A 279,864-nucleotide genomic window follows, 5' to 3' on the forward strand; every position below is an offset into this window, starting at 1 on the left:
GGGGTTCCCCAAGGGAACACAAAAACAACAGAACGCTGCCACCTATTGGATATTCCGTGGATTCAGTATTCACTGCTACCAGTAGCCTTTCAATAGCCTATTGATGTGGTGACCTCACATTCTGGAGTTCAGTTAATTTCAAGAAGTTTTATTTGCATGGCAAACATTTGTATTACCAAAGAGCTAATATTGAGTAAAATTAATAGAAAATAAAAGAATTCTAAATTGTGTGTGCTTACCTGCATGTGCGTGTGTGTGTGTGTTTTATGTGTCTGTGCATGTGTATGTGTCTTTGCTTGTGAGTGGGTGTGGGGTAATGGGATGTGTGTGTGTGTGTGTGTGTGTGTGTGTGTGTGTGTGTGTGTGTGTTTATGGGGTGTGTGCATGTGCCTGTTTGCCTGCATGTGTGTGTTTTTTTATGTGTGTGTGTGTGTGTGTGCGTGCGTGCTTGTGGGTGTGTTTGTGCATGTTTGCATACGTGTTTGTGTTTATGTGTGTGTGTGTGCGTGCGAGTGCTTGTGTGCATGCCTGTGTGTGTGTGCGTCTGAGTCTGTGTGTGTGCCTGTGTGTGTGTGCATGTGCGCGTGTGCGTACATACGCCTGCATATCTACTGTGTGTGTATGTGCGTCGGTGTACAGACACTACATTTACAAATGAATTTATTGTGTGGCCCCCCCCCCATGAACGAACGCTTTGGCAGTGGTCATAATAAACAGAAAAAGAAGAAGAAATGTCTAAAGTGTATGAGGAGTTTCCAACATGCTTATGCTCCTGCTACAGTCCTCATTCAGTATCCGGATAGCTTGGGGATTAAAAACTTTTTTCGCATTCTCTCTGTGTTGGTCCTCAGGCAGCGATAACATTTCCCAAAGCTTAGGGCAGAGAAAAGGCAGTTGTTGGGGCGATTGGGATCCCTGGTGATTTTCTTTATTGGACTTTACTTTCCTGATGTATATTTCCTCTAGGTTGGCGCACTCCTGGTGGTACATTCAGCTGATCTCACTACTCTCTTTAGGGCTTTTTTTGCTGAGTGCTGTTTCCATACCAAGCTGTTATAGTCCCAGTAATAATACTTTCAATGGTGGCTCTGTAAAAGTTCTTATACGTAATTGCTGAGGTAGCCTAAAGTACTTTAGGCGTCTGAGGTGAAAAAGACACTGGCGTGCCTTTCTCAGAAGTGAATTTTAAGTACTAGGCTAACATAGTCTTGAGAGAATTTGCATACAATACCCAGGTATCAAATTCGAAATGAACATATTTTTTGATATGGAGCAAGTTTCATGTGCTCATGTGAAACTGTCTGCACATGAAAAGGTTTTGTGCGAGCACATGAAAAGGCTATTGATGCATTGTAGGTTTTACATGGGAGACCAATGGGTTTTATTAGTCTAGGAAGACTTTGTAAGTCAACATTATATTATGCAGCATCATAATGTTGACTTACACACGAAATCTTTATTGTGTGGGGGTGAGGGGGGGTGTGAACTTTCACGATATTCTAATATTTTGAGACCTGTATACTGAGAATGAGAAATTTAATTTTGTTTCAGACAAACCAACTCACTTCTAGGTCCGGAGTTGTGCTGGGCTAGCCTACGAACAAAGTTTTTTTTTTTTTTTTTATCTTTCAGCATATCTCCCAAAAATTGACTAATCACAGTGGCTGCCTGACATTAGCCTACAAGCCACCACAAATGGGCCACCCGAGATCCAACAACGTCACTTCCCGAAAATTCCCGGCGGTGTTTTTTAATCTAGCAGATCTTCTTCAACGTTGTTTATCTCTAACATCGAGAGGGACCGTTTCCAAGACCACTCCGTCGAACCGTCACATTTCTACTTTAAATATAAGCGGGGCTCTATTAGGCCTACTGCATTCGTAAGTTTTGTTTCTTTTCTTGCTAGCCTACCCTACGCCGAGTTTGGTAACAACGGTGTGCAACCACGCGCTACAGGCTTTTGAAGTAGCCTAGCCTAGTTTTTGTTCAGTGGGTGTGTCAACATTGATGTAGCCTATCCTATCAAAACCCGCTGGTGAGCACAACTAGAAGCTATTGAAATATGTCACTGCCTTTTATAAATAACTTATTGTTAACTGGTATATGTATAAAAATGGGTGGGTGTATATATATATATATATATATATATATATATTATTGTTTTTGTACCACAGTTAGTCTGCATTTGTGTTGTTCCATGTCATCTATGTGCGAAGGTCACGTTAATCTTAATACATGAACACATAGTGTCTGCTTTGTTGTGATTTAAGTGCCCATTCTAACTATTTATGTTGTGTTCATTTTAGACCCTGGTGATGAGCAGTTACTTTGAAACAGATAGAAATTATGTAACAACAGGCAAGTTGCTCTTTTGTGCCTGTGTGCTTGAAAACGGTCTCTTTTTACCAACAGAGATGGAGACACAATTCAGAAAGAAATCGGCTGATGGCAGTTTCTTTCTCAGTGATTCCTTGGAGGCACTCGGTGTGAAAACAGAGAACCAGGAGAGCCCACTGTCGCACCCTCTTTCACCTGATCAGGTTGCGGAGTCAACTAGGACGGCGGATGTGCAACAAAGCAGTGGCCCAGACAACAGAAGTTGTGTGTTGGACCTTTGTCTCCCTGCTGCCTGGATATCTGTTTTACCTCCCCTGGACCAGCAGTGGATTTCCAGGGCACTCTTCAAGTGGTCACAAACTGGACAGCCAGAGCTGGACTTTGCCATTTTGGATAAGAAGTGGTGGTATCCCCCGCAGCTTTCACCTGCCCCCACTGCTATTCCAGCAATGGTGAGGTACTTTGGACATCCCTTCTTTGTCTGGATGCCGATGAAGGTCTGGCATGTGCAGCTGTTCTGTCCACACACAGAGTGTGGAAAGGAGCTCACCTTTGCAGGACTGCACCAGCAGATCCGGCGTGTTGTTGGCCTCAGCACCACCTACTTCCTGGAAACGGAGGACCTCCGCTGTAAGGGCTGCAATAGGACAGTGGCTAGCTGGAGCCACAGCATTGTGCATCAGTTGGACGTCTGCCACCAAGTCCAGTTTCCTTGTCTCCTCTCCGCCGAGCTGGGCTGTGACATGCAGGTGGTGCGGCAGCTGCGACTGAGGGGCCCCGGGAAGAGCATCGGCCAGTTTCAGACCCAGCTGGAGGAGCAGCACACAGAGGCTTGGTTGCAGAAACAGGTCCATTTCCTGACCGATTTCAGGAGACTAATGCAAGCGGTTGTGTCTGGACTGAAAGCTCCGGTCATGCTTGGGGATTTGCCCACTATGCTCCCAGTTCCAAAGAATCGCTGGCTGATGCAGGCGTATTCCCAGGACGTGCTTAGCCGGCTGAAGGAGACAAAAGCGTCCATCACCTCCCAGTTTGAACGAATGTTAAAAATGGACTCGACCAAAAGAATCGTCAAGACGCTGGCAGGGGAGAGCGATGCAACATCATCCTGGGTCACCAGCATCATCAATGAGCACGGTCAGGTGATCATTTCCGTGCTTACGGCCAGCAAGGGCAGAGACCTGGGAAAGATGATCGGTGATCGATGGCGTCGTTAGCCGCTACCAGGATGCCGGAGTGTCGCCGCCTGAGGCGCTGTATGTCGACCAGGACTGCTGTGGGTCCAACATGCTCAGGCCATGGCCCCGCACAGAGATTCGCCTGGACATTTGGCAGTTCATGCAAAGAATCGCTGCGGGATGCACGACTGACTCGCACGCCTTTTACGCTGAATTCATGAACAGACTTGGCCACAGCATATTCATATGGGATGAGCGTGATGTCCAAGCACTCAAAGAGGCCAAACGGGCAGAGCTGGAGGATGGGCAGACGCAGCTTTCCGATGCAGACGTCACGCGTCACATCACCAGGGCTGAGATGGCGCTACACTGCAAGAGGACCACCAGAAGTAGCAGTGAGATGGAGGAACTCATAAACGAGCTGATCCAGGTCTACGATGGAGAGACAGGCTGCGACCCTCTTGGCGTGCCTCTCATTAACTCTGTGAGGATGGCAGAGATCTGGGAGGAACAGAAGAAGCACCTCCCCTGCATCCAGGACCCACCAGGCGTGCAATTGTACACGCAGACAGGGACCCTGCACAAGGGGCATCACAGTCTGCCCACCTACAGATGTGCCAGGGAGTCCACTTCACTGCAGCGTTTCCATCTCCACATAAACAGCTTTATCCCAGGTAAGGGTTCATTCTAGTTTCCCTTCAGAAATGTATTTTCAAGAATAAATAAACAAAATGTGCATTTCACACAATGTGACATGCGATCATTGCACTGTATGTATTTCATGTGTATTTGTAGGAACTTTAGCCAGTGCCACGTTGTTTCAGGCCTATCTGGTGGAGGGCATTGCGAGGTGGAATGAGGACAGGGCCATGGCAGCAGAAGGGAGAGTCATGTCCCAGAGTGACCGCCTCAGGCAAGCTGCCAACCAGCTCGCCTGGGAGGTCATGGGAATTACGCCGATGGACTGCACAGGGTCACCAAAGTATACAGGTAGACATTTCTTTCAATAAAAACACTTTAGTGCGGTATTGTATCTAAATGAAATACTTAAATATTATTTTATGTTTACTCATATCCATAACTTGTTTTCTAGTTCATTCATTCATTTATTTTTTTTTAGGTGAACTCATAGGTGTGGAGTACTTGTACGACCAAACTGGCAGTGCTCTAGAAGATTACAAACTTACTCTGTCAGCGCTGGAGACAGAAGAGGTGACCGTGGCAGAGGACGAGGGCTACGTGGAGCGAGTGAAGCTTGAGGACTTCACCATCCCCATGCCTGACGAGTCTGATCCACCTGCTTCTCCCAGCACATTCAGATCTGCTCTTTGTTTATTCCCTCTCCCCACCTCAACAACCTCAACCAACTCAGCCACCTCAACCAACTCAGTTATCGCTGCTGCACATTCTGCCCTTGCTGTCCGGTCATCTCCTCTCCCCACCTCAACCACTAAAGACATGACGTCTACACCTTCTGTTCTTCCTGTCCTGCACAGCTCCACCTGGCCATTGGGCCTGGTGAGCCATCGACGGCTCCAGCTCAGCATCCCCTGCCTGAAGCTGGAGCACTGCAGTCTTCTCCTGCACTGTCCTTCGCTGGCCCCAGGCCGGTCCTAATTCTACCCAGACCGTGTCCAGAGGGTCCCACCAATCAACTGACCCCAACTAGGCTGTTGCTTCCTGCCGGAGCAACCCTGGTGACCGTTGGTTCTTCACTGGAGGTCTCAAGGCCACACACCGGTGCGGCAGCGGTGCCATACTCAACCCAATGCTACAGGAAGAGGAAGTGGGAGAGAGGCACACACACTCGCAAGTATGTCAGAACAAGAGTTGTGAGCATTTGTAAACAGTGCTATAAAGAGAGAAAGCCACCCACCCACGTGCAATACTATGGCAATTGGTACTGTGAAGAGACTGCTACTGTCAAACTATCTGAATGGAGAGAAAGCATGGCAGCCAAAGGCTATGGAAAAAAGAAATACACATAAAATATATTGTAATACATTGTATGGTGCATATTGGTTTTATTTTTTAAAGGAAAATATATGATTAAGGCTGGAAATTGTAGGAAAATGTGCGTGATTAAAAGGTTTGAAGAGCTCCAGTGTCCACTGTACTTGTCATACATATTCACAAAAGGGCTTGACAGCTCAGAGTGTCCCCTTTAAAATGATACCAAACACAATAATATAAAACATTGAAATATATCCTGAACATGAGCCAATACCAAGATATGCACCAGCATCTATAATGCTAAAGGGTAACTTTAACAGCTGATAACACTAATTTAGCTGTGACTCAGGAAGGGTTGTCATACCAAAATGTTAGCTACAGACATGGATCTTTTAAAAAAGTATAAGTAACCTTTGCCACCTTGACATCTGGTCTGGCCCATAGACTATTATCACTGACAATATATACTATATTAACAGTAGATGACATACATATATATGTATGCAAAACTCACTGTAACTAACCCAATTTAAGTTTAAAACAATACGTAGCCTTTTTGTGTTGATTTTGAACAGATATTCATGGCCATGGTCTGCCTTTTATAGTAACCAATAAATGTGTTTCACACACCTTTGTCCAATAGCAATTTCACACTTTCCGGCAGATCTTAAACTAATCTCAGAAATCAGTGTTGTGTAGCATCCCCACTGAATGATGGATAAATACTTTTTTTTAATTCTTTTTTAGGTATTTATTGCAAATCACCAAGTCAATGTAAGGCATAAAGCACAAACACAAATACATTAGCTGCATTGCCATGTACTGTAGCCTCAAGCATTGCCCTAATATTCTTTCACATCAGTTAAAGCGTAACTTTATCCAAGGGTGTTTTTGCCTAGGGTGTTTTTGTGAATGTACCCGAGTCATTCGTTTAAAAGCATAATTACGTCCGAAGCGCCACTTTTAAGCTTATCCGTGTTGTCGTTTTTGGGTCAAATGGCCTTTTGAATGGGAATTGTAGGGGCACTATTTTGTTGCAAGATCGCGTCCAAATCGCTATTTTTAAAACACTAAGAAGGCTCGACACAACATGAAACCTTGATCGAAGTATCATCAGTGTCTCTACACATGAACTCGAGCATTGAGAACATTGTTCGTGTACACATAGTTTACTAAAAAGAAAGGTTTTGGACCAGCTTAAAAGTGGCGCTTCGGACGTAATTATGCTTTTAAACGAAAGTTTGACTCGGGTACATTAAACACCCTAGGATGCATTTTGGCGAAAGTTACGCTTTAACACTAAGTCAATTTAGTTCAGCTTAACTCAATTGTTTATAGTCCAAATTACTTTAAGCCATAAACACTTATTAACAGTATAGCATTCCATTAACTCTAACCTTGTCCCTTTTTGGAGTGTGATAAACATTAAGGTGAGTCCCTCAATAGCATGTTGAATGTTCTTTTATTTAAGTTCATCAAAGTTAACCTATTTTAACGCTCAATGAAAACATTTAAAGTATTAGCGTGGGATTTATGGCAAACAACAAAACATAACAAATATCCCTATTAAACTCCAGTAAATGTGTAATGACCATCCAGCACTGCTGTCTTGGCTTCAATATTTACTTTGCTCAATTATCACTTTTGGCAAGTTTTGAAATTCTCAGTGATTGATTTTTTTTCCCCTTGATGAAAATTCTCTAGATTTTTTTTCTAACACACACACTCTCTCTCTCTCTCTCTCTCTCTCTCTCTCCATACAGGGACCAAACATTAGGCATACAAGAACACAAGAGATAATGATCTTATTCAAATGGGTTTATTGTACTTTGAAATAGGTTCCATCTTAGTTGTTCATCATAGCCTGTAAAAATAAACACAATTTACAGTTTACATCATATATTGTGTTTCAGAAGATATGACATAATAATTGAAATACATGTACTGTACACTACAGACATGCTTAGTTCAGATGCTAGACCTTCTGTGTGTGTGTTGTGTATGTGTGTATGTGCACTTTACCTGGTCAATCCAGTCATTGAAGGCAGACACGCGGGTGAAGACAGTGGGCTTCCTGATGAAGTTGCAGCCCAGGCCAGAGACGAAGCTGGCGATGCCATGGACCTCCCATGTGCCCTCAGCGTTCTTGCAGTTCAGGGGGCCACCAGAGTCACCCTTTGCCAAGAGAGACGAGTGGTCAACAGAGGGCACCGCCAGGTGCGCAAATCCACACACTCATTCACAGTGTAGTCATGTTAGTGTTATTTTCATGGTTATTTTATATCTTTGGGCTCTAATTTACCCCCCCCCCCCCTCCCCCGACACACACACACACATAAACAAACAAAGGGAGGTTCTACACAAGACCGTACATTTTCGGCTGCATCTCTGTGCCATCGCATATTCAAAGCATTAATTTTGAATTGCATTCAGCTGACTTGATGTTAATCTTCTCCTTCTCCTTCCTTAAACATAAACCAACCACACAGTTTTGATATTTCGTAATTTCTATCCTTGCCCCTGGTACTCACATTGCAACCTCCAACGACACCGTCTCCTCCGGCACAGACCATAGTGGTCCTGAGAGCAGGTCCCCACCAGTCGCTCTTGGTGCAGGTGGCGTGGTCCACCACAGGCATCAGGGCCTGCTGCAGGTTATCAGCGATGGGGCCTCCAGCTACAGGACAGCAGTGACACAGACCTCAGTCAGACCTCAGCACTGTACACATTCCACAGCTGTTAATCTACACATATTCACATTTCACACACACAGGGAGAAATGTCAGAAGTTTTACGGTCAGGGGGGCATATGTACACACAAGCATACCTGGAGTTCGGCTATGTAAGTTACTCAGCTGTCACACGTATATAAAGCACTTCAATGTCCGTGCCATATGTGACTCATAAAGTCAAATGCAGGCTCACTGTATGCTCTTAGATGAGTACACAGACATTTGTGAGAGGTAGAAGGAACAAAAGAAATGTAGGCCCTACTGTAGAGTCTGCCCCAGCCGGTGATGTAGCAGGGGTAGTCGTGGGTGAGGATGCTGCCGGCGGAGGGGATGCAGCCCAGCTGGACGGAGTCACTCAGGGTCACGTGCTCGGACAGCTTGATCAGGGCAATGTCATTTCTGTGGAGCAATGCAGAGCCATCATAATTCACAATTAGGATCATGATTAAACAGAACGTCTTTCTTCAGGGTCATGGTGCCACTGTTTAATGTTGTCCTGGTAGGCATGTGTGAGCAGCATTGATAGATGTGGCACATGCCCCACCATTTCTATCACATATTTTAATGACCGCAAATGGGTCTCCTCCTCACCCGAAGGCCACGAAGATGGGGTTCCACTTCTCGTGAACGATCATCTTTTCGGGGGTGATGGCCTTGGAGCCGGCCTCGTCCTGCACCAGGTTGTGCTTTCCAACAAAGACTCTGTAGGTCAGGTCAGTGCTGCAGGAGAGAGAGAGAGAGAGAGAGAGAGAGAGAGAGAGAGTCAGACATATTTCTAATCCACACAGGCTAACATCCCTGCGCCTAAGTCAAATCAAGAATTCCCAAACGTCTCAATCAACTACAATTTCTGTTTGGCAAAATTCCTCAACTTAAACTTTTTAGTCATACATGAATTAAAACTGTAATGATAGATTACAATTTTGCAGACATCAATGTTATATAACAGGAAAATAAGGATAAGCCATTTTTTGCAACACTGAACACTGAAGAAAGGGCTATTACTTGATGCAGTGGGCAGCGGTCATGACCCAGTTGGTGGCAATCAGAGATCCTCCACAGGTGTGCCCCCACTGACCATTCCTCTGGTACTGCAGGGAGATCTGTGGAAGGAGTTGGACAAAGAATTTAGATTGAGAGAGAATAGCATGTGTAAGTATAACTTGCACTACTTAGCTACCGCTTTACTGCATGGACATATGAAGAAATGAACTACGAAAAAGAGGGGAAAAGAAGTGTAAATCAGGAAAGGAAGGAGGAAAAGCAGAAGCAAAAACACACAAAAGGGAAGAAGGAGAGAATGAGAGGAAAGAGAGATGAGACAACAGTCCCCATACCTGCCAGGGCCAGCTGTTGGGGATGGCGTCCACTCCGTTGACTACGCGAGTCATGAGGGGCTCGGTGGCGGGAGTGCCGCACCCGAAGGCTGAGGAAGTGAAATAGAATTCCTTTACTCTGTCGCCACTTTATCTGACTAAAGTTTTGATTTACCACACACTCTCCTTCACTCCCTCTCTCTCACACAGATACACACACACACATGAATTAGCACACACACAGAGCCCTTACCGCTAGCGATGAGCACAGATGCCAGGACAATGGAGAACATGTTGACTTTGTTCAACTGCGGTGAGAGGGTCTCTATAAGGCTGGCTTTTAAATGTTCCACTTCCAAACTGTCATGCTGTCGGTGTGACGAAATGTCCTTTGGATAAATAAGAGCGGTTTCATCATTAGGAACTCAGCTGTGCTATCAAAAGCCATTCTCATGCATGTCCTTCAAGTGTGTGTGTGTGTGTGTGTGTGTGTGTGTGTGTGTGTGTGTGTGTGTGTGTGTGTGTGTGTGTGTGTGTGTGTGTGTGAGTGACTAAAAGAGAGAGACAGACAATATATATATATGATTGTTGTGTGTGTGTGTGTGTGTGTGTGTGTGTGTGTCTGTGTGTTTGTGTGTTTGTGTGTGTGTGTGTGTGTCATGCCGCTATACATGTGTCACACAGACCTCAACACAGATACACAGTGCACATACATCACAGAGAAGCCGGGGAATGAGCGAGGTTAATCCCAAAGGGTCTCTACCTATAAAAAAAACATGTGCCATAGCAATTGTTTGATTAAGCTATGGGTCCAAATACAGCTTCCAGGTGTTTATTAGAGACATAGAATTGAATAGTGACTTTTGTGTTCTAAAAAGGTATTCTCCAAAGGACCTCTTTGAAGGAACTCAGTATGCCTACTTATTCCTACTTTGTGTTCCAATAGCAATAAAGTCTCTATAATTAGAAGATGGGTGAAATTACAGATTTGAATAGTAGTGTAATCTAGATAACTGCAAAGTCAGGTTTACGCATGAGCAGTCTGTTCACATTCCTACATGGGTCATTCCGTGTCAAATCAGATATGGTTGTTGCTGCACCATCTCAGATTTTGTTCAAACCATGTCTATATCAAGAATGAGTCCCAAATATTTCAGTTCAAATCCTATGTCTTCATCTTGTTTTCAGCCCTTGAAATTAAAAATCACATTGTCTGGAAAGCAATGTTTGGGCATTAATATAATGAAAAGTATTATTCATAGGCAGCCCAAACTTTGTAGGGTGGAAGACAAATAAGTGACTCAGTGTATGGGCATTTAGTGTACAAAGTGCCAATGTTGTATCACATATAACTTGTTTTGCCTGAGGAGCAAGAATGAAAACCCATAGGCCTAAGTATAATGCAGCCAAGTAAGTGTATTTACAGTATGTATTAATGAAATATGATACATCATTGGTTCTTTATACATGAAATGACTGCAAACTGAACTATTCCCACATTGATATTCGTATTATCCTATTAAAAATGCAATCACACCTTGTTTTATCCTTAATTTCTTCATGTGCATTTGTTGCAGAGACCTCGAATATTGTCTCAACATTAATAAAGTATTGTATTTCCAAACAAAATAATGATTGGTGCCATATGGATACAAAAATGAGTTTACAAGACCCTCAATATCACCAGTTTTGCACTTTTTTCCATATCTAGGGCCTTATATAAAACTAATGGGCATCCAGTACAAACTTTTAATGGTCCAGTCATACTGAGAACATGTCTGTCTTCCACCCTACAAAGTTTGAACAGGCTAGGAATAATACTTTTCAAGATATTACTGTAAAGATACACTATTCAGGTTTAGGTATTTTTGGCTACTGTAGAGCTCCCTCTAGAGTCGCGATATATTTATATTTTACTCTGCTGTTGTAAATAGCAAACTTCTCGTGACTTGTCCCCCCCTGTACACAATGACATTGTGGAGGTGAAGGATTAACAACAGGCAAAAACTATCTCCAAAGAGCTATATCAGAGCCCGTTTACACCGCAAACGTTATAAAGAATCTAATGCTATGGACTACCTTTCACAGCAGTTGGTTTTTCAAAATAAAAGTCCTACATCTCTATTCAACAATTTACATAATTTTCCAATGCCAATAATTTCACGCTATGGTCACTTGTGGCCAAATAAATCACATCATTCTAACCCTTTTCTGGAGCTCTTCGTATCACAGCCCATATTGTTTGAAAATAAGACTTCATTTGGTGTTTGGGGACCACTTGAAATATTTCACTTGTAATAACATGCTAACGCAAAGCAGTAGAAACACACTGCAAATGTTATAAAGAAACTATTGCTATAGACTACCTTTCACAGCAGTTGTTTTTTTAAAGTAAAAGTCCTATTTCTCTATACAAACATTGACATAATTTTCCAATGCCAATATTTCAGGCTGTGGCGCACTTGTTGCTCAATAAATCACACCATTCTAACCCTCTTTTGCAGCTCTTTGTATAACAGCCCATATTTTTTGGAAATACAACTTCATTTAGTGTTTGGGACCATATGTAATATTTTACTTGTAATAACACAAAAATGTAGAAACACACCACATATGTTATTATGAACCTATTGTTATGGAATATCTTTCACAGCAGTTGGTTTTTCATAGTAAAAGTCCTACTTCTCTATTCAACAGTTTTCACATGCCAATATTTCAGCGTGTCAAACGTGTCAGGAAATAGGTCACATCATTTTATCGCTCTCATAGAGATCTTCATGTCACATCACATATCTTCTAAAAAATGTAATTGTATGGTTCTGTTTGGCAATTTGCAATATTTCACTTGTAATAACATGTCCAGGCTTGAGGCATGGCACAAATATGACAAAGAACCTATACCTGCACAGTACCTTTCACACAGGTTTTTTTAAAACAAAAAAGTTCTACTTTTCTAACAATCAACCTAAGTTGCCTCGGAAGGTGTAAAGGGCCCCCAAACACCAAATGAAGTCTTATTTCCAAAAAATATGGGCTGTGATACGAAGACCTCCAGAAGAGGGTTAAAATGGTATGATTTATTTGGCCACAATTGCGCCACAGCTGGAAATATTGGCATGGGGAAATTACTGTATGTCAATTGTTGTATACAGATGTAGGACTTTTATTCTGAAAAACAAACTGCTGTGAAAGGTAGTCCACAACAATAGATTCTTTATAACGTTTGCGGTGTGCTTCTACTGTTTTGTGTTAGCGTGTTATTACAAGTGAAATATTTCAAGTGGCCCCCAAACACCAACTTAAGTCTTATTTCCAAAAAATATGAGCTGTGATACAAAGAGCTCCAGAAAAGGGTTAGAATGGTGTGATTTATTTGGCCACAAGTGCGCCACAGCCTGAAATATTGGCATGGGAAAATTATGCCAATTGTTGTATACAGATGTAGGACTTTTATTTTGTAAAACAAACTGCTGTGAAAGGTTGTCCACAACAATAGGTTCTTTATAACGTTTGTGGTGTACTTCTAGTGCTTTGCGTTAGCGTGTTATTACAAGTGAGATATTGCTGCTTCCAAACACCAAATTAAGTCTTCTTTTAACAAAATGTAGGCTGTGACATGAATAGCTCTGTAAACGGGATTGGCGCCTAGAATCTCATGCGCCACACACAACTAACAACCCATGTTTGTAACAGTAAAATCAACTCAGCCGAATGTCTGCTGAATATCCAATCTGAATCTAATTTTACCACACTTCTGAAAGTCACTGGGAAAGGCAACAGCTGTCTCCCAGTTTGAGAAAAAAAGGTCAGGCTGAGCTTTCTACTCCAAATAAGCCCAGCCCAGATTCCTGCACAGTTTATGTAAGCCACACTCTTATCAAATACATTTACCCTGTTCACTTTTCTTTAGAATATGGCCTAACTTTGTTTGAGAATACTTGAGTCATGCACTGTAAGCGTGTGTGTGTGTGTGTGTGTGTGTGTGTGTGTGTGTGTGTGTGTGTGTGTGTGTATGGGTGGGTGTGCGTGCATGTGTGTGTGTGTGTGTGTGTGTGTGTGTGTGTGTGTGTGTGTGTGTGTGTGTGTGTGTGTGTGTGTGTGTGTGTGTGTGTGAATGTGTGGGTGTGCGTGCGTGCGCGCGCACGTGTGTGTGTGTGCACCAAAAGTGTGTCTTTAGTATTTAAGTGTTCGAAGTGCAGACCATGGTCCTTTTACAAACCAAACCTTGCACCCCTACATGTGAACTCTGTTTTGTAGTGACACTTGCGGCTGCAGTTGCAGGGATGGATTACTGAATGGCCTATCGGGCCCATGCAGGCCCTGGGCTCCAAGGGCTCAGGGGGCCCTGAAGCACAAGCCTCTGCATGAAGTCGCTACTGTCTGTGTTCTCTTGTAACAAGAAAGAAACAAGAATATGGGGTATTTCTATCAGAGAAACAATTTAGTTCTAAAAGCCAACTGTCAACTACTCCCCAAGTTGGGATACGCGGTACCTGATGTACTTTTTATGTGAATATGACCTCCCTTATGCCTCCTCATTCATTTGAATAGGAAAATAGATGCCCAAAATAACTGCCTGAAGCCGTTATAAATGGCCGCCGAGTGGTGGGACTTGCTTTGGCTGCACTGCCACTGCAAGGCCATTGAGGATGCACGAATTGATTTTGTGAAATTTGAAGATGTAGCCTAATGCCCCCTAGTGGAATACTCGTGCACTTTGGTCTCACAAGGAAGTGACCAAAAAATATGGGGTATTTCTATCAGATAAACAATTTAGTTCCGAAAGCCATAACAACTGTCAACTAACTCCCCAAGTTGGAATACGTGGTTTATTATGACAAGACACGCCTTGCGCGCGGCTGTACCCATGACTGTACCCATCCACTGCCAATTGCCGTCGCCACACCTGCCAAAGAAAACAGAAAGACAACCAGAACACAACAGACGAACCTGTAACGGTCATCACAGACAAACTAGGCTACACTAAAAGTCTACAAGAAAACAACCTAGGCCTACTACAGCAGCCAGCAGAGGAAGGATGATCAAACCGACCCTTTTGCAATTAAGGTAACCAGAACAGTGAAAAGTCAGAAGGTTGTTGTTGTTCTTGTTTAGTTGTCAGTATTAAATGTGTCTTTGATTTGCAATGTTGTTGTTTGAATGCTTAATATTAGTAGAGCTAGGATCATAGTTCTCTCCAGGAACAACCTGATGAAGCGCACTTGGACGTCAGCATGGACAAGAGGGGTCCAGTATAGCTCATGTGACGTCCGGCAGCTGCATATGACAAGAGGTCAGGAATGGTTCATCAAAGGCATTGTTATTTACTACATAGACGTGCATATTAGGCCATGGAGTCTGGGGCACTGATTATGGCCACTGGTTTAAGCCACACTACAGTGGGATGATACAAGAGGTTCTTTTGAGTGAAGATAACTAGTCCCTTACAAAGGGGGTGGGATCGTTAGTCTCTGTTCACAGTGTTTACACTGAAGACGGCGTGACGCCGAAACGCGTTTGTAGTCAAGGGCATGGTGCAATAAAACCTTTTATAAGTATAATACACAAGAGAGTGCGGTTTCCTCCACATCTACAGTGTTTACACTATCGGCATAAATAATGAAGTTCATCTAAACATTTGCATTGCACATTGCTTTGCCACACAGCCATGTGATGTGAACCATGGCCAGGTGAGCCATATGTCTGCCAAACTACTACATAATTACAGCCAGGGCAATAGAAGCCTTGTGTTTTATCAGCCAGTGCAATATTGAATAACTCGTTATGGCAACAGCTCACTGCTTGGGCTGCAGTGTGCAAGGGTCGAGTGGATCTGCAGATCACGCCCCCTTTTGTCTGCGCTCTTTGCCTGGGGAGTTTTTTCTCCCGTGGGGCCTGTGAGTTTGTCTCACTCCTCATCTGTCTGACAGTGCAGAGCAGCACAGGGGTCAAAGCCACAGCAGCAGCAGCACAGCCAGCCATGCCCAAGCCCAAGCCCTCAGCACAGCCCTCCATCAGCGCACCAGGTAATACCCATGGCTTTCCACCGGCGGCATAGCACATCTTTACTCACTTGCTCTCATTGCTTCATTCTGCTCTCACTCTCTCCCCCCCCCCCCCCTCTCTCTCTCTCTCTCTCTCTCTCTCTCTCTCTCTCTCTCTCTCTCACTCACACACACACACACACACTACAAAATGTGTGCCATGCATGTTTTCAACTATTTTTTTTATGTAATAAAATATATGTAATATCATTTAAATGTCAAAAAGTAGTATACATCGCACACTGGAGGGTATATTTTACTGACTTTATTTGGCGTGAACAACGCGTTTCGCATTGTTCATCACGATCTTCATCACATTCACAGCCAATCTGACACCCGCAGGTGAAATAGGTGGTAATATCATCACATGACCACACCACTCTGTACACAGTACTCCACACTCTCTGTAATATCATGTTAGTGTACTGACTAACAGCTTGACTAAGTGTGCCTTATGAATGCATTTGTTCAGTGTGTTGAATTTCAAACTTACTGGCACAATGTTTAAGTCAAAGACCCTTGCAAATGCAACGCTTTGCCGTTCAAGAGTTTGAGGTCACAGAAATATTAATTTCAGCATTTGATCTGCCTCTCCCAAATGTTCCTCTTTGTGTTCTGAATATTTTAGATTGGTCTGTCCATGTCATTTTTGATTTTTTTCAGTATTCTTCTGTCCAATATCTCTGATCTTTTGTTCATCACAATCTTCTCTTTTTATTGGCCTGGCCATGCTTTGCCCTTCTCTTTACAGCTCTATAATGTCAGTATCCTGACTTCACCTCTTCTGTTGATGTTTACATGTGTTCTCGTTAAAGCCAGTTTATGCTCTTCTGTGAAGGAAGTTGTACACTACCTTGTAGAGTATGAGATCTTCAGTTTCTTGGTTAATTCCTGGAATAGACGTTTCAGGAGGAAGTTCTTTGTTTCTGGCCATTTAGAGTCAGCCATAGATCATACTCCCTACTCATGTAAAAGAAGCTTCTTTATTCAGGGCAACAATTTTAAACGGTGCTAATATAAGAAAAATTCCAACAATCACTTTGGCTTTTTAAATGATAAACACAACATGACATTGGAACACAAGACGGATGTTTGCTAACAATGAGCCTCTGTATGTTTACATGGCTATAAAACCAGCCCTGTCCCAGTAGTCCTGTCCCAGTAGTCCTTTATAACATGTCTACACTCTCTGGTTTAGTGTTATTCTATATACAGTACATATATATATACTAGGCAAAAACTAGCTCTTCTCTTCAAATTCAGTGTATGTCACAAAATAGAAGGAATGAAGAGTTTTGCCTTTTATTATATTTATCCTATCACAAATAAAAACTAGATTATTTTAGTGAATACATTAAACATCCCATTCAGCTACCTGTGCAATCTACCTGAGTTTTTCAGACATTGCTGATTACATTCAGAAGGTACACTTGTCCCCAGCTGTCCTTTAACACATAACACTACATAACACATAACAGACATATATGTAACCTGATGTATCTTATCTGAACCTAGTGATAAACCAATATATGATATGATATGGGTACGGTAATTATATACATGGGTGTCTACACGTAGCATGTGTTGGCTCAAAGGCCCTTGCCTGCAAACTAACATTTAAAATCCAAATGGTGCAGAAATGTCCTGGATGGATTTAGGGACTGTAGTAAGAGTACTTATCTACAGTAATTTCCTGTGTATTAGCCACATTGTGCATAAACCGCAGGACAGTGTTTTATGCAGGTTAAAAAACAAAACCATATTAATACAATATTAACTGCCCCTGTGTATTAACCTCATAGCTGAACAAATATAAACCTGAGCTAATAGTTGGGAAATTACGGTGTGCCTCATGAGCAATTCAGTAACGTGACTGAATCTAATTCTTACTATGCATACTGTATCCAGGGAGTTTTTCCTGATATTAATTCATCTGACATAATTTGAGTAACTTACATCTTCCTGATATCCAAACCCTGCACAAGGTGTATTAATCTGCTATTTCACATGTGCATGTGAATCATGTTGCAGCCCAAAAAACACGGCCTGTTGTCAGTGGCCTGGAGTGTATCAAACCCCTGGTGAGCACTGTGGAGGAGACCCTCGAGCTCATTGGTACCACTGTCAAGGGAACCATTCCATCCTGGGTCCATGGAAGCTTCCTCAGAAATGGGCCGGGGAAATTCGAATTTGGTGAAAACAGGTGAAATTCCCATCATACCACTGGCATGCCATTTCCTCTCTATAGGCCTTGAAATGAAGTGTAAAATGAATGCATATCTACTGCATGTCTCATTGTGATCATTTGTTTTCATTTAATGCAGGTACACCCATTGGTTTGATGGCATGGCATTGATGCATCGCTTCTACATCAAGGATGGCGAGGTGACCTACTGCAGCCGGTTCTTGAGGAGTGACTCATATGTGAAGAACTCGGAGAAGAACCGCATAGTGGTGACTGAGTTTGGAACTCTGGCCATGCCTGACCCCTGCAAGAACATCTTTGCCCGTTTCTTCTCAAGGTTTCAGGTTCCAAGTAAGTCCATGAATGAGAGCTATTTAGCTGCCAAGAAACAGGTGGCCTGAAGCACTTACACACATGGAAAATCAAGACTTCTGAAAACCAGTCATGGTGTGTAGTGTGTCTGAGCGAAAACAAAAGGGGTAACTCTGCCCTGAGCAACACACATGCTCAGTATTTAGAAATAACACAACCACATTCATTTACCGAGACGGAGACTAATCTCACGGTCCTCTGCTCCCCACTCTTTGGTATCACCTATTCAGCTGCTCTTTTCCTGTACTGACCTAACCTGGTTTCATCAGACTCACTTTGCAAAGAGAGTCTGGCTACTCTCCATTGAGAAATGTTTCCAACCCTAGCATCGCAATGAGCGTAGACTTTGCATTAACGATGAAATCTTCAGTCCAGCCTAACCAATCTCATTTATCAGGGATTCCTAACATTACTTCCTACTTCGCCTAAACTTTACAAACTGACAATAAAGAGCATCGGCAGTCAGGAAACAATGTATTTAGGCCTACCTTTCCTGTAAATAAATGTACACATTCTTCTGACTTCTTCTGTCCAACATGTTTGCAGGCGTTGCTACTACTGGGAAACATAAACCCATAGACTAGTATCTCTGAAAATTAGCGTAAAACTAGGAGGGTGACACCTGGTTAATTCTGACCTGCTTATTTCTCACTTTTCCACAGAGGCCACTGATAATGCCAGTGTGAACTTTGTCAAGTACAAGGGTGATTATTATGTCAGCACAGAGACCAACTACATGCGCATGATTGACCCCCAGAGCTTGGAGACCAAAGATAAGGTAATCTACAACTACATGTCTAAAATAGTGTGTGCTCTGAGTAATAATAATAATAATAATAATAATAATATAGCAATAATATGTCAATCATTGTTATGATCAATGATTGCACATAGACTTACCGTAAAGAATTTTAAATGCATCAAGTAGGCTAGCTTAATTTCCCTTGGAATGAATAAAGTATGTCTGATTTGTGTTTAACTTTGTTTTAAAACATGTTTAATCTGCCTTGCACAGGTAGACTGGTCCAAATTTGTAGCAGTAAATGCAGCCACAGCCCATCCTCATTATGACCGGGATGGAACCACATACAACCTGGGCAACTCCTATGGAAAGGGTGGTGTGTGACATCCCTGTTTTTCCCTTTCTTCATTAATTCATTCATTCATTCATTAATCCATTCATTAATTCATTTATTCATTCCTTCATTCATTCATTCATCCATTCATTAAGATATTCACACACATGCAAGAATTACACACAACCCTCTGTTAGTGAATTTTCTCATTGCTTCTCCTTGCAGGGTTTTTCTACAACATCGTCCGTGTTCCTCTCCCCAAGGAGAAGGTTGAGAAGGACGAGGCAGATCTGTCGGGTGCTGAGGTGCTCTGCTCCATCCCCGCGTCCGACTCTAGGAGGCCATCTTACTACCACAGCTTTGGTGGGTCTCTCCCAAGCTCAACTTGTTATTGTCATGGGAACCTGCAGCAGGGTCTAGTTAATGGCATTAAACAGAGAGTAAAGATCCTTCAAATAGAACTTCCTGCAGAGTCAGTCCAGGTGCCAGCAGGTGAACTGAAAGGCCATGTTAGCAGCGTTATCTTCAGATATTTCGGCTCTGTGGGCAAACTTCAGGAGTGGTTTTACAGTGCCTATAAAAAGTATTCACCCCCCTTGGATATTTTCCCTTTTTCTACTTTTATAAGTGGAATCTTGATCAATTTAAAGGCCCGCTCTGTAACTTAAGTCATTTCTTCGTTGATTTCTCACTTTTGTTGTCACATTTTTCTCTACAGAGCTCTCCGTACAGCTTGGGGGTGCATATTTCACAACTGAAATCTGAAGTCTTTTCGCTAGCTCTGCCATGATTAATGATCTAAAAAATGAAGCCATCGCTGCTTGTTCTAATAACGAGCCAGCATGACTAACCGGTGCTTGAGGGGGCCATGTGTATGTCCAGAGAATTTGTTAAAGGGATATTCCACCATTTGGGGAAATACATTTGTTTTCCACCTCCCCTTGAGTTACACAATTGAGCTAGGTATAATCTGATTCAATGAGCTGCAGCTAAAAGTGTTACTTTCAGACTCAGAGAACGGCTGGATGAACTGGGGAAAGGTAAAACTCAATTGTTTAGCTCAAGGGGAGGTGGAAAACGAGTGTATTTCCCCAAATTGTGGAATGGTGGTATCCCTTTAAGCATTTAGTGTTTCTCATTTGTTCTGCCTTGTTCTCTCTTGTTACAAAACTTCCTGATTCAGACTTTGCCAGGATGCAGATGCAGGTCTGATGAGACCATAATTGAGCTTTTTGGCCATCAGACTAGATGCTATGTCTGGCGTGCCGTACACCAAGCCTTGCATATCACCACAAACACACCATCCCTAATTTGAAGCATGGTGGTGGTAGGATCATGCTTTAGGGATATTTCTCGACATCAGGCCCTGGAAGGCTTGTAAAAGTAAAGGTAAAATTAATTCAGCAAAATATATGAAAATCCTGGAGGTCAATCTGATTCAGTCTGCAAGAGAACTACGTCTTGGCAGAAGATTTACTTTCTAGCAAGACAATGAGCCGAATCATACAGCCAAAACTACACAGAAATGGTTTAAAAACAACAAGGTGATTGTTCTGTAGTGGCCTAGTCAAAGTCCAGACCTCAATCCTAAGCTGGACTTCACACCCTATCCCCTTCCAACTTGACAGAGCTTGAGCAATTTTGCAAAGAAAATTTGAGTAAAATCGCAGTATCCAGATGTGCAAGCCTGTGAGATTTGTGAGACATGCATGTGAGCATGTGAGACTTGATCTTGAATTGAGACTGATCCACGACACCATTCTTTTAATTGGGGCCAAAGGTGTATCTACTAAATGCTGACTTGAAGGAGGTGAATATTTATGCAATCTTTATATATTATATATTAATTAACATAACATTTGTAGAAATATGCTTTCACTTTGACATTAAAGAGGGGAATTCCATTTATAAAAGCAGTAAAAGCGGAAATATACAAGGGGGGTGTATACTTTTTATAGGCAGTGTATATTATTATATATTAGTAATGGAAGCTCAATGGCTTCATCCAGAGATTTGGAATTTACTAAACATTCACTAGATATAGTAGGGAAGTGGATAGTGTGGAAGAAATGACAGTAAAGTCATCCTATCCATGCTATCCTACTGATGCATTTAACCACAATCTAGATTACATCTGCTTTCAAGGTCAAGGTCAAGGTAACTTTATTGTCCCCAAGGGGCAATTAATTGCACAGCCAACAGACAGACATAAGGACAAGACACACAACAATACAGAAAAACATAATAACCCACAGTATCTAAAACACAATAATAAAAATAGACTAAATATATAACTAAATATAGTTAAAACAGTTTTGGCAGACTGTTTAAAATGAAAATGGAAGTCAGGATAAAAGAGTTTCTGAGTCTATTGGACCTGCATCTGGGTATGGAGTACCTAGGGCCTGAGGGGAGGAGCTTAAACTGGCAGGACAGAGGGTGGCTAGGGTCAGCTGCAATAGATTGGGCCTTCTTTGCCACTCTGTTAGAGTAGGTGTAAGAGAGAGTGGGGAAGTTGATGCCTGCAATCTTCCTACATATCCTGACGATACTCTCCACTCTCCAGAGAACCACACCAGCAGATAAAACAGAAGGTTAAAACAGACTCAATAGTCAAGTCAAGTCGAGTCAAGTCGGCTTTTATTGTCAATTTCTTTACATGCACTGGTCATACAAAGAATTGAAATTTCGTTTCTTACTTTCTCATGCAGACATAGACATACTTTAAATACAGACATAGACATACTATAGACATAGCCATAGACCATAAAACATTAAATTAAAGTGCAAGACTGAAATATAGAACATGTATGTATCAAAATAGAAATATAGGACATATATTAAAAAAAAATAGAGGTAGTTGTGTTGTATATTTATATAGTCTTAACAGTTACATGAAGTTTAAACTTGTGCTTGTGTGACCTGTATATTTACATTACATTACATTACAACAATAATAAAACAGGAATAAAACATTCTCATAAAAGTGGGGTCAATGTTAGAATTCCTCAGTTTGCGATAAAAGTACATGCGCTGATGGGCTTTGGCACAACCAACATCAGTGTTTGAATCAAAACATAGCTTGCTATCAATAATTGTGCCAAGGTACTTGTACTCTTGTACTGTCTCAACTGGTTGGCCATCAATGATAGTGGGGGAAGAGGGGGGCACTGCTTCCTAAAATCAACAATTAGTTCCTTAGTCTTTGATACATGTATGTTTAAAAAGGAGCGCTTACACCAATCATTAAAATCCCTCACTATTGGTCCATGGTCAATCACGGTTCCATTGAGAAGAAACACAATTACAGAATCATCTGCAGACTTAAAAACCTGTCTTCCATCATATTGTGAACGGCATTCATTTGTGTATAAAACAAAGAGGAGAGGAGAGAGGACACATCCTTGGGGGGAGCCGGTAGAAGATAAAAGATTGCAAGATAAAACACCATTAACTTTAACCCTTTGGGATCTGGAGGTTAAAAAGTCAACTAACCAGGCTATTGGCCCTGGGTTGATGTGTGTCTTTGAAAGTCTGTCTGCTAAAATGTGGGGTTGAATACATTTAAAAGCTTCTGAAAAATCAATAAATAGCAGTCGTATTAGTTGCCCCTTTCGGGTGGTTAAAGACTGTGTTGAGCAGCCTGTAGCATCATTTTCACTGCAGAACAGATGTGTGCCATTTTCATACATATGCCGGAATACCTAATCAATCGCTCTTAACACTTCTCCATTTTTTTTTGTGCAATACTTCCATTTTTTCCCTGTGACCTTCCCATAAATGCATATGTATGAGTAAAAAAAGGTCAACTTCCTGTGGCCAGCAATGGGCTTTCTACATGTGCGGGTTTGTACATACAATGGCATGTTTTGCAAATCAAGGTGCAAATCAAGCCTGAAACAGGTGCAAATGCATTAGTGCACCCGCTCCTGAGTGTGCTCTGCCTTAGTGCACCAGCTCCTGAGTGTGCTCTGTCTTAGTGCACCAGCTCCTTAGTGTGCTCTGTCTGCTTTCAGGAAGTTCTGTCTCTGAGGACATGCTCAGGTAGGAGCAGAGTCATTACTGTAGCAGAGAATAGCTGACAAGTCTCTTTGAGTACAGCTGTTTAGCCTCTCTCATTGCCCAGCTCTGTGCCCACCTGACCTGAAGTGAAATTTAGACCAAACACTGAGGACAACAGTTAGTCAGAACGGTTTACAGATGGTTTGTATTGAAATCGATAACTATACATTTATGATTTATCCTTTTCTATGAAAGTTGGTTGTGTTCTCTGAGTGCACACCTCTGTGTTTTTTTTTCTATAGTGGAATGTAGACATTGCCAGTATAAGGGCAGTATGCAAACTCATGGGAGGAGCACAATGTTTGCAGTTGATGAAAAAGATTACAGATCAAGAGAACATAGTGTGAAACAGTACCAGTACAGAACAGTTATTCTCAGGATTGACATGTCTGTACCTTTTTCCGATCTCTGTTCTTTTATCTTAAATTTTATCTTCACTTCTATCTTTTGGCGTAATTTGTCTCTCTGTTCCTGTGCCAGTCAAGATATATTTCGCAACATCAACATTTCAGTATTATTTTCACAGCGATGTCAGAGAATTATGTGGTGTTCATTGAACAACCCATTAAGTTGGACCTGCTGAAGTTCATGCTGTACAGGATACAAGGAAAAAGCTTCCACAAGGTCATGGAATGGGACCCATCTCTGGAAACCATCTTTCATGTTGTGGACAAACGCACTGGCAAGGTATATCCAATCACTGTTGCAAAATATAGTGAGAAATGGCACCCAAGGCATTTTGTTCACTTTATTCAAGCTAATTTACATAATGATGGCAAACTAACTGCTCAAGTAAAATACTGTCATAAGTTTGACTCTGGTAGGACCCAAACAAGGTTTTGAACACAACATGAAGTCTTTGAGCACATGAAATTTGTGCCATCGGTTTACATGGGGTGCGCTATCGGAATAGCTGTTGTTGCCTACTTTTCCTTGAAAAGATACAGCAGGCAATCCAGTTGACCATATACATGGCTGTTCAATCGGAATAGGAATGGAATACACCACCTCTTTCAGTCTGTTTGATTCAGATCAGGCATTTATATTCTGACTGAGGTGTTTTTATGAGAATTTCTATTCCGATTGAGCCGTTATTCTGTTTCTAATCGGATTAAAAGTGTCCATGTAAACGTGAATGTTGGTTAGAAATGTTGTCTGACCTTCTCCGGTGTGGCAGGACATCACCATGTCACATGACCTTTCTGATATTGACCAGATGTATAATTAAAAAAACAAAACAATGAACAGCCACACAAAAAACTCAGATTTGAGCAAAAAAAAAATCAGAATTGAGCGTTAAGAATTGTGGCATAACACTAGCCCAAAGTCCTTTTAGGCAAGTCCCTCCACTCGGCGGCCATACTGCAACGCACTCTGGGCACATATGGGACATCTATTTTGGGCACATATGGGGCATCTATTTTGGGCAGAACTGTGCGTGCGCCAGGCTTCATGACACCAAACACACTCCAGCGGTGAGATCACAACACATGATTGGTAAAATGTATTCACATGTCGACTTTTGGCTGCGGAAGTGTGTAGACAACTGCCATATTGGTGTTACGAACTAAACCCCATGCATTTCAATGGAAGATTTTTTGAGTGCTGTGTCTCCTCATTAGAAACCAAAAAACTGAACACCGAAACACCAAACCATGACAAAACACTAAAACACAGGTGCTTTGTCAAACTATCAGGCATTATGTTCCAAGTGACTCTCATTCGAAGGGGCTATGTTTCTTAGTTTTGACATATAAGACCTAGAAAATAGCAATAGAATGTGAAAAAAAACAAAATATGTGCCAAATATCCACTAAAGTTAGTCTAATCACCATCCAGAGATGGGGGTAGGTAGCCTCAGGTGGCACTGTATTAAATACAATGCAAGTCAATAAAAGAGTGTCATGTCATGTATATGTAATGATCAATTTAAGACGTGAATCCTACTGAATTCTCCCCCATAGCCAATAATCATCTTCTAACCCGTAGGAGAGCAAGGTGACCTATTACGGAAATGCCATGTTCACCCTGCATCAGATCAATGCGTATGAGGACCAGGGCCAGCTGGTCATGGACATGTGCTGTGGAGACGACGGGGCCGTCATAGGAGATTTCACATTGGAAAATCTCAGCAAGGCATCTGGGGAGGAACTTGACAAGGTGATGACCAGACACAGATTAATGTCCCATTTACAAGACTCTGAGCTGGGCTTTACAAACAGTTAGAATGTGGAATTAAATATGTTATGTCTTAAAAGTGTTACAAGTGAAGGTCAGTATGAAATTAGATTTAGCAATGATTAATGAAAAACAGAGGCATAGTTCAAAACCGCAAAGTAATGTCGGTTTCTGTTTATCTGACAGTTTTACAATGGACTATGTACAAACCTGCCAAGGCGATATGTGCTGCCCCTGGATGTGAATGACCAAACACCTGTGAATGAGAATCTGGTCACACTACCATTCTGCACTGCCAAGGCTGTGAAAATGGCTGATGGAAGGGTATGGGTTTCTGCATTTGTGTGTTCCAAAAAGTGTGCTAAGTTGTAGTCGACAAAGCATTTTGTTACACAACTAGAATATTGATTATTACTCAGCTTTCCTCTTACTTTACTTCAGATATATTGTGTCCATGAGAATCTCTATGGTGATGATCTGTTGGCGTTCGGAGGACTGGAGTTCCCACAGATCAACTACAACAACTACAACACTCGCAAATACCGCTATTACTACGGCTGTGGCTTCGGCCATGTGTTCAGTGATTCCCTTCTGAAGATGGATGTTGAGACAAAGGAACTTAAGGTGTTGTCTGACATCTTTGTTCGATTTGCCGGTTGTGATTCAACGCTAATGTAGCAGTAACAAATTAACTGACAATTTAGTGAAGGTAAATGTTTTACTTGTTGTACCCCTTTATATGGACCCCAAGATGGTTGAAGTTTACACCATGTTTGCCAAGTTTAACTATCATAGTATACGCAATGTCTTATACAATAAGTCTTCACATATCAATAATATTATTCCTTATAGTCATGGCGATACCCTGGCCTTTACCCCTCCGAGCCTGTGTTTGTCCCATCACCCGAGGCCACAGATGAGGATGATGGAGTGGTAATGTCAGTGATCATTACACCCAGAGAGGTAAGACTCATATCCAGGAGATTCACTGCATGAATGACAGCAAACTTGTGTGTATGAGAAACACTACAGATTCGGACAACCTGCAGCGTCTTTATTATTTTATGCTTACTGAATAACAACATTGGCACATTTGTTAACCAAGTGATAGTGGGTGACACACAAGGCAAAGTGCGTCTTTCAGTTGTCTGGGAAACTGATGCATCAGACTGTCCAAAATGACAACCAATGCATGATACTAATGTTGCTTGAAATGTTGTTCAAGAAATGCTGAATGCTGGTAAGACTTGAATTTATACACAGTGCATTTGGTAGCACAACTAAATAATTGTTACTGTTTCTAGGAGAAGAGCACATTCCTATTGGTTCTGGATGCCAAGACCTTTACAGAGCTGGGGCGAGCAGAAGTGCCAGTCAACATTCCATATGGAACTCATGGGGTTTTCAATGATAGAGCTTAATGTGTAGAAGCACCTCTGATCTTCTCTCTGCTATGTCCATTGAACACCCCTCACTGCTGTCCCACAATCAGAAGTCCTCTTAGTTCTGTAAATTTATAATACAGTCATAGAGTGGCATCAAGTATTTAACTAAACTGGTCTCAGACTATAGGCCTTTCATCATCCGAATACTTCTGAAAGTGGGTAAGACTGTCTTTAGTGGCAGGCTAGCACATACCTTTGACTTGCGCTAGCCTAGCACTTGCGAACTCTGCAATTAGAAGGACTGGATGAAACGTGCTGAAAACGGTCTCCATTGATAAATATCACACTTGCTTACTTGGAAAAAAGGTCTTATGTCAAAAATCCTGAACCACCCCTTTAAAGAGGGGATTTTTGTAAATTATTTTAAACAAAGGCCAAATTAAATTGACAAAGATTTCATTTAATAAAGCAATAAAAGGGGAAATACCCAAGGGGGTATGACTATGTTTTTTCACCAGGATGAAGTCATCTCGATTGCTTTGCTTTTTTGGAGTTCTTGGAGGCACAATGAGGGGACTGGCTGAAGATAAACAAAACTGTAGCTGTCTCAAACATGGCAATGTTATCAGGTGTGCAAAACTGTAGCTGTCTCAAACATGGCAATGTTATCAGGTGTGCAAAACTGTAGCTGTCTCAAACATGGCAATGTTATCAGGTGTGCAATTTGGCATTATATTCAGTATAAATCTCTTATGGAGTCCCATTTTTTGCACAATTGCACATAATATGGAACAGTGGAAAATCTGGCAAATGCTTTTGCTTTTTAACACTTTAAATCATTTTGAATGGGATTAAGGAATGGGAATGAAATAGGAGAGTAAAGTCAAATGTCCTATATTAAGGAGAAAGGTTGAGTATGGTGACTTTTCAGGTGTGCTCTCATGCTCTCATTGGCATCACTGCTGGCCAATCCTGGACCTGGAACTGTGAGAGGAAGAAAGGTCGCTGGGTTCATGTGCACATTCTAGGCTGGGCAGATTACCTTACATTGTGTCAGGTGGAGGTGTCTGAAGAAAGCAGTGGCAGTTTAAAAGTGGAATGTATTTGATTATCCCTATGTGCTTGTGGAATGTATTTGATTATCCCTATGTGCTTGTGCACTCTTTGCATGGATTGCAGCTGCACTGCTAACAAAAAATCTGAGTTGATTTGCAGTGCTGTTTTCTTCTCTTTGTGACATGTGAGCCACTTCATTCACATTAATTGAGCAAATGGAATAAAGCTATTTGATGCAAATATTTGATAAAAGAGACATGTCTTTCCTTTCAAAATGTCAGTTACAAAAAAATAACTAGTAATAGCCTACTAGTCTACTTGCCAGCAAGGTGAACCCGGAAATGTTGAGTACACCAAGGTTTTATGTTACAATGTATAATATGGGTCCCCAGCATATAGAAACTGCCGGATGCTAACTTGCATAATTTTGTTGGGCAATTTTCATTATCACACATTTTTAAAATTCTAAATGGCTAGTTAAACCAGGGGTGGTCACATTTCTGATTTTTTTGGTAACTGAGAAATTTTAGAGGAATTGTTGGATTTGAACACAATTATTCACAGGCCATATCTGTGGTGACACAATTAAGTATTGGTGGCAACAAAGGGAAGTAGCCTAAATGGGGTGATGATGGCTAGGGAATGAGTGGTTGCTTTGTAACCTTGATTCTGGGTTTGATACTGATACTTTTGTAACCTTGATACTGTTTTACTACTGTTTTACTAATGTACACAGCCTAATGTTTTCACTACTGTTTTACTGCTACACTGTTATGCTATATTACCACACATGATCAATGGCTGCGGCCAGGCTTCTGCTACAATACTGAATGAATGAATGGCTATAACCCTATTACCTCAACCTGTTCTTGCACTGAAATAGTTTTTTATTTTACCTTGTCTACATTATACTTTACTCTCCTATTTGTCCATATTATTTATGCTGCTCTCTAGACCTTAATCTTGCACTGTTGGACTAATGTTGGACTACTTTTTGCACATTCACCATGACACTCATTCTCTTGAGCACCTTGCCATACATAACTAGAGGACTATGGTTGGACTACTTTTTGCACCTTCACCATGACACTCACTCCCTTACCAGTAGACTAGCACCTTACCAGTCCCGGCCCTGTCACTACAAGTGTCTTATGCTTGATCACCCTCAAGCACATTGGACTTTCTTAATTTAATTTACATAGTGTATTTAGTATTTAGTTTTGTTAGTTTTCTTATCTTTCTTATCTTCTACTGTCTTTATTGTACAGTGGAGTTTAGTAATATGTTTATACTTATACTTATGTTTACCATTTCTGCTGTAAGTGCATGTTGTGTGTGATGGCTGTATGCTACTGAGACCCTTGAATTTCCCCTTGGGGATCAATAAAGTATCTATCTATCTATCTATTCTCTGAGTCAAGAGATTATCCCTCCTCTCTTCCATATTCCACATGTTTGGGGATATGATCACTCCGTTTGTCTAGGTCAGAGGATAAACTTTGTGACACAGTGGATTTTGCCCACAGCGAATCCATAAAGCACCTATGCTGGTGTAGAATCATCTATAGTTTAATTGGAACATGTCTCTGGGTAGCTTAGAGACTGGAGACAGTCTCTTCACTCAGAGAAGAGACTACAGAGTAGAGTGTGCTTGGACCCTGGATGGGGTGTGTGCACTTGAAAGCACATACACCTGTTGAATAATATCTACGACAAAAGTAGGACAGACTGAGCCTCACACCAAGTCGTAAGTACCTGCCATCGGTGAGAGTGACGCACAGGCCACCTGTATTGTCTGCACCACAGGCTCTGGCATACTTAAAGCCAAGAGTCTGTCTCTTTTAGGGGCCAGGCCACCCACCTGAGTCCTAGGTAGGGGTGGAACAGGGTCCACTCACCTAAGACAGGTCTCTCTGAAGAAGGAGCTCTCATGGCGAGTGGTATTGCTGAGAACCATGGCATAAGAAGCCAGAAATGCACAACCAGAATCAGCCTCACCTGCTCAACCTGCACCATGCAGAGGAGAGGCTGGAGGAGAGTGAAAGGAGGAAAGGCATACAATAGAACCATGGGCCATGAGTGCATCAGGGCATCCCACTGGCCAATTTTCTGCAATGGATCTTTTCATGGGGGGTGTCATTGGAAAGGGGGGGGAGGGTCTCTAGTATCCATATGTGGTGTAATTTCAATGACTATTGAACAATAGGGGGCCGTTTTATATAATTTATGGTAAATATAGGGGGGATGACTATAAGTTGCCCCCCCACTAGTACAATATTTATTGATTTATTTATTTATTTAATACAAGGCATGATGTATCAAATGATTAAAAAATAAAGTCACCAAAAAAAATCTAGAGTTATTACAGTTTTTTCTGATTGCTTAAGCACATTTTTTGTAACTATGGCTTTTTTTGCAAAACTCTACACACAAATAGGAAAACCTTTCACCCAATCAGCAAAACATTGTAGTTCTCTTGCAAAAGCTAACACACCTTGCTGAACTCTTCACACCTTCGTAAAAATGATGTTTTCGTATCAAACAGTAAACACAAGCCATCACAATAATAAGCACACAATGTGCCAACTACACACTGATGGTCTGAATAAAAAACACATCTGGCTTTTGTTTTCTCTGTGCACAAGGTAGACTATGTCAGTTTGAGGTCATACTTTTGTCATAGTTCTGTAAACATACAGGGATCCAAACTTCAAGTATTGGTGTTTATTTACACACATCAAAACAAACACAAGTGTGTTTTTCCAAGTCAAACACAATATAGCAATTTCACTGAGACAAAACAAATCAGTCTACATCGGGTCGTCTCTCTCAAAATTCCGTCTACATCACATGCAATGTCCTAGTCCAAGGCACCGGGAAAAATATATTCTGGAATGACGTATCTAGGCCTGACATGACAATATCCCCACATATAGACTGTTTTTTTTTTGTCCGTAAAAGAGTTATTTCTTCTCTTCTCACTCTTCCTGTTCCCTCCATTGTACCCACAGTGTTTGTGCTTTTAGTTTTGAGAACTCAGTGAGTGGTTTTGCTATAAGTATTAATAGTTTTAGAAATTGTGCTATAAGAATCACAGTTGTGTTTAAGCATTCAGAAAAAAACTGTAAAAGTCTGTCAAGAGTGTCTGCACTAGTTCTACTGCTTGGCTGGCGAATGCCTGTGTTATCTCGGAAATGCGGTCAACACTGCCACTAGCGGTGAAACACGGTGGAATCGAAACTTAACTGCTGCATGCGCATTACAATCTAGGTTCAACTCACCGCCTCACCATTTGAACTACACCACTCTATTGTTCTATGTGCGTCTTCCAACTCATTTAAGAAATGCGTCACCTGTGCCACCTGAGCTAATCATTCCGCACCTGAGGGCACAAAGCTAGCCTACATGGTAACTGTTGGGACACTTTACAAATTACAGTTAGACCTTCCACAATCTGTGGGTAACTTCTTTACAGATAGTAAAGGCTATAGTAATTGTTTGGTGTTCAATTGAGCATTGTAGCCTAGGCTAATTTAAATGAATTGAATAATTTGAAATGATACTGAAGTTTGAATTCTATTATACAACAATTGGGTTCTATGGAACTATTTATTTGTTTCTGATTGGCCGAGAGACGTTCCATGAGTTGGAATATCCCTGGACATTTCAACTCAGACTTTGCACAGCTAATAATAAATCACTCCGCGATACAATGCGAAGATTTGACACAATGTTCTCATCCCAGCTCTCCACTATTTCAAGCAATGGGTTACTCCTTAGCAAACCATAACGAAACAGTGCTTCACCACATCTGTGGATTAAGCTACTCATCAACTCAATGTAAGTAAGATAAACGAGGATGCTCTCAGCATTGCCAGCATTGTGTATAATATAATTGTCACTTGGAGGAGACTTGTAGGTAACTAACGTTAGCATAATTAGCTAACCGCTGCTAACGTGCTAGCATCGTCACGTCAGGCTGTGCACAGTAGTGTAACGTTTATTCACCATAAATTAATAAAGTTGAGTGGTTCTGCAATGTAGACTATGTTTCCGTTTTTTGCAGTACCATGTCCCTTACATGACATGGCCCAGTGTCCTTGTAACATGCATGCAGCAAACCTAGATATGAATGTGATTTCAGCCCGACTTTTAACATTTTTTAAGAAGACATTTAAACCACAAAGACCCGTAACCAAAGATTCTAGAACAGAGCTCTGTTCTAGAATCTTTGCCCGTAACGAGGGATCTGGAATGTTGGTTACCTAGCAACCAAGACGCTGTCTATTGAAAAGGGAACTATGTTTTGATGCGTAAGAACGATGTCGAAATTAACATTTTTAAACAATAATGGGGTGTTTTCAGATTATTTAGTTTGTGATAGAATTGTTGTATAAAAGCAATATAGCACTCGTGATCGTGGGATTGGTCATGGATATTCCCACGGCTGTTGTTGCCTGCGCCACTCTGCCTCCGCCCGGCCTCGTGGCTACTGCCGAACAACACCCGTGGGAATATCCATGACCAACCCCACTCTCATTCGTGCTATATTGCTTAAACAATTGACAATTGCTAGGCCTATATGAGATTGTGTGCTCAATGTGCTCCATGACCAATATTCCTCACCAATGAGTCAGACCAGGGGTTTTCAACTGGTTCTGTGCCAGGGACCACCATCCTGACTAACAAGTAACCCACGAACCACTATTGTGTGTGTGTGTCCATATTTAACATCCATTATTTAAATCCATATTTAACATTTCATCGTCACTGTATTTTCTTTCTCGTTTCCACTATGTTTCCTCCGAAATTGTAGCTTTGTCTGAAGAGCATGCAGCAGAATCCTGTCCATCTGTCCTGACTTCTGTTAGGCTACTTTCCTTAGGCTACTAAAATAGCGAACTATGCTGGTACTAGGCCTGTCAAACTCGATTCCTTTTAAGGATCCGGGTTATTCTGAGTCACTCACTAAACTGATCCGGGTTGAACGAGTCACTTGAGTCACTTGAGTCAGTATTGCTAAATCGCAAAGAAATTCAGTCCTACGTTCAAGCAGTGCAGTGGGGTGCTTCATTTCGTTAAGTGCCTTCTCATGTTGGATGTGGATCCTCCATGATTTGAAACCAGGTTTTTGCAGTACTTGCATTTAGCCTAAGAGTTTTGGTCTCCTGGTCAAAGTGCATCCACACATTGTTCATCTTTTTGGTGCTCATGTTCAGAAACTTTGATCTTATTGACAGGGAGGGTAGCCTATATTATAATAATTAATTATTTGTTGTTGTTTTGTTAACAATAGAAAATTTGCCTAGGTCTAATGCTACTCTGCTACAATGTTTATTACCACTACTATATACTAATAGTAGGCTACTAGGAATCTATTCTAATAAGTATTATAGGCAGCTAATAGGCCTACTAGGCAACTAATATTATTAGCCTATTAATCATAGCTATACATATATACATATATATATATATATATATATATATATATATATATATATATATATATATCATGTTAGGTAGCCTAATATAATATCATATATAATATAATATGATATAATATAATATAATATAATATAATATAAAATAGCCTAATATAATAGCATCAAAATCTCCACCCACTCACGGGAAAGAAAGCAGTTTGAGCCAGACTGTTTATTTATTGTCTTAACCTAGCCTAAGCAATTGACTTTCAATGTAGACATAGAAACAGGAACGTAGAAATGCCCTGCAGTGACTAAATTATTATTGTTGTTATTATTATTATTATTACTACTACTACTACTATTCTCATTAGGCCTATTATTATTATCACCTTGACACGAGTAGAAACTAGGCTACTTGCTCGTCTACAGATCCACTCATGACAATGTAGCCGGCTGATTCGACTGACTCGCACTCATAACAACATAATGTAACCGGTCCGCCCGCGGCTGATCCAAATGACCCAGGTAGGCTAGCCTACTCAAGCAACTCCATACAGAGCTTGCAATGTTTCGGACATTGCAACTGTCTTCGCGACCTAATTGCATTTTAAAGTAGGCTATGCGTGCAGAATATATGTTATTTCAGAAGTGAACGCATGGCTTTTGTTGTGGATTTTCTTTTAACCTTGACGAGGAGTTACTCGTTCCTCTAAAGATCCACTCATGACAACGTAGCCGGCTGATTCGGCTGACTCGCACTTATAACAACAACTTAACCGGCCCGCTTGGCTGATCCGACTGGCTAGCCTACTCTCCATACAGAGCTTGCAATGTTTCAGACTGTCTTCGCGACCTAATTGCATTTTAAAGTAGGCTATGCGTGCAGAATATATGTTATTTCAGAAGTGAACGCATGGCTTTTGTTGTGGATTTTCTTTTAACCTTGACGAGGAGTTACTCGCTCCTCTAAAGATCCACTCATGACAACGTAGCCGGCTGATTCGGCTGACTCGCACTCATAACAACGTAACCGGCCCGCCCTGCTGATCCAACAGACCCGGCTAGCCTGAGCAGCTCCATACAGAGCTTGCAATGTTTCGGACTGTCTTCGCGACCTAATTGCATTTTAAAGTAGGCTATGCTTACGTGTAGAACATTGTATGCTATTTCAGAAGTGAAAGAATGGCTTTTGTTGTGGATTTGCTTTTCACCTTGACGAGGAGTTACTCGCTCGTCTACTGATCCACTCATGACAACGTAGCCGGCTGATTCGGCTGACTCGCACTCATAACGTAACCGCCTGGCCCAGCGATCCGACTAACCCGGGTATACAAAGCAGCTCCATTAAGAGCGTGCAATGTTTCGGACTGTCTGCGCGACCTAATTGCATTTTAATGTGCTACATCTATACACCAAATCTAAAGTATGCCTAGGCTACATGCAGAACATTGAATGTTATTTAAGAGGTGAAGAATGGCTTTTGTTGTGGAATTGCTTTTCACTTTGAGGAGGAGCTACTCGCTCGTCTACAGCCACTCATGACAACGTAGCCGTAGCCGACTCGTACTCAATGTAGCCTAACCGGCCGGCTGATCCGACTAACCCGGCTCTGCGGGAAGTTAACCAGTTATCTCAGACTGCCTGCTCACTCAGTCGCTTGAGTTGATTTGTGGAGTTGTGGTTATCCTACTTACGAAATTGTTACATTTTTGGCAGCTATGATGGCTAGTAGGCTAGCTAAATGTTGCAAGAGGTTTGTGTGTGGCGCTGTTTATCGTTTTAGATTGAATTGTAGTAGGACTCAACTGATCCGAGTTAATGATACTAGAGACTCGCGACTCATGGGTTAATTTAAAGATACGGGTGAAAGATCCGAGTGAATCACGACTCAAACAGGCGTAGCTGGTACTGACTAGCTAACTTCACCTTAGTTAGAAACGTTAGATAACAGCTCCATTCCTCTCGAAACTATTAAGCTTCTTTTCAACGAAACATAACGTGAACTCCGTCCGAGCTGGTCTATATCGCGCAGACTGTAGCCTACCTTATGAAAGTGCGTGTGTGACGTTGGGGACGCAAAACACAGCATTAGCAAAGCACAGGATATACCTGTTATGTAGGCCTACAAAGCTAACATATCCTGTGTCCGTTTGAATCTCATCTCCTCTATTGTATTTTATATATTTTCAATAAGTTCAGTATTCACACCAATGCGCAACAATTCTGGAAATGGTTTGAAAAAAAAAATTAATGATGGAAAAAAGTTATTCATTGTGAAATTACGCAGGCTGGAATGCATATCACGGACCACTTGCAATGATGCCGCGGACCACCAGGGGGCCGCGGACCACCGGTTGAAAACCGAGGCTGAGTCAGAGAACGAGCAAGTGGGTGGTGTGGGGGGAGAAGAGGGCCGATTGGGCCAAATATGACAGGGTCGATCTTTGGTCCTAGACCAATGTTGCAAGTTTCCCAAGAAATGTCACAAAAGTTAAATTACAACATGACATGCAGTCGGACTTTTGGAGGTTAGGGCTAGTTAACTTGTAGTGTAGTAGGCTACTGCACTCACAAATAAAAGAGAGAGGTTGCGCTATACAGTCCTGTATCTACCAAACAATTGTAATAAGACAGTCTGCAAAGGTAAGTGAAATTGCCTTTAGGGGGTAATATATATGATATCCCTATAGATTTGTGAAATATGATTATAAGAAAACATTTTTATGAGATTATATGGTTTATCATTAGGATGTTGTCATTTCGATTGCTTTGCCTTTTGGGAGTGCTCAGAGGCACCATGACCAGACTGGCTGAAGGTAAACAAAACTGTAGTGGTCTCAAACATGCTATAGTCAGATGTGAAATGTGGTACTGTTAGTCGGAGCCAAAGTCTCAAAAATGGGTTAAACCTGACATGGTCTGCCATATTTGTGTTTTTTCTGTTAACTTTGACCCAATCATTGGAGGGTCTGCTCTGCCGGAAATATCGCAAAAAAGAATTGTGACCATTTTAGTGTATGCACCCTTTATTTTTTATCAGAAAAATGTGACAAAAATGTTTTTTCCTCATATCCCCAGTGGGTTGGGTAGGTTGTCAATAAATACATTCCAGATACACATAACACATGTGCTGACAACATCCACTGAAAAAAATAATCTTAAAACACATTTCTATATTTTTCATCAATTTAATGCAAAAAATTTCGTTTTCTCTTTTTTGCAATATTTTCATCTTTACTTCATTGGCAATCAACTATTCCCCCAAGGTATGACATCAGTCAATATGTCATTCTTTTCACCAAACAGTATACTCATTCCACAGAAAAAAAAATATAAAAAAAAACCCTTCATTCTATCAAAAAATTAAGGGTAGCCTACATACACTAAAATGTCCACATTTTTTTTCACAATGTTTCCGGCAGAGCAGACCCTTCAATTATTGGTTCTTAGGGGGCAGTGGTAGTGTAGTGGTTAAGGAGCTGGGCTAGCGTGCAGTAGCCTGAAAGTTGTCGGTTCAATTCCCAGCTTCCACCGTTGTGCCCTTGAGCAAGGCACTTTACCCCAAATTGCTCCAGGGACAATGTGATCCCTTGTAATATAGCTGACATATGTAAGTCACTTTGGTCAAGAAGTGTCTGCTAAATGTAATGTAATGTAGGGTCAAAGTTAACCAAAAAAACACAAGTAAAAAGTATGGCAGACAAAGCGTTTGAGCTCCCTGACTGTTCAGTATCTTATGGAGCCCCATTTTTTTCATCATTTTGAAAATCTTAGATTATGAAATGCAAATGCTATTGCTTACATTTTAAGCAAAAGCTTTAAGGAATGGGAATGAAATGGGAGAGTAAAATCAAATGTCCATAAGGACAAATACTGAGTTCTAGTGTTTTATAACTGCTGAGTAATTTTTAGTTAATATTGGCTGTTGTGTGAATTTCTACAAGTTATTTCAAGACACACACACAACAAACTTCAAAAGAAAATGTAGTCATGATACAAAACTGAACATGTCCCCCTGTTCATTTTAATAGTGACTAATGTTGCTCTTGGTGGAATCGCCACACAGTCTGGTAAGACATGGGACTGGGGGCATGCCAATAATGCGATCGATGGTAACAGAGATTCCAACTGGTACCACTACTCCTGTTCACACACGGTTCTTGAACCCAACCCCTGGTGGAGGGTTGATCTACTGAAGAAATACAGAGTGCACTCTGTGGTCATCACCAACAGAGGAGACTGCTGTCCAATGAGATTGCAAGGAGCTAGGATTACAATTGGTAACTCCCCAGAAATTAATGGCGGTAACCAAATGTAAGTGATGTGTTGTCACTCCAATGTGAAAAATCAAAAATTGCAAAAATTAGAGAAATTGTCCTTCCTTACTTTTAAGGGTAAACAAAACAATTGTGAAGGAATGCAAATTGTGGGGGAATTATCCTGAGGGAACGCAAAGCAATATCTTAAGAATTATGAGATATTTGTGATTTTGGAAATCATTTTCAATGCAAGTGCGAGTGCGAAGACAGATCTGCCACAGCTAATTCAAATGCACTCTCACATTTATATACTTAACGCTTATAACATCTAATATGTTACAGTGAAATCAGTCAAAGCAAAAATGCAATGAGTGTATTACATTTACACAAGCTCCACTTCACTGTGTTATTTATTTATGTTGGCAATAATACATGTAGCTTGCTCACAAATATGGTGACTTTTCAGCTGTGGTAACATTTCCAACCCTGCTGGACAATCCTGGACCTTCAACTGTGAGGGGATGGAGGGTCGCTACGTTCATGTGTACATTCAAGGCCGATCAGAGTACCTTACATTGTGTGAGGTGGAGGTGTATGCAGAAAGCAATTGTGCGTATTTCTACAAGTTATTTTAAGACACTCACAACACAAGCTTAAAAACAAAATGTATGAGTCATGCTACAAAAACTGAACATGTCCCCCTGTTCATTTTATTAGTGAAAAATGTTGCTCTTGATGGAATCGCCACACAGTCTGGTAAGACATGGGACTCGGGACATGCCATTAAAGCGATCGATGGTAACCGAGATTCCATCTGGAACCACAACTCCTGTTCACACACACATCTTACAACCGACCCCTGGTGGAGGGTTGATCTACTAAGGAAATACAGAGTGCAATCTGTGGTCATCACCAACAGAAAAGACTGCTGTGGAGCGAGACTGAATGGAGCTTGGATTGTAATTGGTAACTCCCCAGAAATTCATCATAGTAACCAAATGTAAGTGATGTGTTGTCACTCCAATGTGAAAATTCAAAAATTGTATATTGTATTCTGCAAATTGTCACAAGTGTTGAGTTTCCTTAAAATACTTTTAATTTTGCAAGGGTAAACAAAACTATTGTGAAGGAATGCAAAACTATTGTGAGGAAATGTATCCTGAGGGAATATAAAAATTGCTTAGAAATCTGGGATTTTTGTGATTTTGGAATTCAATTTCAATAGGAGACAGATCTGCCAGAGCAGATTCAAATGCGCCCTTAGATTCATCTGGTCATGTTTTTAATATCTAATATGTTACAGTGAAATCAGTCAAAACAAAAATGCAATAACTGTACAACATTTACACAAGTTCCAGTTCACTGTATAAGTATATAGTATATATACTCTTCTGATCCCGTGAGGGAAATTTGGTCTCTGCATTTACCCCAATCCTTGAATTAGTGAATCACACTCAACACACAGTGAGGTGAAGCACACACTAATCCCAGTGCAGTGAGCTGCCTGCAACAACAGCGGCGCTCGGAGAGCAGTGAGGGGTTAGGTGCCTTGCTCAAGGGCACTTCAGCTGTGCCTACTGGTCGGGGTTTTAAACTGGCAACCCTCCGGTTACAAGTCCGAAGCGCTAACCAGTAGCCCACTGTGTTGTTTATTTATGTTGATACTTCTGACAATAATAGCTTGCTCACAAATATGGAGACTTTTCAGCTGTGGTAACATTTCCAACCCTGCTGGACAATCCATGACCTTCAACTGTGAGGGGATGGAGGGTCGCTACGTTCATGTGTTCATTCAAGGCCGATCAGAGTACCTTACATTATGTGAGGTGGAGGTGTATGCAGAAAGCTATTGTGCGTATTTCTACAAGTTATTTTAAGACACGCACAACACAACAAGCTTAAAAAGAAAATGTATGAGTCATGCTACAAAAACTGAACATGTCCCCCTTTTAATTTTAATAGTGAAAAATGTTGCTCTTGATGGAATCGCCACACAGTCTGGTGCGACATGGGACTGGGGGCATGCCGATAAAGCGATCGATGGTAACAGAGATTCCAACTGGTACCACTACTCCTGTTCACACACGGGTCTTGAACCCAACCCCTGGTGGAGGGTTGATCTACTGAAGAAATACAGAGTGCACTCTGTGGTCATCACCAACAGAGGAGACTGCTGTGGAGAGAGACTGAATGGAGTTAGGATTAAAATTGGTAACTCCCCGGAAATTCATGATAGTTACCAAATGTAAGTGAGGTGTTGTCACTCCATTGTATACTTGTATATTCAGAAAATTGTCACAAATGTTGAACTTCCTTAAAACAACACCTTTAACTTTGCAATTTTAACAAAACTATTGTGAGGGAATGCATCCTGAGGGAACTCAAAATTTTTTTGGGAAATCAGTTTCAATGGGAGACAGATCTGCTAGAACTTATTCAAATGTGCTCTCAGATTCATCTGGTTCCTATGTTTTTAACATCTAATGTTACAGTGAAATCAGTCAAAGCAAAAATGCAATAAGTGTATTACATTTACACAAGCTCCACTTCACTGTGTTGTTTATTTATGTTGGTACTTCTGACAATAATACCTTGCTCACAAATATTGTAACTTTTCAGCTGTGATAACGCCAATGCTGGGAAATCCTGGACCTTCAACTGTGATGGAATGGAGGGTCGCTACGTTCATGTGTACATTCAAGGCCGGTCAGAGTACCTTACATTGTGTGAGGTGGAGGTGTATACAGAAAGCAGTGGCCGTTTAGCAGCTCAGTTCAGTGGCGCTAGCACATTGTCCCTATGTGCTTGTGCACTGTTGGCATGGATTGCAGCAGCACTACTAACAAAAAGTCTGAGTTGATTTGATCTCTCTCTCTGTCACACACACACACACACACACACACACGCAAAATGTCCTTTCTCACACCATGTTGACAACTTGACAAGCTGAGATGTTCTTTTCTGCCTTTCTTTGTGTGTGCGTGTGAAAAATAAAGAGAGAGAGAGAGAGAGAGAGTCCTGAGGGTGGACATGAGCAACAAAATGTAAAACATACAAGGACAACATACAGTATCTCACAAAAGTGAGTACACCCCTCACATTTAAAGGGACCCCAGGCATGCCTGATGCTTTTTCTCTACGAAACTCCCCCTCGCACCTGTACGTGTTGATTTGTGCGCGAGCCCTCGCTCGGTCTGAAGCTCTTTTCTTTTTCTTTGCATCTTCCTTCAAGGGTTTTCGCTGCTTCTTCGCCGGCTCTGCCATTATACACACGTTTGCAAAAACCGCTAGCGTTCGTTAGCCTGCCTCTGTGCTGTGGATGCAGGATGTAAACTGATCCTGCTTCGGTCGCCGGGTACAATACACTGAACTTGCATGAGGGATATTCTTCCTACAGGCAGTAGGGGCGGGTGAGAGAGTCTTCATTCGCCCTGTAATGAGTTGTTTAACCATATACCGACTTACGAAGATGAGTAATTAACACGAAAATGTTGCCTGGTGTCCCTTTAAATTGTAAATATTATTATATCTTTTCATGGGATAAGACTGAAGAAATGACACTTTGCTACAATGTAAAGTAGTGAGTGTGCTCATCTTGATTCCTGTCATACCATACTTGGAGATGTAATCTGTATGATTGTTCTATAAGATGTGTCTTTTGTGCGGAGCCTCAGACTGCGTCTGGTGGCAACACAGCGTGGGTCTCCGGTGCCGTGAATAAAGCTCTCCGAGATTTCTGACTTGACTACTGACTGGCTGAGACTTTGTTCAACTGATTGCTAAATCCTAGACCAATACTCCCCAGTGCACTCATGCAGCCCTTATGACACTCCCACCATCATGCTTGACTCAAGACACATCATCTATAGAAGAGGCTTCCTTCTGGGATGCCATGCAGACCAATTTGACGCAGCGTGCGGCGTCTGAGCAGTGACAGGCTGACCCCCCACACCTCTGCAGCAATATTGGCATTCATACATTTATATTCAAAGGACAACCTTAACGGAGAATTCCGGTGTGATTTTGACCTAAAGTCAAAATGTGTTGAAACATGATACCTAGTGTGAACGTATGTCTCATAGCTTACTTCGGCTTGTCCCCTGCACTCTGGCGCTAGTTAGCCAATGCTACCAACAGTTTTTCGTTGAGGTGCAAAAATAATTCCGTGGAAATGCATGGATTCCAGGGGGTCGTACCTATGTTCCCCGGGTCCTATGTTCCCCAGGTCCTATGTTCCCCGGGTCCTATGTTCCCCGGGTCCTATGTTCCCCGCTCGGGGTTAGGTTTAGGGTTAGGATTATGGTTATGGTTAGGGTTTTAAAAAAGGGTCCTATGTTCCCCGGGTCCTATGTTCCCCGCTCGGGGTTAGGTTTAGGGTTAGGATTGTGGTTATGGTTAGGGTTTTAAAAAAGGGTCCTATGTTCCCCGGTCCCATACAAAGTGGGGAACATAGGACCCGGGGAAAATAGGTACGCTCCCGATTCCATCTACTGAAAAGCAACTGAATCCATGCCAGTGTTGCCAACTATTTCAAATGGAAAGTAGCTAAAGCCAGCTCCAAAAGTCGCTAAATGTCGATAGATGACGTCACACACTAATTTGCATATCAGTTACGTCACCAGGTCGTGACCGCCCCCCCCCCCCCCCCAAAAAAAAAAAAAACGGTGATAGCCCTTTAACTCCCCTTTACACCTGTTTGCTTTTCTCCTAGGCCTACTGAAATAGGCAACTTTAAAAGCCTACTTTAAATATATTTAATATACTTGTATATTAGGGTAATTGATACACTTTACACTTCTGTACATCTTGTCATACACCAGAATGAGCATTAAGTGGCTGAAAATCAGTCATTTTCCAACCTATTCCCAACTGCTGCATTTGCTTTGCACAGCTTGAAGTCTGATAACTTCACCATAGGCTACACACAATTTAACCTTACAACAATGGCTATATTTTGGATTTATTTAGTCAATGTCACTCGGACAGCCGACAGTCTGTCCTGCATTGACAACATTGACGAATGCTTTAAGTTTGTCTAACTTGTATTAGCCTGGCTAGCGCCACCACTTCTCAATGAGACGTGGTCTGGGAACCAAACGTTCATTTTCTCGTATTTGAAAAAAATGCCCAGATCCGTTTATTGGGTGCCACGGATGTCTATCAAATGCGTCTGTGCATAGCTCATCATCGTCTTGCTTTCCCCCCTGTTCTATGGTTCCCTATCTCAGGCGAAAATTTGCTCCATGGTCTCCAGGCTGCCTTAGCAGCGTGAATCAAATCGCGCGCAAGGCAGCATGGGAACACCCAGGCTAAACTTGTATGCTCGTTTTTGAACAATCTGCTTGTGATTGAAGTTGTAGCCTACTTTCCTTTGTTGAACGGTGCAGGAAAGCGTGTCCCTGTTTCCCTGTCATCATGTCATTGCTCTCGTCTCGTTGACTCTGGTTCTAATCTCACCCGAAGTTGCTGCACCTTCCAATAACGTTGTCTGAGCTGTTAGATCTATAGAACATCTACTTCCGTGGATAACATGGGCTGATACTACATAGGCTAGTCATTACTTTTATAATCATGGGGCAAACGCTTTGGGCGAACTCGATGTAGGCTAATAGGCCTTTATCACGGCAGCCGAAGTAGGAAGTGAACAGCCCTGTTCCTGTGTGAGCACAGGTGTTTCTAATTAAGTGTCAGATTCGGCCACAGTTACTTCAACCAGAGGCCTCGTTAATGTTTTTAGGAACACCTGTGGTTTGCCTGCCAACAGGAAATTGAACAGCCCTGCTTCAGCTGCCCGTGGGCTGCCGTGATAAAGGCCTATTCACAAACGAAACAGGCATGAGACTCTTACACAGCACAGCCGAACTCACTGCTCACTCATAAGAGTAAAAAGGGACGATACATGCCATCACATCAGACTCTCAAAAAGTCTCCAAGAACGCCAGAAAAAGTAGCTAGATTTGTCGCTAGTCGCTTTTTACAAAAAAAGTCGCTTGGGGGGTCTGAAATCTCGCTAAATATGGCGACAAAGTCGCTAAGTTGGCAACACTGATCCATGCACAGGTCAATATCACTCAAGGCCTAATACATACATAATGGTGTTCACAATGTTGTCCAGTAGATGGCGGTATGACTGCAAACTGTCAATAAAATCAACAGAAGAAGACACAGAGAAGAGACAACAGTAAGGCAGTTCTATGTATAAAATCCATGAATCAGTTACTCATTGTGCATTATATGCTCATCTTTCCGCATCATTATTGGCTTTAATAATGAGAAGCATAGATTACACCGCAGACGTAAATGTCTGAGCAGAAGTCAGGGTGCGCGTCTACTCTACCCGGATGATCTGATCTGAGAGCTGAAAGTTCACATCTGATTGCTAATCAGATGTGTATGAATATGTCTGGTCGCTTTATCTTACGCTGAACGAATCACTTTAAAGCTACCTATTCCACACATTAGCTAAACATTATTCGAATATTAAAAAGTCTATGGTTGGTGCACAAAAGCAGAGGGAAATCTATGGCCAGTGCTATACCTGTGTGAATGCTTTTCGGCTTCATACACACCGCCGCCGACTTGAGCTGCAAAAGATAACGTTACAGGAAGTCATTCAGCAACTTCTATCACGTCAGAGCGGCCAAAGCATAAAGCAAAGCCCGTTTACTAGACATTAAGCTTTCCCGTACTTTTTGACAAGCGTCCTGACAGCTGAGAGAAGCCGGCTTCCATTAAAAATGAATGACTTCCTGTATCTTTTGCAGCTCTAGTCGGCGGTGGTGTGTTGTCCAGATTCCAGTGCAACTCTGGTTGCCTGTCTGTCATTTTACTGTGTTAATAATGCAAAGAATGATTTAAGCCTACTTCATTAGCTCTGTCTGTGCTCTGTCATTTAACAGCAGCTGTCCCGAGTAAGCTGCTGAGATGCCTCTCTTTCGTCAATCAGAGGCAAGGGGGAAAACAGAGGGTGAAAAGCGAGTGGTAAAGAAGAGGAAATGCAGGTTTAAAGATAGTGACCACCATGCAACACTAACAAGGCTGTGTCTCCTGAGTATTGCAGAAAATATGAATGATGTGTGGGTCCGTGACTATGCCCAAAACTACATGGATCAGTATTTTTTCAGATACATCATGGGGCCTTTCAGCCAGCTACGTGAGTTTCATCTCATCAGTTGTGTCCCTGTGTGTGTGTCCATACTTTTCTCAGTTGTATGAAGGTATCAGGCAAATGGGGCTTAATCCTGATCCTCCTATTTCAGCCTCAGATCTACTAGAGGAGCTCTTGTCTCTGTTGGCATCACGACGGCTAGTGACCCGGGCGGCCCTGCACCTCATGTTGGTTCCCCAGCTGCGTCACCTCTCTCTGGGCCGCTGCACTGGTTTGGTAACATCCAACCTGTGTGCCATCATTGGAGCACGCTGCCAGGTAATTACCAGCACTCAGTCTTCATGGCCCATCTTAGACAGATCCAATGATTACCGTAATAGCTTCAAATTCTGACATGTTGAAACTTGTATGTGAAATATGTTTTCTCATATGTTTAAACATTATGTCCCATACATGAGTTCAACCTAGTCCTAGACTAAAACAAACTAGAAATATGAGAACAAAAGCTTTTAGTCTAGGATTAGGCATAATCCATATAGGATATTTGGCAATAGCGTTTCAGCTGTGTACACTATGAAGTTATTATGTTCAACTTTATGACTACAAGAAGTGTTTTCTATGAATTGTTACACAGAAGCACAAAAGCATTGCATAATGCTACTTGTTTATTTGTAATGATCATATTAAGCTTTGTATTGCATAAAGCTAACCAGGTCTGTAGGCTACAAATCCAGTTCCTTCCCGCACTGTACCTTACCTATAATGGACCTTATGTACTAAAAGAGGAAGTTCAGAAATGAAAATGCACACCTCTAATTTGCATTTAACGGTTTGACATTAAACAAAGACTTCTACTTCTCTCCAGGCCCTGCTGTCTCTGGACCTCGGAGGCGGAGTGAGCGTCTCTTCCCCAGTCTTGCAGGAGCTCCTGGGGTCTCTGGCCAACTTGCGCTCCCTGAGTCTGGCCGGGAGCATGTGTGACGTCCGGGTCCTGCAGACACTACCCACCCAGTGTCCCATGCTTCGCCACCTGGACGTCAGCCGCTGCCACCACCTGAACCCTGTCAGCCTGCTGTTCCTCTCCCCCAAGCACCCCCAGAGTCCCGGCCTGCCAGTCCTCCGTAGCCTGCTCGCCCTGGATATCGGCTTTGGGGAGTGGGAGGAGGACGGGCAAGCCACTGCAGCCTTCCTCCTCCTCAGCCTGCCTTGGCTGGAGAGAGTAGCCCTGGAGGCCCTGGGAGAAGCCTGTGTGCTCCTCCGGGATGGGGATTTTCATAAGGTCGAGGAGTTCATCTGCCGCACACAGATGCCTGACTTTAGGGACTTGTGGACAGAGAGAGGCAATGGTGACAATGTCACAGGCATGGATAAAGCTGAAGAGGAGAGCTTTTCTCTGTCTGAAGCAACAAACAGTTGTTTATGGATTCAGGACAGTGAAGATGAGGACGAGGGAGAATCTAACGGGATAGAAGGAGCTTGCCATGACTTCACAGGTGCGATGGCTTCGGAAAACACAAGGGGCAACGGGGCTCTGAAAGTGCAACAAGAAGACAGTTTAAAGGGGGTCTGTCTCACGCTGCGTCTTAGGCAAGTCCAAGGAGTATCATTTGGAAGTCTGGGTCCCCTAGGGCAGCTGTGCCCTGACCTGTCTGTTCTGACACTGGACTACTCCGAGGAGGAAGAGGCCGTGTCTGGTGACCATTTGGCCAGGGTGCTGGCTAGGTGGTCGGCCAGTTTGCGGAGCCTCACCCTGAGATTCCCAGGGCCCTTGTCTAAGATGGCACGTAGCGTAGCAGCTGTCGGCGCCTCCCTTACGACGCTCACTTTGGAGGGGGTGCGGGCGGACGGACTTGACCCCCTTCTGCGCCTTCTCCACTCCTGTCCTCAGCTGACAACACTAACCATTCACATGGAACCTCCCAGAATGCACCAGGAAGAGGAAAGTGAAGAGGAGGACAGGGAAGAAGACCTTCATGCCTTACCCTGTCTTCCTCGTCTCTCTTGTCTGGCACTGAAGTAAGTAAAGTGTGTCAGAAGAATGCAGAGATAGCCATCCACATAGCTCACATGTATACAAATTACAGAACTCTTGAAATGTAATTGTATGCCTCATTTTGGGTTGGAATAGGGAGAAATGCAATAGGAAGCAATGCATCTAAATGGTGAACATATTGGGTGTCGTTAAGCAGCAGCATTGCATGGTGATTTGAGAGAGCCTTACAACATACTGTCATAAACATTCTCCAATCACTTGAACTTAAGCACTTTAACTTAATGTTTTAATTATTCATTTAAAGTGATTTTGATATTTACATGGCAAATATGTATAAGTTCTTAGGCTAAAAACAATATTGATTGTGTAATCTTTAAATTCACTGCAGGTGAAAATGCATTTTTTTCATGTATTATTTTTTATGTTCATTCGTTAGCTTTGCTTTCGATCAGCGGCAGAAAAGGACCCCCATGTCTTGGCGATCTCTGAAGGGAGCCTTGTGGGCCTTGCTGAGGGGAGCACCCCTACTGGAGACGGTCTCGCTGGTCGCCGCTCCTTGCCCCCTGAACCCTGTGTTCCGTCTGGTGCTGGATCACCCTGCCATCCCCATGAGGGCTTCGCAGAGCCCTGCCCTCCAACACTTGCGGGACTTGAATCTGGCACGTTCTGATGTGTCCATGGCAACTGTGTCGCGATTAGTGGCCATGGACATTCCTTTGTCCACACTGGACCTCAGTGGTTGCTGGGCTGTGACTCTCCATGACATCCGCCGTTTAGGAGACACAATGAGACGTCAGAAGTTGCATATCAAATGGACATGAAATCTGTATAAGAATGAAATACCTTGAGCAGTGCCTTTTGACAATCATGCACCTAAAAATAACGTTTTAATGCTTTAAATGATCCTATTCTACAATGCACTAATAATTTATATCCAGCCACAGACCTTTGATTACGCTATTTAATGCTTATATTTCAGACTTGATTACTGTAGAATTGAAGCAGCACTTTCACTTCTGTTTGTATCGCTGTGATTATATCTGGTTTTATACCCACATCTCTCATGTTCTGGGCTCTTCAATAAGGAGGCATGAGGATTGACGTGTTAACCAATCCAATGGTCTATTAGTATACTAGCCTGAGAAATGGGATTGGGCCCTAATCTGATACTGATAGACAAGTAAAACACTGTTTTTCATTTGAAAAGCACATTGAAAAAAGGGGTAGATTATTATGACCGCCGCTAGAGAAGCGGTCATATAGGGATTGTCAAAGTCCCCCCCCCCGTCATCTACTTCCTGAATTTTTGGTCAACGATACCCGGGACACCGAACCACCGGGGCACATGAAATTTGGTGGGTATGTAGCCCCACTAGACTTTTATGGAAAAATTTCGTTTGGTCCCCGAGGGCCACTCCCCCACCGCGCTGGGCCCCCCGAAACCCAAAAAATGAAGTTTTTCCTAAATAACTACCTGAACCGTGGCACCGAGGATGAAGAAATTTTTATGGTATGTTGGTCTCAAGGGCCCACATCAACCTAGCCCATAATCACTCATTTGTGATTTGCACCCCCCTGGTAAAAAATGAAAATGCAATATCATTCTGCTTTAATCGCCCCTCTCTTCAGTTAAGATGTTCAGAACTGCACTAAATTTTATGTGTATGATTAACCTGACATTCTCTGGGGGTATGCCAAGTTTCATAGAATTTCATCCATGGGGGGGGGGTCTAAAAAAATTAAGTTATGTGTACATTTAGCACACACACACACAGGTACGCACATACCATCAGTATCGGCCATTACAACGGCCGATACATAATTACAAATTCAGTAGGATTAAAGGAAAACCAAATATTCATCATAATAATAATTTGGCTGCATTTCCAGCGTCACATAGTCGTTTGTCCACCAGGTGGCGAATCGTTGCAGTGAGACGTAATTTTGTTGGAAGTTAATCTAAAGTGGGTTGGAAAGACACTATGCTTCCTACAAGGACTGTAGTTTACCGCTGCGAACGTCTGATAAGGGTAGGATGATTTCTGCATGACATGTAATTCCCATTTCTTCTTGAAGCCGAAATAAATCTGCGAATGTTTATCGGACATGCTTGGTTTTTACTGCAGGTAGGCTACGTTAATCTTAAGTTATATCAATAGCCTAGAGTAGGTAAAAATAATGTTACCGTTAGCATTGGTTGAGTGATAGAGGCAAATTTGATTATTGATGTATTTGTAGAAAACCATAAATGCGGTTATAGGCTACCAAGAACATTGATAACAGCACTAATTGCATCTTTCGACTGTCATCTCATTTGCTTATAACCATAACCTAGGCTACTAACAGGAGCTAAGTGAGTTAGCCACAACACGTTCGCTACGTGATGGTTTTCTAATGGAAAATATAGGCTACCTAAAAGATAACCTGATGATGCATCCTAAACACCGGGCTGGGACATTTAGCTCAAAGTCTCAAAAAGCATCTGAGTCAATGTTCATTCCCAAACACCCATATACGCTACTTCAATCCTCTATTTTCAAAGGTGATTCAAGTAAGGAAGAGCATGGCTCAAAGTAAAGTAACTAGAACTGAAACTACATAAATTCGTCAAAGTGAATAATTTGTGTCAACTCGCCGCAATGTAGATTTATTAACGCACCCGTGATCTACATCTCCATTTAAACCAAATGTTTTAGAGCGCACGCTGAGAGATGTATCCAGGGCAGGGCTGTACCTACACATATTTGTTGCACGTGCTACAAAAGATCTTTCTTTGCGATGGATGATTTAGTACCAACGTTACACCGGTCCAATACAGTTTTGCCTATGGCTATACCGTGAGACTGAGACACTTTTTGTTTGTTCGAAGTGCGTGTTTAGGGTGTGAGAGGGGAGTCTATGTGCTTTGATTCCAGCTTGGTAGTAGTAGTCTATGCGATTAAAAAACACGTGTGTGTGAAGTATCCAAACAATGATAACGCTTTCATTATGGCTGCTTTAGCCATACCTTGAGCTACTGTACAGTGGGTTGGGTTCCATTTAGAAGTGTCGCTTTCCGTGATTCACACAGCTGCGTGAAATGTATTAGGCTACTACTGATATGCAAAACTATTAACTTTTCGCTAAGAGGTGACCGCTTAAGTCCGCTTGATACTGTAAGCCATTGGTTCCCAAAGGAGATTTTATTTGGGTCGCCAGCATAGCCTAGTGACAATTTATGTTGTGTAATAGGCCTAGCCTTTGTTAACAGTCACGGTTTTGTCATAACTCCCTCTATGCATTTTAGAATAGCTCTGAAACCGGGGGCGAACACGTCGCGGGGGGGGGGGGGGGGGTGTAGTTGAGTAGTTTAAATAGTTAAATTATTTAATAGTGAATTATTGTAGTGAGGACATTTATTTTGAAACAGTTGTGGGCAGAGGAAATAGTTGAACAGGATCTGTAGAGCCAGAGCCAGATTGTATGTTTAAAGTCTGAGACAGAGTATATAGTTTAAAAGTTAAATGTAGATAGTGTAATGGATGTTGATGGACAGAAAGTTGAATGGATGTTGTTGATAGGCAGATTGTTTAATGGATGTTGATGGGATAGTTTAATGGGTAGATGAGTGAATGGTTTGAAGAGGATGAATGGATAGAAAGTTGGATGGAATGTGCCTTATATCCTTGTAGAATGGAGATACACAGAGAGAGTTGGCCTAATTGAGCAGAAAGCAGTTGATACAGGTGCAATCAGTTTAACTGGCCCTTTGATGGGTCTTAGTAGTGAGCAGCTGGAAGTTGATACAGGTGCAAATCAAGTTAATTAGCCCATTATGATGTCATAGTCCCCATACAAAGTCTATGGGGGAAAATAAGCTTGATTTTTATTAATATCTCAAAAAGTATAAAGTTTACAAAAGTGAAAAATACATTCCTCAAGTCTCCTTTTCAAGACCTACGTTACAAAGTTTGAACAAAGTTTCTACGTTAAACGGTTGAAGCTGAATTAGACGCAGAAATTTGGTGGGAAGAATAACTAGAAAATGTAATTTCGAGGACATTACCAGTGCATGAAAATATAAACATACTGTATATTAACATAAAATGCCAAACAAACTTTTATTTGGAAACAGTTGGCAGGAGTCATAGTTGATAACAACTGACAGTTGAAATGGCTGAACAGTTAAATAGTTGAGTAGTTTAAATAGTTAAATTATTTAATAGTGAATTATTGTAGTGAGGACATTTATTTTGAAACAGTTGTGGGCGAAGGAAATAGTAGTCTTAAGAGAGCCAGATTGTATGCTTAAAGCCTGAGACAGAGTATATAGTTTAAAAGTTAAATGTAGATAGTGTAATGGATGTTGATAGACAGAAAGTTGAATGGATGTTGTTGATAGGCAGATTGTTTAATGGATGTTGATGGGATAGTTTAATGGGTAGATGAGTGAATGGTTTGAAGAAGATGAATGGATAGAAAGTTGGATGGAATGTGCCTTATATCCTTGTAGAATGGAGATACACAGAGAGAGTTGGCCTAATTGAGCAGAAAGCAGTTGATACAGGTGCAATCAGTTTAACTGGCCCTTTGATGGGTCTTAGTAGTGAGCAGCTGGAAGTTGATACAGGTGCAAATCAAGTTAACTAGAAAATGTAATTTCGAGGAAATTACCAGTGCATGAAAATATAAATATACTGTATATTAACATAAAATGCAAAACAAACTTTTATTTGGAAACAGTTGGCAGGAGTCATAGTTGATAACAACTGACAGTTGAAATGTCTAAACAGTTAAATAGTTGAGTAGTTTAAATAGTTAAATTATTTAATAGTGAATTATTGTAGTGAGGACATTTATTTTGAAACAGTTGTGGGCAGAGGAAATAGGAACAGAATCTGTAGTCTTAATAGAGCCAGATTGTATGCTTAAAGCCTGAGACAGAGTATATAGTTTAAAAGTTGAATTTAGATAGTGTAATGGATGTTGATAGACAGAAAGTTGAATGGATGTTGATAGGCAGATTGTTTAATGGATGTTGGTGGATAGTTTAATGGGTGGATGAGTGAATGGTTTGAAGAGGATGAATGAATAGAAAGTTGGATGGAATGTGCCTTATATCCTTGTAGAATGGAGAGACACAGAGAGAGTCTGCCTAGTTAAGCAGAAAGCAGTTGATACAGGTGCAATCAGTTTAACTGGCCCTTTGATGGGTCTTAGTAGTGAGCAGCTGGAAGTTGATACAGGTGCAAATCAAGTTAATTAGCCCATTGTGATGTCATCAGCCCATGTTAAGTCTATGGGGAAAAATAAGCTTACAAAATAAGTTTACAAAAGTGAAAAATACATTCCCCATGTGTCCTTTTCAAGACCTACGTTACAAAGTTTGAATGAAGTTTCTGCGTTAAACGGTTAAAGCTGAATTAGACGCAGAAATTTGGTGGGAAGAAGAAGAAGACTTCGGATAACAGAACAGTGCATTTTCATGCACTGTAATTAAACAATATTTCTATCGGGCGCCTACAATGGACTAGGCACTCCCCCCCCCGTGCTGGGCCCCCCGAACCACAAAAAAAGCAGTTTTTCCTAAATAACTACCTGAACCGTGGCACTGAGGATGAAGAATATTTTATGGTATGTTGGTCTCAAGGGCCCACATCAACTTGGCCCATAATCACTCATTTGTGATTTGCACCCCCCCCCCCCCGGTAAAAAATGAAAATGCAATATTATTCTGCTTTAATCGCCCCTATCTTCAGTTAAGATATTCAGAACTGCACCAAATGTTATGTGTATGATTGACCTGGCATTCTCTGCAGGTATGACAAGTTTCGTAGAATTTCATCCATGGGGGGGGGGGGCTGTACACTCATTGGCCTGTAGATGGCGGTGCACACATATACACATGCACACACACACACAGGCACCTTCATTTCATTATGGCTGCTTTAGCAACACACCTTAAGCTACTGTGTAGTGGGTCCCATTTAGAAGTGGCTACTTCATTCGCGCTTTCCTTGACTCATGGAGCTGCGTGAATTTTATTAAAATTTTTCGCCACGATATGGCAGTTTAAGTCCGCTTGATACTGTAAGACGTAAGCCATTGGTTTCCAAAGGAGATTTTATTTGTGTCGCCAGCATAGCCTATTGACAATTTATGTTGTAAATAGGCCTACCTTATAAGCCTACCTGTAGCTTAGAGAAGCTAACAGCTTTCTATTAGGATCTAGTTTGTTAGTTACAGTTTTGTCATAACTCCCTGATGCATTTTTGCATTTAGAATAGCCAGAGCGTGGATATCTCAATCGGAAAATTAAACAATATCGGGTGCCTATGGACTAGGCTGGGTGAACCCAGCCTGATCTGCTCGCTATTTATTTTTTGATTTCTTAAAAGCTTGGTCTGATGAAAGCCAGACTAGCCATGGACCTCAGTTACACAATGCAAGGGAACATGAATCAGCCTATATTTGCACGAACAATAACGGACAACAGCTCTTCAACTTTGGCCTGTTAAAATGTGTATGAACAGTCTAGCGACGCATTTCATCAAGGCCCATTTGGACATGTCAGTTATTTGCACCACTGGTTAGATGTAAAACAGCATTTCGTTTCAGACTACTGTTACTTAATTTGTGCATTAACAATAACGTTTCAGACTACTGTTACTTAATTTGTGCATTGACAATAAAGTATCACATGAACTAAAGATGACTAAAATCTTATGTAGAAGAAGAAACATTCACAAAAAATCCATCCATCTAAAAATGACCTTGGTTTTTGATAGCTGTTTAAAACGGCATGGAACTGAGAGATGTTTTTGTTTTTAAATAAATAAATAAATAAATAAATAAATAAATAAAAAAAATGATGCTGATACCTTTTGCTTTTCCCAAATACAATGTAGCCTACAGGTGTAAGTGACCTTTCATCAATCCAGTTGCAATGGATGAACTGTGATGAACTGCCCTACTTGTGATTGTTTAGAGATTTTAAAGGTTTTATAACAATGCTACATCTTCTTTGGCTATTCTACAATCTATTCACCTTTTCAGCACCAGTAGGCTACTTTCTGTGCAGCCACACACACACACTCAGGCATGCCAAACAAGCATACACAAAAGTTTCAAGAGTGGGGGATGGAGTAAAGGATGGAGACAAATTGAAGTGTGATTTATTTTCGCGGAACGGATGTACAGGACTGAGCGGCGGTCATATTTTGTACCGCTATGCGGTACATCTAGTTTTAACATGTACCATTTAAAAAAACAACATGCTGCAGTTGTTGTGGGGAAAACACAGCTGAAGACCAGTTGAGGAAAACACTATTTTATTTTATTTTATAGTCATCTTTTTTATACACAACCAGCAGGTATTTTGAAATGAAACCATAGCCTTTCACAACTTAGTAAGCCACAGCTTCTCCAGACAAAAAACCCATCAGTGGCAAGATGACAACAATCACAGGCTGTAGTGATATTCTAAAACGCCTTTACCAAAGTTGCAAGACACCTTGTAGCTGCCGGCTTTTACAGTTGTAACGCAGTTTCCCAGATGGTCATCATAATTCATGTCCTTATCCCACACCTCCAATTTCAGAGTGTCTCCAACCTTCCCATTGCGGAAGCTGAAGTCTGCACTCCAGGATGGGTTGGCATTGTCTTTTATGAACTCTGTCATGCCGCCGAAAGTACTGCCACAGTATACCTTGACGAAGGGATCAGGTGCATTACCGAAGGCATCGCCTTGCACGCCGTAGCCACGGAGGCCCCACACGTAGACATCAGCATTAGCAGCACACAGCAGAGACAGGACAAGGAGGCCCAGGGGCAGGAAGATGCAGGAAGATGCCATGCTTCTCAGGGCAGTCAAGGGTTGAAGCTCGGGCTCGAGAAACTAACTGAGAGAAATACATTAATGTACAACACATCAAACAAAGCTTTCATTGATTTTCCGACATATTCATTTTGACTGTTGATTATGGGCAAGTAGGCTACACGCCAAACTGTCAGTTGAAGTTTTCTCAATAAAACCTTAATGACCTTCAACCATCAACCATCATGGCCAACATAAACTAACACACATTAACAACGACAAAATCAGATGGGAGGGTGAGGCTCGGTCTCCTACCTGTGTCTTGTTGAGTGTGCTCCCAGATGAGTTCTGTCCACCTCTGTCCAGCTTTTAAAGGACCACTGTGTACAGCATCTTTCCATAGCTTCATGCACAGCTGGGCCTCTCTCAGGGGGACTCTGGCCAAAGTCAATAAGCAGCCTTCTAGTTCTAACCTGCATCAATTCACCTTGACCCAGACCACAGAGAATGCAGTTTTATCCAGTCTGATGAAGGTCTGAGTCATTTTATGCTGTTTGGTCTATATTAAGGTGTTAACACAATTTAGTGAGTAAGCTTCAAAATCATTTAATTTCTCCCTAACCTACTTTTTGCCTTTTGAACAAGATTTTACATATTTTGATTAATGCTACAATAATCATATTGTCTTCAAGAATAACATTTCTGAACACCACACTGTTTGTTGATATGATGAATTGGATACATCTTAAAAACAAACTTGAATACACAACCCACAACTCAAATCACTTAAAACATGTATGGAGATAAAAGATTAATCTTTATCATTTCACAGTAACTATTATTTTATGCTTACATTAATCCTATGCAACCTTGGTTCTGTCTTGTTCAAATAAACAAAAAAGTGAGAAATTGATAACTTAATGCAGGTAGTCTAGATATTAAACTTGTATCTGTAAATTCACATTTAACCTAGCCTATATGACTATACCAACACATTAAAAGCAACCCTAAGTAGGCTACACAGAAACATAATCATGTTGCTAAGCATCAACAAACCAGTCAGAAGCTGGTAGGCTACATGCAGAAGCACTGCTAGAATGTATGGACCCTACTGAATGTAGACTACACCCACATGAGTTGCCGTTTCTAAACTGTGGCCCTCATCCCCTTTGGAACCCTTGGTAGTCTGTCCTACTTACCGTATTTTCTGGACTATAAGTCGCACCGGAGTATAAGTCGCACCAGTCAAAAAATGTGTCATGAAGAGGAAAAAAACATATATATAAATATATATATGTTGCACCTGAGTCACAGGACCAGCCAAACTATGAAAAAAGTGAGACTTATAGGAAAATACGGTAGTTTCCACCCAGTCCAACATGACCCTTGGGCACAAGCCCCCACTGAAACAATGGAATTGAGAAAGAGCAGGGCTTTAGTCATCTGATAAATGCAATAAATAAGGGATAGCCTTCCTTTTTTGGGGGGGGGGATTAGGATCACCTAAAAGTGTACTCAGTGGTCCCCCAACAGCCAGACATTTGGGCCAATGTGATTCGGATTATTCTCAGCATAGACCATAGATGGCACAGCAGCACTTTTACTTTGGTTATATGTGCTATGTGCCATGTAGCCTGGCCCCGCCCACCTAGATCTTCTTTCAGGGAGATCTAGTCTGAAACTCCATAGTTCATAACCGTTTCCCTCAGACAAGAAATATGTCAGGCCAATCAGCGACGAGAGGGGAAGACGAAACTGAAACTTATTGTGATAAACAGAGCAATGACACCTGCAAACGTCTAAAAATGTAGTTGGAACAATGCAGGAATTTATTTTCAGCAAAGGTAGACCCACATACATTGTTTCCTGACTGTTGATGCAGTTTATTGACAGTTTGTAAAGTTTAGGCGAAGTAGGAAGTAACGTTTAGCCTGACGAACCAGACCGACATCCGGTGCGTCTAGATTTCTAGGCTACATTAGGAATCTCTGATCAATGTGACTGGTAAGGCTGGACCAATTATTTCAAAGTTAGTGCTCGTCGTGATGCAAGTGTTGGAAACGTTTCCCAATTGAGATTCACCAGACTCTATTCACTTTGTGAATATTGAGTTTGATTTTTCCAGGCTATGTGGCATGAGGATTCGCGTGTTAATCAATCCATTGGTATACTAGCCTGAGAAATGCTTGGCCCTTATCTTACAGACAGACAACACTGTTTTTCATTTTAAAAGCACATTGAAAAAAGGAGTCGATTATGACTAGTTATATCAGAAAGATCTGCTTACACTATAAGAAATATTAGAATTATAGAACTATAAGAATTTGTGTCACAGTTCAGTTTGTAACCAGAAGTGCAAAAAAAGCAGAAAAGTGCAATGTGTTATAGATAGGTGGTGTATAACATATATGCAGTGAAAAAGTGGTATGGTTTAAAATAATAGATGCAGAGTTTATTAACAGTAATATTATAGAAAACAGAACATGGATATTCACTATGAACCGTATAGACAGATATGTACAGTATGTGTACAAATATGTGCAGTGTGGTAACATATTATTTTAACATGTCCCATTTCAACAAACTGCAGTTGTTGTGGGGAATGGCAAGTTATTATTTCCAATGAGGAAAAACACAGCTAAAGATGAGTTCGTTGAAGAAAACACTGTTTTATTTTATAGTCATATTTTTTATAAATGTACACAACCAGCAGGTATTTTGAAATGAAACCATACACAACTTAATGTATATCTAGTCTAGATATTACTTGTATCTGTAAATTCACATTTATAGCCTATATGACTATACCAACACATTAAAGGCAACCCTATAGGCTACACAAGACCATAGCAATCATGTTGCTTAAGCATCAACAGACCAATCATCAGCAGAAGCTGGTAGGCTACATGCAGGGCACTGCTAATGTATGGACCCTACTCAGTGGTCCACCAACAGCTGGGCATTTGAGCCCATGCGACTTGGATTATTCTCAGCATGGACCATAGATGGCGCAGCAGCACTTTCACTTGGGTTAGATCTCTTGTGATTTTCAGCATCAGGATTGGCGTGTCAACCAATCCATTGGTCTATTGGTATACTAGCCCAGTGGTTTTCAAATGGGGGTACGCGTACCCCTGGGGGTACGTGAAGGCACTCCAGGGGGTACGTGAGATTTTAAAATATACATATATCTAAAAAGTAGAATCCATGCAAAAATACTTTAAAAATTATTTAATAAATATTTTAGGAAAATATAAGTTCATAAAATGAATCTTTTTATAGTTCAAGAGAGAATACAAATTAGTTTTGGATATTAATGGAGTTTTAAATGGTTCATTTTATAGTTTTAAATGGTTATATGGTCACTGTTTTCACTACATTAGTTTGAATCATTTGCAATAAATGTAGTCTTTTAGTTTAGTTTTTTTTCCAAATGTTTGAATTTTGTATGTGTTTATCAGTTCCAAAATTTAATAAATTAGACACTGATGGCACAGTGCTCTGTTTTAAGTCTTTTTTTCTCAACTAAAAATGCTTTGCGCTGGTTAGGGGGTACTTGGCTGAGAAAATATTTCACAGGGGGTACATCACTGAAAAAAGGTTGAGAACCACTGTACTAGCCTGAGAAATGGGATTGGGCCCTAATCTGATAGACAAGTAAAACACTGTTTTTCATTTGAAAAGCACATTGAAAAAAGGGGTAGATTATTAGTTATATTAAAAAGATCTGCTAAAAGAACTGTATTATTTTAACATGTCCCATTTCAAAAAACTACATTTTCCAACATATTCATTTTGACTGTGGATTATGGGCAAGTAGGCTACACGCCAAACTGTCAGTTGAAGTTTTTCAATAAAATCTTAATGACCATCAACCATCATGGCCAACATAAACTAACATACATTAACAACGACAAAATCAGATGGGTGGGCGAGGCTCGGTCTTCTACCTGTGTCTTGTTGAGTGTGTCCCCAGATGAGTTCTGTCCAGCTTTTAAAGGACCACTGTGTATCTTTCCATTGCTTCATCGTACAGCTGGGCCTCTCTCAGGGGGACTCTGGCCAAAGACAATAAGCAGCCTTCTAGTTCTAACCTGCATCAATTCACCTTGACCCAGACCACAGAGAATGCCGTTTTATCCAGTCGAAGGTCTGAGTCATTTTATGCTGTTTTGGTCTATATTAATCCTATGCAACTTTTGTTCTGTCTTGTGAAACGAAAAGAAGTGAGAAATTGATAACTTTATGCAGTAGGCTAGTCTAGATATTAAAATTGTATCTGTAAATTCACATTTAACCTAGACTATATGACTATACTAACACATTAAAAGCAACCCTATAGGCTACACAGGAACATAACAATCATGTTGCTAAGCATCAACAGACCGGTCATCATCAGCAGAAGCCGGTAGGTTACATGCTGGGCCCTGCTAGAATGTAGACTACATCCACATGAGTTGCAGTTTCTAAACTGTGGGGCCCTTGGTAGTCAGTCCTACTTGGGGCCCTTGGTAGTCAGTCCTACTTTCCACCCATACTCAAACACAGTCCCTGGGTGCAAGCCCCCACTGAAACAATGGAATTGAGACAGAGCAGGGCCTAAGTAATGTATTATACATTTAAATAAGGGATAGCCCTCCTTATTGTTGCGATCAGCATCACCTAAAAATGTAATGGTTCTCCCCCTCCAAAGCGGTCCACTGGGATGATTCTCAACATGAACCATAGATGGCGCAGCAAACACGTGCCAAAATGAGTTGTTTAACGTTTAACGTCATATCCGCAATTGCTGGCGGGAATTGTAGAACCTGTCTATGTGCCTGATGCAGGTAGCAAGCAAGTCGAGTTGTCAGCTAAGAGAAATCATTTTTGCTCCATCACATATATAATAATTCTACGGTTTGGCATAATGTCCCGCGTACTGAACGGCATTGTCGCAGTTTGCCCTGACATGGGCATTGGCAAAAATGGAAATCTCCCATGGCATCCAATAAGGCTATGGTAAGTTAATTTGAGTTAATTTTGGGTTAGGGTGACAGTAACGTCAATAACACTATTGGTGTAGCCTACGTCATAATATACATGCGACCTATTCCTGTAGTTTACAATCATACTAAATTCGACAAGCCTCTGTAGGCTAATTTTGCATTTGCCTCATAGTGGGAAGCTCTGTTAATCCAGTTGAGCTAAGCTAATCGACCTTAGATTCGTCCAAGCTGCAGCCAGTATCTGCTGTTAACTGCAGTTCCCCGGGGTAGACGCATAGACGGGATAGAGAGACCGCCGTCATGCTATCCGGCAAAAGATTCTTTGGACGCCGCCATTGGCCGAATACCGGCGCCCATTGACTTACATTGAACACATGTAAACAAAACGTCAATTATGTGCTCAAACTAACGCCGCTGACTTATGACAAAAACCATTCCACTTTGATACGAAACTACATTTTTGTACAACATTTATCCAGCAAAAATGACAGAATTTGGATTAAGTAATGTGGAGAAATACCGATATTAAGAAAATTGCCGCTGCGTGACGCCGAGTTAATGGCATTTCCCCTTGTCCATGAGTCACGTATAACAGGTCACGTCGGTGGCCGTTATCCCTCACATGTCAGAGTAATGACATTCAAAAACGTACCTTTATATTACATTACAATTTATAAAGGAACGAAATGTCAAAAGAATTAAGCAATATGTTTGCTGGATGACACGAATATTAGTAAGGAAAAACAAGATTTTTACCGTAATGTCCAGTGAAATTACATATGTTGTGGCGCTATTGCGCGGCACGGCCAGCAGATGACATCATTGCACTACAGCAACCAGGAACCAACAATAAACCTAGACACTCGAGATTTTAGGGCCGTTGTCAGCCATAACGCATCATCTGAAAATCTGAATTGTGAAGTAGACCTACTCCATAGTCACGTGTGCCTGTTCATTCATTCCATGTCAATAGAACAAACCAAATTAGAATAGGCTAGTAATGCAATACTACATACAATACATCATACAATACATATGTATGCATGGATATACTATACTATACTATATATAATGTGTGTGTATGTATGTATATATATGTATATATAACACGCACACACACACACACACATATATATATATATATATATATATATATATATATATATATATATATATATATATATATATTATACACACATATATATATACATATACATATACATATATACAGAGAGAGAGAGAGAGCAATACAGAACAGGTTGTCGGTCTGAACTGAAGTTAGTGCTGCATGTAAACACACACGCTACATTTATATGTGTATGTATGTAATGTGTGTGTGTGCATATATATATATATATATATACATATACATATACAGAGAGAGAGAGAGTATTTTCTGTTTTTGTTTTTTGTCCTATGGTCTTATGTTCTTGTTTGTTATGTTGTATGTAACAACAGCTTTGGCAACACTGTTCCCATGCAGTCATGCTAATAAAGCAACTTTGAATTTGAATTTGAATTTGAGAGAGAGAGCAATACAGAACAGGTTGTCGGTCTGAACTGAAGTTAGTGCTGCATGTAAACACACACTTGTCACGCTACATTTATGTGTATGTATGTAATGTGTGTGTGTGTGCATATATATATATATATATATATATATATATATATATATATATATATATATATATATATATATATACAGAGAGAGAGAGAGAGAAAGAGCAATACAGAACAGGTCGTCGGTTTTACTGAACTGAAGTTATTGCTTGTAAACAGTTAGTGCTGCATGTAAACACACTTGTCATGCTACATTTATATGTGTATGTATGTAATGTGTGTGTGTGTATATATATATATATATATACAGAGAGAGAGGGCAATACAGAAGTTTTTGCTGTATGTAAACACACTTGTCATGCTACATTTATATGTGTATGTATGTAATGTGTGTGTGTGTGTGTATGTATATGTATGTACATATATATATATATATATATATATATATATATATATATATATATATATATATATATATATATATATATATATAGGTAACACTTTATTTTAATGTGTCACAGTGTACCTACCTAATTAGGTACGGTGGTATAACCTGTGTAACAACATATACTATCAGGTACTATCATTGTACTTGCATTATGTATTTGTGGGTACCTACATATAAGCTTAGTTGTTACATTTTAATACTGAGTGCTTTTACAAAACTTTGCCAATTGGCCTACATTTTCATCAGAGGCAAAGAGCTGACCTGAGACCTGCTGGATGGGGTAAATCTGGTCATGATAGATTTGATATACAAGCCATTCTTAGCTCCAGTCAAGGCCTCATTGTCTTCAGTGTACATGTTTTTTTGCTCTTGGGTGCTCCTTGTTGGTGCCCCCCCCCCCCCCCCCCCCCCAATCCCAATCCTCCCCCACCTTTCTTATGCAGCCCTTGCCACTTAATCTACTAAACCCCTCTTCTACTGCACCCCCCCCATAAATGCACAAATAGGCTGACACCAGACATAATTTCACTGCATTTCTTACTTCCAGTAACTATATGCATGTGACAATAAACTTCCTTGTATCCTTGTATCCTTGTAACAGCTGTGCTGCTATAACCTTGTTACTCTTTGATACAGTGGAATAAACCTATTAAGTGTACCAGTTAATTACTTACATGTACATATGACATGTATGTTGTGTCTTCAATGTCTTGGAACAGGTCTACTAATTCACTACATCAACTGTGTTGGTACACACTTATTGCTCTTTGATACAGTGGCATAAGTACTAAGTACTTGGGCAATTCCATGGAAAATTACGTTTTTTCTAACATCCATAACGCCAATAAAATGTGATGGTATGGTATATAGCATTTGCTATTTCTGGCTGAAGAATGTACATGAGAAAAATGCACAAAAAATGAATAGTAACATTCACATCATACAAATGCCAAGGCCTTTCACTGGCGTTATGGATGTGACAAAAAGTCAATTTTCCGTGGAATTGCCCACTTACAATTACATATTACATTACATGTTGTGTCATTGGTGTCTTGGAACATGTCTGCCATTACCCTACATACTGTAGTACATGTATCAACTGTGTTATTTATTACTCTTTTGATACAGTGGAATGAACCCATTCAAATAAAGTGTACCAGTTAAGTACTTGTACATATACATGTACATATTATATACATCCTGTCAATGATGTCATGCATCCTGTAATTGATGTGTTGAAACGTGTCTGCTGTTACACCACACAGTACATGTGAATTAGTAGACCTGTTCCAAGACATCGAAGACACAACATACATGTCATATGTGCATGTAAGTAATTAACTGGTACACTTAATAGGTTTATTCCACTGTATCAAAGAGTAACAAGGTTGTAGCAGCACAGCTGTTACATGTACACTGAAGACAATGAGGCCTTGACTGGAGCTAAGAATGGTTTGTATATCAAATCTATCATGACCAGATTTACCCGATCCAGCAGGTCTCAGGTCAGCGCTTTGCCTCTGATGAAAATGTAGGCAAATTGGCAAAGTTTGGTAAAAGCACTCAGTATTACAATGTAACAACTATAGCCTATGTAGGTACCCACAAATACATAATGCAAGTACAATGATAGTACAGTACCTGATAGTACATGTTATTACACAGGTTGTACCACTGTACCTAATTAGGTACATGTAGGTACACTGTAACAGCGACACATTAAAATAAAGTGTTGCCGATGAATTTCCCCAGTAGTGGACAATAAAGACTTCTATTCTAGCCTACACGTCACATGTAGCCTACTAGAAGTGATGTTTCAGCTAGAAGTGATAGTTCATAAATTAACCCTCCAACTTTGCTGATGCACAGAACAGGTGTGCTGAGCTTTGTTTTTGGCTCTTCAAAGTGTTGTAAGTAAGGTGGTGTAAGTAGCCTACAGTATAGGCAGGTGGTGAGACAGGTCAAGACATATGGTACAGTACTATACAGTTGATTTTCAGAAGGTGGTTTAGAATAGTATAAATTAAATATCAATATGTGCACTGTATTACCTTATAAGAGCAGAATAAATATGGCTATGAATAAAAATGTCAGTTCATATTATTTTAAATGTTGGTGACACTACATTAATAAGGAGAATAGCAATAATAAACAATAATGTGAATGCAATATCAATGGGCAATAAATGGAAATCAACAAATACTATAACTTACAAACAATGACTCAGAACAGCCTAAGTGCATGGTGAACAAATATGTCTTTACACCCCTGTAGACAGGTGCATGCAAAAACACAGAAAGAAGACAAGGATTTTGTTTTTATAACACATGTAATAAGCAATGAACATTTGAAGATGTATTGTTTTGTTCTTCTAACATCAATAGTAGTTGTGCAGAGGTTGTAACATAATGATAAATACATGCTGCCTGTCACATTATGAATATATACCCTGTCTTGTCTTGCACATCAGAAGCAGCAGCACTATGCTATTACATCGTTCACCGTAGGGACTAATATGAGGGAGACTGAGCTGCCAATCTCTCTTAACAGGTCCTGCACCATATCTACAAATATCTGTTCTGCTCTGCACAAACATAAGCAGGGTCTGATTTAGCGTGGCAGAGTGCTGATTGACAATAACATGGTTCCCTGCAGTGTTTGGTTGATTCCCATTGATGTTTGTGGGTTCTGTTTGACTGTACATTTTATGTGTGGCATCTCATTCCTCAGTTGTCTAACATGTTTTCTGACAGCCACTGATTGCATTAGCAGCTGAAAGACCAACTTGTAACAAGGTCCCAATTGTGGATTCACCCATTAACAGTCCTTGCGACCAATGACATCCGGATCAACTACAAACTTTTGATTGATTTTCAACAATGAACAGTTAGTTCAGTGTAATATGTCCAGCTCTCTCCCCCATCTTAATAAGTCAACATTATATGATATGACCCTATTTTTACATTATAGCCTACATATGTTATAGCCTAACCCTTATCTATAGGTGACTGATGATATTCATGTTAGCATATATTTATTGGCGACACAATTAATATTGGAGCTATTTCACTGTCGCAGACACAGACGTGCTTGGTAGCCTAGGCTACGTAGTCATAGGCCAACATAAGACTTAAGCCCTTGTGTCGTCATGACTTAGGTTAGCCTATGTTCTTACTGTTGTTATTATCTGTAGGACATATTGTCTGTGGAACACAATTGTAGGCTAGGCCTATTTGATTTTCAGTAAGCTTATATATCAATGATAAAGCTTTTTTACTTTTTTGGTGTAATTATTTAGTTTTTTTTTTTTTTATCTATGTAGGATATTTCTTTAATGTTACATTATTATTTTGTTAATACATGGAATAAATCACCACAAACACACGCGACTGTAGCCTATGGGCTTTTCCTGTAGCCTACCAGGCTTGCGCAGCGTGGCTAACAACGCCCCTAAAACAAGTGTAACCGTCGGCTCCTCGAGGCTTATTACTTAAACGAAGTTACAGCAGCTATTAGGCCCGAGGTGCAGTGAAATGGCGTCATCTGGTGGTCATACAATTCACCCGCTATTAGACCCGAAGTGCAGGAGAAGTGGATATTCAACCACGCCATCCTTCAGGTCGCAGCGACACGTAGGTGTACTTTATGTGCTGTGTCATGCTGCCATCTAGTGGTTGTGGAATATTTAACACCCATTATAGTTCTGGGAATAGATGTGCCCTCGATGTGCCTTTGTTACAAATTATTTGGGTAATCCATCTGATAAATTGTGTTTTTCTTTTTATACTTCGTACCTTTATAAATTAAAGTGTATCATTAAGGTACCTTTTTCAATGTCATTACTCTGACATTTGACATTAGTCGACCATAAATTTGGGCAATGGGCACATTGTTAGGGGTTGACACTTTGCATAAGATTTCTCCACATTACTTGATCCAAATTCTGTGATTTTTGTTGTATAAATGTTGTACAATTATGTAGTTTCGTATCAAACTGGAATGGTGGTTTTCATAAGTCAGCGGCGTTAGTTTGAGCACATAATTGACGTTTTGTTTACATGTGTTCAATGTAAGTCAATGGGAGCCGGAAATCCATAAATAGCGGCGTCCAAAGAATCTTTTGCCGGATAGCATGACGGCGGTGATAGAGAGGTCGGATGAATTGCTTGAATTGAAGATACTTCAGTTTTATTGAAGTGTTACATTAGTTGGTATGCAATTTCTGAGTCGTTGGTATTCTACATGGAGAATACTACATTTACTTTAATTGTTGGTCTTGTGACCACTGACAAAATTATTGACATATTTTAATAAAATACATTTTTGTTTTCCCTATAACCAGTAATGAATTCAAGCATTTCCAAAGGATGACAATGACTCCCTCAGTTGAAGGTAGGTGGTCCAACGTTATTCACATGTGTCAACATAACCTGTCACATGATTTGTACAACATCATAGACCCTTTAAAGATAAGCATTTGTTGATTCAAGATGTGTTTCAGCAGTGTTTCTCAGTTTAACTTTAACTGTTCCCTGCTCTAAAATAAAGGGTAACTGACCATACATTGCTGTAGGCTAAAGTCCAATGGTACATTGCATGGCATGATACAACACATGATTCAGCAATCTGGGTTCTGTTTACTGCGTTAATTTTTAAACTCATTGGCATTAAACTGGGCCTTATTCATTCAACAGGAAAAAAGAACGTGGTCATTATGGGTAGGAAGACATGGTTCTCCATTCCAGCTCAGAATAGACCCCTCAAGAACAGGATCAATGTTGTTCTCAGCAGAGAGCTAAGGTAAGAGCCTCAATACACTCCGATACTATAGCCTCTACTTGTGTGGATGGGCAGGGCAGCTTTGCATGGTCAGATAGATTTGTCCACTGATCTGTAGATACATAACGTTTATAAAACTAGGCTTTTATGTCTTAACCTTTGTGTGTAACTCACGTTACAGAATATGTTATCAGAACGATCAGTACGATTGGAAAGATTGGAGAAATGTGGTACATTAATCAAATGTGGATAGGAAAATATGTGCCCTATCTATGATTTAAAAAATGTCACAACAAACTGAATACATAAATGCTTTGAATATGCTGACATTCCACTCCTCCTCTCTTCTAGGCAGCCCCCATCAGGAGCTCACTACTTGGCATCTGACTTTACTGAGGCACTACGTCTTCTGGACACAACAGATTTAGATAAAGAGGTGGACCAGGTCTGGGTTATTGGTGGCAGTTCGCTGTACAGAGTAAGTATTGTGCTTGTCATTGTTGTTAGTCTGTGGAATGCTATAGAGGAAGCCAGTAATGGACAGAGAAAGTTTGGGAAATATATATATATATATATATATATATACATATATATATATATATATATATATATATATATATATATATATATATATATATATATATATATATATATATTACATGTTTTAATCATTGTTTTGAGAAGAATTGTTAAAGTTGTCGATATTTGAGCTAAGCCAATCCAAATACAAACCTTTCTTACATGCTCCTAAAACAATTATGCCGCTATCCAATATTCTCGTACACTCCCCCGCCCGAGTTGCTCTACGCGAGAACGTGTAGTCTAACGTCTAAACCAGCTCCAGGATGAGGAGCATGAGGCTCATCTAAACAGGCTCCGGGATGAGGAGACAACAACAACAAAAAACGCATCTAAAATGCTCCCTTTTGGGGTACAGGTCAATGCGAAATAATAATTTAAAAAAAATATGTTTTTTTACAAACACTAACATTTCAAGTCAACTCTGTTGTTGCAAGCCTTACATGTCAATAATATTTTGCCATTTTCGCCTATTTCAATTTCAACAAGTGCTGTCGCGTTTTTCACGAGCCACGAGGGGAGGCTAGTGATGCTAATTTTGATACCACAGATGACCCAGTCAGACCAATAGTATGAAAAATCAGGAACAGAGTTTATTTACAATGATGCGCATCAAGGGAGAGACAGCATGACTTCACCTAAAGATCCATCAGCTGCTCTAACTAGACAAGGAAATAGTTAGGGTTTAAGTATCCTTCCAGGTGGACGGGAGATGGCGTTGGTCATCCCATCTCACGTGGACTACACTGAATCAGACTCTGATTAGTGGCAACCTGGCAATCCGGAGCAGATAGCTACTGACGCAGCCATGCAGAACAGTGAAACACTGCAAAGTCATAATATTCCCGCTTATCTCTAAATACAGTCACACACAGATATACATAGGGACAGTACAGATATCATACAGTCATTACATAGAATCATACTTTTAGTGTTAAAGTGACCCACTAATGAGAAATGCAGAACATTAAACCACATATTGGAATATTGGACATAATGTTCTATTCCACTTTCTCTCACTAGTCATTGTTATTGTCATTGTTAGCGACATAGCCTCTTCAGCAAACCAGCACGAAAAACAAAGCTTTACATTGTATTGCACGCACAGCAAGACTGTGCAATGTATAAATTGGTGACCGGATTAAAGCAGCAATGTAGTCGAGTGTGTAAGAGCATTTAAAATCGACATAGTACAAATACAAAGAAGATACATCTCAACTTACCATCAATTACGGGCGCAGCCATCTTTGTTTCTCGAGTCGTATGCTTCTGTCCGCTCTCCTCGGTCTACTACCAAAAGCTCCAAGTCGGACAGCTAATATTCTGACCTAAAGGGGGTGTGTCTCGGTGAAATGACTCAAGACAACTGGGAAATTTCACACTTTCCAACTCGGAGGAGTACCGGTATAATGGATCGCTACAGTACATTAGCTTTTACAGTTTGTTTCCCATTTATGGAGTCAGGGCCTTGCACAAATACAATTTTCTTTATGCTTTTTCTTTATTACGTTATGCAGCTTGCTAGGACTCAATCAACGGTATCATTATCATTACTATGCATTAGATTCAATGTCATTTTTTGTTTTTAACAGCAGAGTAGACACTGCCATGAAACCACTGCCAGTCAACATGCTGAAATGTGTTTAATAGAGAATCCTCTTCATCTTTTCTACCTCTTCAATCAGTACCTCTCTTTCTCTGTTGTTCTATATTATGAGCCAGGCCATTATCACATAGATGGCCTGTGACGTGTGCCGCTCTGCCTTGATGTGTGTGCTCTGTCATAGATGTGTGTGCTCTGTCATAGATGTGTTTAGGATGTGGCCTTTGTCTCCACTCAACCAGCGATTAGTGCTGCAATAGTCTTGCCTGATTACTTCAAATTGTGCACAGGTTTTTGGAGTACAAGTACATTAGTGGGCCATCACCGTGTCTGTCTGGTGGTTATTTCGACGTTGACGAGGGTTGCCAGTTTCAGAGCGGTCATGTTGAATTCTCTATCCTCTTTCCAATTTAGCTGTTTCAAGCCTGTGTCTTACAATACAGCTCTGTCATCTACACACACACACACACACACACACAGCCCTGAATATATTCCTGTCAGACACGGCTGGACTCTCTCTATTATGCTAACACAATGAATAGAGCGGCCTTGCATTCACCCTTCCTGGCACTAATCTATCAGCAACAGTGACCTGGTCTCTTTTTAATGAGACTCCGACCAACTCATTTTCATGTTTCACAACATTCTCTCCATTAGGAAATGATGGAAAGCTCATGCAAAAGACGTCTGTTTGTGACCCGGATCTTGCAGCAGTTTGACAGCGACACGTTTCTCCCCAACATCGACATGTCCAAGTACAGCCTGTTGTCCGGGTGAGTAGGAAAAAAGTGCCATAACCAGGTGTGAGGGCCTTTCCCCAGTAATGGATATGAGGAATAGAAACATGCTATGGTGGGTCTGTCAGGTTAGTAGTAAATCAGAAAATGTATTATGGTACTAGGAAGGCTGAGGGGAATTGTTCATGTATTAGAATGCCTATGGTCTGCTTTGCCCAAGAAACCAAGTAACGTATAGAAACACCATATATCCTCTTCACAGTAGCTGTCCTTAAGGGGAGTCTGCGTTCTGCCAGGTAGTGCAGGTACATCAGCAATAGCAACAGTTTTGTTCATGCATATCCATTGAAAGACAAATTGGAAGCAAGCGCGCACACACACACACACACTCGAGGACAGGAGACTGAGCCAGGTCCTTCCAGGTGTGTCACTTTCAAATTAAAATGGATTGACATGCTCACGATAACAAGCTGGTGCTGTATATAAAATGGGCTGAAAACATCAAAGCAGTAGCACAGAATAATAACTGGAATCTGCTTTGAATAAAAACAGGGATACATATTCATATGAATTAGTCATATTCATATGTATTCTTGAATTTCCCCTTGAGGATCAATAAAGTATCTATCTATCCATCCATCTAGTCACCTTTTACCACACAGCCTTCGCCTTGCGTCATTGACAGATAGATTTAAAAAAAAAAAAAAGAATAATAAGCCTTTCATCGTTTTAAAGTAGATGCCTCTTAGTTTTTTGATTTCATGCTGAAATCTCACTGAGAAGTGCTATCACCCATGAGGGCTTGTTGCATATGTAATGCATTGAAAACTATGGGTGATCAAAGTTATTTCAAGTCATTTGTGACGAGAGCTGACATGCAAACTTTGTCTCCCTGTTCGGTTGCTCCTTCAGGTTTCCGGGGGTTCCGGAAGGTCTTCAGGAGGAGAATGGTGTCCAGTACAGATTCGAGGTCTACGAGAGCATAGATCACTGACCAGCACGCATCCCTCAACACTGAAACTGATTCTGAAATAGAGCCCCCAAGATGATGCAGAATTGCAAATATTGTAACTGCAATTGTTTTTGTTTTCATTCCTCTGTTCCCTCTCCGTGGATGTATTTGGTGTTTCAGTGCTAGTATGGGGTCACATTCTACGACAGGCCAGCTTAGTCTGTCATTGCCTTGCATAAGAGCGTAATCCCATGCTGTCTGTGCTGTACCTCATTCCTCTATATTAGGAAACAGTGTTTATATGCATAGCCTCATGTGTGTGTCGGCCAACTCAGCTGGATGCAGGGAGTGCTTTAGCACCACACTGTACAATACTAGAGGACATGCACCCATCCATTCCTGATAAACAATGTAGCTATTTTTGACACACCTGGAAGAACCTGGATCGTGTGTGTGTGTGTGTGTGTGTGTGTGTGTGTGTGTGTGTGTGTGTGTGTGTGTGTGTGTGTGTGTGTGTGTGTGTGTGTGTGTGTGTGAACATGCCATGCCTACAATAATAATATCTACCAAAACACTGCTGAATACATTTAAGCGTAATATTGAATCACCTCAGAATGATTCTTGTTTTCAGGTCCTTTTTTTGGAAAACAATAAATGTTCTACTGTATGTTACTGTGTCTATTTGAATGATGTTTTCATTTTGGGGTGCTATGAGCATTTGTGTATAAGTACCTACTCAATGCGTTTAGGTATTTTAATGTTGGTATATTTAGTTTGATCCTGTTTCTTTAAATTTCAAAAATGTCAGAGGACAGCATCAGCATGGTATACAATGCCACACACTCCACTTGTTTTGGGATGACTATCCACTTCTGGTCACTCAGCCCAATTAATATGCATGTGTTTCATGTGAAAAGCATCAGCCATTACCAGCAAAGGCTTTGTTTTTTTCTTAGGGAAGAAACACTTCATCTGTCTATCTCTCTATCTCTCTCTCGCCTCTTACACACTTAATACACACAGACGGACACCGACAGACACACTCTTTTATCATCCTGTTGAGAAGGCAGCTCCACGGGCACATCTAACCTTTTGGGCAGATCCGTTTTCATGCCTCCACGGCTGCAGACTTCAGTCTTGCTAACCCAGGCCAGAGCTGCAGCTCACCGTCACCCACCTCGGCTGCTCCTCCACCGGCACCTCCTTTGCATGTCGAGTGGTTCTCGACTTCTAATGTCAGGTGGAACGGCACCGTGATGAGCGCAGTCACTGCTCTTTACCGTGTCACGCCAATGCTACATTAGCATTTCAGATGAAAAGGTGTCATTTGCTACGCTCTCATCACCGTTTTAGTCATCGTGTGAGTTCTGAAATCTTTTTTTTTTTTTTTTTTCAATTTTTATTATATTTTTAAATCACATCTCAATTCTGTGTTATCAAGGAGCACAGTTAGGGTGGCCATTACGATGAGAGGGGCCTGACTTAGGAAAGGGCCCAAAGAGTCCTTTTACTCCTTAATGTACCAAAATAGCTTCACATCAGCTATGCATTGTCAGGATTTGTACTGATTTGATGACCCCCTGTAATGTTATGTTGTAATTCTCTGACCTGATTTTAAATTTCAAGACCAATCACTGTGTGATAGGGTAGAATGAATGCATTCCTCTTCACTAAAACATCAATGAAGTCAGTTGATGTTGCCAGTTCAAATCTAAGTAATGTCCAGTTCCAGTGACCATTGCTAATATCTATCTGGGTTAATCCACATCATATGCCCTAGTACACCCCAGTGCAGTCACATGTGAGACACTGGTGGACTGATGAAAAAAAAACAAATTGATTCCAATCCCAAGAGAATACAAGTGCCCTTGACATAAATTGTTTTGGTTAGTCATATCTGAAAAGAAAAGAAAATTATGTGAACGCTTGGCTGGCACAAAGACACTGCCACCTCCTGTGATCAGCCAGCTCTGTCCTCAAGCAGGGCTTGGCTGTCTAATGACATGCATGGTCAGAAGATACCCTGTCAAAGGTAGCCAATGCATTGCCTCCTCCCGTTCTCTCTCCCTCTCCCTCTCTCTATTTTTCTCAAACCTGAGAGCTCAAACACCTGTTCTCTTCTCTTCATCTCTCTCTCTCTCATTGCTCGTTCTGACTGACTCACCCACTCTGCCTTGCTCTCGGTCCAACACAATTCATCTCAGGGCCTCAACACGTCTGTATGGTTATTCTAGATTTTCATAGCAATTCCTTTCTCTGGAAGGCTTATTTAGGAGTTCGAATGCAATGGATTAATCTGCTCCTTGAATGAATTCAGACAGGGAAGAAGAGCTCTTGAAGCATGAAGAGGAATTAAGCAGCATTTCCAGGTTAGTTCATGCAGCTGTGCTTATATCTGTCTTTTAAAATGCAATGGTCGGTTCACAGTTTGATATTGAGATGCATTTCCTGTCTATGCATTGGGAGGCATTTTCTGTCTTTTGTCCTTCAGACAGATTTCTTTCTTTATCAGTGTTTTCAGTGTGTTATTCTCTAATAAGTAAGCTTTACTTACTTGAACATTTTGGAAAATATTTGGATTAATTAATTAATTTTAAATTACACTATCGTGCCTGTCCAAATACAGAATATTTTGACATGAAAGCTTTCAAATTCAGCTTCAGTATCATCCATATCCATTCTGTGATTTAATCCTTGGAGCATGTGGTATTAAACATTTTGCAGTAAATTGTGTTATCCTCAAATACATGCTCACAACACAAATAATGTTATTTCCCAATCAGGTGTAGTGGTAAAATAAGAGGTGGGTAAACTATGAATCCTGTGAGCACAGTAAGGTGGATTGCACCATGCGGTATCAGATTTTTTAAAAAGGCATTCAGAACATGTTTGATGATGGTGGAGGTCACTGTTCAATGTTTATAACAATAGTGGTATTAAATGGTTGTTGATGAGTGTACATATTGTGAATGTGGATAAAACAGTGTGATTTTCTAAAGGTTAAAACTCTTTTGAGAGGTGGATAAACTATTTCTGAAATTTCAGAGGTGGGTAAAATGTGTTTACTTGCGTTTAGCCTCAACTACATCCCTGCTCCCAATACTATGTGCCTCACATGAAAGAACACACACACACATACACATATCTTGTGGAACAAGATCTCCCCTCTCTGATACTCTCCCTACATCCCAGTTGCTACACAGAATCCTATTTAGTCATTATTGTACATTATTGAGTGGTGGATCAGAACACTTTTAGCCAACTAATGTTTGAATACAGTGCATACTTTTAGTAAGGGCAAACAGATTCTGTCAAAAAAAAGCATATGCTTTTACCAGCATTAGTTATGTTAATAAATATTTCTTTATCACTGGAGTATGACAAGAAGTCAGCTAATAATGTATGCAGAATATTGGCATAATGTTTGGGGTGAAGGGGTGGTTAAATATGCTCAGTACTCATTCTGCATGTTATCCGTTGTGAATCGCACACATGCATCCAGGTGCTAAGTGCTTTGTTTGGCGTTCCTCTCTAGTGCTACCCTGGCAACAATCATTGGCCTGAACTGTATGGCCTGTGGTTTCCATCATGCTCTTCTATTTGGGTGGGAGATGGCAGACATTAAGGATTCTCTCTGTTCTAAGGTCGACTGCAGACCAGGGCAGGGCCCCCAAAGCGCACGCTGGAGCTTTAAAGGCCATCCTGGGGAGTGCTCAGGTCCGCCCACATGAGATCACTACTGGGGCGCAAACCAATCAGGACACGGCCGAGTCTTCTGCATCTTTACTCCCCATTCCCTCTTTTCTATTGGTTAAAAAAATACTGCCTGGTTTTGTGAGGAAGAGATAACGATATATATAACGACAGAGCTATAGAGTAGTAGCTGAGAAATGAGTAGTTTAATAGTTGAGAAAGATGTTCTTCATAAAAATAGTTTTCTCAATCTCTAAGGAGTATGCATATTTGGTAAAGTGCATCATTTAATGGTATTATTCACAACAACTACAACAGCAACAACAACCACAAAAATAACCGCAACAAAAAAACTGTTAGTATATAATTTTGTATGCAGGTATGTGCCCTGATTAGCATTAATCAATCATTGGGGAGCACATTCAGTATCATTTAAAGCACATGAATAGGATGTCCCTGGAGGGCTGACGTATGTTTTTCTTCAGGCCCTGCTGAAAGCTCAGCTCTCCTTTGTCACTTTGTCGCTTTCTGCTGTCCTTGCTCTGCGAGAGCGTCAGCACAGCTTTTGCGTTTACCACTCTCTGCTCAGTGAAGGGCGCCAGACTATTCATCCTCCCACACATATTACCTCAGCATCAATGTTTTCTCTCAAATATGTGTTAAGAAACTTAACAGACACACACACACACACACACACACAAACACAAAGAACCACACAGTCTCTACCCACTATAATATAACAGTCTGTAGTCTATAGAGGGGCATTGTGTAACAAGAGTACAAGGCCACTCAGACAATGGACTTCTGCAAGAGTTACCGTCACTAAGGGACATGACAGTAAGCAGGTTTGTCTTGGAAATCATTTCAGACTTTAGTGAAGGAATTCAAGACTATGCGAATCAATATAAGATACAGTCATATCCATGCAACCCACATTATTTCGCACAAGAGAATTAAAGAATTTTTTTTTTTATTGGCATACACATTTGGAAAGAATTGATGCCTAACCAAAACTAACTGACAGCCTTGAAACAACTAATTTTCTGGCAGGTGGCTTTCATCAGCTTCCAAATCTCCCATGATTCACTGAGCCCCGACCAGTCTCCACAACCAGACATGGACGACTCGCCAACTGAAGTGCGCACAGACGGGAACTCTCTGCTGAAGGCCGTGTACCTGAGCCGTCTGAGGCTTACACGACTCCTGCTCGAGGGCGGGGCCTACATCAACGAGAGCAATGAGCGAGGCGAGACTCCACTCATGGTGGCCTGCAGAACCCATCACTCTGATGCACAAAGTGTGCCCAAAGCCAAGATGGTGAAGTGAGTCTAACCTTGTTGTCAACTACAGTAGATTCATTCCCCTAAATGACCACCAGATGTGCTTTCTTAGAGCATACAGTCTACTTGGCAAGGTCATCTACCTCCTGCTGTTTATTTTCTGCATATGGTACTTCAGCCATTTAAATCTGTTTTATCATTTTGTATGTGAATATGGTGCACATTAGTGTTGTGTACATAATCTACTTCATTATGAGTTATAAACTTGAACATCTCTCTTGGTATGTCCCTCCATCTTGGTAACTTGACACCCATACTCCTCTCAGATACCTGCTTGAGAGTAACGCAGACCCAAACATTCAGGACAAGAGTGGAAAGACAGCTCTGATGCACGCTTGCATGGAGCGGGCAGGCATGGAGGTGTTGTCCTTGCTGCTGTCCAGCGGAGCCGACCCCAGCCTGGAGGACCACTCTGGCTCGTCCGCCCTGGTCTACGCTGTGAACTCTGGGGACAAGGACGCCCTGAGGGTGCTGCTGGACGCCTGCAAAGCCAAGGGCAAGGAAGTCATCATCATCACCACAGACAAGCTGCCGTCTGGCCGACAAATGACCAAACAGTACCTGAACGTCCCGCCACCACCGGACCTAGAAGACCGCTTGCACTGCACCCCTGCCTCATGCATGTCACCGTCTGAAATTCAGCTCTGCACTCCACCTCACCCCTTGTGCACTGCCCTGCCTGAGTGTCAGCGACTTGGACAGAGGGACTCTCAGGGCCTGATCTCCGCTGCTAGCGCGGGCATGTCTCAGCCCGGCTCACCGACGCACACCCACACCGCAAGCACCATGCAAGCCCCGGGAGTGGCCAAACTCCTGCACCTCCAGAGGCTTCACTCAGAGCCGTGGCTGAAGATCCCTCCGTCTCTGCTGCTCCAGCAGAGCAAAGGTGCTTCCCTGACCGAGGAGCTCCAGGACATCACGCCCGAGGAGGAGCTGACCTTTCAAATGAACGGCCTCCCTTACTCCAGGAGAACTCTGGCCACCTCCCGCCATCAGAGCATCGACGTGAAGGACGGCAGCGGTCTGCTGCGGGCCCTGGAGCACGGCAACAGGAGCGATAAGGACCAGGGTGGTGGAGCCAGGGCCCTGCTGAGTAGGAAGATGTCCTACGACAGCGCGTCGTCTCTCCAACATTTCTCATCGCACCACAACCTCGGTCGGGAAGGGGGCGCAGCGGAAGCCGTTCCCGTGGACAGAGACGTCCCGGACTGCCTCCCCAACCTCGCCGTGTCCAGCTTGAGAAATGTTGTTCGCCGGCGGAACATCGGGATGGAGCACTACAGCTCCGACTCCCAGCTGCCCCAGTTCAGCAGCCAGACCTCTGAGGAGCGGGCGGGGTCAGCAGTGTCGGCGTCCGAGAAGCGCAAGCTTGTCCCTAGCCGCTCGTCCACCCTGTCGGGGTCCAGGGAGTCGTTGGAGGGCCTTCCCCAGAGGAGAGCTGCGGCCGGCGGGATGCTGGAGCGCAGGGGCTCCGGGGCACTTCTGCTGGACCACATCGCCCAAACGCGGCCCGGGTACCTGCCCCCGCTCAACCCACACGCACCCATCCCCGACATCAAGGTCAACTCTGCCACGGCCGCTCTCTCTGGCGGACCCGTGAGCGGATGCAAACTTGCGGCCACTGGGGTTCCGATCGCCCCCCCTGGAGCTGCACCGGCACCCAAACCATTCCTGCCCTTTGCCCCGAATCTACCCCGAGATGCGAAGGCCAAGAAGACCCTGCTGAGACGCCACTCCATGCAGACAGAGCAGATCAAGCAGCTGGTAAACTTTGAAGAGATCTTTGGCCAGTGAGATAAACTATATATAAACTATGGAAAATAACCACTATGTCCTCTTGCACAGATGTGATCGTTACTGTTCTGATTTGAACCGAAGGAGGATGTTAAAAAAGAGATAAAAGTGTATAGAAATACTGAATTAAGAATTGAAGAGTTTGGATCCAAAACGCTATATCTCAGTTTTTTAAAAACATTAAAAAGTCATGCTATTTAATTGTGTATTTCAGGTAATATCAATCAAATTGCAGTTTATGTTGTTTTGATTGAGTAAAGATACATCAAATAACAATACCCAATTGCATTTCTACTGAAATTGCTTGGATAACAAAATGTAAAAATATATTTCTGAAAATTCATTAAAATAGTGGCTATAGTGTTTTGGAACCAAACTCTTCAATTCGAGTTCAAGTTGGACTCATCATGGATCATCATGCTTCAAAGATCTTGAATGACTCATTACTATCTGGTAAAAACACCTATCACTACATTTTGAATTCATCCACTTTGCGTCAGAAAATGTAATTCAATCACAGTATTGATGCCAGCCTCTTTATGTCCAGAGTCCAGACTAGGTTTTGTTGCAAAAACTGAGCTTGTAATAAAGAATGGTACCTCCAGCCTAAGAGAAAGACAAAAAAAAAAAAAAAAAAAAAATTTACGAAATGCCAAACATTTGGAAAAAAGTATGATGCCCTTGTTCAAGTAACACATATGCTTTGGATGCAATTTCTGTGCAGCAAATAGTAATGCTTAATGTTGTATTATTTAGCTGGTGGTATGTATGGTTATGTAAAGTACTGTGGCTATGAGGTTTCAGAACATCAACTATTTTAATCCTGTCTTTGTAGCTACATTGTTCTGTATATTCCAATTACTAAATATTTATATTCTATTTTTTCCCATGCAAAATCAAGGATAAACCATTCTGGAATATATATTTTGTATATCTTACCTGAACTATAACATAAATTAAACCATTTACCATCCACTGCAACTGCATGAGCAATTCATATGAAGTTATTTTATTATGTGACTATACAAAAGCGTAGGAAATAGAAACAATCCTGAAACATATTGACCACATAACTGTGTTAAGGTTAACAAAGGACTGAATAAAAAAACATCAAGCAGTCCGTGTTTAAATGTTTGTTTTCAGTGATGACTTACTGTAAGACAATGGAATCTTATATACAGAGTTTGTAGCGACAATCTTCAACTAAAGTGGCTTTCAAAAAAGACATTGTGTTACCCTTAACCAAATAAAATTCAACTGACTCTTACAAAACAGATACCTTTCTATTGTTGAAGGATACAAAAATACTGGCACAAAATTATTATAAAATAATAACATATATGAATGATTAGGCATAAATGATGCCTTAGGAAAACCCTGGCAGTGCCTTTAACTGTGCTATCTGTGAATCTAGGAGGTCATAATAGACTCTGCTTTTGCTGATGTTCTGCCTGTAAGGTAACAGATCCTCCACAACCAACGTGTCACTCAGGCTCGTCCATACAGTCAGACTGTACCTGAAAAGAAAAAAAAGAAAAAAATCTGAATAAAAATAATCCACCACATGTACACCCCCCCCCCCCCCCCAAATTAGTATTCTATGGCAACCATGTTACCTCTTCTAACTCTGACTTGAGGAATAGAATTACTTGGCTCCTTCAAATAATCATTTTATTTCATAGCACTGTGATGTTGTGATATACTTACTGCTTCTGCAATATGATTCTTTTTAACAGACGGGTTCAATGGGTGTTTTAACATTTTAATCCACCGATGGAATAATAAACTATCAATATTGGACAAACTATCATGTTGCATCTGTCTTGTCCCTCAAGTCTGCTAGTATTATCTACTGAGTGGCAATGACATATGGTAACAAAGGCAGACTTACCGGTCAGATTGTTGCAGGAGCCACTGCAGTGGTCCGAAGGACTGGGGCATTAGGGAAGCTCGGACAGGAAAGGTGACAGGCTGTACAAGGGGTTTGCACACATTGTCCATTTTCTTCACCATCTCCCAACTGTATCCTACAAACCCCAACAAAGAGTAATGAATGTAATATATATCCCATAGAAATGAAACATTTCTTGATGGTAAATGAGTAGCGAGCTAACTACCTAAATGGCATGCAAAAGCCTTGTAAACGCTAACACCTCCACAGCTGGCATTGATAAAAATGTGTTAACATGTTAACTGGTGTCTCTTGGTGATACAGTTGGCTACATTCTGCCTTTTCCAACATTTTCTTCGGGCCATCCATCCTGGACCACAAAGCTACTTATTTGTTTGTAGTTTCGCCATGTAAATAAGTTCACTCCCAATTGCTTCAGCATGAACCAGCTCACCAGGGTTATCAGTGTTAGGGCTCCATCCGGTTGTCCAGCCCAGAGAGAGGACGGCGTTCTGTGCACCCACACCCAGAGCATCCAGGAAGGCCTGAGGTTCCAACGGGGTAGCTTTGGCCCCAGGGCCAGGAAGAATGTCAGCATTGATCCACACAGGAGCTTGGAGCTCATGACGGACTTGTTCCAAAAGAACCATGGAGGGCGCAACAGCCTGTAAACTGTGAGGTGAAGACGTGTGGTTAGAACAAAGGTGGTTAGATCAAATGTAATTAGAAAACCAGTAGGCTATGCATGTATTGTCTTAACCTTTTGAAGTCAAGCTTTAGTCCTTTGCCTGATGCCGTCCCCTCCTCTAACCACTCTTGTAGGGTGATGTCACTATCGTTCTCAGGGGGGTGGGCCATGATTGGCTCTATGGGTTCTAGTCCTCTGAGAAGAATGTCAGCTTCAATCATATGAGCGGAGCCTTTGGTTGAAAACAGAGGTAGTAAGTAACATTATTAGCACATGGACTCTGCCTCACTCACCAATGGAATCCTGAAAATATAATATAATCAGTCGGTATCTTCAGACCTTTGGTAACTGACCAGGAGATATATCAGACATATTTATTCATTGCTTAACCTGTTCAGTATTAACTTCATACTCAGCATCTCCTCATCTCACCATAGCTGATGAAGTTAATACTGGACAGGTTAAGCAATAAAGAAATATGATACGCCTATGATATAAAACATGCATGTAGAAACAGAGAGGGAATGACCACAACCTACAGTAGCCAACAAACTATGCAACAATAGCGTAATACATACCAAATAAATGGTCAGAATTAAGATTTTGACAAGGGTCTCACTTTTGAGCGCCTCGTTGAATTTGGACCTGCTGTTGGCTGCATGGTACCACTGAATTACCGCCGCGTCCTTCTCTTCTATCTGACCCTTCTTCAGAAAGTAGTCAAGTGTGTGGTCGCTCATTGCTCCTGAAAAGAAACCAATTGCGTAATTTTGCATAGGCCTACTGGTTCAGTAGGCTATGCTTAGGCTACTTGGTGAGCTAACGTGTAACGTGTAACATTTGCAAATGTAAGCTCAAAGCTACGAGATAGTCATGTCACCTGTGGCAGCAGTGGGTAACAGCAAATCGTCACTTTTTAAATGCAAGGTAATCCATATTGTCCCACCGGCGAAGAGAATGAACGGAAATATTAGCAATCGACGTGGCCTTAGGACGGTCCTCATTTAATTCTGAGGCCATATGTTTAATATAGGCTATTAATATGTCAAAACAAATCCAGCCAGGATCCTGTTTACAATTTGCGCTCGCAGAATGACACTTGCGCACTTCCTCAATATTGCATTGTGGGAGTTGTAGTTATATATGCCTAAGTGATTGGCTCCTAACAATAATTTTTTGGTCCAGTTTGAATTGTGCCACGAATTTCACATATGATGTGTGTGAATTTAAAAGATATTTTTTTACGTCAAGAAAGTACTGTTGTTCGATAGACTTCAAAAGATTTTTTTCTTTTGTGCGAATCCACTCAGTGGACTACATCTCTCGTCTCGAACGATGTACGTCACCAACGTAATGAAACGATAAAAGCTGTTATCAGAGAGGGTTAAAGCTATTATCAAGGATCTTTGCTGTTATGCTAGTTAACGGTTTCATCTTGCTGCCTGCTATGTCACTTAACAGTATGTAATGTACAGTCTATGGACGATTACAACTTACCTGATGTGTTTAATCCTCTGACTCATGGTATTTTCTTCGGCAAGGAAAGCCCAATTAAGACCTGTTGCTGGTATGCTTGTACAATCATATTGACTGATGGGTTTGTAGTCGTTGGAATTACGATCTTTCACAATGTTGTAATTCAATAGTTACGAAACAAACTGCAAATGTCTTTACATGAAAAATTGTCTTTAAAATTGACAAACATCATATGGGTAATTCAAGTCACAAGTCAACCGGGACCAGAAAATTATTTCTTTTTCGCCATAGACTGCAAGAGGCAAAAGAAAGGGGCGGGACTTCGTCTCTCATGTCTAGGCTACTTACCTTTAGAGGTGGGCACCAAAAACTATTTTGTTACAAGCTACAAATATTGGCTCATAAAATGTAACAAAGTAAAATACAAAATGCTGATGTGAAAAATGTATCTAATTAAAATACAAGTAGGCCTAATTAATTAGAAAATACAAAAATACCCACACAATAATCATGGTATAGGCCTACCAACTTATAAAAGAAAATACAAGGCATATTATTGAAAAGCATTCACAAGAGACAAGAAATACTCTTTTCTGATTGGCTGACAGAGGGCTATTAATTCTGTACATTGGGGCTCCTATGAAGTAGATCCAAACTACCCACCATCATTTCCGAACCAATGAATGTAGTGCGACCAATTTAATAGGTCAGCCTCTTTTTAAATTGAACTGCATTTCCCTTTTTGTGCTATAAATGCATGCCTTGCCTTTTGCCTACATGACTGGCAGCATGGGGGACAAGCAAAATAATATCCTGTAAGGTCCTGATATACAGAATTAATTAACTTGGTGTAGAAAACTCTTTTCGCATCGGGGAGTCTTTGCATCCGTCCTCCATTATTTCTGCATACCTCGCCAGATGTTATCCCTTTCATAATCCTCATGTCAAATCCATTAAGTGGTTTTAATACTGTCCTGTAGTGAGAATGAACATCAGCTATTAGGTACTCAAGGTCATGGGGTCAAAGGTGGGGTCCTTTAGTCTTGTAGCACTTGACACACCTGACAATTCAAGCTCCTGAAGTTAGCCTACTTTTTTTTCAACTTCCAATGTTCTAAGGAGATGATGATACATAAAAGACAATAATGCTTTTAAGTTGTCTACAGGGTAACATAAAATTGGCGGCACAAGCAAAAACAAACATGTTGACCATTTTGACTCACTCATTTGACTTTTCTTTTCATTTTTTCCAACTTGTCCAGAGGGGATCGTAAAAGAGAAAAGTTGGATCTAACACTTAAGTTGGTCACAATGTGGCATACTACTGCAAGAAAAAGGAAAAATGGGTTTAAATGTTATGCTGTTTTTCCAAAAGGTTAATGAAATTAATATTAGTATTTAGAGCTGAATATAGGGAATTGCCCAAGGGATATCATCGGGCACCCATCCTATTCTTATGGAGTAAACCCTAGGCAACAAAAAACTTTAACCGACAAAACTAGGTTCACCAAGATTCTGGCCTTTGGCTCCCAGACTATGATAAGCATAGCTTGGTTATAGGTAGTATATTTTACTGAGTGATGAATTTTTGGCTTATTAGACAAAAATGACAGATTTTTCTTAATTTTCGATGATGTGACCCACACAAAAGACATCATCACTCGGGCTAACTGGAAGCCATGGCTGACAGGGGATGTCCTCAGGCTGCTGAGGGCCAGAGACAAAGCCTACAGAGCTGGGGATGAAGCTGGCATGAGAACAGCGAGAGCCAACCTGTCCCGTGGCATCAAGGAAGCAAAAAAGGAATACACTCACAAGATAACCACCCACTTCAAAGACAGCAGGAACGCACAAAGCCTATGGCAGGGCATTCAGGCCCTCACGGACTACAAGCCCGCGCCACAGAGCTGTGAGAGCAACATCCCTCTGCTCAACAACCTGAACCGCTTCTTTGCTCGCTTTGAAGCACAAAACAGCACCTGCCCACAGAAGACCCATCCCCCTCTACATGAGCAGCCCCTGTGCCTCTCTGCCGACAGCGTGAAGAGGACACTTGCTGCTATCAACACCCGTAAGGCAACAGGTCCAGACAACATCCCAGGTCGTGCGCTGAAGGACTGCGCAGGGGAGCTTAAGGATGTCTTCACAGACATCTTTAACACTTCCCTGAAGCAAGCCATCGTCCCATCATGTTTCAAAGCTGCCACCATCATACCTGTGCCGAAGAAAACTGCTCCATCCTGCTTCAATGACTACCGCCCTGTGGCACTGACACCCATCATCATGAAGTGCTTTGAGCGGCTTGTCATGTCACATATCAAATCCATTCTCCCCCCCACCCTGGACCCCTTCCAGTTTGCATACCGAGCCAAGCGGTCTACAGAGGATGCAATCTGCTCTGCCCTCCACCCAGCCCTCACCCACCTGGAAAAAAGAGACTCATATGTGAGATTGCTGTTTATAGACTTCAGTTCTGCATTCAACACCATAATACCACAACAACTCATCTGCAAACTTGACAAACTGGGACTCAGTACCTACCTCTGCAACTGGCTACTGGACTTCCTCTGTCAGAGGCCTCAAGTAGTACATGTTGGCAACAATACCTCAAGCAGCATCACACTGAGCACAGGGGCCCCCCAAGGCTGCGTGCTCAGTCCGCTGCTCTTCACCCTGCTGACGCATGACTGCACTGCAACCTACAGCAACAATCACATAGTGAAATTTGCTGACGACCACCACCAAGGGCGACGAGACTCAATACAGGTTGGAGGTCGACCATCTGACCACGTGGTGCAGGGACAACAACCTCCTGCTGAACGTCATCAAGACCAAAGAGATTGTTGTTGACTTCCAGAGAGGTCACACCCAACATCTGCCACTGACCATCGACGGTGCTGTGGTGGAGAGAGCGAGCAGCACCAAATTCCTGGGGGTGCACATCAGCGAAGACCTCTCCTGGACCACCAACACTGCATCACTGGCGAAGAGAGCTCAGCGCCGCCTGTACTTCCTGCGGAAACTCAGGCGAGCAAGTGCTCCACCAGCCATCATGACCACATTCTACCGAGGCACCATTGAGAGCATCCTCTCCAGCTGTATCGCTGTGTGGGGCGGAAGCTGCACTGAATACAACAGGAAAGCCCTGCAGCGCATAGTGAACACAGCTGGAAGGATTATTGGTGCTTCACTCCCCTCCCTGAAGGACATTTACACCACCCACCTCACCCGCAAGGCGACCAAAATTGTGTGTGATGCAAGTCACCCCGCTCACAATCTGTTCGATCTACTGCCCTCTGGGAAGAGGTACAGAAGCCTGCGCTCCCGCACTACCAGACTCACCAACAGCTTCATACACCAAGCTGTAAGGATGCTGAACTCTCTCCCTCCTCTCCCCCCTCCACCCTCAGCTACATAACATCCTGGACATTGGACCCACAATGGCCGCGTGCACTACTCCACTTGCACACTTGTACACTTTACAACTTGTTGTTGTTGTCCTGAAAACACAACACTTCTGCTGCTCTTACATAACTTGCACCACTATGTCACTTTCTTACTTAGGTCAAACAGAACTACCCAAGCCTTTTATTGGCCTGACTTTGCACTAGTATTTTATTGACTGTCTATGCACAATTTCAACCAAATTTTGCTGCTCTTATTTTTTTTCATTATTATATGTGCCCTCTTATTTACTTACTTTTTTGTTTACTTGAATGTTATGTTTGTCTGTGGACTTAAATTGGTAAAATATGTCTTGTCTTCACCGTGGGATAGTGAGAAACGTAATTTCGATCTCTTTGTATGTCTGGAACATGTGAAGAAATTGACAATAAAGCTGACTTTGACTTTGACTTTAAGTATTTGAAATACTCTAAATACAATCCCTCAAAGTATTTTGTTACAAACTACATTAGATTTGTTCCAATTATGCAAAATACAAATTACAAAATACGCTGAAGTAATTAAATACATATTTAAAATACATATAATTAAAATACTGCCCATGTCTGCCTACCTTACAGGCTGTCGTTTATTTTCAAGGGAAAAAAACATAGTTCTTAATCAGATGTTAGTCGACATATAAAAGGCCTGCACACAAGGTAGTAAATGTTATATATTTTTGTTGCTAGGCTAATGAAGATCAGCTTTTACGTCAAAGAAATCATTTTTACAGAAACCACAAATGACACCAGAAAATGCCTTAACGTAACATGTTGGTCACACCCATCATTTAATCAAAAATATTACTCTTTAATGGACTGTTTTAAGTTAATACAACTTTGTAAAAACAATGTAGAAATATATTTAACTTAACTTTAATAATTTGATACATTTGATTCCATGCTGTCTGAGTAGGCTACAAAGCTTCTTTATTTTTACAAGTGATCAAGGGCTGTCAGTAAGCTTGGCGCTATGATCTTCAGAAGATGGGCATTTACAATCCTCCTTTGAGTCACACAAGGCATCTTCTATCATTTCCCCTGATGGAGCTTTTTCATTGGTTTTCAAGTCTGTGTCTGGACTGCTTCCTTGCTGTTGAACGTGGAGACGTTTCTCAAGGGCCTCAGTGTTGCGGGCCAACATGTAACTCACTTTCCTCTGATGTGCCAGGGCCTCTTCTTTATCACTCAACTAAAACCATCAATTTAACAGCAGAGGACAAGATGGGATTAGGGGTTATGCTAGGTCAAGTGCAGGTTGAACTAATATGTCTCAAAACCTCTAATAAGAAAATGATAGACAAACCAGATCAAGCAGCATATGCAGTGTTTCGTATGGGTCTTTAGGCATCTTTCCTTCCATAGCAGATGGAAGAAACCCTTTTAACCTCTGTCCAATGTTGAGAGAACTCTGCCTCTCTTTCTCTAAAGGTGAAAAAGAAAAACTTTGGGGTGAGCTATGTCATACTGTTGTCTATGACCTGCGGGAATGTACAGCATGTATGTACTGTATGTATGTGGGAATCAGTCCAAAACAAAATCAACAGGATAAACTGAGCATGCAGACACTTGTTTAGGTTATCCATGGTCAACTTTAGAGTTTTATAGACCCTTTCAACAAGGTAAACAAAAACAATGCTTGAACGTTCTATTTGGTTCCCAATCTACTTCCTCTGCATTAAGATAACATATGGAATGTTAAAACGGAAGCCTTGTGGGGCCAACTATGATGCTGATAATGGAACTCTTGAAAGGGTCTATTAACACTGTAACTACCCCGATGCTTCTTTAGAGTCTTGTACGTGTCAGTCTCGGCCAGGTGGAGAGCATGCGCGCTCCCTCGCCTCAGCTCGCTCCCTCGCCTCAGCTGCTGCTCAAAGGCTATCCGGAAGGCATCTGCCATCACAAACGCCTCCTCCATCTTCCTCCTCTGAGTCTTTAACTGTGGGAAGAGGAATTTTTGCCCCTTTAAATTAGGTCTCAAGGAAAACAGGGACTTTGAGGGTCTTACACGGGCTAAGTGGAAAACTGATATCACAAACCTCTTGCTTCAGCTGTAAGACCTGTTTGCGGCTGGCAGCAGAACTCCTGGCACATGGACATGGCTCGTTCAGACTGGAGGGACACTGGCAGGCCCCAAACACAGCAAGCTGTGTAACACGGACATGAGATATTACAATACAAGCCAACTTCACCAAACACAAGCAAAATGAATGCTGAACATAATAGCCTACTAATGGGATATTGTGGGTTCAAATCTGTGGAAACAAATATAGCTGTACATACAAAACAACAGAACATACCACTAACGTTTTCCATATATTACATTCCTCACAGTCCTTTTATCAAAGCATGCTCTAACCTACCTCAAGCACGGAGCCTTCTCCCCCTTGGTTTGAAGGTGGCTGGGTGTCCTGAAACTCACTCCTGTCGTGGGCACTAAGCATGGCCAAAAGCTCTATACATTGCTGGTTCAAAGCTAGAGGAGACACACATGTGCATGAGTGCCATTTTAACCAAATGTTATTTATGTATTTGGTTGTTGTTTATTTATTAACTCACAAGAGTTCTTTGTCCTCAGCACTTGCATCTCTTTTGTTCTTTCCTCAAGACTTTCACTCAAGGCTTGATTCTCAGAACTTACCCTATTAAAGACCATGGAACCAAGAAAGGACATCCAGGTAGTTTAATGCTTAAATATTAAATAAGTTTCATAGTAATGAAAAATCGAATTATATGCAGGCAAAACAAACACACCTTTCATACTTCTGCTCCCATGACTGCTCGAAGTTCTTAAATTTCACCTGGTTAAAATTTATTTCCCATTGTAAAGCATTTACTTCCTGAAAGATTAGATTAGTGAAGGAATGAGATTAGAGATAAATTCAAATTATTGAACGTCACAGTTGCAGAGTTGATTTGGTGATAAAATAGAATGCAATGCATCAGTGTAATGGATGCTTAATATACAGCTGTCTAACCCTGTGTTAAAAATGTAAGTGCACCCTACCTTCTCCAAGGCTTTGGTCCTCTCCTCGCTCTTCTGAAGTAAGATTTTAGTATGAGTAGTTGCCTTATCTAAGATTGCCTGGGAACGAAAGATTACCAAAACACATAGACATTACAACGCAAAATACATAATAATACATACATAACAATAGATCCTACTATACATAATAGATCCTACTATACATAACTATAATAGTCTGATTTTGAATATTCTGGTGTAAATAGTTTCACATTCTCACATGTCCCTGAAGGATCCTCAGAGCCTCATGCTTCCCTTCCAGCTGACGGTGTGTCACCTCTAACTCTGTGCGCAACAGCTCCACCTCCTGGAAGAATATGGCAATACGTTAGTGGCTAGAACAAATCAATACATCCTACACAAACAATAATTCTTTTAAAGTAGACACAACAGTGGAGTGTACAGTTATCTGTTTGTTCAAGTGAAAGAAAATGTCAGAACTGCAACTGCCAAGCTCCGAAGTTGTGGGAAAGAGACTCAAATCCACCATCGCATTAGTCATGAGTCTGGACGCACCTCGGTGACCTCCTGTAATTTCCTCTGCAACTCTCCACTGCTTCCATCATCATGGTATTCTGGAAGAAATTGTGGTCAGACACCATGGCTTTCAACAATCTGAGTAAACATCACTTAGCATATTAGAGGAAATACAGTTCCCACTTACTCCTGGAAGTTCTTGAACAACCAAAAAAGTCAGCCATCTGGTCAGCTTTTAGTTAAGCTTGTGTAAAAGTTCCACTGCTGTTAAACTAAAATATTGCTAAATCTTAGCTGGACCATTTCATGTGAAATGAGCTGATTTTGGAAAGCATTCCCGTTCGACCCACTTACATTTTCTTTATTCACTGATATTGTGTGCCGCTATATCTCAAAGTAAGGTCAGCAAAGTAATACATCCAAACGTTGAGTATTTCTATGAGATTTATATGCCACAAGCCATGGCAACTTTAGAACGTAACCCTAGGTCAGACCCAAGCATGATTTTTGGTATGCAAACTGTCCACATACTTTGCAATGTCATTCATGTGTCAAACACCTGACATCCTCCACACCTGTCAAATGGTGATGGCATTAATATGGGTTTAACTGTGAAAACACCAATTTTTATGACCCTCCTGAACAGTGTGAAGTGCAAGCCAATTTTCCATTTATTAAAGGTGTTAGATCTAAACACTTAACTTTTGAGTATTTAAACACCCCTGGGAAAGAGGGGAGAGGTCTTACATAGACATCAGCAGACTTTTATGGTAAACTGCGCGTGAGCAAAGATGCTGGCATTTCTTCACCTACACTACACACGCCAAAATAAACACCACTGCCAGCCAGCAGAGAGATCAAGGTTCACGGTAGGACACAAGCAGCTGGTAACCTGCATGTGTCAAAGCTTGACTAAAGGGGTAGTATCAATTTGTGAGCAATGAATCCACACATATAAATTAATTAACTAATGAATGAACCACAATGCAATAGTTTGTAGGCCTACATATCCAGTATTGGAAGTAGAAATACAAAACTGAAAGAAAAAAAAGATTCATGGAATAAAGACACTGCCACATAACTTGTATATTCATGATATGCAGTTACAGGGGTTCATGATGAAACAAGCCTAATCTTACCTGATTCTCTCTCCCTACAAATATGCTGTCTTCCATGCAACAACTCCTGCCTCAAGTCACTGCACATTTCACTGCATGGTGTCCAGGAGAAGGTCTCTTTATTTCCTCCTCCAAAGCTGTTCCTCTTTAATGAGTGTATTGGTGACAAAAGCTCCTGGAAGTCTCCCTGACTTCTGCTTCGAACTGGTTGCTTCATGTTGTAGCCCAAAGTCTTGTGTCTTACCCTAGTTCCATCCCCCAGGTCACCCTCGGTCATATCATCGTCGCCACTTGTACTGGTGCATGCTACCTGTTCTCTGTCTACTTGCATCCCAGAAATGATGTGCACGCAGTAGCACAAGATCGTAGCCTAGTAGGCCTAGCTATGTAGCCAAACTGATTAATGAATGTCGACTGAGAAATGTGTTTTTTTTTTACGACAACATGGTTAAAATGTGAACAAATGTGAAAATAAATGGCATCACCAAACTTTTGTAGCGGAGCCTATTTACAAGTTGCTGAGAAAAATAAACCTGTTGACATAGTTTCTCTGTATCCGGTAGCCTCGTCTATCAAAGGTGTTTGGTGAAGGATGGAATACCCGAATCTCGACCCGTAATATGTAGTTTGACCCAGGGAGCAAAAACGGCGAGAAAGTTAGCTGTTGTCAGGTCATAGGAATATATAAAGTAGCGTTAGTTCAACTCGAAATCCACTGGTCAGTCGTTCTCTTGTTGTTGCGTGATGAGCGAGTCCAACAATAGTTTCCTTCCAAAAATGTCTGGGTGTTATTGGCGACTGTTACCGATTAACATTATGTCCAAGAAATTTGTCTCATATGTTCCTATGTGAGGAAATTATTCCGTTCTTCCACGACATTTGTTATTCCAGAGAAGTAGAAAAGTGGACTTGAAACGGAAGGTCACGGCCAGCTTTCCTCAAAGCTACGTTTTTTCAACAACGGGCAAACAGGATGTTCTATTGTGTGTGTCATTCTGCATGCGCTTTTGGGAACGCCTTCTATGTGTCACTACCTTTACAACAGAAGTGGGCAAACACACATTCACACGCATGTAGTTAAATATCTCAGTAGGCAAGAGCCTATACGGCAATATCAGTTATCCCTGAAAGCGACATGCCATCTCACCAATTTAAAACATCACCAAAGCAGTTTTGCAGTTTTGTTTTTTTATTATTAAACTGAACTAGAATGGCAAATGGCAGATAATGCTTTCCAAAATTATCCCGTGTTAAAGGTATGAAGGTTTTACTGTTTGAAGGTTCTTGCAATGAATACAAATATACACTGCAGTTTCACATTTTTATGCATCCTCAAAGAGAAAAAAGCTGCTCAGAGGACAAGCACACAGTCTTGTGAGAATGCAAACAAACATAAATATTTCACAAAGGAGGAAATCCTAACTGCTATACAAATACAGAGTCCAAAAGTCTCTCATTCATGGTAACATCAGCCCCACTGTGTGTGACATGAACAGGACCAACACACAATACAATAAATATTAGAAAGAAAACCCAATATTATTATTATTAAAACAACAAACAAGAGCTGTCTTGTGTGAGGACAGAAAAACAACAAACAAGGGCTGTGAAACCCCATTCGTCTGGATATCATCAAACTGTGAAGGCAGCATTCTTCCGGAATGTGTCAGTCCAGCCTTGTCCAGTCTTTCAGTCACTGTCATACTCTTCTATGAGCAGGTCCTCCTCTTCAAGGAGCGCCTCTGTGGTGGTGGGCTGAGGCTGACTCATGGGAAGATCTACCTCGGCATCCTGGCTGCCAGATGGAGTCGGCTCTGCCTCTGGTCCTGGGTCAGGATCTGGATGGAGCGCATGGCTGGCTGGGTCTTCCCCTTCACTGTCCTCATCTAGCAGTCCTGTGTCTTTATCACCCAGAGCCTCCAGTTTCAACCTGATAAAGAGGCAAAGACCAGTGCATCAAATGAGTGTTTGATTGTTGTTACTCATCTTTGTTAGTCACTTTGGATAAAAAGCCATAGAGAAATCAGGCCATACCTTCCTAGGAATTTTCTAAGAGGAAGATGGCCGACATCCTGAAGAAAGGCAATCTGAGCTGTGGGAGAAATGTTTAGGGGAGTTGTCTGTTATCTGTTAACTGTTTTCATTCATCAGCACTAGAATTTCAACATTTTTCTGAACTGTCTGTTATATAACTTGTATAAACAAGTGCGTGCGTGCGTGTGTGTGTGTTAGAGAGGGGTAGATAGAAAAGAAGTGTGAGTTGTTTATGTCACCTGGGTTCCTCATGGGGTTGTTGAGTTTTGCCAGGTAAGGCACTAGTTCCGTCTGAAGGCTGACAGGCGGGAGGCAGAAGTTTATGAAGAGTGACTGAACGGCCTGGCAGTTCTCCCGGTACTGCAACAACAAAGGGACAAAATCCACGTAAACAAAAACCACCATGAGTACTGAGGCATAACGCCAACTGACCAACCCCAGTTCACACAACAGTTCAACCATTTCATCTCCGTTACCTTCTTGTTGACCAGTAGCCAGTGCGGTTTGTGCAGGGGCCTGAAGCCCACAGAAGTCTGGCAGTCTGCTTTAGCCCGAGCAGAGTTAGCATGGATGAGGCCCCTGGTGGCTACAGATGACCCATACTCCCGCATGGTGGAGCGAGACTGTGAAACAGTTCCAGGACAAAGTTACAACAACATCAACCCATCACTATTATAGTCTACAACAAATCAATTACTGCACCATCCAACTAACTGCAACATACATAACTGAATCCAATTAAAACACATTAAGTGAAACGTCTTGATTAAAAATACAGGCAGAGATTCTATTCTATGAGTCAAACTCAGCAATCTTTCGTCACAGTCATGTACTTCATCTTTAAGTTTAGGGAGTAGAGATGACCAGACCACTCACAGTCCATTCAGCTGTGAGGAAGTCAGCGTCAGACAGGTATTCACTAGCCCGAGCTACATCGTCCACATCAGAAAAGAAGTCCACGTAATTCTGCTGGAGGTAAAGGCTGAAAAACTCTCCAGACATGTGTGACCGCTCAACCACCATCTAAGTGAGAGGAAGACACAGAAGTACTAGTTAGTATTTCAATATTGCACCAGTATTTTGGTACAGTCATAGTGTGTGCTTTTGTGAGATGGTACCTCAGGGTCAACCAGTAATTTGTCCCTCTGGTGTTCGGATAAGTGGTCAGGTAATCTAGGTACTTCTGAAGCCTCAAAACTCTCACCTAGAAAGCAATTTGTCAATTGGATACATTTATCTGCTAACCACAAAGCACTGTATGAACAAAGCTAAAGTGAAATTAAACTAGAAACAGCTGTGAAGATCTTACGTTTGCAGTAGAGGATCCTCCCTAATGCTCTGAAGAGAAAGAGGGAGGCATCTTTCCCACCAATAGCCTGGCTTTCCTCCAGCATGTCAACGCTTTTGGAGGATCTGCCTTTTGCTTTGGGCTTTATCCCTGCCTTTCGAGGTGCAACTGTTGACTTTCCCTTCTTAGCAGCCCAGAGACTTTTTTCAAGTGAGTGATCTGTTCAATGATCAGAATATTACAGTGTTTCTCTGGCACAATCATTATATTTAAGCTTTGTTAAACTAAGCAATGTTTCACAAGTACAGCCTCTAACTATGCTTCCTGATTGCATTCTCTGTTATCACTACCAACAGTCATCATTCTGATTAGTATGAAAGAAAAGTTATACTAAAAGATGGTTGCTATTATTATGGCAATAGCTATGTGTGGTGATGATCTGCCTTTCACCTGTGAGAGAAGAGAACTGTAGACTGTTGATGGCGCTGCGGATGTCTCCTGAACAGCCTGAACACAAGAGCTCCAGAGCAGCTTTATCAGGAACAGATATCCTGCCCCCGCTCTGCACACATAACAAGAAACACGAAGAGAGCCATTATGAAGGCGTTCTGGACACAACCAGACACACAAAAGGCCACATGCAGCCACATGGAACTGCTCTGTAGACAGAACTAGAAACTCAAAGAGCCAAGAGGAGAAGGAATGATGGGAGAGAAGACAGACGTGTGAAAAAGGCAAAGGTGTGTCTAAGACGTTGTGAGAAATTCTGACCTTTCCTGCCTCAGTGGCGACGATCCGACTGAGGACCTTCATCAAGCTTGTGGGGGCGACGGGGTTAAAGCTGGGACAAACAGGACAAAGCACCAGAACAGAGGTAAGCACAAAGTTGATTCTGGGCTGGAGTGACAAATGCAGAAATCCATAATGGATGGAGAGATCAATTAATTAAAAGTATCCTATGTAGTTTTATGTGTGTGTGTTTGTGTGTGTGTATTGTGCATCAGAGGAAGATTATCCTCTTTCAGCACAGAGCGAAGTCAATTGAAAATCAAAGTTCAAAAGATGACTAACAAGTAAATTCAAATTGAAATCGAAGTTAATTGAAAGCAGTGGCCAGGAATGACTTTCTGTCAATTAGAGCAGTTGTGTGGATGTGTGTCATTATAAGTCTGAGTGCACTTAAGGTTGGAATGTGCGCAGTGCAGTGCAGTGCAGCAGCTGAAATAGTGTTCTACCTGATGTTGCTGATCGGCAGCTCATCCTGCACATCCTTGGGGAAGAGAAGTCTCGAGCCTCGATCTCCACTGAGACTGTCCGACACAATAAATACGAGGGGACACCTGCCTGTTCTCACGTAGCGCCTGTGGAAATCAGTAACGATGGGGATAAAATTTCTCACTGGTGTTTACAAAACAATCTGGGTCTTCATGCAACCATGTAATCAGTACACACCGACACATTAGAGTCTTACCTTAGAATATCATGTAAGCATGCTGGCTGCCTGTAGAATTGGTTTGGGAATTCCTAAAGTGATATTAAAATTGGACAGAAAAGGTAAATCTCACAACCAAGAGCAAAAAAAATAAACATTCCTTCAGTGAAAGCCTGAAAAAATCTAGTCATACAGTGCATGGGCTTCCAATCATGCCAGCAAATAATCACTTTAAATATGGTATTTCTCCTCTGCATGTACTGCATATCCCTCCCTCCATTCATTCTCCCATCCAACTGTTGTTGTATTTCCACAGTACCTCCACTAGGATGATTTTTCTGTCAGTTGTCAGGTTGTCCCCACTCATCTGAAGACAGTTATATTTGTTGGCCCTGAGCAAGAACTCCTGGAAGGCCCCCGTTTGTGAGATGCCTTGAAAACCATTAAACCTAGAACCTGATCAAGGTTGTGGTGGGGTGGAAGGAGGGGAAGCTATGATTTTTACTGATGAGCTTGGTAGTAAGTGACATACAGTATACGTAGCACGTATATCAAATATATTTACATGAGACATCATGCAAATAAGAGACTACACAGAATGGCAGAGTTCTCTTGAATCTGAGTAATCATACCTGGATCGAAAGTCTCTCTAAAAGATTCATCTGTTCGGAACTCGGAAACAGTGGAAGGGTTTGTCCACTCTTGAATCTGGAAGTTCAGTTCTTGGGCAAGAACACGTACTGTGGCCGTTTTCCCACATCCAGAGGGGCCCGTTAGAAGGAGAATGGTGCCACCCTGTGGAGAATGGTGAGGACATCATCAACACTCAAGTAAAAACAAGAAAGAGAAAAATAGGACCATGCAAAGTAATGGTGGTAAAAATTATACATCTGCCAGTTCACTGAAGACAAACCTTATGAGTGGTTTTTGAGTCTACATGAGTCCTGATCCAGCTTTCAACCTCCTCAATCTTCTTCTTGTGGACTGCCAGTTCCGCCTACAGTTAGTATGAGGAAATAAAGACGCAAACAAATATTCAGTTAATAAATCAATGACGAATGTTCATTCATAATCTCATAGTATGATTTCCAAAATGGTTCATGCTCACAACACTGAATATCAGTGTTTGGACTTGCTTTCACGTCCTCTGCAGAAATTATCAAATTTGGAAAAGGAGCAGAACTCTGAAGCACTAAGCCAGGTCATCACCTGTGAGCACGGTCTGTGTGTATCAACCCATGGTTCATCCTGGTCAGTGGGTGATACCTCTGTGGAGAGTGACCGGGAATCAGAGGCACTAGAGTCTGCCCTCCTCTTCTGTGGACGCTTGCTGCTAGAGTCACTGCCAAATAGCTTCCCTTTCCCCTTGCTCTCTCCAGAGCGCTGTCCTTTCTTCAGCGAAAAACCACTCAGCCCTGAATTTAAGCCACCAAATGATGGCTCCACCCAACTGTTCAACTGGAAAAATAAGTGTGCTGAGAGTATCAGTATCCTATTTGTTACAGGGCTGCTAAGCAGAATTGACATGACAATGATTACCTATTTAAAAGTAATGATGTACAGACCAACTTACTTTAGCAGAGGATGACGTCCCTCCTAGAGACAATTTTGACATTATCAGCCTCAGTGCGTTCCATCCAAAATACTCAACACGAAGAACAGGTCTTAAAAGCAGAGAAGATTCAAGGAAAACAGATTATCGTTAGTTAACTAACAACGTTAATTCTACACTACAGCCCCCTACTACAGTATATGACCGATTTGAAAATACTCTTGAGCAGCTCATTCGTCACATTAAATTTAAAGGGCTAACGTTTAGACAGGCCTACATCGTTGTCATTCTGTGCGAAATTAAGCGCATCAGTCATTATACACATACGCAGATATTTTACAAATTGTAATTCAACAACTAGATTTTGACAGGATTGACATTCGGTATGGTAACGTGATTTAAAAAAAAAAAAGTTTGCCATTGGTTGTTGGTGACAACAACCTATTGTAAACATTGCTGAATATTTGATTAAAGCCATAAATGAACTTACATGAGGTTGGTTCACATATATTAAGAATGCACATTAAACATCATGTGATTATGAAAAGGCTTTTCAATTAAAAGTATTAGAATTAAAGTGTTTAAATACCGCTATCTAAGAGCTAACGTTGTTTAGGTTGCTAAGTTAACGTTAGCTAAATTCATGTTAGCAAACCAGCAACTCCGTATCTACCACATCGACATCGAACAGGAGAAAACCAGCTCATTTCGCAATGCAACAATAAACGACGATGATGATCTCACCTCAATTTTCACCAAATATGAAACAAAATTCCTAACATGCAGTTGAAAATCCACAACTTTTTGAATTTGGGAATACCCCTTTAAAATGACGTTCACTTGTTATTTTGTCGCATGCATATGACGTACCAGGACAGCGGCACACTCCAGAGCACGTTTTTGTGATCTGATGCGAATGAAGTTTTGTTATTTGGAATGATTTGACTTGATTTTTGGCCTGAATTTGTGATTTTAGGGGGTTCTCTCTTACTTTTAGTCGTCAGTTATAGAAGTCGCCTGTAAGGCCGTTGATAAAGTGTGCCATCTAGAATGAAAATCATGAAAAGACCAAATATTCTACTGACAGGTAAGGATAGCTTGGAACTAAAGCAATCACATGAGTTGTGGTGGGTATCATCTGTATTTACATAAAGCGATATAAGCTTTTGTGTGTATTTCAGGTAGCACTATATTGTGTATTCACTATGCTTCTCTACGCGTTTTTGACCAAGGCTTGATGCTTAGCTGCTGCAGACAGTTGAAAGTTTTCTCATGGTTGCATGCTTCATTTGGAAGAATTAATCACCAACATCAAACTACATTACAATCCCAGGACACGTACATTCAGATATATTACATGTACACCTACATTTTCTTAACAGTTGTTTGGTATGTTTGTGTCGTCAGTTTCTGAAGTCTAATTTAGCCTAATCAATGAATTTCCCCTTGGGATCAATAAAGTATCTATCTATCTATCTATCTATCTAGGTTATTGAAAATGTGAACATAACTGGGGGACCCTTCACAATCTAAAATGCAAAGCTTGTGCTATCAAATATATGCATTAACTGAGTGCTTGCTCTGGATTAAGTCTAATTTGTATTTTTCCCCTTAGGAACTCCTGGAGTTGGTAAAACTACCTTGGGGAAGGAGCTAGCCCAGAGAACAGGGTTAACATACATCAATGTAGGTGACCTGGCTCAAGAAGGTAAACCTGCTGGAATGCACAAATTTGTTTACATGGGTGGACCATTCCATATCAAATCAGACAGAGTCCAGGAAAAGGGTTTCTGCACCATCTCTGATTTTTGTACCTAATGTTTTAGTCCTAAAATGAAGACCTGCACACAATTTTTGTTCAATTGTCCAATGTTTTCGTATTTTCTTTGCCTTTTAATTTTTACACTCTAAAATGCTTTATCTTGGGACCCATGTTTAGACATTAATATCTTAAAAAGTCTTATTCATGTCTGTGTATACTACCGGTAAATGTCCATGATTGAGCTACTTTTTCTTATTGAGCCACATAGATAACTACCCCTTTTTAACATGACAGAAATAGCAACCTTACCTTGTTTTATCCTTTAATATTGTAAGGAAATATTGTATTTAAAGAACATTAATAACAAATGTGCATACAAAACAAGTTTACAATACCCTTAATGTCACTCTTTTTGTACTTTTGTCCAAATCTGGGGCCTTGTATCAAATCAATGAGCATGCAATACAATACACCTCTAATGGTTAATTTTTTGAGTACATTTTTGTCTTCCATCCTACAAAATTTGGCCTGGCTATGAGTAATACTTTTAAAAATATTCATTCCCAAATATTGCTTCACAGATAATGTGTTTATTCAGGCTATCAAACTGAAGTAATACAAATATTTTACAGGCCTTGATTTTAGGACCCAATCTTGATGGGTTTGAACAAAATCTTAGATGGTGCAGTAACAACTTTCTCTGATTTGACACAGAGTTGGAATTGGAATACAGCTAACACCGAATTTCTATTTCTTTAGGACAACTGTTTGATGGATTTGATGACGAATACCAGTGTCCAGTGTTAGACGAGGACCGAGTATGTGCCTGAAAATGATTTTCAATTACTGGTTTACATATGCATCTGTTACAACCTGAAAAGGTTGAAAACCTGAAACCTGTATTTGTGATGTGTTTGTCTGTCTGTGGTGAGCTTAGGTGGTGGATGAATTAGAAGATAAGATGGGAGAAGGAGGTGTTATAGTGGATTACCATGGCTGCGACTTTTTCCCTGAGCGATGGTTCGACATTGTTTTTGTTCTTCGCACAGACAACACAAGTTTGTATAACCGACTGGAAGGCAGGTGAGCAGAAAATCCGTTTTGGTCAAGATCTTTCTGTACTTGATGATAAACAAGCACATACATTTGGGATATCCCTCATTTAAATTGTGCCTCTGTGGAGTAGGGATGTAACGATTACCGGTATAATGGTAAACCGCGATAAAAATGTTGACGATAACAATTACCGTTTTTATTTCAAATATCATGATTACCACGGATGATTACCACGGTGTGGAAACCGTGTGTTTAATCCTTCCCAGCTTCATCCAAGCCTGCTTTTGACATACAGTAGGCCTGAAACAAAACTGGTACCCTACTGATTCTGTTATCTACTTGATGGATTTAACTGTGGCACAAAGCCAATTAAACATGACCAAGGAAAAAGTGAATGCGAGTGGACAACACACAATGCCACGGTAACGCTATGCTATGTATTAAGAATGCTCAGCTCAGCCAGGTTTGTTTGTGCGGTCAGGATGTAGGCCTATGAATGTGAATGAAAATATGCCCTTCTCCAGTAGCAATAGGCCACCTTAAAATGCACCAAAATAAAAGAATCTCCTCAGTAACAATTTTTACCCTCCCTCAGCACCCCCTCTATGAGCACCCCCAGGTGAAAACGAGTTCCAGCGTCCCTGTTTAAATGTTGCACTTTTGATAAGGTTTTGCCTATTTTGTAATATAGTAAATGCTGTCACACTTTTTGAAACTATTTCAGCTTGTGTAAGCCTATTAGTGCTTTCTGAACATATTGAACACACTTAAAAATACCGCGATAATAACGAAAACCGTGATAATTTAACCTCACAGTTATAGTGACCAAAATTTTCATACCGTTACATCCCTACTATGGAGTATACTGTAAATTACCTAATATGCCTGTTTTTATCATCTTGCATATTATAGCAGTCATTTCCTTTAAATTACAGGATTCCATGTTTTATTTGGCCAACATTACATGAACACTAGACCTGATACTGACTTACCATTGCAATCATTTATCAAGAATGGAAGTGAAATGTCTAAACACCTTTGCATGCTACATTACAGAATATAATTAGTTAGAAATTGAGATGTAAGGAAGTTTTGTTGTCTTCCTCTTCCTCTTGAGTGCAACTACTTCCCATCACTGTCATTGGAGGAGATTTATGGTCTCTTAATTAAAGGCATTTTTGTTTTGGTAAACTGAACCATGTATGGCCTATATGATCAGTATGGAAATGTGATATTGCCTTAGGTCATTTCTTTGTTTATTGTGTTAATGTGCTATAGAAATAAAAATGGACTTGACTTGATATATTAACTTAAACAAGAATGTGTTTGTGGCCACATCCTACAATTTAATTGCATGATATCCAAACAATACTCACACAAAAGAAAAATAGGATCTAATGGTGGTGAACTAATGTAAACTCTTTGCTAGGGGATACACGGGAAAGAAACTTCAGGACAATGTCCAATGTGAGATCTTCCAGACCATCTACGAGGAGGCCATGGAAGCCTACAAGCCAGAGATTGTTCACCAGTTGCCTAGCAATGAGCCAGAGGACCTGGAGAGGAACCTGGATCAAATTTCACAGTGGATAGAACAGTGGATAAAGGACAATAACTAAACAGATCTCTGACCCCAGCTGTTCGGACTGTATTTGGCAGATGCTTGTGAAATCATTTTCACACCTGGAAGGGCCGCAATACTTCTCCATCCACACAGCTGTTTAAATGCACGAGTGCAGAGAGGCTTTATCTGTTACACTGCACTTGGTAGAAGTATCACAAGGTGTCTGAGGCTTGAGTGTCCGACAGAAATTACAGTTTTATTTTTATAGTGTACACAGCACCTTACACACGTAGGATGTTTGTGTGAGGTTTTTGTAAGAAACGTGGTGATTGTTTGGATAAGTAAAAGATTGAACAAGACTATTGTAATTTGGCACTTACATTCCAGTTAAGGTTTTAAGTTTGAAAGTAGTTTCCAAGACAATAATCTGACTTAACTGTCCCGATCTTCATGACAAATAGAAGGAATAGGAGTTTTGACTCAAGTTTGTTCACTCAGGCCTTATATAGCCTAGTGTGTTAGAACAAATGTTTAATGCATAGTCTATTATTGTACAAAACTGTATTGCTAAAGGCAGAACTCTACAATTTAATACAATGATGATGCCCATGTCTACTGGTCCTGCAGTTTATATGAAAATCAAGATATGCAGTTGTTAGGCCTGAATGGTTGGTTAGATGGATGTCATCAGTAGGCCTATCAGTAATGAAATGAACAGACAGTCTATTGGCTCTGAGTAGACTACAAATAAAAACGAATGCTGAATAAGTTCCCCCTTATCTTTGTGATACACTAAATTTCCTATATCGTGGTTAAAAAGTATGTCTGTAAGTTACCATTTTCAAACATCATTATTGTTAATAAGCTATATGATTATTGTGTAGCCTAGTGTTTATTGTATATTTATTAGGCATTTCGCGAATTCATACCGGTCAGACAGGTTGAACAAAGACGTCATCTTTAGGGATGGACTTATAGAAGAGACAACCCCCGGCGCGCTAACGTTTGTGGTGGAAGGTAATTGCATGCAAGGTAAAAGGGTTTTTATCTGACACAGGTGAGTAGACTACATTTTGAATTTAATTGTCAACGAAAACAGTCGACGAGGGTCACAACTCTTCGGGCATTGAGAACAGTAACACCTGTACACATCATTAGAATAGGTCTAGACAGAAGTAGCCTGACAATCCGTCGAAACTCGTAGTCTTTTCCAGAGCATCCGTTTTGTTTATTCAGGTTTCTTGTCGATATATACTTAGTAGAGACTTTTGGTGTATGTCTAGTTTTAAAAACATTGTCTAACATATATCCAATAATGTTACACAGAAACGTGAATATAAGTTAAGTTTTAGTAAGCAGATCGAGTTTTTTTTTCTTGTTCAGACTGGGATCATCTTGGTCTGCAGGTGCGGTGAAACAGCCATTTGCGGACCTCAGAGCAGTACAAAGCTTAGCCTACTGAGGAAGGTAACTATGTTTGAGTTCTTTCTCTGAATTGTAGCCGACTCTCACATTAGATAGTTTAGGCCTTTACAGATAGCCTACCCCTCGTATTTAGTAGACAATTGAATGTGCTACTTAATGAATATGAACGGTTTTTTGCGTGTGGGTTGGGGAGGGGCGGTATGGTAGCCTACCTAAGTCAGGTAATTTTGCAATAAAAAGCCTCTTTGTGTTAACTATTAGTATAGGCTATTATTGTAGAAAAGTGGTGCAGACACTCTTGTTGATGTTTTAACTGATTAAAAATTCATATTACATACACCTGATCTTATAAGCAGTTCTAATTTACTGTTAATTCTTACACAGTAGGTTCTGTGGGGGAAAAAAAAAACCACTCACCATGTCTGCATGGAATGGGTCAAATGCTCACTTTGACCGGGTCAGAGATGTACCACATTATGACCAGGTGCCCATCGGGTCACTTGCAAGGGACACAGAGCTAGCACTGAGTGCAGACCCCCTCCCACCCCCACCCCTTCCTGCGTACCCTCCAGTTGGATCTGAGTTCTACCCAAGCGACACAGAGGACAACCACGACGATGCCATGGACATCAAACCTGTCCGTCGCTTCCTCCCCGACTCTGTGAAGAACTTTTTCCGGGGCAGTAAGCGTTGGTCGTCCCGTTCAGCCGCACCAGACAACAACACCACCTCTGGTGGCGTGCCATGCTCTCCTCCAAACTCCTGCCCCCCTTCTCCAGTTCCCCCCGGCTCATACCTTGATCCCTACGGGGGGTCCGGAGGTAGCTACACTTCCCAAAAAGAGCGTGAAGCCATGTTGTTGGGGGAGCCGGTGGAGTCGGTGTCTGGGGTGTCTGGGCGCTCGGCCATGACCTACAGCGAGCGCGTGGAGGAGTACCACCAGCGCTACTCCTACATGAAGTCCTGGGCTGGGCTGCTGCGCATACTGGCCTGTGTGGAGCTGCTGCTTGGAGCGGCCGTCTTCGCCTGCGTCTGTGCCTACATACACAAGGACAACGAGTGGTTCAACATGTTCGGGTACTCCCAGCCCGGAATGGGGATCGGGGGTATGGGTGGTGCCATGTATGGGGGTGGGAGCCAGTACACGGGGCCCAAGACTCCCTTTGTCCTTGTGATCGCTGGCTTGGCCTGGGTGGCGACCATCATACTGCTGGTACTGGGCATGACCATGTACTACCGCACCATCCTGCTGGACTCCAGCTGGTGGCCAATCACGGAGTGTATCCTCAATTTTGCGTTGAGCATGCTGTACATGTCTGGTGGCGTCGTCTATGTGAATGACACTAACCGGGGGGGCCTCTGCTTCTACCATGTGTTCAACAATGGCCCCAATGCAGCCTTTTGCCGCACTGAAGCAGGCCAAACAGCAGCCATTATTTTCCTCTTTGTTAACATGTTGGTGTATCTGGTGGGTTCTGGTGTTTGCCTGAAGTTATGGAGGCACGAGGCGGCCCGAATGCGCCGTGAGGCCTTAGCACAAGAGGTGAGGCATTCTAAAATCCTACTGTAGGTAAAGGTGCATATCTGCTGAAATAATTCTGATATGAGGTCAGCAGTTAGTCAGAAAAAATGTCTCCTTTCTTCATGCTTTAGAAGCAACATTTGCTGTGATGGTATGACTCGGTCTGTGCCACTTTGTTTTCCATTCACAGAAACGGGATTGTAAACAAACCCTGGAGTGTTTTTGAGTGTGTACACTCATAACTAGTAGAACATGTGGATAATTTATTTGAATGATTATGATCTAGGACTTCACTTTTAAATGTCAATGTGTTGTATAAAAAAAACAGATGCCTTGCTTTGTTTTTAAGTTGCATTTTAAGTGAATCATTGTTGTGTGTGTTTTTTTATGAGTGGGCGACATTTCTGAACAACATGACCCTCCCTTGTTTTTTTGGTTTGTCCTTTACAGATGAAGACGACCGCATCAGTGCCATTTGGATTGGTAATTCCTATTCTTCTTTTAAGCAACATGTGTACATGCATGTTAAACCACTTCCTTCATATAGTTATTTTCCAACGTCCATCTCTGCTGTTAATCGGTGTTCTCATGTGTGCAGACCGGCCCAGGCTCCAGTGTTTCTGAACCAGTGAGGCAAGCTATGCTGTCAGTTCAGCCTGATGGCCGATCACTGTCTCCCGGACCCACACTAGAGCCGGAGATCATCCGGGGTCACATTCCAGCCGGACACATTCCCAAACCTGTGATAATTCCAGATTATGTGGCGTAAGTTATAGGATCTAATTTGAATTCAATTTCAGAAGTATTCATTTTAGAAGTATATACTTGATGTCTTTACTCCTACCTTTTTCAGTTTGCCTTTCCCTGTTTTTCTCCTCTTTCTTTCTTTCTCTCTCTTTCATTATACACATACAGGAAATACCCCTCTATTTACTCGGATGAGGAGCGTGACAACTATAAGGCGGTGTTCAATGACCAGTACGCAGAGTACAGGGAGCTACACGCTGAGGTTGAGGTCCTGATCAAGAAGTTTGATGAGATGGACAACATGATGCAGAACATCCGTCCTACCAGCCAAATGGTACCTGATGTACCTCTTGGTGACCCTTAACATAATCAATGGCAGCTATTTAGTATTTACTGGTAGTTATATACAGAGCAAGCACAGACTCAAGGTATATTGTATTGTGTGTTTCACCATCAGGAGAAGGAGCGTGTCGATGCCGTTATTCAAGAGTATCAGAGGAAAAAAATGGTGAGTGGTAGTGGCCTCTTAATATGTTGTTTCTAACATAACAATATGCCTGAAGTGTCTGTTGGGAGTTTCCGGTGTCTCCACTCCCATTTCAGTATGCACCTGAACAGAATTCCCCCTCTGCATCTTGTCTGCCTGGCACGTTCACAAGCAAATTCCTAGTTTTCAGTTTCATAAGTTCAGATTTTTTGTTGTGGCATTTGTGCATAACACTCTAATTATTGTTCTGAAAAACCCAGCACAACCCCACATGTTGACCACATTTCATTCTATATCACTGCACTACCACAAATTGATACAAAAGTTAGAGTCTCAACATTGCTTGGCAACCATTCTAATAGAGGGAATGTTATTTTTTGGCAGAAGAATGATTATGAATAAATCGTTAAATTTCTCGGTGCCGTTCGTGAAATCTTTCCAGGTGTGGTAACCTTTTAAGAAAAGCAATAAGCCACTGAAGTCCAAATGTTGAGTTTTAGTCAAATATTGTTTTGGGGTTATTTATATACTTCTACAATTGTGTCCATGTAATGTATTTTAATTTCTTGCTTTAAATGTGTACTGTGTACACCATATACACATGCATCTGTGCATGATTTTATGACAATCATTTTTATGCTCTAACCACAGGATCCCACTTTCTTGGAGAAAAAAGAGAGGTGTGAATATCTCAAGAGCAAGCTGGCTCACATCAAGCAGAAAATATATGAATATGAACATTAAAACACACATTAATGGCCACAGCTTAGCAAGGAAACACAGTGGAGTGCCTTCAGAATGGAATAAGTTAGCAGCGGATGGTCATGGCTTGCCCAGATTCAAGCCTCATTGACTCAGATGAAAGCATCTGCCTGCCTGTCAACTGAGAGATGCACTTCTTGGAATGGTGCTACAAATAGATGAGGACAACAGTTTCTGATCACTGTATGCCATATGATAGCATGCCTTTGCTTGGAAAAGGTATAGGACCCTGGACCGTGATAAAATACGAATCGTGTTTGAGCCCTCACATTCGCAAATCAATCGCAACACGCCAGCTTTTGAATGTTTATAATTTCCAGCAATTTTTAGCAAGGAATTATGGATGAACTTAAATATTGTATGATCCATGTTTTCAGTAATATTAATGAGCTTTACCTTTTAAATGTCAAGGTTTGTGTTCTTATTCTTCCTCATCAGTAAGCATATTAGTGATGGAGAGAAAGTGTTCTTTGTATTTATATGTACTTAGTTAAAAAGGAGTTTGAAGGAATAGGAAAATGGCATGCAAATGTCTGTGCAGATGATGGATTTATTTGAAATGTGTAGCTTATAGCTTTCTGCATGGATTTTAGTTGTCTTACTGCATAAAACAACAAAATGAAAATCTGTCTTGTCTTTTCTTGCTTTTTTTGGTCATGCGATTGTTAAAATAAGGTAGATAGATAGATAGATACTTTATTGATCCCCAGGAAAAATTCAAGGTCTCAGTAGCATACAGACAACACACACACATTCACTTACAGCAGAAAAAGTAATTAAAAGTATATAATATAAAAAACACAACTAAACAATAAGGACAGTAGAAGATAAAGAATATACTAAAATACAAATTATACTAACACTTAATCTAAATCAATTCTAAAAACAGTATCCACATAGTGGGTGATTAATCAATCAAGTGGCGCTTGCAATGACTGAGCCTGTGATTCTCTGTGCATAGTAACGTAAGGTGCTCTGTGTGAGTGACATGTCATGGTAATAGTGCAAATAAGTAAGTCCAACAGTGCAAGAATAAAGTCTATATATCTATATATATATAACTATATAAAGAAAAGGTATAAGTGTGGCCACAGTTCAGCTGTGGCATGGAGGGAGGGGTTATGCATATGTGCTAATATAGCACGCAGAAAGACGGTGGTAAAAAGTGGCTAGTATCCAAACATGGAGGGGGTGAAGAGGCAGACAGGCTATGCAGAGAAGTCTATCTCTCCTCTTGCCTTAAGTGAAGCATTGAACAGTTCAATGGCCCTGGGGACAAACTTCCTCAGTCTGTCTGTTGTGCAAGGCAGTGAGCGAAGTCTCCAGCTGATCAGGCTCTTCTGCTTAACAATAGTGCTGTGGAGTGGGTGACACTCATTGTCCAAGATGTTGATCCGTTTGTTTAGGGTCCTTTTGTCAGATATTGAAGTGATGCACTCTAGTTCAGCTCCCACTACAGAGCCAGCTTTTCTTACCAGCCTGTCAATTCACCCCGCATCCTTCTTCTTTGTGCTTCCTCCCGAGCATACCACTGCATAGAAGAGGACGCTGGCAACAACAGACTGAGGAGCTTGCTGCACACATTGAAGGACCGCAGCCTCCTCAGGAAGTACAGCCTGCTCTGCCCTTTCTTGTAGAGTGTGTCAGTGTTGGCTGACCAGTCCAGTTTATTGTCCAGGTGGAGACCCAGATACTTGTAGGCGCTTACCACCTCCACGTTGACCCCATCAATGGGGACTGGTAGCAGAGTGGGCTTAGACCTGCGGAAATCCACCACCATCTCCTTGGTCTTTGAAGTGTTGAGTTGAAGATGATTGAGTTTGCACCATTGCACAAAGTCCTCCACCAGGCTCCTGTACTCCTCCTCCTGCCCGTTCCTGCAGATACATTCAGAGTCGTGGACACCTCAACAGGCACAGGCAATGAGGCCTCAGGCGGGGGCAGGGGTGATGGTGATCACCGGCTTAGGTCGTTGTCACCGGGATGCAGAGCTGGAGAGACTGGGAGGCTGGGAGGTGGTGGTAGGGCAGGCACGGAAACAAGCGCCGTGTCAGAGTCATGTTGTAGAAGTGGTTCAACTGGTTCTCCCTGTCCAGGTCCCCATCCACAGAGCTGCTGTTCTTCTTCAGGCCAGTGATAATCTTCATGCCGTCCCATGCCTCCTTCATGTTGTTTTCCTGCAACTTCTGTTCCACCGTCTTGGCATTGCTGGTTATCCAAGGCTTGTTGTTGGGAAAGCAGCGTACAGTTCTGGTGGGAACAACAATGTCCATACAGAAGTTCAGGTAGTCAGTTGTGCACTGTGTGACCTCCTCTAAGTCCTCTCCATCCTGTAACACACTCCAGTCAGTGCACTTGAAGCAGTCTCTCAGAGCCTCATCCGCTTCTGGTGTCCACTTTCTGAAGGTGCGTGTGGCAACTGGTAGCCTCTGTACTTTGGGCTTGTACATTGGCTGGAGATGAATGAGGTTGTGGTCTGACTTTCCCAGTGGGGGAAGGGGGTTTGCACTGTATGCATCCCCCCCTCAGGGGGTTTGCATACATGAGGTCTATTGTCCTGTTTTTCCTTGTAGGGCAGTCAACAAACTGGTAGAAATTCGTGAGTGTGGAATCCAGTGTTATGTGATTGAAGTCACCAGAGATCACAAAAAAGGCATCAGTGTGTTGGGTTTGAAGCCTTGCGATTGTGGAGTGGATGACGTCACACGCTGTATCCGGGAGAGCTCGAGGTGGAACGAAGGTAAGTGCAGATCTAGGTAGAACTCTATAATGTTGATCTGTTGAAGTCCACTCTTATTAAATAGACAACAATATCATATAGAAAGGTGTATAAATGTTAAGTGTTCCAATGCAAAGCAAAGCTCATGTCTGTATCTTTTCTCTCTTTGTCTCACATTAGAATCTTTTTTAAAAGGCATACCTTTAATTGAAATACCTGAATGATGATGACATTACATTAATTTACCCTTTTTTTTTTTTTTTAAATGTTTTTACGAGTTTTCATGTAGGCCTTATTAATCAATATAAGCCTATTTGATAAACCAATTGCATATCTGCTTTCACTGTTCCTTTTGTGAACTTATGAGAGGCAGACAGGGGAATTGGGGGAAACAAAAGAGCTTCCTGGTATGACATGACTGGAGCAGTTGAACCTGTTGGAGTACTTTTATGTAGGCTACTTGAATGATGGCGTCTTTCAAAACAGTGTCCGCTTTCTGGGCGAAGCTTCGGGGCGGAGCATGTCCACCTGTATCGAGAGGGAGGATGCGGACAGGTGTGTCTAACATTATTAGCATAATGTGTCATCCTTGGGGATAGAGGACAAGTTGTTGTTTCTCAGACTACAGCAAGACCTCAGTGGAGCAGGTGAGTCGCCTTTTTTTGTGTATGTAGTAGGCTAGTTTAGGCTTATCTGTTCATGCAAAGTGTAGTATTCTTAGTAAATTTGCTTGATGTGCTTTCTGTTGTAAATGGGAGGTCATATTTTTGGTGTTTTTATCGTGTTTCCTCGTTTTCCAAGTGCCTTTTGTCTCGAGGTGTAGGCTTCCTCAAAAAGCCATCGAAAAATATAGCCTATGGTTTTAAGATTTTAAAGTTTTATTTATTTTTAACATTTTAAGAAGGTGCGTGGCTTATAGGCGGTATTAAAGGGGATAGGCCCACCTGAACACACGATACTATCTCAAGATTTTTTTTCTTCAAGCATCAATAGACCTCTCCGGAATATGTCCCCAATTCTCATAACTCCTTAATTATGGTCGCCTATATAGCATAGGCCTACCGTCACAAATACACGTTGTCATTTCTATTTTCATTATTATTTTCAAATTATTTTTTGTTAGTGACTAGATGTTGATTATTTGTAGGCTATAGACTGCTGTAATCGTTGTTTTTTTGTCTGTAGGCCTACATATGGATTGTTTTATCTTCATTCTACATTTCTACCCTTTACAGCAAATGTGAAACTTTGATAAGAGTGAGGATCCAGCACAATGCCGTCAAATAAGCAGAGTAGCTCGCCTCCCTATGGAAGCAACAGGTAGGGTGTCATACCAAGCTCGAGTGCTTTTGCTGACCTATTTATGTACGATATCATTTGCTTCCATTATGAGAATGTAAGGCAGAGAAATTTTCATTTCTTGCATTGTTTCATATATCTGAATATAGCTTGATTTCATAAACTTTTATTCCAATTTACAGTTTACAGTTTGACATGCTCAGAAACTGAAACATAATAGTAAAAGCATTTACTCCAGACTCTCCACCCTGGGTGGCAGGTCCTTTAGTGCCTTGGCCCCCAAACTCTGGAACTTCTTTGTGCCTGTCCTTCTCTTCTTTTCTTCAAAGCACATCTCAAGACCTTTCTGTTTAATGATCACTTCTCCTCCACACCCAACACATAGCTCCATACAGATAACTTGTCTTTGTTGTATTGTTTTGTTTGTTGTTGTGTTTCCTTGCCTTCCTACTATGTAAAGCGACCTTTGGTTTGAGAAAGGCGCTATATAAAAGAAACTATTATTATTATTATTATTATTATTATTATTATTATTATTATTATTATTTAGCCTACACGATAATGAGCAGCAGATGTAGAATTATAGATATTTGTATGGGTGTAATCGCTGTAGAATACAAATCCTCCTTTTGTCTGCAGACATGGCCACCGGAACCGATCGCAGCACACCTTCTCTTACGAAGAGAAGCTCCTGCACTTTTACCGCTGGACTTCCCCACCTGGTGTGATGAAGATCATCTCCATCATCATCATCATTATGTGTGTGGCTGTGTTTGCCTGTGTGGCCTCCACACTGGTCTGGGACTATGACATGTCTGCCATGGGCATGGGAGGCCTTGGAACAGGGTTGGGAGGTGGTGGGATGTACGGCGGGGGGGGGGGGCTATGGAGGAAGCTATGGTGGGGGAGGCACTTATGGTGGGGGTTCTTTTGGTGGGGGATCAGGCACAGGAGGCTATGGCTATGGTGGGAGTGGGTACATGGATCCCAAATCAGGCAAGGGCTTCATCATTGCGATAGCAGCCATCACCTTCATCGCTGTGCTCATCATCCTCATCCTGGTGGTGTCACGCCAGAGCACCTCACAATCACCCAAATTTTACTTGGCGTCCACCATCATTTCGGCCATCCTGGCTCTTTTGATGCTCATTGCCACTATTGTCTACATGGTGGCTGTTAACCCACAGGCCCAGACGTCGGGGTCTATAATGTACAGCCAGATCCAAATGATGTGTTCCCAGTTCCAAAACCAACAGCAGGCCTCGGGCATCTTCATCAACCAGTACCTGTATCACTATTGTGTGGTGGAGCCACAGGAGGTGAGTGTGTAGTGATGATAATCTGTCACTGTAATGAATGGCCAGTGTGTATTTGTACAGGTTGAACATAACGGCTCTGCATAATTCACATGGTCATTTTGTGTTTATGAAATTGAGATTTTGCACAATTCAGTAGTTCATCTTTTCTTGTAATTTCATAAATCACAACATGTGAAAATGCATTCCTTCTACATTAACTTGCCTATGAATTGTCCTTTGATCATCATCATTGTTTGTATAAGTGTTTCCTGCATGTCATTCCTTGAGTTTCACCACTCTAAAATTTGCCATGTCACATTTACAAGGTGAAGTTTGGGCCATGATGTCATTGTTAATCTTAAAAACTGTGTTGATTCCAAGACCATTCCTGCCACCTTCTCTTTCAGGCCGTTGGTATTGTTCTTGGCTTTCTCATTGTCGTGGGCCTCATCATCCTGCTGGTATTTGCGGTGAAGACTCGCGGGCAGATCCGCAGATATGGCAGGGACCGCGTCCTGTGGGAGGAGGTCAAGATGCTCCGAGATGCGGGACCCAAGAGTGTTGGGGAGTGGGTGAGTGGAGAGTGACCCTCCTCTCTGTCGAAACGTCCTGTTCGGATGTAGAATACACTGACTTGACTTTTGTCGTGAAATATTCATTCTCAACTGTTGCCATGGGGACTTGTAGATGAAGGTTGATGTTGAAATCAAACACACTTGTGGACTCTGAAGCAACCTTGAGAAGAGAAGTTTTCTTGTTCCTTTTAATTAAATGTATTCAAATTTTTTAAAGAGTTTACCAAAAATCAAGACAAATAGCATTCAAATAATCACTTTGACCTTGGATAGAAAGTGCATGACATGTTTTGGTTTTTGATTTAATCAGGTTATGTCACATGCAGAGATACCAGGATGGATGGGGTGGGGTTAGTAGTTTCATGTCCAGTTTCTGGGTGTGGTTTCCTACAGCCTTTTCATTTGTAAAAAAGTTGTAAGGTTGTTTTGATAAACAGAGGAAATGTTTCCTAAAATAAACTCTTGTTAACTCTCAACCTTACATACCATCTTTGTTGTAATGTCTGTGTATCTTTATGCTACTCCCTCACTGATTTTTCTCCTCTCATTGAGTTGTAATCAACTGTTTTACCGTCCATGTGTGTCAGTTTCTGCTTGGGTAAAGTGGGGGAACCGGTATAGTCAGGTCAAGATTTCGAGTTCATTTAAACTATTTACCACACAGGCAGGGTTGGCCTCCTCTGTGGAATGCATGCAGGTGTTCATTTCTACCAGTTTTCTGCCCCTATAGACATGTGTGGCGTACACAGAGAGTGAAATGTTTTAAATCCATTTCATTGTAAGTTCTTGTTGTATGTTCATTGTATGTTCTTTGCAGCTGTAGAAACAGACCTAGTTATAGAGTGCCCTCCTATATCCTGGTTCTAGGTGACGAGTGTATCGGGTGAACCAAACGCTCTGGTGAATGACTACAATGACCAAGTTGGTGGTTCTATAAACTACCTGGATGAAGGCATGGATAAGGAGAGACCCATATACCTCCCAGGGTGAGCTGATGTTTAAAATCAAATATTCTACAAGATGGCTTCCCCACTTCACTTGTATAATGGTAACCTGAGCTGTAGACAATGAAAGTAAAACTATGTGGGTAGGGAAAGTCTTTCTTTGATATACCAAGCATTCCAAAAGCCTGAAAAAAATGTCTAATGACAGTGGTCAGAAAATTTGTTCATAATGGGCCATACTATACTAGATGTAGATTATAGGCCGATAACAAATTACTTCATTGTTTATTTTGAAAAGGTACCAGAAGAAGTATTTATTTGAAGAAAAGAGAGCACACTATATTGCAGAGAGTTGAGTCTGATATCTGATCCTCACATTCACACTGTGGGCAGCTGTACACAGGACAGCTTTATGTAAATGTCAAATGTGGGCAGCCGTGGCCTACTGGTTAGTGCTTCGGACTTGTTACCGGAGGGTTGCCGGTTCAAACCCCGACCAGTAGGCACGGCTGAAGTGCCCTTGAGCAAGGCACCTAACCCCTCACTGCTCCCCGAGCGCCGCTGTTGTTGCAGGCAGCTCACTGCGCCGGCATTAGTGTGTGCTTCACCTCACTGTGTGTTTACTGTGTGCTGAGTGTGTTTCACTAATTCACGGATTGGGATAAATGCAGAGACCAAATTTCCCTCACGGGATCAAAAGAGTATATATACTTATACTTATACTTATACATCTACACAGACCTCGTCTCATCAGAGGTGTCTAAACATTCAATAAACAAGAAACAACAAATATAAGTTCTTTTAAAACTCACATACTTAGTCCTGTGGCTTTTTTTTACAGTAGTGTGATCTTACATAGGCTCTTTTGTTGGGCTATTTGTTTTGTTACCTGGACAGGAAGAGCTTGTTTCACAGGTTGTCAGAGGACCACTGAACAAATTTGAATACTATCCACATCATGCAATTAACCATTTAGATCCCAAATGACTGTAGCAAAGTTACTTGTAGGTGTATGTGTGTGTTGTTTATTTAAAGGGTTTGTCTGTGTGTCTACAGGAGCTCTGACATTACAAGCTCCTTGGGTGGCCTGAAGAGCAAGCGGAAGGGCAGTGACATGGGAACAGAATCTGCGGATGAACTGGATGACCTTGACTTGGACAGGTAAGGGTCTGTTTGGTCAGAAATGGGGTTCATGGAGATTGATAATGTAGAAATAGTTTGGTAGGAGTGAGGAAAGCTCAGATATGTATATTTTAGGTTTTATATTTTAGGTTGAAGAATATTATTTTACCCAGTAAGAAGAGATTGTTAGGGCAGCCGTGGCCTACTGGTTAGCACTTCGGACCTGTAACCAGAGGGTTGCCGGTTTGAACCCCGACCAGTAGGCACGGCTGAAGTGCCCTTGAGCAAGGCACCTAACCCCTCACTGCTCCCCGAGCGCCGCTGTTGATGCAGGCAACAGCGCTGCTGTTGATGCATGTGTGTGTTTCACTAATTCACGGATTGGGATAAATGCAGACCAAATTTCCCTCACGGGATCAAAAGAGTATATATACTTATACTTAGATATGTTTCCCTTCCAGCTTGCTTCGAAAAAGTCTTATTCTAGGTCACCCATAGAATTGGAAAAAAAGATGTTGAACCATGTGTAAACAAATAATAAGTGAAATCTGATGACACAGTGGGATACAGCAGGGCTTTCCAAACAACATTTAGCATGGCTCCATTTCTCGAGACACACACACACACACACACACATATCCATATCACCTGCCCATATTTATTTCTCCCTCACTTCCGTGTTTTGCAGTGAGTTCCCTCCTATTGTCACTGAGGAGCAGAGGCTGGACTATAAGCGTGCGTTTGATAGGGACCACATGGAGTACAAGCGGATTCAAGCGGAGATCGATGATGTTAACCTGGGAGTGACCGAGGTGGACCGAGAGCTGGACAGACTGCAGGAGGGCAGCCCACAATTCCTGGTGGGTTTCACAGAGAGTATAGACCCTTTCAACAATAAAAACAAAAACAATGCTTGAATGTTCTATTTGGTTCCCAATCTACTTCCTCTGCATTAAGATAACATATGGAATGTTAAAACGGAAGCCTTGTGGGGCCAACTATGATGCTAATAATGGAACTCTCTTGAAAGGGTAAACAGTGTCCGCACACTCCTTTTCTCTTTTAGTATTTGTATTAGCCAATTCGGCACACCGCCTTCATCAGGGTTTCACACAGACACTGCAGACAATAGTCTGTCCCAGAATTTACCCCGAAACAAAATGACAGTATTACCGTAATATCCCACCTATTTATCAAGATTTTTGTATTGATTATGCAACATTTCTTCCACTATGAGGGCTATACATGGGAATGGGTTTCCTTTCTTCATTCTGATTAAAGAACTGATCTGATTCTGATAATTTGAGCTAGTTGGCACTGTGGTTAATACACATGTGCGGTCAATATTGGTTTTGTCTTTTTTAATGTGCATAGAACACCACTGTGCAGCATAATGCGGTTTATACAGGGGAAATTACTGTCTCGCTTAATTTTGCCTCCTGATTAGGACTTTGAACCTAACTGGTGGTCAATTTGTTTTTGTTAACAGGATGCCATGGATGAATACAACAGACTGAAGACCCTAAAGAAGGTATGTAAATATTTCCAATCTAACTGCTGTTGCTTTTAAACCTTGCTCTCAGCTCAAATTCTAAAAGATTTTCAGTTTTGACCCACCTTTTGCCCAAACGTTCAACCCATTAAAACCTCAATATAAATGCTTTTCTCTTCATTGTTCTGTCCCTTTGTAGTCATCAGAATACCAAATGAAGAAGAAGAGGAGCAAGTACCTGAAGGCTAAGATGTCCCACTTGAAGAAGAGGGTCAATCAGTATGATCACAGACCATGAAGACTTCTGACCTTTCACCTTTCACTTGTTGTCTATGCCTGTTTTGTGCTCAGGCCTTTTAGTATTTCTGTGTGTTTTTATTTTTAGATTAGGACAAGACAAGTCAAATTGTGTATCTGTTTTTGACTGCTCTCGTGCGTGAACAAGTGTTGTGCTGCAGTCTGGGAAGGTACAGAAGCAATGTGATGAAGTGACTGCAGCACTCTTGTGGGCTACAAGTTCCTCTACCATGAATGTATAAGTCTCATTATTCTTTTACTCTTCTTATATTAATATGCCGTTATTTAAACACTTTTTAAAGCTTTTACTCAAATCCAAGATTGAGCCTCAAAACAAAAGTTAAACTTTTTTTCAGTGACCTCTTTTTTTTAAGCAGATGTAGGCCTAATACTGTGACTGGATCTGTATTGATATTTAGATTCCTTCATGTCACTCTTTAATGGATGTATAGATAAATATTGTGGCATGTGTACTTGCATTTAAAAGATTATTATTCTCAGGTAATAAAATCAGCACTATAGGCAATTAAAGTTGTATTTACTTCTCAGAGCTTGCCCGATATCAAGGGATTAAGTGTACAGTGTGTGTGTTTTTATATTTTGTAAAGATGGATTTCAAATAAAAGATGATTTCTGGATTATCTAACACAACGTTGTTATCCTCTATCATATATTATATTATATTGTATTATATTATATATTATATTATATACACATATATACATTATATATACTAGATGCGCGCGCAGCCGTGAGGCAGAAGACGCTTGGTGGCCGTCCACAACGTTATAAACTTAACCTAAATAGTCGGCTGTTGTAAGCTACAATCGGATTTTTTTGTATACCCCTGTTGTCTCAATGATAATAACATCTCATTTCAGACTATATTTCAAAGTTTGACGTTCATTTGGATTATTAATATAACATCGTATTTTGTCATTTTTGGCGAAGACATGCATTCCGTTAGGGATATTGAACATATTTAACATTCTCTAACCATCGTGATTTCGAATTGGTGCAGTTTTCAGCACAAACTCTCATTTTATTCTTTTGCTCTTTTGCATTGCTCTATGCTGTTCTATGGTGCTTTCTACCTCTTGGTTGCGCACGCATGTTTTCGTGACGTTCCAAAGAAATCCATAGGCTGAGGCAACAATCTTTGGCTTCATCATGCGATGCATAAAAGTTTCGATGGGAACATATTTCATGTTGCACTTGACCCGGAACTAGCAAAAGTGCATTTCAGGTTTCCGACCGGATTTAGAATAGTTACTCACGCATCCTTGCAAGCTCTTGTGTGTACTGTATGTGCAGTCTTATCGTTTTTGTCGTGTTATACATCCTTATTAAAACGTATCTCGCTACACCCTATCAAGTGTACAGTTCATATTAGGGGTAAGTAAGCGATATGCATGGCATTGTTTGTTTTTTTGTGCAAGAATATCCATTTTAGCTGTTCTGTTTCGTATAGTTAACGTAACACCAACCACCCACTTGTTAACTAAAGTTACATTCGTGTGCATTGCTGGTACGTTAACTGACTTTCAAGGTAGGCCATTAGATAGATAGATAGATAGATAGAGGGGAAATTCAAGGAGAGACGTAGAAAACAGATACGTCTATTCCTCTATCAAGGAAGGATGTTCTAGGATTACAGGAGAAATCGTAGACATAGTAGAACTTGTATAAGAAGCCACGTAGCGACCTGCCATTTCTTACGTATTTATGGAACTCTGTTTTGCAAAGGTTCTTAGATTTGAACAAAATGGATGAAGAACCGGAGAGAACCAAGAGGTGGGAAGGAGGTTACGAGCGGACGTGGTAAGTAGTTATTGACGTGTTTGTGATGTGATTGATGAGGGGTTGTATTTGGAACAACTGTTATCTTCCTTTTATTGTGCCTCTTGCTTGGATGCACGTCTACAGGCTAGGTGGATACACACAGCCTAAAAGTATTTGTGTGGTTGTGTTTTTGTTTTCTACAGGGAGGTGCTTAAAGAGGATGAGTCTGGATCGCTGAAGGCCACAGTCGAAGAGATTCTTTTTCAGAGCAAAAGGAAAAGGTGGGGGGTTCCCTGAGATGGCATCACAGAGGAACCCTGTGGTGTCAAAATAACAACAGAATGAAATAATAATCAATATTTTCATACTTTCCTCATTTCAATGATCTTCTCTTACATGCCAGGGTCATTGAGAGCCATGGGCAGGTTCGACTTGGGATGGTGAGCGTTGAACGTTTCTCTTACCAGACTCTCTTGTATGACTTTACAGGTCTCACTTTAATAACCTGTAATTGTCATGGTTTGTCTTATTGAAGATGCGGCACCTGTTTGTTGTGGTGGATACTTCCCGGACCATGGATGACCAGGACTTAAAACCTAATCGCCTGACCTCTACCCTAAAGGTGAGAGAGTGACTTAGCACAGTGGTAGCTTTTTTGGTGTGATAATGTCTGTTATGAAATACACTTAGATAGATAGATACTTTATTACTTAATATACTTTATATACTTTATCTATCTAACTAACTAACTAATCTTCTCCAAAGTCTCCATTCCAAAATTGCATGTTTTATTTTTATGGCAATCTCTTAATCCCACAGCTACTGGAATTTTTTGTGGACGAGTACTTTGACCAGAATCCGATCAGTCAGGTAAGGTTTATGTCTAGTTTCTCAGTGTTATGCTCATCGTGTATATCCTTGCTGTTCTTACTTTTCTCATTACTGTTGCTATTGATGTATTCATGGCCCATGTCATTGTCTTACAGATCGGAATTATAACCACTAAAAACAAGAGGGCAGAGAAACTGACAGACCTTGCTGGTGAGTTCATCTCAAGACATGCTGAAATTGGCTCAAGACGGGCTCAAGACGTGCTCAAACACAGATTTGTTCACTGTTTACCCGTGTTAGACCGTCTTGCTGTTTAACTATCGGAGATTGTATGATAACATTATTCAAATTATCGTCCTTAAGGACTATGTATTCTAGAGTTTATCTACTGTAAGTGCCATGGGATGAACTATCAACCACCAGCAATGACTAGTGCAAAACTATACTTCTAGATTCTAATCTCTAATTCTTTATGTTCCAGACTATGTTATCATGTTATGCAGCACACCGAGCCTTAACACACCTTATCTCTCTCTCTCTCTCTCTCTCTGTCTCACACACACATACATGCACACACACATACACATAGTTATTTTACACATAGTGAGTTATCTTTATGCAATTTGTTTCATGGTCAGGTAACCCAAAGAAGCATATCACTGCCCTAAAGAAAGCGGTGGACACTACATGTATTGGAGAGCCTTCTCTCTACAACTCCATAAACCTTGCCATGCTGACGCTTAAGTAAGTCATATACACACAATAGTGGGGTGGCACCACTACGGGAATTTCAGAAGTAGTGGGAGTGGTTGTCCATAGCCCTCGTTAATCATTAGTTTGTGTGGATGTTGCTGTCTTGTTATACCATGTAAGTTTAGCTTAATTAAACTTTTCATTCATCTTTTCATTTTTGCTCAGACACATGCCAGGGCACACCAGCAGAGAGATTCTGATCATCTTCAGCAGCCTTACTACATGTGACCCTGCAAACATTTATGATCTTGTAAAGGTGTGTTTAAAATGTCAAAAGCAGAGCAGAGTATACAAATTTAGATTTCTAAAAAGTGGCCATCCTTTAAAGGTGCGGTTTACAACTATATTCTAATACATTTTGTGTCAATTGCAGGTAATTTGCAATGACTTCTTTGCAATGTTGCATCTTAATCAAAGACCCCATTTTTAAGCCAGTGTATGTTGAAAGGAACAGTCTTGCTATGTTGTGTATTCAACTAGAACCTGAACTTGAATGGTCAGGTTATACTGTCATGCTGACCTGACAGGACATGTTATGCAAAGTAACTAAGAAATACTGTCACTTTCAGTTTGCTTGTCTTACTGTGTTTGTCTCATGTCCCAGACTCTGAAAGCCCTGAAGATCCGTGTGTCTGTGATAGGCCTGTCTGCAGAGGTGCGAGTGTGCACCGTCCTCACGCGAGAGACGGGGGGTGAGCATCAGCAACACACGATGGCCACAGACAGAACTTTATCATTATTATCTAGAATACTTGGTCATTTTGAGCAATTTCTCTATTAAATGTTTTTTTTGTGTGAACTTTACCAGGTTTTAAAGTCTGGTTGTTGATTAAGTTGATGAATATATGAGTTAATTATTTCATCCATTTATGAGTGATTCATTTATTGAAATATCAATCGACCGACCAATTAAACATTTTCACTGTTATTTGTAATGTTAACTGTAGGGACCTACAATGTGATCCTGGATGAAAGCCATTTCCGTGAGCTGTTGATGCTGCAAGTGAAGCCTCCCCCAGCCAGCTCCTCTTCTGAATGCTCCCTCATCCGCATGGGTGAGTCTCGTAAATACCTTCCACTCCCGCAAATGATCGTTATTACTATAGGTGTAGCTTCCAGCACAGCTAATATCATGCTCAAGTGGTACTCTGTAAATTGAAATCGTTTTTGTTATGTAAATGTAAGATGCCTAATGCTCACAGGGGACTCTCTCTCTCTTTTGCAGGTTTCCCACAACACATCATTGCTTCCACATCAGATCAAGAAGCCAGGCCATCCTTCAGCATGGCGTAAATGGGGATTTTTTTAACAGCTAGAGGACTGCATGGAACAATTAACTGAATTAGACAGAAAGTGTATTAGATAAGAATCAGACTCCTTTGGAAACTCATGGAAACTATGCTGTGTTTTCTTGTGTAAAAATGATGAGTAATGTGTTTGGTGTGATTCTCTAGGCACTTGGATAGCACTGGCGGTCCTGGACTGAGTCTCGGAGGATACTACTGCCCCCAATGCAGGGCAAAGTACACCGAATTACCCGTGGAGTGCAGAGTTTGTGGTAAATGTTTATTGCATTTGGAGTAGGAGACATTTGCCATTTTTACAGAAATGTGTGGACCAACGTGATGATGATTAGGTGACCGCCATTCCCCTCATCTCCTTGTCCACAGGCCTGACATTGGTGTCTGCACCTCACCTGGCACGATCCTTCCACCATCTCTTCCCCCTGGATGCCTTCAAGGAGAGTCCCCTGGAGGAGCATGCAGGAGAGAGGTACACCCCCCCCCCACACACAGGGGTTTAGCGCACTGTATGCTGTATGTGTTCTCTCTGTATATCAATGCTTTTAGTGTGGGATTTTCTACTCATATTTTGTAGTGTTTACAAACATGTGTTTGTGGCACGTTGACAGAAACTGCCCTGTGGGTTGTTTGTTTTCACTCAAGCCTCGTGTTTAACTGAGTATGATGAGCAGTGGAAATCCTGACGTTGCGTTTTGCTTTCCCAGGTTTTGCCAAGCCTGTCAAGGTGAACTGAAAGACCAAAGTGTAAGTGCCAGCCCTTCAACTGTCCTTTGCATTGCCATGGACTCTCCTGATGATGACCCTAAACAAACTCTCTATCCTCCGCTTGTTTGTGTAGGTGTTCACTTGCCCTGTGTGTCGGAGTGTGTTCTGTGTGGAATGTGACCTCTTCATCCACGACACCCTGCATTGCTGCCCCACCTGTCTGCACAACCAAGGAGCGTCCTGACCGCTGCCCAGCTGGATTTCGGACATGCGTGTGCAGGCGCCTCACCTGGACACATCTGGACAGGCAGAGCTGAAAGGGAAGCTCTCCCTAAGCTCAGTGGACTCAAGTGGGCCATCAGAAGAGAGACACTTAGCCAGAATCTCAGAAGTGGTGCTGATGAACATGAGGCACACCACTGTGAGACTATGTTGCCCTCTGTGCTCATTCTGCCACTTTGTTATGTGTGCCTCCATTTTGGCCTTAGGGTTAAACAAAACATGGAGGCGCAGAGCAGCCATTAGCAGATGGACAAAGATACTGATCATGGAGTCATGGATCCATCTAATGGGAAGCAAAGGACTACACAAGGAATGACAAAAATTAAGCACATTCTGTGGTCAATAAAAAAAATCTTTGTTTACCGAAATGTACCCTCTGGGCGTCTTGGAGCTCATTTTAATGAGAAGCAAACATGTTATGTGAACACAATTCATGAAAAGCTTGAGATTGGTGGGCTAGTAGCAAAGCTTTGAAGCAACACACCATTGTTTAGATCTAAACAAAACATCTATTCAACACAGATAAAAAACAAAGAAAGGGTTTTGGGTTGTGAAGCCCATCTCTGAGAAAAGTCACTAAGGAGAAGCAAAAAGCCCTCCGTTAACACCACTGTTGATTGCAGGCCTTGACACACAACAAAATACAACCGAAACAATATAGCTGCACCACTTCATCAGAAGTACACTCAGTGCCTGTTTCCTGTACATGGAGTAAGCATAAAAGCTTTTACTCAATGGAGATCTCCACTGAAGTTCTCATTTAATCCAGGATTAGACTTAAGGCCTATTCACACCAAAAACGATAACTACAACCATAACGATAAGCGTTCACACTGAACAACACAAGTCTCTCCTTGTGTTAATGAATGTGACGGTTAAAATTCGATGGGTTCTGATTGGCTATTAGCTTTTTATCGTTCTGAAAATCACTCTGAAAGTGATCCCCAACGATATCGTTCATGTCGTTATCTTTATAGTTTATGTGTGAACATCGTCATTTATATCAACGAGAACTATATTTATTTATAGTTATCTTTATCGTTCTTGGTCCATGTATGGGAAACTGACCCTTCTGTCATGATTCAGAATTACCTTTCATTGGGGATGGCTCATATAGGATTAGAAGTGCAGTCATAATTTTACACAAAATTTCACAAACAAATTTAATTTGGCCTACAAATGTACCATATCAAACCATTCAACTACATACTTCAGTGCTCATTCTTTTGCACTCTCACAGAGAGGTTCAAAATCCAGTGCTTCTACAAATCTGTATGATGATTCTTCACATCATGCAGCCCGTTTTGGTTCAGCCAAGCCTGCAACAGAGGGAGGTTCCTATCCATCCACCGGATGTTCTCTTCGATGTTCTCATAAGCCTGCTGAATGCATCTCAGTGCAGCACCCTTCTCCTCACTCAGTGAACCGAAGAATCCTCTTACCTAGGAAAGACGGTACACTTTACAAACATGGCCTATTTACAGTACAGCAGCTGCAGTGGAGTAAACCTGTTTGTGTTTGATGCAGCTCCAAGTCACTTACTTCATCCAACATGGACGTGGTAGAGTACTGACTGGTCACTCCAATGACCATGTGAGAGATGGAATGTGAGCCCAGGTCAAACCTACAAGTAAAGGAATTGAGCCGTAAAGAACAAAATAATACATGTTTTGTGTGTGTGCACATTTAAGACTCCAATAAACAGGGAGCCACTCACTTCTTCACGAGTGTTTCCCAGTTGACTTGGAGGAAATCCCATGCATGCTTGTAGCCTTTGGGGTTCCTGCTCACTGATGTAACGACGTACGGCAAGTCCTGGGTCTTCAACACCTCCCCTTCCAGACTCTGCTCCATTAGCCTGAGGACCAGCAAGACAGGAAGACATGAGAGAGAGGAAAGACAGGAACACAAGAGAGAGAGGAAAGACAGGAAGACATGAGAAAGACAGGAAGACATGAGAGAGAGGAGAGACAGGAAGAAATGAGAGAGAGGAAAGCCGAATGCATTTCAGTCACCAAGAGAGCCAGAGTACTTGGACAACTTCTAATAACCAGAGCCATATAAAGGTAGAGTTGCAACATCTCCATTGACACTAATGTTCCATTTTTTTCCAACAATGGCAGCTAATGGAAGCCTCAAATAGTTCCCCTTGCTACTAATAATAGCAGCAGTGCAGTTACAGCAGTATAGACTGTTTTTTAGCCAACATTTCAGACTCAGATTTACATTCCTTTGCCTCATCCAAATAATAATAATAATAATAATAATAATAACAGTAATAGTAGTAAAGTAATAGTAGGCCATCAATAGCCTAATTATAATAATAAACGATTTATGTATCGATTATGACTTTTCTGCTGCTCAGTCTATCAGTTCCTCATCAAATAAATTAAAAGAGGCTATAAGCCCAATAAATGTGCCACACGTAATAGCCGAATATAAGATAACCCTTGCCTATCCCATTGCAATTAGGCAGCACCAGGGCTTAATTTGAGCCGGAACACGACGGAACATAAATTACTGTTTGTGTAGTGTTCAACGTTGATATCTTTCTTATTAGTCTTTAGAAATAGGGGAAAGATCAAACAGGATGCAACAAGCTAATCGAGGATTTGAAAGTGCTTTATCCACAATATTGGCCACAGGAGGGTGACGCGCTGTTCGGGGAGAGAGAAGTTGAGACGCTCTGCCAGCAGTTTTGCATCGATAGCCCGCGGAATGTCATCAGGGCTTTCAGGGAATACCACCTCTACCATCTCCTCCCCATTTGCCTTGTCGGCCCGCCGCTTGCCCGGTTCAACCCCTTTTCTTACGTGAGGTCATGGATTTCTAAAGGACAGGTGTAGAGAAAGAAGCAGGGTAATGGAGGCCGGGGGTCTGGATGCTGTATGGGCCATTTTGTACAAGTAGGCCTAGGCTACGGTAGGAAGAAATCGCGCTTCCACGCTGTATCTAGTTGATCATTGATCTGGGTGGTCATCATTGCAATATATAGCATACTTTAGCGCCGAGGCTATTAGCCCCTTGTTGGACTGTTTTGTTGGTTCCCCCCCTCCTGTTTTCCCGGTCTGTGTGCGCGCGTGAGTGTTTGTGTCTCCCGCTCCCTCTCTGTGTCATATTATGTGTCAGTTCCGATGTGTTTTGATTGGAGGGAGGTGTCCGGGGGGGAATAAGGGTTCCGATAGGTATTCAGACGTGTCAATCAGAAATGACTAATCATTCCACGCTGTATAGAGCTGGTAAGTCCCGCCCTTTGCTGGACCTCTACAAGGATACAAGGAAGTTTATTGTCACATGCATATAGTTAGGGGGGGGGTAAAGCGTGCAGTAGAAGAGGGGTTTAGTAGATTAAGTGGCAAGGGCTGCATAAAAAAGGTGGGGGAGGATTGGGATTGGGTGGGGGGCACCAACAAGGAGCACCCAAGAGCAACAGGGGCAAGGAAAAACTCCCTTACCAAGGAAGAAACCTTGGGCAGATCCACGGCTCAAGGGGCTAACCCAACTGCTCTAGATTGAAAAATCGTTAATGCAAGTGAATGTGAGAAAATAATTATTTTCTGGTCCCGTTTGAATTTTGCCATGAATGTGAACATATGTTGTCTGTGAATTTTTAATATAAATGTTCGTGTAAAGAATGCTACAATTGAGCGGGTAGAAGTTTGATGCGGTTAAACTTTGTGTGAGAGCACTTTGTGGACTACAACTTTCCGCTAGACGACAGATCACTAGTTTCCCATAACAACCATCAGTTGGTCGAGATGTAGAGGTCAGAGGTACACTTTAGATGTAAGATCGAGGTACACTTTAGATGTAAGATCGACTTTGAACACAGTGAACCATACAACTTTACAATCACACTGTATCGTAGTGTTAATGTGTTGAGTGAAGCTAGACATGTTTCAAATATTTTTGTTACCATGTATGTTTATTCCTGCCGTTACAAAAACTAGCATCTCAGTTAATGTTAGCGATTAGAGCTAGCTCACGTCACAGGCGACATGTAGTCTTTCTCGTTATGTCTTTTCCACAACTGATAGCCGAAGAATCATATAATATACTGTCAAACTCGTAACATGAAAAATTATATTAAAAATTCACAGACGACATATGTTCACATTCATGGCACAAATCAAACGGGACCAGAAAATAATTATTTTCTCACATTCACTTGCATTGACGATTTTTCAATCTAGAGGTCCAGCGGAAAGGGCGGGACTTACCAGCTCTATGTAGTTGATTATTGTTGGGTGGTCATCATTGCAATATATAGCATACTATAGCCTATATGTTTTTATTTCGGCCTATATGCGTGTTTGTCTAGTTGTTGACGATAATTTGATAATGAATAGGCTAATTGATGATTGATTTTTTACATTTTACACCCATGCAGAGCAGTGTGTTGCAAGTTCTGAAGTTAATAAACATGGCCCTGGTGTACACACCGCGTTGTTAGGAGCTAGGTTTTTTTGTTGTTGGTCCGTAACCTCAAATCCCCGTCGCCGGATCCACCCCGCCTTTGCGCTCCGGCACCTCCCACTTTACAAATAAAGCACTGTAAGCACTGGGCAGCACTACACCACCACGAACAAGCTGTCATTACGTTTTTGCGTTTAGTAGGCCTACAACTTTAATAACGTGACGTTTCTTGGGCATTTAGCTTCACCATCACGTCAAGTTGTAACGTATGCGCAATTAATGCTCATCTATGCTATGGATTTAAGTGGCTTAAAGGCAGCAAAAGTGGGATATAGTGCAAATGCTTCCCCAAAACAATTCCTCCATAACTGTGTATTTAATCGTTTGATATGTGGATAACTTTCAGTGGACTAAACAAAAGGTAAAGATTTTGTTATCACAAGGCTAGGTTCGTTATATGGCGAAGCATATAGCCAACTTTGTTTGCAGCAGTGAAGCTGAGTTTGTTGTTAACATTGTTGGTAACTGTCAGGGAATTTAACCCACAAGAACACAAGAACCACAACACGTAGTATGGCTTTGCCCACAAACTCTGGTACCAAGAGGAGAGCCTGCTAATGTAAGGAAGAATTCCTCACACCATCAGTCTCTGACTCTGCAGCCCAAAAGCTGTCTTTTATTGTACAGATGCACACAGAAAATAGGAAGCAAGACATAGCGACTTCATTGTGATACTCTTATCTCACCCACACACACACACACAGACAGGGTGCAGTTCCTGTCTGTCTAGGTGCACACTCAACTTGTACTCTCTGTTCTTAGAACTCAGCACAACAACATTTAACTTGAACTCTCTGTTCTTAGAACTCAGCACAACAATATTTCTGCTTACACAATTGGTTATACGATGATGATAATAATTTCCTTACAGTAACGTAAACGTTTCTTCAGTTAGGAGCAGTAGCCTACTGTTTTTTTTTTTTTTTTTTTAATGTTGCATTCATTTTCATTGGCAAACGCTATCCTAATATGCACGAGAACCTATTATAGATTTGAGGGAGCTGCATCAGCACGGTCATATTAACACTTGAGGCAGCCGTGGCCCACTGGTTAGCACTCTGTAACCGGAGGGTTGCCGGTTCGAGCCCCGACCAGTGGGCCGCGGCTGAAGTGCCCTTGAGCAAGGTACCTAACCCCTCACTACTCCCCGAGCGCCGCCATCGTAGCAGGCATCTCACTGCGCCGGGATTAGTGTGTGCTTCACCTCACTGTGTGTTCACTGTGTGCTGTTTGTGTTTCACTAATTCACCGATTGGGTTAAATGCAGAGACCAATTTTCCCTCATGGGATCAAAAAAGTATATAATACTTACTTATACTTATACTAGCCCAAGGATCGTGTAAACCCCATCCCCAGAAACCAGTTTCAAACCAAGCTTGCGCTGATATGATGCATGATCACTGATCAAATTGCTATTTTCTGGCAGGATGAGCACAACCATGCAGGTTCTCAAACTCTTTAGCCAGCATCTTAATGCTGTATTCACAGCATGGTGAATGACAAACAGTGACAAAATGCTGTTGTTTATGAGTTCATAGCCTGGTTATTTATCAAGGACTATCACGTTTTATATGTTATTATGATCACTCGCATCGCATTACCATGGGGTTACTGTGTAGGTAATGCTACGGTTAACTTAACATGCCCACCATTACACTGGAGAGATGTTAGACAACTTTTAAACTTTTTTTTTATTCTCCCGAGACGCTAGCTACTTAAAGGAGAATTCCGGTGTGATATTGACCTAAAGTGTATCGAAACATGATACCGAGTGTGAACGTATGTCTCATAGCCCATCTCGGCTTGTCCCCTGCACTCCAAAATCTGGCGCTAGTTAGCCGATGCTACCAACATCTTTTTCAATAGTGGTGCTTCGGCATCGGGCTAGCCATGCAAATAAATCACTGTTTTACACCCATTTACGAGGCTCAATGTATCTCCACACTTCATTGGTAGACTTCCGAGGGCCCTGACATTTAAAACGAGACATTGAGAACTTTGAAAAAGCACTGGTAGTTTACTTACAAGACGATTTATACAGACAGTATCTTCACGAAGTTTAGCGTTTGCAGCCATCTTGAATTTAGTCACGATAAGTCGAGCAAAGAGTAAGAATGAACAGCTATGATAAGGGATCAGATTCCAAAAATAATTCAGTGGAAATGCATGGATTCCAGTTGCTGCTACTGGAAGAAACTGGAATCCATGCATTTCCACTGAATTATTTTTGGAATCTGATCCCTTATCATACCTGTTCATTCTTACTCGTCATTTTTTTTTTATAATGATAATTTAGATAGGCCTAGGCTACACTTATGGGGTGGGTGCTATTGCGTTTTCTAAAGAATCTCCCGTCTTGGTTTTGTACAGAAATTAATATTTAGTGACACATATGTAAAAGGGAGAAAAAAGGTCAACTTCCAATATTTAGCAGGCTACAGTCTGGAATTTAATTTAATATTGTTGTAATGGTAGGATAACTACACAGTTTACACAATAATTACACTGTGTTATAAATATTGTACATCAATGCATTTATTGTCTGTCAATTACCCAAAATTGTGGCTCTGTCTCTCATTGAACAGTAGCTTATTTAATGCATTCTAATCCATTGTCAATCACTTCCGGGAACTTTTTGAAGTTTACATGAACCACGTACGTGACCTTAACGAATTTTGAACACCCATTGTCACAACTCTACCTTTATATGGCTCTGCTAATAACTAATCTGAAAGCAAAATTACAATTCATTCTATGAAAATACTCATTCATTCTATTATTTGCCATGCTGTTATAATGTGAATTTTGAGTCTAAGGGTTTCTGCTCTTGTTTATGTATATGTATATATTTAACAATAAACTAAACCAATTAGGTTAGGACAGGGAAAAAGTCAAATTCAAATTGGCCTCACCATTTCAGCTTATGAGCAAGTGGACTGATAGTGAGGGCAGACTTGATGCGACTCTTGAGTGACGTGTACAGGCAGTGTTTGTATTTCTCCATGAGGAAGTCCCACCCCTCCTCTGTACGAGCTCCAACGGCAAACACAGCCATGTTGACATCAGTAGGAAGACTGCAGGGTTGAGAAGAGGTAAAAGGAGGCAAGGCAAATTTATAAAGATAAGACAATTCAATGTGCTTTATATGAATAAAAGCAAAACATTTTAAAGTCATTTAAAAGTAATTTAAAACATTGTAATTGTATGTTATCTTCGTAGTTAAACCTCCTTGAGTAGATAAAGATTAATTAAACAACCACAGAGAGACCCATTAAAAAACAGTTGAGTCTGTATCTGAGACTGTGTTTGTATCTGTCAATAACTGACCTCATATTGCCATCTGACTCCTTCCACTTTTGGAAGAGCTGGCTGGCTTTGTGGACACAAGGTGGGTGGCCACGGACGCAGGCGAACATGAGCAGGTAGCTGCGCAGCATCCTCTGAGATACCGATCCCTCATCGCTCCACTCCTGGCGGTCAATAAGGTCTCGGAAGAGCCACACAATGTAGCCCTGGAAATACAACCACTCTGTTAGTGTGTACAAGCACATAGCTACACATACCAAATGTCAAAAGCCATTACAAAACTGAAAATCCAAATAAGAAATTCAGCAAAATAATCCATCATCTATTTCCTGTGACGAACCTTCATCTGATTCTCCAGGTCCTCCATGTCTCTCTTCTCCATGAGCTTGTAAAGGGGCACCAGCTCACTGAGGCCCTGGGTCACTGGCATGATCTCAGTCTCTTTGCTCAGGTACAGGGAGACGTCCAGCGCTCTGTCCAGTGACATCTTCCCAACACTGAGGGATAAGTTAAGTTAAAGTTTACTTGAACTAAACTTAAATTAACTTGACATCACATAACAATGGAAAACAAGTTACTTAGACAGTCCAACCCAGTGGTTCAATTTTTTTCTGTCATTCCCCAGGTTGATAGGGGGGTATACTCCCCACTAGGGATGTAACGGTATGAAAATTTAAACTCACAGTTATAGTGACCAAAATTATCACGGTTTTCGTTATTATCGCGGTATTTTTAAGTGTGTTCAATATGTTCAGAAAGCACTAATAGGCTTACACAAGCTGAAATAGTTTCAAAAAGTGTGACAGCATTTACTATACTACAAAATAGGCAAAACCTTATCAAAAGTGCAACATTTAAACAGGGACGCTGGAACTCGTTTTCACCTGGGGGTGCTCATAGAGGGGGTGCTGAGGGAGGGTAAAAATTGCTACTGAGGAGATTCTTTTATTTTGGTGCATTTTAAGGTGGCCTATTGCTACTGGAGAAGGGCATACTTTCATTCACATTCATAGGCCTACATCCTGACTGCACAAACAAACCTGGCTGAGCTGAGCATTCTTAATACATAGCATAGCGTTACCGTGGCATTGTGTGTTGTCCCACTCCCATTCACTTTTTCCTTGGTCATGTTTAATTGGCTTTGTGCCACAGTTAAATCCATCAAGTAGATAACAGAATCAGTAGGGTACCAGTTTTGTTTCAGGCCTACTGTATGTCAAAAGCAGGCTTGGATGAAGCTGGGAAGGATTAAACACACGGTTTCCACACCATGGTAATCATCCGTGGTAATCATGATATTTGAAATAAAAACGGTAATTGTTATCGTCAACATTTTTATCGCGGTTTACCATTATACCGGTAATCGTTACATCCCTACTCCCCACCACCGTCTCTATTGGGGTGCCCCCCGACACAAACTGTGGTTCTAACTCTAAATGCAGCTCTGTAGCAGGTCAGCTGGTGACTTACCTGACCAACTGGAATACGTTATTGATGAGACTGGCTCGGTCATTACTGCTGAGAGCGGTGTGGTTGCGTCGTAGGAGTTTGGCGATGGCATCCCAGTTAGCGTCGTCATAGTGCACTATGTAGTATCCACTCATGTCCACGTTAAACTTAATCCACTCTACCTCAGTGGGAAGATACAGCACATCTAGAGGACAGTGACAGGTTCAATATCAGATAAGGATTCATCTCAGGAAATGAACAAGGACAATTTGTTTCCAATTTGATAGACATTCAAATTTAGACTTACGTTACGGGGTTACGGGGTCCAGCAATTGAGTACTGTGATTACAGGACACTGTTGTGACCGATGGTAACAGGTAAACATTTTGGTTTCTTCTGAGTGGGTTTTCATAGGTGGATCCTAAATGTAGCATGATGCTACATGGGACACCTTTTTGAGCACTGTTGCCAGGCAACAAAACAACTACCGTATTTTCCGGACTATAAGTTGCACTTTTTTTCATAGTTTGGCTGGTCCTGCGACTCAGATGCAACATATATATATATTTATATATATATATATATATATATATGTTTTTTTCCTCTTCATGACACATTTTTTGACTGGTGCGACTTATAGTCTGGAAAATACGGTAGTTCAGAAAGGATGAGTGCAAGTTGCCCACTTATGATTAAAGATCACCAGATAAAAATCTGTTGCCCAACATCAGTGGGTAAGTGTCCGAGCAACAACACTTATCACTGCCTGGCAACACTGCTCTAAAAGTGGCTCAGTGTATCAACGCCTTTAAAGTGAAATTAGGAAGCCAACCTGTTTTGGTCTTCAGGAGGAAACGATGCACAGTTGAGGAGTGGCTGGTGATGTATGTGAGTGGGACTTGCCACAGAAATCTGTCACACAAGAGACAGAAATATTGTCATCATTTGACCCTCTATCACCATTTACAGAAAACAATCAGTAAGGAAGACAACTATAGTGTATAACATAATACTAGTATTGAAACTGATACTACTAATGCTACTGGTAGGCTATGAATTCTTCAGGGTGCTGTTCGCATCAGGCCTGTACTCACTCTGATGTGTGTGAGGGTTTGTCACTCTTCAGGTAGCGCTCTTGACTCAGTCTGACCTCTCGACCTCTCACCTCCACAGTGACCAGAGGGAAACCTTCCTGCAGGGTCCAGCTCTCCATCACAGCCTTCACGTCCAGCTCGTCATCTCCATGCCACTTCTGCAACAGGAACCAGATACAGATCACAGTCACATCACACTGAATCCAATAAACGAAACTAGATAACTAATAAAGTAATTAACTAAAAATACCTATGGCTAAACACATTTTATTTTGTCATTTAGATTTTATACATATATTTAAGTAAAAACATCAACTTCATTACATTACATTACATTCTATAACTAAAATGTACTTTACATTTTGAAACTAGTAAAAAAAAATCCATTGCTTAAATGCCAAGTTGAAAACAGGGCCCATTTTGTCAAAACACTACTCAGAATTAAATTCACACAACCCCACACCAAAGTATCAGAACACCTAGATCATTTGCAAAATGAAACACTTCAGTCAAACATGTATGAAAAACTGTACACTCACAGATGCTCCAGACTGTGCTCCTGCGCGTGAACAGTACCCGCCATCTGTAAATCTGCCCTCATCCATACCATCAGACTCACAGATCTGTTACAGAAATATGCACGTCAGCAACACAGGCAATAAAACAAACAAACAAAAGTATCTCAAGTCATCATATCTCAAAAGTATCTCAAGTGATCATATCTTATCACTTACCTCTACATAATTATGTATCTCTACTTAATTAAGTCATAGTATGTATTAATCAAATAATCACACAAACACAGAAACATGAAGTATGCACATAAGCTTACATTAGTCAAGCTCTCCCAGAGATGACGACTGACTGTGTTCTGGAAGCTGTATCGCTTCAGGTAGCGAACGATACCCAGTTTGAAGGCCTCTGGAGTGAGGAAATCTCTCAGCATGTGTAAAATACAAGCACCCTAAAACAATATTTAAAATGTTAAAACAGACAAAGGACATGTTTCTACTCAAATTTATAATTATACATATTATACAGTAAGTCAAACAAGTTCATTTTTGTTATTGTTTCCCACATCAAATGTCATTTTTATATACTTCAGCATTAAACTACCTTGCTTGTGTTAACTCTGTCAGACACACAGTCTACACTTATGTATTAGAATTGAGGTTCATGGGTACCTTGTCATAAGACACATCATCAAACATCTCTTGGATTTGAGCGGGGTTCTCCACTTGGGTAGACACTGGGTGAGATGAGGGTAGAGAGTCCACCTCCATAGCCTCAAAACATTTCCCCAAGAAGTAATCCTCCTGTTCAATGCATACAAACAAGGATTGACTAAGGATCACCAACATTTTCCTATTTTAATGACACAGACCTTTAAAGTAAAAGAAAAGTTTTAAACATCCAATAATAGTAACAGCTCTGTATACACAAAGCAATTGTGTAGATGTGGGACAGTGAATGCTGCGATGTTGCTTTAATAACAGGGGCGGAGTGGGGCACTAAATATTACTGGGAGATTCCAAGCTCCAGCGGCCCCCTCGAGACTAATGGGAGTGAGACCAACTTGGTCTATTCCTATTGAGAATGAGGAGATGTCGTCACAACACAGCACCCCGCCCCCGAGATCACGACATCCGTCATTTTATAAAGGATACCCACCAGAACGCGTTCATTGTTTGTGTTGTTAGCAGAGGAGGTTGTTGTGATTCCACACTACTCTAAGATGCCTGGAAGACACTGCTGTGTGAACAAACTGCTACTGTGTGTCACACGATTGTCGTGGAAACCTTTAGAAACCATGGGTTGCGTTTTTTTGGTTTCTCCACATGGAAAAAAGATGAGGCTGCAGTCGATGTCTGCCAAACTTTGACAAGTGCGACGGCACAACACTACAGCTGCATAAGCTAAGGGGAAGAGATCCTGGCTACTTAACATGTGTTGCGGCTGTTCATCTTAAATCTTCAGAAGTCTGTACCTGTCTCAAATGTACAAATGTAGTATCTCATATCTGCATGTCAGGTCATCATAGTGAAAGTGGGGGGAAAGTCCAGGCTGCTGGAGGGTGCAGCAAATCACTTTCACACACATCCAGGGGCGTCACTAGACCTTATTCACTGGGGCACGTGCCTTAGTAAAAGTCTCCAGTGCCCCAGTAAAATTCTAGCGCGGCTTTAGCTGGAAACGGCATTCATGAGCGCATCTCCGTGCCTGCTTTATTCATGGCTCGAGCCGGTCACTTACCAGCCAATAGAAAAAAACAAGGAATAAAGAAAGCGGCCATAATAGCCAATCAGGAAATAGCAACTCTGTAGCTGGCTAAGATTGAACGCAACAACCAATGAAAATCGTTCACATGATTCTTCCGAGTGTTTCGTTGTACTGCACACACATACACTGTGGAATCCGCTGGAGCTCGTTACATCACTTTGAGCATAGAGTAAGTCGTCCCCTGTTTAATGTTACAACAAATTCACAACTTGTTTGACAGAAAAAATGACAAGTTGATCGCTGTTAGAGAGTGTTACCCACATAACTAACTACTAGCTTAGCGTCATTGTAGCCTAAATTTAGCAACAGTTTACCAGCTTGTGCTCTCTCCCTCACACACACACTCACACCATGCGTAGGCTGCATGCACACATGCGGACACATAATAAGGATCTATATGTATACTGTAGAGAGAGACCTGTATAAGTAGCCTATACTGTTTGAGAAGCTGTCCTACTGTAAAACTAAACATAGCCTTCTGATAAACTATTCAGAGATGGACATCAGAAAATTCTTCCTGAACAGAGGCAGAGGGAGAGGAACAGTGAGGAGGATGAGGGAGGTATGATAATTTTGCCCACATTAACGGTAACATTAACATTTATGCTGGTAATAGCCAGTGCTGTGATTTAATCAATGGTTTAATGGCAAACTTAAATAAGTTTGCTGCATTTGCAAATGTAGCCTATAATAATATACACAGAATCAGAGTAGCCATCTGTGTAGATTATTATAGGCTACATTTGCAAATTATCACTAAAAGTCAGTATGAAGGCTTTAGTAGGCTATTTAAGCTACAAAGAACTGCAGTATTGCCAGGATGTCTATAGGACCCTTGCCTGGGAGGGAAGTATATCTCAATTTTGACTAAAAATAAGCTTCCCTTGTGTTAGTAGGAAAGCCTATTAAATTCATGCAGTGAGTATAGGCCTTAGACTTATGCCTATGTGTTTGGATGTTGCTGGATAGTGGCTGCTACAACAATTGAGGGTTGGAGGAGGAGGAGGAGGAGAAGAAGGTCGAAGAGAGGGGAGAAAGAGCACAGGCTGGGCAGTCCAATACCAGGCAGGAGGAGGAGGAGGAGAGAGACAGGCAAGAAACGGATGAGGACATGATGGGGGCTAGACGTAAAACTATTCAGAGTATGGAGGAGGACGTCTGTGACCTAGGGGAGATATGTGATGGTCCAAATCAGGCTAGCCATTTATTTCATATTGCGCGCACAGTTCTTTTTTTTTTTTTTTTAATGTTGGGGGCCTGTGTCCCAGCAAAGCTCTAGGTCTAGAATCGCCCCTGACAGCATCATGAGTTTAATGTATAACTTAAGGAAAATTCCGTTTTTTAGCACTTTAAGGCCCTTTTCTGGTTTGTTTTGGATGAACTAGAGTGGTGGACACCGAAATTTTGACGATTGGTCCTGTTGATTGGTCCTGTTGACGATTGGTCCTGTTCGTTGATGTTCCAAAACAAGTAGCGTAGCGAAATACAGTTTCTGTCGTGTTTTATTTGGCATTTTGTAAAATCCCATTGATTTCTGTTGGAAGACTCATTGCACGTTGATATTTCTGCGCCACCGTCTATGCTTCAGGTTCAAATATTGAGCGGAAGTTTATATGCGGTTGTGAGGTGTCTGAAAAAATAGTTCAACAATAGCAAATAAGACGGCTGGAAATCATACATTGCGCCGATATATTTTATTTGAATAATTAACGAACACCACTAACCACTCGGTGAGTTGCAGAGTTTTGAAAACGAACGTTAAGGGTTGTTTTAGGACATGTTTGAGTAGTCTACTACAGTATGCCCATTGGCAGCCACCCTGAGCAGTCAAAGGCGATTCAAAACGAGTCAGAAAAGTCGAGACAGGACCAATCGTCAACATTTCGGTGTCCACCACTCTAGTTCATCCAAAACAAACCAGAAAAGGGCCTTAAAGTGCTAAAAACCGGAATTTTCCTTTAAGTTTAATTTCACCACTGGTTACTCCCCTCAGATTTGTAAAGTGAACTGAGAGTACCCAGACCAATATCCAATGATTACATCATTTACCTGACATAACACACATGTAGTGGTATTTGCATCCTAAACTGAACTCTAGGATTAAAGAAATTACTCTCACCACTTGGAGCTCTGGGTTGGTGATGTTGACAGACACAAACTCCATAAATTTGGCAAACCCCTCATTCAGCCAGAGGTCATTCCACCACTGCATGGTCACCAGGTTCCCAAACCACTGACAAGGATAAATGGGGAGGCATATCAAGGGACCGTTTCAGGAACCCAAACAAAACATCCTAAGAGCCAGTAATGTTTGAATGTTGGCAGGGTTACACTCAAACCAATATTATGTTTTGCATGGCACACATTTTAAATCTGCATTTTTTAACTGTTAAAACACATACTGTATGAGACAGACATGACTTAAACACCTGATGTGCCAGCTCATGGGCAATAACCATAGTGATGCCCAGCTTGTCCGATGCAGAGGACTTCTCAGGGTCAAAGAGCAGAGCTGTCTCCCTGTATGTTGTTAGACCCCAGTTTTCCATGGCACCTGACTGAAAATCAGGAATAGCAGCAAGATCTAGGAAGGAAACAACATATAAGAACCGGGTTGTGAGGAGGGGTTATTATCAAAAATATCTGACACATTTCAAAAACAGTCTCAAGGCATTATGTTCATTTCCTCACTACTAGATGGTATCTGAGTACTTTTGGGGAAACAATTATTTGTTTTTGGTAATATGGCAATTATTGTCAGTTTGCACTTCCTACCTTGTTTGGGAAGAGGGTAGGGTATGTCAAAGTAATCATCATAGAAGTCAAGGAGTCGAACGGCAGCGTGTAGTGCAAATTCAGCCTGGCCAATCTTCTCAGGGACAGTGTAAACTGAAATCTAGCTCCACGAAAGTTTGGGGGTAAATTCAGTAAGAGACATTTCATAGAAAATTAGGATTAATGTTATCTGGAAAATGGACGCAAATCTTTGTCGCTGCTTGCTATGCTACCATACTCAAGCTGCCTAGCATTGACTGAACTGAAGCATTTATGTCCTCTAGTTGTAGCGAAGTTGTAGCGGCTGGAAATATGGAGAATATGGAATAAAGGAAACAACCAAACCTTGATGCCGTGTTCACTGGTCTTGCTGATGGACTGGAAGTCAGATACAATGTATGCCACCAGGTACGTGCTCATCTTCACACTCACATCGAATTGGTCTTCAAACAGGCCACCTGGCAACTCCAGTGTCTTTATCTGGACATAAAACAAGAGAGGATAAATGAATAAAGGTGTTTTCTATATAAATGTTACTGTCTGGAAGCTAAAAATAATACACATGGTGTTGTTGATACAGAATCAGGGTATTTGTAAGCAGGAACTCAATAAACTAACAGCTATGTGCAAACACCTTTTGAGACTTGATTCATAGTAGACATTCTGTAACATCACAAGCCCTACCTTGGGCATGTTGGAGAGAGCAATATGCCGACCTTCCCGTCGAATTCGAATGGAATAGCTTGACTTGTAGGCAGGCTCATCGAAACAAGGGAAAGCAGCTCTGGCGCTAGTTGCTTCAAACTGAGTCGAGGCCACAAACCTGTAAAGTCAATGAGCAGTGAGCAATAGTATCATATCTCTCTTCATGTAAATCATGTAAATTCCATTTTCTTGACAGGCCAACTGTTAAAATGGATGGGAGAATTATTCCTTGAAAGAAGGATAGAAGGATATTTTTGATAGAAGGATAGAAGTATTTTACCCTACCTGACCTCATCGTTGCTGGTGCGGTATGAACTTTTGTAGAAACCATGAAAGCTCTCTGAGAGGTTGGCTGCAAACTTCAGATGGACAGTGTAGACCTTATTGGCCCTAAATAAGACACTGTCTGACAGGAGCGCAATCTGTTGGAAAGCAGGATACTCAAGGACCTGCAATGGCCCATCCACACTGCCATCTGACTTCAACAGGGCTGCATTAGAAATCTGGAGGTCCTTGCTGTGCAATATGATGGTGCTGCAGTCTTTATGAACGTCAAACTTGATGTCCACTTCTCCTGTGAAGTCTAGGCTGGTCAGGTTAGGGTGGATGAGAAGGTCATAGTGCAGTGGTTGAACATTATCTGGAAGTCTCATGCTGTTCCATGGAAATGGTTGACCATTGCTGGCTGTGGGAGTTGGGCCATCTGCTTGTCTGGCTGCTGCTAATGGTGTGAACAGCAGCACGAGTGAGGTCACCACAGTGAGTGGTGACATGGTGGTTATGAAGTCAAGCCTGATGGTGTCAACTGTTGGTGATGAAAGTGAAGTGTGCCAGCCCTAATACAAAAGTTAATCAATCACGTTATTATTAAATTTGGTCATCAGAAAAATAACTAAATCGAAACTAAAACAAACATGACGAGACCTGAACTTCTTACACGGTAGCAACATGACAATGCAACTTTCAGTAAACATAATTTAACTGCTCACATAATCGACACAAACTCTACTTTTTAGGCAAAGCAGTTGAAATTAATTACACCATTCCCTTGAGCTCGAATGCGACATAGTAGCTTAAGGTAACCATAACACGATGCGGCTTCAGCTATTCTCATTGGAGAAGCATTTAGCCTACATTTCCCAAATAGAATACAGAGTATGTCTGATGTTATGCTATTACATTGGACATTGGACACATGACATTATGAAACAAGGCTAAATGTCTTGATAGCAATTAAAAAGCAGATATAGGTTACATGCGACAACTCACTTTTTTCAAAGAGGCGGCAGTGGAGGCTGAAACGTTAGCTCTTTTCCTGGACGAGAGTGAAAGTGAAAGTCAGCTGCAGGACTTGGCATTATGGGAGAAATACGTTACATGATTTTTAAAATTAATTCATACATTTAAAACGGGCATGCAGATCACTCTGTGCATTTCTGTGAAAATATGTCTTGTCAAAAAACTATGTAGCCTCTCATGCTTCCATGCAAAATCCTAACAGGAAGTGCAGAGAATGTCTGTAGACAGGCTCTGATGCAACTGACTTTTTCTGTCGATAGGTGGCGGTAATATTCTGTATAGCGGCCAATTGGATGGTTGCGTGAAATGCAATAACTTTCAGTGAAAGCATAACTTTCAGTGAAAGTGAGGGAAACTGCATATTGCACAGATCAAATGGCTTGACCACACTTGGAAATACATGGTCTTACTTTGAACCAGGCTTTGGTTAGAAATGTATACTGTGTACATGTGTAGCCTACATGCTTATAATAAAATAAGAGGGTGGGTGTTAGTGTGTGCGTGATGTAGACTAGCACTATAGATTGGGAAGTAACGGAATACAGTAACAGGATTATTTAATCCAACATTTAAGTAGCTCTATTTAAATACAGTTACACATTAAATTGGGTGTTATTCAGAGTATAGTTACACTGATCAATTTAAGAGATTACATTTTAAATATAACACAGGCCAAGGCTTTTCAAACTCAAATTTAAATATTTTCAAAACAAACCATGTAGCCTGTATATCTCTGATATTGGGATTTTCTCTTTCCCTTTCTGTTTATATTGATACACAATAATTACAATAAATATTTTTCATTAACTAATTCAAATCACCACAACAATAATTCAAATGTGTCTGAAAAAAAAAAACATTTACATGGTAGTCCATTTTATGGCCTGATTTAACATAGATCCACTTTGACTCTAGGCAGGTGCGTGAATCATATAAAAAAAAAAAAAAACACTGGAACTTTTACACTTTACTTGCACAATATAGATCAACAATAACTTTCCCATGAATATTTGACAATGTTAGCAATCATTTAGAAAAAGAAAATGTTTCATGCTTTCAAGCTCATGCTTGTAATGAATCATACAGCAACATTTCAGCAAACCAGTGAGAAAGTAGCTCAACAACAAAAAAAAAAACTAATATTGCAAGACTCCATGTCACGTACAATGAATGCAATGTAATGTTATAAATTGTACTTTTAAAATGTGTGCTAACTGCAAAAAACAATATAGCCTAGCTTTTACATTATATGCTGGTAGCATGTATTCTTGGGAAAAAAACACAATTTCAATATTATTTAATCTTCATTTAGGAGGTGTTTTAAGTACATATGTAATGGACAAATTGAATACTAATTCATCCCTGGTTCTAGCCTTGGTTTCCCCATGCTGCCTGGATCCCATGGACTTCGTTTTCACCTCAACGAAGGACCCAATCACCGAACGGAGGGGGGGCAGCAAGACGATGACGACACACCGAAGCGGTTATGAGCTACTGACACATTTGATAGACATTCGTAGCGCCCATTAAACGGCTCTAGGCATTTGGAAACCACGTTTCAAATACAAGAAAATGAATGCGTAGTTCCCAGACCACATCTCAATGAGATGGGGTTTGGCGATAGCCAGGCTACCCTGGTTCTTAAATTGAACTAAATTGTAATATTGTTGCATTAGGTGTGCTTTATCATTTGGTTTTAACAGTGATTTTCATACAGTCCCTTCAGAGTCCAATCAATACTCAACCACAATGTATGGATCATATAACATAGAGTCTTTTTTTCTCAAGAATCATTTTAGTCTAGATCCAAAGATATTTATCCATCTGGACTAAAATGATGTAGATTGCTCCTTCTCTTCTCGTTTGTTCAAGTCAAAGTGATTGCCACTGTTTCCTACCACCATCTCTTCTATCTTCTCCAGCAGCTCTGCCACTGGGTCACCATAACTGTAAAGCTGGTAATTCTCTACAACCTGATACCTGTTCCCACATTTCTCTACAACCCACTGCAGAGCCTCCCCTCCACTCTCAATTAGCTCTTCAATCGTTACCTCTCTGGCATCCAGCCAGTCCCCAAAAGTGAACAGCACTATAGTGTGACTCCAGACTCTTTCACCCAGCAACTCCAGATGTTCCTGCACCACACTTCTGTGCGTCTCTGTGAATGAGCAGGATGACCTCATATCAATGACCAGTAGTAGAGCATGGGGTCCTGGGGGACAGAGAGACACACTGAGGACAATCCCTCGTTTAACACGTTCAGGAGTTGCCTCTAATGGATGGCTCTCCCGCCATCCTGGTGCCTCCACTACAGTGATGTGTCTCCCTGCAGTGTCTTCTTCTCTCTTCACACACTCAGCTGTTAATGCGGAGGTGTTGAACTTTGCTTTGCCCAGGATAGTGTTTCCTGATGCGCTCTTCCCTTGACCTCTGCTTCCCAGCAATACAATCCTCATATCAGAAATATGTGGAACGCCACCTGGAAAGAAAAATCATGCCATTCCGTCAGATAAACTACATATTAATGCACCTGCTTATAGCTTTACTGCACCACTAATAGAATAAATACTGACAAATGAACTATTTTGTGCGTATGTATGTGTGTGTATCTGTTAAACAGGGCGAGAGAAACAGAGCAGGATATAGGATAGAGCTATATGAAAATGTCTCTCACCTGCTGATGATCGGATAATCTCTCTTTGCTTCTGCACCTTCATCTTCCTCTCCTCTGCTCTTCTCTCTTCTTCCTTCTTCTTATCCATCAGTTCAGTCAAAACACAGTCGAAGTCAAAGTGACTGCTATGGTTTACTGCCACCAGAAATCAGGAATAAATCTCTATGAAAAAATGAATTTGGGACTTAAGCAAAACACTGACAAACACTGCATTAACCAGACTCTTTAATAAAATGTTTTCTTTGTCCTCCCATTTCATGTAGGCCAACATCACGCAGTAACATACCAAAACACCTAAGTGGACAAAATCCACATTCTGTGGCACATAGGTGATCGTGTCACCATAAAGCATGACTCATCATTACAGCACAAATGATATTTATGACATACTGTATATGATAACTTCAAAGCAATGTGCCATCACACTTTATGTCTTTGTTATTATAGGGGCAATGTGTCACACGCAATTATATGTCTAAGTTATAGTTTACACCCCAGGAATGAAACAAATCATATTTTTTATTAGCTGTTCAACATTTCTGTCAAAAGTTTCACCCCTGTTCTAAAACAAAAACTGAGAATTGTTATACAATAACAGCTGATTGATAAACTACCTATCATTATGTCTACTACTGTGAGTGTGTTGAGGCAAGAAAAATATTGGCCCTCAAATTTGGAAAGGCAGAGAGCATATGATGCATACTTGCATTTTGCATATGTCATGATTCAAGAACAAACAGAACATCAAATGCAGGAGTCAGTGAGATATCCTGGTTGCCCTTGTCAGTCAGTAAATCATGCAACGAGAGTAGTATACAGCTATACTGTTCATTTATTGAAAGTAACAGTATTATTCACCTTCTGTTAAGCGAGGTTCAGAGACATGTTTCAGATCAAACATGAGGTCAGACACAGTACTAATCTTCCACTTTTGGGATTCAAATTCTTAAGAGTTCTCTGAAATAGAAGAAAAACAGAAATAATCATTACTGGATGTGACCTGGGCTGGAAACACATCTGGCGTTTGACACCTGGAATAGAAAATAGCAAAACATCTTTAAACTGTAAACTGACAAAGATTGTTTGTCTTAATACTGTTACATTAATTAAACCACTGCCATAAATAAATAAGAATGCATCTAGAAGAAAGTGTTCTGTAACCATACATTGATTTAAAATGTGCAATCAACATACCATGTACCTTGTATATTCATACCTCAGGTATCACATGCAGTAATGAATGACGATTTCAGCATGCCACTCCTAAGTTCATGGTTCGCTTAAAGTTAATTATTAAAAAAGGCGCTGCGTTCATGATACAATTGCTTCGTTTCTGCATTTAAAAAAAACTTTTACTTTTACACCCACACTTGAAAATCTACCACACTTGAAATACCACACTAGTAAAGATGATTTAAAAGTTACTGTAATTAATTAATTTAGAAATGATGGATGAAATGAGTATTTGCTGATACCATACCCTAAACATAGTGGGGCCTCTGATCAGGGTCTAATGTAAAGAGGAGAACACTGACCAACAAAAAGCTCTGTATCCTGTTAAATGGCAAGCATAGGTGATCTCATGAAGCTGATCTGGTGCCAATAGTGCACAAAGCCATTGTGAATGTGAAATGGAGGATACTTTTGTATATACAAATGGAGGATACAATGTATACGGTCACGGCCAGCAGACCAGGATTGCAGATTGGACCCAAACGCAGACTCAGAGGAACCAAAGTGGATTCAAACTATATTTTAATGGGTCTTCTTTCACACAAAAACTCTTCAGAAGACTTAACAAGAACATGAAGTCTTAGACCGACAATAGCAAACTGGACGAGAACATGCACAAACCTGACAAGAGACGAAATAATCTAGCAAAGCAAAGCACACACAAGACAGGGTTTAAATACACACTTAACAGGACTGACAAGGCACAGGTGGAAAGCAATCAAGGCAATAATTAGGGAACATGGCTCAGGGGAGGGGCAGAGACAAGGAACAAAAGCACATGACCAGGGTAAACAAAGGAATACATGGTACATGACACAGGAAGTGACAAGGAACAGAAAACATGGCAAAATACAAAGACAAACCACTACAGGGCACAAACATAATACACAAGAAACAAACATGAACCTGGATCCAGGGCAGGATCGTGACATATACATTGTCTTATGTTTTGTCTTGTTATGGTTACAAAGCATGTCCAACTTTATCAGAGGTGGCACTGAGGTAGCACTGGTTGTAAGGAGTGTCCTGTGTGTGGGAAGAGTCTCCGCACGGCCGAATCCACCCAGGTGAGAGAGGTCAGGTGGGGTGATGGGACACATCTTCCGTCCCGACTGACTGTGGTGAACAAAACAACAAGTTCATCAACCGATAAGATCTCGCTGACATGTCCACAAATTTGAGTTACTTGCACAAAATATTATAAAATGCTGATTTAAAACAAATAATCTAAAATGAAATGATATTAAAGTACATTTTACAGGATGGTGGTTATTTGATTCCAGATTTGAGTGTTTTTCAGAAGCTATTGGCCCTTGTTATGCTCAGCTGATGAGCTGGTGAGTTGATGTGCAATGGCTGATATAGGCCTATCTATCATGATAAAGACAGTGATGACAATTAGTCTATGGCACAGCCTGTTTGACAATCTGTATATTTAATAAAAACAATAGCAGATGAATCAATGTTCTTTCAAGCCACGGGATTTATGCAATACCCATGAACTTAATATTTATATTTGTCTATGTTTCAGTTAAATCAGTCAATTAATCAATTTATTGTTTATAGTGCAGTATCACTATTGCAACATGGTCTTACAAACAAAATAAAAAAGAAATCAAATAAGACAAAACATACAACCAACAAGTAAAATAAAATAAAAGAATAATAATAATAAAAAATAATCAAACAAATTAACAATAAAACAATGTAATAATAATAATAATAATAATAATTATTATTATTGTTATTAAAATAATAATAATGTATTTGAACTAAATAAAATATAGGCCTAATAATAATAATAGAAAAAGATTGAAATAGAGCAAACATTTCAAACCACATTAACTTATATGGTGGATTTGACTCCAACTGAAGCTGAACCACAAGCACAGTTGAATGGAGCCAATTGTGACCTGTTGCCTCTACTAATCCACATAGGCTTAACCCATTTAAGCCCAAATTTTTCCCAGACATGCAAATATGCAAATCATGTGTTATTAGCAACCCTTTGAAGCAATCAATAATTATTTTTTTTAAAAAATGTATAAAAGTAGATGAAAAAGTGAGTTTTATTACCGGTCACAATTGGTGGGATAATATGCGTATACTCAGTTAAAGGTTGCTCAAATTGCTTTTTTGTTAAAATAAGGTATTCTGACAGGACTTTTCAAACTGATATGAACACTGAGACCAATGGCAATAATAAATATGAAAAATATGTAAACATTGTTTATTTACCAGGAGCTTCGGCTCGTTAAAATAGAACTCTGAATGTGTATGTCTGTGCGTGCGTGTGTGTCTGCATGTAGAGTTAGTGTATATGATCTGTGTGAGTGTATCTGCATGGGGTGTGAGAGTTAGTGTGCATATTGTTTGTGTGCGTATATATATATATATATTACTAACTCTCTTGTGTGTGTGCGTATATATATATATATATATATATATATATTACTAACTCTCACACCCCATGCCCCATGCAGATACACACACAGACCATATACACTAACTCTCACAACTACATGCAGACACACACGCACGCACAGACATACACATTCAGGGTTCTATTTTAACGAGCCGAAGCTCCTGGTAAATAAACAACACACAGACATACACACTCTCACACACACACAGATATACACACTCACACACACAGATACACACTCACACACACACAAATACACACACAAACACAGACAGATATACACTCACACACACAGATATACACACTCAGACATACACACTCACACATACACACACACACACATATATATGTATGTATGTGTGTGTGTGTGTGTATCTGTAGGTGGGTGTGCAGAGCAGCAGGCAAAGTGCATGTCGCGTGCAATGTAAAGTCCCCTTGAGTGTGTATGTCTGTGTGTGTGTGTGTCTGTGTGAGAGTGTATGTCTGTGTGTGTGTCTGAGTGTGTATATCTGTGTGTGTGTGTGTGTGTATTTGTGTGTGTGTGAGTGTGTATATCTGTGTGTGTGAGTGTGTATGTCTGTGTGAGTGTGTATATCTGTGTATGTGAGTGTATATCTCTGTGTGTGTGTGTATGTGTGTATTTGTGTGTGTGTGTGTGTATGTGTGAGTGTGTATGTCTGTGTGCATGTGTGTGTGTGTATCTGTGTGTGTGAGTGTGTATATTTGTGTGAGTGTGTGTGTATGTCTGTGTGTGTGAATATGTGTGTGTGTGTGTGTGTGTGTATGTCTGTGTATGTCTGTGAGTGTGTGTGTCTGTGTGTGTGAATATGTGTATGTGTGTGAGTGTATGTCTCTGTGTGTGTGTGTGTGTGTGTATATGTGTGTGAGTATGTATGTGTGTGTGTGTGTATCTGTGTGTGAGTGTGTGTATGTGTATGTCTCTGTATGTGTGTATGTATGAGTATGTGTATGTCTGTGTGTTTGTAGGTGTAGAAGTGTGCAGCTAGATACAACATTCTATCCCACCGGTCACTATTGTGACCGTTAACATGTTTACTCATTCTGCAAACACACCAAAGACATTTGAATAATTATAAATGTATATATCATAACTAGACACCTTAAAGACCATGTGTACAAAAAATATTTGTCCTATGTTTATTTTAACATACTTTAAAAAACCTTTTATTTGGGAGCTGTGAGGCCGTCATCCTCTTCTCAAGGTGCAACCAGGAAGTAAACAGCTCTGGTCATGTGACAATTTACTCAAAACATTTGACACTGCACACATTTCATTGAAACACTCTATTGTTTCAACATTTACTGAAGGAGTATTGGGATATTCCCCAGTTACAGTTTTAGAGGCTTATAAGTACTTTTTTTTTTTTTTTCGGTCACAATTGTGACCGATGGGGTTAAAAAAAAATAAAAAAATACTTGAACTATTTTGGCTACTTCACGACTTGGGAAGTGGATGTAGTGAAAATGAAAATTCATTATTAGAAAGCAAACACAAAGGTTTATTTTGACATAGTAGCCTACAAAGAAGAAAAGTGATGCTCAGAATAGTGATTCAGTTGTCTCTGAAAGTTTCTCTAATTGGAGAGGTTATGCAAAATATATCATTAAATATGTCGGTAAAAGAATGTTGGCTTTCTTTGCTCTAAAGTAGCCACCCATCTCACACAGCACAGCGCATGACCAGCAGAAGATAAGCGGAATGTTGACAGCACTCAAGGGTTAAGATGCAAAATGTTTGGATGATTATCATGTCTGACCTCAACAATAAAGACCGTGTATTTTGCAACAATGCACCAACAAACATAGGCCTATGGGAAATATAGGAAAAAGCCCACTTTTATGTAGGCTAATTTCCTACATAAAAAGTATGTGCAATAAAGTGACGCTTGGAAGGCTACTTTAGACTTGAAACTTTGAATACACATAGGACAATTCTGACTACAAGGTCCCAAACTGAAATAAGTGATGTTTCAGAAGACATATGCCACACAGCTGGACGAGTGGCAGACAGAAGGACATCACTTATGCTAGCAAGGACTGTTTACTATGCAATCTCATATGATGATGCATCTTTCTACAAAATGGGTTGGCTTCTATGTCATTATTCAATAGGCTAAACATATAGCCTTACATCAAAGCTAGGCATGTCATTTCGATCAGTTAGAGACGTGGCAGACAGAGCAGCCTGTCAAGTATTGAGTCACATCGATGCAAATTTTCAAACGATGATGCATCATTCCACAAAATGGTTTGTCAGTATAAGGCTAAAGCCTCAATTCTGCTCATTGCACATTCTGCTCAGCCTAAATTCTGCTTATTGCACATTAATTAGGCCTAGGCCTGTAGGCTACGCTAAAAAAAAAAAAAAAGACAGCTAAACGTTCGTTTTCCAGCAACTAATAACGATTGTTACGTAGTCCATTCCATTAGCCAGGCAAACTACTTAATTTTCACTCACTCTGAGAGCGTGCGACTTGGGTAGCCTACTGCACAATTCATCAGTCCAAAAAGTGATTTTAGAATATCTGTAGAAGGCTAAGGTAAGCACTTTCAAATTCCTTATTCTCCAAGTATCTCTCTAATTACACAACGGTATGTTATTGTGGACTGTTGGCAACAAATAAAAATAGTCTCTGATTAATAAATACATACCCTACTACAGAGTTAAATGTTGTTTGATGTCTGAGCCTAAATTTAAGTTCATTCGTCATTTAAAGTTAGCAGGGCCCAGTTGCCTGTGGACTCTTAATAGCAATCTGTACAGACCGAGCAAGCGGATATTGTGCAAAGTTCCCAGGGTTTCCACAATGGATCGGCTAAGCCAGGGTCTCAGAGCATCCCTGAGTCCGGCCCAGACTGCAACAGCATCTTGCTGATATGGCCGAGGAAGCACAGCTCAAAGAGCGTGCCCTGATGATGACTATTGAGAAGCTAATAGAGGATATGGCAGAAGTAGAGCAAACCATTAAAGGTAGTGGGTGAGGAGAATCAAAGAGAGAGAGAGGAAGGAAGCAGCTAACGAGGCCTCCAGACGCGATGAGGATGAGAAGATTCGTGTAACCCTCTCTCTAATGGAAGATGAAAAGAGGATGCTGACTGAGAAGATACAGATGGATAGACAGAATTTTGAATCCCTGGAGAAAGAATAGTAGTATAATAAATAATCGCAGAGTGCATTAAAGTAGAGTCTGAGAAGTGGGCCAGACTGGGCCAAGAGAGAGTGGACAGCACCATATCAACAGCGCTGACCGCTGCTGTCATTAAGCAAAAGTGGCTAAAGGAGCTGAAAGGCCAAGGATGGATGGCAGTAAATATCACTTTTACTTCCTTACACATCCAACCTAGTCTATAGATCCTCTAAAAAATGTACTTTTATCCTACACAACATGGTTGAACGCTGAGAAAATGCTGTGTCTGTCTTCCTCAGGTGTCAGACGGGCCTGCTCAAGAGGTCAGCAACACCAAGTTGTGCCTTAATGATGGCCTCCAGGTACCTTAACACATAGTTGCCACACAAAAATTAAACCATGACTGATTATACTAAATCTTACCACTACCAGTGGTTCCCAGTGTAGTTCACAATTAACCCAAAAGATTTTATTTTTTTTTAGTGCCAGAGCCTCAGCAGCCAGGAAGCTGAACAAATTATCCTTCGGAACCAGATGCTCCAGGGAAAGATCACCGCAAAGTCGGAGAAGATGGCGCATCTCATGGCTGTGGCTGCTAAAAAGGAGGAGAAGATCAGGGCTGCTGAGCTGAAGAAGAGGAGGCAGCTGGAGGAAAAGACAAGGAAGGAGCTGGAGAAAGTAAACAAGGCCGAGCTGAAGGAAAAGAAAAAGAGGGAAGCGAAGGAGGAGAAGCAGAAAAACTGGAGCGGAAGAGAGCAAAAGAGGAGAGGGCCGAGACAAGACAGCCCAGATGTTGTTTCTTCTGAAAGTGTTCCAGCCCAAAGGAACTCTATTCTTAACTTCCTCTTAATTCTTAGGATTTCATAATAATATTTGTTATTATATTAATTTCGTTATAATTCAAAGAGAACTTTGCACCAAAAATGTACACAAAATGCAGTTGGCTTCTACCTGCTTTTTTATTTGATTCTTCATATAGAGCACAGGCCTATACAGACATTATAATAAAATGGTTTACATTTATGATTGCAAGTATTTTATGCTTTGGCCCCCTTCATTAGTCTGCACTTTGATGGTGTCCAGAGTTTAGCCAGAGCACGAGGAGTCTCTTGCTTTAAGAACATTCCGGTCAGTGCAGCATAATTATAACGTGTCTAGGGCACACAGCTGGTGAACATCTCAAGATAAGGAAGTCCAAATGACCACGAGTCAGACTTTGTGCTTCATTACACATACAGCGGCCATGTAGAGTCCTGTTCTTGCTTCATGGGGACCATAGAGTTCCTCAGGACTCCAAAGTGAGCCAGAGAATCCCTCTATACTGTCTGTGAATCTCCCCGCTGCCAACCATATACCCTGCCATGTAAACCAGTATACTTCCATCATGGTCAAAGGCAGGCAGACGTTGCTGAAACCAGTGGCGTCATCTCACTAAGCACACATCACTCATGGTTTCTGTGAGTATATTCTCTGAAACTGGAACTAAAACGCCCCTGGAATTGGTGTTCAAAGAACTACGATCGCCCCCAGTTCCTGCCACGTGAAGACACAGATAAAGGGGGACTTCCACCAGCAGTGTTAAGAAATATGAAACAGTTGATCTGGTGGAAAAGGGCCTATTTCAGTATGGCATCCTCAGGGGGGTCATCAGTAGTTTCTCCGGTGGAAAAGGACCCTGCAGTTCCTCCGGTACAAAAGGACACTCCAATACCTCCAGTTGTTCCAGTGAAGTGAAAGAACCCTCTGCAGGGTCATCAACAGACTCCAGAATAGAATCACTGATCTGGAAAAACAAATATCAGCCATAAGCTCTACCAAATTACCATGTCATAAATAAAACCAGACATATTATGACAATAGTAAGATAACTGACACTGTCATCAAGTGCTTTTTCAAAGGGAATTATTGTTTTTTCCCTTACATTAAACACAACAGAATGTAATTTTCTTTCCTTAAAATACCTGCTTCACACTCATTTTGTCATTGTTACATTTATTATGTTGGGGGAAATGGTGACTGTCAGTGCCAATGTGCTCCTGGAACACCTGGTATTACGATATGTAACCTTAGTAACACAAAAGGGCTGCAAAGTTTATCAACCCATTTCGACTGAGTACAACTTTAGGATAATTTTCCAACATACATGGCAGAGCCATACTTTCATGGAACCCTGCACATTGAAAAAACGATGCCAAATGACCCAGTGACGAGTGTGGGTAAATACCAATTCTTGCATTTTATTGCTTTATATAAATAAAGTTTGGCTGGATTGGTTGATTGACTATAGTTACTACTAGTGCAGTGTCCTTTCAAACATGCGATTCCTGTAAAAAACCTGTAGCCCAATTGCATGCCGGTATAGTATAATATAATAAATGTGCAGTGACTGTTGAATAAGTTGATGATAGAGAAGACAAACCATTTTGTGGAATGATGCATCATCATATTAAATTTACAACGATGATCATGTGACTTAAAAACAATCTTTGGTAGCCTATAAGTAAAATCACACTGTCTGCCACTCGTTGGTCGTTGCCTGTAACTGATCAAAATTACATACGTCTAAGGCTTTGAGTTAAGACTATATGTTTAGCCAATTGAATAACTTGAAGATAGAGAAAACAAACCATTTTGTGGAATGATGAATCATCATATGAAATTTGCAATGGCGTGACGCAAAAACAGTCTCTGATAGCCTATAAGTGACGTCACGGTTTTTCTGCCACTCCTTGTCTGTAGCTGCTTTGCATGTAGAAACGTCCTTAAATGCGGGACCATTATCGCTCGTTTCAATCAGCCTACAGTGCTCTATGACAGCTATGAGAGGGGAGAAGCTACAGCAGAGCAGCGAAGCCAATGTGTGGTTCTTTTACTGATATATTTAACAATATCTTTTGCATTTCATATCCAACGTCAATCTTGGCACTACACTTACTTGTGTCCGTAGCAAGACACCTGCCACGTTTGAAATCAATCGGATGAACGGTTCGACAGATATGCAAATAACACCCAAACACACAGACAGAGGAGTGGCTACAGTAGAGTAAAAGCCAATGTGTGCTTCTTTCACCGATATATTCAATGATATCTTTTGCATTTCTTTTCCAAGCAACGTCAGGCTTGGCACTGCACTTACTCATGCCCGGAGCAAAGTAAAAGTACAAATAACCAGAGAATAATAATATTTACTCTAGTAAATAATAATATTTACTCTAGTAAAAGTACCACAATGACAACCCTACTTAAGTAGAAGTGCCTGCTTTTAAATGTACTTTAAGTATTAAAAGTAAAAGTATTTGCATAACAATTTATTCTCTTAATATCTATATTCTAATAAAAACAACAGTAACCCTATGGGCTGTGGCATTTTAATTAAGTTAATTTTAGGTAATAATATAGGCTACTTAGTTTTATGTTATATTGTAGGCTAGTTAGTTTTAGGCTTATGTAATTGTGCTTACCATTTGCGGCCCAGTTTACATTCGGACTTACAATTCTGGAGACTGTAATTCTGGTTATCTACTAGGGTGATCTGCTGAGTGATCATTAAGCAAAACACGAGAGTCCGAAGTTTAACGAGGTGCACAAGGGAAACACGTCCAGTGGATCAAAATGCCAGTTCTGCTGGTCCAGATTGCACAGAAATGTTTATTCAATGCATGAGATGTTGAAAAAGGTGTCTATGATAAGGATGTTATCCTTGAAACTGACGCCTCAAATCAGCTCGATCAGTGTTGAGCTTTTGAAGTGCAAGTGTTTCAAAACACTGCTTCGAAATGTGGTTCAAAATGTCATGTGACCACGGCTAAGTGAATCTTCGGTGCATTTCACCGACAGCAAGCTGGTTCAAAGATTTAGAGCTGGGCACATAGCGCTCTAGAATCTTTGGTAGCAACCCAACTCCACTGGTAAGACAAATGTGTGCCGGTCAGGTAGACCTTTTGTCGGAGAAAAAAAAAACTGATCATAAAATGTAACGGTGGTATTTTAGAAATGTAGTGGAGTAGAAGAATAGATAATTGCTGCAAAATGTAATGAAATAAAAGTCAAAAGTATGCACTATAGATTCTACTTAAAGTGTAAGTTCCGTGTAAATTGACCCATAGTCCTGTTTTTCAAGCTCATCACATGCAGCCCATAGGAAAAAGAATGAGACAATTTGGGACAACATGGGCCAAGTTATGGACAGGCAGCTAAAAGCAGACCCATGGGCCAAGTTATGGACAGGCAGCTTAAAGCAGACCCATGGGCCAAGTTATGGACAGGCAGCTTAAAGCAGACCCATGGGCCAAGTTATGGACAGGCAGCTTAAAGCAGACCCATGGGCCAAGTTATGGACAGGCAGCTTAAAGCAGACCCATGGGGGCAGTGGGGAGTTACTTTCAGTTTCAGTTTTAATGCCCCAATGGGTCTGCTTTAAGCTGCCTATCCATAACTTGGCCTACGTGTCCTAAATTGTCTCATTCTTTTTCTGATGGGCTCCATGTGGTGAGCTTATACAACAGGGCTAGGGGTCAATTTACACTGAACTTACACTTAAAGTAAAGTAAAGATATGTTTAAAATGTACTTAAGTACAGTAACAAAGTATTTGTACTTCATTACATTTCACCACTGAGCAAGACACCTGCCAAATTTGAAATCAATCAGATGAACGGTTCGACAGATATGCGACACACACACACATACATTCCTGTAATTTACTATGAAGTGCTTTGAGATGACTGATGTTATGATTTGGTGCTTTATCAATTGATGATAATAATGATATCTTGATGAAAATGATAGCACAAACCTCATCTATAGGCTTAGTGGTCTTCTTCTGCTTCGTCTGCTTCGTCATGGGAAGACTATTTTGGTCAGATTTGAAACCAGTGGACTGCACATACTTCTGTAGAGTACGGGCAGTTGGCAGAAGAACAATGTTGGACAGTAACTTGTAACACTTTGGACTGGCTCGTAGCAGGGGCAAAAAGAGTTCTTTGTCCTGAGCAGTCCACCGGAAATTATTCGACTTGTGCTGTGATTCACGGATTTGTGCACTGACGAAAGCAAAGGTTTGGGCTGGTAGGAGTTTCTTCAGCTGATTCATAAGTGCTTCCATGGTATCTACTTTGCTGCTTTTCTTCAGTTCCTTTACTTCTGCCTTCAGCTTGGCCACCCGTGACTTTAGACTCTTGATCCTCTCCATCATCAGACGCTCCTTGCAAGTAGGTGGACGCTTGGGTGGCGGTTGCCTTGGTGGCAAAAGAAATGACTGTGGTTCCTCTGTAGGGCTTGTTAAGGCATCATTAGGTAGAGGGATACGTATCAGTGTTGGCTTTGGCGGCAGAAGTGATGTCTGTGGTGCCACTGTAGGTCTTGCTACAGCATCATCAGGTACAGTGACAGGTGTCTGTGATGGCTTGGGTGGCAACAGTGATGTCTGTGGTGCCACTGTAGGGCTTGCTACAGCATCATCAGGTACAGTGACAGGTGTCTGTGTTGGCTTTGGCGGCAGAAGTGATGTCTGTGGTGCCACTGTAGGACTTGTTACAGCATTATTAGGTACAGTGACCGGTGTCTGTGATGGCGTTGACTTCAGTGATACCTTTGCTACCGCTAAACGTCTTGCCACCACAGATATTACAGTGAGGTGATTTGGTACGGTGCCATTTGTCTCTGATGAACCAGTGGGTTGTTTAACACTTGCTGCAATGGATGCACCTGCATTTGATAGGTGAACCACATGACTCTGTTTGCCTGTAAAAACAAAGACAAAATATATTAACTAAAAAAACTTTAACACAAAATGACAAGGCACTGATATCACTTAACAGACAATAAGACTGCTGTATTAAGACAAATAATGTGATAAGCACTCTTCTTAATGTTTCCCCATATTTATACAATGAGAAAATATCAATCTATATAGCATTTATACACTGAGTCATACGTTTCTTTTTCGGTAACTCCTGACGTTGCTTTGGCGGCTTTCTCTTTAACTCCACGTGAAGTGGGGGTGGTGGGTTAGGGGCATTTGCCCTTGTGGGCACTGCATTCCGTTTCAATCCTGCATGGCTAAAACCAAAATGTTTGTTATTCAATTATAATAAGCTTATATCAATTAATATTTCAATTTGATTGTGGTATTTTTTCAGCATACATACACATCAGATGGCTTCTTGAACTGGCTAGGCTGAAAGTGGTTACTGCACACCCTGTAGCTCTTGTGGAGCAGCTGAGAGTTGATCTTCTTCAGTGATGCATTTCTGAGATGCCGCACCCACCTGGCACACCTGTAAGAGGCAGTAGACTTTTTATTTAGTCATTCACAACTGGCAGGCCTTAATGGGAGCCACACATCTCAGACTAGCGGTGACCAATGTAAATGTTACCAGTGTTGTGTGCCATATATTCGATTTGCTGGGCCTACCTTCACTAACCGATAAACTCCCTTAACACTTTGAGTGCTCATGCGTTTAGTGCCAAAATCGCAATATTGCGTTTTTAGCTTTTTTAAAAAAATAAATAAAAAAAAAGACACTCTAACACACCTTATGTGCGATTTTGGGAACTCTATCATGAATAGAACTGAATAGATGACGATCGAAAACTCATCAACTCTCGCTAGGGCACCACACACCAGGTCAAAAACATTAGAAAGAGTGACTGATCAGCTGATCACCATGCTGAAGAGGGAGTTCCGGGCCGAGCGGAGTGGGCACGTCCTTGCCAGAGTGCCGAATATGTCGGTGATAGTGACACAGACGTTACCGAACAAGAGGAGGAGGAATTATGGAGCCCGACAGCAGTAGAAAGGTGGTTTTGTGAACAGAACAACTAAATTTATCTTTCTGTACAGTCCTTTGACCGAAATGTTAAGTGTCAGAAGAGTGCACAAACAGCGCATATTTCATAAAAGACGCTATATCTCCATTACTGTACTGTCTGTCCACTAGCCACTTTTTACCACTGTCTTACTGCTTCACTGTTTGCATGCTATATTAGCACATATGCATAGCCCCTCCCTCTATCCCACAGCCGGATTGTGGCCACACGTATACCTATACTTAAAGGAACCATATGTAAGATTGTGGCCAAAACTGGTACTGCAATCACTTTCAAATTACTGTAGTGCGGTGTATCCCCTCCCCCTCCCCCCTGACTCGAGGTTGCCAACCCAGATGCCGAAACACTACTGACTTTGTGATTAGTAGATAGGTGGAGGGTGGTGCATCAGGCCAAAACACAACATGACATGACAAAACACAACAACATCATCAGTTGAGGGCTGCAACTTCACTTTTTAAATGACAATATCCTGGCCGGACTACTGTTGTCAGTGATATAAGTATTTGAAATTAACATGATTTCTTAATGTCTAGTGACATATCAGGGCCATTTTATGATTAATGAAATACATTTCTTACATACGGTTCCTTTAATGCTTTCTTATATGTCCATATTTATTTTATGCTGGTCTCTAGACTTTATTCTTGCACTGTTGGACTTACTCATCTGCACCATCACTGCACTGACACTCACTCTCACAGAGCACCTTACCCTAACTTACACTATGTGGATACTGTTTCAGACTTGATTTAGATTTAGTGTTGTTTAGTATAATTTGTATTTTAGTATATCCTTTATCTTCTACTGTCCTTATTGCTTAGTTGTGTTTTTTATATTACATACTTTTATTACTTTTTCTGCTGTTAATGCATGTTATTTGTGATGTCTGTATGCTACTGAGACCTTGAATTTCCCCTTGGGGATCAATAAAGTATCTATCTATCTATCTATCTATCTATCTATCTATTTCTAAAAAAAAAAGAGGGATTTTGATGAAAACTAGCGACTGTTTAGCTTGGGATTTATCGAGGCATGTAGAAATAAACGGTTTGTACCCACTGAGAGCTTAAACTCTCACCTTTCAAACGAGCCATAATATGTGTCCATAGCTATAACATAAAATACGCTGTGGCTTTACAAAAATCGTCAACAATGATCTAGATTGCTGGCACTCTCAGCCAAGCTTCCGAAAACAGCGCGGCATTCAAAGTGTTAATAAATTGACTACATTTGTTGCACACTTGAAACAAAATATCTTCAAAAGTATGTTAAGGGTGGTTACATATATTTCCATTCCAATAACTTCACAAACCACACATTTGCTTTTCTTTCTCTCGCTTTCCTACTGTTTACTGTTTTTAACTGCACTATTTCTTATCCTGGATTGCCACCTACTGGATAGAAAATACAACAACCTAGTAATTATGTGAATTAAAATCTACATGTTTGAATGGCCACTGACAACAGGCATCTGACACCAGGCACTTGACTACGCTGATGCCTGAGCCAAAGGGAAATTGTAATAAAAGAGATGTTGAACTTTAGTCTATAATGTTGGTTTGGCTCTTCATTGATTTACTCATCTGGCAAACTTGTTTTTAAGATGTTCATAGCAAAAATGGATGCATGTGATTAATTCAGATGAATTAATCACAAAGTATGTAATTCATTTGATTATTTTTTTTAAATTGATTGACAGCCCTAATTTCAATAATATTGTACTTCATCTTGAAAGAATGTCATATGCATTGCATATCATTCAGGGAGAATGCATATCTTTTTCAGGGATCATGTATATTTTTCAGGGAGAGCAGGCCATGCTTATTTTATGTGAGATTTGTTTGGCAGTTTGCAAACAGAGTGCATTACCACCATCTGCTGGACTGAAGAGTGAAGGCAAGTGTACCATGTAGCCTCGTTCTGGCTGCCGGGTGAATAAGGCGAATTGAACTAAGGAAAGTAGGTTATAACTTCATTCACAAGCAAGCAGGTAGTTAAAAATTGAGCATAAAAGTTAGAAAAAACCTATAGTAGGCCTATTCATTTAGGCTATGTAGTTTGCTATGTGTCAGTGCAGGACAGGCTGTTGGTGGAGGGGGAAAAAATTCTGTCCGTCTGTCCGAGTGACATTTAAGCCTATATTATGTAGCCTAAATATACCCCAAATATAGGCTACCCATTGTTTTTATGTTAAATTGTGTGTATAGTGAAGTTATAATCAGACTTCAAGCAGTACACAAAGCAGAAGCAGCAGCTGGCAATGGATTGGAAATGACCAATGATCAGTACATTCTGGTGTAGGCTATGATGCAATAGTAAACAGAAGAATATAAAAGTAGATTAAATAAAATGTATCTTAATTTCTTAAAATACAATTTCTTTATACCGAAAGATGGGGACTGCCAATGCCTTGTTCATCATTTTCAATAATTTTGCATTTGCAGGAAGTTGCAATGTGTAGCCTACCTGTGTGAACGTTTTTTGTATTTTTTTATTGCTCAGAGCAGCACTCTTTCTGTTTAGGGCTGAGTTGTCCTAACCTGACCCTAGCCAGATGAATTTCGTTCCACTTAGCTCCGCCTAGCTTCACTCACATCCATCTGGGACCTCTTCCATTGAGAGTGATTTCTGCAACCAACTTTATGGTTCAGCCAATCAGGACGCAGGGCGGGAGTTTCATAGATGTGACGTAGTGGAGAAGCGACCGTGAGACTGTTATCAGCGTCATGGGGTGGCTTCGATGTGAGTGGTTGAAGTAGCACGTCAATAGATGATGGACAAGTGGCTTATTCAATCATATGCAAGCATTTTTTGATTAGGCCCAGCCTTCTGAAGCAACACTTCAATGGATCGGTTCCAGATGGATGAGTGGAGCTAGACGGAGCGAAATTCATCTGGCGAGGGTCAGGTTAGAGTTGTCCCTCCTGTTCATGGTGTGAAGTACACTCTAGAAATGGAGAGTAATCTGTTCAACTGTACAGCAATCTATACAACTTTTGCATTCATTCAGCAGCTTGTAACTGCCAAAAGGGCACCACTGCTTTGAGTTTAGGGAATTGTCCAATTGTCCCTGTTAAAAAGCGTGAAACACACAGTAGAAATAACGAACGAACATGAACTATCTCTACCTCTTTGTCTTCCATAGCATAACATTTGTCTGAATCGCATCACATCGTATTGCATTGTGATGAATCAAATCTCACAGTATCGCAGTAGGAGGGAGAATCGTATCGTATCTTATCTTATCGGTGGTTGTTTCATATGAATCTTTAATGTATCGTATCGTTAGCAGTGTATTGAGATGCATATTGTATCAGTGGTGAAGATGCACACCCCTAGCACTGCGAGTCTGCAGAGAGATGTGCACCAACAGGCGGCATTGGAGCATTAAACCACACAATGATCCAACACATACAGTCAAACAAAGCAAGAAATGGTTAACCGAGAACAATGTCAACATTTTAGAGTGGTCCAGCCAGAGTCCAGACCTCAATCCATCAAAAAAGTGAACACAATGCCAGAGTGATGGCAAATAATCCTTCCTGACTCAAAACCTGGATTGCTGTTAAAAAGGAGGAGACATGGAGATTAAGACCCATTTTGAGAGCTGTGAATGAAAATAAAGATGTTTCCATTGATTATTAAAGGATATGAATCATTTTGGACAGGCCATTTTTTTCATAAAAATATTAAAAAGATAACGCTTATTTTTTTTTATTCCATGTTTCTACCACATTGTCTTATAACCTTTTGGCATGTGGTAGTGTCATATTCACTCAGAACAAATATATTAAATCCATGTTCTTAACTGTATAGTTTACATATCTTTCGACCGAGTGGCTGTAGTGTAGTGCTGATGTCGTAGATTTGAAATGCGACTTCAAATCCGTCTAAAACAACTTGTTTGTGAAGTGTCTGACAGCTCCTGCAGCTAGCTGTGGTGAGCAACACAAGCACGCGGAAGGAAACCATTAAGTGGAAAAACCAGAAGGCACACAACACCGGATTGCGTGAAGCCCGCCATCATAACCAGCGTCCCAGCCTTACTGATAAAAAATAGTTAAAGTAATCACTGATATTTAGACCATAGAGTTAGACCAATCTTTTCCATGTCGCCTAAGCAAACGTGATGCTAGTACCAGCAGACCACTTGAAAAGATTTTCGGGAATTACCTGTCAGGGTCTTTGGGGAAACGGTAAAAGGCCACGTGTTTACTGTCACACTGGTCATTCTTACAGTTGATTGCAGAACATTGTTTTCTTTTATTCCACTTGTCAACCTTTTTCTCCGAAGTCATGTTGTCATCTGTTTTGTGTACGAGATATAACCATAGACAGGATATAACCGACAGCAAAAGAACCTTCTTCTTCGTCTTCTTCTTAGTTTTTCTTTGGCGGTTACCAAACAGGTTTTAGGTGCATTACCGCCACCTTTTGAATAGGAGTGTGGGTCTGGATAATACAGCCTATGGAATAATACATCTCTTTAAATTCTATGGAATAATGCTGTTGTTTCAAGTAATAAAAATACAGCTAAAACTAAAGAAACCATCTGCCAGCAAGTATAGAACAGTTCTGTATTTCTGTAAATCTTTGCGTCATCAGTATACGACGTACGTCATCTCCTGTCGACATTCATCACATGGCATTATCTTTTACTGTCTGTGGGAATTTTATTGTGATGCGAAGTGTGCTGTTTATTGCCTTACTGTAGTTCTGAATTGATCAATTCTATAGCAAAAACCAAAGGAAACCTTCTGAAGAATGGCGCTGTTCTTGATGAATCGGTAGGTAGTATAATGATCGGGGTGCGAAATGCCTGTTTTCTTCTTAATATAAGCACTGCTCATGTTAGCAACTTTACTCATGAACAAACTTAAGTTCTTAGGTGCTGCACTCTGATTTTGTTGTGTTTAATGACTCACCTGCAGGTATCTTGGGGATGAGGACGACGACAAGAATGCTAAGGAGTTTCGTTCCAAACTCTTGCTGGAAAAGCTAAAAAAACAGGCTAAAGAGAGGGAGCAACAGGCTCTGTGCAACAGAACAGATGGTGTTTGTCTCTCTGTAACAGATACAAATAAAACAAAAGAAGACTGCACAGACAAGAAAGAGGTAAAAAGGAAAAGGAAAAAAGCCGAAGATGCCGAGGAACTGTCCTCAAATGCTAAAGTGAAGAAGTCGAATAAGAAGTCCAAGCCATTGAAACCTGTAACAGGTGACGTTACATTTGTGTATAACATCTTGCAGGCGACTTGCTTTGACATATCCCCAGTTGTAATTTCTGATATTATCTGGAGCAATTTATATCATAATGAAACATGCTGATTCTGAAATTAAAGTTACTTTTTTATTGATGATGCACAAGACCAAGCAGCAGACAAAGAGGTATCCAGTGAATCTGAGAGCAGCACCGATGAAAAACAGAACAGGAAAGACACAAATGAATCTGAGAGCCAGACTGGTACCTCAGCTGAGCCCAAAAGTTCATCACAGCCCAGTTTCCCCATCCTGGGAGGATTTGAGAAGAAGGCTGTTCAAAAGGTAGTCAATAGACATACAATTTAAAAAGCAGTTAAGGTTATGTATGTATTTGTGGCTAAATCATGCTGTTGTTCTCAGGTTTATAGGGTCTTGCCACAGTGGCTGGCGCAACCAGATGTGATTCAAAAGGATATTAAGAATAACCTGATCCCCACAACGTTGGTACCAGGAATTTGCCCCAAACTTCTGAAAAGATTGGACAAGAATGGGATTGATAACTTCTTTCCTGGTAAAATAGAGCTTACTTTTTAAAGTATTGAAAACCATTTCTTTTCAAATGAAAAGGAGTTGCCCTACTAAAAATTTAAAAGCCTTCTTTAAACTGAATCTTTGGTCTTGTACAGTTCAGGCTGAGGTGATTCCTGCTATTTTGGAGAGTGTTTGTCATGGGCTGATGATGGGGAGAGGGAGCTACAGACCCAGAGATATCTGTGTGTCAGCACCCACAGGCAGTGGCAAGACACTGGCATTTGTCATTCCAATCGTCCAGGTAGAAATTCATTCACTTGTCGCTATGTTTTCTTTTTTCTTTACAAATTGAAAGGAATTACAAGTTAACTATATTGATATTTCCCTTATTTTAGGCTTTGGCAGAGAGGGTCTTATGTCAGGTCCGGGCTTTGATTGTGCTGCCAACAAAGGAACTTGCACAACAGGTAACTATGGCAACTTTAAGCATGGTGCATAGGTTAAGCATATGTGGGCATATTGCTGAACTGCACTGTAAGAGTATTGGTGCTACACATTAGTGGTGGCTATAAGGTCGCCCTTTACTGTAAAGCACTTTGGGTGCCTTGACAAAGCGCTTTATAAATATCAGTTGTTGTTTTATGGGTATTCTGTTTTGATTGCTTGTAAAATTCTAAATTCACATTATGTGAAGATTATAAATATATATATATATATATATATATATATATATATATATATATATATATATTATTTATTTATTTATTTATTTATTTATTTATTTTTTCTTCAGTTTAATCATGGAAATATCCTTTAATTTTCTAGGTGTATAAAGTTTTCTGTATGTATGCTGAAGGCACCAACTTGAAAGTGGTGATGATTGCTGGCCAGAAGTCTTTTGCTGCAGAGCAGGCATCTCTTTCAGAAAACAGGTAAGTAATCCAGAAATGGGAGAAATAGGGAAACCAATGACTTAATATCAGAACACATGATTGACTTACATTGTATATCAGAGGCGGGCTGGCCTGCAGTTTGGCTGACATTGTCGTGGCGACCCCAGGCAGGCTGGTGGATCATATCAACAAGAACGACGGTTTCAGTTTGCAGCACCTACGATTCCTTGTGAGTCAATCAGTTGCTGTATAGGTAACCATAATGTTGTTTTGAAATGAGGGATGTTGTCCTCTCTTTTCTCTCATACAAATTGACTTTGTATTTTTTTATTGGAATCTTAGGTAATAGATGAGGCGGACCGAATGATTGACAGCATGCACCAGTCATGGCTCAAACTGGTCACTCAAGCAGTGTATAAGAAGGGTGCTGATGGGTCCATCTTCGGGAGGAGAAAACCAGGAGCCATCACAGCAGCCAGGTCCGACTCTGATACCTCTGCCAGTGGTTTAGTAGACTGCATTGACTGGCTCCAAGTCAGCACTAGACTATGAGCTCTCACAAATGATTAATTCCACAGTGTTGTCAGTGAAAAGATTGTTTTCCAGATAAAGGCAGAATATGAATGCCTGGCAACATTGTATCTGACCCTTTCATATTGATAGATTAGCTAATTGAGAAATATGCTAGCTCTGGTGCTGACCAAGTGCTTTATAGTGACAAATAATTACAGAAACTATATATTTAGTCCAATAATATTTGTGAGCCCCCCCTCATCAGAATACTGTTTCACAGTGTTCTTATGGCTTGATCTCTTCTGCTGCAGCTTGTCTCCGCCCCAGATGCCTCTTCAGAAGCTGCTGTTTTCTGCCACCCTGACCCAGAACCCCGAGAAACTCCAGCAGCTGGGTTTACACCAGCCCCGGCTCTTCAGCTCCATCCACAGCGGTACCTCCACGCTAGAGGCTTCTCAACCCACGGAGAAATTCAACCTCCCCGAAGGCCTCACGGTAGAGTCTCCATACACTTCTCCTTACAGACCCTGCCAGCCAATGCCAACAAACGTGTTGTCTTATTTCCACATTGCATGACCAGAAGACTGACGGCTATGGAAGTAGAAACATGCTCACACTGAGAAACAGTGTGATAGTCATGATGGATCAATATGATTGTTGGTCACGTTGTGTCCTAACTGATTTGTCTGGGTCTCTGCAGGAATACTACATCCCGTGCACTCTGTCCAAGAAGCCCCTTATCCTCCTTCATCTGCTACTACGTCTGAAGTTCAGCACTGTGCTGTGCTTTACTAACTCCAGAGATGCTGCACACAGGTGACTAATATTTGGCTAATATAGGAGACAAAACAAAATCAAGACAGAAATCATTCCTCTCCCAATGTGGATTGGACAGTAGGCAATGGTATGATGGATGTTTCTGTAATTCCTACCTTGGTTGTTCACAGGCTAAGCTGTGCACATAGTTGAGTTGTAATATTTGTAATAATAACAGTGTCACCAATTGATACAAAGTATTTCAAGCCTCCAACATTTGAAAATGTGTCCATTGTGTTGACTTTTTTTGTGCATATATATATGTATATGTGTGTGTTTTTGTCCCCAAAATATTTCCTTGGACATGACACCATTTCTCTTCTCTGCAGGCTGTTCATGCTGGTGAAGCTCTTCGGAGGGGTTCAGGTTGCAGAGTTCTCCTCACGCCTAAGTCCTTCTGAGAGGAAGAAGACCCTGAGGGATTTTGAGCAGGAGAAAATTCAGTTGTGAGTGCAACATTTGTGTGCTGTTGCTTGAAACAACTGAATTAATAGTTGTGTTGCAAGTGGGGTTATAATGCAGTTACATGTGCAGTTACATGTGTTCTACTGATGCCGACAAATACTAATTTTGTTTATCTGTTGTCTGTTCTCACAGGTTAATAAGTACTGATGCAGCTGCCCGAGGGATTGATATTCAGGGGGTGAAATGTGTTTTGAACTACGATGCACCTCAGTTCATCAGGACCTACATTCATAGGCAGGTTACAATTCATGTTATCATCACAAATAAAGTGTAGCCATGCTGGTCATTTGTGGTATAAATATATTGTTATACAGGCAACAAGGGTCGCACATAGATGTGCAGAAAATATCAGCAATGGCATTGATTATTCTTGAATTTCCCCTTGGGGATCAATAAAGTACCTATTTATCTATCGATTACAAGTAGAATTTCAGACTGATTCCACTCCGGATAGATGAATGTCTGACCATATAACGGTATATCTAACCTTATAGTGGTATTTCTCATATTTTTGTTCTATAGGGTTGGCAGAACTGCAAGAGCAGGGAAATCTGGAATGGCATTCACATTCTTACTTGGAGTTCAGGTAAAAGGATATAAACAATTCCCCAATATTGCTTTTAGTGTTTCTGTTTCCCCATCAGATCTATGTCATCTAAGTCATGAAAATGTATGTAATTGAACATTTGAGTACCGGTGTATACAATATGACTACTTTACGTATTTCCCATTGTATATTAAACTGATCTGTAGGCTATACGGTTGCTCAAATTTACAGAGATGAAACACTATGCATGGGTAATACAAATACAAACTTGTTTGCCTTTTTTGTTCATCTAGCAGTGAACAAACATCCACTGTGATTTAATTAGCGTCTGCCTCTTTTCAGGAGAAAAACTTCCTTCAGATGGTGGTGGATGCAGGCAGCCCAGGGGTACAGAAACAGATCATCCAATCAGAGAGCCTGAAAAGCATGGAGGCCCAGTATGAACAGACTCTGGTGGATCTGGGAAATGCTATCAAGGTAAGCTCATGAGAGAAAAGTAGCATTCCTGACTTGTCATATCAGTCAGTAAATGTTAATTTATTTTAAAAAATAAATTGTTATTAGAAACATGATAAGGAACTTTTGGGAACTAAGGAGCTTTTTTCCAAAGTGACCTATACTGACTCATGGTGACTTACAATTACATTAATATTAACAGTTTATAGTAAAGTCATGTTGTTAATAAAAAAATATATTAATGTACAGAATACTGAATAATACAATTCATACTGTTCATATACTTTTGTGACATTTTAATCTCCTTTTCTCTATAGGATGAAAAAGCAAAGAAACGTATGACACTGTGATGCATCTGTTTTGTTTGATGATTATTTGTAAATAAATAAATAAACTTCATTTATGTGTCCTTCCTCTTTACCATGTGTATACTTTGCTTATAATTGTAAATATTGAATTAAAATTTTGATCAAATGATTTTGTGTAGTCTGAGGCCTTTGAATGTATTTTTGGATGCACAAGGCAGGCTCCTCAATGTCTTTCACCCAACAACTTCACAATGTTTTGATGACGTAATATTACCAAAATTCAGCATTTGAGTTCATTATTGGCTCGTTGCACACGCGGTTGGAAGTCCATGACCAATGAAACTCTTCTACATTGCTTGATGAATTTAGTCATGATTCAAGCCTGCACCGGTAAGACAGCAATCAAACTTTGCAGAGCCTGTAATCAGTTGCGTTTATGTCATGTTAGCATGATACTGTTGATACACACACAAAAAGCTCCTTTGAAGACGCTGATAAATCCATGTTTTGCAAGCTCCCGCCTTCACAGGGTGGACTGCTTTCTAGCGCAAAGGCTAAGCTAGTTAGCAACATCGGAGAGTACGTGAGTGAATGGTGTTGGGCTAGCTGGACAGACAAAGGACTTACGGCACATTATCTGTAGGATTAAATGCAGAATACAGATACGTTATTCTGTTATATGGCCATTAAACATACCATAGTTTGTGATATTCTGCAACGTTACATTGTATGCTCGCTAAAAATGCTCATGAATCTGATAGTGTGTCTGAAAGCAGAGGATGGCGGACGGACAACGTTGGAGGGCTCAGTTTCTACCATTTAGTAGGAGTAGTTTACAGCAACATTACTAAACTTTACAGAGTCAGGCTCCACAAAAGGGTTTCATTGATAAATTCGCAAACAGCTAGATAAAACACCACAGTAGAAACAGCTGACTTATTCTTTTGCATCGGCATGTATCGAGGGCTCAAAAGATCTGCTCATGACACATACTCCTTTGTTATTTTGTCTGAACATGGTCTAACGGTGGGCTATGTATAACTATCACGATGTATGGCTCCGTAACAGGTGCTGTCTATTGATTTCCAGGTTAGGTGTCGTTGATGTCAATGGTCGGCGCCTAATTGGACATAAATAATGGTATTGTATCTTCCATCAATGTAGTTATGGAAATAATAAATGCATTTGTTCCAGATATGCCAGGGCAATCATCAAAGATCCTCTAGAATCTCTTTATTTTACTTCCTCAGGAATTCAACTGAACTGTAAAGTCTGACCTAGATAAAGACCTTGAATATGGGAATGTCTTTTGTGCAGATCCGGATAGCTGCTCTCAATGCAGCCTCTGCTGCCGCAGATGAGTGTGGGGATGCCCTCAAGTCAACCAAAAGCCGGACCAAGGAGGCACAGGTAAAATCAAATCACGGAGGTGTTACTTTTGAATTATACTCTTATCATCTTGACATGGTTTTATCTTATGCTTTGATGTATCATAATCTACACTGCAAATGTTTCTAAACCATTTTTAATTTACAGGAAGCTGAGGCCTTTGCACTGTATCACAAAGCCTTGGACCTGCAGAAGCATGACAAGTTTGAAGAGTCTGCCAAGGCGTACCATGAGCTCCTCAAAACTCCTCTTCTCAAAGAGGTAAGGACGGTATCACAAAGCAGAAGAGGGGTGAATGATGTTGCACCACACAGAATCTCTAAAGCCCTGGCCTCTGTATCGTCTGTTTTGTGTTGGCAGGCACAGCCCTCCGAGAATGAGAAGGTGGGGCTTAAGCACCCCGGGCTAATGCTGAAGTACTCCACCTACAAGAACCTGGCCAGCCTGGCTGTGCAGAGAGATGACCTAGAGACGGCCATGGACTTCTACCTGGAGGTGATGAGGATATGTTGGAGGTCATGATGTAACTTTTACTTAAGACTAGGTGGCTCTCGGTATTTCACAGTCCTGAAATGCTGTCATCACAAATATAAGCTAACTGTCCCATTTTCTGTGAATTCTCTGGAATGGACATACCCCATATTTACTTTGTCTCTTGCTGAAACACAAACTTCTGCAATTCAGCTAGCTCCTTTCTTCACTTTTCTGCTCCTGCAGGCTGTGATGCTAGACTCCACTGATGTGAACATGTGGTATAAGATTGGCCAGGTGGCCTTGCGCCTGGTGCGTATTCCCCTGGCCCGCCACGCCTTCGAAGAGGGGCTCCATTGTAACCCTGACCACTGGCCTTGCCTGGACAACCTCATCACTGTGCTCTACACAATCAGCGACTACAGCTGTGAGTGACGTTACATGAAAATGACCCACTTCTCTGTTGGTGAACTGTTCACCCACACAGGGCAGTCGTTGTATATGGGCACGCGCTCTGGAGTAATATCCAGTATTGGTGTTTGGAAAAAACAGGGTTTAGTAGCGTAATCTCCTCTTGTTGTAAGTGTAGCTCGAGGAGTGATTATTAATTATTGTTATTAAATGGTCATAGAGCCTGGCTGCTAGCTCTACTACCAACATAAAAATCTAATAATCTTGTATAAATTAACCCTTGTGTTTTGGTTGATTGCTTGAGTTTTTCAGAAGCGATAACTGCATATGTGTCTCAGGAACTATAATATGAGATGGCAAATGTAAGAGAGAGCATGTATATTTGTCACATTTCTTGCCATGCCAAGGCTGCCTGTACCACATCTGCAAAGCCCTGGAGAAGGATCACTGCTACACTAAGGGCTTAGTGCTAAAGGAGAAAATCTTTCAGGAGCAGCCCTGTCTAAAAAGGGACTCGATGAAAATGTTCTCCAAATGGTGGGTCTTGCTGTTTTATTGTTGTTTTATGTGGAAGTGACACCAAATTTGTTTTAAAATGCCTTTTGCCTCACCAGTATGTTATTAGGAAGGTTTAGGCTGTAATTTCTGTAAAGCATCTTTTAGACTACCCCATAGTAATGATACATACATACACTTAATTAAAGACGCAGTCCGAGATTCTTTCCCAGTGCACATTTAATAAGTCTTAACACGTACCATTGTGTTTTTCCTGTAGCCACATGTCTGTGCATTACGTGGACGTGGATGAGGAGGAGGTGCAATCCATCGTGGAGGAGGCGCTGGAGTTGAGGAGGCGGCGACAGGCTCTGAACGTCCGTGAGCCCAAGCCTGACCTGATCCTAGTGCAGCCCATCAAATACTTCACGTGAGAAACCACTCTGCTCTCTTATCCTCCACACAGTGTTAAAATTCTGAGATTTTGTTTTTGATAGTTGGCAAATAGTCCAGAATGCAATTGGCTGTTAAAATGAAGGTGCCATCAGTACCTCAGTTGACGAGTGTAGATCATGCAGTACTACTGCCCTGCTGATTAACATTATCTCTAGGATGTAGTTAAACCCATGAATTATTATTTATTTTATTTTTTTAAATCAGTCAGACTAAGTAGATGTAAAATGCTGTTTCACGTGGAGTGCCGCGGATGTGACGGTCTCTTTGTTCATCTCGTTGTCCAGGTGGAAGAGTGTCGGAGAGAGTCTGGTGGCCATGTACCGGCACCAGACCACATGCGATCCACCGCGTCCGAGCCTTGGCCGCCGCATCAATCTGTCAGAGTACCAGGACCTGGAGCGCTGCCTCCAGCGTACGCCACCGCTGCCTCCACCGCTGCCTCCACCGCTGCCTCCACCGCTGCCTCCATGCCAGGCTCCTGTGCAACCACCCACCCCGGTCAGTGAGCCACAGGCCCTCTCCCAGCAGGGCAGCTGCAGCCCCAGCTCCTCGCAGCCCTCCATGGCCGAGCAGTTGGTCACTCCGGGACCTACGGCCCCTGGAGAGGCACAGACACAGATACAGACACAGATACAGATGATGCAGGCTGAGGGTCTGGTACAGGCACAGGCACAGGCACAGGCACAGACAGAGCTCCCTCCTCCCCCTCCTCTTCAGCCCACCAACCCTGCCCTCATCCCCCACAGCCAGAATACGGTGGAGATCAACACCACTGCTCCAGTAGGTCAGTAGGTCACGCGCACACACACACACACACACACACACACACATATACACACACACACACACACACACACGCGCACACACACACATATTTATCTGTCTTTCTCCATTCTCTGTCTCTGTCTCTGGGCATTAATAAGAAGATTACTGTATTTTTTGCCTCAACCAGAGTCAAGGTGATCTCCATGAAATGACGTACTGCCATCGAGTATGTTGTTTTTCTTCTCCTCAGGGGTAGATCCTGTGCTGGGAGATAAGGCAAAGAAAGCCCCCAAGAGGAAGCGGGTCGTAGAGGACAGTGGAGAGACCGCCAAGCGACGATCAGCTCGAGTTCGGAACACCAAATGCAAAAAGGAAGAAAAGATAGATTTTCAGGAGCTGTTGATCAAATTTCTTCCATCAAGGTTTGGTCCTTTTATTTATTTGTTTGTATGTTTGTTTGTTTGCTTGCTTGCTTATTTTCAGGGAGTCTGATATCTGAAGGCAATGACACCTAGAGCTGGGACGATTAGTCGACGTATTCAACGTAATCCATTACATAAATTCGTTGACGTGAATAATTTGCGTCGACTATTTGCAACGTAGATTTATCAACGCACCCGTGATCTATTACATCCCGATTTAAGCCAAACATTCTAGAGCGCACTTTGAGAGATGTATCCAGGGTTGTAGTTAAACATATTTGTTGCATGTGCTACAAAAAAACATTCTGTGCAATGGATGATAAAGGCCCAATTCACACTAAAGATTCACAATGAGACACAACCTTGCAGAAAAAAGTTGCAGCGTGTGTGAATTAGATGTTGCACGTTGTTGCAAGCCGTCGCGAAACATTTACCATGTCTAGTCACAGTTGCAAGGTTTTAGAATGTTGCAGCAAGTTGCTGGTTTATAGAATGTTGCAGCTCATCTTATCGCGAATCTTTGGTGTGAATTGGGCCTAATCATAGGTTAATCATAAGGCTACCAACGTCCAACACCAACACCAGTACGATACAGTTTTGCCTATGGCTATGCATGCGTGAGAATGAGACGCTTATTTGTTTGTGCGCCTGTGGGTAGCATACATGAGAGGAGAATCGATGTGCTGTGATTCCAACTTGGTCGTAATAGTCTACGCGATTAAAAAGCATGCCCACGTGTGTGTGTGTACATAGTAGGCTATCCAAACAATCGCGCAATGACGCACTTCATGGATGCCCTTTTGGACATTAACCTAATCATTTGCACCACTGGTTAGATGTAGGCTAAAGCTGCATTTTGTTTTAGGCTACTGGTATTTCACTTGTGCAATGACAATAAAGTCAAATATACTCTAATCTAATCAAAAGACTATATGAATTAGCCTAAACATGAATAAAATCTTGCATGTTGTAAGAAACGTTGACAAAAACCCATGGCATGACCTCTCTTTCTGATAGGTGTTGAAAACTGCATGGAACTGTCAGGGATTGTTTTATTGTTTTGTTTTAAAATAATAATAATAATAATAATACATCATGCTGATACTGCCTTTCCCAAATACAATGTAGCCTACAGGTGTGCATGACCTTTTATAAGTCCAGTTGCAATTGATGAACTGCCCTACTTGTGATTGTTTTTAGAGATTTTTAGGTTTTATAATGATGCTACAGATTTTGTGGCTGGTGCTACAAATCTATTCACCTTTGTGCAAAAATGTTAACATACAAACCTGGTGTCGCACATATCTCATGTCAGACTTTTCTGTCTGATAGGCCATGCTGATGCTGCACCCTAAAATAACTAGCCATCCTCACCTCACACATGAAACATAAAAAGGTTAATGCAAAAAAATGAATGAAATGTTAATGAGAAACTTTCTGATATTTGGGAATGGAAAAATAATTGCTAATGGACAAATTAATCATATTAATCGAAAAAATAATCGTTAGATTAGTCGACTAATCGAAAAAATAATCGTTAGATTAATTGTTTATAAATAATCGTTTGGAACAGCTCTAATGACACCATCTATTACTTAAGAACCGTAAAACGTCGTCTTTCGAGTGTCTTTAGATCCAAGAACCCAAAGTCCAGCCCAGTGGTACACCTGCGTTTTCTGTAGCACTGACATGTATGATTAGGGGTTTTGTGTTATTTATGTCTTTATGACCTGCGCTCACTCGTCACTTCTCCTCCTGGCAGTCTGAGGAAATTTGATCCGGAGGATGACGATGAAAGCCTGAGCAACATGGACACCCAGTGTGATGCCAAAGCAAACAAAGAGCCTGGAGCCAGTGAAGCCCCCACTGAGTACATCGGCTCTATGGAACAGGGTAAGTCAGATAGCACTGACTACATTCTTCAGCTATATGGAACATGGTATAGTGGAACAATATGGAAGAGTTATATATTACCCTGGGCCTGTATTTCAATAGTTGTTTATTATGTTTATATGGGAAATTCTGGAATTGTGTTTTCCCCCTGTCTCCTCAGAGCGCCAGGATGTCCACAACTTCCTGCTCAGCAACATGAGCAATGGCGGGATTCTGGAGCTGATGATGCGCTACCTGAAGGCGGTGGGTCAGAGGTTTGTGGAGCCGTGGCCCCCGGGCCTGAGCGCCGTGGTGCTGGACGTCTACCACTGCTGGAGGAAGCACAGCATCGGCCTGCCCAACCCGCTGCACAATGAGAGCAGTGACCAGCACCTCAGGGTACGCACTCCAAATGTAGAGTTCAAATGTTCATTTCAGTTATGCACAGGGAAGATGTTAAATTCCATGTGCTACAGAGCTCAACAGTCAGCACATGTAGGTTTCCTATGCATCTCCCCATTTGTCATCTGGAAAACTCTGTATTTAAAGTGTTTTAGGCCTTGCCTTAGGCTGACCAGCTATGACGTAAATCGTGATCATACAACATTTTGTTTCGTCAAAAAAAGGTACAAGACTGTGTATATATTATAATTTTTGAGCAAAGGAACTACTCATCCCATTAGCCATTGCGAATGATACATTTTCCAACCTAATGATAATGATCCTTTTGAATGTAAGACAACAAGATGACTAACTTCCTACCGTTTTACAATTCAACTTTCAAAGTGAGAAAAACTGTTTTCATCGGATGGCCACGCATTGCTCCTGATTGCCTTGGTAGCCATCTTGTTCGACAGAGCAAACCAACATTGGTAAAGATGGGAGTAAACATGTCCATGGCAACGGTGATCTCTACCAGACAAAAGCTCTGGTTTTACACATGGGTCATTCCACGTCAATTCAACCAGGGCCCACGCACTTAGGTCTCAAAAAAATCTGTAAAAATTACCAGGTGTACCTATGTTATCCAGGAGACACACTGTAAAATGACTTTTATGTAAGATCAATACTTTCCAAGATACAGCCAGTTTTACAGGGAGGGGGGGTGTAGATTTTGTTCAGCCTCTTTTTTTTTTTTTTTTTTTTTTTTTTTTAAGTTCACAAGCCAGTTCACACTAAACAATGTAGGAGGCTCAAATTTTGCATGCTGGTACATAAATAGGAATAGTAGGTAACAAAATCGTCACATTTGGTCTGGATGATCCTGCATGGTCATAGCTCTACCTCAAAGTTGATCAAAATTGTATTGGAGTTTTTGGCTGGGCTCTGTTTAGGCCTTCAGAAGACATATTTGTACTCAACATAGGCTCTTAATTTATTTCCCTTATTGAGATAAGTAGAAACACTCTCACAAAAAGCAATGAACAGAACGTACATTCCTTCAGGGTCTGAACAGCAGACCTCACAAGTCTGAAAAATAATTTTGGTTCTCATTTTCAGAACACCTTGTGGGAATATACAAAGATTTTTTTTTTATATTTCTTTCACTCTCCATGATCCCTTCTTTTTAAAGACACTAATTTGACTTGTCTTATGCAAATCTTTCTTTTTTATTTTCCACCCACTTTTTTTCAACACTAACCTTGGGTCTCTTCGGAGTGTGCTGAAACGATCAAATTATCATTCTGTGTTGTTTCATTTCACTATGTTCACGTCTCTGTTTTAGCCTAATGTTGGTTCTGTTTACATTACAAACTCGCGGTTGGAGCGATTTCAAAATAAAAAGCGGTTTCAAAATAAAAGCCCCGCGAAACAGAAAAGGAAAAGGCCAAAAAGAGTAAATAACATAAGTAATGCATTAATAGTAATATTAAAAAAAAGATCGTGAATCGAATTGTGACTTTAAAATCGAAAATTGCATCGAATCGAGGATTTGGAGAATCGTGACACTCCTACTTTTTAGTGTCATTAAACACTGTACTGAATTCCACGTGTTCGTTGGTGTGCTTGTTTGGTTTCCATAGGAGATGATGATGATGAGCTTGGCATGTATGGAGCTGCAGCTGGAGAAGTGGTCCCAGGCCAAGGGCAAGTTGGGTAAGTTCTAACATGTACAAACCCTGTCTGACAAAATGTACTTGGGTCCATCCATAGTTCAATCCATAGTTCAGCGCTAAAATCTGCATTCAATTTGGATTTGGATCAAAACATCATAGATGGACTATTGTGCAAAATTCTGCACACTGTGCTTTTTGGAGCCAGAGCATGAGTATTAAACAGAAACCCCCTCCAATTCTTCCCAGAGCCGACCCACATTTGCTAAGATCACCTCACATTCAACAGATGTTGCTGCCCTTTTAAAAACCATCCAATCTCTTACAGTCATTGAGGTTGCAGCTCAGAATGCCACTCAACTCTCTTTACCTCACGTTTCCAGTGTCCCCAAGGAAGCACATCCAGGGCCAGTCCAGTGACGATACTGAGCCAGACTTCCCCGGGCCGCACCAGCAGTCGGACCTGCTGCTCATGGCCCTGGCCTCCTCCCAGAGGGACGTGTTCGGGGACGACTGGTGGGGTTATGTGGTGCGGGTCTACTGGTACAAGGCCCGCTTCCTGACTCTGCAGGTGAGGGCCTGTCACAGCTCTGATGAGAAACTGTGAGGGTCAATTGGGACTTGTCAGCAGCCAGTCATTGAAACAGCAAGCACATGCGCTCTAAAGCCCAGTGAAGTATTTTAGAGAGACTTTAGAGAGACTTAATGTTGTGTGCGTGCGTGCGTGCGTGCGTGGGTGTAAGAATGTGCATGTGTATTTGTATCTAGTGTGTGTGTGTGTGTGTGTGTGTGTGTGTGTGTGGGGGTGCTCTATATGTTCCTGATCTATTGTCTCTATGTGCTCTGTCAGGGCGAGATGGACGAGGCCTTGGACAGCTATGACGTCTGCACAGGTATCCTGAATAGCAAACGCCAGAGCGGCAGCGAGGAGGAGAACTTCACCATCGTTCTGCCTAACCTGCGAGCGGACGCCACCATCTCGTTGGAGGAGGTCAGTCCTTCCACAGGCATTCCATTGAGTTGACTTGCATTTAGAGAGTTGGCACATGACTGTCATTATTGGTTTTGCCAGCTGGGAACAGTACATTGAATTAGGAAAGCGTCATTACAGTAGTTTGTGATGGATGGAAACTCTTGGCTTGGTGTAGAGGTTTAAGAGTTCGGTCAGTCCTGTTGTGTGTACTTAAAAGCAAAGTTCCCAATGCCAGTGAAGGATTGTTGTTATTTAAAAAGGTTTTAAAAGAAAACTCTTAGTTAAAAACTTTTAGTGGCAGCACGATAAAAAACAAAGCTTCACCCCTGCCTATCTTTTTCTTTCTTTCTTTCTTTCTTTCTTTCTTTCTTTCTTTCTTTCTCTCTCGATCTCTCTCTCTATCTCTGTGGTTGTGGGGTTCAGATTGATAAGAAGCTGAAGAGCCTGGAGCGCTGCCAGTCCCTGGAGGAGATCCAGCGGCTGTACGAGTCCAGTGACTATGCGGCGGTGGTGCGGCTGCTGCAGCCCACGCTGAGTGGCGGGCCGGGCGCGGGCCGCGTCCAGCCCCTGGACTTCATCAGCTCCGCGCCAGAGAGGCCCACCCAGCTGCTGCTGCTACAGGTGGGCCTGTAGACCCTTTCAAGAGAGTTCCATTATCAGCATCAGAGTTGGCCCCACATCAGCATCATAGTTGGCTTCCGTTTTAACATTCCATGTTATCTTTATGCAGAGGAAGTAGATTGGGAACCAAATAGAACGTTCAAGCATTGTTTTTGTTTTTATTGTTGAAAGGGTCCGTAGAACTGCTTTTAAGTATTCCATTTTAGACATGCAATGCAGCACGGTTATGGTTTGGCATGGGAGGGACTGGAATGTTAACTGTTGTTGAGATTTATTATAGAGTCATATCAGTAATCATTAGAAAAATGAGGCCTTTGTAGATGAAAGTATGGTTTCTCAGCCTTTACCCTTCTCCTTCACCATGTCACTTTTTTTTCACCCAGAATTCCCTGCTAAAGCAGAAGGACTACAAGCAGTGTCTGGAATGTTCCGAAGTGGCACTGAACGAAGCTGTGCAGCAGCTCAACGACGTGCTACCCAACTGCCCCTCCAGTAAGGAGGAGTGGGTGAGCACCATCACCAAGCTGCTGGGGGGTATCGAGAGCTGCCTGACCGAGGAGCCACAGATCCTCAGCAACCTGCCTCGCTCCGCCAACATGGCCCGGCTGGCCAACAACCTCATCCAGGTCAGTCTTAGCCTTCACAGCCACATTTGGGATTTTAATGTTCTATTTGTTCAGAAGGTTTTTTTTCCAAGCACGTTTGTAATTTTAATATTTATTCCAATATTTTTTCCAAGAAGTTCCTTTGGACAAAAAGCGCTTAATCTTCCTTAATCTTCCGTAGTTGATCGACTGCAGCATGGCGCTGCCTGACGACCCCAAGGAGCCCCACTTCTCCTCTGTGCTGCCCTGGATCCTGCTCCACCACATCATCAAGCATGAGGAGGTGGCCTTCCACTGCACCATGCACCGCCGCATGTCTGTGGAGGACGAGGACGGTGAGGCCTGGGACTCACTGGGACACTTTCCAGTCTCCTTGTAATCAGTCCACTGTCAGCTGATGAGTTTAGGCCTGTGTGTGTGTGTGTGTGTGTGTGTGTGTGTGTGTGTGTGCATTGAATCCATGCTGATTTGCAGCTGTTACAGATTCAGTTCAGCCAAGGTCTTACATGATGAAGCTGTTCAAAATTGATGAGTGTATCATAGAAGAGACCGCAGTCATGTTTGGAGACAATTTCTTCATTGTTGTGTTCTGTGTTGTCTCTCTGTCCTGTCCTCGCTGACCTTTGACCCCTGCAGAAGTGGAGACTCCCATGCTGCCATCCTCGCTGATGTTGCTCAACACGGCCCATGAGTACCTGGGCCGCCGCTCCTGGTGCTGCAACTCCAACGGGGCTCTGCTCAAGTTCTACGTGAGATCATTCACTCAGTTTACTCATTCACTCACAGAACAGAACGGCTTCCCAGCACATCACTGTCACAATCATCACTGAGCTTTTTATGTAAAGTAGTGAATACCTGGAGTGATTAGAAGCGTTTCACTTGTAGTGTACAGTTACTAGGCACCCCACTTTCACTGTCTCCTGTGTTTAAGCCATGCAAGTGGAGGCTATTTTTTTGTAATTTACGTTTGTAGGTAATATGTTGTCATGTTATGGTTATGGCATACGCTTTTGAGCAAAGCGACATACAAATAACAACAATATAATAGTTCAATTTAACAGTAAACAATTTAAAAAGTTGGTAAGACTACATTAAGGAGAATAGCAATAATAAACAACAATGTAAATTCAATCAATAGCCTAATGAAAATAACCAAATACTATACTATACAAACCATAACACATAAGAATAGCTTAATAAACTAAGTGCATGTTGAACAGATATGCCTTTAGGCCCCCCTTGAAAGACCCAAAACTATCACAGGAGGGGAAAACACTGGGCAACTCATTTCACCAAAATGGAACCTCTGAAGAAAAGAGTCTTAAATTTGACCTAGCGTTTTTGGCTGGTCAACAGAACAGAAGACCTCAGTGGGCGGTTGGAAATGTACATCTTGATAATTGAACTGAGATAGGAGGGAGCAGATCCAGTTAGTGCCAAAGTGAGAGATTTAAATTTAATTCTGGCCACTATAGGGAGCCAGTGGACAGTAACTAGGAATGGAGTTACATGTGTCCTCTTTGGCTGATTGAAGACCAGGCTTGCTGCAGCATTCTGAATCGGTTGTAACGATCTTACTGCACAAGCAGGTAGGCTGGCTAACAGTATATTACAATAGTCCAGCTTGGAGATAACCATGGCCTGTACAAGAAGTTGTGTGGAATCTTGTCAGATAAGGTCTGATCTTCCTAATGTTGTAAAGGATAAACCAACATGATTTTGCAATTGATGCTAATTGACTGCTAATTGAGAAGTTAAGTCAGTCATCAATTACGACACCCAGGTTACGTATATTTTTGTATATTATAAATATTAATTTTACTAAGTAGGCTTACGTCTTAATAAACCCAAAGTGAATTGTGAGAGTTTTTCTTGTCTTGTGTGTGGCAGGTGTGTGTCCTGGAGAAGGAGGTGAAGGTCCTAAGGGCTAATGAGGCCCACCCCTATAAGGAGGAGCTGGAGATGGCCCTGGAGCAATGCTTCTACTGTCTGTACGCCTACCCCAGCAAGAAGAGCAAGCCCCGCTACCTGGAGGAGCACTCGGCACCACAGGTGAGACCCTGGCGCCCACGACACCACGTGGTAGCTCACGCTGCACTTCTCAGCAGCTGTCGCGATTGCTGCTCTCATGCGGCACGTTCGAACAGCTCATGCTGCGTGACAGCTTACAAATGTTTTTGAACGTTGCTTTACTGAGTGTGCAAATATGGTAGATTGGCATATATGATGTCTTATATGGTAGATTGGCATATATGATGGCATATATGATGTCTTATATGGTAGATTGGCATAGATTATGTTTTATATGGTAGATTGGCATATATGATGTCTTATATGGTAGATTGGCATAGATGATGTCTTATATGGTAGATTGGCATAGATGATGTCTTATATGGTAGATTGGCATAGATGATGTTTTATATGGGGCATATATGATGTCTTATATGGTAGATTGGCATAGATGATGTTTTTCTTTTCTCCCCCTCCACAGTCTTTTCCGTCATTCTCGTGCAGAGAAGTCTACCAAGTCCAACTAGTTTGACTAGCTAACTGGTAAAGATAAATAATAATAAGAGAAATGATTGAGAGAGGAAAACAATATATTTATATTTATAAATATATTTATTTTTATTTTATTTATTAGGGACCATGTACAAGGAATACTGTATGAAGACAGAGGCTCTGGTATATGCCATATGTGAACTCAGGGTTGATTTGCACCTGATTGCACCAGCACTGGTCTCATGATTAGCCTGACTCCACCACGTGGATAACATTAGTCATTAAAGACATGCTTTAGCCCGTCACACGATCATGGAAATATATTGTGTATTATATTATTCTACTCCCTTTAAACAAACCGTTTTGTAGAGTTGAAAAGGGAAGAACTTAATAGACTTCCCAAGTCAGTACAATACCTCATTCTCAGCAGAAACTGTGAAACTCTGGTAGCAGAAATCCTGGCAGGGTGCAGCAGTCAGAGGAGACCCTGCCGTACAGCACTGGCTCAGTATGGGCAACACCTGCACTTGATCAGCACTGCTGAGCCACTTCACAACTGCCACATGCCAAAAAAAGGGGCGTCTTTTCAGTCTCACAGGCCATTATAAATCTGTGTTTTTTTTTTTTAGTGGGACTCAAAAGCAGTTTGACAGACTCTCTTTGTGGTCAGTTCTCTCTGGTGAGCTGGCACTTTGCTAGATCACTCATACTTCACTACAGTGTACAGAAAATCTGCGTTATATAACCCTTTCATGGTTATCTGACATGCGTAAAGCTGTAGTAATAGTGACGCCCCCCTCCCACACACTCACACATCGTACGTGAGTTGCCCCATTATTTTGCAATGGCAGAAGTGCTGTAGTTCACCACGCTACGGCACGTAGTGCCAATACTACTGGGAACAGCTTCTGTATGCTTTAATTGCATAGTGGGCACCCCATCTCACTGGTTTGTCAGTCAATGAGTGCAGACGTTGAGTTAATTAAATATTTGGCCTCGTGTGACCCAGGGTTTGTCTGCAAAAACAAATAAGGAATTTGCATGCAGTCAGGAGATTGATTCACTTTAATTACGTCCGGAATTGGATTAATTATCTGGCATTCCCAGCATCCAAATATTTACTGTGGGCCCTCTGCTAGCGGGAGAGTTGCCGTGGAAAACCCTGACCCTTCCCAACAGCTCTGACCAAGAGCTGCTCTGCTTTTCGGAAACATTTCCCTCGCTCTCTCTCGTTCTGTGTGTGTCTGTCTGTGTGTGTGTGGTTTGCTTTGGCAGTCTCGTCTAGGGGAACTTGGCTCCCTTACGTGTGTGTGTTTGTGTGTGTGAGTGTGCGAACTCTGGATGGGTACAGCACAGCCATAGAATGAATCAGACAGAATGCCTGACTTCATGTTTGGAGAAGTGTTTACCACAAGATCAAACGCTGGCCATGTTTCATGACCAATTCTTCTCCATGGGGACCAAACAGACCCTCATGTCGCCTGGAGTGTTTGCCAGTCTTCTACCTCACACGGCACCCCCTAATTTGTTTGTTTTACTGCTCAGGCCAGGCCAGTCTGTTACACAGCGGGAAGCAAACAGCACTCATCCATGCCAAATAAAACAAGCAAGCTCATGAAAAAGATTCCTGTTGAAATTATAGCGGTCAACACGCTCTATCGGTTGTATATTTCTGGTTTGTATATTTTGGTAACGCTGGTAAGTGTTTGTTCAAAGATATGTAGCCAACAAAGCACAGTCGATCAATAGCATTTCATCAGGGCTTTGTCCTTTCTGTGTCTGACAGTGTAGCCTGGATGTTTGTAGGCCCACTCACAGGTATTTGTTAAGTAGTGAAGAGCCCACTGAAGGCACTCTTAAACCAGATCATGATTTGGGGACTTAATACACACCTGTACTAAGGGTTCCAAATGTAGGGCACTGCAAAAACAAGTGCCGTTAATCTTTGTGGCTCAAGAACTGCTCCTACAGGCTGTCGACCTGAGTGTGCTACAAAGGGCTGAGTGTTTATGTTGCATTTAAAGGGACCCCAGGCATGCCTGATGCTTTTTCTCTACGAAACTCCCCCTCGCACCTGTACGTGTTGATTTGTGCGCGAGCCCTCGCTCGGTCTGAAGCTCTTTTCTTTTTCTTTGCATCTTCCTTCAAGGGTTTTCGCTGCTTCTTCGCCGGCTCTGCCATTATACACACGTTTGCAACAATCTCTAGCGTTTCGTTAGCCTGCCTCTGTGCTGTAAACTGATCCTGCTTCGGTCGGCGGGTAGGATACACCGAACTTGCAAGTGGGATATTCTTCCTACAGGCAGTAGGGGCGGGCGAGAGAGCCTTCATTCGCCCCGTAATGAGTCATTTAACCATATACCGACCTACGAAGATGATTAATTAACACGAAAATGTTGCCTGGTGTCCCTTTAAACACATGAGATGTGAACCTGGAGGACACACACACACACACACACACACAAACACAGACACACAGATTGTAATATAATTAAACAGTACTAGATGAGCTCCCTAGCTTTTGTAAAGCACATAATACTTTTTGCACACAGGAAAAAACGGTAGTCAGTCAGATTTGCTTTGCAAGATAATGAGATTATATAGAAAGTAAGTGGAAATGCTAGGACTCTTTGGCTCTGCAGCATGGTACTGCCTAACACAATTTTTTCTATGTATTATAACCTGCATAATGACCTTCATGTTTTAAAGGTGCTTGTTGAAGGTTATTTGAGCACAAAAGCCACTCAGATTGCCCCCCTCCTCCCTCCCAGGCTCCCAAAGCACTTTGTTGATCTGGTGGAATTGTTCCTGGTTCGGTCCAGGTCACCTTGTTTGTTTACCCCGTTTACCAGAATCAAAACTCCGTACAAAATAGAGTTGTTTGAGTACATGCACTGAGCAGTTAGCTACAGGACAGTGAGGATAGCTAAAGTTTACAAAATTGTATTGGGTGCCAAACCTTTCAGACAAGAGAGCCCATTGGCTTTGGTTACACTGTGTTCTCCGAGTCCATATTTGAACAAAAGACATTGCAGGCTGTATAACTTAAGCTCCCACTCCTCACACACTCTCTGTCTCTCTCTCTCCCAAAGCGATTTTGAATAGCATACTAATCTGCTTTGTTGTATTCGTGTGTTATGGTTCTGTGGTGGAACAGCCTGTTTCTTTTGGTTCAACAGGGCATACATCACTTTGGCTTAAAGTCATTAGAAGCGAGTGCGCTTCCCAGAGCACTGTTGTTCCAAGACACCCAGCTCATTTAGCAGCTATTACCTCAGTGGAGGAAAAGCAGTCTTGTACATAATGCTCCAAGATGCTGCTGCTGCTGATGCTGATGCCGTTGCTGCCCCTTGTTTGTTTGGAAAGTAAATAATAACATTAGCGTCACCCCGTTGGGTTGCGGTGTCTTTCTGATGGTTGAGTACTCATATTATTGCCCTTTTGCCTCTTCATAGATATTCATTTGCTGCCAGCTTGCTCAATGTTGTAGAAAGTCAGGAAAAAAACACTTTATTTTCAAACAAGTGGCTGGCTTTAAAAAACAATAGCATGGGGAAAAAAGAATCACTGAAATCTGCAGTGGTAGGGTGACTCTGCAGTGTTTATGTATCCAAGTGCAGATGTAAGTTATCAGTCATGATTTTAACAGGATCCAGTCACTGCTAAATACCATTACCTGACTTTAAGAATGACTGATACGTTTCCCTGCTGCTGTTTTGACTTTTTACAAACAATTAAGGTATCAAGATTTGTTTGAATCAGATTTAAGGTATCAAATTTGTGTTTTACAGGTGGAACTTCTGTGGAGCAATGCCCTCTTCATGTTTGACTACTTCAAGCCTAAGACGCTGCCCGAGTTTGACAGCTACAAAACTAGCACGGTGTCCGCCGACCTGGCCAACCTGCTGCGTCGCCTCTCGGGCATCGAGCCGCTCAGTGACGTGCCGACCCTGACCATGGACGACGTCTCCGACTACATTGATGGCGGTGGCGTGAAGGTGAGGGGCATCTCTAAGGTAGGTTTAAAATGGTCTCAACTAGGAAACCAGTGAGGATGTGACTGTAGAGAGACACACTTGAAACAGCGTTCTGATTATGTCCAGTCTGATAGTCCGGTCAGCGACTTATTTTCTAGTAATCTACTACTCCAGTTTCCAGTGACTTGTCAACACATTATTGTTGTGTGCTGTATGTAAATGATGTCCTTTCAGATACCCTGAAGAATACTGGTCATTTTTCATGGTCTCTGGTGGTGTCGTGTACCTCTGCAGGTGCCTGCTCTTCCAGAGGGCTCGCCTCCAGCGCCCCCACTGGTGAATGAGATGTACTACCTCCTAGCAGATTATCATTTCAAGAACAAGGAGCAGTCCAAAGCCATCAAGTTTTACATGCGCGACATCTGTGTGTGTCCTAACCGGTACGGGACACTTACACTCACTCACTCACAATACCTCCTCAATAGGGACTTACACTCACTCACATTCAATACCTCCTCAATAGGGACTTACACTCACTCACAATACCTCCTCAATAGGGACTTACACTCACTCACATTCAATACCTCCTCAATAGGGAGTGGACAGATATATGATATGATGCAACTTTGCTGTCAGTTTTCACAGAAATTTGTTTTGCATCCTTTGGCAGTGACATTTTCATAGATGTCCAACATATCACACAAACATCATACGGAGACATTACAAAAATAGATATATATATATACAAAAACATTTTACATAAGCATCGCATTATATTCCTGGATTAAACATGACAAATCCATAATCCTCATCATTTCCTTCGAATTTTTATTTTTATTTTTTTTTCTGTTTGAAGGTTTGACTCGTGGGCAGGCATGGCATTGGCGCGAGCGAGTCGGATCCAGGACAAGCTGAACTCCAACGAGCTGAAGAGCGACGGGCCCATCTGGAAACACTCCCTGGCTGTGCTCACCTGCTTCAGGCGGGCGCTGGAGATCGACAGCTCCAACCTGGCGCTGTGGATCGAGTACGGCACCATGTCCTACGCCCTGCACTCCTTCGCCTCACGCCAGCTCAAGCAGTGGAAGACCGAGCTGCCCCCAGATCTGGTCAAACAGGTAAGTCGAGTGTTCCTCTCCATGCAAACAGGGGGCACTCTTGTGTGTGTGTGTGGTGTGTGTGTGTGTGTGTACCTCTGCTTATACCGTGGGGTCCAAATTAATTTAGCCATGTTTTCATTTGTTGCTCCATGTATTCGTGGTTTTGTCCATTCATTCATGCAACTGAATTTCTGGCAAGCTCACCTTGTGTGACCCACATCATCCGGATCAATCATTTGTTTTTGTTTGGTGTGTTGAATATATATTTTTGCAAATTATAACTGTTAGCTATAGCAGTAATTGATTCAGGTTACTTAGAGGCATTGTTCACCACCCATTTAGGTATATCTGTGCTCATTTGAGAGTTAAAAGTCTGATTTGTTTTGGGGGACGCTCAGATGGAGGAGAGAAGGGACTCCATGCTGGACACGGCCGCCAAGTGTTTCCAGGGCGCGTCCAGCTGCGAGGGGGACAGCGACGAGGAGGAGTGGCTCATCCACTACATGCTGGGCAAAATCGCAGAGAAGCGCAAGCAGCCACCCAAGAACTACCTGCTGCTCTACAAAAAGGTGACCTGCAGGGGGCGCTAGCCAAACCTCTTGCACCAAAAGGCAGCAATCTGCTGAATCGTATAGTAAACTCAGTCTTGTCAGAGTTATTGTTTATAAGCGGTGGTAGACTATTTTGACTTGTTAGAATATTATTGAATGGATTCCTCCATCCATATACTGGACCAGGTAATTCCACCTTCTTGGTTCAACAAACTGACACATGCTCTCGGTTCAACAAACAAAAATATTGTTGAGGCAGAAAGTAGGCAGAAAGTGAGGGGTTCTCTCTCCAGCCTGGAAACCCACCTCTTCAGTAAGTCTTGACACTTTCTCCATGGCTTAGCTATGTGTAGAGTATTATGATGGGGTTAGAGGTGCTGATGTGCTGTTGGTGACCCAACTCATTGTACTCTCCACTTCTTGTGTCAGTCGGCCCACTACCTCCACGAGGAGGCTGCCCGGTACCCCCGTAAGATCCACTACCACAACCCCCCTGACCTAGCCATGGAGGCCCTGGAGGTAGGCACTGGTCTTCTCATACACACGTTGAGCAGTGGGTCATAGATGAGGTAAACAAGTATATGTAGGAGTTAATTTGTGTATAACAAGTTTTATTCTTTATAATTAAATTGGGATTTTATTCCTTGTGGTCTCAATTTGTTTTTGGAATACTCTAATGATGATGATTGATGTGATGTTTGATGCTTTTCACACTTTAATTAATAAAGTTCAAGTTGATTAGTCACACCTCGCACAGCTGACAAGAACAACTCAGAACTCTTGTATAATAACAATTCCTGTATTTAAGGACTTTTCCAACAAGCTCTACATCTTCACTCTGTGATTGCTCTACCCCTGTTTGTCTCTATCCCTCTTTCCTCTCGTCCTCCCTCTCCTCTGTCTCTTTCTTTCCTCTCGTTCTCGTCCTCCTCTCTCCTCTGTCTCTATCCCTCTTTCCTCTCGTTCTCGTCCTCCTCTCTCCTCTGTCTCTTTCCCTCTTTCCTCTCGTCCTCCCTCCTCTGTCTCTTTCCTCTCGTTCTCGTCCTCTCCTCTCCTCTGTCTCTTTCCCTCGTTCCTCTCGTCCTCCTCTCTTCTCTTTCCGCTCCTCTCATCTCAGCTGCACTTCCGGCTCAGTGCCACCATCCTGAAGCTGCTGGAGGACGAGAGGGCCAATGAGCAGAAGGGGGAGGAGGAGCTGGACTTTGAGCTGTTCTTCAACACGCTGGCCGAGGCTGCCGTGGGGCCGTTTGCCCGAGGGGAAGAGAAGAGCATGCCCAAAACCAGCGAGAAGTGAGTCTCTCTCTCTCTCTCTCTCTCTCTCTCTCTCTCTCTCTCTCTCTCTCTCTCTCTCTCTCTCTCTCTCTCTCTCTCTCTCTCTCTCTCTCTCTCTCTCTCTCTCTCTCTCTCTCACACTCACACACACACAATCCCTGCAGCTAAACATGTAAGCAGTGGATTTAACAAAATGTTGTCGTTTTGTCTTTTGTATGGCACTTTGTTTTTAATGAAAAGTAGTTAGGCTGTATAAATGGGGAAGAAGGTCTCTGGTTTATCTTCCACCCTAGTTCACTGTTACAGTCTCCATTGCTTCCAGGGACAAGACCCTCTCCCTGAACGACGACGACTCCCGCTCCTCCATGGGCACCGGCCTGGCGTCCTCCTCATCGGCGGCGGCAGCTGCAGCAGCAGGGGTGACGGTGACCGGCACCACCACCACCACCACCACCACAACCACCACCTCGCTCCCGTCCAGTGCGCAAGGTCTGACCTCACCGCCGTACACGGCCACTCCGGTGGACCACGATTACGCCAAACGTAAAAGGCAGAGGCAGCAGCAGCAGCAGCAGCAGCAGGAGCAGCAGCAGCAGCAGGAGCAGGGAGATGGTACAGTCCCAGTCCTAACCACTCTCTGGGTGTGGGCCCCTTCCACGGGAGAGGAGGCACACTGGGGTGTGGAGCGCTAACCAGAATGCTAATGCTAACGATAAAGATAATGCAGAGCATTATCGATGATGATGGTAGTATTGATGAAGATCAGGGTGGTGGTGTACGATGGTGATTTTTGTTTCGGGATGATGATGATGATGGTGATGATGTTAGTGGTGATGGTGATGATGAAGAGTAGTCATCATGGTGCTAATGGCTTTGAATCCAGTACTGACTCCCCCCCTCGCCCCTCCCCCCCCCGACCCCACACCCTGGATTGCGCGGGGAGACAGGGCCGTGGGTAAGTGGGCAATATGGCTTCCAGTGCTGTGTGAATGTGTCCTTTCTGCCTTTTCCCCTTCCTCACACTGTTACGCATAGATATTAGAAAGCTAGATACCGCATTAGGCTCCAGAACCTATGTAAATAGCGCCGCCATCATGGTAGGGCCAACAATCACTGGAGGCCAATGGAGAAACATGTGACTCTGACTGGAAATCCAACAGGTGTCTCTGATTGCCGGCAAGTGTTGCCCATAGACAGTAAGGCGTTTGCCCTCACCAATATGGCGGCCGCGTTCACGTATGCCACCTCATATAACTATACGGACAATGCGGTATCTAGCTTTCTAATATCTATGCTGTTACGGTTCTCTTTTTTTTAAAGTTGTATTTATGAGCTTTTTAGCCTTTATTTGACAAGACAATCAAAAGATGATAGAAAAACGAGTGGGAGAGAGAACTTGGGAAGTGGGAAATTACCTCCAGCTGGACTCAAACCCTGCTCCCCATGGTCACTGAGCCCATTCATCATATGATATGCCGACGTTACCGCTGCGATTGGGTTCCCCCTGTTATGGTTTTCATCGTAGTCAAGCACAGCCATCCTGGCGTTGGAGGTGCCCTTTCAGAGAGCTGTGGCTGCTGGAGGTCCTGCTATGGGGCTTGGCGGATTAGGAGGTGCCTCCAAGAGATGTGGACAGGGACAGGCCTCGCCTCGCCTTTGGTGCTCCCGTGAGGCCCTGCGGTCAGGGCAGAGGAGAGCTGTGCCTCGGGGCGGCTGTCATGGGCCAGCTCACCTCGGAGAGAGAGAGAGGGAGAGAGAGAGAGAGGGAGAGAGAAAGGAGAACTGTGCAGAACTGTGCAGGCTGCCACTGCTGACAGGTTGGCACTGAGAAACAGCGTGGGCGACACCTGTGTGTGTCTGTGTATGTGTGTGTGTGTGTGTGTGTGTGTGTCTGTCTGTGTGTGTGTGTGGGTGTGTGTCTGTGTCTCTGTGTGTGTGTGTGTGTGTGTGTGTGTGTGTGCGCAGTTATGCCTGCTTCCTGACTGTTTGCTTCCTTAGCAGTCAGTCTTCAGCCATTTGTCATATAAATATAGCCTGCTGCATCTCTGTAGCTGCCCTTGTCACACAAAGGCAGTAGAACCAAGAGAGGTGAAGATGAGCATAGAGAAACCGGCCGAGTTGAATCTGCTGGGTTTTTAGAGGCCTTTATCTAAATTCATGGAGGTCTTTTGAATGTAAGACCAGTACTTACAAAAGACTGCCCAACGCAATTGTTGTTTCCAGTTCAGATTTTGTTAAATTGGCACCAAAATGTTTGTCCTGAAAATAACTTGGCTGCTGGCTTGGGTTTTGCTAATTGATTGTAATTACATTAAATTGCCCCCCTCCCCCCTGCTGTGTGGAAAATGTTTTGGTCTGCAGACAGCTGTACATTGTCTGTATTCTGAAATGACCCCCCCCCCCCCCCCCCCCCCCACACACACACACACACACACACACACACACACACACACTCCCCCTCTATCCAGTCCGAGTTCGAAAAAGCTGACATACGTTGGCTCTGCTGTGCTGGTCACAATACTGAGCTGCTTGGATGTGAAGCACTGAATATTAATAATAAAATAGACTTTGTTATGCTCGCTAATAGACCTCATCTTTCTTGGAAAAGCTGTGTCTGGTGTATGCAGCTGTCACAATTCATAGAACTGTGTTCATCTAATTTGGCTCAGACAAGACAGGATAATGTAGCACCAGAAATGGCTGAAGGGCCTTTCTGTCTTGTAATTGTACTGTTGTCACACCTGAACCCACAATGGAATATTCCCCGTAATGAGTTGGTTTTAAAAGGCATATTATTGTCTGTGGCCCAGGGTTTGTGGTGGTTGAGTTCCACAGCCAATCAAATTACATCCCTTCCTTTCGTGTTCCAGAACATTGATGGACTGGAATATGTCTCAGTTTATTTCCCATTTACAGAAGACAATGAACAGATACTGGAATATTACTTATTTGTATTTATTTATATGTGTATTATGTATATGTGTATATAGAGTATTGTTACTTATTACTTAGTTACTTATTTGTATTTATTTATATGTGTATATAGCGTATTCTGTACAGACAGAACAGCTAGCTAGAGGACCATGAGGAAGCTGGCGCCCACAGCTGAGGGGTTGACGTCACCTCCTGCTGCCGCGTCTCACTGCCACTGGCAGCCCCTCAAAAACGCACTCAGATGCAAATGTCAGGTCGCAAGGCTTCCCCTGGTGTACCCTGACTGGGTGTAGGGGGGGGGGGGGGATCCCCCCCACCCCACCGCCTCTCCAGCTTGCTGCTGTGTCTGTCTTTTCTCACCTCTGTTTTCCATGAGAGGACGAGGGGGGTGGGTGATTTTGCGGTTGAAATGTCCACAGTATTAGACGGTGCTTTCCAGTCCAGTTCCATTATTTATTATTTTATACATATTATTTACTTTTATTTTTGTTTATTCATTTCATTTTTTAGGGCCCATGTACAATTTCAAGTATAAATGTTGTCATTTAAAGCATTGTACCAGAGTTAAGAGTCTTAGAGTTAATTTACAGTACGTCTAGTTTCTCCTGAGGTCTTGATGCACACCAGACTTAATCAATCAGGGTGAGTTCAGTCAGGTAAGTAAGGGCCCTGCTGAGACGTGAAAGTCACAGTGCTTTGGGTTACCAAGGGACAGAAGAGGTAAACATCAGTATAAGTGACTGTCTGATGTAGCCGTTTAAACACAACCGCTCTGGAAACAGTTTGTGTGTCTGATCCACTGTTTGTGGAAAATTGTGAGGGATGTTTTCAAGAGTAAAGCTTAAATCAGGTACAAACCAAAGCTCAGAAAAGAGTTGAATCTTATTGTGTTTTTGAGAATAGTTCAAATATACTGATTAGCTTGTGAATAGGAGATGGAAAGCTCATTAAAGTGGAAGCTGCTTTTTGAATTTGTTATTTTTATAAAAGCACTTACTGCATGATTGGTAAGAGGCTCAAGTTTGTACCCATTCATTAGGGATGGTTGTTCTTTCCACTGACAGAATGTAGGCCATATCGAACACTTGGGAAACCACTTTACCCTTTCTAGGTAGTGTCTTCAATGCATTTTGCAAGTACCTTCCAGCAGGCCACTTATATTAGTCACTGTGTGTCCCATTCAGAAAGCAGGCAACGGCAGGAAGTAGCTCGAAATCATGTTGAGTCACAAGCTAAGTAGCTCACTAAGGTTTTTTTTTTTTTTAAACTGTTCCGTGTGTGTGTGTGTGTGTGTGTGTGTGTGTGTAAAATGACTGCAGCCATATTGCTCATGTTGCCACTATTTGCCTGTCTATCGTTCCAGAGTCCATCCTACCTATCTACCTGCCTACCTACCTACCTGCCTGCTACCTCTCTGCCTGCTTGCTTCTGACACCTGCTTTTGTCATTTTATTTACGAATGCATGACAGTTGAAGGTTTTCCCTGCTGGGGGGGGGGGGGGGTTGGGGGGGGGGGGGGCAAATAATGCGGCTAATTTGGCAAACCCAGAATCCAACAATGCACCCTGTCCTCTGCCGTCTGTGTGGGGTTGTTTCTGTCTCGTCAGTTTGGTGTGTCGTTTCGCAGCGAAAAAGCAAGCTGTGTAACGTTGAAATGAATTTAGAGTTGCCAAGTGCTTCTGTGTGTGGAATTCTTCAACAGACCTTCTGCAAACCTCTGGCTTCTGTCGGGCAGAATACAAAAACACCAAGTAAACGCCTCATCAACATGACCAGAGATAAAAGTATGACTAGAAAAGACTTGACAAGTCATGTGCTTACTTTGAATGAATATACCAGGTTAAATCGAGCAGTAAAGTCAAGTAGGAGCAATTGCTCAAGAAGGCAGAAGTCCAGTGTCTGTAGCAGGTCCGTTGGTTCTCCAAACTGCTCCGATCACCATGATTGATTGTGTGGAATTGATGGATGGCCAGCAGTTCCTGGCTCAGCTTGACGGCGAGAGGGGCTGTCCCAGCTGCTAATGTGTTTGTTTGTAAGCGATGTCATGGTCTCCTCAACAGCGCTGCAGTCTCATGGCCATGACTACTGCCTCTACATGCCTACTGCGTTACAGATGATGCCCGTCACTGGTATGGCACCTACTGGCTCCCAGGCCCTCCAGTATAAAAGGACCTACTATACTTTCCATTTGATTTAGCTTAGCTTTAGCTTCGGCTTATCTAAGGTCATGCATGTTTGCCATGTGCAGAGCTATGTTATTGTGCTTTTCATATGGAGTTGCTTGAATATCAAATTATGTATGTTTTGCTACTGTAAAAATCAGTCAGTCTAACCATTAATGATTTAGTCCTCATGATAAGTGTCTGAAATGTGTCCTTTTCTGCTTGATTCTGGAAAGCAATGATGTATCTCAAGTACATATTCTGTCGTTCTCCTGCAATGCAGACAAAGACAGCTTACCTCTTGCACATGCATTTTGGCTTACAGAAAAAAAACAGGGGTGAGCAATCTGGCTCTCAACAGATCCATCACTTTAAAAAAGGCTTGCCAGCATTTCACTAATTAGATCTTTTAGAATTCCCCTGTGTTCTTATTACACAGACTGAGAGGGTGAAAAAAGACACTCTCTCTCTCTCTCTCTCTCTCTCTCTGTCTCTCTCTCTCTCTCTCTCTCTCTCTCTCTCTCTCTCTCTCTCTCTCTCTCATACACACACACACACACGCACACACACACACAGACAAACACACATGCACAAGCAACAGCAACCCCAGGCTTGTTGCCCCTGCTGCTGATGTGGTTGTCTACAGAAGGCTGCGGTGTTGTGCTGAGGCTGCATTTGCTGAGCGGGTGGGGGCGGCGAAGCACTCAGTGCACGAACGCTGGGGCAGATGCCATGTGTTGTGCTAACTCACTTTTTTGCCCCAAACACTCTGGATGGCGCCTCAAAACTTCATCTGAACTCTGCTTTTTGAGACTTACAAAGCCGAAGCAAAGGTCATACACATTGACATATCCAGTGAATCGACAATGTCAGAATTACTGACATTACTGGAAATTGTCATGGCCCTTCTGAATTTTATACGCCATGTGGTGACAATTAAGAATATGATGATATGATAATACTGTTGGATCACTGGATACTGATTGTAATGACTACAACATGTGACATTGGCAGTAACAAGATTGACATGTTAGTCTTAGGGTATGTTAGTCTTATGAAGCAGGGTTTGGGTAAGGTCTTACAGCATGGTGCAGACCTGGGGGATTGTTTTAGGGGAGCACCTGATTGAAAATAGGAGATATAGGTTCATGCACACTGTGAGCACAGGTTATGGGAGTGGGCCTGTTTCATTTGCTATACTCATTGTCCCTCAGGCAGAAGCAGGTTTATGATATATTGATATTCAGTGTTCAGTACTTTGTGGTACATTCTATTCTCAGATATTGTTTTCAAACATCAAGCCTTTTAAGAGGTGTCCATGATTGTCTCAGCATTTGTAAAGCAGGCCCTTTTTATTGGCCATCATGGGAAGAATGTAATTATTCTGCACATTTATGCACCCCTTCCACTCAAATATCTCCTTGACAACTCCTCAAGGTCTGCTGGATTATAGCCAGTACTTAAATGTGAAGGATGGTGGCTCTTGAGGGACAAGAGGAGTGCAGCGTACTGAGTTACTCAAAGCTCACCTACTTGTTGCTTAGATCAGAGCTCTGACTGGGCACAATTACAGACCCCTCTGCCTGCATTCAGAAAGCCCCTGACCTTCTCCCCCCACCCCCTGTCCCCACACACCCCTACTCCTCTGTGAAGGTGGAGTACCTTGATGACTTGTTAATCAGTCTCTTCTCACCTGAGTGCTGCAGAAGCAGTTGCTTTCGCTAATCAGTAAAAGGGCTCGATTCACTCTTCGCTGCACTCTAGTTTCTGCGTCGACGCCGCGGTGATTGTGCTATTCGCACCATGACTCAGTGCAGCGTCAACAGCGAGGTTTGGTGATGTTGGCGTTGGTCTTGTGTTGTGCCGGGGACTTGGGTGAAGTTGTGTCCACACACCAGCTGTTGAAGGAAGCCAGGTGGGCCACTTTTTGTGATGGGCAAAGTGGTCAGCCAGCTCTCATGATCTTGTGTGTATGTGTGTATGCTCTCCACCTCAGACCACAGTCAGGACAGTGTGACCCAGCTGCTCTCCGACTCCAACTCCCTCCAGGATGTGTTCCTGGACCCCACCAGCTCTCAGGACAGCAGCCAGAAGGTGGACTCTGGGAAATGTAGTACGTTCTCTGAGGACACAAACCCCCAAATGAAGGAAGGGGCGGCCCTGGTTGAAGATCCAGGTGATTATCTGCCCTGTCTGTTTTTTGTTTGTATTATATTTAGGGCTGTCTTTGCTCTTGTGAAATAAAAGATGCATTATGAAAAATGCATTACATTACCTCCACAGATGCAACATAGTTGTGTGGTGTTATCCTTTGGTAACACTAATTCTGATATCAACATCCTGTTACAAGACCATAATTAACTTTATGCAGCCCACAGACAAAGTTGCACACAAGACATTTGGCTTGACTAGTTGGTATTTGTTTCTCACACATCTCCTCATACAAACTAATTGGAATATTCATGACATGTCAGACATTGATAGACTGTCTGGAATGATCTGGGCTGGAGGCTAGCAGCTATCATATTGGGCAGCCCTCACTTCAGACTTGTTTGTCACAGTCTCACAACAACACTGGAACATAGATAGATAGATAGATAGATAGATAGATAGATAGATACATACATACTTAGATAGATAGATACTTTATTGATCCCCAGGGGAAATTCGAGATTTGGAACATTCGAATCATGTTTTGCAATTTTTATTTTTTTATTCAAATTTTTGACAAACAAACAAGGCAAAACAAATCAAACAAAGTGCATTCAAAGCATGTGTGGTCCAAAATTATTTCTTCAAATCGGTCCTAGAAGTTGATTGGTTGATTTATTTTTTATTTAACTTTTTTTGCAAACCTATATGAATGAACATAATACAAACATGTGAAATGTTTTTTTTAAATCAGTGCAATTTACTCTAGAAAGCTTTTACATGCACAGTATTGGTTATATAACAACCTCTGCTATGAAGCTCCTAATGAGCCAATATCTGGAGAGAGAGATGGACCGTAGAAGTGCTTTGCCATCAAGTTCACATGGACTCATTATAGCAAAAATATTTCCCTCTCTGTTACCAATTTCTAAGTAAGGATTTCCACCCAATTTCCAATGAACAGGAACAAATGGAAGTAAGAGGTGTACAGTTACTGGCTCATAAATAACTTCTGGCCAGAATCACTTGGTTTGCCTTTAAAAAACATATAAAACATAGTGTTTGTTATTATTGTTTGTTATTATTATTATTATTATTATTATTGATTTGTTTGGCAGGTTCCCTTCAGGAGAAGCCCACAGAGGCTAGGCCAACTTTACCATCCCAGGATGACACCACCACACAGGAGTCCTCAGATACGCTCTCCATCACCTCACCTGAGACGTGCGCCCCGAAGCCTCCCGCTGAGCTCTTTGCCCAAACCCCCACCACCACCACCCCCACCACAACCTCCACTGCAGTCACACCGACTTCAGCCAACGCGCCCAATCAGAAGCCGACCCAGTCCACGCCGCCCACCCCACCCAGCGAGAGCAAGCGCCGGACTGAGCCGCCACCACCGCAGGAGCTCCCTGAGGTGCCCAAGAGCCTGCCGCAGGGCCGGACAGAGCAGCACTACCTGCTGGTGGACTTGTCCATCCGCTCGCTCTTCCTCTGCCTGAGCCGCTTCCCGCAGCACTACAAGAGCCTGTACCGGCTGGCCTACCTCTACGCCAACAGCAAGACGCATCGGGTCAGTGCACCACACTCTTTTGGAAACGGTTCATGGCATGCACCCACATATGCATTAGGAGTCATGCATTATCATACTGGATATGTAACCATCCTACCTCTTTAACATATACCTCAGGTGGCTTTAAACACCATGTTCTACTCTCTACACCTCACTAACCTCTCACTTATCATGTATACAGACCTTACTGCCCTGTAGCTGACCCTAGTCAGATGGGTCAGGCCCTTGAGTCGTGGATCTGCTCGAGGTTTCTTCCTATATGTATCTCCAATTCTAGGGAGTTTTTCCTCGCCTCTGTTACTCATGGGCGCTCTCTGATTGTTTAAACACTCTGTAAAGCGCCATGAGACATGTGTAATGTTTTGGCGCTTGATATGCATTCACATCCAGCAAGGATTAGTGCTGTGTAAATATGTGTTGGGAAAGGCCCCCATATGTGAATATAATATGAGATGCCTGAAAAGTGTTAGGTAATCCGTTCTTGCTGGTGCACACTTCAAATAGGCTAGTGTTTTTCCACTGAGAGAGTGAACGTTCCATACTCATTTTGGAGCATACATACACATATGCCCACGCACAAACACAGCCACCCTCACAAAAACAGGCAAAGCAGAAGCAAAACACATTCTGAAAAATGCAACAACCTATTAGCTTACTCACTAGAAATTGTAGCATCAAAAAGTGGCCATTGTTGAGTTAACTATTTGGTGCATCATGGTATGCAGCAATTTGACATTTTTGAAGTATGTTTTTATAGGCAACTAGTTGGTAGTGTCTTCACATATATTCTTGAAGGGGGGGTGGGGGGTGGGATCACTTGACCATTCACAGAAATCTCTGTAAAATAAAGAATTGAACTGCATTACAGATGCTGCCAAAGACAGCAAGGCCAGTAAAGCTTGTGTTTGGGGCTCCGTGTAAAGACAGCAAGGCCAGTAAAGCTTGTGTTTGGGGCTCCATGTAAAGACAGCAAGGTCAGTAAATCTTGTGTTTCGGTCTCCATGTTACAGTCACCGCTGGCAGGCTAGTAGTGGAAGTCGAAGTGAGTCATGGAGAGTCAAGAAGTATCAGACTGACCAGGTCCAATAAAAAAGGGGACATAGGTTTGTACATCATCGTTTTCAGATGTTTGCAGATTCACTGTCCAATGTCCGCATTAAAACACAAAGCCAAAGTATTCAAATGAATCAAATTGTTCGCGTTTCAGGAGCTCGAAAACCCCAGAAGAGAATAGATGAGACTGAGCAAACTGAAAAAAAAAGTGTTTTGGTTTCAAACGAAATAGTGCAGATGTAGCCTAAGCTCCTAGTGAGTCTGGGGCCATGGGCAGAGGCAATGCTGACTGAGCTGTTGGCACCATGGCATGGGTGGAGGGAAGGGACTGCCGTCTGAACCCAAGAGAACTCAGGCACCAGAGCGCTGCCAGCAGCCTGCCCCTGCACAGAGCCCTGGGGGGGAGTACAGGGTGGCACTGTGCCTGGGTCAACACCAGCACCACCACCACCACTACACCCCTCTTCTCCTCTCTCGCCTCTGTGGCATTGTGCCCAGGTCAACACCACCAACATGCCCCTCTTCTCTCTCGTTTCTGTGGCACACCATGCCACTGGAGAGAGACGGTTTAGATGGCACAGGTTCTGCTGGGGCGGGCAGTGCTGGTTGCTTGCCGTTGCCATGATGGACTGAGTCAGCTCTAAATTGATCCCATCTGCGGCGAGCCTGGGATAATGTTTTTTTTTTTGCAGTTCCAGCAAGGCTGTGCACTGTGCAGAATTATTTTCTGGTTTTGTCTGGTTATGTTGCTGATCGGATCATTAACGGCCAAAGCAACAAAGACAAATGATGGGAGAATTTGTTGGTATAGAATCCATCATGAGTGTGAAGAGGGGTGGGTCTGGGATGCCAGACACTACCGTTGACCCCTCTGGAGGTGTCGTGGGCCCAACTCAATAAAACACTGATGAAGGACGGTAGGTGCGTGTTTGACAACCCCAGTGAAATGCGCATAAAGGCTGCTCTGTTGGTGATGCTTTTGGCACACTAAGAATGCTTTTGGTTGGGCATTTAGGCTACTGTCAGCGCATGTGATACCGTGAAGAAGGGCGTTTGCCTCTGCCGCCAGCCAACAATATCCTACATCATGTTTCGCAATGTTCAATAGGCCTGGTTGTTGATTGGCCACTGCGGGAAATCCCCTGCCTACAACACAAAGCATTTAACACCTATCCTGTCCTGTGTATATCGGAAGCTCCCCTCAGGGGGTGCCAGTGCAAGCTTGTGCCAGTGCCAGCTCGATAAATCGTCAAATTCACCAATAGGATATTATTATTTTTTGTCTACGGTTGCTATGCACTTGCACAGTCAGTCTATCAGAACTAGAAGCTAACTTAAGATGCTCTAAAAACTTGAGTATGAAATATATTAAATCCTATCTACAATCTTAACTTAAACTTAAGTGGTAAGTTAACCTAACCCAGGTTTGTTGATAAACCACATGCTTGGAATAGCCCCAGGGTTCTGTAGGCTTATCGAGATGTGCGGTTATAGACTGCCAACCACGCCTTGTTCCGTTAAAATAATGGACATGTCCAGAAAGCCTACATTTTCATTTACATTTTAAAACCATTACAATATAACTATCTCTGTCCATATCTCCATCCAGCTAAGTAGTACAAATGTTGTATTTCCTTATTGCCGATGTTCTCCCTACTTCCTGTTCTCCTGCTTTGCGTGTTTTCCATATCTCCCTGCTCTGCATACCTGACTGATACCTGTGGTATCACTGGTACTCATCTGAATCTAAACATGACTGATGTAGCCGGACATCAATAAGATACGCTTAGGACAGGGATATATCAAGTGTGTGTGTGTGTGTGTGTGTGTGTGTGTGTGTGTGTGTGTGTGATGGGAAGTCGGTCGGTGGATCACAGAAAAGTCAGTCAGAGACGGCCTGCAGGAGCTGCCTTGCTGTCCATGTCTATTTCTCCATGAATGAGTACTCGGTAATAATAAGGCAATAGCTCTTATAACAGTTAACTCTGTTAAAAGTGCCCTTGGAGACAATAATTAAAGTAGCCTGTTCAAGACATAATATTACTCCTTAAGTGTGATGGCAGAGTTGCATGCAAATCCATGGAGGCTTTTAATGGACACATAATTTACTTAGATAGCTGATTGAGGCCATTGCTGTCCTCTAGTACTGTCCACTGAGTATTGACATTTGGTGTGGACGGTGGAGTAGAGGCCAAGGCTTGCACGAAGTAGCTGTCAGTGCTGGCTGTGCTAATGGATAGACTGTGGATGGGAGACTTCAGAGCACAAGCACATGTGCTAGATCATGCCCAGATGTTTTAGGTAGGAAGGGGAAATTAGAAAAAAAAAGATATTCACATCCAGTTGTCTTCAACAATATGTAAGCAATATGATGATTGATAAACTGATTAAACCTAGCACTACAAACCATCCTCAGGATGGAAGAAGTGGACAAATGAACATGGAAGAAGGGCATTTCAAGAGAGAAAGAATCGTACCAGTATATGACAGCAGTACATTATTTGTACTTGTTTGCTCATAATATCATCAAATGACACTCTGATACCCATGCAGAAAAATGATGATGACGATGACGGCCCCCCACAAGGTCTCATTCCAACAAATCCGACCCACTACCTGAAATATGAGTTTGACACCCCTGCGCTAGAATAAAGATGAGCGCCTGCCAACCTCACGCCTTCATTTTGACTCCCCAGGTAGTGGATTTTGGAGGTCGGTCAAAAATGACATCCATTTCATTTATTTAAATTTATTCAGAAACGAGCACAAAAGCAACATCAGAGATCATATGCTTGACACACGGCATAAGGAGTTGGCTTTTGGAGTTTGGCCATCACGGTGGTAAGACAAGGAGCTGTGTCTTCAGTCGGTGCTGCGTTGGGCAGCCTGTAGTGTAGTTGTACTGGTCTGGCCTGTGCAGTGTATGGACAGTAATGTCCCTGCGTCCCTGCCTGCCTGCCTGCCTGAGGATTTCTCTCCCTTCCTGACAGGTGGTCAGGGAGGGGCGTGTTGGCACATGGCGCTCAGTAAACCTTCATATTTATGCATCTCTGCAGCATGGCACAGAAGCTCCTTTTGGATGATATAACTGTGTGTGTGTTCTTGTGTGTGTTAATCTGTTTGTGTGCATGCATGTGTGTGTTTTACACACACTCTCCCCTATGTGCAAGATATTATGACCGTTCCAAGACATATATAGACATAAGCAATAGCAACCGCGTCCTGCACACTGTTGCATGCTGTCATTGTCCTTGGCTGGCTGACAGCAAGGTAGCACCCAGCAGGAGTGTGTGTGGTTCCCAGGGAGTGTCAGCAGTGTGTGTGTGTGTGTGTGTGTGTGTGTGTGTGTGTGTCACTCAGGAGTTGGTCTGTGTCTTACAAGGGAAGCCTCTGGGATGCCCTGTGATCACAGCATGCAGAGGGAGGTGCGCTAAGCAACAGTAGATAAGATGAAAAGCTCGGTCTCTGCTCTCCCTGTGCACTTCCATAGCACACAGCCTCTGAGTGGAATGTGCAGCCCGCTGCAGTCTAATGGCACCTGGGCTGGACTGGGCTGGTCTGCCTCCCACTGGTTATGCGGGCTGTCATCATATTTGGAGAGACATGCTTCCAATACTGGCACCCAAACCTTTTGGTTGTTTGTTTGTTTTGTTTGTTTATTGGTGCATGTGTGTGTATCTAAAAGCAATTGCTGTGAATAGAATGGAATGCTAAGTTATGCTGGTCATAGGGGAGAGTGCAGGAAAAGGTGTGTTGGATAAGGGCTTAGCAGACAAAAGTGTATGCATAAACTAGCTGGGTCAATGCTAATGACTGTGTGTGTGTGTGTATGCATCGGCCTGTGTGTGCGCGCATGAGCCTGTGTGTGTGCGTGTGCATGAGCCTGTGTGTGTGCGCACATAAGCCTGTGTGTGTGTATATGTGCACAGGAGCCTGTGTGTACGCATGAGCCTGTGTGTGTGTGTGCACACATGGGCCTGTGTGTGTGCGCATGAGCCTGTGTGTGTGTCGGTGTGTGTGCGCACATATGAGCCTGTGTGTGTGCGCATGAGTCTTTGTGTGTGTGTGTGTGTGTGTGTGTGTGTGAAGCAGACTGGCAGTGGAGCACAGCAGGAGGTATTGTGCCTGTCACTGGGTCCCTGACTGCTCTTCTGATGCAGTCATATTCATATTCAAATTAGCCTGCACACGCTGACAGTCTAATGGTTCTCATCACTAGCACTAGGCCTGTGTGTGTGTGTGTGTGTGTGTGTGTGTGGTCTGTAGATAAAGCCACTGTGTAAGAAAACAACATCTGTGGCCATGGTAGGAGAAGAAAGGCAATGCAAATATGAAATATCTTCTGTGGCACATCAGACAACAGTACTTGTAATAGGCCCCTGTCCCAGAGTCCAGGATTATGCTTGTCACTCATCTCTTTTGAGCGGGAAGCAGAATTGGGTGATCTGTGAGTCTAATCGTTGCTCTGAACACCATCGCATGAACGTCCCATTTACTCCCATCAAACTGGGTGGGGAAATAGGGGCTTCAACAATCAATTATCAATTGATTAGTTTAATCAATTAGCGTTTAACTATTAAGTTAATTGCCATGTTTAATTACCATAATCTGTAATTTTTTTTAAGGAGGATTCCAGCCTGTTACACCTGTCTTGTTGGTTTACTCACTGCTAGATGACCTCTATTGCCATCATATTGTGTGAGGAAAATGAAGCTGTAAAAAACAGCCCATCATACTCATGTTGTGTCATGAGTTTGACTTCATTTGCTTGTGTTTATTTAGGCTGTAATGTCTCGCGCAGGGAGCCACAGATTGCTGCGTTGTTGTTGTCTCTTAATAAGCGAGTCGCTGCACCGGCTTCAGAGTTCAATTTCCCCCCCCCCTCCTATTCATAACATTAAGGCTGAGTAATTAGCTGACTGTTATGCTGAATAATTTTATCCCAGTGCGATATTGAATAATATCTAATGCGATGTGGTGTCATTCCGTTAATTGACAGAAGAGCTCCGCGTCGCGCATCGGCGTCTGTGTGAGTGTAATGACTCATTTCACCCCTTTTCTGGTGAGCGTGTGACACCTCCTCCCAAGGGAAGTGTAGGTCTCCTCTCCTCTGCGCTCCATCTCTCTCTCTCTCTCTCTCTCTCTCTCCTCCTCCTCCTCATTCTTTCCTGCATCATCTTCCCACCGCTCTCATCTTTGATCTCCTAAAGATATTCCGAAGTTGATATAGGAATATTTGTGTGTTGATATATGAGGTTCATATATTTGTGTAGGTGTATGATGTGTGTATTGTGTGTATATAAAATATTAAAACAACAAATGCACAGAGAGAGTGTGTGTGTGAGAAAGAGAGAACACGTGTGTGTGTGAGAGAGGGAGAGCGAGAGAGAGAGAAAGAGACAAACTCACTGAATATATTCTGTCTCTCCACACAGAACTTGCGGTGGGCACGAGATGTGTTGCTAGGAAGCAGTGTCCCATGGCAACAGCTGAAGCACATGCCAGCACAAGGACTTTTCTGCGAGAGGAACAAGACCAATCTGTTCAACGTAAGTCACTGGGTTCATGGCCACGGCTCTTGCTACCTGGACTCTACTTTTTGAATTCCCCTCCGGCCATCGCTTTCAAACCACACCCACACACACACACTCACACACACACTCACACACACACTCACACACACACACACACACACACAGACACACACACACACTCATACACACACACACACACACAGACACACTCTTATGCAAAGTGAGCCTTTTCCTTAAGGGATGGCTTAACCTTTACATGCCTGTTAGCCAGTGTGGGTGTGTGTGGTGAAATCTTGCCAGCCTGGCATGCTGGTAGGCTTATCAGCACCAGTTTGGCAGATGTGTCATAGGTCAACAGGACTAAGATGATACCATTGTCACACGTGTGTGTGTGTGTGTGTGTGTGTGCGTGTGCGTGTGCGTGTGTGTGTGTGTGCGCGCGTGTGTGTGTGAGAATTCGGGCGTCTCCAAGACTCAGCTGGGTGGTGCGTGACTGCCAGATTAAGCGTCAGGCTGCATGTGGGTGCTGGTGAGTGGCGCTGTGCTGGGCGTCACACAGTACGCAGGACAGGAGGTGTGGCCCTGTTTGCGTGGGAGCTTTGTTGACTGTTGTTGAGATGACACGGCTGCTGGGTGTGTATGGGAGTTGGGGGCGTTAATAGATGCAGTTGTGTGTGTGTGTGTGTGTGTGTGTGTGTGTGTGTGTGTGTGTGTGTGTGTGTGTGTGTGTGTGTGTGTGTGTGTGTGTGTGTCACTGATAACTTTGAATGCACTGGTCTGAGTGTCTGTGTGTGCACTGAATGTGTGTGGGTGTTTGTGTCTCTGTGTGTATTGAACGTGTGTACTGAATGTGCTGAACGTGTGTGTGTGTGTGTGTGTGTGTGTGCGCGTGACGGAGAGGGAGTTGGCTGCTCTTGATGAGGAGGGTGTCGTGACTGACTTGTGAGTGTGTGATTCCTGAGATCCTGCTTTTCTCCCCCACCTCCCCACACTCCCCACACTCCCCACCTCCCCACCTCCCCACCTCCCCACACTCCCCACCTCCCCACCTCCCCACACTCCCCACACTCCCCACCTCCCCACCTCCCCACACTCCCCACACTCCCCACTCCCCCACACTCCCCACCTCCCCACACTCCCCACCTCCCCACACTCCCCACCTCCCCACACTCCCCACCTCCCCACACTCCCCACCTCCCCACACTCCCCACACTCCCCACCTCCCCACACTCCCCACCTCCCCACACTCCCCACCTCCCCACCTCCCCACACTCCCCACCTCCCCACACTCCCCACACTCCCCACTCCCCCACACTCCCCACCTCCCCACTCCCCCCACCTCCCCACCTCCCCACCTCCCCACACTCCCCACCTCCCCACACTCCCCACACTCCCCACCTCCCCACACTCCCCACCTCCCCACACTCCCCACCTCCCCACACTCCCCACACTCCCCACCTCCCCACACTCCCCACCTCCCCACACTCCCCACCTCCCCACACTCCCCACACTCCCCACCTCCCCACACTCCCCACCTCCCCACACTCCCCACACTCCCCACACTCCCCACCTCCCCACACTCCGCTCACTCACTCCTCTGTGCTTGGTCATTTTGTCTCAAGCAGCCCAGAGAACTAGGGCTGTGCGTGCGTGCGTGCGTGCGTGCGTGCACTTCTATACAGGAAAGCGAATGTTCTGTGGACAGGGTGTACTCCGCTGGACTGGCTGGAGGGATTATGGCACATACTGCTAGATAAATCCTCTGCTGCCAAACATTGTTGGAGAGGTGGCACACTGGATATACCAGTTAGGTCATCTAGTCACTTTTAATGAGTTATATTTTATTTATATGACAAAATTACATCATTGTTTGTTTTTGTAAAATTATAAATGATTTACCCATTGGTGTTGCCATTTATTAGCAATTGTAAAAACATTTAAGTAAAAGTATATATACTCTTTTGATCCCGTGAGGGGAAATTTGGTCTCTGCATTTATCCCAATCCGTGAATTAGTGAAACACACTCAGCACACAGTGAACACACAGTGAGGTGAAGCACACACAGCGGCGCTCGGGGAGCAGTGAGGAGTTAGGAGCCTTGCTCAAAGGCACTTCAGCCGTTCCTACTGGTTGGGGTTCGAACCGGCAACCCTCCGGTTACAAGTCCGAAGTGCTAACCAGTAGGCCTCGGCTGCCCTAACATTTGTTGTGCGAGTTAAGAGATGGGGTGACCCCTTACATTTGTACATCTGCTAATATCCATTCTTGAGATTCATTCTGCGATACATTCCTCTTTAAGACTTGGCAATCCCAGAAGTGACAGAAGCCATGCGCTGGGTGTCTGTGTACAGAACGTGTGTGTGTGTGTGTGTGTGTGTGTGTGGGTGGAGAGACACTGTGGTAGAGTCCATCGTCTAGCTGGGCATCAGGTGAAGCACCTGTCAACCTGGTACTGAATGCCTGCCTCACACAGAGCTAGAGAGAGAGACACGCCCACTCACCTCTACCACTGGACCTACAAGCGGGAGTGATAGACACACACACACACGTTCTCATGTACACACATGTCGCGCACGGCCGCACGCACACACCTACATGCCCAGTGGAGCTCTGTAAAGAGGGGCAACCCAAAAGACGTCAGTGAAGACGGGGAAAGGCGTTGAGAGAGCGAGGGCTGACGAGGGAGAGCTCCTGTCCTGAGCGCACTCTTCTCTCCACTCCATCTGCTCTGAGCACTATGTGGGACAGGCTGGCCCTGCTTCATCTCTCTCTCTCTCTCTCTCTCTCTCTCTCTCTCTCTCTCTCTCTCTCTCTCTCTCTCTGTGTCTCTTGCTTTTGCTCTCAAATGAAATTAATTAATTAAAAAAGAAATGAAATTAGCTTTATTGCCATGACTGTGTTACAATGGATCGACTACAAACATAACAACAAACCATAAATGAGAAAGAACCCCCCCCCCCCCCCCCCCGCCCCTGCCCTGCCCTGATTCTGGGTACTGGGCCCACCGAGCCTGATCCACATGCTGTCCGAGTTTCACACAGGAGACGCTGGGCACGGTGGACATGAATAATTTAAACTTGCCTCGTTGCCAGATTTTGATCGACTTCATTTACCCATTTACCACACAAACAATTGGTTTGTTTGTGCGGTAACCACCCCCCCCCCCCCCCCCACACACACACACTGTCATGAGAGATTGATTTTTGAAACTTCCTGTTGAGCGAGGCGAGGCCAACTGTGAAAGTGAGACTGTATTTTGTATTGCGAAAAGGATGTTTGTTTGTTTGTTGTGATGGAGGGCTGTATTCCTGCCCTTGTGAAGCTCTCTTTCGCTCTCTCTCTCTCTCTCTCTCTCTCTCTCTCTCTCTCTCTCTCTCTCTCTCTCTCTCTGAGCCGCAGGGGCCTGAGGGCGTGGGTCCCTCTGGCATGGCAACTTCTCTCTCCCCCCTCTCTGCTTCTGACAGTTTGACCAGGCGTGCTGTGGTCAGCCACGTGCCTCTCAGTGCGTGTACACACACACAAACACACACACACACACACATACAGAGAAAGAGACAGAGGGATGGATGCACACATACAAACACAAACACAGAGCCATACATGCCCTAAATGCATGCAAAACACAATCACACATATGTGCAGACATATGCTACCCACACACAGGCACCAAAACATGAGCAGACCCATCTTGATAAACTGCCAATCTGATTTGACATCATAGCAACCAGAACAGAGCCTGAGGACTAGTTGTGTATAGTTTATTTGACATTTCAACCCGTTAGATGATCACTCAATCACTGTTTTTTTCTTTTTCTCTGGAACGGTGCCATAAATTGTGTTTATTACTGTTTAAGTATCACAGCAAGGATGAAGCGGCCTTGAAGCTTTTTTCCAATATTCTAGAAATGTGTTGCATAACCCGTGTGGGAGTCGTCTTCACTGTCTCTGCACTCCCAAAACCTCAAATCCACTCTGCCGTCTTGCGGTCTTATTTCAGCTATCCTGTCATTGGAGCCTACTAGCACTGCACATATCTAACAAGTGTGTGCTTGTTGAAGTGACAGCTCTGGTTGTCTGGAGGATTAGCAGTGAGCCCCCCCCTATTAATTTATTCATTTAAATTTCAGTTCTGGAGGTGACTTGCTATGAGAACTTTTTGAAGACGTTTGGTGCTTCTGCTGTCGGATTAGGGGCAGCGACACCTTTGAGCCATTGTTGTGTGTGTGTGTGTGTATGTGTGTGTGTGTGTTTCCTCCTGTGGGCAGGGGGGAAAAAAATTCACACGGGGCGCGGATCCAGATTCTCATTTGAAAGTGCACAGTGGGGCGGGATTTATAATTAGTGCTGCTTGTAGTAGCGTTGTCACTGTTGGAGCCTGCCCTGTGTTTGTGTGTGTGTGTGTGTGTGTGTGGGTTCTGGTGTGGGCTGAGGCTTGCAAAGGCAGCCCAACCCTAGCTTGTTGAGTAGGTGGAGCCCTAAGACCTGGGGAACTGGTATGTGGAGTGTGTGGGGCATGAGACATGTGTTTGCCTCTGTGTGGAAATGAGTGAGTGAGAGTATGTGTACGGGAGCCTGAGCAGTAGCTCTATGCTGGCATGTAAGTGAAGTGATGGCAGACGTTACTCTCTGTGCCAGGTTAAGGCTCCTGCAGCTCGGGTAAGCACTCGCCGTGTGTGTGTGTGTGTGTGTGTGTGTGTGTGCGTGCATGCGTGCGCATGAGGCAGCAGGGTTTCTCCCGTGTTTAGAGTCAAAACAGGAAATGGGGAGAACCAGGTGCATCTGTGTGTGTACAGCTGATTAGCGTGCTTTGTGTGTGTGTGTGTGGTGCCATGCCTCAGTGTGTGTCAGGGCGGGGGTGCATGTTTGTGTTAAGTGTGTCTCCATGAGTTAGAGTGTGTGGACCTGTAAATAAGGAGTAGGAAGTGAATGTGGTCATGGCGAGGTATAGTTATTCTGTGTTCTTAGGCAGGACTCTCACAGTTGCTCATGCACACTGGCGCATAACAACTCCAGCATGCACTTTCTCTCTCTCTCTCTCTCTCTCTCTCTCTCTCCTTCTCTTCCTCTCCTCCTCTCTCCCTCTCCTTCTCTCCTTCTCTTCTCCTCCTCTCCCCCTCTCCTTCTCTCCTTCTCTCCCTCTCGCTCTCTCTCCCTCTATCTCTCTCTCCTTCTCTCCCTTTGTCCTTCTTCTCTTCTACCATGTCTCCACACTACCCCACCCTTCTTCTCCTCTCTGGAGTTCTTGTTCACTCCTTCAGCATTTTCTCTTTGCTGGTGAAACACATGAGAACATTTGGCCTTCTTACCCTTGCAGCCCTGTTGCTTGTTGTGCTTGATCACTCTCTCTCTCTCTCTCTCTCTCTCTCTGTCTTTGTCTATGTCTCTCGCCCCGTGTTTGTGTATGTCGTGTGTGGGCGTGTGCTTGCTGGGTGGGAGAATCCCCTTCTCTTCCCCTATTGGCTGGCACCCTCGTGAAAAGAGGCGGGCTCTTCAGTTGTGTGCAGAGCGAGCGAACGAGAGGGAGAGGAGAGGGAGGGGCAGCAGAGCAGGAAGAGGAGGAGGAAGGGGAGGAGGACGAAAGCCCAAGCAATCTGGGGTCAGGGGAGAGCGTAACGAGAGAAGAGCGTGCGAGAGAGAGAGAGAGAGAGAGAGAGAGAGAGAAAAAAGCAAGAGTGAGCGAGAGGGTGCGTGGGCGTTTTTGTTTAGCGATGGCAGGGCTGGAGCGACAGAGCACAGGAGCACGAGAGGAGAGGAGCCAGTTAGTCCTTCTTCTTCCTCCTCTTCTTTCTCTTCATCATCTTCCCCTTCTGTCGGCGGCGTGCTTCGTGCCTGGGCCCTGACGCCACCAAAACTCTTCTCCTCCTCCTCCTCCTCCTCCTGCTCCCTCTCCTCCCCGGGAGGCTGCTGTGCTCTGCTCTCCTCCCCTCTCCTCCTCTCCTGGGCTCTCTCTCCTGCTGCTGGAGCTGTGTAGTGCGGGGGGGGGCTGGAGGCTTGCGCTCTCGCTCGATCTCTCTCTGGCACTGGCGGAGCAGGCTGGCCTGAGCGTTCACCTCTTCCCCCTCTCTGCTGCCTGGCCACAGAGGAGTCCCATCAGCAACAGCCAACAACACCGTCCCTGCTATCGCTAATGCTGCAATTACTCCTAACTACTACTACTACTCCTAACTACTACTACTACTACTACTACAACTACTACTACTACATCAGCAACAGTAGCAGCAGTGCAGGGAGCCAGTGCAGTCACTTTCCTTTGGTGATGGTGAGTGTTTTAGGTTCTTTTTTGGCACTCTCTCGTTCTCACACTATCTTTGCTTTGCTTTTCTACCTTGTTTCTCTCTCTCTCTCTCTCTCTCTCTCTCGGCCGTGTTGTTGTTGTTGTTGTTGTTGCTGCCCTGGTGGTGGTGGGTCGTTGCTGTGTTTATGTGTTTATGTTGGTGGTGGGAATGCTGCTGTTGGCTCTACTGCCTCCTCCGCTCCCGCTGCTGCTGGTGTTGGTGTTGACAGAGCAGGATGGAAGTGTGTGTGTGTGTGTGTGTGGGGGGGGGGGGATTGGCTCAGTGGCCACACACACACACACACACACACAGATGGCAGTTCCCCTGGCGCTCCCCTCTCCCTGGCTTCCTGCTCGCTTGCTTGCTCTTGCTCTCGCTCTCGTTCGTGCTCTCACTCTCACTCTCGTGTCTGTGTTTCTGTGTCAGCTCCGAGTGGTGGGAGTCACGCAGGCACCCCCCTCCTGCCACCCACACACACACACACACACACACACACACACACACACACACACACACACACACACACACATACAGCTACCCCTCCACCCCTCCATGCCCAGAAATGGAGCTTTTTCTTCCTCTGTTGTTGCTGCTGCTCCTGCCTGATGACTCAGAGAAGCCCCCCACTCACTCACTCACAGGGAGAGCCTCCCCCTTGTCCTCCCCTCCTCCCTCTCTTCACCTCTTCTCATCTTTCCCCTCTTTACTGTTCCTTGCTTCTGCTCTGTTGCGTTTGCTTCTGTCTCTGTCTCTACTCCCTTTTGCTCTCTGTGATCGCCCTCTCTCCTCTTCTCTCATGTCTTGTCCCTCTGCCATTCTGTCTCTCTCTCTCTCTCTCTCTCTGCTTTCTTTTCTTCAGCTTTCTTTTCTCAGTCTTATGCCCTCTGCTCTTCCCCATTTGTGCTGTCATAAGTGGACATGATTGGCTGCTCTCTGGTGGTTGGAAAGGCCCATCTAGGTTATAGTCCCCTGTACTCACCGCAAAGACGTGTGCAAAAGCCTACCCTTCCAGGCTTAGTCTGCAGAGCTTGCAGTGCTAGTGGACAAGAAGGGGTTTCTCATATGATCTTAACCACGCACCTGTTGCCTAAGTAGACCTGTGTAGATTAGCTTTGTATGGCTAAACCGGGTTGAAAGGTAGCTTTTTATGTGATTTCAGTATTGACCCTTTCAACAATAAAAACAAAAACAATGCTTGAACGTTCTATTTGGGCCCCAATCTACTTCCTCTGCATTAAGATAACATATGGAATGTTAAAAAGGAAGTCTTGTGGGGCCAACTATGATGCTGATAATGGAACTCTCTTGAAAGGGTCTATAATTCACTCAGAGATGGTACGTGACTGAAAGCTAGTATTGTGTGTCCATATAGGAACTCCCCTTTTCAACTTCCCCAATGTCAACATCCTGGGGACCCGTTTAGTGCAAAGAGGGTACCTAATGTGGGACTATACTGAAGTGGCTAAAACATTCATGTTCGGTCCAGAACAGCATATTGTTACATAGTGCAATGCCAGGTGTTCAGAGGTGCAGTTCAGCCTAGTCTGTTTATCATTGAAAGGAATTTGAAGCCATTAGTTTAAGGTAAAATAATTACGTTGTGTCGCTTTCAGCCTACAAGCGACACCTGTTGATTTTAATTTTTTTTTATCAAATTGCCCTGTATGGTAAAAATAGGCCTAGGTCTTACTCACTACATGGCTTTAGCTTTGAGACAATTTAAGAGTCTATGACACCTGTGGAGTATTAGGAGCTTGGCACGCTGTTGTTTTTTTACAGGCCTGTGATGAATCATAGAAGAATGCCCTTGTTTCAAATCAGAACCATCTTTTCCGTAGGTGTGGAGAGGAGAGAGCAGAGAGAGAAGCCAGAGCGACAGCAGAGATGGTTAAATAAATCCACATGCTCGCTGAACGCGCGTCTGTCTAATGAGGGCTCTACTTGGCCGACCAGACTGGACCTAGACAAACTAGCGCACACTGAAGCTTATACTCTTCCTGTTGCATCTTTTGGGAGCATATCAAAGCACATGTTTTGTTTTTTTTGGGTGTGTTTTGGCTCTAAGCCATTGTCAGCATTCATCTTCGTCAGCTCCTTATTATAAATGAACCAGACAGAGCATATGATCAAAGTCTTTACTTGAAAAGTTGAGCGTGTCATCTCCATCTTCTCTTCTCTGAGAGAGTTATGGGGGGGGGGGGGGGAGTGCTGGGTGTACATGGGAACTGATGAGGCAGAGTGTGGGGGGGGGGGGATTCCCCATTGGAGGGAGTGCACACGGTGTTCTCCTGGAGTCCCAGCAGCAAGCCCTCTCTTCTCCTTCCCTCTCTCTCTCTTCTCCTTCAATCTCTCTCTCTTCTCCTTCACTCTCTCTCTCTCTTCTCCTTCCCTCTCTCTCTCTTCTCCTTCACTCTCTCTCTCTCTTCTCCTTCACTCTTTCTCTCTTCTCCTTCACTCTCTCTCTCTTCTCCTTCAGTCTCTCTTCTCCTTCACTCTCTCTCTCTTCTCCTTCCCTCTCTCTCTCTCTTCTCCTTCCCTCTCTCTCTCTTCTCCTTAACTCTCTCTCTCTCTTCTCCTTCAATCTCTCTCTCTTCTCCTTCAATCTCTCTCTCTCTTCTCCTTCAATCTCTCTCTCTTCTCCTTCACTCTTTCTCTCTTCTCCTTCACTCTCTCTCTCCTCCTTCAGTCTCTCTTCTCCTTCACTCTCTCTCTTCTCCTTCAGTCTCTCTTCTCCTTCACTCTCTCTCTCTTCTCCTTCACTCTCTCTCTCTCCTCCTTCTGCCTGGATGGTTTATTTATTGGAGAGCAGCTCTCCTTTATGGCCCTCACCACTGTTTGCTGTACGTCTCCTGCACTGCTGTCGTGCACTTGCTTTGCATGTTGCTTCCTACATTCATTTCATTCTCTCTTTATTTATTTCTGTTTTGCTTTTCTTAATTACTTTGTGCTGTCTTTCTCCTCATCTGTTCCCTTATGTTGCTCTTTCTCTCTCTCTCTCTCTCTCTCTCTCTCTCTCTCTCTCTCTCTCTCTCTCTCTCTCTCTCTGTTTCTGTCCCTTGTCCCCCCCTCGTCCTGGCTCTCACCCTGAGGCTGCTGGAGTGCACTGAAGACAGATTATTTGGGCACGGAGCTGAATTATTGATGTGAACATGGCTATGCTGCTGTGTTTGCTGCCTGATTAAACCGCAGACTGTAAATGGCTTGTGATGCTCTGTTTGGGCGGCTGTGATGCAACACCGCCTCCGTCAGCTCGTTATCACCCTCCTTTGTGCTGAATACACACACACACACACACACACACACACACACACATATATACACCCTCTCACTTTATTTTTTGTTCAAGTATGACACATGCATGCATACACACACACATCTACAGGGTATGCCCCCTTCTCCCTCAAACACACACCTTTGTCCACACGCAAACGCCTAATCATTTAAATGACTCGTTTCCTGTTTACGCTTGCGTCTCCATTAGTGAACTGCAACAATCAAACAGGTCTGTGAGCACACTTCATGACCACACACACACACACACCAGCCTCTCACTTTTCCCTGCTGACCAATCAGCATGAGTCTTGATCCCTGTCTGCACCCGCTTTCATGATCTTTCAGATTCCAGTGAGATGCGCTCTCTCTCTCTCTCTCTCTCTCTCTCTCTCTCTCTCTCTCTCTCTCTCTCTCTCTCTCTCTCACTCTCACTCTTGCACTCTCTTTTACGTCCACCCACATCCTCACAGGCCACTGGCCATTCATCTTGTGTGTCCAAGAGACAGAGAGCAGACCGATGGAGTTGCGCGCTCTGCGTCGGGGTGGTGTTGGTGTGCATCACAGCTGTGAACCAGAGTTTGTGGGGGCTCGTCCAGCTTACATTGTTTTTCCACAGTCTTTGGTTCATACGAATGTTTCTGGCTCAAAGGTCCCCTCTTTTGTGCTCGGGACGCAAACATGTCGAATGCGAACAAGCCCTTGGGTCAAAGAGCGTGTTTACTGGCAAGGATTGATGGATGTGGCGGCTAATGGTGTGCCAAATATAGTCAAATTCCTTTCGGACGCCACAAGAGTAAACTGCTGTGCACATAAACAAAAGGTCCATGTTCATCCGTGAATTTCTTCCACTGCTCTCTCTCTCTCTGTCCCTGTCTTTGTCTCTCTCTCTCTCTCTCTCTCTCTCTCTCTCTCTTTCTTTCTTTCTTTCTTTCTTTCTTTCTTTCTCTCTCACACACACAGACACACACTCTCACACAAGCACACAGAATTTAAAGCATGGCAGTTAAATTCTGGTAAATCTGCTTGATCTGAAATGCTGTGGAGTAATCTGCCCAAAGCCACTCTGTTTTTGTGTGTGTGTGTGTGTGTGTGTGGCTGTAATGGGGATGCCGTGCCAGAGAGGAAGTGTGTGACATTATGTCTGTTTATCAGAGGGAACACGGCCCTCCCCTACTGCCCCAGCCCCTACCCTCCTCTCTCTCTCTCCCTTTCTCCCTCTCGTTCTTTTTCTTCCACTCTCTCCATCTTCCACTCTCTCTCTCTCTCTCTCTCCCTCTGTCTCTCTCTCTCTCCCTTTCTCCCTCTCGTTCTTTATCTTCCACTCTCTCCATCTTCCACTCTCTCTCTCTCTCTCCCTCCCTCTGTCTCTCTCTCTCTCCCTTTCTCCCTCTCGTTCTTTATCTTCCACTCTCTCCATCTTCCACTCTCTCTCTCTCTCTCTCTCTCTCTCTCTCTCTCTCTCTCCCCCTTTCTCCCTCTCTCTCCGTCCCCTCCTGGGAGGCTTTCTGTAATCTGTGCAGTGAAAGGGTAAAGCCCTGTGAGAGCTCTGTGTCTGATCCTCATCTTCTCCAGTACACACACACACACACACACACACACACACACACACACACACACACACACACACACACACATACACATCCACACATCACATCATGCTGCCTTCACACTAATACAAGCAGTGTGTATACAATAGTCTTTCATAATGTCCTTTTTGGTTTGTATTACAGTATGTTTTATTCTGTTCTCTTTTTTAACTCATCAAAACAAAATATTTAAGCTTTGGTCAGAATGTTTTTCATACCAGCTGGTGTTATTTTATAAACGAACGGAGCTTTTAATGCAATAACGGAGAAGATTATGTTATGTCATCACAATATTTACTTTTGCATGCAGTCCATTCTGGGCAGAACTTTTTGTTAAAAGTGACGTAGAGGAGGCCCAGTGCACCGCGAGCGTTTAAGAAATACTATTAATCAGGTATTCAGGTACTCGCTGTGAGGAATTGCAGCATTTTTTTTTTTACTGCACGTTCATTCACTTACTAGCATCATGCACATATTATCTCCTTCCCCCTTCTGGTTCACTACTGTTGCCAGGCCAGGAGAACACTGCACCATAGAGACCCCCCCACTCCACTCCACTCCACTCCACTCCACTCCACTCCCCACTCCCCGCCTCTCCTCTCCTCCCTAAATGCATGGGCGGTAAATGCGTACACTTTCTGAGTAGGGGGCCAGGCGAGCATGGACTGCAGGTGGACTGAATGGAGGATTGTGCAGTGAGAGAGAGAGAGAGAGAGAGAGAGAGAGATGGTTTGTTGTGAAGGAGGAAGCAGCGTGGTGCTCTTGTCATGGCGGGCTGTCAAACGAGCCCGGCCACCTCATTTGGTTGGCCTCATCACGATAAGGCCAGACCACCACGTGTGTCTCCAGAGAGGGTAATTTTGTGTGTGTGCTTTGATAATGTCCTTGTGGTCAAGCGTGACCGTGTGTGTGTGTTCTATTTTTCTCCATGTAGCAGATGGCCCTGGTCTTCCTGGTTTAATGCAAGAGTGCAACCTGTGGCCGCTTGTGGTTTGGGCCAGGGTAAGGTTGGAGTTATATATAGCTTGGCCCAGGATAAGGTTGGAGTTCTATATAGTTTGGTCCAGGATAAGGTTGGAGTTATATATAGCTTGGCCCAGGATAAGGTTGGAGTTCTATATAGTTTGGTCCAGGATAGGATTGGTCTGAAATGATTTCTCTGGCCCTCAGTTTCTTACTTGGTTTCTTCATCGCTCATTCTGCCTTCTCCACTCTCTCTGTCTGCTGAAGCCTGCTTCCTGATGGCCATACCATCAACTTCCCCTGGTATAGCCTAAATGCATTTCATGTAGATATGCATAAGGACTTTGTGTGTGTGTGTGTGTGTGTGGCTAGCTATATCAATGTTTAAGTAAAGTCAGAACTAATAAAGTTCCTAGATACTGCACACAAGGGCGCACACAGAAGCAGTCTGATGAGGCTGTTGTGCTTCTTCCTCTGTCTCCACCCCCCCCCCCCCCCCCCCCCACCCCCATCATCAGTACTGGTGGCCCGCGCCCAGTTTCTGCCTCCAGGCAGCTGCCCCAGTGTGACCCCCAGTGCCGCGGAATGCCCACACGCACACACACTTTTGCATGTACGCCTGCCAGCCTCCAGCTCTTATTTGGTGCTCTCCAGCCAGCTGTTGTGCTGTAGTGAGATCACTCCTCATCTCCAGACTGCTAATGTTATCATGATGTGCGCATCATTTGCACTAAGATGTGAAACACAGCCTCGGCCACCATGTGTAGTTCCATACAAACACAGATCTCAGGGCGATACTGTGTACTCTGGGGGGCTGTCATGTTTTAGATGGGCCTGCTGAGTGTGGGGTAGGTGCATAGGACCCGACCGGCGGCCATGTTGTCAGGAGTGCAGTAAAGGCTGCAGAAATGCAGTGGGGACTCAACCCTGGTGCAATTGGTGCAGGCGTCTGTCTGTGTCATCGTCTTTGTTAGCATCAAGTCATCTCTCCTCACCATCACCTCCCAGGCTGTTTATTCAGCTGCTCACTGCTTTGTGCTTATTATCTTCTCGATGACACACACACACACACAGATAGAGAAGGAATAGGAGCTACATCAGCCTGCTGTTGCTTATATTTCATGGCGTGGGTTCAAACAACGGGCACGCAAGGCTGATTCATGCTGCCAAAAGAGCAAGTGGTCACAAAGCGGTAATATTCTAATCCGTGTCATCGGCGTCTCCCTCTCTTACTCACACTCTCGTTGGTGCGCTCACTCACTCTGTGTCTTGCCTCTTCGAAGACGCCGCCGCTTTTGCAATTTGCTGTAATTGAGGATTAGAGTGTTTAAATGTCAGCGCGAGCCACCAGCATCTCACGTTGCCTGAGCCTCGATGGTAGGGCTTTCACTTTTGACAAAGGTCAAGGCCAAAGCCTTCGCTGGCAGGAAACTTAAGACAGTGGAGTGGCAGAAGATGATCCGCAGCTTCTGCCTGCAGACCCCGAGGCTTGTGTGGGTGTATGTGTGTGTGTGTGTGTGTCTGAATTCTAGTTCATTTATTTCTCTCTATCTCTCTCCCTTTCTCTCCTCTCTCTCCTCTCTCTCTCTCCAGGGCATCTGGCGTATTCCAGTGGATGAGATTGATCGGCCAGGCAGCTTTGCGTCTCATATGAACCGCTCCATCGTGCTCTTGCTGGAGGTGCTGTCTGAGCTCCGGGACCACGACACATTACTTAAAGTCTCGTTCATGCTGCAGAGAACCCCTGACCAGGGAAAGTAAGACACACACACACACACACACACACACACACACACACACACACACACACACACACACACACAGGTTTCTGTACACAAATGAGCTATTTGTAGTGGTGTTCTCTTCCTGTGTCTGAGTGGAATAGTGGTGGAAAGTAAGAAGAGCCCATGTCACCCCCGCCACTCATACTGATGGAAATGCTACTGCAACTTTCAATATTTACACTGCCATCATGTTCTTATTTAGAGTCAGGGGGGAAAAGGAAAGCACTTTCTTTTTTCTTCTTTTCTTGTTCCTGTTTTTCCCAAGCTCCCAGTGACTAATCCAGTGCTATGTTCTTGTCTCATTCTCTCCATCCTCTTGCTTGGCTCAGGAAATATTTGCGTGATGTGGACCGCCAGGTTTTGGCGAAGCGAGCGTTTTTCCTCACTGTGAAAGTGCTGGAGGACAATCTGAACAAACTCACTGGGGTACGGTACTCAGCACAGCCTACAGTCTGTCAGCACATCACAAACACACACACGTGCACACACAGACACACACACACACACACACACACATATTAGCTGTTTGTAGTGGAGTTCTCTTCCACAAATCCCCGGACTTTTGGAACAGTGGAGGCAAAACATGAATCAAAGGAAAATGCCATTTGTATTTCGTTAACATTGGCCAGGGTGGATGGACGTAGGATCTTGTGGAAGCTTAATTGAGACCAGAAAGTCTTTGGTGAGAGAAAGTACACTCAAGGAGGACATTTGGATTTTTTCAAATCTACTCTAAATGAACAAATTATTAAATCTATTATTACTACTACAAGGCATCATCATTATGCCAAATGTTTCTCACTATGTCAGAAAACGTGCTAACATGCTATTTTAAGCTAATAAGTGCTATTAAGCAGTAATAGGTAGCTTGAATACAAGATTACAGTTTCTGATTCTGACCACAGACTAGGTTGGTATTTTTCAAAGGTCAGAAATTCTGCCCTTATATTATGAAGTTGCTCAATGTTTTATATTTTTTATATATTTTAATATATATTTTATATTTTTACGGTCTTGTAACTACCTGTAGTTCAGTTCAGTATTACCTTGAAGGGACTTACTGAATAGCCTATATGGTGTTCCATATCATCAGTCAACAGTGTTTGTCCACCGTTTCCTTCTCAAAAAACTTGAATTGCAAAGAGTACCATATACTTGAACCGACTTCTTTGAGGATTCTTACAATACGTGCAAACTCCTTCACAAAAAGACATCCGTTGAGTCTTCAAAAGGTCATTTTCCGTGTGGCGGTTGAAGGTTGCTTATTGTAACTGAGTGAAATGCGAGAAATTGCAGGTATTTTTTCTCTTCTCCGTTCTCAGTTGAGCATTTCCCTGTTTTGCGCCACCAGGTATCAGAGCCGCCTCCTAAAGTTCCTGTCCCTTCCATGGGGGAGATGACGACGGCTGACCCAACCAGCAGGCCCTCTGCAGAGGCCGCCAAGCACACCCAGCCGCCTCAGAAGCCTGCCCTGACCGAGGCCCCAGCATCGTCCACCTCAGCCGAGGCAGCACCCAGAGACGACTCCCCAATGCAGCAGCAGCAGCAGCAGGCGTCTGTGCAGGCACCTGCTGAAAAACTGACCGATCCCCAGGGCAGGGCTGAGGGCACGCAGGGTGAGAGTGCCAGGGCGGGCAGCGCGGAAGAGCCCATGGAATTGGACTTGGGACACAGTTTGGCCACCGCCACAGTCACAGCCACGCCGAAGACGGCAGACTCTCAGAGCGCGAGCCTCCTGGCCGAGAAGGAGGCCCTGCAGACAGTGCCGGAATCCTCAGGGAAGGCTCCGGAGAGCGGCGGCCACACGCCAGAGCTGTCTCTAGAGGAGCTGAGCATCAGTTCTAAACAGCATCAGCTGCAGCACTGCAGCATCAGAGCCTAAGCCTGGTACCCAAGGGGCCGCCCCCCACATCGGCCCCGAGCGCCTCAGAGCGCCGGCCCCGGAAGAGGAAGCTCCTGGAGGACGTGGAGTCGGGCAAGACCCTCCTGCTGGATGCTTACAGGGTGTGGCAGCAAGGTCAGAAGGTCATGACCTATGACCTGGGCCGCATTGAGAAGATTATGTCTGAGACATACATGCTCATTAAGCAGGTGGGTAAAAAAGGGCATTCATAGTGTTTTATAGTGTGTTTTGGTATTGTGAGGAATGAGGATATCACCCTGAGAAATAAGGCCCTTGGGTTGCAAGTTTTAAACAACGAAAACAGAAAGAATGGAGGCAGCAAAGCTAGGAGTTATTCCAGATGGACAAGAACAAGGTAGGCAATCGGTGTGCTTGTCAGAACTAAAGCCAGACGTCACGTTACGCTAGAACAAAACTAAAGGTAACTTAAGCCTGTATAGGGCTGTATCAAGTTGTCCAAATGAATAGGTCATTGTGGAAGTTGTCGTTGTATTATTGCATGTGGATGTTGTTATGCTATGTAGGCTACTTTTTTGCTGACTGACCAATGCACGGACCTAAAACGGAGAAATATTGTTCACGAGTGATTTTTTTTTGCGGGGGGGGGGGGGGGGGGGGGGTGATGGGTGTGCGTACCATAGCAGTAATTTCTGCAGGCGCCCCTGGAACAGGCCCCATATTTTCTATGTCTCTCTAATCCATTTTTGGTCCGGTTAGTATGTCTGGAGCTTTTCTCATTGTAAACAGTGGTGAGAAATTACCTGAGAAATTACAGCATTCAATTCCATGCTTCTGCCTTGTACATCATCTTTTGTATTGTCAGACTCTGTATGGCAGAGATGACTTATGGACTAACAACAGTGAACTGCTATCTTAAACAGGTGGACTGATGGTCAAATGAAAAATAGTTATCTTATATGAAATTAAATATTGTTTGTGAGTTCTTTAACTCATTTAATTTAACTTATTTTGTTGAAAAATACATGTTTGGTGTAGTCGATATTTGGTCTAGTTGTTAGGGTAGTTGATCTGTTAAGGCAGTATGTTGATAATGAGAGTAGTCTATTTTATATGTTGGCTGTAATGGAAGGGATGCCAATATTTGAGTGAGCTCAGAAAGAGGAAATCCTCCCCACCAGCTGTGTGCAGTGAAACATGGCTGTGGTGTGAGGCCACCAGTGTCTGACCAGCAGGGGAAGTCCAGTATGCTCAGGGGCTCCTTGTCGTAGGCTATTTATATCTCTGCTGTTTTTCTTTTCATATGAATACTATGCCAACAGTGGGCCAAACTTCCTGTGGCCTGGTGCTGATATGCTAACTGCTAAGACCTACTGCCAAGATGTTCCTGTGTACTGATGCCTGTAAAGGCCACACAGAGGCCGTAACACTACAAAGACCATGATGCTGTTCATATAGACGCAACATAGTCCTTGTTTGTAATCCATCATCCATCGAATTCAGTGCCGTGGTCACGTTACTTTAGCTGCCCAGTGTGTGTGCTCAAAGAAGACTCTGTTTCTGTAAATGGGGAAGCAAAGTGACTTTAAATTAATCATATTCTTGCCAATCAACAAACATAATTTCAACATGAACACAGGATGTATTTAATTGGATGCTGAGCCCAGCTATTAACAACCTTTTATCAAGATTTATGGTTGCACCTTTAAAAAAAGAGATGTCTGTTAACTTAAAGTTAAGCTTAACAATAATTTCCCCAACTGTGTACATGTGCAAAATGATTCACTGTCATGGACGCTTCTTTGTTGTGGATGTTCTTGTATTGAAACGTTGAAGGTTCACTTGCTGATAGTTTCGCGGGAGCACTGATCCCATCATTGAGCTAGCTATTTTAAGCATTCCAAAAATGTACAACTACTGCACCTTCAGACTTGACTGGTGTCTAGTCTGACATGACTGGCACTGGGCTACAGAACTGGTTTAGAACACTTGCCAAATGTGACAGCTCAACTGTCTGTTTTTCCCCCAAGGCAGAAAGTTTGAGTCAGGGTTTATCCATTTTATTTACTCTCTCTCGGCCCAAGCAAGCACAGACAGGCAGCTTCTCCATTTTTTAATCCCTTAAAAGCACCGCTGTGTCACCACCATTTAGGCAGCATGTGACTTATCTCTCTGCTTCCCTCATCATAACATATTTGGCATTGTGCAGCAGAACACATTGATTATAGGCTGCACCATCTGATGAAAGGGTTTGGCAAGAAGCACCCTGCCATGGTGGTTATTCCTCCGGTTATTCTTCTCTAACCCACAATAGGCGTCATGCTATTTATTTATTCGAAGGCGAGAGAATAGGGAAAATACAGTAGAAACCCCCGAACTTGCCACTGAATGTGCTATTAGTAGGGGTAGGATAATTGCCAATGGTAGTGAAATGTCTCCCCCCCCCCCCCCGCAATTCTTTGCTGTTTAACGACAGGCATTACTATATGAAGCTCCAGAAGCACCAGTGATTTCCTGCCTTTCTTTCTTTCTAAAATTAGCCTCGATTTACTCGGTGCTTCTGAAGAAAGCGGGGGGTTGCATGCGTTTCCGTTTCTTTTGTGTTTGCAGTCTGTGCACAGGTCTGTGCGGTTACCAGTTCTCACTCAGCAACAGTCCTCAGAAGACCTCACCTCTATTGGATGCTGCTGACCCCAGACAAGCAGAAAGACCTGTGGTACTCATGGCAGCATGAGGTCCAGTTTACCAGTTGGCTGCTGCTTCTGCGGATTAGGTTTGCAGTTAGCCAAATGCAATTGTCTGAGTACAATATATGAGATAGAGGTATAGATTCTGACAACCTTCCTTCCCCATCGTGGAGCACAGGAGATAGAGATAGAGAGATGGACCTGTTTCTGTAGACATAGAACCTTGCAAACAGTTTGGCCATGCAGTGCTTCTAGGTCTACTTTGATACCTATAAAGTAGAAAAAAGTAAAGAGACCTGTTTACTTTCAGTTTGTCACTAATTCATGCCATTTATTTATTTGGCTGCTGAGCATGTTATGATTTTGTACAATATTATCAAAGACATTATTCAGCCGTTTGGAATACTAAATTGATCATACTTTGTTATACAAGCAGGCATTTATAGTTTGACAGCTAGCTTGTCACAGTCACCAAAAAGCTTTTCTCCAAATATATTGCAATCCATATCAAAGAAAATCCAGAGCAAAAATCTTTACATGGGGGGGGGGGAGCATATAAGGTATACTGACCACTAATGGACAGATGCTACATAGGCTTTCATTAAACTAGGTGAAATATTACTTTGCTTATTTGCATTTTTTTCTTGGGTCATCTTATCAGTGATGATTGCCACTGACATTTCCTGCCTATTACTGTGTTCCAAAACGAGGCCAATTAGACCGTGTTTTTGAAGGATTCCAGAAACTACCGCCTGCTTCTTGGGACTCCCAAGTGCTCCCTGATCTCCAGGAGGAGCAATTAGTGGGCTGGAGAGGGCAGGCAAATCAGACTCTCAGCTGGCTGGCTAATTAATACCTTATACAGTGGCAACTTGCTTGTCAATGCTCAGTCCTGAGGCGACTGTACTGTAGATTATATACACACAATGCATTTGGGGTAAAAACAATAAAACACAGCTAAAAAACAACAAGACAAAACACACCTAGGACAAGAACAAGTAAAAATGGTGTAATAATTAAATAAAAAAAGAGAGAAAGGCAGTCTATTGCACAATTGGAATGTTATTGTATATATATCAGGGGACAGTTCACTGGTTCATTTGGGTGTTGAGTGTTGGAAAGAAGCCTTTTATGCTCCTGTATGTCCTTCCAGAGGCTACTACTTGTGGCTTTCATATGATATATTGGCATGATGATCACTTATCCCTAAATATGCTGTTTGATGCCATAGATTCTAACCTGACTCTCGCCAGATGAATTTCGTTCCGCTTAGCTCCGCCTAGCTTCACTCACATCCATCTGGGACCTCTTCCGTTGAGAGTGATTTCTGCACCAGATTTTATGGTAGAGCCAATCAGGACGCAGGGTGGGAGTTTCATAGATGTGACATAGCGTAGAAGCGACTGTGAGACTGTTATCAGCGTCTTGGAGTAGGAGGTTGAAGTAGCACGTCAATAGATGACGGACAAGTGGCTTATTCAATCATATGCAAGCATTTTTTGATTAGGCCCAGCCTTCTGAAGCAACACTCCAATGGATTGATCCCAGATGGATGAGTGGAGCTAGGCGGAACGAAATTCATCTGGCGAGAGTCAGGTTAATAGATTCAACATGGTGCAGGAAACGTTTTTGATGATTGGTGACTCCTCAGAGATTTTCTTGTGTTCTGAATCAGCCTAGTTAGTTTGATTGCTGTGTAGCATTTGCATTTACATTGTACATTTGTATTAATTTAGCCAGTGGAGCTCAATGAACAGCAGGGTAATGTGTGAAAGCAGAGGTTGATTGGCAGTGGTTTCACCACTGAAGAGAGTGTTACAGTAATCGAGGCGAGAGAGACCATCATCTGATTTGTCTTATATTGAATAGTGTGAAGCGGCATGACCGGGCAACAGAGGTGACGTGGTCAGAGAAAGTCTGGTCATCAATCATGACACCCAAGGTTCCTGCAACCTTCGTAGGAGCAAGAGCTAAGGAGTCAAATTTGATGCTGATGTTGTGGTGTATAGTTTATTAGGCTGAGAAGATCAGCAATTTGGTCTTAGAGAGGTTGAGTTGGAGGTGATGTTCTTTCATCCATGTGGATATGTCAGAGAGACAAGCAGACATCCGTGTTGAGACCATGGGGTCATTAGGGGGGAACTATAGAGAGTTGGGTATCCTCTGCGCAGGGGTGATATGAAAAGTGACACATGTGAGTGCCATGTACACCTCGCTGGGCCCAATTATCCCTAAGAGAAGGAGCCCCAGTACTGAGCCTTGGGGCACCCCCGTGACGAGGCAGTGAGATACTGATGCTTGTCCTAGCTATGACACAACAAATGGAATTGTATTCCTTTAGATTCTTATGAAATATATGTTCACGGTGAGCATCAAATCTCAGACAAATCTGACTCAAAAAGACTTGCTTTAGACTGTTAATGTTGGGCAGCTTTGGAAAGAGGCTTTAGTGGACTGCCAAACCGAATAGTGAATGTGAATTCTTAACTCCTTGCTGGTCTTCTCCACTGATAGGTGGATGAGGATGTGGCTCTGGACCAGGCTGTGAAGTTCTGCCAGATTCAGATGGCTGCTTCAGCACAAAGACAGGTAAGAAATGCATTCATTAACACATCTCTCACACACACACACACACACACACACACTTTCTCTCACTCTCTCTTACTCTCACTCACTCACTCTCACACACATACAGACACACCTGCAGGGATCTACACACACACACCTGCCGGGATCTTCACTGACACCTGAGTGTGTTTTAATGTTTGAGCCCCCATTAGTGCGTCATGTTGTCTGATGTCCAGGTAATGGCCTCTCCCTGACCCCATCCCTCTCCAGCCTAATGAGCGTGCTCCATCCAACAGCCATTATTCTCTCCTCTGCTCTGCCACCAGCAGGCAGGGCACCACTCCATCTGTCTCCATCTAGCACCTCACACATCCTCCAGAGGCTGCTGATCTCCACTCCACTCTGTCACTCTCACTCTCTCTCTCTATGGGAGCCTCACCCCCTGACCTGTCACTGCTCCACTGCAGTGATTTAATCAAGAGAAAGACCGACACTGACACACACACACACACACATACTTGTTCAACGCAGTGCAAATACAACATTCTCCAATTAACCCAGGCCTTTGAGCTCATCTGTCTTTGCATCCGGACAGGTTATGTCTCCCAAGAGCAGTAATTTATTTGAATTTATGGACACTTGCTGACAGTAGTCTCTTCTCAATAATCAGGAAAGTGTTTGTGGGTGGGTGGGTTGTGTGTGAGCGTGTCTGCATCCACGCCCCTGTAGATTGATATGCGTAAATTGGAGGGTTTTTGTCATCCGTCCCCTTTCCCAAAGATGCACCAGCAGCATGCATCCTTATTTCCTCATGAAGGGTCAAGATGTCTGATCAGTGAGCCATTAAACAGTGCTGCGTCTGCATCTCTCTCTCAGCATTCGGTCCAGTTACAGAGAGAGTCTGAGGCACGAGGGTTATACGTTTAAAAAGCCTCTAGCATCTCGCATGGCTATTTTGTTGAAACATGCCTACACTTTCAGGGCCTAAATTTCAGCGCGGGATTAAGGGTATTGCACATAATTTGTTTAAAGCGATGGTTCGGAGTAATTTCACCCTAGGGTCCTTTGCACCATGACCCCGAGCCAAACACCCTCCCAGAACCTTTTTTTCCTTGGTTGAACCCTGGTCGAGTAGCGCTGTCAGAAACTAATGACGTTCTGCAGTCGTGATGGAATCAACTTTTATCTCGTAAATGACCCCACTAATAATGCCCTGAATGGTACGAAACTTCTGCAGTAGTACAACTATGACCTTTAGTCCAATAACGAGGCGTTAGAAAGTTTGTAAGTGCACCAGGAGTTTATTTAAATAAGACTTGCCTGATTATCTGCTACTATACCGCTGCATCGACGTTTCTTCCGTGATTTTGGGAAAAAGCCCGTAAAAGTCCTGGCATGTGAGAAGCACTGAAGGTGGGAATTCCCCCCCCCATTTTGAAAAATGAATTTTAAGCCCTGACTTTTCAGCATAATAGCCTTCATCAGGGCCAGTCATAATGGCTGGAAACCCAGCCTTACACCCCAGCGAAACGTTTGAGAGTGAGAGTCTGCGTCGTCTTTGTTTCTGCAGTCAGTCCTTTCCCTGCAGAGGAGCGGACTCTGGGTGCCTCGTGAGGGGAAATGTTGGCCAGGTTCTGTGCTTTTGAAGCACCCCTGCTCCATCTGTTCATCACAGTTTCTCTAACACTCTCATCACTCATGCTGTGAGCGCTCCGTTGTTCTCTTCTTTCTCCTCGCCACTTTCTCACTCTCCCGTTTCCATCTGCCTTTCACTTTTATGTGCTTTTATTTCAACATCCGTCTGTTCACTTATTCACTCACTCACTCACTCACTCATTCCTTCATCCGTTCATCCATCTGTCTATCCCTCCCTCCCTCAGTCTCTTCATTCATTCGTTTGCTTCTGCATGTGGATGTAAACAGGTAAGGATGCGAGCAGTCATCAGAGCGTCCGTGTGAGTCACGACTGCACGCAACCACCATCGTTTGAAGAGAGGAAGTGTTTTTCACTTGGGTTTTTCCCCCAGGTTCCCGCAGGGAACCTCTCCCCTTTGTCTTGGTGTCAGGACTTTGTCTTCCCTAGCTGCGTGCTGGCAGGCAGGCAGGTGGGGGTAGAGGCATGGCGTGGGCGTAGGCACGTGGACGAGCAGGTGGGTGGCGGAGTGCGAAGCGTGCCGCAGGCCTGTCGATTCTGGTGTGTGCTGCCATAGAGTGGCACCGTGGGGTGGCAAAGGGTACAACCAGCCCGAACGCTCAGCACCTGCTCACACCAGAAGCCTACACACATACTCGTGCACACACACACTTGCTCACACACAGTGTCCTCCCTAACATTACAGCTCATGAGTGGTAAGAAAGGGCACGTGGTGGGCATATCTCTATCTATCTATCTATCTATCTATCTCTCTCTCTCTCTCTCTCTCTCTCTCTCTCTCTCTCTCTCTCTCTCTCTCTCTCTCTCCCCATCTTCCGGGGTGGCCAGAACATTAGCATGCTCTCTCCTCCATCAGCACAGTTCAGGCCGTGGGTGGGTGGGATGGAGGTTGAGACTGGAGAAGCACAAGCTTCTTTGAAGATGTTCTTATCTCATCACACACTTTGAAAATAAGCTCCAAGGAGCTGGGGGTGGGGGTGGTATCAGCCCTCTGTTTCTCCTCTTCCTTGTTTTGTTTTGTTTTTCCAGCACATGAGACATCATGTATTGCTTCTTGAGATCCTCTGTGCAGCCCGCCACAGAAATGCAGTATCAGTTCAGAGAGTATTGGCCTATACACTTTTTAATGATAATGCTTCATAAATGATGCAGGCTGGTAGCCTTTGAAATGCAGACGCCTCCAGGCATTTTGTTTTAGTGAGAACTTCAGCGGATTGTGTGTGTGTGTGTGTGCGTGTGCGTGCATGCGTATGTGCTTGAGTAGAATCTGTGCCTGTGTGTGAGGTGGGTGGATTGCATCACTACACACAGGTGGCCTTTACTTGTCTACGTTTACTTGTTTTTTTTGCATATGTGTGGGGAGTCTATTTTCTGCTTACTTCTACATGTGCACTTGTGTGACGTATGTGATGTGCGTTTGTCTAGTGCCTGTCTTAGTACCTAGTGTCTGCATATGTGCGTCAGTGTGTGAATCTTCTTAAAAGGATTGAGTGTCTGTGTTTGTGTGTGCAGTTTTTTCTCTCTTTCAGTTTGTGCACGTGATTAATGTGTGTGTGTGTGTGTGTGTGTGGCAGGGTTGAGTGAGAGCTGGTGTGTGTGTGCGTGTGCGTGCTTAGCTCGGGTCTAAATGGAAAATGAGCTGAGGTTGAGCTGAGGAAGCGTAGGCCGCCGGTGGTTTTGACAGCAGCCCCGGCCAGCTCTCACCAATTCCCCTGCCGAAGGTGAGACAGCCTGTCTGTCTGTCTGTCTGCCGGCCCGCCTGCAAGAGGCTGCCTCTCGCATCTCAGACTGAGATGAACCCAGTCATAGTGGCTTCTGGCGGGATAGTTCAGCTCCCTCTTCCCAAAGTCCATTCAGAAGAGACATATTACAGCAAGCACAATACAAAAACTGACATTAAGATAAAAAAAAAAACATTGCTACTTTTTATAAAAGATAACTACACCTGTGTTTCCACAGGGGTGACTGGTATCGTACCACTAAACCTAGAATTATTTATCAGTGTGTTGTGTTATGTTGTTTCATTATGCAACATGAGTGTTCAAAGAACATGAAAAAACAAATGACATGGCACTCTTCACAAGAAGCCTTTATTTAAGACATGGCTGCTATGACTACATGTTGAAACCAGAGACTTTCTAATGTGGAGACACAGCACTCAAAAAATCCTCCATAGAAATGCATGGGGTTAGTTTGTAACGCCAATATGGCCGTTGTCTACACATATCCCACCCCTTCCTCGGCAAAACGTCGACATGTAAATACATTGAGCCAATCATGTGGTGTGATGTGAATACATTGAGCCATTCATATGGTGTGTTGTGAAGACATCGTGTCAATCATGTGTTGTGAACTCCCCGCTGGAGCTGAAGGTTGGTGTCGTGAAGCCTTGCGCACCCGCATTTCTGCCAAATAGGATGCCCGATGAGTGTCCAAAAAGCGTTGCAATATGGCCGCCGAGTGGAGGGACTTGCCTAAAAGGACTTTGTTGAAACACCCTCATACACATTTCAGCTATTGTCTTGATTCCATTTTTTTTTTTAATAAGGTTTTTTTTTTATTAAGAGTTTTTTTTCTCTCTTTTGACTACTCTCTGGAACCTCTCCACTGAGCCGCTTCACGTTGCCCGTCAACACACCGTCTGTTCCCATGGTTTCTGTTCAGTAATAGACCTCTGAAGTTCACCTACAAAAAAGCTGCCATCTTTCACATCCGGTATCCGATTTTTCCTATGGGAAAATAACATGGGGATTTTTAATTATCGCACCACCAGTTAGCTTCAATTAACAACCGGATCTCCTTATATGGGCAAAGATGGCCGTTTTGGTTCTTTTTTGTAGGCGAACTTCAGAGGTCTATGAGTGGGTTCCAACTGATCAGGTTAGAAAGGCAAATGCACACCTCCACCTTTACATAGTAGCCAAATACACTTTTGGGATACCAAGACACTGTGATATCACTGTACAGTGCACGTCGTCGTTACAAAAATACATTCTCAGCATCAGTCACTTTTATATAGTTTAGTTGCAACCTCACTCTTAGAAGGTAAAACTCTGGCATGTTGATTGGATTAAAGTATGGCTCATTCCGAAGCCATAGGTTTGTTTCCTATTTACAGTGCCAGAACAGACCGCTAGTAAATTGTGAGAGATATATTGGATTGTGGACTGTATCTTAAATATGTGGAGCATTGTTGCTGTACCTTTTAATATGCATCTGCACTGATTGGTCAACAGAGGACCCAGTTTCAGCTGAAAGGCTAGGCAATCAAGGACATGGGTAGATAGATGGAGGAGAAATCAAAAATAATAAATAAAAAGTTCTATGGAGATGTGCAAAAGTTGGAGAAAGTCAGATGTGTTTGTGTGTGTGTGTGTGTGTGTGTGTGTGTGTGTGTGTGTGTGTGTATGTGTGTTTTGACGTGTTTTGACGTGTGATGAAAAAAGAAAATAAATAAAAGGTCTGTAGCATAGGGAGAGGGATGTAAAAGTGCTTAAAGTCATGTAGGTGTGTGTGGGGGGGGGGGGCCGTGAGTGCAGAGGAGTGAATGAGTGCAAAGTCAGTATAGTGTGAGTTCAGAGTTGGGAAATGTTTGAGAGTGCTGAGGAGTGAATGTGTACTGAGTGAAAGTCAGTATAGTGTGAGTTCAGATGTTCAGTTTCCCTACGCGTGTTTAATTTTCAAATGAATACTTTTTCTCCTTGGGACAGGCCCGTTTGAGTCTTGGAAAATACTTTTCCATTTGCATTGGGATTGAGATGATTAGAATTTAGCAGTCAATTTGAATGCAACAGTTTTGAAAAAATGTGTGCAGCGTGCTAATGGTGCTAACCGGATTTAATAGCAATTTAGCCAGTCGTCTTGCACGATTGTGAATGTTTGGATTACATTCTGAGGAGGGATGCGCCTGTTGAGAGAGAGAGAGAGAGAGTGCACGGGGCAAGGACTCATTGAGAGTCTGTGTTGAGGTAGGCCTACTTCTATTGTCTACGCTGGTAGAGTTGCACATACTAGCTACAATGCAAGATATATTTAGTAGTGCTGTCAAACGATTACATTTTTTAATCACGATTAATCGCTGAATTCCTATAGTTAATCACGATTAATCACATATTTTATCATATGATTAAAATTCTATTATTTTGCATTTCTGAACTTTCCAGGAGTCCATATTAACAATAAATCAGTTATTGTTTATCTTGATTGGGATTCAAATGAAAGCAAAGCAAGTTACTTTATTAACTGAACTTTAAGACATAATCAAATAGACCTATTTCAAATCAAATTTCAAAAGATGTGCAGCAGACCTGAGGCAACACAATATATTCTTCAGAAATATAGCTGATATAAACTGAAATAAACAGAAATAAACAAACAGAAAATATTATATTCATACTATATTCATTATCTTTGAGTTCAGTTGAAAATAAGAAACTTTTCAACATGAGTGCATTGCCATTTTATAGGCCTACAGTCTATGGTGCACGGTCACTTGCCATACACATCAACGCCGAAGTTTTTAACAGGCAAACACTGGATGAACAATGGATTTTATGGAGCAGCGACCGAATATAACTGAATCGTGATTTACACGGCTGCAAAGTGCGATTCTGGTGTGCGGAGTTGTATTGAAAAGAATGGAATCTAATGTAAATGAATGTCGAAAGCGGAGTGCATCGCAAATAGCAGCAGCCAAAGAGGAATGTTGATAACAGAACAAGTGACGGTGAAAAAATCTTTGGCGGCACACAACTAATGCGTCAGCCTAGGCTACTACTCTTTGGCCGGCTCGTTAGCCCAACCAAGTGTGTGCAGCATGCCTTTACGTAGCCTACTATCTGCATGACGCCCCATTTTAGCGGAAAACATGTTAACATTATATCATTGAAAGACAGCTAGTAATCACACGTTGACGTTACATCTAGTTATTAATTCACAGGACATTCAATCATTTTACTAACACGGCAGTTATGAAGAATTATGTTTATGTAACTTACTCATCCTAATTCGTTAGGTGTATGATACAAATTTAGCATGTACACTTACCATAATATCCCATGCAAAACGGTAAGCTTGCTAGCTAGCTAACTGTGGAACTTCAGTATAACATAGCTAATTATCTCACCTAGTTGTAGGAAATAGGCTACGTTCATATTACAAGTGATAGAATGAATGTGTGACTTATGTTTAGTTGATGTTATGACATGTAAAGTTAAGCTTTCTGAACGGGCAGTTTGACTGTGCCTATCGATACATTCATGACACTCAGTAAACTATAGTAAACTGGAGAGAGCAAAACATAGGAACATGGTCACATTAATCCCATAAACACACAGATAACTCTTACACCAACCTTATTTTGTGCCTTTTATTCATGTTTGTTTCAAGATTTAGTAAGTTTACTATAAGCACTTTTCGCTCTCCACTTTGATGCAGCATAGATTTCCATTATATCAGTCATCTTCCCCCTAAAAGGGGGCGTGTATGCAGCACATACAACGTTCCATTCCATTCGTCAGTGCATATTCCGGTCTGGCTAGATCGGTGTGGTGTTGTAGTTGTTCTAACGTTACTAGTTGTTGCAACAGCATGTGAAAAAACTACAAAGTCTCCGTGCTTTCTATTTGTCTCGTAAAGTGCGTATTCCGGTCTGGCTAGATCGGTGTGGTGTTGTAGTTGTTCTAACGTTACTAGTTGTTGCAACAGCATGTGAAAAAACTACAAAGTCTCCGTGCTTTCTATTTGTCTCGTAAATCCGCCGCCCGAGTTGGAAAGTGTAAATTACCCAGCTTTCTTGCGGCATTTTGGGCAGGCACGCCCACTTTACCTCGGAGTACTTGAGGGTACCCCGAGGTGGACGTACGACCTTAACAACAAACATGGCTGCGCCCATAGTTGAGATGAGATGACATGTATTTTTTTGCATATGTACTGTGTTGGTCATGTTAATGTTGATGTAATGCTCTTACACACTAGATTACATTGCTGCTTCAATCTGGTCGCCAATTCATGCATTGCACGGTTTTGTTGTGCCTGCAATACAATGTAACAATTTGTTTTCCAGCCGTTTAGCTAGAGGCTACATGTAGCACAAAACAATAACAATGACTAGCCTCCTGCTAATGCCCCTCGTGGCTCGAGAGAAACGTGTTCCTATAGCCATCAGAGCTCATTCGTACATGTTGTACGAGTGGGTGTACGATGATTTACAAGACAAATAGAAAGCACCATAAGTTACACCAAAATGAATGTTAATCTCGCGATAAAAAAATTGACGTCGTTAAAATAGGTTTCCGTTAACGCCGTTAATAACGCGTTTAACTGACAGCACTAATATTTAGCCTATTTATTTATGGACAATGTAAGGCGGGAGGTATGTGTTGCTTTTAATTATCGAATGTTCTATCGAACGCATTTTTATTGATATCGATTATATGTCTATTGCGATACATATCGCTATTGTTTTATCGCCCAGCCCTAGTTGGTACTCTGTGTGATATTCGCAGATCATCAGCTCAGCTACACAGCTCTCATAACTGTAACAGCTTCACAGAATAGCCACTGTTACAGAAAAAAACAGCATCACAGAATAGCCACTGTTACAGTAAAAGTACAGTAATTGTGGAAAGCGTTATTGTTTTGGAGCTTGAAGCTGTGAGGCAGATTTTTGTGTGTTGCGTCTTGCCACCACCACTACCGTACAGGAACACAGAAGAAAAGAGGCATCCGGAGTGACCCCTGCGCTCTCAGGTATGGCCTCGCCACGCACTGGGCGGCTTCTTGGTGGCCCTTGTAATGTTTTACCCATAGTACCCTCTGTCTCGGGGATGAGCTGGGAAGTGAGATTACTGGGATGTTGCGCATGAAGCCTGAAGTGTGATCAAATATGACAGAGGGAAACCTTCCTGGGAATTTTCTTTTTTTATATATATCTGAATTTGGGTAGAAATTATAAAATTTTCACTGTAAACAAAAAGAAAGTGACAAGCAACAAAGCAAAATAGCCACAAACTTTTGCCTGCTTGCTGACTTTGAACGCATATTGGGCTTTAGGCTCAACATACCACTTCTCCTGTTTCATAGCATACCCCTCTGGTGGCTCATGCACCTTTACTGTCAGGAAGCTGCGTTTGCATGCCGGTTAGTATCAATATAGAGCCTGCGTTGGACTTTTCTATGCATCTCGCTTCTCTCTGTGGGAGTTTGTTTTTAGCCTTGCAGGCAGGAAAGACTGTTGTGTGATTGCACCACGTAGCTATGAGGAGCTCAGTCATGGTCAGGTCCAATTTTCAGTTCTGTTAAATGGATGGAGGTGAGGTATGGACCAATGTGGACATGATGACCAGTTTGTGTTATGTAGCTTTGTAATGGATTTTTTTTTCCAACGATGGATAGAGGCTCCTTAAAATTGTTTGTTTGCTTAGTGGCCAGTAGGTCACCCACCATGTCTGCCCATGTCTTTTCCATCCAGTGTTCTTTCCACCAGCCACTCTGATTGAATTGTTCTTATTATTATTTTATCTTTTAGGAATAGGTAGGTTGGGTCAAATGTCGTATTCATGTTGTTGCATTCTTGGTTGGCTGGACAACAGTTACTGTTGTAAATGTGTGCTAAAATGCTTTGCAATTCTATGGTCTGTTTTATATATAAGTAAGGTTATCTGTGTTTTACAGTAATGCTGGAAAAAAGATGGGACAGACCGTTATGTTTTTGCCGGGAAACGTGTGTCATATTTGTGAATCATTCTCATATTGTTTCCATTGAAGTATGCTGAATGATCAGTGAGATTTTACATTTCATTAGTGCCTTTTCATGGTGGTTACTTACTCTTCATGGTAATTCTGCTCGTTTGGTTTGTGAAATAGAACAGGGAAATGACTAACAAGCTGCCTCGACTTGAAAAGTCTTATAGTGGTCGGATATCCGGCTGATGCAGAATTTGTTCGAAATGTTGAGAAATGCGTCCTGGCATATGAACTCTCTGAATAAAGTTGCGCTTGGCGAGTTGATCCTGTGTTTGAGATAACCTTTGTGAAAGGAGACTGACAGATTTTAAGGGGAATTTTCTCAATTCAGCACCTCTTATAAACTTGTTGTTGTGTAGTTTTGTTTTGGACTGAGTAAAATGGAAACATGTCTTGTCATTTTCTGAATCAGAACTGTACAGAAACTCGGCACACACTGGCTTTTTCTGCAGGTGATTTGTATAGCTTGGGGCTCTCTTTTTCGAGTGCCAACCTCTAGTGCTGGGCGGTATGACCAAAAATGTATATCACGGTATTTTTCTAAATTCTTACGGTTTCACGGTATATGACAGTATTTTTTTTTTTCATGCATAATCAGATGTTCACAGCATTTTCTACAGGTTGAGAGAGGAATTGCTGCAGTACATTGACTAAGGATGGTCTATTTTACTGTCATGATGTAGAATAACTCCACACTAGTGGTAATGCAGTTTTGCATGGCCCCAGAAAATGATGCTGTTTACAAAGAGCCACTCATGATTCTAATGAAGAATCTAATCAGAATGCAAAGACAATTGCAGTCAAAATACAGAACTTTTACTGTGCAAATTTCACAAACATCTTGTAGCCTATAAAACCAATACAAAAAGTAGTGCAACTTTATACTTTTTTGAAAATTATACAATTTAAAACGAAACCTCTCTGCTAATATGCTTACTCTGTCAAATAGGCCTATCAGAAACATGCCTTGTTGTTATTGTGTGGTTTACATAACGTTAGTGGTAGGCTAACGTTAACTTCATGTGGATGTGGATGTCTTGTTAGCCTGCCATGAGCTTCGGTTCGGTTCGCTAAGCAAAACATTAACAAAAAAGTTTGTTTTGGTGCACTGATGACAGTCAGGATCATTTCTAACTAGCCAGCTAGTATTGCTCAGTGCATGTCTATAACATGCTTTACTTGCTACCTGGATAATTTCAGCGAATATTCTTAAGGTGAGATGAATGATAAGCTCATTAAACTTCACTGTGTTCGGTGGGTTGCTAACTAACGACATCACCTACTAGCCAGCGTGTGAAAAAAGTCCCGTCTGAAACACTGTCGCGCGGCGCAGCGCTCCAAACGTTGTGTAATCAAATACACCGGTATGGCGGTATATTAAAAATTCATATCATAACGAAAATATACACCGGTATACGGTGTGAACCGGTATACCGCCCAGCACTACCAACCTCCTACTTTCTGGTTTCTGGGTTATCATTACAGCTCAGTAATTGTGTGGACTGCCTGATATAATTCCTGCTAAAAAGCAGGAAAATAGACATCAGTACCTCTGCCATTCCCCCCTGCAGAGAGAGGGGGAGAGAGGGAGAGAGAGCGAGAGAAAATAAGAGTTTGAGAGACTAAATGGAATAGAAGCATCCATCGTTGAGTCTCCTTGGGCTCCAGCTTTGCCTGCCTAGTTACCATGGCAGCGGCTGTTGCTGCTGGTTTGTTTGTAAGGCTCTAGTGGTCCTGAGTGTTCCTCCACACACACACACACACACACACACACGCACATGTTCACTCACTCACACACACACACACACACACACACACACACACACACACAAAGTGAATGGAAGTGACGGGCTGTATACAGAACCCCACACACGAGTACCTCCACTCGTTGACTTGCTCCCACTGATGATGTGGGCGGCAGTGTATGCGTGTGTGTTTGGTCGTGCGTGTGTTGGTGACGCACACTCCCGATGACCATCCCTACTGCTCACTGACGCACTGGGCAGGTAAGCCACCTATGGGCTATAATCACATTGAAGGGTGTTTTGAATAAGTGTGTGTGTCATGCCTTGATAAAGTTAGCATTACTGTTAAGGTAAAGAAATCTATAAGATGCCTTTTAATTCAACTCTCTATCTCTTTCTTTCTCTCTCTCTCTCTCTCTCTCTCTCTCTCTCTCTCTCTCTCTCTCTCTCTCTCACACTCTCACACTCTCTCTCTCACGTGCAGACCTCCGTTGACACCCCGGTCACCCCCAAATTCAGCAAAGAGCAGCGCGACATCTTCTTCCCCAGCAACTTCCCCAGCGGGCCGCTCCACAGCCCTCACACGCCCACCCCCACCGCGCTGGCCGGCCACGACAGCCTGCCCACAGAGGCCAGGCAGGGTAAAGTGCCCAGACTGTCGCACCCGCACTCCCACTCCCACTCCCACACCCACACCCACTCGCATCCGACCACGCCCACACAGGGCACGGCGCCACCACTCTACTGTCCACCTCCAGCCACCCAGGACCAGCAGCTGCCCAGGAAGCCCACGAGCAACCCCACGGTGGCAGACATGGCCGCCAGCTTCCACCCCCACACAGGTGAGTGGAGAGGAGGGGAGCAGGGGACCAACACAACAGCTGCCATCAGGAACAAAACGCTCTTGTGGTGAATGCATGTGTGTAATGGCCACATGAATATAATTGATATGTACTAACAATACTGTTTGCGCTTCCCATGTCCTGTAGTCTCTTTAGTCTGTTTCTGTGTTCATCCAGCACTATACATAACAGGACAACATGTGTTTAGTGCCACATCACATCTTTCTTATTCCACTGCTTGGTTGAATTTCCCATTATGTAATTTGAACACCTATGAAGTAGATCCATTTTTCTGGCCGTATCACACTTGTGTATTAATTCGCCAAACTCGTGAAGTTTTTAATGAACTGTCACGTTGCATGTAAAATGCAAACATTGTAGCATATGACGGAGGTGGCTTTTAGCTAGATGGATGACAGCTGGCTAAGGAAAATAGCGATGTTTCAAAGCTAAAGTTTATCAGAATCTTGGGATAGCAACCATCCGTAGCAACCATCCATTTAGAACTAGTAACGGCAGTTTGTCCTGCAAGTTGAGAAATTAGTTGATATGTGTTGGAAGAAAGTAGTTCTACAAACAAGACTGGTTCAGCGATTAAAACGTTGTAACAGGAAATGAACACAATGCAAGTGGCAACAGTGGAATAAGCGGGATAATGGACTCCACGGTGGTCTGTTAACAGAAATGAATGCACTTACGAGGTTTAAACAGCCCTCCGCTTTGCGTCGGGGCCGTTTTACAACCTCGACCGTGCATTTCTGTTAACAGACCACCGTGTCGTCCATTATCCCTTACATATTGCCCACTCCTAGTTCATGGCCTTGCTCTATCCATCCTGATTCTCTGTCTCTCTCTCACACACACACACACACACACACACACACACACACACACACACACACACACAGGTATTGATGAAGAGAATAAGGTGTCGGGTTGAGGTGCTCTCCGCTCTGCATCTGGACTCTGTGCTGAATTCTACCAACGGTTGCCCAGGCAACCTGGAGAGAGAGGTTTAGAACAGAGTGGTGTGTGCGTGTTTATGCGTGTGCGTGTGTGTGTGTGTGTGGGGCGGGGCTAGTGAGAGAGGGGGTGTGTGGTGTGGCGAGGGTAGTGGATTAGTCCGTTTGTCCGTTTGTTGAGCAGCCAGGAGATGCGCTCACACCATCAGTCCTGTGGGAGGTGGCAGACCTCTGCCTGCTTCTCCTTGGCTCCTCGTTTAGCTTTTTGGAGAGTAGCGAGTGTGTAGTTGATATCCGGATATTCGAGGGGATGTGTGTGTGTGTGTGTGTGTGTGTGTGTGTGTGTGTGTGTGTGTCAGTCAGCAACGGAGCATGCATTATGTAATAGTCACCTGTAGACATACTGCCATCTCTCCCTCTCTGTAGTACATCACACCCATGGGCATGTTATTGTCACTTTGCAGACCTACAAACAGAGGTGCACACACACATATACACACACACACACACATATTTTTCATTCACTGTCATTCACATTCACAGTGTTTGTGGTGCTTCATTAGATAATCTGATGCTCTTCCACACAGTGGTGATTACCCAGGCCTCTAATTAGACTATTTGGCTGGCTGCCTGCCTGCTCAGGTGACTGTGTGTGTGTGTGTGTGTGTGTGTGTGTGTGTGTGTGTGTGTGTGTGTGTGTGTGTGTGTGTGTGTGTGTGAGAGAGAGAGAGAGAGAAAGGGAGGGGGGGGGGGTAATTACTCCAAACCTGTAGCCTCATACACAGGTTTATTTACTAACACAAATTACACACAAACACACACAAGTACAGTATTATCGGTTAGATAACCCAGCGTAAATGTGTGTGTGTGTTTAATGTAGATACAGGTGCCTCTGCTAGGTGTGTTATTGACAATACTGTTTATAAGGTGAACATGTGGCTCCATCTAATGGCTAGGAACCTCAATGACAGCATGCGGCCTGTGAGCCATATTGCTTGAGGGTCCAAGTAGATGCCTTGGACTCTTTTCTAATGTCCACTACTAGTACTACTATTATTAATGCTGCTACAGCACTGCTACTGCTCCTACTGTAATGGCCAGTGGTTTTCCCCCACTATTTTCGATTAAAGGGACACCAGGCAACGTTTTCGTGTTAATTACTCATCTTCGTAAGTCGGTATATGGTTAAATGACTCATTACGGGGCGAATGAAGGCTCTCTCTCTCTCTACTGCCTGTAGGAAGAATATCCCACTTGCAAGTTCGGTGTATCCTACCCGCCAACCGAAGCAGGATCAGTTTACAGCACAGAGGCAGGCTAACGAAATGCTAGAGATTGTTGCAAACGTGTGTATAATGGCAGAGCCCTTGACGGAAGACGCAAAGAAAAGGAAAAGAGCTTCAGACCGAGCGAGGGGGAGTTTCGTAGAGAAAAAGCATCAGGCTTGCCTTGTGTCCCTTTAATTTGTTCTAACATTTTGACCTGTGTGTGTGCGCAGCGGAGGGCCGAGAGGAGTGTGGCCCTGAGGGTCTGGCCTACAGGCAGCAGGAGTCGCACCTGTGCCAGCAGATGAAGATGGCCTCTGTGTCACAGGCGCAGGACATGGCCACTTGGGGCAGCGACGAGCCACCCACCTGCAGCGCCTCACAGGCCAGCACAGGTGTGTGTGTGTGTGTGTGTGTGTTTTGAGTGTGTCTTTCTTGCGGTCTTACCCTGTCCCTTCCATATGCTTTTCTATCCATATAATGATGTACAGAGTCAGTTTGTTTGATAAAAGGCCAGTAAAGTACTGAGTCATAGGGGAAACCTTTGATATTTCTTATAAAATGATATTATGCACAGAGATGAAACCAGGGTTTGGTGGTTGGGTGAAGGGGTTAAAGATTTCAACAAATGCTCTCTCCGTCTCAACCTCTCTCTCTCTCTCTCTGTCCCTCCAGAGGACGTGTTTGTGTCCAGTGATCAGCCCCAGCAGGCGGACTCCAGCCGCATCCGCTCCCGGATCCCCCCCAACATGCCAAAGCTCTTCATCCCGTCGGCCGTCACCAAGTTCCCCCCGGAGATCACGGTCACGCCCCCCACGCCCACGCTGCTCTCGCCCAAGGGCAGCGTCTCCGAGGAGACCAAACAGAGGCTCAAGGTCAGGCGCGCGCTCTCCACCTCGCCTCGCCTTCCATTTCACACACTCTCTGCTTGTCTCTCTCTCTGTCTGTGTCTCTCTCTGTCTGTGTCTCTCTCTGTCTGTGTCTCTCTCTGTCTGTGTCTCTCTCTCTGTCTGTCTCTGTCTGTCTGTGTCTCTCTATCTGTGTCTCTCTCTGTCTGTCTCTGTCTGTCTGTGTCTGTCTGTCTGTGTCTCTCTCTGTCTGTCTCTGTCTGTCTGTCTCTGTCTGTCTGTGTCTCTCTCTGTCTGTCTGTGTCTCTCTCTGTCTGTCTCTCTCTGTCTGTGTCTCTCTGTCTGTGTCTCTCTCTGTCCCCCCATTTCTGCCCAATTCCTCAATTTCCCTCTGGATTAATTAAGTCTTAAGTCGTCTGTCATTTTTGTGTACAGTGTCCTTCCCAGGCATGTTTTACACCACCGGTGGTACGCGAGCTGCCACTAGGGGGTACGTGAGATGAAAAGGGCAATGTCGGAAATGTGCTAAAAATGGTTAATTAATTAATAATCGAATTAGTTCATTAATAATAAATCATTTCTAATCGGGTTACAATGATATGGAAACGTAAAGTGAATTCTTTCCTGCGGGCAGCCAGAATATCTGGCGTGTTAGTTTCGTGGAAGTAGGCTATAGGTCAGGGAATGAGGGCTACCCTCTAGACCAAAATCATATAGAGGGCTACTCAACAGAAACAAACAGACCCTCACCCCTTTTTTGCGAGGGTAGTCCTCCTAAATAATAGGCCTACGTGATTTTTACTTTTAAATTACCAATATTGTGTAGGCCTATAAGTATATATTAAGCAACTGTATTTTCGTCTGATTCTTCAATACATTAATATCAATATGCAACACTACCAACATGTTTGTTCAGTTTGTTCATTTCAAAGTTTGCATGGGGAATCTAATCTAAAAAATTTTTAACACAAAAAAAACAAACAATCTTTTTGTGCAATTCATAATTTGGGTTACAATTTGTACCCATTATACCCACCCACCATTATGAATTCAGGGGTTGTTTAAGTTCTGATTTCAGTGGACAATTCGGTTTTAACATTTCAATAGTAATGGCCCACACCACCCTAACTTACGAAAACTCCTTTTAAAGTTATTGCACACCTGAAATCTCTCCATGATCTGACAAAAAAGGTAATGCACGGTCCTGCTCAGTCATGCATGCCACAACATTTTCAGCGCTATTATACGGCAGTAGCCTACGGAGGAGAAAAGGCCTGTGAGCTAAAGCAATTATTTTTCAGTCCTTGAACAATCATGCAAGAACCGTATTTGACGAACATGGAATGGCCACAGAACTTTTACAAAGATATGCTTCCATTGGCTACACCAGACGAGCAAGTTTTTCCCCCCTTTACTGTCTATGCGTGCGAGCAGCGTGTATGCGCACCGCTTCCGTTGTTTAAAGATTGAATGGGAAACAGATTTGGAGCCAAAGGCTAAAATTTAACGCAGCTACAATTTGTAAGGCATCACCAATATCAATTTAATGTTACAGATGTATGGCTACATACATTCTTAAAATGGTTCTGGTCTAGACTTAAATATCTATTGAAAACTTCACAATGGAGCGTGTTTTTAGAGCGTGATCTGCAGGCGATCTGTTGGCTATTTTTAGAAGGTGCGCTGGGGGCGCCTCATAGCCGTCCCGCGGGCACCGTGTTGGAGACCACTGCTATAGGTTATGTAGAAGGCTATGCAAACATGGGAAAACTGTCTAAAATCAGGGACACTGTCCAAAAGGACTAATTAAAGCAGGGATGTCAAAGTCAAATACATTAGAGGGCCAAAAAAACAAATTTGCTACAAGCCGAGGGCCAGACTGGTTCAATGTTTATTAAAACATATTAAAATGACTGCACGTAACCTATTGAACCAAGACGTGTACTGTATTTTATTTAATGATTAAATGAATAATGACTGTGACTGAAGTGCGGGCAAAGTTTGCACAAATGTACGATTTTCCCCATCCTCACCGACCTTGTCATAAAACTTGTTTAAATGATCATATGATGCCTCCTTGCTGCTTTGTCGTCTACATGAGCCTTTCTCAAACTTCTTTGACCTGAGGCCCAGTCAAGGCATACTTTGGGGTCATAGGGCCCACCTACATGAACCCACCCCCTCCTCCCACCCCCCATTAAATTATCATAATGATATCACAATTATTATTATTTTTATACTATATTGCTATACATGCACTTCAAAATAGTCAATGTTTAAAGTGCTAAGATTGTTCACAAAAGTTTGTGAAAACATGCACATCAGAGTACTGCTTTACTAATGTAAAATATAATTAGGCCTACAATAGTGTTTTTGCATTGTTGCATGATGCTTGCATGAGAAATACTTCTCAAAACAACTGCAGTTATATGCCGTTGTTTTGGGATGTTTCCCTCATGCAAGCATCATACACTGATAGAATATTTATATGTTATTTAATTACATTTAATTTGAATGCCTGAATGTAAGGATTCAGGAGACACAATACCAGCTTGTGTGAATGGTAAATGGCGGGTCAGATCATGCGTAAATCACTGATCTGGAGATCTTTAACTAAGACTAATTAATAGTTTTTGGCTGACTTTAATACTTAATGCCAAACAGTGTTTTATATAGTCTGTGCTCTGTTTTTTATGGAAGTTGCATAAATCCACGTCGTTCTATTAAATGTCGTTTCTTAATTAGCCTTCCAATAGGTTGAAGCTTAGCTTTGCTACCAACGTGCACACGCATGCATTGAATAAACGCTCATACCACGACTTAATTCTATGCCTCTATGTTTGATGACACCAAATTAACAAGTATTTCCTACTAAATGCAGAAATGTTTGTTTTCTTTTTCTGTCCGCGGCTCCTTGACCAATTGCGCAGCAAATTATTAGACGATGGCCCGGGAATAATTTCACTCTGCAGACCATTGTCCGCATTGCGGACCGCGGCCCAAAGTTTGACAAATGGTGACCTGCATGCTGCCATATTAAGGCCTTTTTACGGTGTGTTTTAGCCGGATTTTAGCGTGGAAGGCTCTGTAGAAATCTGGCACCCTATTCAACTAAGTTAAACTGAAAGAGCGTGCCGTTCAGACACCAGAATGAATGAGTTCACAGTGACGTTCATCAGGCAGTAGTAGCCTAATACAGTACGTTCAGTTCACGTTCACTCAAAATACATATGAACGAGTGACACTGGGGAGGGGGGTAGCTGAAAGTTGACATCTGCCCTGACTGAATACTGATGAATAATGAAGCCGAGGCCCACTTGCGGCGCCGCAGTGAGTTCGTGGGCTACCGTTGCATTGCGGGGAATGGAGTATTGATGCGCAAAACAGCACCTGGCGGCTGTGGCCTGCGGGCCGGTTCTAATACTAATCAAATATCATCCCGGGGGCCGTAGATAATTCATATCCGGCCCGCGGGCCTTGACTTTGACATGTCTGAATTAAAGCGATCGAAGAGGAGAAGCGAGAGAAACAGAGCAGGAGACGGGTAACGATGGGATGGGGGCAGAATGATGAAGGCGGAGCGCAGGGCGGTAAAAAAAAGGATGAAAACCTAAGTAGGCTATGAGGAGGCATAAAGGCCTCGGCTACAAGTGGATTGGGAGACAGACTGCCCAAAGCCACAGTGCGTGGTTTGCAGTGAGGTGCTATCTAACCAGTCCAATGTTGCTCTCCACACTGTTCTTTTTAGCGTGAGAGCCCATAGACAAGTTGCACAGATTTTGCTATTTGTTATCATATAGCGTGGCTAATTAAACATGATGCCTGGATATATGCGTCAATAGAATGTGTTACTTTTCGGATGGTGGGGGTACGCGAGCCGAGTCAGGGTGTAGCAGGTGGTCCGCGGGAGAAAAAGTTTGGGAACCGCTGTTTTACACCATGGTCCATGTCCATGACCTATACGCATACCCCACATCTCTCTCTCTTTTTCTCTCTCTCTCGCTCTCTCATTCCATGTATAATTGCTTTCTTATTGTACCTTTTCTGTAAGTTCTGCTTTCTTTTCATTCACATGAACTAATTTCACTCTCTTGTTTTTCTTTTTGTCCTCCTGTCCTCCTTTTTCTCCTCTTCTTCTTCTTCTTCTTCTTCTTCTTCTTCTTTCTCTCTATCCCCCTCTCCCTCTCTCTCTCTCTCTGTAGAATGTGATTCTGGCCTCTCAGTCTGCAGCTAATGTGAAGAAAGACACTCTGGCCCAGCCAGCTCTCGAGGTGCAGGAGACGTCCAGCCAGGAGTCGTCTCTGGAGAGCGATACGGACGAGGAGGACGACTACATGGACATTTGAGTGGACGAACAGACGGACACGTTGGACATAAAGGGACAGATGTTCTTCTCTCTTTCCTCTCACCAGCCTCTGCTCACAGTCCTACAAAGGCAAAGAGCTGACTTTGGCTGATATTGAGAGCCAAAACCACCACTCTTTACGTGTGTGCGTGTGTGTGCATCTCTCTCTCTGTAACACACACACACACACACTCACTCATACACGCTCATTCTCACTCATGCTGTTATTCATGCTTTGTCTCTGTTTCTGTTTGTCTCATTCTCCTCTCTCTGTCCTCTTCACTCCTGTCTCTCACATCTCCCCTGTTTTCTTCAATTCTCTCTGTACTTCCTACCTTCAGCTGTGACTTGAGCAAATGCAACGGTACTTTTTTAAACTGCACTTAATCATCAATCTCATCGGGCTGATTTCAGTTCCAGACTGCAACTGGTCTTAAGCCTGGGCTCCATCCCATTCCATCCTCTCTCTCTCTCTCTCTCTCTCTCTCTCTCTGTTCCGGCTTGAACTCTCAGCTGCGCATGTTCTCTCTAGCACAAGGGCTTTCTCTTCTGCCAGTGTGTGTGGCACCGCATCTTGGCACGTCTACGGTCTTGTTCAGTGCTGATGCTCCTGTGATGGCTGGGCATGGATTTATTGTTATTTACTCTTGTTGTTGTTGTTGTCGTCGTTGATGTTGTTCATAATTACTGCTATGATTTTGTAGCTATCCAGCAAAAAGTGCCATTTTAACACTTCCCCGCCAACACCCCCAAACCTCTCAGTGAAATCAGGTGTTTATGCTGAGGCTAATGAGAGGAACTGTCCCATGATGTGGATGAGTGAGGGTGTTCCTGAAACCTATGCAGACGCATGCTTCCCCTGGCTCCGCACCAGTGCTGATGGGGATGTACTGAACTAGTCCAAGTGATCATGTTCAGACATCAGGTTTGAATGTTTCATGTCTCGAAAACATCCGCTCTGTACCGTTGAGGAAAGAACAGGAGCTTCAGGCCCCCTCGCGGTGCCAGTAGGGTAGGATGGACCCATTTCAGCTCACAACTCTGTGTGCGTTAAGGCAGCTTGACCTTTCTTAACCTTCACCACGGTCATCTCACCATACCTGAGGTGCCCCCACGGCAGAACGTGTTCCCAGGCGGCATATCATTCCAGCTCACTCTCGCTCATGTCCGCGCGTCTCCGAGCGTGTCACGAGAGGGACCCTGTTGTCTAGGCGACGCGTCCAGTATAGAGCCCCACACGAGCCTCTTCTCTCGCACCAACCTGTGCAACCCTCTGCAGATGATATCGGTTTACATGTACACTTGCATTTCTACAGTTATCCACCTGTTCTACAATTATCTACCCTTTTTTTTTAATGTAATTTTGTTTAAGCCTTTTTCATGCAGTTTTCTTTTCAGTCTGGCTCTGCAGTTGTCCTCAGTGTTTCTGCTTGTTTTTTTTGTGTGTCATTGGATGTTTTCAAGTTATTTTCAATGACTTTGGTGTTCTCAGTGTATGGTAGCTACATGCAGGTGTTGTCGTATCATGCAGAGGCCCGGGCTGGAGGAGCCACCAGCAGCATTACCCCAGACTTGCACAAGAGCGGCCCCCACTCTGAAACTCCAAGGCTCTGACACCTTTGTACATATCATGGAAGCATCTCAATCACCACTTGTAGCTGCCTAAGCTCAGCAGGAAAGAGGAAACAAAAAAAAAAACAGAAAACAAACAAATGCTCGACTGGTCTATTTTGGAGAATATGGAAGAATACGAAACACACAACACTGACTAAACAAGCGTTAAGACGGCTGAATGTTTTTTTACAGATTGTTTTCTAAGAGAAGATGGTTATTCATGGTATTTTTCTGAAGAAAAAAACTGTCTAAGTATACTTTTTTTAAAAAGAAATAAAGACTTTCTAAAACAATTGTCATTGGGGGAAAAAAGATGTCAGCCAATCATTTCTGCCTAACTTGGATGTTTGTATTTTGTTTGTTTTTTCGGCAATGTAAGATATTGTTTTGTATTCCGCTGCTGCGCTTCTCAAAGGGATTTCCCATGGCTGAGAGCAGTGGGATTCAGCCTGATTGTAAGGCTTTCATTACTATGTCGATGGGTTCAGGGCTGTGGTGGGATTGGATGTTATATTCTGAATTTTGACTTGCTGCATTAAAGTTGTCACAACCAAAAATACACTTGATATACTTCTACCTGGTCCTTGTACTTTTGTGGTTTGTCTCTAGCTCTCTCTCCCTCTCACACACACACATACACACTCAGACACCCATATGTACTATTCCCTCGTTTTACTGAGACCACCCTGCCTCAGAGACAGTCTGTCAAAGAGCCTGTCCACACTGGTGTGAAGTCCTTGACACGAGGGAGGCCATTAACCTTCATTAGCAACTTCCAGAAGTTTCTTATGAAGTGCTGCCAATTTGTCATTTGCCCTCTTTGTCAGACACGCTCGAGTGGCGGTTTGTTTTCTTATGGAGGGGGCCAAATGTGTGCCTGGCCCTCTTAGGCTCAGTCTGGGAGGTGGATGTCGTTGGGAGGGTTGGAGTAAATGGGGGGCTGGGGACAGGAGAGCGTTTATTTGATCTCTCTCTGGACGCTCTCGTTCTTTTCCCCTTTATGCAGCGAAACAGGACGGTGGCCTTCAAGACAACTGAAGGGAGGGATTCCAGTATAGTCTCAACTGAATCACCAGCACTTAAATGTATCCATGGTTGGAATCAGGGAGATCAAACAGGGCTTAGATGTTGCCTCATTTTTAAAAAAAAATGTATGACCTGAACCCGACATGAGGGCATCCCTGTATACCCTGTTTCAGTCCTTGTCCATCTCTCCTGCTCAGGCATCACAGTGTTCATTAGTGTCCCAAGGCCCTCTTTCTTGCTTGGCCGTCTTTTGACGAGGCCTGCTGCCTCAAAAGTGGCCAATTAAGGCATCAAAAGGGCCCATTGCATGGCTAATGTCGACCGGAGGTGTGAGATTTCTCGTCGGCCCACTGCGGGGGCCTTTATGGGGGCCTGGCCACAGCCTGTCTGATCCTGGCCCAGGCTCCTGTGTATTGGCAGCTGTTAAGCCGTTGAAGGGCGAGGGGCACTCCGCACTCTGGCACAGAAAGCAAATGGCAAGAAGACTGACACCTCCCTGAAAGTAGAGCGTTGGTGATAAGAGGCTGATCGATGAGCAGGCTGAGGTGAGCACAGGCTACTGAAGCTGATGCCAGTGAAGTGAAGTTGGTTCAATCCAGTGGGAGAACCTGACATTATTCCCTTCCACAACAGCAAAAATAAAGCCCATATTTTGTCAAAATGAGAGGTATCACATATTCAAAATGTTGTCATCAGATTATAGGCTGTAACTGGTTTTGGAGCCAGGGAATACAACCTATTAAACAGAACATCAGCATGGTTTGCCCAGAACTGGTCCAGAGTTGCTTAAACCTCGTCTTTGTCTCTTAATCTCTAAAGAATGATCTCTGAATAGAGGAATAGCCCAGACATTTCTCCCAAAATCTCTCATTGTCTATTGTCTCTGGAGATACCATTGTGTACTTGACATTGATGCAACAGCGCACTAAGCTCATCAAGGGATTTTAAGCAAGGCCAATTAAATATATGAACACAACAAATCCAGTTCAACATCACTGAAATAGCTTTTTTTTGTGCTACCAACCTTTAATGAAACATTATAACTCTAATAAGTTTCAAAATAATGAGTGACCTAAATGACCTCTAATCATATAAACAGTTGTAATCCCATTGACAAAAACGGTCCGCCAGGTGTTAAGATGTGCATATCCCACACCTAGCCAATGAAATATCTCACTTCTTCGTCCATGTGTTGTCTAGTGGTGTGCGGCTCATAGCACGGAGCTGTAAATGCTGACAGCCTCTGTGCTAACCTCAGTCAGCCTGGACCAGGACCTCAGACAGTAATGGGGTTGACACTACTCCTGCTGAAATGTGCACCTCTACTCAGTTAGTCCAGGGAATCCTCACACTAATGTATCACTTCCATAATGCTCCTAGAAAGCACACAGACAGGCATAAGACTGTGCACCTTCAGGAGACACAGATTGCTACTCAGAGCACACACTCAGAGCCTTACATAAATAAAAGCAAAATAAACTGACAAAGACAAGAATAAGACCACATAGTTAGAATTAGAGATAAAAACATACACTTGTCCCTATAGGGATTCCCTACAATACACCATGCAAAAACAGATTTTACACCTCTCTCAGAGTAACAGCAGACTACTGTATTCTCTTATACAGCTCTAGAATACAATAAGGCTCTGAGTGAGGACCATGTCAATACAATTTCTTTTCTCTTGCTGCATCTGACAAACAATGAGTTTCAGCCATAGCAGAAACCTCTGCCTACATACAGAGGCACTCAAAAATTGGCTCTTGGAAATGTTCCTCTCACAAAAATCTAAACCTGCCTCTCTCTCTCTCTCTCTCTCTCTCTCTCTCTCTCTCTCTCTCCAATCATTGAGCCATTCAATGGTAAAATTGTCATGTTTTTTTCTCAAAGGTGTGAAAAAGAAATCAAGCAAGAGCCACTTTCCTCCTTGGTTTTGGTCATTAACGAGACAAATACACGTCCACTTTGCCCAGGCTCTCTATCCAGCCAGTCAATATTCTCACAGTTTAGGACCAGGCTCTCTGCTTATAAACACCTTGCCTGCCTTCAGCAGCAACTGCTGCTGCTCCCCAGAGGAATATTTAGTCTGCACTTAGTGGTATTGGGTGCGGAGTAAAACACTGTCTCTACCAGGACCACATAGATGTCCCTCGTGTTGACACTCACGCTTTTCTCTTCCTCTCTCTGCTGCAGCCAGGGAAAACACATTGTGTTGTAAGTGCTGTCGTTTTGGAGGCCTGCAACATGTACTGTATGTACTGTATATATTAGACTGTAAATTAACTACCACAGGTATCCCTGGTATTCCCTCACAGGCCTACATTTGAATAGATAGATAGATAGATACTTTATTGATCCCCAGGGGAAATTCAAGAATGTATTCTTTTGTTGGATGCTTTTATCCAATGTGATTTACAGCTGGGGAACAACAAAGCTCCAGTACATTAGGAGCCCGTGGACTAAATACCAGTTCTACTCAGTGTTACAAAGTGCAAAGAGATCAGGCAAATAAGTGCACTATATGTGTGCATAAAGCATGACAGGGTATTAGTGGTGAAATGTCACCCTTCATGAAGTATTCCCAGTTTGTATTTGTCACTATTGCAGACACATGAAAAAAGCACTATAGGTTGTCATTTTGGAGAGCCACCTCACATAGCTACCGTAGATAACACACATTGTATGTGGCCCACAGCCACTGAAGCCTCTGCACTCCTAATCTGACTTCATTGCTGTAGTAGTACAATCCACAGAAGCGCTGCAGACAGTCTGAGGTAATGTACTGGTAACAGTGAACTTGAAGGTGCTTTGGAGGAAATGGATGTAATTTAGGGGAGGGCAGGAGGCTTTTGGGGAGGTGAGAGCCACAGTAGGCTGAGAATGTCTTTAGCATCTCTATGTGTGTGGGGCTAACAGCACCAGGCCCAAGGGTGGAGACACCCATGTGCTGGATAGAGATGTTTGTGGATTTGATTTGGTGGTGGTGGTGGTGGGGGGGTTAATTTACCTCAGTACTTTAGTTTTAATCTGCCATCTTTAGATACACACAAAGACACACACACATACATACAGTGTTCACATTCCTGCACTGACAGATACATGACAAAGGAATAAATGGTAGATGGCTGCTGGTTGAAATGCCCTCTAGAGATTGAGTTTCCAGGGGCCCAATATTGTTTGTCTCAGAGGTTGTGCTTCACGGTGCTAACTGGCTGCTAAGTGCTGGTCCATCCAGCACTGTGCCCATTCTCATGAGCGGACAGGGGAGGGCAGTACCTGGAGGGGGAAACTGCCCCTAATGAGATTAAGCACCCTGGCTTTGTCCTTGTCTAGACTCTGCAATACACAAGCCCCCACTGAGCCTTTGAGAAGCCACCCCCCCCACCCCTCACCTCCATCCACCACCCTCAGGTAAGATTCACCTGGGCTATATGCCCCTGGGGATGGCCGCCTTTAATCTGACCGTTATAGTTTTATGTGCCACTCGCCCTCCTCACTTTCTCTAATGACCAATGAATGGGGTCAAACGGGTTGCCAGATATTGAGGAAGTTATATTTTTTCACCTCAAGGTTTGTTTATAATGTCAAACCAATGCTGAGGAGACATTTGTCCTGACTGCGATGCTCTAGGCCAGTGAGTTATTGTAGTTCTCCCCCATCAGAGAGTTTGTATTGTCACAAATGTACTGGTCTGTAGTTGTGTAGTTCCTGCCGCTGCCAGAGTGAAATAACTGATGGCTTGATTCAATGTTATGAAGAGACATTAAGAGGAAAAAATTACCACGATGACCCACACCACTTTTAATCTGTGCATTTTGTCCAATTTTCCTTTAACAAAATATGTTATCTGCCCAGATCCATTGTAATTCATTTAAATAAAAAATCAGAAGGATATGAAAAATATTAAATCCACAAATAAATGAAGGTGTTGATTGTGGTTTGTGCTCACTGAAATGTCCATTCCTAAACCTATGAAAAAAGAGAAAAAATAACTAAATAAAGTGTGTACTCAGCATGTGGCTTCCTAAAGCACCATCTGTCCTATGAATATGACCTGCATGTGTGTTAAAATAATGCATATATTTACTTTAAAATTCCCCTGTAAGGCTATGATGTTCTCACACAGATTATATGGATCTCTGGGGTTCTTCAGTGCCCTATAGGCTCTGCTGGACAGGGGGGAGGCCCGTCCGTATTTGTTTAGAAGTCTTTTAGCAGTTAATAAACATGCGTTTCCCCCGTTTCCCCCCTTCCTGTGGGGTTGCTATCAGGGCTTTGCTAAGTCTCTTTGATTTCGCCCATCCTCCTATCAGAACATGACATTGACTCCTCATTGAGCCACTTCAAAGCCTGGGAATGGCTCCCCTGGCCCCGCCCACCGGCCAGCTCCCCTTAAAGGCCAGGGACACCCCCTCTGGTCCCCTAAGCGCAGACGTCTGCACCTCTGGACTTATTGGATTGCTGACCTCCCGCCTGTCCCCCCTGTCCTCCTTCCTTCCTCCCTACCTCTGGATTTTAACTGCTTGCTCCCAGCATAGAAGCCCTGTCACAAGGTGACTGGGCTGGTTAGACGGAAGGAACTTTTCTCAGGATCTCGTCTTCGTTCATCTACTGCCGTTTGTAATCTGGAGCAGTGATGCAGTCCATCAGAGGTAAGGGATGAAGCCTGATAGGCTGGTTTCTGTTGTACGGTTTCAGGCAGTTATATGGTACTGGGTATTGGTCATGGATAATGGGTATTTGTATTGTAAAAACAGAAGCTTGATGTCTGGTAGAGAAACCATTTTCCTACAGAGAAACTGTTGATGATACCCGTGTTCTGGGTTTCAATGTCATTGTGACTCAGTGTCAGTGCGGATGTATCAGAAGCATAGGTCATTTCCGTGTTGATACTAAATGTCACAAATCTCTCTGTCCTGAACCGAAGACCTGAAGCCCAACTTCAACATCCCTCCTCCCCCGTCCATGCCTGCCGGACCGGAGCACTTCCACCAGGGCACCATCAAGATGACCCTGGAGGACTCGGACCTCTGGAAGTCTTTCCATGAAATTGGCACAGAGATGATTATCACCAAGCCTGGCAGGTAAGACAGCAACCCGGCCACCCAACTCTATCTCAGATAAATCACCATTGCTAGTATTTACTACTCAGAGAATATGAATCAGAATTGGGTTTTTTATTAAATTGGCTCTGGACGTTGATGTCTAAAATAAATATGCAATATATTTAATGCAATATGATTTATACTTTAAGATAGTGCTGCAAAAGCATATTAGAAATTAAATTACACATCTTGACACTCTTGATATAGTTGTGTTCAACAGCATGGTGTTTTTTTCTTTCAGGAGAATGTTCCCACATTGCAAAGTCAATCTTTTTGGGTTAGTCCCCTATGCAAAGTACATCTTGTTGGTGGACATGGTCCCCGTGGATAACTTCAGGTATAAGGTAAGAACCAACCATAATGCTTTTTTTCAATTTAACCTAGATAAGTGGGTATCATTTGTGGGGCATTTGATGTGACTCTGTGTCTAATTGAGTGAAGGAGAGAGACTCAAGCAATTGGTGTCTCTCAGTATTCGCAGTAAGCAGACTGTTCTCACCTCGACACCACAACGATCACACTCTCTCTGTTCCATGCCACATCAAAGGCCATTATCTCTTCCTGTTGTTCTAGCTCCTGCTGGGGTCCCACTGTTGTCCCCGACCCCCAACATACACACACACACACACACACACACACACACACACACACACACACACACACACACACACACACACCTCTCTAGGCATGCAGACAGGCAGAATTATTAAGAATATCATTAAGAACCAAACAACTTATCCACCTATCAAACACTCATCCGGGAGGCATACTGTGGTTAAGGTCACTCTGATCCCCCCAGCCCAAACCCTGACCTCTGCTTCTCTCTGTCCACCAGTGGAACAAGGACAAATGGGAGGTGGCTGGGAAGGCCGAGCCGCAGCCCCCCTGCCGGACCTACCTGCACCCGGACTCCCCAGCTCCAGGCAGCCACTGGATGAAGCAGTCCGTGTCCTTCCTCAAGCTCAAATTGACCAACAACACCCTGGACCAGCATGGCCATGTAAATAAATACCTACTATACTTTACCTGATTACACATTTTTGTATTTATTTTGTATTTTCAGCTTTCAGAATTGTTTGATGGAAAACCATGTGGGTGTGGTTTTATTTCAGTCCACTATGGGTTCACTGTAGTGGCTTAGGAGATCATTGCTTTGACATTAGAATTAGAATTGAAATTAGATTAGAGTACATGGCTCTAACCGTGTGATGTCACTACTGCTTCCTTCAGATTATCCTGCACTCCATGCATCGCTATCACCCCCGCTTCCACATCGTCCAGGCAGATGACCTGTACAGTGTCCGCTGGAGCGTCTTCCAGACCTTCACTTTCCCAGAGACCTCCTTCACCTCAGTCACAGCTTACCAGAACACCAAGGTTAGTCCTGTAGGGTTATGTATTTAACCCTGGGTCAACTCCATCAGATGATGAGACCATTTTGTGCTCTGTGTGCAGTATTGTAACCAGAAAATGATTGTTATATTACAGATTACAAAGCTGAAAATTGACCACAACCCTTTCGCTAAGGGTTTCAGGGATGAAGGCACCAACACAAAACGGTAAGGCACCAGTGAACTGCTATCATGAAATGCATGCGTTCTTCATCCTAAGCCTGACTTCGGCATGGCCATGTGGACTGTGTCCGAATAAACATTTGTTTACTTTTCTTAGACGTGCTAACAGAGGCCAGGCTGACCCAGAGAGAATGGCGAAGAGAATGCACACCATAAAAGTTGACCCCGAAAGCCCTGCAGGTATGGACGCGTCAATTCTACGATCAAGCTGATCTATCAGTCCAGCCCAGTCTATCTATGTATCCTTAGTGTCCACATGTCCACTGCTCATTACTCTTCTGTCTTGCTTTGCTTCGTGTGTAGACTTCCACCGCTCTCCCTACGAGGCGTACGATGGCGAGCCACCCAAGACGAAAGAGGTGGAGGGGGTGAAGGAGGAGCGCTACTCCCCGTGGCCAGTAGCTGACCGGGAGAATAGCCACAGCATGCGCACGTCTGAGTCCCCACTGGGACCCGAGGGCAGGGACATCTACAACACAGAGCAGCTTGTGCCTGGACAGACATCATACCCGCCATACAGGTATACACAACACTCACATCACTCTCATTAATAATGCAAAGCACTGGGAAGAGAGAAGTACTGAGACTGCGTATGTGTCTTTAGACAGCGTGCTCTGATGTGGTCTCCAGGTCACAGTCACGCCTGATAAGAAATGCCTGACTGTGATGATAAACAAGCACACAGAGAACTGAAAGAGAGAGAAAAAAAGACACTGTCGCTACTCGCTACATCCACTCTATTCCAGTTTTATTTGAATCCGAAGCACTTTTGCGGCTCTCAGCTACACTACTCTGGCAGTTTCAAGTTCCTGAAAAGGAATTAGAATAATAAATAATCTTTGTCCACTTTGTCCCTCCTTCTCAGGTTCCATGAATATGGCAAGTCCCCCTCTCCATCCAACTCCAGCATTGCCAGCAGTGGCGGCAGTTCAGGGAGGCCCAGCTTCGAGTTGTCCCGCGTCTCGGACGTCGCCACGGTTCCAGAAACCACGTCCGGGGTCATCGCCACCCACAAGCCCCCCGCCACCGAGATGGCCCCCCTGCCAACCTCCTGCCCTCCCCAGCCCGCTGTGGGTCACCAGGACTACACGGGCGTCCTCAACATGGCCATGGCTCAAGCGGTTAGCAAGCCGGCCGGCGTACTGGGCCACCACCACCACCACCTGTACGCCCCATACGGTGCCGAGCAGCACATTGGACAGTGGAGCGGCGTGGGCGCGGCGTCCAGTCAGTACCCGGCTCACCCGCCGCCACACCTGCCCACCGAGTACAGCACGCAGGCCACCATGCACCACGGCTACCCCCACGGCAACGTGGCCGACTGGAGCCAGTACCCGCTCTTCTCGTACTCCTGCTGGTGAGCGCCGGCGGCCACAGCAGCGCTGACTAGGCAATCACCGGGAAAAAATAAGACTGTCGGCAGCTCAGGAGAGGAAGAGGACCGGGAAGCAGACTGCAACTCTTCTGCTTTGCAAGGAGGGTACAGTCACAGCCTCTCTCTCTGTGCTAAAAAAGACCTCAACTCCCTCGGCCCGCTCATGCATGCTGTTTTGCACTGAAAGACTGTAGAAGCTGTGAGGAGGCACACACTGCCAACTGAAAGAGGAGAAAAAGAGACTGTGTTTGTGTGTGAGAGAGGGAATGAGAGAGCGTGTGTGTGATAGACAGTGGGAGAGAAGGAGAGAGAGAATGTCCACAGGCCGAGAGGCCAAGAGCACCTTCTGTTTGAACACAGGCACAGAGATGGCCTACTTGTCATCACGGAGACACTGGAATGAAGTGAGCAGTAGTAAAAATGACTTGCATTTGTCCTTTTTCTTCACTTTGAAAGTTGGTATGGGGGATTATTAACGTTTATAGAAGGACTTCTGTTTGTGATTCCTTGTTACGTTACCATGGGCCTAGAAAAAGTCTGCTTTGTTTTGACGTGTCTATTTATTTAGTGTTTGGTCTTAATGTCCTTTGCTGCTTAATATTATTTTTATAATATAGAAAAGGGAATAAAGCATTTGTGTGATGTAAATGGATGTACTAAAATTGCTATGTGATTTACAGATTTAAGTGTTTGTGTCATTAATTAAAGTGTAACACAATTGTAACGGGAGACCTCTGAAGTTCCTGTTGCCTCAAAACAATGAGGAATAAACAGAAGTACTGTTACGCATTGAAACTTGTTGATATTATGAACACACACTGGCTTGTGGCCCCTTTCTCTTATTGAGTTAAATAGATCATCATTAACCAGCAGACTTCCAGGTAGGTATATTTCTATAATTCAAATAAAAGGTTTCAATAAACACATTTCTATAGGGCAGTATTTCTAGGACATCCCAGCCAAAACAGATTTCTTAGTAAGAATGGGCATTTATGGACTTTGCATGTTCTTACAACTACATTTTTAAAGGTGCTCTGATCTATGTTAAGTGGTTTCTAAGCTAAAACATTTTTGTCACATACAGCAAACATCACCTCAACATCCACTTGCTGCCTGTACCCTGAATATACTGTAAAAAAAACACGGTCTCTGTGGACAGCCCAGGCTCCAAAAACGGCAACAAAAACAACTTGGTCCAGCCCATAAAAACATAACAAACTGTTCCAGCCAATCACCAATGAGATGTGCATTTAGGAGAGTTTTAATTGCACGAGGGGGGGAGTAGCGAGCTAGCTTTCGGTTTTGTTTGAACATCAAAAGAAGTGACGTTACCCAACATCGCTGAGAGCACCTTTAATTTTGGTTTAAAAATATTTTTTGCATTTTTTTGCATATGGTTGAAGTATAGCAGTTTCCTTACAACCTTTGCATGATTTTACCTCAAGTACCTGCATCAAGTATGTCTGAACTTGTTTCCTGAGTGGCTCTGGAAAATGGCCTCCTTTGCATGGCATAAAAAGAAAAGGCAGGAACCTTGTGCCAGACTGTAGGGGAAATGGAATAGACACATCAGAAGTGCGCTCAATTGATGAGTAATTAGAAGCCATGTGTCAGTTCCCAAAGGAGACACAGTTCTCCTCTCCCAACCTGAGAGAACCATAAGCTAATCAAACATGTGGGCCAAACATAACTTCATACATGAACACCAATACATTTCTAGAAAGGTCATTAGGATGCTAGTGGGATGAAGTTAACGTCATCAGATGTCAACAGATGGTAAAAACCAGTAGACCTTACAACAACTGTGTGATGTGCAAAACGTATCTTAGGCTTTCAAAGACAGCAGCAAAAATAAGCATTCTGCCCGTAGGGTGGTGGTAGTGTAGTGGTTAAGGAGCTGGGCTAGCGTGCAGTAGCCTGAAAGTTGTCGGTTCAATTCCCGGCTTCCACCGTTGTGCCCTTGAGCAAGGCACTTAACCCCAAGTTGCTCCGGGGACAATGTGATCCCTTGTAATATAGCTGACATATGTAAGTCACTTTGGTCAAGAAGTGTCTGCTAAATGTAATGTAATGTAATGCTCCAAACTCCATCCCTCATCATGTATATCCAGACTCCTACAGACTGCGCCATTATGCATTTGTTTGTTTGTTTGTCATTCCTCTTTTGTTGTAATAAAGACCACGCCTCACTTTTACCTTCTGTGCTCTAAAGACTCATTGGCACTGGCTGTGGGGGGTATAACTCACAAAACAAAGCACGAAACGGCCATAGGGGTCTGTGTGAAAGAACCTTAAGTGCCATGAAAATGGTGAGGGCTGGGGGTGGGGTCTGGGCTTTTCACAAGTCCAAACGCAGAGCAGCTCTGATTGCCCACTTGGCAGGGATGTCAGTTGCTAATGACAGCCGTAAAAGAGTCGGGAGGTTGAGGAAGGCTGGCGGTGGTGATAGTGTGTGTGTGTGTGTGTTTGTGGGTTTGTGGGTGGGGGGGGGGTGCATTCAAGATCTACAACAACAAATAATTTTTAAGACCTCTTCAGACAACCACAATGAGGGTAAAACAAAGTGTATCCCCAGGGAATATGTTGATAGAGACCTCTTCCACGTGTGAGTTTTGTACTCAGGTTCATTACAAGGTATGATTAATGTTGCATTTCATTATATGCATAGCGTCCAACTTGGCAAAGGTGTAGGTTAGAAATGTTGCTATCCATCAAGGCTGTCTTTGCAAGTCAGGGGTGCATTGCCGAGGACAATTCAGGGAAGACCACAAGATCAGAGGACAGCCATATTCCTCCCTAACACATCCTGTCCTGTGTTTGTCTCATGTGTTGAGTAGTGAGCGTGGTCAAGAAACTCCCACAATACAAAAGACTCCTGTAGGTCACGTGTAAATATGACCCACTTACTGCCTGGACAGGCAAAACACAATGCAGTGGGGATACCCATTGTTTCACCAAATATATACCATTTCATTTGGCCACAGCGTGGTCTTACAGTTTTTTCTGAATGCTTAAACACATTTTTTGTAACTATGGCTTTTTTTGCAAAACTCTACACACAAATGGCAAAACCACTCACTGAGTTCGCAAAACTAAAAGCACAAACACTGCTTTGCACTCAGTTTGCAATTTTGTAACACACACTTTGCACAACTGTAGGCACAATGGCTATTATTTACACTATTTTGCCAACTCTCTGGCACACTTTCTCATGTGAAAACTGTTTTAGATAATTAGTTCACTTTGCAATCAGCCTAAGCACTATAAATAAGCCACAGGTAATGTACAATGGGTACGATGGAGTGAGCAGGAAGAGTGAGAAGAGAAAAAAAGACAAAAAAACAGTCTACATGTGGGGATATTGTCATGTCAGGCCTGGATACGTCATTCCAGAATATATTTTTCCCGGTGCCTTGGACTAGGACATTGCATGTGATGTAGACCGAATTTTGAGAGAGACGACTCGATGTAGACTGATATGTTTTGTCTCAGTGAAATGCTATTTTGTGTTTTGACTTGGAAAAACACACTTGTGTTTGTTTTGATGTGTGTAAATAAACACTAGTACTTGAAGTTGGGATCCCTGTATGTTTACAGAACTATGACAAAAGTATGACCTCAAACTGACATAGTCTACCTTGTGCACAGAGAAAGCAAAAGCCAGATGTGTTTTTTATTCATACCATCAGTGTGTTGTTGGCACATTGTGTGCTTACTATTGTGATGGCTTGTGTTTACTGTTAGATACGAAAACACAATTTTTACAAAGTTGTGAAGAGTTAAGCAAGGTGTGTTAGCTTTTGCAAGAGAACTACAATGTTTTGCTGATTGGGTGAGAGGTTTTGACATTTGTGTGTAGAGTTTTGCAAAAAAAGCCATAGTTACAAAAAATGTGCTTAAGCAATCAGAAAAAACTGTAATTGAACCGTACTGTCCTCAGGTAGCTTCAGATTTGAGGTGAAAGAGTTGACACAGTGGACATGGAAATGGAGAAATGTGTTTCAGTGAGGTTCCAGAGAGAAATGTGTTTCAGTGAGGTTCCAGAGTGAAATGTGTTTCAGAGAGGTTCCAAAGAGAAATGTGTTTCAGAGAGAAATGTGTTTCAGTAAGGTTCCAGAGAGAAATGTGCTCCAGAGAGAAATGTGTTTCAGTGAGGTTCCAGAGAGAAATGTGTTTCAGTGATGTTCCAGAGAGAAATGTATTTCAGAGAGAAATGTGTTTCAGTGAGAAATGTGTTTCAGTAAGGTTCCAGAGAGAAATGTGTTCCAGAGAGAAATGTGTTTCAGTGAGGTTCCAGAGAGAAATGTGTTTCAGAGAGAAATGTGTTTCAGTGAGGTTCCAGAGAGAAATGTGTTCCAGAGAGAAATGTGTTTCAGTGAGGTTCCAGAGAGAAATGTATTTCAGACAGAAATGTGTTTCAGTGAGAAATGTGTTTCAGTAAGGTTCCAGAGAGAAATGTGATTCTGTGAGGTTCCAGAGAGAAATGTGTTCCAGAGAGAAATGTGTTTCTGTGAGGTTCCAGAGAGAAATGTGTTTCAGAGAGAAATGTGTTTCAGTGATGTTCCAGAGAGAAATGTGTTTCAGTGATGTTCCAGAGAGAAATGTGTTTCAGTGATGTTCCAGAGAGAAATGTGTTTCAGTGGGGTTCCAGTGAGAAATGTGTTTCAGTGGGGTTCCAGTGAGAAATGTGTGTCAGTGATGTTCCAGTGAGCCTCAGCCTCAAGCCTCTGTGATGTTCCAGTGGAGACTCTTGGCTTTCTTATTCCCAGGGCTGATAAGGATCGGGGGGGGGGGGGGGTCCTTTACGCTTATCTAATCTCAGGCAAACAGTGTAAAAGTCGGTCATGATAACAACATCAAGACAAACGTCTGGTCTGAACTTGTAACCTATGGCTGAGTTCAAAGACAGGGCAGAGTCTGTTTTCTTGACAGTGCTGCCAGAAAGAAAAATAAAATCCATGACCCACATCCAGGTGAAAAACATCAACAACAACACCATTGACCTCTGGCAGAAGTGGACAGTAAGAACATTCTAGAAAGTCCTGAGTTATCAAAGAGCCTCAGAGCCAAATCAACGTCATACAAGAAGCACGCTAGTGTCCACTCCTTATCAACAGACAATCAGGGCACTCATGACCTGGAGTCGTCATGATATCAGCTGATGGAGCTGAAGGGATCATGGCAGTGAGTGGATATGTACACCCACTGCATGGGGAGCCCCTGGAATAATCTAATTCATTAACTGTTATTCCAGAGCATTCCTTGTTTGCAGACTGAATTCTCACCATCTGCATTCAGTGGATTCAGTCAGATAAGAACTCAAGGATGCATGAATACTATGCAGCTATTTACCAAAGGCAAATTCAGCTCAACTCAAACTAAGGTCGAATGAGCTAAACAAGCAAAAAAAAAAAAAAAATTTCGTCAACAACCCAGATGGTGAGAGGAAGCTGAGGTGTTAGGGTCTCGCCCCTCCCTCCCCACTCTGGTCTTTAGGGCAGATGACATGTGTCATGTGGTCAGCAGGGGGCTTTTAAAGTACAGAACAGACTCCCCAGGTTACTCTCAACTTTCTCTTCTCACCTCTCCTCTAATGACACACAGACTCTGCCCCAATACACACACACACATATCAGAGGAGAAAAGGTGTATAAGTTTAGGGTTATGTCAACAAATGTATGTGTTAAAAAGCATCTCAGAAAGTATATTATGAATAGAAGGGGAAAAAACAAGATCAAGCTCAAAAGAGTGCAACTTCTTTAACGACTCCCAAGACAGCCATGGATTAGGATCCACTCAGCATAAAGCTTCCAGCAGGCCAGGGGCTTTCAAAGCCCCTTTGGGCAATATTAAAGTCCAATTGCCCCCAGTAATGGAGGCAAAAAGGTTCAGAGCAGGCTAGAATGGGTGATTTAACTCAATGTGTCCCCAGGTGGCACCTAATGTCAAAATGAATAGTCTTTGTTGTGCAGAGGGAGAGGGCAAGACTGAGCGTGCTCAGTAGTCTACTGTACCATAGCACCTTTAAGTCTTTCACTTTAACTTCAGTGTCTGTGATGAGAGACCGTTAACACACTTGATTTGGGTGGCCAACATCAAAATCTTATGCTACTGCCACATATAGTCCCATGACTATTGCTAATATCAGACTTCACATTTTTCATTCGTTACCAATTAATTTTGGGATATTCTAAAAATAATATTAGTTAGAATCTATTTCTAAATGTAAAACTTCATAGCACAATGTTGGCCAATTCAGTGTTGCAATGTATTTGTAAGCCGAGGCATTTTCCCCCAAGAAAACATGTTAACTTGCTAGCCAGCACTAAATGAACCAACTGGATTCTGTTTTCAATAATGTAAAACATTCTTCCTACCAAAAAATGTGCTAAATGTGTCCATTTAGTTGTCTTTCTGTCCACCATGAATCATAGTGGCACACCCATCAAGCCTCTTCATATGGTTATTCAAGACTTTGAATACTAGCCCCTGACTTATTGTATTGTGGATCAAATACTTTGTTTTCTTTCTTACATGCCTAATAGCAGATTTATAGTATTTTAATTATACTGCACACAATCTCATGTGAGGGAAACGTTCTGACACACACACTCATGCAATCACACACACAAACAGCTATGAAAGAAAGAAAGAAACAATACCACAGCTGATTGGAGGTTATAAATCATTACATTGATAACTTTTGGTTTTGGGAACAGGAACTAGTAAAGTCATAAATCCTCTTCACATAACATAACAGACTGCAGTAACACTGAGCAGGCAGCCGATGTAGAAATGTGAGCGTATCTGAGTGGCAACGACACATTCTCAAATAGCTAAAATCTCTATGTGTTAGTGGGGAGGAGAACTAGGGATAAAGGGACATCACCACTGGCCAGGCAAGCCTCTGGAAGGGATATTGTTACACCAAACAATGTCTCTCTGAATGACTATTCCTGACCCAATAAAAGTGATCGCTGGTGTCAAAGTCAGTTTTTAGCTCCACTAGGATTTCTTGTGCATATAGACTAGTAGTATTATCTTCCGGCCACTCAATCAGTCTCCTTACATAAAGCCCTTGCCAGCTGCTAAATGCATTCGTACCATGTAAATATTCTACATATACATATGATATGTAATATATGTGATCTATTAGCTTGGATTACATAAAGATAAAACCAGTACAGGTGTTTAATTCACATTATACAGCTCTTTAAATGTCAGTCTATTGACAGTGAACATCAATGTGTCTTAACACAGACATAAACACAGATGGCAAAGAACATGAGTGAGCTGGCTGTTGATTTTTGCATGGCAATGATGAACTTCAGTGTAATTGCACTTTGTCTCATAAAGCATAGATGGTCAACATGTGTCCATCTTCTTTTCCATCTAAAGGGTTGAAGTGAAGAATGAGGCACATTACAGGAATTAAGCTCCAGTGATGCATGTGCAGGGAAGGAGAATAAACAAGGCACAATGGAGCAAAAAAACAACAAAACAAAAACAACAAAAAAAACCCATAAATGTCCTAATCTGCTTGTTTATGTATGTTATTTTAAAGTGTGTAAATGTGTGCCCATTTTATTGGAGCAGTAGCCCATAATTAATTGCAACAGTGAACAGAAAGCACTGTAAATTAAAAAAAATGATGTGCAGAGTATGTTTTCCAACTGAAGTTCTCTCTAGTGATGCCAACTCCCTCTAGTGACCAAATTGGTACATGGCATTGTATTGTAAGATAAGCAAAGTGCTCTCCCAATACACAACTTCTCAGAAAACCTCTTTAGCAAAAGCAACTGAACAAAAACACAAAAATGACTAAAAACAACTTGAATAACTGACCATTACACACCTACATCAAACCACATCACACATGACCACGGTTCTGTCACTAATCTTTGTGGCATCCTCACTACATTCTTTGGCAAAGACATCTTTTACATGCAACCACTTCAAAACTTCACAGCTCTAATGAATTCAGAAACATGGAAAACAAACACATGTAAGTAACATTAACAACACATAAGTAACATTATTAAACACATGTAAGTAATTTATATCAGTGCTTCTCAACACGAGGGCAACCAGATCATTTCTAGGGGTTGCCAGATTGTGTGAAAAAATAACATTATACATGAAACCATCACTTTTCACCCATTAACTCTAATTTCCATTGCATTCCAAACAGTGTTGCTGCTCACACTAGGCAGTCTATCCTTAGCTAAGCATCAGTAAACTGTATAGTCCACTGTAAAGTCCATCTAAATTTTGAACCACTTAAAAATTTGCTCTAATAAATTCAGAAACATGGAAAACATACATCTGTAAGTACCTTATATCAGTGGGTTGCGAATTTCTGAGGGTTGCCAGATTGTGTGAAAAAATACACCTACCAGATTATTCTTGAGGTGAGGGGAAGTTTGAGAAGCACTGCTTATATGACAACGCACAAACCTATGAGAAATCATGAGTTTTTTTATGACGACGCACAGACCTATGAGAAATCATTAGTTTGAGAATCACTGCCTTATATGACAATGCACAAACCTATGAGAAATCATGAGTTTGAGAAGAACTGCCTTATATGACAACACACAAACCTATGAGAAATCATGAGTTTTTTTATGACGATGCACACACCTATGAGAAATCATGAGTTTGAGAAGCACTGCCTTATATGACAACGCACAAACCTATGAGACATCACACACGTTTTTTTTTCATTGAAGGCCCTCCCACTTAGCTTACTCAGACCAGGCTGCCTAATGAATACACACCAGTATTGGAGATGGTCAACAACGATGACCGTCAAAATCCGAAGCCTTGAAGTAATAAAGCCAAAATCATAATCACGTGCACAGTTATTGCCAGCGTACACTTGCAATCTTGGATAACATTAGTCACAGTTTTAGCTGCCTTAATAAAGCCACTGATTAAAAAAATGAAGAAATCCCCTCGTCTGGTCTTTGGTGAACCTGTATTGACCACGATGTCCATGAAGGAAATAGTTTCTTTACAACAGCAGGAAATTGGAGATCATTTCTTGTGTGTTTCCCCCACAATACATATGTGTCCCCTAGCAATAACGTTTGCATTCTTTCACTATAGTTTTGACTTTGCAACGGAGTGCAAAACTATTGTGAGGGAACGCAAACGTATGGCAAGGCAATGCAAAACTTATTACAAAGGAACGCAAAACCATTGCGAAGGAACACAAAAGTATCTTAAAAAACAACAACATTCCCACCATTTCCCTTCGGGGACTCCGTAAGTTCAGAGTGGAATCAGCGGCAGATGTGTGGGGGCGACACAGAGATGGACAAAAGAGCAACATGGAGCGCAGTGTGGGAACGAAGCAGACGTGACCAACCCTGAATGCAGCCGCATGGTTAAAAAAAACTCTGAGCACAGTCGAAAAATAAATCAAAAGGAGGATCACACTAGAGGCTGCAGAATAAAGAGCTGAGAGCACCCAGTGTATTGCAGCAGTGAGAGGCGGGAAGCTGAGCGTTTCTTTCATGCGAAACTCTGTCGATGTGTACAACTGTGATGCGTACCAGTGTGAGAACTGCGATTATGATGTGATGCATCTGTAAAATCTCATTCACAAGTTAAGTGTCAGACAAAGGCCCAAACTGAAGTGATTAAAATGTCATTTTTGCTGAAGAAAATGTTGAAGCTGCAGTCTTTTCCGCTGTAGTCTTCTGGTGCGAAGATGGGAGCTTGGCGAAATGCTCTGCACCATCCATTTCCATCATGTCACATCACAACAACCACTGACCTCCCCGATGAGCACACCACGTCACAACATGGGCCACCCACCGCTCATGACCGCCAGCCGCTCGTTATGGGGGCGGGGCAGTGTGCGTGTGTGGACACAGGGGAGGTGTTGGAGGTCAGTCCTCGCTGGAGTTGTCCGAGTCGTCCCAGTCCACCTCCACCCAGGAAGCCTTGGCGTGCTGCTCCCAGCTGCGGGCCTGGCTGAGGACAGAGTAGGGCAGCAGAGCCACGCAGGCCGACAGGCCGGACACGCGGTCCTCCAGAGGCGTGCCGCTCTTCCAGCAGTCCAGCTGGGGGTCGTACACGTGCACGTACTTCATGCGACTGCCCTTATTGTGCGAGCGCCCGCCCAGGATGTAGATGCGGCCATCGAGCACGGCCAGGCCCGGCTCGCCATGCCCCGCAGGCACCGGACACACCACTGACCAGGAGTCGGAGCGCGGGGTGTAGCACGCCACCTACAGGTAGAGACCGGACACAACAAAATTAAAGAGACATTAAAATGAACCTACTTTCACATTTACGGATGATACAATGCTCCATGCTACCATGGTGATTGTCACACAAGAACTCATGTTATGAGGACACACACACACACACACATACACACTGCTGTGTAACTTTATTTTGAATTAGTTCAATACCTTTTGAATGTGTTTCAGTGAAACAATCCTTCCTAACAATAGAAAATAAAATAGAAACTGTCTGTACCTGGTGGCTAATTTATGCCTCTCTTTAGCCCTAAAATGAACGCCTCAGACATCTTTGTGTGAGAAACATCTAGGAATACACAGAAACTCTTCAACTATCATCTGCATGTGATATTAACTATACACATATGCACTAATATCAAAACATTCACCACTATTAAACAGATGCAAATACATTGCTTCAAAAAGATCGTCATAGGTAGGATTAGACACTATACACATATGCACTATTTCCCAACGAATTATGTTATAGACCCTTTCAACAATAACAACAAAAACAATGCTTGAACGTTCTATTTGGGCCCCAATCTACTTCCTCTGCATTAAGATAACATATGGAATGTTAAAAAGGAAGCCTTGTGGGGCCAACTATGATGCTGATAATGGAACTCTCTTGAAAGGGTCCATTAGCGGACGACAACAAACCTTGAAGACATCCCTCCTGTAGCCACAGCCGTCGTTGCTGCCGCCGATGACGTACAGCCGCCCGTCGAGGGCTGCCATCCCGTGCCAGGCTCTCTCCACAGGGCCCTCTGCACATGCCGCCCAGTGGTTGGCACTTGGGTCGTAACAGTAAGTCTCCTTCAGGTAGACCGAACCCCTGCGCCCGCAGGCGATGTAAATCTTCCCATCAAGCACTGCTCCGGCATGGGCATACACCTATAGGGGCCACGATATACTCAGCAATTTAAGGAACTTTTTACAGAACAAATATAGCAGCACTCTGCTGCATAAATGTGCAGTATTGTATGATATTCACAATGTCAAAAGTTTTCATTCTGGAAATTATGGTTTAGGTTTTTTTTTGTTTATACACAACATTCATGAACTTAACATGTCCACAGCCTCAAATATTCCCCACCATAAAAGGTCCCCACCCAGTGAATAATAGTGTTCAAAGGCATAAGCTGTTATAAGCCATCATTTGCTTGTCTATGTTGCATGTGTTGGTCTAAAGGTATTGGTTGTGTGTGTTGGACAGTGGTTCTCAAAGTGTGGGGCGGGCCTCATTAGTGGGGAATAGAGACATGACAGGTGTGGTGCCGATCTTTATAAAGCCTTTCTTTGACAAGGAAGATCATAGATTTAAAACAAAATAGCCACACACAAACATAGAAGTCATAAACAGACCGAAATATGAATTAATATCTGATCCGAGACGGGAAATGTAACGTGGTACCAAAATGCAAAAAACATATTTTAATGTTACCATTTTGCCAGGTTGATGGGGTCAGGTGGGCCTTGAAAATACCACACCTCCAAAGTGGGGAATGACAGAAACAGTTTGAGAAGCACTAAGGAAACAGTGTTCAAAAGGATAAGCGAGCCATCTTTTCCCTGTCTCTGCTTTGTGCGTCTGTCTCAGTGCATTTGCTCTGTCCACTTCCCTGTCTGCCGTACCTCGCGTTTCAGCGGCGTCACATGCTCCCATGTGTTGTGGTGCGGGTCGTAGCGCTCCACGCAGTCCAACTCGTTGCTATAGTCGCGACCCCCAATGGCGTAGATGTAGCCGTCCAGGACGCAGACACAGTGGTCGGCGTGCTGCTGCTGCAGAGGCTCGATGGTGCACCAGTTGTTGTGCCGCGGATCGTATCTACAGTCGCAGAGAAGGGGCGGCAGGGTTTTTAATTAAACATCAATTTTTATTTTTTTTAATTAAACAACAATTTAATGAATTTCCAAAGACTTTGCAGGCTCAGTTTTCCCTAATTAGGGTCTCAGTCTCTTTAACTAGGGTCTCTTGCCCTTTCCTGGCCCTCAAGGATTTCAGGGACCCGTGGGAACACTGTTTAAACCTCAACACACTGAGAGGTCTTTTCAAGCTGGGCTCCATGGTGAAAAAGAACCCGTTGAAACTGCCCTGGTGCACTGTGCTCCAGCCTGTATTCAAACATTACAGACATCTATCATGTAACGTCAGCCAATATATAGTCACATCACAAATATCCGTATCTTGATCATATTCAATATCTTGATCAGCATTTACTAAATGATGGAAAAAAATCCCTGTGATGGCAGATTGACATCAAAACTTCAACACACTAGTTCGGCTTTAAATGAGATATTTACAGAACACAGACACAGTCTGGCTGGACCTCTGTCAACAACAGAATAATCAAATGAACATGAAGCCAATTACATTTGCATTGCATCATTTCAGCTAGCATTTCTAACTGTGGAACCAAATCCCTATGCTCAGAGCCAAGGGTACAGCACAACATTGTGCTGTTAACACTCAAGAGACTCTACTACATACTTTACTTTGTTACTACTACTATAGTTAACACTTAACACTTACATCTAATGTCATGCACTCAGAGCCATGCATGTGCACTAACAATTGTGGCCACTCTGAGTGCTATACATGATGTGCTGGTTGTACAAGGATACAAGGATACAAGGAAGTTTATTGTCACATGCATATAGTTACTGGAAGTAAGAAATGCAGTGAAATTATGTCTGGTGTCAGCCTATTTGTGCATTTATGGGGGGGGGGGGGGGATTTAGTAGATTAAGTGGCAAGGGCTGCATAAGAAAGGTGGGGGAGGATTGAGATTGGGGGGGCACCAACAAGGAGCACCCAAGAGCAACAGGGGCAAGGAAAAACTCCCTTACCAAGGAAGAAACCTTGGGCAGATCCACGGCTCAAGGGGCTAACCCAACCCAAGGGGTCTTGGTGTGTGTGTTGGGGGGGATGACAGGGGAGATGGGATAGTGTGCTGTGTATGTGGGGAGAGGGCAGTGTGCAATATGTGTGTTGGAGAAGCTTCCTCATGAGACAATGTGCTGTGTATTGGGGGGGGGGGGTGTGTGTGCTGTAAGTAAGGATGTAATGATTACCGGTATAATGGTAAACCGCGATAAAAATGTTGACGATAATAATTACCGTTTTCATTTCAAACATCATGATTATCACTGTTAATTACCGCGGTGTGGAAACCGTGTGTTTAATCCTTCCCAGCTTCATCCGAGCCTGCTTTTGACATACAGTAGGCCTGGTACAATGGAACAAAACTGGTACCCTACTGATTCTGTTGTCTAATTGGTAGTTTTAACTACGATTCGGATTAGGCTACATCTGATTTTAAAAGGCGTAACTTTTTCACCGCAAAATGTGCACTGTATCATGTAGCCACTCTGCTTCTTTTTATGTTCACGTCCACATTAAATCCATTCCACTCACATTATCAGGAGAATACAGTAGCCTAAAGTTTTATTTCGAACGCTTACTTTGGTCTCACTCATTGCATCCAAATAACAGAAATAGCAAACTCCAAATTATGGTAGGGTAAGTTAAGCTATAAGCACATAGCCAATTAAACATGAAGAAAAAAGTGAACGGGACACTTTTTGAAACTATTTCAGCTTGTGTAGGCCTATCAGTGCTTTCTGAACATATTGAACACACTTTTAGAAATACCGTGATAATACCGAAAACCGTGATCATTTTGGTCACTATAACCGTGAGGTTACATTTTCATACCGTTACATCCCTAGCTGTAAGTATGTTGGGGATGTGTGTTGGAGAAGTTTCCTGATGAAATAATGTGCTGTGTATGTAGGGGAGGGGGGGGGGGGGGGCAGTGTACTGCAAGTATGGTGAAGGTACACACACATGCTCAATGTTCTGGCCTTCCGAGGCACTAGAGTGATTTCCATCAGTGTTAAATTGAGTGTAAATCACCCTCCGTTCCGCTGACTAACTCAATTTAGCTGGACTTTGGTCTGGCTGCGTCTGTGTTTGGAGAGTATTGCTACTTTACGACTGAGTCAATTACTCTAGACGCAATGATAGCAATGCCAAATGAGCCCTAGGTTTCCCCAGTACCATTATCAAATGCCAATACTTTATGACAGTATAAGTATAAGTATAAAGTATAAGTATATATACTCTTTTGATCCCGTGAGGGAAATTTGATCTCTGCATTTATCCCAATCCGTGAATTAGTGAAACACACTCAGCACACAGTGAACACACAGTGAGGTGAAGCCCACACTAATCACGATGCAATGAGCTGCCTGCTACAGCGGCACTCGGGGAGCAGTGAGGGGTTAGGTGCCTTGCTCAAGGGCACTTCAGCCGTTCCTACTGGTCGGGGTTCCAACCGGCAACCCTCCGGTTACAAGTCCGAAGCCCTAACCAGTAGGCCACGGCTGCCCCTGTGAGAGATGATCAAGGAAGAAAATAGGTTTCGGTCCACAACAGGGAAAGACTTTGGGCATTGTACATTGACCAGAGGAGAACAGGAGGGGCAAACTAAATAAGCTGGCATCACTGAGGGACTGTGCCATTGCACACAACAACTGTGCCATTGATCGGAGTGCTTTTTCTGGTGACAGCTGTTCATTCTGAGGCAGAAATGTCATTTTAAGCAGCAGTGGAGCCTCTGGGCTCTGGACTGGTAAAACACATCAATAAAAACATCAAAGTCTTTCACGGTCATATGCTGTATGCGACTTTACAGAACAGTATACATTTTAATTTAGCCATTGGCTTATCGTTTTTTTATAAGGTTTGTAAGTATAGCATATATATTTCTATATCGTAGGATGCAGTGTGGATTGGGCATGGTGGATTGGTGGTTGGATAGTCGAGAAATAAATATAAACAGTTATAATCAATTATAAAGATGAAAACGATCCATTACTATAAGAAGAAAGAAATACGTAATTGTTTGCTCTCTGGATAGAAAGAAATGTGGTTTCGACTAGCAGACAAATCAGGTTTACCAAGGAGTACCAAGAATTGACTGCTGAAAAACACCACGCCCATAAGCAGTTAATATTCCCAATGATCATGAGGGCCGATAGCACATTTGCCATGACAGAGGCGCCGACATAAGTGTGCCGAGACTTTCGGTCACACCCATGATTTATCATTTATCATTTATAAACAATGCAATCAAACAGTTGCTAAAATTATTTGTAGATTAATGCAATGCAATCTCCAAATTCAAAGAAGTACACTGCTACTGTAAAGCTTAAGATGACTAACCTTAGAACAATATTAATAATGTTCTCTGTGCAGCATTGAACGTGGGTCTAGAATGCAGGACAATTTAGCCCAAATAAATAATGGTGTGGGCAGTCTCACCTCCAGCAGCGCGTCTCGGCACGGAAGCCGCTGGTGTTCCTGTCGCCGCCCACCAGGTAGATGAAGTTGTTGAGCACGGCGATGCCCATGTTGGACATGCGCGGTGCCCGCTCAGCGGGCAGGCTGCGCCACTCCGACCAGCTCGGGTGGTAGACCTGGAAGCGCTCCTCGTTGTCGTCGAGCGCGCCCGAGGAGAACATGCCGCCGAAGGCCAGAAGGCAGTGGAAGGTGGAACGCGGCTGCGTGAGCGGGCTCTGCATCACCGGCTGCCACAGCTCCTGGCTGTGGTAGTGCAGGGCGGCCGACACAGCCTCGCGCAGCGGGCGCGCCTCATGCAGCCGCCCGAACAGCCGCTGCAGCACGCCACGCTCCATCAGGCAGAAGCGCACCGCCTCCAACATCCGCATCGGGTCCTGAACATGCCCACAGGCACACAAGAGAAGACACAACAAACATGTCAAAAATCAAATACTCAATGGAACAAGGAGATTGGCTCACTGATCAAGTAACACAACCGTATCCCCAGTCTGGTTAATATGATCTAAAAGTGCATGGAAACAACTGACCACAGACTGGGGCAAAGGTGGAGATCTCCATCTTTAGAAAGTTAAAGTCCTACCATTGATTGGTTCTACTTGTGCACTTAACACTGGTGATCTGATCATCTGAAGAGGGAGATTCCAGTCTTCCAGCGAAAAAGCGTAACACCAGTAGGATTTGGGAAATCGTAACTCTCGCCAAAATGCAACCTACTGTAGGGTCTTTTTCTGAATGTACCCGAGTCAAACTTGAAAACCTTTCTTTTTAGTAAACATTCACAAATAGACCCTAGGTTGCATTTTGGCGAGAGTTATGCTTTAAGCATCGGAAGCTAGTTCTCTAAAAATGGAATCCTATGAAGGAAGTGGTTAAGGTGCCCTAAACAAACTCCTACTTTTTGAAATCAGTCGGGTCCCTTTCAATTAGACTACAACTGTCATGATCTTTAACATCTTTCCCACTGCTTACTGAATATGACGGTATCACTAATAAGGGCTAAAATCAGAAAAAGTGATGGCAGAATGTGTGACTATCTCTTGCCCTTTCCTGGCCCTCAAGGATTTCAGGGACCAATGGGAAGGCTGTTCAAAGTTCAACACACTGAGAGGTCTTTTTAAGCTGGGCTCCATGGTGTAAAATAACCCTTTGAAACTACCCTGGTGCACTGTGCTCCAGCCTGTATTCAAACATTACAGACATCTATCATGTAACGTCAGCCCATATAGTCACATCACAAATAGCAGTACCTTGATCATATTCAATAACTTGATCAGCTAAAAAAAAATCCGTGAATTAGTGAAACACACACAGCACACAGTGTACACACAGTGAGGTGAAGCACACACTAATCCCGGCTCAGTGAGCTGCCTGCATCAACAGTGGCGCTCGGGGAGCAGAGCCGTGCCTACTGGTCGGGGTTCGAACCGGCAACCCTCCGGTTACAAGTCCGAAGTGCTAACCAGTAGGCCACGGCTGCCCTTCTCTATGTAAGTGAATAAGTATCGCTTATGCTAAGATGAGGTTAGGTGTCGTCAGAGAATTGATTGGTTGAGAGTGATGCATGTAACCCAAGCTAAAGCTAGTTAGTCGTTACATTTTGTCAATAGGAAAACTGATAAGACTGCTATCTCCGCTTATCTCCTGCTGACGAGTTGTACTAGCAGCTAGAATAAATATGCGATAGGACTTATTATTTTCTGAAGCAGGACTTTGGAATGGGGCCATTGCATGGGAGCAGTGGTGGGGTGGTGCTCTCTCACCTGCAGGCACACCTGGTCCTTCTCCACCTGCTCGGGGGTGTAGTGGTAGTGCAGCGCAGCCTCGTACACCTCATTCTCCGACTCCACCTCCAGGTTGTCGCTGCTCAGGACGCTGAACACCTTGTCCGGGGGCAGCTGCCGGTAGACCGGCAGGCGTGACAGGCTGCGGATGTTCTTCAGCAGATAGCCGTCCACCTTGGCGGCCAGCTGGTCCAGGCCATAGACGTCGGCCAGCTTCTCCACTTCCAGCAGGTTGTCGTCATCCAGCCAGGAGAAGAGGAATTCACAGCAGAAGCCGATCACCTCCTGAACCTGAATGTACACAAATTTATAAAAGAAGAAAAGACACTCCAATACTCCACAACTCAAACAAGCTAGTGCACTATTGAAATACTGTAGATCAATAACACAATAATACAAATGTAATTTATGGGATTCTCAAAGATGGTACTGTTTTGCGCTATACAAATGACAAATATACAAATGACTTTGTTATTATATAAGTCATAATTTAAGGGGTTATTGTCTTTGAGCTTTTTGAAAAGTCATCTATTGAAACATCGTCAATAAAGCCTTTACGTTTCAATTTTTCCCACATACAGCATCCGATTTTGTCATAAGTCTTATAAATGCCCACGCTCCTCCAAGAGCACTATAGCCATAATTGAGCATTCCATGCTCCATCCTATACTCATTGTTCACACATGAAACGCCATTTTCCGCACTAAAGAGGCGTACCTGCAATAGGGTGGCAGCTGATAGCACTTCCTGCACATTGTCCAGGTCTAACTCCAGCTCAGAGGTATAGATGAAGTCCAGTAGTTTGGTCATAGCTACGTAAGTCACACCGTGTACTGAAACCTCTGTCTGCTGCATCTCTCTCAATCCCCCTGCAAACATCCCCCTGCAAAAACACAACACACAAAAAATGGGAAATGAAAGTCATGACATTTGTTCAGATCACATACGCTTGCCCCACAGCCATTGATATAGCATAACATGCTAGAATGTTATAGTGCTTCACACAGTTCTAGTGTATAAAAAAAAACATTTCTGTAAGGGTTCAGTTCAAGCTGCTTATGACTTAATATAACTGATTTCAGTGTAATTCTATTACATGCTTTAAAAACCCAACAAATCTCTATTGTGTTTTGCCAGTACATTATGTAATGTGTAAAACATGTGGGATGACTACGTCTACAACATGGCTGGTCACTTAATTAATTTACTCCGGTGTGTAAACGACAGTCTCTATCTGGAAAGTACCTTGCACTTTGCTCTACAGTTAATGCCAGCCCTTTTAATAAAAAAATAAAATAAAACTGAAAGCAAATGAGCATTACAACATACTCTGTTCTCACAAGTTTTCACTTTCTAATCCAAAATCCCCCTAAAGCAGAAATGATAGGTGACATCGGCCCAGTAGTGGTGCAGGGATCAAAGTCTCAACCATGCTGTCTCAAACCTGAAATAATCACAGGACGCGGCCAGGAGGATGCGATGGGCCTGAATAGGCTTGCCCTCCACGAGGAGCACCACGTCGAACAAGATGCCACCATGCCTCAACGCCAGTAGACCATCCAGCAGGCCCTGGGAATGCCTGCTGCTATGGTACTTCTGCCGCACGCAAGACAGAGATGGACTGACCGTCGCTGACATCCCCATCTGCCTCATCTTGCCATCCTCAGCCATGTCTGAAACCTGACCACTCCAGTTCACATTATCGCAAGTCCTCACTCATGTAGTGTTTCTGTGTGAGAGAGAGACAGAGGAACCTGATTAACCTGATTTGGTGACAGCAATCAGGTTTTTTTTCTTTTCTTTTTTATATGGAGTTAAGGTTCCCAGTGATTAATAGAAAGGTTGTTTAATTTTCACCAAATAAGACAATGATGTTACAATGTTGAATCAAACACTTGACCAGACTAAGTATTTCACTTGCCATATTCCTATTAACATGTTAGCATTACCATATCAGGACTGAAAAACGACACTACAAATCTAGGCTATAGCATATAGGCCTAGTTACAGAGTGCAGATCTTAAAAAATAAATAATGAAAAACATGGAGCAAATCAGAATTGCTCCATGCTACTCAAAACAGAGGGCCTCTTCATGGCAACGTCTAGTTATCACGGCAATGGCACATAGGTTTGCTTACTAAGCTAGCTACTTTATGAGTTTACAGTGAATATGTAGTTAAGATCAGACGTGTAAGCTATTGCAAAGAACATAATTGCAATCTCACGATAATAGCATTAGGCCTGCCAAATCTTACAAAGCACTAAACAGACATGGTCCGACCGCAGACCTATTTTTGTCTGCGGCGGCTGCTGTTGTTGTTGGTGCAATGTTTAAGTTCATGACAGCTGCCTGCCTGTAGTGAAAAGATAAATATTCTGCACTGCTGCACATTTGGGTTTATCTGAACATTCGTAAAAATAACTAGGTCCTCTAAAACCTACATGACAAACTGTCACGTTACAGTTGCACGGGCCTGACATGGACGAAGTGACAGATAGTGGTCGTGGTGTTGTTATAATAGGCAGCAAGCAAACAAACATCATCAGCTAACATTAGCTGTTATGCTAAATCACTTGTTAGCAAGTAGCTCTCTATTGACGCTACCTACTTTAAAATTATGTGTTTTTTCCCCATTGAAAGAGATAAATACGTACTGTTGCAGTCTCCGTCCCTGCGCAGTAAATCTGGTAAATGTCAATGACCACCTCGCCAAAGCGAATCTTAAATCCTAACGAGCCTCTGCGCAGCTAAAATAACTGTCAAGAGTCAATTCACTTTCACTAGCTTACTGGCCCTGGCTACACTGTTTACATGACTGCCTGTGTAGCTGAACCTCTTGCCTGCCTGCTGAGATCACCTCCGTTTGAAAACTGCCATTTCCGGGATTTTGTACACAAGTATCTGAAACTGTTCTACAATTCCGCCGTCATCGGAGGTGAAAAGTCACATGCCTAAATATAGTAGCCCATAATTTATTTGTCTCAACAACCTGTTCATAACCAAAATACAATGTTTTTGTATAATAGACCTACTGATACAATCAAGGATGCAAAACAGATCAAATGTGAAAGGCAGTTCTGTATCTTGTTGTTTCTTTGACAGATGCATGGATGGTGCCAACATCACCCAGGAGATGTCACTCTTCTGCCATGTTATTTTCATTATCCCACAAGAATGGCTTAGGCCTACCAGCCTAAACACACACACACACACACACATACACACACACACCAATTTTACCTTGCACGTAGGCCTACACTAGTTTTAGGGCCCGTCCCAATACCTCCCCTTCCCCTAGATTTTTGCCCTAACCCTCGTTTTTGCGCGTGCACGTGTAGGGGTAGGGTGTCCCATTTAGGGAGCAAGGGGAAGTGCTATTTTCCCCTTAAAATCAACCCTCAAAATATAGCCAGGCCCGATGCAGGCTTAAAACGAAGTGGGAGATGAAATTACCCAGGATACCGACCACCAACAAGATAGCTGACACCGCTGGAAAGGAAGAAGCATAAATAAATTTACATTACATTATTACATTACATTACATTTGGCTGACGCTTTTTAACCAAAGCGACTAACAACATGGTAAACAGTAAGTTTTTAGAACAATTCTCACAATTTTAGGACAGTTTAAAAAAAAACATTAGAGTACAGTAAGAATAAGTGCGTCGGTGAGTGCTGTTTTTAACAGTTACTTGTCAGTTTAAAACGGCTGGTGAGTGCTAGGATCAGTAAGACTTGTTGTAAGTGTTGCTATGAGAGTAGATGTTCTCTAAAGAGCTGGGTCTTCAGGAGTTTTTTGAAAGTGGAAAAGGATGTCCCTGCCCTTGTAGGAACTGGCAGTGTGTTCCACCAACGAGGAACAACAGATGAGAAAAGTTTGGTTTGGCTTGAGCGTACCGGTGGTAGAGCTAGACGTCGTTCGTCAGAGGAGCGCAGCGGTCTGGAGGTAGTGTAAGTCTGTATGAGGGCATTCAAGTAGGTGGGAGCAGAACCGGAGACTACTTTGTAGGCAAGCGTTAGAGACTTGAATTTGATACGCATATTAAAGAATAAGCATATTAACATTTTGAAATATGTTGGAATATGTTAGTTTAATGCACATCCAATGGACTGTTGAGTTTTGAACACTAATGTTAGAAAATATTTCACAAAGCTATCTGACGATGCTCATGATATCTGCTGAGTGCTTTGAGAGAGTCTGCCCATCAAATAACGTTATATATCTGATTTGGGTAGTTTTGTCAATATTTAGGATGTGTGTTCTGGCGTTCACATGAACACTAATATCTTTGTTGATTAACCACATAGATAAACCAGCACAGCCCACAAAACAGTCAACATGACCGCTGGAACCGGCATGTTCCTGAATGAAAATAGTAGCAGGCTACTACCAGACACGTCGGCGCTGCGCGTGATGTAGGTGAGCATGTTCGCTACGCTAATTTGCATTGTGGTGTCCCAATTCATAGGGAAATATCTTCACCCCCACTTCCCTTGTCGAAGGGACTTGAGGGCAATCAAAACCAAGTGGAAGTTTTAGGGGGGGAGAAATGGGACGGGCCCTTACTCTGCACATATAAAATCTCAAAAATATTCCGCTTTTACTTAAAAGTATAGTGATGGAGATGTGCAAGTGCGGTATGTGTGAAGTAAAAGTAGTATGTGTATGTGCGTTTTACATGGATGTGCAAGACAAAAGTAGTGTATGTGCGAAGTAAAAGTAGTATGTGAGCTTTTGATGAGGATGTGCAAGTCAAAATTGGTTTATGTACAAGCTTATCATTTGCATGTGGAAGAAAGTGTAGTGTATGTGCAAGCTTTCTATGTGTGCATGTGCAAGCATTTTTATGTAGCCGACATATGCAAGAAAAAGTAGTAGCCTACATGTGTATAGGCCTAAGCTTTTATTGCATTTATGCAACCTATTCTTGATATGGCCTAGGGCGCCTAAAATATAGGAGATTTTCATACAGTCTTTGGTATTGACTTAGTGAATAGACGTATGTACACAAAATCCAATTTTGTGAATCCTATCCCTGGATCTAAATAGTGCATGACTTGTAAATGTCATAATGTTAGGCTGTATTTCACTTGCTGTAGGATGTGGCCCATCTGATAAGCTTGAGGTTGTCAGGGAGAAAGATGGAGGTGAGGAAAGCACATTTGTAACTGCATTTGTATCAGGCCATTAATTCATGTTTCTAATTTTTGAAAACTAGCCATTGGCCAATGAGCCATACTCTGTTTGAAATACACCAACTCAACGAGTCCCCACAGTCTGAATGCCAGAGGCTGAATGATTTCCCAGCCTCTAACACCAGAAAAGCCAGCCCAGTGGAAATACAAATCCACACAATCCAGTCCCACCATTTAAACTAAATAAACAATATTTTTGACTGATGGACAAAGCTATGACCACCAGACGCATGATCCCAAATCAAGCCATATAAATGCTATCTGGTTTTAAATAGACAATTTATAACATCAGTGACAGGGTTGGAAAAACACAGGATAACATCACCCAGACCATAATGGGCCAGCATAGCTAACTTGGTTACGCAGAGAACACAGGTTGTGCTAGCCCAGACAGACTTCAAAAGCAGTAGCAAATTGGCAACATTTTTTATACCAAAATACTTTCTCATTGATTTTTATTACCTTTTGTGATGAAGCAAAATTGCTGCTATTTAGGTACAGTGGTGTGTGTTCCATTCAAATGCCACAGCCTTGACAGCCACTGCTATTGATCTTTCTTTATAGCTTGGTAGCTAATTCTATTGATCTTCACGGTTCATGGCTTAAACAGCATTGTATATCCTATAGTATCCTATATCCTATCCTATCCTATCCTATATTTTGATTAAATGAGGTCATAGTGTCCGTTTCATTCAATATATTACATTTGTATGTGGTATATAAGTATGTATGTAGTGTATACACACGGCACTGTAACTAAATACAATTTTGCATGTTCTCTCTCTCTTTCTCTCTCTCTCTCCCTCTTCCCTTCCCTCTATCTGTCTATCTTGGTCTGTCTTGTTTCCTTTCGCTGTCTCATCAATCTATCATTTATTAGTGATTAGATTAGGACAACTAGAACAACTGTTCTAATCTTTATAAGTGATGGCCACAACTACACATTTTGCATTATTCATCACAATAAGGTGACATCTCATTGCAATTGAGACATGTTTCCAAAACCCCATTTAAATCACAATCCATTCAGCAATGGGCAAAAATCTAAATTCATGTTTCATAAGACTGCAATGCAATCACTTTTATCTCCTTACTGTCAGCCTCTTTTATTTCATTTTGCAGAATGAGAGAAGTGTCAACCGATTGCACAGAACCACTGAAACACTCTCTAATGACTTTTCCTCCGATAAATGCTGCTCTATTGAAAATGTTAATAACCTGTTGGTTCATTAAATGAGTTTGCCTTGGGAGATTGCGCTGTGTAGTTTACAGAAATATACGATAAGCCATTGAAAATGACCAGCAGTATCAGGGGCCAACAGCCCCCTCCTATCAGCCTCAATTTATAACAACAGCCTATTTGACCTGTCATCAATCATTTGCCAGAATGTCCTTTTATGTGAATTAAAATTAGATATGTAAATTCTGTTTGCGTATAGGCGGAACTCATTGGTAAGACTTCGGAATGTGCAGTGACTGAGAAGCTCCCCTTTGCATTAATATGACTTGCAGGTCTCTAGGCGCCTTTTAAATATTTACGAGTCAAATATTAAAGTTGGTTCTCAGAGGTGCCTGAATCAAAATGACATTTATGATAAATGTTTGCCTGAATTTTATTTTTCACCTCTTACATCATAGAAATATATGTAGCATGGTTGTGTCGTCACCCACTGTGGCGTGCAGTCAAGCACATTTTCCCGCTTATATGTGAAATGAAATAAGAGACAGGAGGTGGCCAACGACTGCTTTGCCTTCTGGTCACTTCCTGACGCTTGGCCTTTGGTTTAATAGCCTTCACCAGCTTATGTCACACCACCAGCTCCATTTTCCTCAACGGACCTGTAGTTCCGTTTTCTGGAACATTTTTTTGGGAAACCTGTGCCAGCCCAAATAGTTTTTGGCGCGTCACTACCTCCTCCAGCCAGGCTGAAAAAAGGAAGAGGTGTCCTGTCAGTCCAAATTTAAGCTAACATGCCCTGAGGTGAAGTTGCATCACTACCCTCAAAATGTGAATAAGTGTGGATAATTCTCCCGAAGATAGTAACACTGCTTTCAGTTATTTACCAGAAACAGCATACTTCACTGTCAGACAGTCTAGGAGAGCTTATCTTTTGATTGGATCTGAGCTGGACTGATACTGTCTGTGATTTATCTAAAGGTCTCACTTGGGCTGTGTTGTACATGGCTGGCCTTGTGCTGTGTCATCTTGGCGTTGCTGAAATCCCAGAGGTGCATCAAAGCAGGAAGATAAATCAGCTATTATGTAAGATCAGTTAACTTTTGTACCCTTTCGCACAGGTCTCCAGTTATATGGTCGTAGTCGGGAAGCTCTTGACATTTACGTGCAATCAAATTGGCATTCAGGAGAGCAGGGCACCATGCCCCCATCGCCACCATCGCCTCTATTCTCCCAGGCATACTGCTGCAGCCCTAGCTAGTCATTACCTCCTTTCAGGGAATAGAGGCATAAGAGGAGCCGGGGTGGGTGGGTGGTGGTGGGGGGGTAAGTGACTTGTTTTTGTTTGGCCAAGCTGAAGGAAGCTAAGCGTCTGCTATTGTCATTAATGGCAGAACATTCCGAACAGGCTGTTAAAAATATCACCGTGGGGGTCAGAGGGGGGAGGCGGCTGTTGCAATACGGCTGGAGTGCTCAGAAAAGAAACTCTGGACATTGAGTGGAAAATGAGTCCTTGGTGAAAAATGCTATGTTACACATTGCATGCAATATTCCCTAATGATCCTGAGGATGCCAATGGGAATTAAGATATAGGATGTCTGTTCAAGGCATTTAGGAATGCTTCTAATGATTATGTAATAGGTATGAAAATACCGTTTGTTTACCTTCAGGATATATAATGTACTACAGTTTGTGATGAAACACTTTTGCAGTCCAATTAATCATTTATCTATTTCTTAGTTATTTTATGGTCATGCACATTATCTCACATTCATAGTCACATGGTGTGTTGTGGATATGTATAACATATGTGCCTATCACATCATTCTTACTTGAGTATCCTGTTCGTCAAGAGGAAAGAGTGTTTCGGGCTCTGCGCTGCGCTGCTGCTGTGACAGGAGAGGTGCATAGTGACAAGAGAGTATTTCCCTCCTGTGGGGGAACCAGCCGTCATTTTCTTGGCTGTCTGCATTCCACTGCAAGGAAACGGAACCATTCACAATTCAATGACTTTCCTGAAAATAAATGAAAATCTCAACATTCTTGTCAGTCCTTTTCAGATTGTTGGATAAGAAAATACGTGGTCAAAAGAAATGCTCTAAAAGGAGTTATTATCTTGCATACTTTCAGTGGCACCTGTGCTGGATCTGTTAACTGGGTTGGAATGCTAAAGCCATATGACCTGTTCTGTGATTAAATCTGATATTTGAACAGTGACCATTAAAAAATACGTTTCATAAGCACTGCCATTTCGTGGTGTTACCTTGACGACAAGGCTTTATCAAAGTACCTTTAAGCCAGTCTCTTAAGAATTTGCTTTTAAGTACTTTCTAATCTAGAGTGTCACTGCATATATAATTGATGACAATTCTGTTTTGCAATACTCTGTTTGGCACACAGTGAGGTGAAGCACACTTCTCGCAGTGAGCTGCCTGCTACAGTGGCGCTCGGGGAGCAGTGAGGGGTTAGGTGCCTTGCACAAGGGCACTTCAGCCGTTCCTACTGGTCGGGGTTCAAACTAGCAACCCTCCGGTTACAAGTCCGAAGCGCTAACCAGTAGGCCACGGAATTGGTTATTGTGGAACTGAAGAGCACACTGGAAGTAAAGCTGGTAAAGAGTGCTTGAGGGAAATCATTAACAACATATCGATGTGCAAGCTGTGGTAGCATAGTCATTTTCCACCAATAGCCTACACTGTTTATACATTGGATGTGTCTGTCTTTTGTTTACACATCACTATATGCAGGGATGTAGAGGAGTGAAGTACATTTGTGATAGACCTCTAGGCTGTCTTTAAAAAGTCATAGGCTATTTATGCGTACCCCTCAGGCCTGTAGGGAAAGCTGCGCAGCTCAATCAGTCCAGCGGGGACGGCCTTTGGGAACTTTGTCAAAGCTACAGTTGGGAGTAATGTAGCAGAAAGGAGGGGAAGGCACGTTATTGAACAGCACAGCAGATCAATTGATCCAGTTGGTACAGCCGACATTTGGCAGACGCAGCGGTCTGTCCTCTGCCACGACTCCGTGTCATCGCCTGGCAACTCATTGAACAATGACACTGATTAGGCCGTAGCAGCAGGCATCGCATTTATGGCTGCACCTCTGGCTGAAATCCGGAGGGAGGACAGTTTCCATGCCAACAGGACTTCCTGGCACACAAAAGTCCATGAGTTGCGACTCTCACTTCAGAGACGGTCTGACGAGCTGTACAGCGACAGGCACACAACTGCTCTGCAAATGACCCTCCATCTCTACCCTCTTGGCTTAGTTCCCCAGAATGCATTCATTATAAACAGAGTCAACGCCCTAGCAGACACAACATGTAATATAAAACATAGCCGACAGCTGGTTCACTTAAGTTAATCAGAGGATGCCATTGAGATGCTGAAGATCCCATCTTCAAGCAATGAAATCAATCAGTTGAAACATTTAGATATATGTAGGCTAGCGGTTTACAGCTGGCCTCCTTTAATGTACATAAATGTATTTTTTTTAGTGAAAAGTACTTTCCTTTTATTCACCCAGGGTCATATACAGTACACTCAGAGAAAGGAGATAGGCTACACAATGTAAACACAGTCTATATCCATCTGCCCAGCTCTATATGTTATATATGTTACTAAAATAGCATGTCTCCTTGCATTATCTCAGTTGCTGTTTGAGTTTCAAACCCATTAACCTTTCCTTGATATGTTGGAGCAGGTCATTAGTGTTTTGTCAGCAGAGCACAGAGTGGTCGACTTCGCCGTTTGCTTTTCCCATTTTCACTTAATTAGTGGTGAGATCAGGCTAAATGAACTGGTTAGATAAATAATATCAAAAATATCCTTGGTGCGAAGGCCATAAATAGAATTTGTTAGAGTTCTCTGTGGGTGCAATGTCCTCACCTTTGTGGTCTATAAATCAGGCAAGACTATTTTCTCTTGACAGAAGTGTGACCCTGACAAGCGCAATTTTATTGGAACTGCTCACAGATTGGTGGGTGTGCGATCAATTCAAAGCCTTGGTAAAGTCCTGTAATAAAACAACTTGAGAGTGCTGGCATTTGATAAAGCTCAGATCTCACTTGAGCCGGGCTCTTCAGTGGCGGTGGCGGGCAAGTCTCTCCTTCACTCTGATGGATGGAGGAGGGCTTTACCCCTCCTGTTGTGTTGCTTTTGTGTTTGTTTTCCTCTTCTTTGCAGTTAGTCATGGACTCAGACAGGTGCATTTGCCAGCCAAGTTATCACCATAAATAATTTAGCAAACAACTGCTGGCTGGTGTTTATTGGCCTCTCGCTGACTGCAGCCGTAAATGAACCCAAATGCAGTCGATTGAAGACTTTTTCTCAGAAAAAAGAAAACATATCTCCTGCTTGAAGGCTAAGCCTAAATCCAAACATTTCATATTCCAGCAGTAATGAATCAAATATGTATAATTTGGCCAATTTATGCCTCCAGCAGATAGCTATAAAGGGAAAAAAACACCTGTTCCGCCCTTGTCACAGTTCCTTCTTGTCTCTCTCAGACTCTCTACTTCATGTGCCCTTATAGTGTGCATATAGGTCTGTGGAATAAGCTTCCATTATCATGGAAAAGGCCAGGCCACCCAGGCAAGCTAGACCAAGAGCAGGGGCCAACAGAAAGAGCAGAGTTACTACTGCAGAGATGTGCGTCAGTCCCTGAGATTTTTTTTTTCCTGAGAAAAATTGAACCTGACATGCTCGCTGGGGTATGTCGAGTTAAAGAGCAGCTAAAAGACAAATCCAAAATCCACTGACAATCTATTTATAACACCCCGTGTTCCCAAGAAGAGAAATATTGTCACTGAATATGTCACTGTCATGCCATTCATCTGCTGTCCTCCCAGCCATCATTTCACTGGGTCTGCGCTGCAGAATGTGTGTCTTGTCGGGCTTTTCATGAGTCTTTTCCTTATCCAAGCTCTGCTGGATTTTGATTCACACTTAGCAGAACTGGAATAAGTCTTAAGACTCAATGAGAGTTCTTTTTTTACGAGCTGAGGTGGCCTCACTGATGCCTGAGGAAAATGTACATTTCAACAGACAGGACCCATATGTGGCTTGAGGGGGAAATGACATCTCCCAGCGGAGGCACAGACCAAATTACAGGGTGGCAGCTGTCTACAATAGGTTTCACTGGAGCACAGCAGTGGCTGTCCGAAAGCAAAGTGTCCATGGGATGGAGGGGGGTGCATATTGTTTCTGGCCGACAAGGGAAGTGAGAATTGCACTAAATATGGGAAGGTCTATATATGGGAAATGTCCAAGGTCTTTGGGTTCCCCTGCAATCACTTTCTTGTTTCCTTCAAACATTCTTCACACCAACTTTTGCAGCTGACAAAACATGTTCATGCTCCTGCAGGCATTAAAAAAGCTGTGAGATGTTGTGTTAGATCTGAGGGAGTGTTATTTCTGGAAAGTAAATCCTACAATTGACAGAGGCCTTGCTGCACTGTAATATGTTAGGATTCACCAGTCAGTTTCAGAGTGACGCAGAAAACGTCCTGGAATTTGTAATGTTGTGAAACCATATAGAAAAAAAAGGTGTTATCCAGTTATTCAATTGGTAATAATCCCTATACAATTATTAATATGTTCTCAGACAATGATACAAAATTGATCAATAATTATAATGTTCTGTGTTAAAATGAAGTATGGTGCTATGATGGGTCACAGAGAGGTAAATGCAACAGCCTGACAAGCAGGTTGCACTTCTGTGCTGCCAAATTAAATAACTGTTTAATATGCCCGTCATCATGTTCTGCTGTGGTGAGGTCATTTTCCCTCCTATCTTTTCTTCTCCTCTCCGAGTTCTCTTCCCCAAGCCAATGCTTTTCTGTGTTCAGCAAATGCAAGTGTGGGCTTGTGAATTTATCAAGTCAATCAAACTTAAAATAAGTATTTTTTTTTAAGTTAAGTTAACTTATTGAAATTTACAGTGATACATTTCTCATAATCTTTATTCTCCAAGCCTTGACCTTATGGTGACCTTGATGGTTGATTGCTGGTGACCTGACTGGTGACCTTGGTGTGACTGTGGTAAATAGTATGTTTTAAACCAGCGCTCACACACAAAAAATGCTTAATTCGTTTTTGAATTAGCATCTCCATAAATTCCATCCAAT

At 42.7% G+C, this 279,864-nt stretch overlaps 22 protein-coding genes and 1 long non-coding RNA gene across 39 annotated transcripts; 15 read left to right on the forward strand and 8 right to left on the reverse strand.

The window, feature by feature from the left end:
* The first annotated feature begins 1,742 nt into the window (after window positions 1–1,742).
* LOC121716071 lies at window positions 1,743–3,554 on the forward strand. 2 transcript variants are annotated; one of them, XM_042102240.1, is made up of 2 exons: window positions 1,743–1,880; window positions 2,413–3,554. In XM_042102240.1, exon 2 carries the CDS (start codon window positions 2,415–2,417, stop codon window positions 3,552–3,554), a length of 1,140 nt encoding a protein of 379 aa, XP_041958174.1. In that variant the 5' UTR covers window positions 1,743–1,880; window positions 2,413–2,414. The 2 variants fall into 2 exon arrangements, with proteins under 2 accessions (XP_041958174.1, XP_041958175.1); XM_042102241.1 differs by lacking the exon at window positions 1,743–1,880 and adding an exon at window positions 1,925–2,035.
* A 70-nt stretch (window positions 3,555–3,624) lies between these two features.
* LOC121716070 lies at window positions 3,625–5,613 on the forward strand. Its single transcript, XM_042102239.1, has 3 exons — window positions 3,625–4,189; window positions 4,311–4,505; window positions 4,636–5,613. The coding sequence occupies exons 1-3, from the start codon at window positions 3,625–3,627 to the stop codon at window positions 5,130–5,132; spliced, it is 1,257 nt and encodes a 418-aa protein (XP_041958173.1). The 3' UTR covers window positions 5,133–5,613.
* Window positions 5,614–7,283: 1,670 nt separating this feature from the next.
* On the reverse strand, window positions 7,284–9,809 carry ela3l (elastase 3 like). Its single transcript, XM_042101156.1, has 8 exons — window positions 9,770–9,809; window positions 9,538–9,626; window positions 9,206–9,303; window positions 8,792–8,920; window positions 8,463–8,599; window positions 8,000–8,145; window positions 7,491–7,643; window positions 7,284–7,332 (listed from the first exon to the last, which is right to left on the reverse strand). Exons 1-8 carry the CDS (start codon window positions 9,807–9,809, stop codon window positions 7,315–7,317), a joined length of 810 nt encoding a protein of 269 aa, XP_041957090.1. The 3' UTR covers window positions 7,284–7,314.
* A 4,612-nt stretch (window positions 9,810–14,421) lies between these two features.
* bco2l (beta-carotene 15, 15-dioxygenase 2, like) lies at window positions 14,422–27,097 on the forward strand. 3 transcript variants are annotated; one of them, XM_042102071.1, is made up of 14 exons: window positions 14,422–14,583; window positions 14,691–14,809; window positions 15,447–15,542; window positions 17,592–17,763; window positions 17,885–18,096; window positions 18,780–18,895; window positions 19,133–19,235; window positions 19,419–19,556; window positions 23,782–23,942; window positions 25,245–25,415; window positions 25,620–25,757; window positions 25,875–26,057; window positions 26,286–26,396; window positions 26,738–27,097. In XM_042102071.1, the coding sequence occupies exons 1-14, from the start codon at window positions 14,555–14,557 to the stop codon at window positions 26,852–26,854; spliced, it is 1,866 nt and encodes a 621-aa protein (XP_041958005.1). In that variant the 5' UTR covers window positions 14,422–14,554; the 3' UTR covers window positions 26,855–27,097. The 3 variants fall into 3 exon arrangements, with proteins under 3 accessions (XP_041958005.1, XP_041958008.1, XP_041958006.1); XM_042102074.1 differs by having other exon boundaries at window positions 14,708–14,809; XM_042102072.1 differs by having other exon boundaries at window positions 14,718–14,809.
* Window positions 27,098–35,781: 8,684 nt separating this feature from the next.
* Window positions 35,782–40,572, forward strand: LOC121716004. 4 transcript variants are annotated; one of them, XM_042102111.1, is made up of 8 exons: window positions 35,782–35,943; window positions 36,049–36,116; window positions 37,332–37,614; window positions 38,026–38,168; window positions 38,277–38,559; window positions 39,259–39,410; window positions 39,522–39,804; window positions 40,179–40,572. In XM_042102111.1, exons 2-8 carry the CDS (start codon window positions 36,050–36,052, stop codon window positions 40,417–40,419), a joined length of 1,452 nt encoding a protein of 483 aa, XP_041958045.1. In that variant the 5' UTR covers window positions 35,782–35,943; window position 36,049; the 3' UTR covers window positions 40,420–40,572. The 4 variants fall into 4 exon arrangements, with proteins under 4 accessions (XP_041958045.1, XP_041958046.1, XP_041958048.1 ...); XM_042102112.1 differs by having other exon boundaries at window positions 39,268–39,410; XM_042102113.1 differs by lacking the exon at window positions 36,049–36,116 and having other exon boundaries at window positions 35,788–35,943.
* A 2,812-nt stretch (window positions 40,573–43,384) lies between these two features.
* Window positions 43,385–47,952, forward strand: si:ch211-214j8.12 (uncharacterized protein LOC100000539 homolog). The gene is made up of 5 exons (XM_042102098.1): window positions 43,385–43,740; window positions 44,459–44,712; window positions 44,819–44,985; window positions 45,533–46,683; window positions 47,097–47,952. Exons 2-5 carry the CDS (start codon window positions 44,484–44,486, stop codon window positions 47,479–47,481), a joined length of 1,932 nt encoding a protein of 643 aa, XP_041958032.1. The 5' UTR covers window positions 43,385–43,740; window positions 44,459–44,483; the 3' UTR covers window positions 47,482–47,952.
* A 6,065-nt stretch (window positions 47,953–54,017) lies between these two features.
* LOC121715921 (perforin-1-like) lies at window positions 54,018–58,414 on the reverse strand. The gene is made up of 2 exons (XM_042101968.1): window positions 58,406–58,414; window positions 54,018–54,536 (listed from the first exon to the last, which is right to left on the reverse strand). The coding sequence occupies exon 2, from the start codon at window positions 54,492–54,494 to the stop codon at window positions 54,102–54,104; it is 393 nt and encodes a 130-aa protein (XP_041957902.1). The 5' UTR covers window positions 54,495–54,536; window positions 58,406–58,414; the 3' UTR covers window positions 54,018–54,101.
* Window positions 58,415–59,246: 832 nt separating this feature from the next.
* Window positions 59,247–70,586, forward strand: dhfr (dihydrofolate reductase). Its single transcript, XM_042101967.1, has 6 exons — window positions 59,247–59,456; window positions 65,794–65,843; window positions 66,146–66,251; window positions 66,582–66,708; window positions 69,070–69,185; window positions 70,062–70,586. Exons 1-6 carry the CDS (start codon window positions 59,365–59,367, stop codon window positions 70,141–70,143), a joined length of 573 nt encoding a protein of 190 aa, XP_041957901.1. The 5' UTR covers window positions 59,247–59,364; the 3' UTR covers window positions 70,144–70,586.
* Window positions 70,587–74,910: 4,324 nt separating this feature from the next.
* On the forward strand, window positions 74,911–76,985 carry ankrd34bb (ankyrin repeat domain 34Bb). Its single transcript, XM_042101979.1, has 2 exons — window positions 74,911–75,116; window positions 75,401–76,985. The coding sequence occupies exons 1-2, from the start codon at window positions 74,911–74,913 to the stop codon at window positions 76,926–76,928; spliced, it is 1,734 nt and encodes a 577-aa protein (XP_041957913.1). The 3' UTR covers window positions 76,929–76,985.
* A 936-nt stretch (window positions 76,986–77,921) lies between these two features.
* Window positions 77,922–80,613, reverse strand: fam151b (family with sequence similarity 151 member B). Its single transcript, XM_042101980.1, has 6 exons — window positions 80,388–80,613; window positions 80,127–80,252; window positions 79,580–79,739; window positions 79,274–79,491; window positions 78,820–78,955; window positions 77,922–78,445 (listed from the first exon to the last, which is right to left on the reverse strand). Exons 1-6 carry the CDS (start codon window positions 80,509–80,511, stop codon window positions 78,295–78,297), a joined length of 915 nt encoding a protein of 304 aa, XP_041957914.1. The 5' UTR covers window positions 80,512–80,613; the 3' UTR covers window positions 77,922–78,294.
* A 4,381-nt stretch (window positions 80,614–84,994) lies between these two features.
* On the reverse strand, window positions 84,995–90,030 carry ccdc125 (coiled-coil domain containing 125). The gene is made up of 11 exons (XM_042101951.1): window positions 89,071–90,030; window positions 87,971–88,029; window positions 87,675–87,761; window positions 87,437–87,514; window positions 87,184–87,269; window positions 86,989–87,071; window positions 86,793–86,905; window positions 86,469–86,576; window positions 86,203–86,368; window positions 85,733–85,851; window positions 84,995–85,618 (listed from the first exon to the last, which is right to left on the reverse strand). Exons 1-11 carry the CDS (start codon window positions 89,378–89,380, stop codon window positions 85,373–85,375), a joined length of 1,455 nt encoding a protein of 484 aa, XP_041957885.1. The 5' UTR covers window positions 89,381–90,030; the 3' UTR covers window positions 84,995–85,372.
* A 190-nt stretch (window positions 90,031–90,220) lies between these two features.
* rad17 (RAD17 checkpoint clamp loader component) lies at window positions 90,221–96,229 on the reverse strand. Of its 2 annotated transcripts, none has more exons than XM_042101904.1 (17): window positions 96,100–96,229; window positions 95,377–95,467; window positions 95,013–95,261; window positions 94,717–94,800; window positions 94,436–94,598; window positions 94,123–94,259; window positions 93,843–93,895; window positions 93,607–93,732; window positions 93,143–93,212; window positions 92,822–92,933; window positions 92,393–92,590; window positions 92,202–92,287; window positions 91,960–92,106; window positions 91,560–91,706; window positions 91,323–91,443; window positions 91,084–91,141; window positions 90,221–90,979 (listed from the first exon to the last, which is right to left on the reverse strand). In XM_042101904.1, exons 2-17 carry the CDS (start codon window positions 95,416–95,418, stop codon window positions 90,739–90,741), a joined length of 2,034 nt encoding a protein of 677 aa, XP_041957838.1. In that variant the 5' UTR covers window positions 95,419–95,467; window positions 96,100–96,229; the 3' UTR covers window positions 90,221–90,738. The 2 variants fall into 2 exon arrangements, with proteins under 2 accessions (XP_041957838.1, XP_041957839.1); XM_042101905.1 differs by lacking the exon at window positions 96,100–96,229 and adding an exon at window positions 95,846–95,981.
* On the forward strand, window positions 96,210–100,516 carry ak6 (adenylate kinase 6). Its single transcript, XM_042101909.1, has 5 exons — window positions 96,210–96,442; window positions 96,971–97,063; window positions 97,877–97,935; window positions 98,055–98,200; window positions 99,603–100,516. The coding sequence occupies exons 1-5, from the start codon at window positions 96,406–96,408 to the stop codon at window positions 99,790–99,792; spliced, it is 525 nt and encodes a 174-aa protein (XP_041957843.1). The 5' UTR covers window positions 96,210–96,405; the 3' UTR covers window positions 99,793–100,516.
* A 315-nt stretch (window positions 100,517–100,831) lies between these two features.
* Window positions 100,832–115,074, forward strand: LOC121715734 (MARVEL domain-containing protein 2-like). The gene is given in 16 exon segments (XM_042101631.1): window positions 100,832–101,204; window positions 101,547–102,705; window positions 103,135–103,167; window positions 103,283–103,449; window positions 103,600–103,765; window positions 103,889–103,939; window positions 104,570–104,659; window positions 106,564–106,706; window positions 109,338–109,571; window positions 109,573–110,017; window positions 110,404–110,568; window positions 111,439–111,557; window positions 112,572–112,676; window positions 113,326–113,497; window positions 114,127–114,168; window positions 114,329–115,074. Coding segments are annotated over 15 exon segments (3,156 nt in total). The 5' UTR covers window positions 100,832–101,204; window positions 101,547–101,580; the 3' UTR covers window positions 114,428–115,074.
* Window positions 115,075–115,638: 564 nt separating this feature from the next.
* gtf2h2 (general transcription factor IIH, polypeptide 2) lies at window positions 115,639–120,455 on the forward strand. Its single transcript, XM_042101908.1, has 16 exons — window positions 115,639–115,821; window positions 116,173–116,247; window positions 116,412–116,489; window positions 116,612–116,648; window positions 116,744–116,830; window positions 117,028–117,078; window positions 117,195–117,249; window positions 117,678–117,783; window positions 117,958–118,048; window positions 118,397–118,484; window positions 118,740–118,847; window positions 119,018–119,081; window positions 119,247–119,350; window positions 119,463–119,565; window positions 119,801–119,840; window positions 119,935–120,455. The coding sequence occupies exons 2-16, from the start codon at window positions 116,192–116,194 to the stop codon at window positions 120,043–120,045; spliced, it is 1,179 nt and encodes a 392-aa protein (XP_041957842.1). The 5' UTR covers window positions 115,639–115,821; window positions 116,173–116,191; the 3' UTR covers window positions 120,046–120,455.
* Window positions 120,452–137,625, reverse strand: erap1b (endoplasmic reticulum aminopeptidase 1b). Of its 3 annotated transcripts, XM_042101903.1 has the most exons (20): window positions 137,438–137,625; window positions 137,099–137,100; window positions 136,454–137,004; window positions 136,148–136,286; window positions 135,809–135,943; window positions 135,464–135,584; window positions 135,118–135,272; window positions 134,808–134,921; window positions 131,593–131,724; window positions 131,241–131,372; window positions 130,948–131,031; window positions 130,409–130,566; window positions 130,147–130,226; window positions 129,336–129,519; window positions 128,206–128,362; window positions 127,887–128,071; window positions 127,472–127,633; window positions 121,801–121,941; window positions 121,626–121,707; window positions 120,452–121,525 (listed from the first exon to the last, which is right to left on the reverse strand). In XM_042101903.1, exons 3-20 carry the CDS (start codon window positions 136,939–136,941, stop codon window positions 121,346–121,348), a joined length of 2,829 nt encoding a protein of 942 aa, XP_041957837.1. In that variant the 5' UTR covers window positions 136,942–137,004; window positions 137,099–137,100; window positions 137,438–137,625; the 3' UTR covers window positions 120,452–121,345. The 3 variants fall into 3 exon arrangements, with proteins under 3 accessions (XP_041957837.1, XP_041957835.1, XP_041957834.1); XM_042101901.1 differs by lacking the exon at window positions 137,099–137,100 and having other exon boundaries at window positions 137,436–137,625; XM_042101900.1 differs by lacking the exon at window positions 137,099–137,100 and having other exon boundaries at window positions 136,454–136,973; window positions 137,434–137,625.
* Window positions 137,626–146,295: 8,670 nt separating this feature from the next.
* Window positions 146,296–147,850, forward strand: LOC121715884 (eukaryotic translation initiation factor 4 gamma-like). The gene is made up of 4 exons (XM_042101911.1): window positions 146,296–146,360; window positions 146,573–147,127; window positions 147,248–147,310; window positions 147,432–147,850. Exons 2-4 carry the CDS (start codon window positions 147,122–147,124, stop codon window positions 147,813–147,815), a joined length of 453 nt encoding a protein of 150 aa, XP_041957845.1. The 5' UTR covers window positions 146,296–146,360; window positions 146,573–147,121; the 3' UTR covers window positions 147,816–147,850.
* Window positions 147,851–147,874: 24 nt separating this feature from the next.
* Window positions 147,875–158,302, reverse strand: LOC121715881 (wiskott-Aldrich syndrome protein family member 1-like). Its single transcript, XM_042101907.1, has 5 exons — window positions 157,955–158,302; window positions 153,097–153,225; window positions 152,883–153,007; window positions 151,743–152,689; window positions 147,875–148,731 (listed from the first exon to the last, which is right to left on the reverse strand). The coding sequence occupies exons 1-5, from the start codon at window positions 158,077–158,079 to the stop codon at window positions 148,570–148,572; spliced, it is 1,488 nt and encodes a 495-aa protein (XP_041957841.1). The 5' UTR covers window positions 158,080–158,302; the 3' UTR covers window positions 147,875–148,569.
* A 105-nt stretch (window positions 158,303–158,407) lies between these two features.
* Window positions 158,408–163,613, forward strand: ddx51 (DEAD (Asp-Glu-Ala-Asp) box polypeptide 51). Its single transcript, XM_042101906.1, has 16 exons — window positions 158,408–158,568; window positions 158,713–158,999; window positions 159,150–159,325; window positions 159,404–159,554; window positions 159,670–159,815; window positions 159,910–159,981; window positions 160,340–160,446; window positions 160,528–160,636; window positions 160,750–160,886; window positions 161,232–161,415; window positions 161,621–161,736; window positions 162,066–162,182; window positions 162,334–162,435; window positions 162,724–162,787; window positions 163,091–163,225; window positions 163,522–163,613. The coding sequence occupies exons 1-16, from the start codon at window positions 158,546–158,548 to the stop codon at window positions 163,552–163,554; spliced, it is 1,959 nt and encodes a 652-aa protein (XP_041957840.1). The 5' UTR covers window positions 158,408–158,545; the 3' UTR covers window positions 163,555–163,613.
* Window positions 163,614–163,847: 234 nt separating this feature from the next.
* On the forward strand, window positions 163,848–241,450 carry cabin1 (calcineurin binding protein 1). The gene is given in 40 exon segments (XM_042099859.1): window positions 163,848–163,902; window positions 164,602–164,652; window positions 164,830–164,922; window positions 165,049–165,162; window positions 165,262–165,396; window positions 165,619–165,799; window positions 166,191–166,320; window positions 166,559–166,708; window positions 167,019–167,518; window positions 167,750–167,921; window positions 169,684–169,814; window positions 169,975–170,192; window positions 171,818–171,890; window positions 172,231–172,418; window positions 172,698–172,838; window positions 173,244–173,441; window positions 173,825–174,067; window positions 174,228–174,381; window positions 174,683–174,795; window positions 175,937–176,098; window positions 180,340–180,564; window positions 180,820–180,965; window positions 181,382–181,643; window positions 182,024–182,194; window positions 182,606–182,695; window positions 183,294–183,466; window positions 183,771–184,060; window positions 188,443–188,511; window positions 190,541–190,720; window positions 191,814–192,268; window positions 198,757–198,870; window positions 212,547–212,710; window positions 213,067–213,163; window positions 214,089–214,596; window positions 214,599–214,828; window positions 219,800–219,874; window positions 231,483–231,840; window positions 234,301–234,462; window positions 234,743–234,942; window positions 239,118–241,450. Coding segments are annotated over 39 exon segments (7,212 nt in total). The 5' UTR covers window positions 163,848–163,902; window positions 164,602–164,649; the 3' UTR covers window positions 239,262–241,450.
* LOC121714797 lies at window positions 232,536–233,611 on the forward strand. The gene is made up of 2 exons (XR_006033439.1): window positions 232,536–233,464; window positions 233,526–233,611. It is a non-coding gene; the product is annotated as an uncharacterized LOC121714797 (long non-coding RNA).
* A 5,048-nt stretch (window positions 241,451–246,498) lies between the features above and the next one.
* tbx16 (T-box transcription factor 16) lies at window positions 246,499–250,436 on the forward strand. Its single transcript, XM_042099860.1, has 9 exons — window positions 246,499–246,552; window positions 246,828–246,984; window positions 247,247–247,349; window positions 247,841–248,005; window positions 248,236–248,382; window positions 248,494–248,564; window positions 248,677–248,759; window positions 248,883–249,099; window positions 249,445–250,436. Exons 1-9 carry the CDS (start codon window positions 246,537–246,539, stop codon window positions 249,938–249,940), a joined length of 1,455 nt encoding a protein of 484 aa, XP_041955794.1. The 5' UTR covers window positions 246,499–246,536; the 3' UTR covers window positions 249,941–250,436.
* Window positions 250,437–257,116: 6,680 nt separating this feature from the next.
* klhl22 (kelch-like family member 22) lies at window positions 257,117–270,257 on the reverse strand. Of its 8 annotated transcripts, none has more exons than XR_006033615.1 (9): window positions 270,019–270,256; window positions 268,807–269,091; window positions 268,080–268,245; window positions 267,342–267,653; window positions 265,543–265,955; window positions 261,849–262,041; window positions 260,874–261,107; window positions 258,598–260,195; window positions 257,117–258,411 (listed from the first exon to the last, which is right to left on the reverse strand). XR_006033615.1 is itself a non-coding variant. In XM_042101302.1 (9 exons), the coding sequence occupies exons 3-9, from the start codon at window positions 269,031–269,033 to the stop codon at window positions 259,854–259,856; spliced, it is 1,887 nt and encodes a 628-aa protein (XP_041957236.1). In that variant the 5' UTR covers window positions 269,034–269,091; window positions 269,652–269,717; window positions 270,019–270,257; the 3' UTR covers window positions 257,117–259,853. The 8 variants fall into 8 exon arrangements, 4 of the variants coding, with proteins under 4 accessions (XP_041957236.1, XP_041957235.1, XP_041957237.1 ...); XR_006033614.1 differs by having other exon boundaries at window positions 257,117–258,451; XR_006033612.1 differs by having other exon boundaries at window positions 257,117–258,557.
* Between the last annotated feature and the right edge of the window lie 9,607 nt (window positions 270,258–279,864).

This window comes from Alosa sapidissima, chromosome 8 (assembly GCF_018492685.1).
Source record: "Alosa sapidissima isolate fAloSap1 chromosome 8, fAloSap1.pri, whole genome shotgun sequence".
Lineage (NCBI taxonomy): Eukaryota > Metazoa > Chordata > Actinopteri > Clupeiformes > Clupeidae > Alosa > Alosa sapidissima.

Excerpts from the sequence above, each read along its gene's own strand:
- LOC121716071 (XM_042102240.1), top strand. The coding sequence starts at position 2,415 with ATGGAGACACAATTCAGAAAGAAATCGGCTGATGGCAGTTTCTTTCTC.
- LOC121716070 (XM_042102239.1), top strand. The coding sequence starts at position 3,625 with ATGCTCAGGCCATGGCCCCGCACAGAGATTCGCCTGGACATTTGGCAG. Across the intron at positions 4,190-4,310 it reads CATAAACAGCTTTATCCCAG|GAACTTTAGCCAGTGCCACG; the intron begins GTAAGGGTTCAT and ends GTGTATTTGTAG. Across the intron at positions 4,506-4,635 it reads AGGGTCACCAAAGTATACAG|GTGAACTCATAGGTGTGGAG; the intron begins GTAGACATTTCT and ends ATTTTTTTTTAG.
- ela3l (XM_042101156.1), bottom strand. The coding sequence starts at position 9,809 with ATGTTCTCCATTGTCCTGGCATCTGTGCTCATCGCTAGCG. Across the intron at positions 8,921-9,205 it reads ACCGCTGCCCACTGCATCAA|CACTGACCTGACCTACAGAG; the intron begins GTAATAGCCCTT and ends TCTCTCCTGCAG. Across the intron at positions 7,644-7,999 it reads GTGTCGTTGGAGGTTGCAAT|GGTGACTCTGGTGGCCCCCT; the intron begins GTGAGTACCAGG and ends CTCTTGGCAAAG.
- bco2l (XM_042102071.1), top strand. The coding sequence starts at position 14,555 with ATGATCAAACCGACCCTTTTGCAATTAAG. Across the intron at positions 14,810-15,446 it reads GCAGCTGCATATGACAAGAG|TGCAGAGCAGCACAGGGGTC; the intron begins GTCAGGAATGGT and ends TCTGTCTGACAG. Across the intron at positions 26,397-26,737 it reads TGATCATTACACCCAGAGAG|GAGAAGAGCACATTCCTATT; the intron begins GTAAGACTCATA and ends TACTGTTTCTAG.
- LOC121716004 (XM_042102111.1), top strand. The coding sequence starts at position 36,050 with ATGTTGTCATTTCGATTGCTTTGCCTTTTGGGAGTGCTCAGAGGCACC. Across the intron at positions 38,169-38,276 it reads GGTGTATGCAGAAAGCAATT|TGAAAAATGTTGCTCTTGAT; the intron begins GTGCGTATTTCT and ends TCATTTTATTAG. Across the intron at positions 39,805-40,178 it reads ATTCATGATAGTTACCAAAT|CTGTGATAACGCCAATGCTG; the intron begins GTAAGTGAGGTG and ends GTAACTTTTCAG.
- si:ch211-214j8.12 (XM_042102098.1), top strand. The coding sequence starts at position 44,484 with ATGCCTCTCTTTCGTCAATCAGAGGCAAGGGGGAAAACAGAGGGTGAA. Across the intron at positions 44,713-44,818 it reads GGGGCCTTTCAGCCAGCTAC|CCTCAGATCTACTAGAGGAG; the intron begins GTGAGTTTCATC and ends CTCCTATTTCAG. Across the intron at positions 46,684-47,096 it reads CTCTCTTGTCTGGCACTGAA|CTTTGCTTTCGATCAGCGGC; the intron begins GTAAGTAAAGTG and ends TTCATTCGTTAG.
- LOC121715921 (XM_042101968.1), bottom strand. The coding sequence starts at position 54,494 with ATGGCATCTTCCTGCATCTTCCTGCCCCTGGGCCTCCTTGTCCTGTCT.
- dhfr (XM_042101967.1), top strand. The coding sequence starts at position 59,365 with ATGTCCCGCGTACTGAACGGCATTGTCGCAGTTTGCCCTGACATGGGC. Across the intron at positions 65,844-66,145 it reads AATGACTCCCTCAGTTGAAG|GAAAAAAGAACGTGGTCATT; the intron begins GTAGGTGGTCCA and ends TTCATTCAACAG. Across the intron at positions 69,186-70,061 it reads AAGTACAGCCTGTTGTCCGG|GTTTCCGGGGGTTCCGGAAG; the intron begins GTGAGTAGGAAA and ends TTGCTCCTTCAG.
- ankrd34bb (XM_042101979.1), top strand. The coding sequence starts at position 74,911 with ATGGACGACTCGCCAACTGAAGTGCGCACAGACGGGAACTCTCTGCTG. Across the intron at positions 75,117-75,400 it reads CCCAAAGCCAAGATGGTGAA|ATACCTGCTTGAGAGTAACG; the intron begins GTGAGTCTAACC and ends TACTCCTCTCAG.
- fam151b (XM_042101980.1), bottom strand. The coding sequence starts at position 80,511 with ATGAGGACCGTCCTAAGGCCACGTCGATTGCTAATATTTCCGTTCATT. Across the intron at positions 80,253-80,387 it reads GTTACCCACTGCTGCCACAG|GAGCAATGAGCGACCACACA; the intron begins GTGACATGACTA and ends GTTTCTTTTCAG. Across the intron at positions 79,740-80,126 it reads ATTCAACGAGGCGCTCAAAA|GCTCCGCTCATATGATTGAA; the intron begins GTGAGACCCTTG and ends TTTCAACCAAAG.
- ccdc125 (XM_042101951.1), bottom strand. The coding sequence starts at position 89,380 with ATGCAAGTAGACAGAGAACAGGTAGCATGCACCAGTACAAGTGGCGAC. Across the intron at positions 87,515-87,674 it reads TGAGGATCCTTCAGGGACAT|GCAATCTTAGATAAGGCAAC; the intron begins GTGAGAATGTGA and ends TTTCGTTCCCAG. Across the intron at positions 85,619-85,732 it reads TGCATATGCTGCTTGATCTG|TTGAGTGATAAAGAAGAGGC; the intron begins GTTTGTCTATCA and ends TGATGGTTTTAG.
- rad17 (XM_042101904.1), bottom strand. The coding sequence starts at position 95,418 with ATGTCAAAATTGTCTCTAGGAGGGACGTCATCCTCTGCTAAA. Across the intron at positions 93,733-93,842 it reads TGCTTACATGATATTCTAAG|GCGCTACGTGAGAACAGGCA; the intron begins GTAAGACTCTAA and ends TGATTTCCACAG. Across the intron at positions 92,591-92,821 it reads ACAGTTCTCTTCTCTCACAG|ATCACTCACTTGAAAAAAGT; the intron begins GTGAAAGGCAGA and ends ATCATTGAACAG.
- ak6 (XM_042101909.1), top strand. The coding sequence starts at position 96,406 with ATGAAAATCATGAAAAGACCAAATATTCTACTGACAG. Across the intron at positions 96,443-96,970 it reads ACCAAATATTCTACTGACAG|GAACTCCTGGAGTTGGTAAA; the intron begins GTAAGGATAGCT and ends TTTTCCCCTTAG. Across the intron at positions 98,201-99,602 it reads TATAACCGACTGGAAGGCAG|GGGATACACGGGAAAGAAAC; the intron begins GTGAGCAGAAAA and ends ACTCTTTGCTAG.
- gtf2h2 (XM_042101908.1), top strand. The coding sequence starts at position 116,192 with ATGGATGAAGAACCGGAGAGAACCAAGAGGTGGGAAGGAGGTTACGAG. Across the intron at positions 117,079-117,194 it reads ACCAGAATCCGATCAGTCAG|ATCGGAATTATAACCACTAA; the intron begins GTAAGGTTTATG and ends ATTGTCTTACAG. Across the intron at positions 117,250-117,677 it reads GAAACTGACAGACCTTGCTG|GTAACCCAAAGAAGCATATC; the intron begins GTGAGTTCATCT and ends TTTCATGGTCAG.
- erap1b (XM_042101903.1), bottom strand. The coding sequence starts at position 136,941 with ATGTCACCACTCACTGTGGTGACCTCACTCGTGCTGCTGTTCACACCA. Across the intron at positions 135,585-135,808 it reads CCAGTGAACACGGCATCAAG|ATTTCAGTTTACACTGTCCC; the intron begins GTTTGGTTGTTT and ends TCGTGGAGCTAG. Across the intron at positions 128,363-129,335 it reads AACGTATTCCAGTTGGTCAG|TGTTGGGAAGATGTCACTGG; the intron begins GTAAGTCACCAG and ends CTTATCCCTCAG.
- LOC121715884 (XM_042101911.1), top strand. Across the intron at positions 147,311-147,431 it reads GCCTTAATGATGGCCTCCAG|TGCCAGAGCCTCAGCAGCCA; the intron begins GTACCTTAACAC and ends ATTTTTTTTTAG.
- LOC121715881 (XM_042101907.1), bottom strand. The coding sequence starts at position 158,079 with ATGACTTCGGAGAAAAAGGTTGACAAGTGGAATAAAAGAAAACAATGT. Across the intron at positions 153,226-157,954 it reads TTCCCCAAAGACCCTGACAG|GTGTGCCAGGTGGGTGCGGC; the intron begins GTAATTCCCGAA and ends TGCCTCTTACAG. Across the intron at positions 148,732-151,742 it reads CCACTAAGCCTATAGATGAG|ATCAGTGATTCTATTCTGGA; the intron begins GTTTGTGCTATC and ends TTGTTTTTCCAG.
- ddx51 (XM_042101906.1), top strand. The coding sequence starts at position 158,546 with ATGGCGCTGTTCTTGATGAATCG. Across the intron at positions 159,000-159,149 it reads GCCATTGAAACCTGTAACAG|ACCAAGCAGCAGACAAAGAG; the intron begins GTGACGTTACAT and ends ATGATGCACAAG. Across the intron at positions 162,788-163,090 it reads CATTCTTACTTGGAGTTCAG|GAGAAAAACTTCCTTCAGAT; the intron begins GTAAAAGGATAT and ends GCCTCTTTTCAG.
- tbx16 (XM_042099860.1), top strand. Across the intron at positions 246,985-247,246 it reads ATTATCACCAAGCCTGGCAG|GAGAATGTTCCCACATTGCA; the intron begins GTAAGACAGCAA and ends TTTTTCTTTCAG. Across the intron at positions 248,760-248,882 it reads TGACCCCGAAAGCCCTGCAG|ACTTCCACCGCTCTCCCTAC; the intron begins GTATGGACGCGT and ends CTTCGTGTGTAG.
- klhl22 (XM_042101302.1), bottom strand. The coding sequence starts at position 269,033 with ATGGCTGAGGATGGCAAGATGAGGCAGATGGGGATGTCAGCGACGGTC. Across the intron at positions 267,654-268,079 it reads CAGCTGCCACCCTATTGCAG|GTTCAGGAGGTGATCGGCTT; the intron begins GTACGCCTCTTT and ends GTGTACATTCAG. Across the intron at positions 262,042-265,542 it reads GCCGAGACGCGCTGCTGGAG|ATACGATCCGCGGCACAACA; the intron begins GTGAGACTGCCC and ends CTGCGACTGTAG.